The following is a 288,358-nucleotide window of genomic DNA, read 5'->3' as shown; positions in this document are numbered from 1 at the left end:
GAATCACTCATTTGCACCTCACTCTGTTGGCTGGCGAGATGGCACAGTGGTTAAGAGCACTTTCTGCCCTTTGCAGAGGATCTAAATGCAGTTCCCAGCACCCACACTGGGTTGCTCATAGCTGCCTCCAACTCCAGCTACTCAAGGACATACTGATCCATAAAGGTGACATACTGGTCCTTTTGTACTAACTGACAATGATGTAACTGATAAATGAATTTGAGATTGCTACAGATTCATGGATTTTTAACTTGAATAACATCTTAAAGGATATAATATAGGATAGGCATATTGATGCCTTTAATCCTGGCACTCTGGAGGCACAGGCAAGAGGCTCTCTGTTAAGTATAAGGTCAGTCTGGTCTACATAGGGTCCAGACCAGCCTGGCTACACGGTGATAGCCTATCTCGACAGAGTGTGTCATATAGCCCATGTGCAGTATTCTTTCAGAATTGTTACACTTGATTTAAGACACTTAGTATTTAGATCACCAACTTCACAATCATGTGATGTCTTGTGCTTAAACAAAATACACAATATTGGCCCTGGTAGAACCCCAAATCTGCATTTGACAGATTAAGTGAATAGGAAAAAGGTTTTAAATGGGAGCTAGAGAGAGATAGCTCAACAGTTAAGGGCACTAGTCTCATCAGCAGAGGGCATAAACTCAGTTCCAAGTACCCACGAGGAGGTTTATAACCATCTGTAAATCAAGTTCCAAGGGATCTGAAATCATCTTCTGGCCTCCAGGGGCACCAGGAACACCTGTGGTACACAGACTTTTGTGCAGAAAGTTATAGAAGCATTGCCTTCTGCTTAACCATTGACAAAACCATATCTGTTTATCATTTAAAACTTAAAAATTCCCAATTTCCAATGGTTAATTTGACATTTGTTTTAATTGCATTTTATGATGATGTGTGCTTGATACTAACATCATGTCTCTTTTTAAGTTTTCTTAATCAAAGACTACCAGTAGCCAAATACAGAAGTATTGTTCAAGACTGGGAAGTTGGGTCTTAGTAAAAGGAGACCAGCCTCTTCTCATCTTTACACAGGTGACTTAGGACTTGAAAGAGTTGCTCAGGGGCCACCAATTCAGATAACTCACCATCTGTGACTTTCCACCCTTCTGTGGTAGCTGTATTACATCTAAACTATCTTGTTATCAGTTTTACACATTTTATAACTGAACATTATCCTGCATCTGTACTCTACTCTTTCTTTTTTTTTTCCAAGACAGGGTTTCTCTCTGGTTTTGGAGCCTGTCCTGGAACTAGCTCTTGTAGCCAAGGCTGGTCTCGAACTCACAGAGATCCGCCTGCCTCTGCCTCCTGAGTGCTGGGATTAAAGGCGTGCGCCACCACCGCCCAGCTTTTACTCTACTCTTTCTTCCTGTTCTCCAACTTCCACCCATATTGGTTTTGTTCCTGACATTTCTTAAAGTCTGCATTCCCCAAAAAGGACCTGTTATCTTTGTGTCCCCTTTCAGAGTTATCTAGGACCTTCTTCTGTATGAATCTTTCCTATAACCTTGTATCCAAGAAGACAGAGTTCACCTCTGCTCCATACTAGCGTTGTGATCTCAGGAAACTGATCTAATTCTCTGTTCCTTAGTTTCTCTCTCCATAAGATTATATTAATAGAGCATACCCGGGGTTAGGGTTTGAATAAATCATAGCTACAAGTTCAGAGTGGTGCTTGACAAACCAGAACTGCTCTGTAAGCATGAACTATTATTACTGATAGCAATGATAAGAGAATAGTTAGCTCCCAATATGTTATGGTGTGTACAGTTAAAATGTAATTATAAACTTTTTCAATTGTGTTTTGTTTCAGGTATATTATATAGCCACCTTGGGGGCAGGGACATTATCAATAATTTCCTTATAGTACTGTCAGCCAATAAGGCTCATTATATTCTTGAGGAATTGATCAGACAGACACACATATACATGGTGCCAGGATTATAGCCACTTTTCCTGTTAAAACTGTAAAGGCAAGAGCTATTCATAACTATATATAGTTCTTATGTAGATCATAATCACAATGCATTCTGAACAAATCTTGATAGATATCATGTACACTAAACTACTTAATAAATATTATCAGTAGTTTTAATAGTACTAATGTTTGTTCTGGTCCTGTTGTGGAATCTATGTTCCCTTTAGTCTTTTCATTTATTTGTAGGGCACAACCAGATTATGGAAGAGGTGGAGTGGCCATCTGCTCTAGATCTAGTCTTGAATATGGAATTTTGCCCTGGGGTGAAATCAAGTGCTTTGAGCATCTGGGCTGGATATGTGTGGCAGAGCTGAGGCTTTGAATTCTCCTAATAACTGGATAAAACACACTAGGGAAATTTCTAGAAGTATTTGCTCAGTTTGAGTCAGCCTTGATATATAGGCTTGTTAATGTGCTCATATGTGAGAGTCATATGCCAAGCACCATTTTCTCAGCGTTTTTGTTGTCGTTAACTAAAAATATATACCAGCGAAAGAACAGTATTTAGCTAGAGAGTAGGCATGGCTTCATTATCAGTATGTATTTCTGTTTGGTAAGATTTAGTAGGTGCTCAGTGTATATGCACTTCTTCTCTAGTGTGGTCATTTGTTGAACATTCCAAATTTATGTTTATATTTGCAATGCTTAATACTTAGGCACTGATCTGTTCTCTTAATTATGAGTGTTAAACACTTCTGTAATAATAAAGTTCACCCCACATTCACACTTAATCTTTGTCTCACTATAGGAAAATTAGAGCTTTTAAAAGGAAAAGTTCTTACTACGAATATTGAAACTATATAAAGTACACCTCAGTAAAGCTGTTTACATACTGTTGAGACACAGGTACATTTCTGAATTTTTTGTCAACCTAGCAGCGCCTTGGGATTCTCCTAGAGAAGAAGGCCAATCACCTGACACATCCCCCATTTTGGACTGCCAGAACCAGGATTTCAAGCCTCTTCACCAATTTTCAAAAAGCTGCTTTAAATGCATTATTTCTTCAGGAAACCATGATAAGGGCGGCAGCTCTAGTATCTCCAAGTGGCCCACCTACCCCACATTGAATTTCACTGGAAGGAAAGTGCAGTCAGTCATCATCAGTACGGTGCAGCTCAAGAGCGTGTGTTGTCAGCTAATCCAGTCAAGGCTCATGGTGAAGAAAGACTAGAAAACGTTAAGAAAATAAAGCCAGAGAACTAGATATAGTAAGAGCGCAGTATAATAGTTTGCTGCTTCCTGAACATACAATGCATCATCATAACTGAAAACAGACTAGCTGGAAGTGGACATGTCTGTCCAAGGAAGTGTTCTCAATTTGAAAATGTCCTCTGATGCTGGGACAGTGGGTGAGCATCATAAAGGACAAGGAAGTATTTCATATTGCTAACATGGGTGAGCATCATAAAGGACAAGGAAGTATTTCTTAATGCTAACATGGGTGAGCATCATAAAGGACAAGGAAGTATTTCATATTGCTAACATGGGTGAGCATCATAAAGGACAAGGAAGTATTTTATAATGCTAATATGGGTAGTTTTCAAATAGGAAAGTGATCCTAACATGTTCCTAACAACATATTAAGCAAAACTTGAAGGAAGTGTGGAAATACACAAAGAATTGATGAGATCCTAATAATCCTGCTTTCCCAGAGTGTTTGTTCTATAGTATACTCAAGAATGAGTAATTCACAATAGACAAAATATAAAGATGCTTTCTTTTCAAATTATCTACAGCATTCTCAAATGCTGCTTTACATCTTTACTCAACAAATTCATAAAAGCAAAAATTATTTTCTTTATCTACCATGAATATAGTATATATAATTATGATTTAACAAAATAATGTTAAATATATATCTACCTAAATATATCTACCTAAAAATTTTCAAATTCTGTGATTTAGGACTAAGGTGGACCTAAAACTTTATTTTCTAAGATAGTTTCAAACAGAAGAGTGAGAATATGAAAATTAATATTGAATATAAGATGCTAGAAAAGGAAGACAAAGGAATTAGAATTAGGGAGTTATATTACTTTTCATTTTGCTTCAACAAGATGCCTGACAGAAGCAGCTTAGGGGAGGAAGGAAGGATTTACTTTGCTCTCCAGGTTGTGAGTAGTTCCATTTTAAGTGTTTTGAAGTCCCAGCATGCTGCTTTCCATAGTAGCTGTACAGGTTCAAATTTTTGCATTTCCCCTTGCCCTGCTAACATTTAAAGAGAGCCCTTTTGACTGTAAACTTAGAAGTTTTAATTTGCATTTCCCTGATAGCTAAAGATGTTATATATGTTTTTAAATTATCTATCTTGGTAATTTGTATTTGTATTTCTTCTTTTGAGAACTGTTTGTTCAGTTCATTAGCTCAGTTATGGTTGGATGATCAATTTTTTTGTGTGTTGTTAAGATTATTTGTTTGCTTATCTGTGAGTTAAGGACAAATGTTCATCACCTTTTGTTAGGGATTATGCTAGTTTATATATGAATGATTGTAGATTCCCCTCCCTAACCATGACTTCACCAGCACTGAGTATTAAGCCAGGTTACCAGTACCAGTCGTGGTTTATCTCTTGTTAAGTGGGTTAAGTCCAATTAGCGATCTGTTGGTTACCACCAAGGTATGTGAGCCACATTTGTACCCATAGGGTTTTCGTGGACAGCTCTGACCAACAACTCAAAAGAGGGTTCCTTATGGTTAGTATTGGGATTTTTTTGTTGTTGTTGTTAGGTGGTCTTGCTCTTAAGGAAAGAAACACTGTCAGCCTAGATGAGAAAAGAACATTAAAGCTATCTGTGTATATTTATACACAGAATTATATGTATTATAGGTGTGTGTGTTTGTGTCTAATATTTACAACCCCACCCATCTACAGAGAAGCCTGACTCAGAGACCCTCAGAGACCTGACCAAACACAGAGTAAAGTCAGAATATTTGTCCCTATAGAAAACTAAGCCAGTGACTCCATCTATTCAAGTGTGGACCATTTGAGACATTGCCTGATTATGGTACCAGTGCAACCTCACTTGAATGCAAAATCTACCCACCAACAACATTTGACCAGAGAGTGCAATTTTGCTCTTTCAAATCAGAAGCCAGCCCTAACCTGTATATTAGAAGTCTAACCATTGGAACTACATGACCAAGGAACACAGCCTGTAGCTTAGAATTAACAGCAGTCACTATCCCAGCGAGTGACCATGTCTGAATGCAAAACCCATCCAGCAGCCCTCCCTGACCCCAAAGAATGTGTAGCATCATTGCCAAACTAAGAGATGCTGACAGCAAGCACCCCACACACTGGTGCCAATGCATACCCGTCTGGATTGATTGCTTTTCTTTACAAAAGCAATCCGTGAAGTCTAAGTGGTTTCTTCCTAAAACATGAAAACACTAAAGGAACTGACAGGGTCATGAGAAATCTGGAGACATGATGCAGTCAGACTGACTAATGAAGGGCCACCCACCTGACTTAACCAATTGACGCCTACCGCAGAGGAGCAATTCAGATTAGTCCTCTCAGATAAATGAAGGAAGTACAAGATAACATGACAGGGAACAGATGAAATTAGGAATCCTGCAATGGCAACAATGTATTCAGAAAATGTAAATATTGAAGAGGAAATTAATCTGTGTTATTTATATTCTTTCCTTTTAATATATGATTTTCAAATTTAAAAATTTTCCAAAATGGAATATATTATTATTTTTATATGAACGGTGTTTATAAAGACAAAATATCAGGGCTGGGAAATGGTTCAGTGGGTAAGAGTGCTTGTTCTGTAAGTGCGAGGCTCTCAGGTATAATCTCCAACACCCGTTAGTAGTAGGCCATGCTATGCATTGAGGGCCAGTGACAGGCAAGTCCCATAGCTCACCTTACAGAGCCTACCAGAGATGGTGAGCTTCTGATTCAGTGGAAGACAATGGTTCAAGGCAATAGGACAGCAATAAAGACATCTGGAGTCATGTTCTGACCTCTGCATGCATGCACACAGACAGACACATTCCCATACACATGTGTGTGTACCACATACAACACATATATTGGTATATTCTATGTGGTATATGTATATATTGGAGTGTGTGTGTGCACGCATACATGTGCGTGTGCCTGTGTGCATGTTTGTGTTATACTAAAAGAAAATGAAGCTGATATCAATTACAGAGACATTTCTGTGGAGAAAAATAATTATAGTGACAATATAAAACTGAAATAAAAATTTCTTTTTTTCTCTTTTCTTTCTCTTTTTATTAATAAGCAAAATAATTAAAAACAAAAATATAACAACCTTAATGCAGAGTAGCAGTTAAATCAAACTGCTGCTGGAATTTAAGGATGTACCTATCTAAGGCACACACTTCCTCACTGTGAGGCACATGACTGTTTGTAGGGTGTGTGTATAAAAACCAACAAGAGTTTGAGAAATGGAAACCACTATGGGGCAGAAAGCATGAACTTTTCATTATGCAATCCCAAAACGCTCTGCTCTTTTCCTTTTCTTGGCCTCTGTATCCTCTGTGGTTCCAGTTCCAGCTGAACTTGTCACAATCCCAAATCTCTCCTTCCTTTTTTTCAGCTTCTCATCATCCTCAGACTTTCTAGAGATGGAAGAGACATTCAAACCAAATCTCTGTGCTCTTTCCTTTAGTTTATCCAGGTTAACCACAGGTTTGGTATCAGATGACACCAAAACAACCTTTTGTTGGAACAGAAGAAATTCCAAACCTAGCTGCCCGCGCAGCCTTCTTACTCTCCAAGCTTACAGGTACATTGAATCGTTCAGCCCTCTTCTGCATTCTTTCAGTCTGAGGTATTCCAGATGTAATTTTTACCACCTTCTTTTCTGAAGCCACATCAACAGTTTTTTCCGGAGGTTCTTCCTCTTTAACAGGCAGTTCTATGGGCTTTGGTTCTTCTTCCTCAGTCTCATCTCCCAGTACATCTTCTTCATTTGCCTTCTCTTCAGCATGTTCTTCAAGATACGCCTGCAGCCGATTGATAAGATCTTGTTTTATTCCCTTGGTCTCTAAACCACGAGCAAGACATTCTTGCTTTAGTTCAGCAAGCTTCAGCTTGTGCAGCTCCACCGTCTCGGTCACCATCTTCTGAAATAAAAATTTCAATAAAAGACTTTAGTAGGATATTCCGAAAAGCATAAGAAGTTCCCCTGAACTCAAGGATAGGTCATTTAAAATTACACAGAGAAATAAAGAGCTTTTCAATGAAAAGGTGAAGAAAATCATAAGATTTATGAGACACCATCAAATTAAATATATGTATGATGGGAATTTTAGAACAGATATAAAGGGACAGAAAAACTATTTAAAGAAATAATATCAGAAAGCTTCCTGAATTTGGAGAAAGAGAGGTGTGCAGATTCGTAGATGCAAAGATATTTCCAAAAGACTGAGCACAAAAGTTGTAAATGAGGGAGTGTATAATTAAATTGTCAAAGGCATACACAAAGAAACTGTTGGAAGAGGAAGAAACTGTTAAACATCATATATAAGAATCCCCTGTAAGAAAGAACACATCCATAAGACTGCCAAAATCTGCTCACAGAAGCCTCGATGATCAGGAGAATATGGGTTGTTTTCAAATAGTGAAAGTGAAAACTGCCAGCCAAGAATATTGTAGTCAACAAAGGCTGCCCCAGTGAGCTGACACAGAGAGTCTGTGCCTCCCTAGGAATGCTGCCCAGAGTTCCTTAAGTGGAGATAAAGAACGCTAAGTAATAAAGTTGAAACAAACTCAAGTCAGGATGCTCAAGCTTTACAATAGGGTTGCAAAAATGACTTTCATTATGCCATAAAATAAAGCACTTAGAAACTAAATGACAAATTTTTCTCTTAGATATATAATTGAAACATATTTGTAAATCGTAATATCCAATGAGCAGTGTCATCTGTATGTGATCCTTATTGCCATGCTGTTAACCGCTGAATAGGAAGCTACAATTACAAAGTATTTTATGAAAGCCACAAAGTATTGACAAAGGAAGTTCTAAAGTGGAAATACAGAAGATTAAGAAATATCTCAAAGCATATGCAACAACAGAAAAGTCAAGGGAAAACACCAAGAATGGAAGAAAGAATAATGGATAGTAGAACAAAGAGTCATAAAACAATTAACAAAATGGAAATAGTAAATATGTTACCCCATAATATTTACTTTAAATGTAAATAGACTAAACTCTGATCAGAAGGTGTCTGGTGGCTGAACAGATTTTTCTTTTTTCTTTCGTTTTGAAAGTATGATCTAGTGATCATACAAAAGACTCAATTTAGCTATCAAGGCACACCTAACTGAAAATGAAGAGATAGTAAAAGATATTCCATACAAATATGAGAATGTAAGTGGCTGAGTTTATAACATGATAGAGTTTAGTTAATAAACAGTCAAAACGGAAATGACAAAAACAGTTATAAATATTTGTTCACCAAACGTCGGTGCATCTAAGTATATAGCAGATACTAAGAGCAGAGGAGGAAAGAAACCCAAAGAAGAATGATGACCCTCTCAGCAGTAGCCCCTCTGAACAGTGAATGCATAAGCAGCAGAACTGAGCAACATCAGCACCATGTGGTCCTCACAGACATATGCAGAACCTTCCACAGGACAGGCAAATGTGAAGCCACAAAAAAAAAAAAAAAAAAAAAAAAACTCTTAAAAGTTCAAAAGGTTAAAGTCATAGGAAGCATCTTTTCTAACTCTATTTGTGTAAAACTGCAAATCAACCATGAAAGGAAAATTCATGAATATGTGGAAGGTAAGATTTTGGCCCCAAAAGCTAATAGGGCTAATTATAAAGTAGAGAGAAATAAAAAAAAAATGAGACAAGTGAAGATGGAAACACAACCTATTACATGTATGAATGCAAAAACTGTGGTTTTTGAGAAGAGAGATTACAGCTGTAAATAATTTAACAAAAGGGTTCTCAAGTGTACAGTCTAACTTTAAACATTGAAGAGCAAGGGCCTGAAGTTAATAGGAGGAAGAGACTAGAACGCAGTAGGAAAGAAACAATTCAGATAAAAAGAATGGAAAACAAAGCAAAGATCAGTGAAACTAAGCTAACTCTTAAAATATAAAATTGGTAAATGTCTATCTAGACTAATTAAGAAAAACAAAAGAGAAAGATTTATTATTCCAACTAGAAAATTATGACTAATAGCCAAGAAGTGATCCGGATCATAAGAGAATACTCTGAACAATTATATATAAGCTGTAATAAATGGGAGTTCCTGAAAATCAACTACCCACCAAGATTGAACCGTGAAGTATTACAATATCCAAATGAACAAGTAAGGCAATTGAGTCAGTAATCAGAACCCTCCCGGTAATCCCAGTGCCATATGGCTTCCCCACTGTCTGGCCAACATTTAAAGAAGAGTTAATGCCAGTTCTTGAACTCTTCCAAAAAATTAAAAAGGACAACACTTCCAAACTTTCTTTACAAGGTCAGTATTACACTGAAAGCAAAGTTAGATGAGGATGTGGTGAGGGGAAAATTAAATTCCAGTATCACTCAAACATAGAAGCAAGAATCTCTAACAAAGTACTGGCAAGCCACATTGAAAACATCATAAAACCAGTTGAAATGGGATTTGTTCTGTGGATGGTTCAAATATGCAAATAAATACATATGAGATGCTAAATTAGCAGAATAAAAGAAAAGTCATATTGTTTATCAGTAGATACAGAAAAAGAACTTCATAAAATTTCATATCTTTTTATTTTGAAAAACTCAACACATTAGAGTGAGAAGATTTCTATATAATAAAACCTGTAAGTTACAGAAATGCTTTTTTTCGGTTAAATCAAGACCAAGGCAAAGGCTTAAATAAAGCTATAGAAATCACAAGGGAAAAGTAAAAATATCTCTGTTTGCAGATTGCACAGTTTAGACATAAAAAAAAAAACATAGGTCTATTCCTCAAAAAAGATGAGTTCAACAGTGTCTGATAGTTCCAAAAGCCAATATATAAAATTTAGTTCTGTCTCTCTACACTAACAACAAACCCTCTAACACAGAAATGAGAAAATGGTCATTTACAGTTACAGCAAAACAATAAAGGAAAAACTAGGAGTAGAGCTTACCGAGAAAGAAAATGGAATCTTTTAACTGAAAAATGTTATTGATGAAATAAATTGAAAAATATAAATGGAAAATAGGCAATGTTCATGGATTGGAAGAACGAATACTGTTAAAATGTCTTATTGCCTAATATGTGTGTACATGTGTGTATATGCATGTATATCTATGCACTTATGTATAATCATTCACTACAGTTGCTATTAGTAGTCCTATTATATTTGAACGAAAATAGGAAAAACCACAAAAGATGTTGACTTAACAAAGCAATGTTGAGCAAGAAGAGCTAAGCTAGAGGTATTATACTTTCTGGTTTGAAACTATATCACAGAGTTATAGTAATCAAACCTTCATGATATTGACATAAAAGAAAAAGCATAAACCACTGAACAGAGTAGAGAGATCATTAAGAAATCTATGTCTATATTATTAACTAATAAGTGACAGACAAGGAAAGCATGTGACAGTGAAAGTACTGTTTCTTCAATAAATGATACTAGGAAAACTGACTGACTAGGAATTAACCAGTGTCTTGGGGATTTTGTTGCTGTGAAGAGACACCATGACCAGAGCAACTCTTAGAAAGGAAACATTTAATTGGGGCAACTTGCTTACAATTTCAGAGGTTCAGTCCATTATCAGCATAGCTGAGGGTCCTACATCTTGCAGCAACAGGAAGTAGACTGACTCACCGGGCAGTATTCTGACCATAGGAAACCTCAAAGCCAACCCCCACAATGGCACTCTTCCCCAACAAGACCATACCCACTCCAACAAAGCCACACTTTCTCATAGTGTCACGTCCTCTGAGGTTATGGGGGCCAATTACATTCAAAGTACCACAACCAAGAAAGGACATGAATGAAGTTGTTCAAGTAATGACATATGCTTGACAAGAAGCAACTTCAGAGAGGTTTTGTTTGGACTCACGATCTAGATTCAACTGTATCCTGGTGGTAAGGCTTAGCTGTGACAGCTCTTGACAGCTGTGGCGACAGGTCAGAGCCATCTCACATCTCCAGGGACCAAGGAAGAGAGAGCGACAAGAGGACCAGAGACAGGTTGTAACCTCCAATCCCGCCCCCCAGTGGACGAGTTTCACCAGCTAGGCTCCACCTCCTAAAGGCTCTGTAGCATCCTAAACACACTAGCTAGGAACCAAGTGTTCACTTTTACTTAGCCTGTGGGGGATCCAAGCCATAACAGAAGGAAAATACTATCTACTTTGACCTGGGTATAAGCTTAGCCAAAGTTTTCATTTAGTAAAACTTCATAAAACTATACCATTAAGATATATATATTTTACTGTGCTGTAATTTGATCTCACAAGAACTAAAAATATTCATCTTTACTTAGTGATATACATGACAATGTATTTAGGGGCCAACTATAAAGATACCTGCCACCTTTATTGGGCTCCCAAAGCTATACTTGTATCACCACACAGAACACAGAACTCTGATCATACAAAGTACAATGTGCTCCCCCCCCCCATTTGCCCTTGGAGTGACGAAAGCTAGCACTTGTTATTTTCTCATAGGAAGAACTTGAAGATGTTTGTAGCATTGTTCTTGCGTCCTTATATGTTTCACCCCTCCCCTCTTTACACTGCATGATTTAATTGTACTGTAACTCTACTTGTTCTCAGGTTTTTCCAAAGAATGTCTAGTTTTCGTAAAATATTACAGAAGTGAACTTTTTGGTGGCCGTCTTTCATCAGCTATATAACAATTAAACCCACCATGCAATGGCCTATTATAATTACTATGCAAATAGTATGTTTACAGATAAGTAGAACTATCTCATCAACTCAAGTGTGCTTTACCATGATAACAGGTGGCAAGCTTGACCAACCAGACACCAGTTAGCATATTTAACAGTGAGTTTAGAGAGCAGTGCTTAATAAAGAAAGGTAGTTATGATGGTGATTTAAGAGAGGTTTTTATTACATAATAGAAATGAGTAGATAGCAGTCAATTCTCTTCCAAAATAAATAAAATCACGGTAACCTTAATAAAAATGATTTGCTAGTACAGTCACATTTTTATGGTTTGGCCACTTTGTCTTCATTATGACTTCCATATGAACCCATGTTCTTTCCAATATGTTTTAGGCTTTGGTCAAAGAGTTACAAAGTGATGTCCATAGGACCAGACATCAAATCAGAGAGCTTAAGAAGATGCAGAGAAACAGACATGCTTGTAAAACCTCAACCCATAAAGCACAGACGCTGGCAGCATCCATCCTGAACATTTCACGATCAGACCTCGAGGAAATACTGGACACAGAAGATGAAGTGGTAAGATAACTTACATATTCATTAATATAGAGCTTTCTGCACTTTTATCTAAATATATTGTTTGTTTTATAATTTGAATTTCATTTTATGGGATTATTGTCAAGTTGTCTAAGAAATGTATTTATAGTATAACCAACTCAATGCCTTTATAGAAATTCAATATATAATATAGAAATGAGTCCAATATGTAACAGGGGAGGGAAACAGGCATAAGAAGGAATTAGGAAGATTCATGTTGCTTGTTATACATGTCAGTCTTCTTATCTCTTCCTGTCTCCTCTTTTCTCTTTAACTAATCATGTTATAGATCTTGTAGCCAGGGTTTTTGTCATTGTGTGTGTGTGTGTGTGTGTGTGTGTGTGTGTGTGGTTTGAAGCAAAGTCCTTACTATGTTGGTCAGGCTGGTCTCAAACTTCTAGACTCAAGTGATCCTCCTGTTTCAGCCTCTTGACCCTTTCAGACTATGGGTTTGTACCACCACATCAAACAGTAATTATCTATTTTATTTTATGCATGTGAGTGCTTTGCCTTGATGTATGTATTTGTATCACATGCATACCTGGTGATAGAAGCCGGCATCGGAACCGTTGGAGCTGGAGTTATAGATAATGGTGTACCACCACATTGGTGCTTGTAACCAACCCACATCCTCTGCAGGAGAGTCATATGCTCTTAACTGCCGAGCCCCCTCCCCCTCCGGACATCACTATTCTTAAGTCACCACTTTGACTGGACTTAGTTTAGGCAAGTCACCACTGATTTGATAAAAATCTCTTCTGTGGGATATTTTTTTTTTAGGTAACAAACTTATTGGCTTTCTTGACTGGATCTATAATTATTTTGATAATCCTATTTCTTGAAAATATTTATTGTTTTAAAATGTGTGTTTTAAAATCTACTCCTGTTGAGTGGATTATATTCCTAGCAGTGGGCCCTGGAGAAATGATCTATAGTATCTATAGTATTCTTTAGATCTATGAAGGATGCTTGTCCCTGAGATTAGAAGTCTTCAGTTATTTAATGATTGGAAATTTAAGACAGGATGATACCAAGATTATCCCAGTAAATATTTTCTCAATGATGAACTAAAGCAATAGATTTAAATATTTGTATGAGACCATCCTCTTTGAGATGCCTGCCCACTTGAGCATCTTAGAGATTTTTATTGCACAGAAGATCTATAGTGCAAAGATACTTAACTGCCAAGAATCTTTGGAAAAGATCCAAAGGAATGCTGTAGAGATTACTTTCATCCTTTGGGTGAGTGGGATGGTGAGCCACACTTTCCCCATTTCCCAGTCTCACATTTGAGCCAGCATCTGTGACTTTTTGCCTAACTGTGGACATGGAAGTAAAAAAATATCACATGTAGGATCAAACAAGGTACACGGGAGACAGCAGTGCCTAACCAAGGGCTTGGCTATGCTTGGTACAGACACCTAATTAGAGTTTGGATTGATGGTGTACCCATGTGACATTATATGCGCTTGTGGCCGTGTGTTCATACACACACACACACACACACACACACTCACACACACACGAGGGCGCGAGACACATGCTTGGGAACACAGAATACTGTTGTTTCTATTAAGAGAATGCTCTCTCATGGCTGTAAATTAGAAAAATCTCACTCCATTTGAATGAGGAAATTAGATGATGTCTCTTCTTTATTATTAGATTTTTAAAAAATACCAATCCAAGTTCTCATTCCCTCCCCTCCTTGCATTCCCTCCACACACCCTCCCACTCCACCCCCATCCACTCCTCAGAGAGGGTAAGGCACATTGCTTTGGGGAAGGTCCATGGCCCTCCCTATGATATCCAGGCTGAGCAAGGTACCCGTCCAAAGAGAAGAGGTTATTTATCCCTACTGCTTCTACTGGCTTTTGGGAGATGTTGTCTCTTTTTACGTGTGTGACTTAGGAAACACAGTCGCAAATACTGCAGAACACGTCTGTGGTGAAGCCAGGTTCCTGCTTCTGAGCTGATGGACTCTGATACATGAGAACTCGGCCAGCGGCCTCATATGCCGTACAGTCTACAAACCTTCTGGAAATAAAACGAACTTGAGTTCAAATACACTGCTCTCAATGTGTCGATGTATTCACTGTGCTTAATTACAGACCAGAGTGTGTTTAGAATGAACTGTACATCTTTTAGAGATTAAGGGGTGCAGTGTCTTGCCTGAATTATGTTCTTTAAGCAGTATCCAATTGTAATAAATTCATGTTAAAAGTATGAGAGGCTGTGTGAAGATTGACATGTAGTAAATTTCAGTGAGTGTTAGTTTCTCAAATGCTTCTATTTTTTTACATGTGATGGGGCTGTGTGTGTCTGTGTGTGTGAGAGGGGGGCTCTGGAACGGGGTTGGGGGGCAGAAGATAGAATTGGGTTCCTTAGAGTTGGAGTTGCAGGCTGTTGTAAGTCCCCTGACATGGATGCTGGGAATGAAACTCAGAGCCTCTGCAAGAGCAGCTCTTAACCACTGAGCCCTCTCTCCATTGTCTTTTTACTGTGTTATGTCATTTCCACTACCATCCATTCCTAGCGTGAGCCACAGTGTGAAAGCTGAAAAAATATTTCTAATATACTATGAAATAAACAGAGCTGCAGCTTCCACTTGTATATAAATATTTGTAAATTAAATACAAAAATAGATAGTATAGATTTAAATATCCCACCTGGAAGAGTCAGGTCACTCTTGGTTGATATTCCTATAGATGTTAACATGTCTGTTTTTATCTTCCTTAGGAGATTGAAAAGACAAAGATAGATGCTGAAAATGACAAGGAATGGCTGTTGTACATTCAGAAACTTCTGGAAGGACAGGTATTTCACTTTTTGCTTCATCTATTACAGCTTCTGAATAAACATCCTTGGCCTCACCTTTGCAGACACCCTTGTTTACTTCTGTTAGGTAAAGAAGGGATCGGGAGGTAGACAGGAAAGTTAACCCCCTATTTGTACTTTTGGACTTAACAAATGAAGCAAGTGCCCCGAGGAAGAGCCAACATGGGCCTCAGCAAGTGCATTAATTAAATTATTGAGTCAACCTCTCTGCTTGCTGGAGTGAAAAGGATCCATTCTCCCAGCCCTCTTAGGAACAGAGATTCTTTATTAGTGTCTTTAAAGTTGGAAGTTGATACGGACACCTGAGGAGTTCATGGGTTTCGGTGACCTTTTACTGTGGACCTGTTTCCAGTCAATTCATGTTTTCCTCACAGCCAGACAGCTGTTTATTACTGTGTCTTCCCGCACTCTCTACAATATTTTCTACTGAGACCTCGAGCAGCTTGTTAGTGGGAAGTAAATATTGATTTGGCATCCTGTCAATGCAGAAAGAATGAAAAAATTTCCACCAGAGGCCCCTCAAACATTTTCCTATTGACGTTTTCCGGGCCGAGTGGAAAGCTGCATAGAGGATGACAAGGCCAAGACGAGCTGGAGTCCCTGAGGGGTCTATTGAGGCTGCTGCTGTGACCAGTGTGATATACTTTTTCTCCCCTTTCAAGTATTTTTTTAATACACACATAGTCTGCTGGGATGTGCCCCTCTTGTAAGTGATCAAGGGCAGGTTATTGACAGGTGAGAGCCCTGCTTTCCTAGTCATAGCCAGCTTTTGTTTTGACATCACTGACAGCTTGTAATGCATTCTAAAACTTTTTCATTGTAGCCTTTTCCCCCCACCCTAATTGTTTATTTGAAAACCAAGCTGAAATAAATAAAAGCTTAAACATAATTGTCAAGATGGCAAGAGGAAACCCTATCCATCAGAGATGTTTGAAAGACACTGTGACTGTTTCTGCCAAGATTAAAAACAGAAGTTGATATACGTATTCTTATTTTAGATGAGTCTTGCCAGGTAGCATTTACCGTGTTTTTAGTGAAGTCAAGAATAAAGCAATGAAAGGGTTGGAGATGTAACCCAGTGGTTCTATGTCCATGATTAGAGTGTACACCCACTCAAGTGCAACCCCCAGCACCAAGACAAGAAACAAAGAACAATAAAGAAATAATACACAGGCCACTGATATTGTTAGTGTTAACTTTATATACTTCTGAAACATTATCTGCAGTTGCTTCGGTACTAGGATATGATTGGTGATGTTTTGGTTCAAGTTGTTGAAGTACAGATGCACAGGTGTGTGACAAGGCCTTTTACAATGACAATTTGATTTTTGAGAAGAGGGGTCACTTTTTTTACTTAAGATGGACCTTTATTTTGAATCATGTGTATGTGTGTGGGGGGGTGCGCATGCGTGCACTGATGAGACCAGACATCAGATGCCTCTGGAGCTGATCTTACAGGAAGTTGTAAGCTGCCGGTATGAGTGCTGGGAAACAAATTTAGGCCTTCTGCAGGAGCGGTACGTGCTCTTAACTGATGGGACATCTCTTCAGTCTAGAGAGCTCATTTCTGCTCTTTTCTTAATCATGCTGTTTGCGCAGGCTCAGCCCAGTGCCTGGCACATGAAGCAGTTCAATGATAGTTGGTATAAAGTATTTTTAAGCTTAAAAATGATAGAAATAATCTTGTAATGATTTTCTAAGTGTTCACCTTGTAACTAGGACCTTGTAGTTCCCTTAATTAGATTTTTTATCATCAATTATGCCCATAAAATAATGAATCAATATGTTTAAATCTTGCTAAAGCTATACTGATCCCAGACCTAGTTTAGAGGTAGTAGTTGTTCATGTGTGTGTATGTGCATTTGTGTATCCTGTGTATGTGTGTGTCTTACACATGTAAAAGTGTACATACATATTCTGCATTATCTGGATATATGCTTATTCTGTCCAGTTAGTGTTAAAAATTCTCTGTTGAAATGGCACCAGGCTGCTTAATACTGCAGTTTGATATAGTGCCTTTTTGTGCCACTGAGCCTGGACTCTGGAATATAATTGCCTGGTAGTATTGATTTAATTGCACAGGTTTATTTGTGGACTCCTAATTATTGACTGGAGGTAAATTTAATGGAGCAGTCTTTATGAACACCGAGAAGCACTGCTGTTGCTGCCGTACATAATGAACTGCATCATCTGCCTTTAGACCGTTTCTCAAGCTAATTTTATTCTGTTGTGACAGTATGATAACATTTAAAAAGTCAAAGACTTTCTTATTTTTATTACTGACATAGGTGGTTTTGCTGATGTCTTTGGATTTTGAGGGAAGAAAAATAGGCATTTCAATGGTTGCACTTGGTTGTCACTTTATAATTATGCCCAAGAGAAAAATCTATAAAATAGAAAACATCTCTTTTCTTCTCTCTCTATCCCGGCAATTATCTTTGTACGGTGTTTTCAGAAATGTTTCCTTTGCCCACCAGGTTTTCAGAGTCTGAGATGCTCACAGAGTTGTATGGGCAAAACTGTAAATATGTTTGCTTCTGTCTTCCTGTGCATGCATTTACACAACCTTTGGACTGTGGAGTAAGTGAACATATTTCCTACAAAATTACCTGACTTGATTCTGACATAGCAGGATTAAAATATTTAAAAGATAAAGATATAGGACATACCTTGTCTGCCCTCCTTCTGTGTTGTTCTGTATTGTTTGGTAGAATCCTGAATATTGAGATTCACCAGCCCCGTGACTGCTGACTGCTTTCATAATGACATTTTATATGATGATACCCTCACCACAAATGCAGCATGCTGAAGTGTATGATACAATATTTATTACTGTCCTTAGTCAGAGACCCATGCATAGGTGGGTTTATTTAACTGCAGAGGGCAAGGACACAGCCTTGCTATTTCAAGTAGTTATAATGTAATTAGTAGTTTTATGTATTTGATATTTTTCCGAGTAAGAATCTCTTGGAAAAATGCCTTCCTAAGATGTTTCCATTTTTTTTTTTTTGTGGTATGGATAATTTTATCTTAAAACGTTTACTTGTGCTTTCTTTTATATTTATGTGATTTTAAATTTTCACTTTATGAGGGAGACAAAGAAGTATAGATGAGGGGAACCCCAAAATTTGTTTTTATGTAGTTTAAGGAGTAGATGAGAATAGAACTGAGGGGCTGGAGAGATGGCTCAGTGGTCCTCTGTTCTTCCAGAGGTCCCAGGTTCAATTCCCAGCACCCACATGGCAGCTCACAACTGTCTGTAACTCCAGTTCCAACGGATCTGACACTATTACACCAATGCACATCAAATTAGAAAAAACTAGAGCTGAAAGTAGAGAATAGGTGATTCTGGCATTTGAGCAAGAGTGTGCCTTACGAAGGTACAGGGCGGCAGCGTGCAGGGTTTTGGACATGGAAGAGGTGACAGCAGCCGTGGAAACAGGAGAGCTGCCCACATTGCCCAGAGTTAGAGCACCGCAAGCATGGAGTGCATGACCAGTTCCAAATCAAAGGTGGATTATCTCAGCGCCCAACACAATGAGAAAGTTGAAGTGTGCTGAAGAACCTCAGTGGTCAAGAGAGCTAGTGTGTTAGGGAGGAAATACTAACTAGTGACTGAAGCCATAGAATTTTTAGTAAGTTAATAATATTTTTCCTTAATTCATCCCAGTCTTTTGTCGGTCTGGCCTCAGTTTAAGAAAACATTTCACATTCTTATGTGAACAAGGAAAGATTGAAAGCCCAGATACTTGTATTGGCCCTGTATTAACCCCGTCTCCCTTTCCGTGTCTGAGAACGAGGCTGTATTCTCATCCGTAAATTTTCCTTTGGCTTCAGATGTGTCTGTTCCTGTTAACTGCCTCAGATCTTCCAAATGCTGAAGTTTCAGGTGCTTGTTTTCTCTAGTGTCCTTCTTCACTTCTGTTGACTGCCAGGGAGTGTGACAAATGGCCCTGGCCTTTGTAGCTGGAGGGATGAGCAGTATGAAAGTTAAGTCCCTCATGGAACTCTGAAGCCATCGCCTCCAGGTACCGCTGCCTGCATGGTATTTGTGACTTGTATCCGTGCTCACATGCTGCACACGTACCTGCTCTCACACATACACAACCACGTGGTCACCCATAGACATTCCTTACAACCTGAAGAGAAAGCAAGATAGAAATCTCCACTCACCCTGCTTCACGTTTTTTAAGTAACAACTTGAAGCCTTTTTTTTTTTTGAGAAAAAAGACATTTATGCTAAGTTAAAGCAGTTCTTTAAAATTATTAAATTCTAAATTATACTACGGGCTTTGTGACAGTTATTTATCACCTTTGTGTAGTTTTATCTACTCAAAAGCTTGTTTTTATGGCTTGTGTTCTAAAAGTAAGTCTTATGCAAATACCAGTAGATTGTCCTTCGTATTCTCCTCATTTGAAAACGTTTACAGGGTGCCTATGTTCTGCTACAGCATTGGTCACCATGGGAGGCAAAGGAAATAACTCAGGTCCTGAGTTTAATCTAAAACAAGAAAATACCAAGGGCTCTGTGTGCATCACTGATGGGAAGGTAAAGCACTTTGACCACTCCTCAAAAGGTTTATGTTGCCAGAAATTCTGCTTCTCAGTACACTGCTGACAGAGCTGAAAGCAGCCTCCTGAGAAGGTACTTGTACATCCATGCTCATACAGACAAAAGTGAAAACTATCCCAATGTCTGTTTGTCTGTTAATGGATATATAGATAAATCTCTCTCTCTCTCTCTCTCTCTCTCTCTCTCTCTCTCTCTCTCTCTCTCTCTCTCACACACACACACACACACACACACACACACATACACACACACACACACACATTAATCTTCAACCAACAGAGATAAGCCTTCAGAAGCTTGCAATCCATTGTTAGAAGTAGGAGTCTTCTTTTTACCTAAATATTAAACATTATTTGTGAGCTCAAAAGGCCTAGGTATGAATACTAGTGTTGAAAATTTGTGAATTTGAAAATTAATTTAGGTTAAGAAGCAGCTTAACTTTTAGAAAAAAGTATTCAGCAGGGTATGAATTCTAAAACTCTGTGTTGTTGTTTAGAGGTGACAACTGAGGAGGTGATGAGGTCATGAGGGAAGGTCATTAAAGAATAGAATTAGAGCCTGTGAGATTAAGGAGCTTGCTATTTCTTCTCTGTACCACACAGGAACACAGAGAAGACCATAGTCTACATTTCAGCAGTGCCCTTGCAAATACTGGATGCAGCCGAGTCTTTGTTTTAGTTTTGCTAACCTCTTGAACTGTGAGATTGAAATGCTTGTTTAAGCCACTCAGTCTGTGGCACTGTGTTGCAGTTCCTGATCCAATTAGATAACTCTTAACTGTAAATGTATAAATAGACATGTCTCTAATATATAGTTCTTGACTTTGGATAAAGGAATCATGTTAAAAAGAATTTACTAGTGGTAGTAAATATATTGTTTGTTCTACTGTATGTTGCCTTTGCCAGCAAAACAAGTTCCCATAGTTGAAATTCTTGCAGTATGTGTGGCAGGTGGGATATGGAGGGAATGTGAGAGGCCTCAATGTTCACTAAAGGTAGCACAGGTCCAAATTGAGGTCAAGAAGGTTTAGGAAATGAGGTTGTCTCTGGGATAGTCTCATTGTCCAAGGAATTATCTTGAAGGTAAAAGGGTGCCTTTGGCCTATGAGCATACATGTCATTAGTTTGGTTTTAAAAAGAGGCTTGATAGACATGGGTTAGCTAAGACCATTGCCTCCCATGGAGATTCTAATGATAGATATAAGCCTAGTGCATACATTATTTCCCACGGGAACCCGATGTAGAGCCTTATCATAGGCCAAGAATGCTGCTCGGCTTACCTAAACATGCACACGTTTCTCTTCCATGGTATATGACTTACCCAGGCCATAAAGAATTTGCTAATAATTCCTTTCCTAAATCTTGAAGTATCTTACTAAAGGTCACATATCTCCTAAGGACTTCATAAATAGGATACTTTGCCAAGTTGCTTTAAATGTTATCTAAGTATTCCTTGAGGCAAAAGAAAAAAAACTGAAGCATTTTTAAAGTCTTAACAATTTTCAGTTCTTATCTATGGTTTCTAGAGCCATTTTTAAGTTTTAAGTGCTGATCAATTATAGATTCTACCAGAATCGGAGGGCATCAGATGCAGCCTTCTCTGTCAGCTTTCAACAGTGCTACGAGAGGTGCATCTCTGAGGACAAGCAGGAGATATCCAAGTGACTCTAGGATATGGAGTTCGAAATCCAGGGCCAAATATAGCTGTAGATGACTTCTTCCTTCTCATAGCATTCCGAATTATTTTAATAGGTTCACTCTTTAATTTTGAGGTAACCAGTTAGACCTGTCCATTTGGATATGTAGGTCTCTGCATGAGTCATTATTGCTGTGTGATTAAGCAGACACATAGCATCAGACCAAACTATGCACCCTTAGTTTGGGTGCAAATGTCATTGGCCTTCCTTAGAATGTCTTTGAATCTTACTGTATCCAGTCCTTGACTAGCAGCTATAATATAAAAATTTTATATTTTTATTTTGTAAACTCAAGTTAGATATTAATAAAGGTAATATCTTTTGAAGAATCATCTTCACACAAATCACAAGAATAAAATGATTACACTGTTAGCTTTATCCCTGAGATTTAAAGGTTATTCTTATTTTAATATACCAGCTTTCAATTTTTAGTTATTAGTTGAAACTCTAGTCACTACTGATATCTTGGAGTCATGGGTTTTAGGCTTCAGTGTTTTCTTAAGATAGTTCCATAGAACCTTCATCTAGCGATGGATGGAGATAGAGACAGAGACCCACACTGGAGCAGCGGACTGAGCTCCCAAGGTCCTAATGAGGAGCAGAAGGAGGGAGAACATGAACAAGGAAGTCAGGACCACGAGGGGTGCACCCACCCACTGAGACAGTGGGGCCCATCTATTGGGAGCTCACCAAGGCCAGCTGGACTGTGACTGAAAAAGCATGGGATAAAACCGGACTCTCTGAACATGGCAGACAATGAGAGCTGACGAGAGGCCAAGGACAATGGCACGGGGTTTTGATCCTACTTCATGTTCTGGCTTTGTGGGAGCCTAGACAGTTTGGATGTTCATCTTCCTAGACCTGGATGGAAGGGGGAGGACCTTGGACTTTCCACAGGGCAGGGAACCCTGACTGGTCTTGGGACTGGAGAGGGAGGAGAAGAGGAGTGGGGGGAGGGGGAGAGGGGCGGGAGGAGGGGGAGGGAAATGGGAGGCAGGGAGGAAGCAGAAATTTTTTTTTCAATAAAACATAAAAAATAAAAAAAAAGATTGTTCTGAAATGTCTGCATTTTAAATCTCACCTTATACAGGAACACTAACCCCAACTTCTGAGTGTGAATAATTTTAGGATTCTGACAGTGGCAAACCAGTTCCAAAGAGCAAAAGGGAGGTTAAAAGCCCTTCCGACTTCAGGAAATCACTTCCGTAACAAATCTCATTCTACAACAGCGGCAACGAAGCCGCTGAAGACCTTCTTTAAGAAGGATCAAGAAAAAGTTTACTTGTTCAGACATCCCTGATAAACATTTATATCAAGAAATCTCACTCAGCATCAAATCTTCCAGCTTCACATTTCCACATGCCAGGGATGTAAACCTGTCATTCTGCGCTTATAGCTAGGAGTTTCACTTCTCCTTTTATATAGGAGAAATACCTCATACAGGCCCTCTGAATGCTGTGTTCTATCGCATCCCATCATCAAAGCAAGGCAGTGTAAATGTTAGGTGTGCTGTTTTCTGTGTGTTTGATGAAATGTGTATGTTAGCCATTCGAGTTGCCACTTAACCCCAACCCTAGAATCCTGTCATGAAAAGGATAGTGGTGCTTTCTGTGTCCGAGCTGTTGGAGAGGCTTAGCAGCCTTCAGAATACACGCAGAAACTGCTTATTTAACTGCAAACTTCTAGAGGAAATAAGTTTTCTCTTGATGTAGACTCATGAGTGATGGGGAATCTTTGTCAGCCAATTATCTTTAAGAGGTGGGACCATGTAAAGACATGGCTTTCTGGTACCTGGAGAAAAACTGCCTTGAGGCCCAGGGGCTCTGTGGTTCTCTTGCTATGCAGCTGAGCTTGGACTTCTCATTCCTGTTTAGTGAGTTTGCCCTTTATAATGGAGAAAAATATAACCGGTCTATCTTTTAGCTAGCCTGTTTTTTTTTTTCTCAACCTGAGGTAATTCAACACACAAGTAGCAGAAGGTGCAGAATGCCTGCTCCTTAAACATATTTTACACTTAAAAATGTATTAGTGGTGGTAGAAGCCTGTAACCCCAGAACTCTACATGGACTAAAATGATTAGGCAAGCCATGGGACTTTTAAGGCATTTTCTGAGATAGGCCATATTTTAAGTACCATTTCAGTCCTAATTCACTAATATAGAGCTGTATGCCAGGAACTGATGTACATGCAATTCTCATAGTATTTTTGAGGAGGGGGCTATTAGATGGCTCAGCAGCTATGAATACATGTGTTCTTGCAGAGGACCCAAGTATAAGTTGCAGCACCCATGTCAGGCAGTTCGTAACCACCCGCAACTCCAGCTCCAGGGCACTCAGTGCTCCATTCTAAATTCTGCTGGTGCCTCCACTCATATGCACGTACCCACACAGAGAAAGACATGAATACATCCTTTAAAATGAAACTAAGAAGATTTTGGGAGAGCTTTTATGCATCACTAAAGGTTGTTATAGTCCATCTAACTTTAGATTAACATTAATATGTGATATTTGCATTTTGATGATAATCTGTATATGGTATAAGTGATGAGACTCAATTAACCAAAATGGCTGACTGAGAAATCTCATTCTTAATCTCTTAGGAATTTTTGTGAATTAATTCTAACTTAAGCAGGATCATATTTGTATAACTGACTAAAAATCTTACTAAATGAATAGATAGTATAAACTTAGGAAGGAAGGAGTGCTATTTCTAAAACTGAAGCTCCTGGTGCATGGAAAGACTCATAAGACTCAAGGGCAGGGGCTATTTCTCACAAGTGAAAGGAGCTAGAACCTACTAGTTGCCTTTGGAGTGTACTCATTTGGAAGCAATGTATATGTTTATTAAATAGTTCATAACCATTTATAGATGTTTTATAATTCTGACTTTCCTTAATCTATCTTTAAATTTATAAAGATTATTTTTATAAAAGTCACATAAATTTTCTGTTAAAAATTCCTTAATTAAGATTGAGCATTATATTATTTTGTGTATGTGTTACACATACTTTGAGAATGCGTATGTGCAAGTGCCCACACTCTTACACAAACTTTTAGAGACCAGAAGAGAATACAGGGTGTCCTGCTCTCTCACTCCCCAGCTTGTGTTCCGGACACAGGGTCTCACTGAATCTGGAGCTTTCTGTGTGGAGGCGACCTCTGGTTTCCACCCCGCATGCCAGGTGCATGCCTCATGCTCGGCTTTCCTGAGGCACCACGAATCTGAATCAGGATGTCCCACTTATGCAGCAAGTGCTCTCATCAACCAAGGAGATGGCTCCCTTAAATATTTTTAATTTTTCTTTTCTTATTTGTCATGAAAAGACCTTTGTACACATGAATTCACAGCAACTGTAACTGCATTCAGAAGATCTATAAAATAAATTTTAAAAAATCCCAGCATAGATGGAGGAGTGTCTCCCAGCATCTCACCTATACCCAAGGAGCTATTGGCAGCTGATGGCTACTGCAGGAGAGGATTAGTTTTCTCCATCGGTCTGGTCCCTTAGAGACGGCTCACGGTTTAGCCATGCCCACACAGGGAGCACCAAGTGAACTCAGTGGTTCAAAAACAGAGTCTTTGAAGTTAGGAGGGAAAGTGATGTGGGGGACAGGGGAAGAATTAGAAGAGAGGAAATACAGGCTGTCTTTAACCAAAACACATTATACACATGTATGAAATTCTCAAAGAACAAAATGTATATTTTTCTATGACATTTTGAACTACATCTATCATTACAATAATAAACGACAAGCTTATAAATGTCAGTCAGAAGGAATACTGAGTTTAGAGGAGAAACATGTGAGAAATGGCGCGTTGTTAGCTAGATAATCACAAAGCCAGCATGCTTTCTACATGAGCCCCTAGAGCAGAAACCGAACATGAGACCATGAAACAGACCATGAAGAACCAAAGGCTTCCTTGAAAACAGACATCTTTACTCTCAGAGAATCACAGTGCCATGAAACACCTTAGTCATGTGTCCTGAGATAATGGAACTGTTTTACAGTTTGACGTTACTCAGACTTGCTTGATCAGAGATTCATTTTTCTAGAAAATATTAGGGAATAAACTTTTTAAGCATTCATTTCTGCCCGTAAAAGATTGGAGGTTGTTCCATCGTATCTATTTTGCTTTCAGACAGAAATGTGTATTTATGTACATAGTTAAATAATAGTTACCCCAGGGTCTTGTCATTTGGGGCCTAGTGCTTGCTAGACAAAAACAAGTCTTTTTTTATCATGCATTCTTTAAAAGCTAACATTAATGCCCTGATGACTTAATTATCAAATTAGTAAAACTAGCAGTTTTATCAAGTGTAACTCCTTTCTTCTCAAATATGCTGTTTGCTAAAGCAAGAATTTGTTGTGATTGTCCTCAAGAAAAGAGGCAAATACATCCTTCTAGTATCTAATGCTCTCTTCCCACCTTTCTAGCCCTAAAATGTGTATGCTGTGCATATATGCTTATGATGATGTTTTCCCTCCTAGAAAGACTCTTTCATGTCAATATATATTTCTTATGCTCGGTTGTACCTTTAAAGAAATATCCTGCTTGACACTTTCCCCCCTGGTGAATTTCAAATGAAAGAGATGTGCATGTGAAGCTCTTGAGTTTGGGGGATGCAGGCATACACTCAGATCGACTAGGAAGCTACTGAAAGATCTTTGCCATTGTTTTCTCTTCTTACCAGTTCAAATTCAGGAAACAACCATTTTGATCGACTTGATCAAATCCTTTGGCCGAACCATACAGAGGACAGTGACTGGCTGTCTTTGCTCAGTCCTGACAAGGGACACCACCAGGGCTTGTCCTAACACAGCAAAAACCTGACATGACTTCCCTCTAAGAAAGAGATATGAATACTATAAGCATTCTAACAGTTTTAGGGAAACAAACAAAATAATATTTTCCTGATCAATCAAAGGGACAAACCCAAGAAATATTTAATGAATTTCCTAATTATGACAGACTTCTTATATAAAACCAAAGAGAAGAAATAAGTTGAACTTCAGAGGGTATTTGAGGTGGCAGTCCAGACTTACTTACAACCCATGTATGGGCATGTTCACATTCTACCAGCAAGCCAAGGAAGCATCAGGAACAATAAAACTACCAGCAAAGTTTTATCAATTATGAAATTTTAAAATGTGTTCACATTTCATAAACTCAGCAGTTTCTGAAACATGTGTATTACACTTTGATGTACCAAACAAACTTTAACAACTTAATCAATGGGTATACTTTTACCATTTTTTCTCTCTGAAATTTTATCCTGCAACTCTTGAGATATTGGGCTCTCATACAGACAAGTGTATTGATAGTTCTCTCTCATTCTTTTATGACTGATGAACATATAGTACCACTACTGTGGGCCTGTGTGCCCCAGAGATGACTGTAACCTGCTATTGATCAGCTGATTGAAGATGAATGGCTTAGCTGCTTGTATTGCAGATTACATCATTAACATGGTCAGTAAACCATGAATTGGTCAATAAGACGTTTATCTTTTTTCATTTTATTTCGGCTCTTTTATCATTTTTATTAGAAACGCCAAAATTACCCACACTAACCAGGAAGATCTCTTGAAAAGTGATCCAGTAGGGTACTATTATAACTTCAAAGTTACAGACAGCTAAAATCTAATGCCTTAATGATATTTAGTGTGTGGTTTTGTCAGTTTCTTTCAGTTTGTATTACTTTTTCATATTTGTGTGTTTTTGTGTAAACATGCAGATCATATGGTGTGTTTGTGTGCATGAGTGTGTATGTGTGTATGTCTGTGCATCTGTGTGTCTGGGTAGGTCAGATGACAACCTCGGTAGTCAGGTTTCTCCTGTGGATTCTGGGAATGAAGCTCAGGCTTCGTGGAAAGGGTCCTTATCTTCTGAGTCATCTCATCAGCCCTTGTATATGTTTTTGAATTGAAGAAAATACAGAGTTTAATAATTTTTGTTTGTTTTTTCTCTTACAGCTTCCTTTTGCCTCATATTTACTAGAAGCAATACTGGAGAAAATAAATGAAAACAAGAAACTAACTGAAGGATATTTCACAGTTATGAAGGACTTTAGATAATGCTATAGATGCAGCATATATTTATATATGTATGTATCTGTGTTCAAATATGAGGATTTCTTGTGCTATGCTGGCAAACAGTCCAGAACAGTGTCTGCTCCAGCTATCAATGAGTGTCCTCAATGCCAAAAGAAGAAATCTCTGAAATTAACTGACTGCTGAACAAGGGTAACTAGTTTAACTAGTTTAGTTTGAGTGCATAGCCACTTAAAAGGAAAGTCAAGCATCTGATTGCTGGATAAAAATGTTTTCACAAATACAAACTTAAAATAATTTCCTTCCAGTACAAAGAAAAAAACAAAGACAAGCTTGTCACATACATATTAGTCTGAGTATAAAAAGAAAATGGTGGAAATAAATTGCTTAATATTGTAAATTTTACATGAAAACTAGACTTTTGTATAAAATTGTTATAAATGATCCTTTGTTATCCAGGGAATGGCATATTTGTGTGATGAGAAAATATAAGTAAATTATCTTAACATGAAGGAGGAGAATTGAATGAAGCTATTGTGTGGTCGATTGTATCTGTTCTTATTTACATACTGAATTATACAGAAGGTACTGTGTTTTTCTAGAATTATCTGGCAAAATAAAAAGCATTTTCTCCTCCTTTATCTTCTTGTGCAGTCATGTAAAGCAGCAAGGGCCAGGAGAGCACGTCTCATGTTAGGGTGGATGTGGTAGACTTCCTACTGTGACCATCTAATTAGCAATGCCTTCTCGTCATGATGGACCGCTGTATCTGGTTCTGGAATGTCCCCCTCACTGCACTTCCTCACTGTGTTCTTGCCACACTCTGGTGCCTCTGAGTCACTGAACTTGGGCCTTCACACTTGATCCAGGTATCCTGTCTCTGCAGAATTCTCTGTGTGTTACTTTACTCATGCCCGTCTTCTCATTATTCAGGTTCACTTTGCCAGTTCCCTCCTGTTTAGCACAAAAACACTTTGTAGCCAGTGAGATTCTTTCTTCTATCTCTTGTATTCTATTGATTATGCTTGTTTCTGTAGTCTCTGCTCGTTGACCTATATTTGCCATATCCAGCTGGCACTGCGAGGGGTGCACCCACACACTGAGGCAATGGGGATGTTCTATCGGGAACTCACCAAGGCCAGCTGGCCGGGGACTGAAAAAGCATGGGACAAAACCGGTCTTGCTGAACATAATGGACAATGAGGACTACTGAGAACTGAAGAACAATGGCAATGGGTTCTTGATCCTATTGCACGTAATGGCTTTGTGGGAGCCCAGGTAGTTTGGATGCTCACCTTAATAGACCTGGATGGAGGTGGGTGGTCCTTGGACCTCCCACAGGGCAGAGAAACCTGCTTGCTCTTTGGGCTGAGGAGGAAGGAAGACTTGATTGGGGGAGGGGGAGGGAATGGGAGGTGGTGGTGGGGAAGAGGCAGAAATCTTTAATAATTAAATAAATTAATTAATAAAATAAAAAATAAAATAAAGTAACAAAATTCAAAAAAAACACTTTGTAGCATGTAAAATCATATGAGATTCAATTTTAATGTCTTATAAATAAAGAGTTACTGAAATTTCGAGACGCTCATTCCTTTGCACACCAGTTGGCATAGCGTTAACACTGTGGTCGTGGAGCTGGTGACTAACAGAGGCTGAATGTGGAACTCTCCTCACTTGGCACTGCTACTCAGCATGCTTCAGCACAACGACACAGCTCAAGCAAGACTGTCAAGTCACAAATGCTGGATTACTGGAAGCTAAAAATTATTAGTACAGCCTGGCAGTGGTGACGCACGCCTTTAATCCCAGCACTTGGGAGGCAGAGGCAGGCAGATCTCTGTGAGTTTCAGGCCAGTCTGGTCTACAAGAGCTAGTTCCAGGACAGGCACAAAAGCTACAGAGAAACCCTACCTCAAAAAAATATTAGTACATATTCAACCTGCTATAGCCATTAAACTCATACTCATAAGACACAGAGCAGGGTGTTTTATTTTGTCCTGCACTGGATAGCAGAATCTTGTGCTGTATGACACTATACTAACACTAAAGAGTACAGTACACATGGATAACCAGAGTCAGCACTCCTCACAGTGTTACCACTCACGGGAGAGTGTCAGTTGGAAAATTACACAGTTTCAGGTATAACAACCTATCACAGGATTTTGTTATAAAAGTAAAAATAAGCCTACCCTAAAAGAAAGAGAAGCAGAATACAGCAAGAAAGAAAATGAGATTGCCTGGGAAATGGTCCTTTACAATGTTTACCCTGTAACTTCTGAATTTCTTATGTGGCTAGGGCTGCAGAGGGCCATGGGGGTATACAGCAGATGGCAACTAGTGTTCAGCAGGCCAACTCACTAGACATATTTTGTGTTGGAGAGCCCCACCTTGCAAGGCCGTTAGGTCACTGACTATACATAATTGTTTGTATCTGCCGATAGTTTCTCTCATGTGCCATTTTATTTCTTCCCTAAGAACAACTTTGGGTATTTTCCCACTGCTTGTGTGTTTATCTAATGAAAATGTTCCATCTATTGGGCACACATATAGCTTTGGATGGTCAGGAAGGTGATTTCTGCTTAATATATTTAATTTTGATGAATAGAAATAATACTAGGATATTTTACATTACTCAGATTGACATCAGATTATCATTCATAAAGACAGCTTTTTACACAGACAACTGATTTAGACTCCAAAACAAATTCAAAGCAGGCTGGTTGCCCCGGGAGATGAATATCTGGTTGCCCCTAGAGACAAATACATGAGGTCATTTTCTTGGATGTTGTTTGCTGCTGATTCAAGGTCAGAGCTTAAAGCAACTTTAGTCTACACATCCTCCCTACCACTCAAGGTCCAGCTAATTAATTATTATTGTTAAGTCTTGAATTCCAATATCATTTTCTGTCTGGAACTCTAACCATTTGAGCTACGTGCTTGGCTGAACTTTACTTACTGATGGATCAATGAGATCTCCTTAGCCTAAGAGTAACTACGTGACTTATCATGTGTTATGAGAATGGGTTGGGCCCTGAAAATGTAATTTATACTTGTCCAGAGTTTGGCTGTGAGAGAAGCAGCAGTGGCGTAGAGAGAGGTGGCTGCATAGAGCTATAAAGAAGGTGACTGGAGGGAAAGAAGTGTGAGAGTGGATGGGTGTGGTCCAAGGAGATATGGCAGAATGTATGGAGAGAGAAGTGTGAGAGAGTGTGAGGATGTAAGACATATAAAGAAAGAGATGTATTCGAGAGTGCATGAGTGATGGACTGGGTGAATGATGTAGCAGTGTGTGAAGAAACGTAGCAGAGAAGGGAGAAAACTGTGTATAGAGGAGAGATGTAACTGAATGTAGAGAGATGTAACCGCTGGAGAGAGGTATGTATGTAGAGATATAACTAGAGGGACCGTCAAGAAAGAGATTACTTAAATCGATATAAAAGGGAAGGTTACCTTCAGGAAAGTGTGTGTTTGTTCCTGTTTTCTTAGGTTAACAACAGAAAGTGTGTTTTCTTTCTTACTTCTAGATAGGAAAGTCTAGCCCATGCCACATTCGCAGATTTTTTTTTTTTTAACATTCTCCTAGTGCTGACTGAGGGCTCTCCCCCCAAGTCAGTAATAAAGGACTTTGCAGATTCAGATAGCGGGAGAGAGAAAGAAAGAGGGAGAGAGTGAAAAAGAGAGTATGCACTTCCAGTTACAAGCAAAAGGACAGAGATATCTGAAAATGCTAAACTCCTGGTTTTAAATATGGAGGAAGGAGCCCATATGCAAAGAACTTTAAGTGACTCTTGGAGATTTGAAAAGGGAAGAAAATATGCTTCCTGTAGAAGAACCCGGGCACAAACTGTTAGCCCAGTGAGTTCGAACATCCAGATCTAGTAGGGAATAGCGTTTCTTGTTTCTTGGGAAGTTTATGGTAATTTCTGAGTGCAACATTAGAAAGCTAATATAACTTGTTAACATATCATTCATAACTTTATATTCGCATTCATGTGTTCATGCAGGTCCTTGATCAGAAGATACACAGAAGGCTGAGTCACTTTTTTAACAAACTAAAAAGTAAATACCATATAATAATGAGACAAAGTAGGAAAAGCAATTGACAAGTCAGCACAAGGACCAGCAAGATGACTTAGTGTATAAGGTCTCTGACTACCAACCCTATAAACCTGAGATTCCCAGAATCTGCATAGAAGGAGAGAACCAGCTCCCACAAGTTGTCTCCTAACCACACATGACTAAGACATTGTGCTCACACTCCACACAAAATGAATGGTTAAAAAGCCACAAAAGTAAAAAGGGACTTCAGAAACAAATTGAAGTAGTTCCTTATTTTGATTAAGAATATCTTCAAAATATCTACTACCAACATTGTGTGAAACAATAGAGACAGCCTTTCTCCTGAAGTCAGCAAGAAGGCAAAGACGTCATTCAGCTCTCAGCATTCTCTTTAAACCTAATATGAAAACATCTACTCTGCACAACAAGGTAACAAAAGGCAGTGAAGGAAATATAACACATAAAATTGGAAGGAAATAAACCTGTGTCTAAAATAGGCAAGCAACAGCAAAAATGTTCATCAAGTTGCTGGTGTCCAAGAGTACGCAACAAATCTCAGCTGAATGTCTATATATTAGTGATAAATGTGTAGAAACCAAGATTGTGATTGTAAATTATTTCCCGATGAATGACATACTTAGGTATGAATTTGATATCTTCAGAACTTAAATATCAAAGCTATAAAACACTTATGTAACAAACCAAAGGCTTAAGTAAATGAGTCCTACTAAAAACATGAATGGGGATATTATGTATAATAAAATGTGACAAAATGTTTCCAAAGTTTAGTTTAGTATGATTATTCTGTGATTTATGTGGCAAGCAAAGTAAATATGAAGTACATTAATAGTATGTTACATTTCAAATTGTGTCATTTAGCCATACTAACAAGCATATGGTATTAGCAAAGGAATAACAGGCCAGTGGAATAAAATAGAAAGCCAGGGATGTGCCCAACTGATTGTAGGCAAAAGCTCAAAAATCCTGTAGAGGCGTAATAGCCACTTCAAAAAATTTTAGGAAGCAACTGGACATCCTTACATTAAAAACTAGAATTTAACCTTAACCCCACATATTGGGACACAGGTGAAGAGAGGGTAAAGGAAATATTGACAAGTGTTAGCTTCTGGGTGAGGAGGCATCCTTGTTCCCTAAAAGTGTAGCCCATACTCCAGTAGAAAGCTATATCCAGGAATACTTGAAATGGACAGCGCAATTTGGTTTTGATGGGCTTAATCAAAACCAAAAAACAAAATTGGATGGGTAGTGAAGGGATGGATCTGGGAAGAATTTAATATATTAATATATTAATTCTCAAATATATAGATGTATATATAGTAAGTTACTCCCTTGTGCTACCTAAGTGTCTGGAACTGTATAACCTTTACTCTGGTGTCCCCTTCAGTCACTTCTTATGCTGTGAGACTGTCTGTCAATGAACCTGGAACTCAATTTTTCTGCTAGATATCTGGTCAGGAAGCTACCAGAATAGACTCTCTCTGTCTCCTCTGAGGTACAGCCTGGCTATTATGTGAGTGGTTGAAATTTGAGCTCAGGTCCTCATTCTTACACCACAAGTAATGGTGTACCTCTGAACCCTCTCTCCAGCTTCAGAGTTAATGCTTTGTTAATCATTTTCAAAGACATTGTCTCAAAATGAGTCATACATTTAAACATAAGATGTAAAAGATAATATGAAAGAAAATCTTCCAGGACCCAAGGTTTAGTGAGAAACTCCAAGGCATACACCAAAAACATGCTGCAGGATGGGAAAACTGGTCAATGTCATCAAAATTTAAAACATTTGTTTGGGGAATAACTTGTTACAGATATATTCTCTCCTTGTCCAAATCATATCTGTCAATCTCACAGCTGACAAAGCACTCATGCTGAAAATAAAGAATTCTCAAAGCTTAAAAATAATTAAACAATGCAACAATCCTATGTGTATCCTTGGATGGAAGCTATTTGCCAGACAAAGGTGATCATATGTTTAGAATGCAGGATAAGGTGAGGAGGCAAATCCTGTCATTAGCACTGGCCCCTCTGCTCCTATTAAAAGTTCTGCTTGCATTCATTACTCCTCAAAATTATGTATGGTTCTGTCCAATAGCACAAGTGATCCCTGGGTTTGGAGGTCCCAAAATGAAAATTACTGTGAGAAATTTATAACCACATCGAGAAAGCCTTTCTCTGTGCCCTCAAATAACTATAAAAACCAAACAGGAAGGATGAGTAGCTGGAACCCCTTTGAGAGAACCCTTTACTGGCCTTAATGTCCGTGTTCAGAAGAGCCATGAAATTCACCAGCAGAAGAGTTGCTATTTTCAGTCCTACATCCCTGTGCACATAACTGCCTGTGGTAGTAACACAAAATTTAGGAGAAGTTTAATATAATAAAAATGATTTCTTGCACAATGAAATTTTTCATCAAATACATGATTTTTTAAACCTTCTTGCAATAAACATTGATGTGCAAGTATCTCTGTGGTATACATTGACTTGGAGACCTTCAGATAAATACCCAGAAATGGTATAGCTGAGTCAGGTCATGAAACTCCTTGGACATCACTGTCTACTGCAGCACTGTTTCCAGCAGTTGAAACTGCAAAACTAACCTAGGTCTCCAGCAGGAGTGGAATGGTTAAAGAAAAAAAGTGATATATGTATAGATACACACACACACATATATATGTGTGTGTGTGTGTGTATGTGATACACGTTTATGAGTATAACATATGTAATATACACACAGATATATTGGAATTGTATTAGTCATAACAAAGAATAAAGTTAACTTGTCTGAAGAAAATTGGTACAACTTATGATGTTCCTATTAAAGAAATTAAGCCAGTCTCGGAAACACAAATTCAATATATTTCTTTTATTTATGTTTCTGAGATCTATATAGATCTTATATAGATAAAATTGTATGTTTTTATATTATTTGAAAACAGAAGTAAAAACATTTAGGGGAACAAAGGGGGAAATGGGGCAAACACAATCAATATATATTTTATAAAAATTAAAATAACATCAATCGGAGCCTTCTTGGACAACCTTCTAATATTTAAATAAGGAAGTACATGTTTCATTGTTTTCTTTTCCTAGGTTTTCTTTCCATAGAGTAATCATTTCTTTGATTTTCAGTGCTCAGTTCACAAAATCATAACACTGGCTCCTTCAATGCCACGCTGTTTTCCTTCTTTTTAAGACAACTTAAAAAGAAGAAACTGAGACTAGCTGAAAGGCATGTTTCTTGCCTCAGGTCTTCAAGGCTCATGACAGAAAATATAGCTCTGTTCTTTCACCTTCTGGCATTTGGGACTCTTATTACCAGTAGAGGGAAAGATAGAAACTTCACTTATACCCCACCCAACACTTGACCTAAAGAAATATACCCTTCACAGGCATGGACCTGCTTGAGGTATTCTTGGCCAAGACACAAGTGAGTTTTGCAGGTTCCTTCCTTGTATGATATCATGCTACTAGTATTCAACATACAGTAATAGGAAAACATCTTTTTTGTGACTTCCACTTGTTAGGAAATCAGTACTTTAGAATTTTACCCACTACATGTTCCCTATAAATAGACGTTCCTTATTTACCATTGTGATGCTTTATCTATTGGTCATAGAAGCAAGCTCAAACCAGAAAAATAAAGCTAAGACATTTTTCATTTTATAAAATTTGTTTTTGAAATTGTTTAACATTCACAAAAAGTTATGAAGACTGGGCATGATGGCACATGCCTTTAATCACGGAACTCTGGAGTCAGAGAAAGGAGTTGCTCTGAGTTTAAGGCCAGCTGGGTCTACCTAGCAAATTCCAGGCCAGAATGACTATAGAGAGAGATTCTCTCTTAAAAATAAAAAATAAGAAAAAAGAAAATAAAAAAAAGTTACAAAAGTCACAGTTTGGTAGTAGCTTTTACTAGTCTGTCCACAAGATACAATCTCATATAGCATATTGTCAAAAGCCAGAAACTGATTCTAGAACAATATTATAGGTATAACCATAAATGGGGGTAGAAAGATAGCTGGGCTGGTGTGATAGCTAGCTTTAATACTCCACTTGACCACCTAGAATCACCTGATGAAGGACTACCTACATCGGATTGGACAAGTCTGGGAGATTTTGCCTTAGGTGAACTGATGTGGGATGATCCATCACACTGTTGCTTTTGTCAGGGTGTTTTAGTTACAGTCACAGAAAAAGAAACTAGAACAGTTGGTAAAACACCTCAAAAGAGTGAGGACCTGAGTTTGAAACCCATGTTTAAACTGATCTGACCATTGTTGTGCACATCTCAGATCCCTGAATGATGGTGGAAGATACAAAATAATCCCATACGAGTTCAGAATTACATATAATAAAGGGTTCTTTATTTAGAGGAGACATACAGATTACTGTCATAGATCACAGTTCTCTGCATTAATGGAGAACAGGAACAGAGTCTAGTAGCCAGAAGTGAGAGCTGGAAGCAAGAGAATGAGCTCAGACTTTATAGCTGCATTTATAGTATAAGAGACCACAGCCAAGTGGGCTGGTATCTTAAAGGCTTTTGGCTGAAGGAGCTAAAGGAGCTTCCACAGCACCTCCCCCTTTTGTTTAAATAAGAGAGTTCCTTGTTTTTGTTTTTGTTTTTTTAGAATGGGAAAAGATCTTTACTTTCTACTCCAAAACATACAAAGAATTTAAGAAATCAAAAGAACAAATAACCCAATAAAAATACATGATAAAGACCTAAACTGAAAACTCTCAACAGATGAATCTAAAATAACTGAAAGACATTTAAAAGATGCTCACATCCTTAACCATTAGAGAAATGCAAATCAAAACAAATCTGAGATTCCATTTTATACCTGTAAGAATTGCCAACATTAAAACTTATGACAACTTATGCTGAAGAGAATGTGGGGTAAAGAAAAACCCCTCCATAGCTGGTGGGAGTGCAAATTGTCACAACCACTTTAAATACCAGAAATTTTTTCAGATATTCAAAAATTTTCAGAAAATTAGGCAACAATCTATCTTAAGACTAAGCAATAGCACTTTTTAGCCTATACACAAAGGATGTTCAACCATACTATAAGAACATGTACTAAACTATGTTTATAGCAAAATTACTTTGTCATAGCCAGAATTTGGAAACAACCTACATAGATGATAAATGAACTGACAAAGAAATCAGAGTAGCATCATCCTTTACAGTAGCTATGAATACCATAAAATATCATGGAGTAACTCTAACCAAAAATGTGGAAAAACCTGTATGACAAGAACTTTAAATCTTTGAAGAAAGAAAATAAAGACATGAGAAAATGGAAAGATCTCCCATGCTCTTAGGATAATAGAACCAACATAGAAACAAATGGCAATTTTATCAAAGCAATCTACAGATTTATTATTTTTTATTTTATTATTACTATTGTTTTAATTTTATTGCTTTAAAAAATACCAATCCAAATTCCCACTTCCTCCCCTCCTCCCACTCCCTCCACATACTCTCCTTCCCACCCCCTCCCTAAGAGAGGGCAAAGCACCCTGCCCTGTGGAAAGTCCAAGGCCCACCCTACTACATCTAGGTTGAGCAAGGTATATATCCAAAGAGAATAGGATCCCAAAAAGCCAGTAACTGCATTAGAGACAAATCCCAGTTACACTGTCACTGGCCCCTCAGTCTGCCCGAACTGTTAACCACATTCAGAGGGACTAGTTTTATCCCATGCTTGTTCACTCCCAGTCCAGTTGGAGTTGGTGAACTCTCATTAGCTGAGGAAAATTGTCTCAGTGAGTGAACCCCTCATGGTCTTGACTTCCTTGCTCATATTCTCATTCCTTCTACTCTTCTACTGGACCTTGGGAGCTCAGTCCAGTGCTCTGATGTGGGTCTCTGCCTCTATTTCCATCTGTTGATAGACAAAGGTTCTATGGTGATATTTAAGATAATCATCAGTCTAACTATAGGGCAAGGACAGTTCAAGAACCCTCTCCTCTATTGCTTATGGTCTTAGCCGGGGTCATCTTTGTGGATTCCTGGACATTTTTCTCAAGACAGGTTTCTTGTTAACCCCATAATGGCTCCCTCAATTAAGATATCTCTTTCCTCGCTCTCATATCTGTCCTTCCTCCATCTCTACTATCCCATTCCCTCAAGTTCTTTCCAACTCTCCTCTTCTCCCCTCCCCTTCCACTTCTCACCTTCCATCTACCCACTGCTCCCATGCTCCCAAATTTTGTCAGGTGATCTTGTCTGTCTCCAATTTTCAGGTGGGACTATTTATGTTATTCTATGGGTTCATGTTATTACTTAGCTTCTCTAGGATCATGAACTATAGAATCAATGTCCTTTGTTTATGGCTAGTATCCACTTATGAGTGAGTATATAGCCATATTCATCTTTTTGGGTCTGGGTTACCTCACTCAGGATAGTGTTTTCTATCCATTTGCAACCATTTGCATGCAAATTCAAGATGTCATTGTTTTTCTACCACTGAGTAGTACTCTAATGTGTATATGTGCCACACTTTTTTATCCATTCTTCAATTGAGGGGCATCTTGGTTGTTTCCAGGTTCTGGCTATTACAAATAAGGCTGCTATGAACATAGTTAAACAAATGGTTTTGTAGTATGATTGAGCATCTTTTGGGTATATTCCCAAGAGTGGCATTGCTGGATCCTGAGGTAGGTTGATTCCCAATTTTCTGAAAAACCGCCACACTGATATCTAAAGTAGCTGCACAAGTTGCATTCCAACCAGCAATGGATGAGTGTTCCCCTTACTCCATGTCCTCTCCAGCATAAGCTATCATTAGTATTTTTAATCTTAGCCATTCTAACAGGTGTAAGATGGTATCTCAGAGTTGTTTTGATTTGCATTTCCCTGATAGCTAAAGAAGTTGAACATGTCCTTAAGTATCTTTTGGCAATTTGAAATTCTTCTGTTGAGAATTCTCTGTTTAGTTCAGTACACCATTTTTAATTGGGTTATTTAGAATTTTAACGTCTAATTTCTTGTATTCTTTATATATTTTAGAGAGCAGTCCTTTGTTTGATGTGGGCTTGGTAAAGATCTTTTCCCATTCAGTAGGCTGCCTTTTTGTCTTATTGACTGGGTCCTTTGCTTTACAGAAGCTTCTCAGTTTCAGGAGGTCTCATTTATTTATTGTTGCTCTTATTGTCTATGCTACTGGCATTGTATTTAGGAAGTGGTCTTCTATGCCATGCATTGAAGGCTACTTCCCATTTTTTCCTCTATCAGGTTCAGTGTGGTTGGATTTATATTGAGGTCTTTAATCCATTTGGACTTGAGTTTTGTGCATGGTGACAGATATGGATCTATTTTCATTCTTCTACGGGTTGACATTCAGTTATGCCAGAATCATTTGTTGAAGATGCTTTCTTTTTCCCATTGTATAATTTTAGCTTCTTTGCCAAAAATCAGGTGTTCATTGATATGTAGATTAATATCCAGGTCTTCAATTCGATTCCATTAGTCAAGGTCTCTGTTTTTATGCCAATACCAAGCTGTTTTCATTACTGTAGCTCTGTAATAGTGCTTGATGTCAGGGATGGTAATGTCTCTGGAAGTTCATTTATTGTATAGGATTATTTTGGCTCTCCTGGGATTTTTGTTTTTCCATGTGAAGTTGATTATTGTTCTTTCAAGATCTGTGAAGAATTGTGTTCGGATTTTGATGGGTATTGCAATGGATCTATAGATTGCTTTTGGTAGGATTGCCATTTTTAATATGTTGATCCTTCCTATCCAACATCATGGGAGAGATTTCTATTTTCTGGTATCTTCTTCAATTTCTTTCTTCAGAGACTTAGAGTTCTTGTCAAATAGTTCTTTCACTTCCTTGGTCAGTGTTACTTCAAGATATTTTATGTGATTTGTGGCTATGGTGAAAGGTGATGCTTCTCTGATTTCCCTGTCAGATTCTTTATCCTTTGTGTATAAAAGGGCTACTGATTTTTTTTTGAGTTGATCTTGTATCCTGCCACATCACTGAAGGTATTTATCCGTTGTAGGAGCTCTCTAGTAGAGCTTTTGGGGTCACTTATGTACACAATCATATCATCTGCAAATAATGAAAGTTTGTCTTCTTCTTTTCCAATTTGAATCCCCTTGATCTTATGTTGACTTATTGCTATTGCTAGAACTCGAAGCACTATTTTGAAGAGATATGGAGAGAGTGGACAACCTTTCCTAATTTTAGTGGAATCGCTTTGAATTTCTCTCCATTTAATTTGATGTTAGCTGTTGGCTTGCTGTATATTGCTTTTATTTTATTAAATATGATCCTTCTATCCCTAATCTGGCCAAGACCTTTATCATGAAGGGGTGTTAAATGTTGTCAAATGCTTTTTCAGTATCTAATGAAATGATTATATGGTTTTTTCTTTTAGTTTATTTATATGATGGATTACATTGATAGATTTTCATATGTTGAACCAGCCCTGCATCTCTGCAGAAAGCCTACTTGATCATGATGAATGACTTTTTTATGTGTTCTTGTATTCAGTTTGCCAGTATTTTATTGAGAATTTTTGCATCAATATTTATGAATGAGATTGGTCTGTAATTCTCATTCTTAGTTGAGTCTTTGTGTGGTTTTGGTATCAAAGTAACTGTAACCTCATAAAAAGAGTTTGGCAATGACTGTTCGGTTTTATTATGTGGAACACCTTGAGGAGTATAGGTATTAGCTCTTCATGGAAGTTCTGGTAGAATTCTGCAATAAAACTAACCATCCCTGGGCTTTGTTTGGTTAGAAGGTTTTTGATGACAGCTTCTATTTCTTCATGGCTTATAGGTCTATTAAAATTGCTCACCTGGTCTTGATTTAAGTTTGGTATATGGTATCTATCTAAAAAATTGTCCATTTCTTTTATATTTTCCAATTTTTTTGAGTACAGGTTTTTGTATTAAGACCTAATGATTCTTTGAATTTCCTCAGTGTCTGTTGTTATGTCCCCCTTTTCTTTTCTAATTTTGTTAATTTGAATGTTCTCTCTCTGTCTTTTAATTAATTTGGGTAAGCTCTTGTCAATCTTGTATATTTTCTCAAAGAATCAGCTCTTTGTTTCATTGATTCTTTAGATTGTTTTCTGTGTTTCTATTTTGTTGATTTCAGCCCTCAGTTTAATTATTTCCAGTCTTCTACTCCTCCTGGGTAAGTCTGCTTCCTTTTTTTCTAGTACTTTCAGATGTTCTGTTAAGTTGCTAGTGTGAGCTTTCTTCATTTTCTTTATGTGGGAACGTAGTGCTATGAACTTTACTTTTTGCACTACTTTCATAGTGTCCCATTGGTTTGGATATGTTGTGCTTTTATTTCCATTGAATTGAAGGAAGACTTAAATTTCTTTTTTTATTTATTCTTGTCCTAGGGGTGGTTTAGTAGTTGACTCTTTAGTTTCCATGAGTTTGTAGGCTCTCTGGGAGTAGTCTTATTGTTAAATTCTAACTTTACTCCATGGTGATTCGTTAAGACAGAGGGGGTTACTCTAAATTTTTTGTTTGCTTTGTTACCAGGTATGTGATCAATTTTAGAGAAGGTTCCATGAGGTGCTGAGAAAAAGGTATATTCTTTTCTGTTTGGGTGGAATATTCTATAGATGTCTGTTAAGTCCATTTGATTCATTACATCTCTTAGTTCTCTTAATGCTCTCTTAATTTCTGTCTGGTTGACCTATCCATTGGTGATAGAGGAGTGTTGAAATCTCCTACTATTATTGTGTGGGGTTTGATGTGCGATTTAAGTTTTAGTAATGTTTCTTTTACGTATGTGGGTGCTCTTGTATTAGGGGCATAGATATTCAGGATTAAGGCTTCATCTTGATAAATTGTTCCTGTTATGAGTATAAAGTGTCCTTCTCCATCTTTTCTGATTGATTTTAGTTTGCAATCAGTTTGTTAGTTATTAGGATAGCCACACCCACTTGTTTCTTAGGTCCATTTGATTGGAAAACCTTTTGCCAACACTTTACTCTGAGGTAGTATCTGTCTTTGAGGTTGAGGTGTCTTTCTTGTAAACAGCTGAATGCTGGATCCTGTTTTTGTATCCATTCTCTTCGCCTGTGTCTTTTTATAGGTGAATTGAGTCCATTGATATTAAGTGACATTAATGACCAGTGGTTGTTAACTCTGGTTATTTTTTGGTAGTAGTGTTTGTGTGTTTCCCTTCTTTAGGTTATGCTGGTGGGAGGTTATCAGATATCTGTGTTATGTTGTGGGTGTAGGTAGCTTTCTTGGGTTAAGGTTTTCCTTCTAGTACTTTCTGTAAGGCTGGGTTTGTGGATATGTATTGTTTAAATATGTTTTTGTCATGGAATATCTTGTTCTTTCCATCGATAGTGAAAGAAAACTTTGCTGGGTATAGTAGTCTGGGATTCCATCCATGGTCTCTTAGTGTCTACAGCACATCTATCCAGGACCTTGTGGCTTTCACGGTTTCCATTGAGAAGTCAGGTGTAATTCTGATAGGTTTACCTTTATATGTTACTTGAACTTTTCCCCTTGCAGCTCTTAATATTCTTTCTTTATTCTATATGTTTTGTGTTTTGATTATTATATGGCAAGGGGATTATTTTGGTCCAGTCTATTTGGTATTCTGTAAGCTTCTTGTACCTTCATAGGGATATCCTTCTTTAGGCTCGGAAAGTTTTCTTCTATAATTGTGTTGAATATATTTTCTGTGCCTTTTAGCTGGAGTTCTTTTCCTTCTTCTACCCTATTATTCTTAGATTTGGTCTTTTTATGGTGTCACAGATTTCCTGAATGTTTTATGTTAAGAATTTGTTGAATTTTATATTACTTTGACCAATGAGTCTATTTCCTCTAAAATATCTTCAGTGCCTGGATTCTTTCTTCTATCTCTTGTATTCTGCTGGTTATACTTGTCTCTGTGTTCCTTTTTGTTCACCCAGATTTTCCATATCCAGAATTCCCTCTGTTTGTCTTTTCTTTATTACCTCTATTTCATTCTTCAAGTCTTGAACTGTTTCCTTCACCCATGTGATTGCTTTTTCTTGGTTTTCTTGGGTATCTTTGAAGGATTTATTAATTCTTTCTAACTTTTTGTTTGTCTTCTCTTCCATTTCTTTAAGGGAGTTTTTTCACTTCCTGTTTAAAGTCTCCCTCATTTTCAGAAAGTTACACTTAAAGTTGTTTTCTTCTGCTTCTTCTGCGTTAGGATGATCAAGTCTTCCTGTTCTGTGACTGCTGGGTTCTGGTGTTACTGTGTTGCGTTTTAGGATGTTAGAGGAATTCTTTTTTTTTTTTTCATTTGTAAAGTATCAGGGAAATTTTATTAAAAAGCAAATTGACAAGTAATACAGATCAGAAATACAATGTCACTCTTGACAAAGAGCCACACTTGAGGTCATTCAAGGAAGGTCAGAAAGTGTTTTTTCTTAAAAATATATGGCATATGGGTTCTCTACAGAGTCAGAGAAGAAGAAGGGAGAGGGTTAAACAGGGTGCTAGCGATTTTGCCTTTTTTTTTTTTTTTTTTTTTTTTTACTTTCCTGGGTCTTCTTCTTCTTGTTCTTGTTCTTTTTTTTTTTTATTCTTTTTTACTTAAAATTTCCAACTGCTCCCCGTTTCCCATTTGCCTCCCCCTCCTCCCACATATTGCCCCCTCCCCCCGCTCCCCTCCCCCTATCCCCACCCCCTAGTCCACTCCCCCTCCCTCTCGATACTGAAGAGCAGTCCAAATTCCCTGCTCTACATGAATACCAAGGTCCTCCCACTTCTATCTAGGTCCAGGAAGGTGAGCATCCAAACAGGCTACGCTCCCACAAAGCCAGTTCATGTATTAGGATCGAAACCTAGTGCCATTGTCCTTGGCTTCTCATCAGCCTTCACTGTCCGCCTTGTTCAGAGAGTCCAGTTTCAACCCATGCTTATTAAGTCCCAGTCCAGCTGGCCTTGGAGAGCTCCCAATAGATCAGTTCCACTGTCACAGTGGGTGGGTGCACCCCTCGTGGTCCTGATTTCCTTGCTCATGTTCTCCCTCCTTCTGCTCCTCATTTGGACCTTAAGAGCTCAGACGGTTGATCCAAATTGGGTCTCTGTCTCTCTCTCGATCCATCGCCAGATGAAAGTTCCTGTGCCATTCTCCTTGGCCTCTCGTCAGCTCTCATTGTCCACCACATTAAGAGAGTCCGGTTTTATCCCATGTTTTTTTCAGTAGCAGTCCAGCTGGCCTTGGTGAGCTCCCAATAGATCGGCCCCCCTGTCTCAGTGGTTGGGTGCACCCCTCATGGTCCTGACTTCCTTGTTCATGTTCTCTCTCCTTCTGCTCCTCATTATAACCTTGGGAGCTCAGTCCGGTGCTCCAGTGTGGGTCTCTGTCTCTATCTCCATCCATCGCTAGATGAAGGTTCTATGGCGATATGCAAGATATTCATCAGTATGATTATAGGATAGGTTCATTTCAGGTTCCCTATCCTCAGGTGCCCCAATGAACTAACTGGGGACATTGCCCTGGGCTTCTGGTAGCCATTCCAGGTTCAAGTCTCTTGCCAACCCTTAGGTGGCTCCCTTAACTAAGGTATGAGTTTCCCTGCTCCCCCATCCAACCTTCCTTTACCCCCAATCACCCCGATTCCCCCAGTTCCCCTCATCCTCTCCTTCACACTTTTCTCTCCCCATCTCCCCTCATCCCCATCCCACCCCACCCCCCAAGATTCCCATTTTTTGCCCATCAATCTTGTCTATTTCCCATAGCTGGGAGGATATCTATATGTTTTTCCTTGGGTTTACCCTCTTGTTTAGCTTCTTTAGGATCACAAATTATAGACTCAGTGGCCCCTATCCATGGCTAGAAACCAATTATGAGTGAGTACATCCCATGATCTTCTTTTTGGGTCTGGGTTACCTCACTCAGGATCGTATTTTCTATTTCCATCCATTTGCATGCAAAATTCGAGAAGTCATTGTTTTTTACCGCAGAGTAGTACTCTAATGTATATATATTCCACACTTTCTTCATCCATTCTTCTATTGAAGGGCATCTAGGTTGCTTCCAGGTTCTGGCTATTACAAATAATGCTGCTATGAACATAGTTGGACAAATGCTTTTGTCATATGCTAGGGCATCTCTTGGGTATATTCCCAAGAGTGCTATTGCTGGGTCCAGGGGTAGGTTGATCCCAATTTTTCTGAGAAACCGCCACACTGATTTCCAAAGTGGTTGCACAAGTTTGCAGTCCCACCAGCAATGGATGAGGGTACCCCTTTCTCCACAACCTCTCCAGCAAAGGCTATCCTTGGTGTTTTTGATTTTAGCCATTCTGACAGGTGTAAAATGATATCTCAAAGTTGTTTTGATTTGCATTTCTCTGATCGCTAAGGAGGTTGAGCATGACCTTAAGTATCTTTTGGCCATTTTAACTTCTTCTGTTGAGAATTCTCTGTTCAGTTCAGTGCCCCATTTTTTAATTGGGTTAATTATCCTTTTAAAGTCTAGTTTCTTGAGTTCTTTATATATTTTGGAGATCAGACCTTTGTCTGTAGCGGGGTTGGTGAAGATCTTCTCCCAGTCAGTTGGCTGCCTTTTTGTCTTAATGACAGTGTCCTTTGCTTTACAGAAGCTTCTCAGTTTCAGGAGATCCCATTTATTCAATGTTGCCCTTAATGTCTGTGCTGCTGGGGTTATACATAGGAAGCGATCTCCTGTGCCCATATGTTGTAGGGTACTTCCCATTTTCTCTTCTATCAGGTTCAGTGTGTTCAGATTGATATTGAGGTCTTTGATCCATTTGGACTGTTAGAGGAATTCTTGCATTGGCACCTACCCATCTCTTCCTTCAACTGAGGCCAGCAGTGTCTTGTTATTTTGGTCCAATCCTTGCTGTGGCTGTCTGAGTACTTGGGAGTTTTTCTTGGTCGCCCCTCTCTTAGGTCCCCTTGGTATAGGAGCAAGATCTTTTGTAGGGTTCCACAGAACTGACAGGTGAAAAGGCAGGTTTGGGAGTGGGGTGGGGTAGAGGATAGTCCAATGGCAGGAAAACTTTCTGCTGGCTGGCTAGAAAAGCTGAGGGAGTTGGGAGGGGCCCCTGGGTTTTGTCCCACTGGGGAGGTCCCAGAGAGTGGGGTGTTTGACTGTCTGGCCCTGTGGCCACTGATTTACCTCTTAGGTCCCCTCTTAAATAAGAGAATTCTAAACCCAATACAAAACAATATACACTAGGAACAGATATTAAGGATAAATTAGAATTACAACCAGCATAAGCAATATTAAGCAAGGAACATATGCTAAATGTTTTAATAAACATTCTATCCTAAGGAGTCTAAGTCTTGTATAGTAAATGGCTTGGCTAGATCATAAGAGACAGTAACTATGACTATCTAATCTTCAACCCCATCAGAGGTCTGAAAAGGGAGTGCAATCAAGCAGCTTCTAAAATGTGCAGTTAATGACAGAGACAACTGGCTGCCTGAGCAATCTCCCAAAGTCTCATTTGCAGTGTTGAAGCAACCAACATTGTTTAAGGCCTAGAGTAACTGAAAGACCATTTTTAGAGGCAGGAACATTTTCAGAACCATTTTATCCTGTCTTGAAAAATTTGGCAGTCTTTTTTTTCCTGTATCCTGCTTGTCCAGTTCAGACATCATGAACTTTGTCAGTGGTCAAGGTATGAGCAGTTTCTTGCCCAAAGGCCAGTTGTGCCAAGAAGAAAACAAGTTCCAAGTGGATTGTCTTCGGTGCTCAACATCGGTGCTGCCAGGAGCAATTGTGTCTCACTTCAACAGAATCCTAAGTTATTTAAATACCATATTCTATTGTTCTTTGAAGTGGTTGAAGATTACATATCTATGCAGAATACAATCTCTATGTATCTAAAGAACCTAATTAGTCTAACTAAAAGTATAAAAACATGAATGACTATTGACCTATAATACTTAATATCTATATAACTTAAAGATTAAGACTTCATATCAGAATATTAAATAATTTTTAAACAACTATGTAGTAAAGGATGACAAGGACCTCAAAATATCAACAATGTGTAAATATCTTGATCAGAGATAGAAATATATAATGTAATATGATAAATATATCCTAAAATTGTATCAATATACAAAATGTCTTAAACAAAGGTAGAAACATACATGCATACAACTGACAAAATAACTTTGCATAAGTGTAGAAATATTGTAAACAGAAATAGGCCCATATTCAATATAACAAATATTTGAACTTATATCAATATACAAAAACTATGCCAATGTAAATTGTCTATAAATAATAGCTAACAAGTATTCACTCTATTACTCACTATTATTATTATTAGTATGAGTAAGTTCAGGCTGCATATTCCCTTGACCATTGAGCTATCTGTTGCCATACCTTCCCCATCACAATTGACTGTATACACAAACTGAGTCAATACAAACCATTAAGTTGTTTTCGTAAATATCTTATCATTGAAATAGAAAGATCACTAACATAGGAAGTAAGGGAAATATGTCTGAACAAAATACCTCTAAGGGAATCTTTTAGTATCACTATGTTCTGTGATTAAGTTAAAAGAAAAACTACTACCCAACTCAATAAAGATACCTGATGGCCCAGATACTTCAAGGATTGAAGGTTCTTGTCTTCCTACCAGATATAGAACTGTGATTCTAAGGTACCTACTGAGATAAAAGGAGACCTGGCATGAGTAGTAGAAGAAGGGAGTTATGAATAACAGCTATGGCCATGTGACCAGTTACAGAAACAAGGATGGGAATTATTATGAGTATTTCCTTCTTATTTGTCTATGAATGTATTTGTGTGGGTGCATGTTAGGTAGACAGGGGTGGACTTAAAATGATGAATTTTATGTGTCAGCTTGACTGACCACAATGATGAGACACAAAGTCAAACATCTTGGATGTTTCAGAAAGGGTGATTTGGCAGAGATTACCATTTAAGTCAAGGCATTTCAAATAAAGCATGCAATTTTTCAGAATGTGGAGTGGGCTTCATCCAACAAGATGAACGGAAGAGAAAGTAACCTCCTAGAAAGTAACCTCCTTCAACCAAGTAAGGGAGGAACATGCCAGGAGGTGATATGTGGGCATGAAGTGCAACCCTGGCCCTTCCCAGATCTCCAGCCTGCTAGGTCATCCAGCATACTTTGAACTTGTTGGCTTGTGTAATTCTACAAACTAATTTCTTAAAAGTAATTTTCCTCTGTATATATGCATGCATCCTTAGATTCTTTTTCTCAGGAAATTTCTAATAAGTTTTTGGCTATTGTATACAGTTACTATAGATGTTTGTGTGCAGAATTTTGAATTTTCTTCTTTTAAAGAAAAAACAAGAAAGTTTGACAAAATGCATATGTAAAATGTATTGTCATTATATTAACCCCCACTACCCTGATTTCTCCCCTTCCCTTTCCTTTTGAACCCTGTCTTCTTACCAATCAGTGCCCCTCATACGTTTGTGATTTTTTTTTATCCACTGAATTTAGTTAGAATTACTTGTATAAATTTACCAAAGGCTATTTTTTCTACTGATGAAAATGTCACCTCCTTCATCAATAATCATTCAATTCTAATAGTTCCTCGGGAATGAGTGCTGCCTTATGAAGGCCAATGTGATCCACGATGGAATGTCGGATGGGCCAATCTAGTGCGGGTTTGTGTTCCTGTGTGTGGTTATGTGTGCTCATAACTGAAAGGGATGTGCCATATCTGGAGCCAGTTTTGTTTCACAGCATCTCTCCCCATCCTGAAGCTCTTGCATTCTCTTCTCCATCTGCCATGATGTTCCTTGGACTCTGAAGCTATGGTACAGACATCCCATTTACTTCTGAGAACAAAACAATCACAGCACATTTGGCCAGCTGTAAGTAAGTCCTTCATTAACCTCTCTCCATAGTAGAGGGGGGACATCTCTACCCAAGAATGAGAGCAGCCCTAAGCTATGAGCATAAACATAAATAATTAGAAGGCAGTTTGAAAACAGGATGAAAGTTTTTGTTTATCAAAGACAATTAGTGAAATTAATAGATCACATAACATATACTTTGAATTTGTGAACATTCATTTTCAGTGGTGTCTATACACATCATTGTTTGACTATGGACCTTTTAATAATTTCCCATTTAAATTCTGTTTAACTTCCGCCATTCTTACCCTGTCTTTATTTAAGTCACTAATTTTATCTCTGAAACTTCCCTCTATGTTCTTTTCCGACACCTCTGGCTGATGAAGAGAGGGTGACCATGGGTTGGACGGCCCACATCTTTTATAGATCTGTTACCTGAAAGAAACCACTGATGAAAAAAAATTCTAAAAAGCAAGCACAGATGTTATCTACTGCTGTATAACAAACCACTTTTACCTTACTGGTGTCAATCTGAGCAGAGGGCAGCTGAATTCTCTGACACAGAATCCTAGAGGCTTCAGGCATTGCAGGGCTTAGCTCACAGACCCACTCCATGGTTGTCAGCAGAATTCAGCTCCGCCAAGGCTATTGAACTCAGGACTTTAATTCCTTGCTAATCATTTTCCAAAGCAGTCTTAAGACCCCCATCAAGAGCTGCCTACCTCAGCAGGCTCCCAGGCTTGAGAAGCTTCATCATGAGAGAAGACTTGAAATTTGCCTTGAAGCTGTCTTTTCAAGGTGCATGTGGGTTTTGCTTAGAGTAGGTATTTATTTGTAGTGGTTTAGCAGAAGACAGCTGGAACTTAGGGTCTCCAAAATTAACTTGACTTGACCTCTTTGCACCACAAGATGATAAAAAGTAAAAGAACTATCCTTACCAGGTGGGGGGGGGCACATAAAGTTGTCCCATCGGTTATTTTTAGGGAAGGAAGATCAAAAGTAGTATGCAAGTTCACAGGCAGTAACAGAGACGTAGTCACAACTCCTAGCCCAGGTCACAGTAATATTCCTGATGTCATACATAGAGGGATCTTGACTCTGCAGGGCATCATCCTTCTATTGTATTAGTGATATCATGAACAAGAAATTGGAAGAAGTTTGCATGCTTGGAACATGAAAAAGGACAATCAGTCCTGTAAGGATTATTCAGTGCGGTGAATTCAGTAACCATCTCACTCCCTGTGTAACTTTAGGAGTCTGTTTTGAGGCCCTCTAGAGAATCTCCAAAAGGTAGAATAAACTTTCATGCTTCATTCCCAGTGGGAAGAGGGCAGTCCTTGGTCAGCTGCTTCAGATTACAGAGAAAGCATACTTTAAGCTGGAAATGCGTGTCCATCTCACTTGTTGGCTGACTAAGAAAGCCTGGAGGAAGGTGGACATGGGGTGGGGAGGTGGCTCAGTGAACAAAACGCTTGCCTGAAGAGTATGAGGACCTGAGTCAGGATTTCCCAGAACCTGTGCAAAGCCAGCCCCTACCGTCTCAGTGTCCCTGCCATAAGGGGGAGACAAGAGACTCTCCGGCTAGCTAGCTTTACTTACACAGCACTTACACAACAGTAAACGTGGGAATCTTTGTCTCATACTTGGTAGAAGGTAAAGAGCCATACCCAGGCACCCATGTTCTCACATAGAAACATACATACTTAAAAGGACTCTGCAAAGGATTCAGATCCACATTTTTTTTTTATTCTTTTCCATTCCTCTCCCTTCCTCCCTTCTCCCCTTCTACCCTCTCCCATGGTTCAGCATGCTCCCAATTTACCCAGGAGATCTTGTATTTTTCTCCTTCCTATGTAGATCCATGTATCATCTCGGTTGTCTGTGTTCTCTGGGGTTGTGGACTGTAGGCTTGTTTTTCTTTGATTTAGGTCTAAAATCCACATAGGAGTAAGTCCATATGATATTTGTTTTTCTGAGTCTGGGTTACCTCACTCAATATGCTTTTTTCTCGATCCATCCATTTGACTAAAAATATTAAGATGCTTTACCTTTGTGTAGTGCTCCACTGAGCACTGGCAGAGCTGGCAGTAAATGAACCTTTGCCTTGTTGGAGAGCTGAATAGGGTGAAACCAAGCCATGCTTGCTTAACAGTATACAGCAATAATGAAAAAAGGATTACAGATATATGATAAAGACAGATTTAGACAAAAATAATCTCCAAACAGGTCACAGTGTGTTTAAAAAAATACACATAGGCTTAAGAAAAAATAGGTATAGGAACTTGTAAAATATAGTTTTAAAAAATAGAAAATTAAAGGAGTAAAAATAAATAAATATTAAAAATAAAATAAAAATAACATACATGTAAAGATGAAATACAGAGAGTCTGGATTATGTATATTATTGTATTTTCTTTGATTTTTTTTGACTGCAGAGAGATATTTAATTATGGAGACTGCTAAGTTAAACCAACATATATATATATATATATATATATATATATATATATATATATATATATATAAAATGTATCTTGACTTCAAAATTTGATTCTAAGGATATGTTACTTTGAAAAAGAGATTCTGCTTTTGTTTCCACAAAAGATGAAAACTTGTGGATTCCTTCCAAGCTAATTTGGTTTCATGGAACAAGAACCGCTGAAAGTTCTCCATGAACTTCAAAATTAGTTTGCCCAACAAAGAGCAGGAAACAGTTTGAGGAAAACTATACCCAAATTCCAAAAGTAATTGTTTATAATGTTTGTTTTCAGTTAAAGGGGGTTGATTATAAGTGATTAATGGTGACAAAAAAATTTATCAAAAAATAAAGGTATATGATGTAGAGAGGAATACTTTGTATTGATACAGATCTTGGACTAGTCATACAAATTTAAGGGAAATTTGTTACACGATGTTTACACATCTAGAACCCAGATATCAATTCACACACCTATAAACATCTAATTTTTGATGAAGAAGGTAAAGACATAATATGGAAAAAATAAAACACATTCAACAAATGGTGCTGGCTTAACTGGATATCACCATGTAGAAGAATACAAATAGATTCATATGTATTGCTGTGCACAAAACTCAAGTTCAAATGAATCAAAGACCTCAACATAAAATCAGCCTTATAGTCAAGGAAGTAGGAAGTACACTTAAACACATTGGCACAGATCACTTCCTAAATATAACCCCAGTAGCATAAACACTGAGAGCAACAATTAATAAATGGGACCTCCTGAAACTTAAAAGCTTTTATAAAGCAAAGGACATGGTCAACAAGACAAAACAGCAGCATATAGAATGGGAAAACATCTTCACAAACCCCACATCAGACAGAGGACTGATCTCCAAAATATACAAAGATCTCAACAAACTTGACATCAAAGAACTCTCAACAGATGAATTTTATTTTATTTATTTATTTTTATTTATTTGTTTAATTATTAAAGATTTCTGCATCCTCACCGCCACCGCCTCCCATTTCCCTCCCCCTCCCCCAATCAAGTCCCCCTCCCTCATCAGCCCTAAGAGCAGTCAGGGTTCCCTGCCCTGTGGGAAGTCCAAGGACCTTCCACCTCCTTCCAGGTCTAGTAAGGTGAGCATCCAAACTGCCTAGGCTCCCACAAAGCCAGTATGTGCAGTAGGATTAAAACCCAGTGCCATTGTTCTTGACTTCTCAGCAGTCCTCATTGTCCGTTATGTTCAGCAAGTCCGGTTTTATCCCATGCTTTTTCAGACCCAGTCCAGCTGGCCTTGGTGAGTTCCCGATAGAACATCCCCATTGTCTCAGTATGTGGGTGCACCCCTCGCGGTCCTGAGTTCCTTGCTCATGCTCACTCTCCTTCTGCTCCTGATTCGGACCTTGGGATTTCAGTCCGTTGCTCCAATGTGAGTCACTGTCTCTGTCTTCTTTCATCACCTGATGACGGTTAATACCCAGGAGGATGACTATATGTTTTTCTTTGGGTTCACCTTCTTATTTAGCTTCTCTAGGATCACGAAGTATAGGCTCAATGTCCTTTATTTATGGCTAGAAACCAATTATGAGTGAGTACATCCCATGTTCCTCTTTTTGGATCTGGCTTAACTCACTCAGGATAGTGTTTTCTATTTCTGATGGTGTCCAGACATGGGGCACTGAATCTACAGAAAGCTTGAGAAAGCTTGGGAAAGAATAGAGTAAGCATGTTTTCTTGGTAGCAACAATTTCTCGGGTCTGCTCTGCTTGCTAGAGGCAAGCAAGTGCTCTCATCTAAGAGAGGCTTCCTGACTCAGCCTTAGCTGCAAAACCTTGCAGCTCTTTTAAGAACTCCTGCCACGAAACACTTAAAAGGTATTGATAAAAGCTGACTGCATGCTTGTTTGTTTTCAGACGTAGAAGGAAAAAAGTTGTGCTGTTTTAAAACCCTGGCATTCTGGTCCATCCTGCCAGGGCAAACTCTGACTCTGAGGCAGGAGGTCAGCTACAGAGAGAGCATTTGAGTGTTGTAGCTTGTTTGCTGGTAAGGACCTTGAAACGACACAGAGTTGTGGTGATAAACATGGCTACAGCCGGTACCTCTGCCATGAGGCTGGAAAGCTAAGGAAAGGGCTGGATTTAGTTGGCAAAGCCACGGCTTTAATCCTACCCATATTGCTCAGTAATTTAAAGGCTCGTGTGGTCAGAAAAAGAGAGAGATACAGTAAAGAGAGATTCAAAGACAAAGAAAACTTTAAATGATTTACAGTGTGTTTAAAAATATATACAGGCTGAAAGATAAAGTTCTTAAAAGTAAAAAAACAAAAATAAGGAAGTAGTTGGGTGTGGTAGTACATACCTTTAATCCCAACACTTGGGAGACAGAGGGAGATTCACCTCTGAGACTTCAAGGTGTGGTAGCACACGCCTTTAATCCCACTGCCTGGGAGGCAGAGACAGACAGATCTCTGAGTTCAAGGACAGCCTTGTCTAAAGAGTTATTCCAGGACGAAGATAAACAGAAAAAGTAAGAGTAAAAGTAAACAAAATAGAGTTAAAATAAAGCTGCACAAAGATGGAAATTACACAGAGAATCTTGATACTGTATGCTATTATGCTCTCTTTGAATTGTTTGAATGCTGAAGAAGGAGCAACAGATGCTAAAAGATATTTGTTTATAAATGCTGCTGAACTAATCCAAGATAGATATTTTCACAATACCTTGACTTCAGAATTTGGATCTAAGGATATGATACTTTGGAAAAGAGTTTCTTCTTTTGTTTTCACAGAGAATGAGACTCTATGGATTGCTTCTTCGATCCCAATATGGTATGATAGACCACGCCCTCCTGAAGGGTTGCTGTGAACACCCTTAAAAAACTGCTATGCTCAACTAACAACTGAGATGAACCTAGCAGACAGGTTATCCCATAAAAGACCCGAATAACAGCGCCCCCATTCAGCAGGAAGCAGTTTGGAGAGAAAAAACTGCGCCCATGTTCCCATATATTGTTTATAAATGTTCTTTTACATTTAAAGGGGGAGATAATATAGATGTGAATAATTTGCATTGATATGAATCTTGGTTTACTGATATTAATTTAAGGTCAATTTTATTATATGTATATGTATTTCTGATATTGATTAAGGTATTGTGATTGTGTAGTTTACTTAAAAATGTAATGTATATAGGTTGTTAATGGATAATTATCAATAATAGTCAAGTTTGTAGTCATGTTAGATTTTCTAGATGTGCATGCTTATATTTTAGATAGACATTCTTCATATCTTTCAAAGATTATAAAATATGGCATTTTAAGTGCTTTAATAACTTAGGGTTTTTCATGACAATGAGACACTCTGCTCCTGGCAGCACCAATCTACTTCAAGAAGAAAGAAGACGGGCATTTGCATGCAAAATTCAAGAAGTCATTGTTTTTTACTGCTGAGTAGTACTCTAATATGTATATATTCCATACTTTCTTCATCCATTCTTCCATTGAAGGGCATCTAGGTTGTTTCTAGGTTCTGGCTATTACAAACAATGCTGCTATAAACATAGTTGAGCATATACTTTTGTTGTATGATAGGGCATTTCTTGGGTATATTCCCAAGAGTGGTATTGCTGGGTCCAGGGGTGGGTTGATTCCGAATTTCCTGAGAAACCACCACACTGATTTCCAAAGTGGTTGCACAAGTTTGCATTTCCACCAGCAATGGATGAGTGTACCCCTTTCTCCACAACCTCTCCAGCAAAGGCTATCATTGGTGTTTTTTATTTTAGCCATTCTGACAGGTGTAAGATGGTATCTTAAAGTTGTCTTGATTTGCATTTCCCTGATCGCTAAGGAAGTTGAGCATGATCTTAAGTGTCTTTTGGCCATTTGAACTTCTGTTGAGAATTCTCTGTTCAGCTCAGTGCCCCCATTTTATAATTGGGTTGATTAGTTTTTTACAGTCTAGTTTCTTGAGTTCTTTATATATTTTGGAGATCAGACCTTTGTCAGTTGCGGGGTTGGTGAAGATCTTCTCCCAGTCAGTGGGTTGCCTTTTTGTCTTAGTGACAATGTCCTTTGCTTTACAGAAGCTTCTCAGTCTCAGGAGGTCCCATTTATTCAATGATGCTCTTAGTGTCTGTGCTGCTGGGATTATATGTAGGAAGTGGTCTCCTGTGCCCATATGTTGTAGAGTACTTCCCAATTTCTCTTCTATCAGGTTCAGTGTGTTTATAAGGCCCATGGGAAACCGAATACTTTTATGCTTAAATTTAATGGATCCTCTGCATGATGACAAGCAAATGCTGACTAACATGAAGGTCGAGAAGAAAAAAAATTTAATGGAACCTGAATAGTCACACACAAATATTATTGATCAAGGGGTTTGTATAATAGTAATGAGGTAACATGGCCTCACAAGACCTGTTTCTTCAGATAGCTGGGTCATCAGTCCTTTCCTCTGGGTTTAGGGCAGGACACTTGTCACATGAGGGTCTTGTGACTTGCTTGAAGAGTATAAAAGCTATAAAATGCCTTTAAGCCCAGACTTCATACATGAAGGAAGGAAGAAGCAGCTTAAAAGAGTGTCAATCTTTCAAATTTTTACACTAGGAGGTAGCACCCATAAGAACAAGACCTTGGCCTCAGGTTGTTTCGCACTCTGGCCATAATCCCACTTGGCACCCAGAAGGGACTAACTAAATACACACTGAGTAGAGGAGCCCGTGTCTTGAGCACAGAACCTGGGAATACAACAGTTAAGGAAAAAGGCACATCTACAGAGTTACCCTATCAGAGTATTGCAGATTGAATTGCATCTCTCAGAATTTTGCTGGGATTGTCATGCAATTTACTGTTTGGTACCAAAAAAAAAGCTTTGTCAAGTGTGTGCAATTGACTCTTTTCCCCCCATTTTAATGTGGGTGTAACATAGTCTTTACTAAGGAAAAAAGTAATGTCTTAAATATAATAAAATAAAGCTTTATCATCTTATTAATTAAGATATATCTTTTGACTAGTCTCACTAAATAGTAAATTTAAGACATATATAAATTGATGGTTCACTATCATGAAACTCTGAGGACTTCAAGGCCAATGATGTAGGTTGATGCATGATGCTGTATAGACGCAAGGGAGCCCTGTCCAGACTCTCTGAGGACCCAGTGCTTCTTTATATGTTCAGGGTATATAGCAGTGAACCTCAACTGTGAAGAGTAAGCTGTGCATATTTTAAATTTGTATGACCTTTTCCTCCAGAAATTTCAGGGCACCGAACTTTTAACACGTTCATTCCTTAAGTAATTTTATCATGCAGAGAAGATGAGAAGGTCAAACACTTTCCAAGAAGTCTGCTAGCCAATGGCAGCTGAATGTGTTAGGTGTCAGTAGAGCTTCTAGTCAGTATTAATGAGCAGCACATAGCACTTCGGTATGGCCAGGGTCAAACAAGAGCATGCTGGAAAATAGGCCAAATGATCCCAGGGGGATTGGGTATTATAGCCAGCTTTCTTGGAGTATAGGGGAGAACGCAGTACATGGCAATATTTTCTAAGCTAAAATCGTAGGTTTTTATTCATACAGATAGCTTTCACCAGAGTCCAACCTGCATACAGACATTTACTTTTGTTTTGGAATAATCTTTTTATACACTGTGTGTGTAATGTGTTGCTCTCATTGGTTTAATGCAGAGCTAAATTGCCAATAGCTATGCAAGAAGAGGTTAGGCAGAATTTGTGGATGGGAGTGCACTGGGATGGTGAAGGGTGGGTCACCAGGAGACACAAGATGAACATGTGGTACTGAAGAAAGATACCAATCCACATGGTAGAAATTAGGTTAAAAATATGGGTTAATTTAAGTTGTGAGCTAGTTAGTAACAAGCCTAAGCTACCGGCCGAGCATTTATAATTAGTAATAAGTCTCTGTGTGGTTATTTGAGAGCTGGCTGGCAGAACAGAAAATATTGCTTACATACTTTGTGTGAATTCAGGCATTTGTAAGTATGGAACAAACTTCTTTTCACGTATTCTGTTACTTATTACTGTTTGCCTTATTTCACTGATCAAATATTGCAGGGTTTTATTAACTGTTTCATTTTTTTTGAACACTTAAGCCTCACATGCAGCTTTTGATGTCATTTCTTAAAACAGAGCCACCGTGAGTGTTCTGAAGCAAAGAACTTCACACACAACTTAAGAGTGGCAAAGAAGCCGGGCGGTGGTGGCGCACGCCTTTAATCCCAGCACTCGGGAGGCAGAGGCAGGTGGATCTCTGTGAGTTCGAGACCAGCCTGGTCTACAAGAGCTAGTTCTAGGACAGGCTGCAAAACCACAGAGAAACCCTGTCTCAAAAAACCAAAAAAATAAAAAATAAATAAATAAAACCAAAAAAAAAAAATAGGGCTGATATTGCAGAATCTTAACAGCTTGGGCACAGGAAATGACGAACACAGCTCAGGCAGGGAAGGGGCTGTTCAGACCATGGTGTTGTCATGGCCTAGATTTCCAAGTCAAGGACAAGTACCTTCCATTGGTGCAACCAAACTCTTAGAGGAGAGATGAGCAGAGGCAATGGAGCATTAGGCAGTCACGTGATGAAGAGGGAGCTGTGTTTCTCCAAGATGTCACAAAGTTTAATGTGTTGTTCAGTTCAAAACAAGGTGTTGTCTTTCCTGAAGATATTTCCATATATAATATTAATATATGTATATATGTGTGTGTATATGTATGTGCATTTGGTGTATAGATGGTTTAGGGTTCAACCAAAATGCATCACCCTTGGGAATCCTGTCTGTCTTCCTCAAGGCAGGGTCTTTCATTGGTCTGGAGTGCCTCAGGTAAACTGACTTAGCTGTCCAGTAAGACCTGGAGAGCCTCCTGTTGCCACCTCTCTGGGTTAGGATTGCAGGTGCACACGTGCACACCTGGTATTTTACATAGATTTGGGCGTTGATCTCAAGATCTTATTTTCGAGCACTTTACTGACAGCTATTTCCCCAGTCCCTAGTCAGATTTTAAACATGTGTGATTCTAAACAAAAGTTTCCCTTATAGCAGCATAGCAGCACCCCACTTTTCAAGTTTAATGCCTAGGTGATGGAGACCAGGCAAAGATAATTTTCTGAGTTACATATACTGTGTCCTCTGAAAGAAATTAATTAAAGTTGCTTCTTTTGGTTTTAAAATGTAGTTAGTGTCCGAATTATGAAAAAAAATCTGTGGAGTGTTATTTGTTCTGGAAGTGAAAACAGGTTACAATGCAAATTTGAAAACAATATTTGAGTCTCTAGACCATGTGAAATAATCTAACTCATGAAGGCATATGTCCATTGTCAAAGTTAATAAAAAGAAGAAAAGAGCCCACATGCTTTGGAGAAGATGTTTGACATCTGAATCCCAAATCTACAGGATTTCCAGAAGAGATTAAAGGGAGTCTTTTGGTTTATCAAATCCCTGGAGAGGAGAGATGCTGCAAGCATGTGTAAAGGTCATGGCAGAGATCTGTTGAGCTCTGCTTGGAGAAGCTTGAAGATGTAAGCTACAAGAAGCAACCTGAGACCAGGCACTGTGGAAAGCCACGTGGAGATGTCATCAAGCTGGTTGTGGAAGAGATGCTGTCTGTGTAATTCCTTCTTAGTGGTATCAGTATAGGTACTCCTTCTTCATAGCCAGTTCTTCTTTGGACCAAAGTCCATGGGCTCTTGTGTGCCCTTCTTTATCCTTAGGAGTGCCCCCTTTATCCTGGATGGCATGGAGTCTTTTCATTCACAACACTGCAAGTAAGAGAAGAGTAGGGAGAACTGACTCTTCTCAACACTGACAGCAGGGCAGTGCACTTTGACACTACAAGCCCCAAGTTCCAGGACCAGATTACCAGAGCTTGGGTTGCTTTGACAAGACCTGACAATTTACCTCCTGGCATTGTCTCCAGAGTGGCTCGAAAATATTGTAGAACATTGATTTGTTTGTAACTGCCATGTTTCAAAGATTTTACTTCCCCTTATATATTTTTTTTGGTCACTATGAGAAGAGATGGTTATAACTTTAACCTTATGATCTTTATGATATTATAGATTCATGGACCACTGAACTGAAGTCCACATTGACAACCCTTCCCCAATCCAGAGCATTTTCTACTACCCCTGGCTATGTTATCTTAGTTCCTGTCTCCTGTGCCAACCAATGATCAGTTGTCTCCCAGGGATTTTCCAAGGATTTTGGAGATTATAATTGAAAGTTGCTAGTCTGCCATCTATAAGTGCCCACTACCTTCCTCCAATGTATTGGAGTTGGAGGGTTGGCTACCAACTGAACTATGCACTAGGAAGTACATTAGTCAGCTCAATTACTCAAACAGCTATGTAAAAAAAAATATTCTCATCTATTAGCATGCCCACAACCCTACAGCAAAATTGTGGGCAAGCCAACCTCAGGACTCTGAAACCTTTTGTTAGTTTGAAATACTGTCTTTGATTCTTCAAACCAAATATGAAATTCCTCAGATCTCAGACAGTCTTTGACTCTCTCAGGGGATTAGGTCCTGTGGGAAATTCTTGAGTTTACATTTATCTTTGAGGCCATAGTGTCCTATCAAAAAGCTTGTGAATGACTCTAAGAAGCTTGCCTTGTTAGCACACAGAAGTAAGTGGTCCTTCCTTTCTCATAAGAATATCCAGCCTGTCTCGATTTTGTTTCCCGTGCATGAGAATAAACGAGCGAGCAAGAAATATTTTAAAGATTATTTCAAGATTGATATACATATCCATCCCCAAGTATTAGTAAGTCTGGCCCCACCTCCTAGATTTCTACGACTTCCAAATCAACACTTTCTTTAAAAATAATGTTCATGTTTTGGTATCCCTGGCTATAAAATCATGTGTCAAAAGCATTACTGTGTCTCTAGATGTGTGGGTAAGCTGGAAAGCTTCTGAATGTCAGTGTCTGGACTCTGTTCTGCGATTCAAACACCACAGCAATGGTAGCTTTATGACCCATGTAGACACCTCAGTGTTTGGAAACTTCATTGTCCAAATCACTATGATTGATGCTAGAGCATGAAGAGGGCACAGATAGCGTACTGATTTATGCACAGGTGTTTCTTTAAAATTCCCTGGTCAGTGAAAATCAACTCAGATATAACTCAGCCCTGACTTTTCACTGGAAACTAAGTGTGAGCAGTTTCTTATGAATTATTTGTCCCTACCTCCTTTCCTTAATGGCATGATGTGCCTCACACGTGCGCCTTTGGCATGTGCTTATAGTATTACTGAGATTTCTTAAAGTCTTATACGAATATTTCAGGAAGATGAACTGTCCTGTGTTTGTAATCTCTTGAAAGAGTCACCATCAAGAGGCTTAGGCCTGCAGCAGTTAGGGAAATCGATCACCCTGTGCATTAGAGAGCTCTTGTCAATCGAGCACCTCCCTCCATTAAAGGGATAACCCCCACGGAGCTGCAGAACGTTCTTTGGTTTAAGAACATTAAAAACAGTTCCCATCAGGAAAGAAAAAAAAGAGGAAAGAAAAAATATCTATTGCTTTTTCTTCTTGAAAAGTGCTTTAACTCTTACTTCGAGTTTTTAGCACATTTCTTAAAAGGAGAAAGATTCACAAAATGGTTTGATGGTCTTCCCACACTGGACTCACACCAGTACTATCAAATATGTAACTTGCCCTTTAATCAGAATAGAGACAGACAGACAGACGGACGGACGGACGGACGGACGGACGGACGGACAGACAGACAGACAGATACAGAGCCCCATACCCACATCTTCAACCAATGGACGACAGAGCCAGAAGAGCTGATGGCAGAGTTTTAGTCTAAAAGATGGTGATGGTTCACTTGTGTCTAAAGGCAGCCGACGATGTGCCAGTCCAAGAGCCTCGGGTAGGGGAGTTTCCTCTTAAATCACCATTTTTGTTCTATTCATGTGTTTTATTAATTGGACAAGGCCCATTAGGAGGGCAATCTGCTTTCCCCAGTCTACTAATTCAAATGAAAGTCTCATCGAGTAGTAGCCATACAGACAGCCCAGGGTAATGTTTAGGTCAGTGCTCCATGGCCCACTCAAGTGGATGCATAGAATTAGCCATTCACCTGTTCTGATACTAACAATATTCACTCTGACTTCAAGTTCAGTCTGTCTTGGGTAGGCCCCATGACAAAATTTAAAAAAAAAAAAATTTAAATTTTTTAGAAATTTTCAATCCTCCTCATTGTTGATTCAGTAGCTCTATTAAAACACCCTTTATGGGATGGAACAGAAGTGGAGTGACTACGAGCAGTTGCTGCTCTTTCAGAAGACCCAAGTTCAAGTTCCAGCACCTACATGGTCTAGGGGATCTGAGGTTAACTTCTGGCCTCTACAGGTACTACATACACATGCTGGCAAAACACTCATTCATACACATTAAAATCTTTTTATAATGATTTATTTAATTTTATTTTATGTGCATTGCTACTTTGCCTGCATGTATGTCTGTTTCAGGGATCTCCTGAAACTGGAGTTACAGACACTTGTGAACTTGCCATGTGGGTGCTGGGCATTGAACCTGGGTCCTCTGAAAGAGCAGACAGTACTCTTAACTGCTGAGCCATCTTTCTAGCCCCTCTCCCCCACATTAAAAATCTTAACACACCTTTTACATGTGTGCTACTTGTGCTGTTAAGAATAAAATCTTGGGCTGGCAATATTTATTTATCATCTGTCTGTCTGTCTGCCATCTATCTGCCTACTTGTCTTCCAGGATTTAGGTTCTAAATATCGACAAAGAAAGATAAAAGTAGCCCCTGTCATCTGAGAATGACTTGCTTCTGACACGGGGATTGGGGTTGCTAGAAGCTGGCCTTCTTATTTTCTTTTCAAACAAATAACTTCACAAGGTACTAGGATCAAAGAAGATTACTCTGTTTACCGTAAGATAGAACAGGCCCCTCTCCAATCTTACGTTTGAACATAGATGGTAACATAGCTATCTTACCACCTTACTTCATTCCTAAAACAACGATTAGACATTGCCGTAAACTTTCCCTTGGCCCCACAACCAAAAAATGACCCAAGCATTAAAAACGGTCCCAGCATATCTCCATGCTTACTCACAGTGTGACTGCTGCACTCTCCACCAGGGACCTGACTCACTCAAGGCTTCTCTCTAAGGCACAGCAGTTAGTGAGATGCCCAACCGTGAGGGCCCCTTTCTTTCAGCACTAAGTCCAGAGCACAGCCTTGCTTCCTGCATCTACCTGAGCAAGTTCTCTCTAGTAAGTTCGTTTCAAATGTCCTGTGCCTCTCCATGGTGAGCATTTTATTTTCACTGCAATGAGTCATGACTCATTCTTTTAACTCTAGTCTGTTCCCAGTAACCCTTGACAAAAACAGACGTTTGCAATTCCTTACATGTCTTTGGCCATTTGAGATTCTTCTGTTGAGAATTTTCTGTTTAGATCTGTACCCCTTTTTAAAATTGGATTATTTGGTATTTTAATGTCTAGTTTCTTGAATTCTTTATATATTTTAGAGATAATTCCTCTGTCTGATGTGAGGTTGGTGAAGATCTTTGTCCATTCTATAGGCTGCTATTTTGTCTTTTTGACTGTGTCCTTTGCCTTACAGGGGCCTATAGTCCATGACCCCAGAGAAACTAGGTAACAAGGAGAACCCTAAGAGAGACATGTGTGGATCCCCCTGGGAAGGGGAAATGGACAAGATCTTCTGAGGAAATTTGGGGCATGGTGGGAGGAAGAAGGAAGAGCAGAAAGGGAGGGGAAGGAGAGAATGGGAGGGGGAGGAGAACAAGAGGGAATAGGATGGTTGAGATGGGGGAGAGAGAGAGAGAGAGAGAGAGAGAGAGAGAGAGAGAGAGCGAGCAAGAAAAGAGATTATGGGAGTCATTATGGGGGTAGAATGAAACCTGGCACCAGAGAAATCCCCAGGAATCCAGAAGGACAACCCCAGCTAAGACCCAAGCAATAGTGGAGAGGGTACCTGAACTGGCCTTCCTTGTAATCAGATTGATGATTACCTTAATTGTCACCATAGAACCTTCATTCAGCAACCGATGGAAGCAGATGCAGCAATCCACAGCTAGCACTGGGCTGAACTTCCAGATATTAGTCAAAGTGGGAGAGCAGCAATAATATGAGCAAAAGGATCAAGACCATGATGGGGATACCCACAGAAACAGCCAACCTGAGCTAGTGGGAGCTCACTGACTGTGGACTGATAGTGGGGGAGCCTGCATCAGATCAAACTAGGCCCTCTGAATGCGGGTAACAGTTGTTTGGCTGGGGCAGATTGTGGGGCCACTGGCAGTGGGACTAAGACTAAGGCTCTAGTGCTTGGATTGACTTTTTGGAACCCATTCTCTTTGGAGGGATACCTTGCTCAGCCTAAATATAGGGAGAAGGCTTCGGTCCTGCCTCAAAGTGATGTGCCTGACTTTGTTGACTCCCCATGGGAAACTTTACCCTCTCTGAGGAGTGGATGTGGGTGAGGTAGAGTGGGAAGAGGGGAGGGAGTGGGTACTGGGATATGTGTGTAAAACGAGAAAAGATGCTTTTAAAAATTTAATTAATTAAAAATTAAAAATGCCATTCTAATTAAAAAGGGATCATGCATAATTTTACTTTAGAAAATAGACCTTTGCTGAGAGTCAGTTGAGGACTTCTTTGCCTGCACCAGGACCCTCAAACCAGTGTTCCTGCACACATCTGAACTCCCTCTCCTCTGTTCTGAGTCTGCCCTCATCAGAATGAGAAATCCACGCTATACAGGAACTCTGATATTTCTGTGAAGGTCTCTTTAATTGGGCTCATTTTGCTTCCTAGAAATGGAGTACATTGGGAGTTGTTATCTGATATAATTTATTTTTTTTACGGTTAAATTATTTTCTAACTTTATAGCACATGGTGCTTCGGCCTGACCACTTGCCATGAGCGTCTGGAAAGCTGTTTGTCTAAGAGTGAAAGTCTCTAAGTACAGGATAGGAAACTTCTGACAGACAGTGCTCCCTGCAGCAAGCCTTTGGAGTGAGAGAGTTCAGGATCCTTTCTAAGATGAGTATTCTTGGGAGAACCTTATCCTTGGGTAGCCAGAATCTTTCTCATTCCATGCCCCTCCCTGCAAAAACAAAACAAAACAAAACCCACATTGTTTTTAAATGGCATAGATTCTCCAAAAAGACTAAGTATTTCTCTAATTGACCTCAAGATGGCAGACTTGAATAAAAGATATTTCCATTCTGAAGCGCTGGCTTTTCAATAGCTCTTTCTGAAGCTGGACTTAGGAATCACTTTACTATTTCTTTCTGGGTTTTAAAACAACATATCCAAACTTCTTCTGCATTTTCTTCCTTGATAGTTTATTACAAGGGCAAAACTTACTCAAATTTCTTCCTAGGACATTGAAGCCCCTTGGAAAGGTTAAAAGGGATCTTGAAACGGAGTAAAATGAGAGAAACTCAAGTTATGGTAAGACAGGTCATGGGTGTCTTTGCTAGCGCTGCTCCTGCAAAGCTGGGCTCCATCCTTAGGAACACTAGGAACACCTTGACCTCAAAAGACCTCACAACGCTGGGTGGTGGTGGCGCATGCCTTTAATCCCAGCACTTGGGAGGCAGAGGCAGGCGGATCTCTGTGAGTTTGAGACCAGCCTGGTCTACAAGAGCTAGTTCCAGGACAGGCTCCAAAACCACAGAGAAACCCTGTCTTGAAAAACCAAAAAAAAAAAAAAAAAAAAAAAAAAAAGACCTCACAACATAGTTGTAGTTGACTGGACGGTGAGTATTTCTTTTGGATGCTCTGAGCTCTTGAGCCATGAAAATCACTGGAAAAAGTAATTGACACAGAACTTTAGCTTATGACTTGGGTCGCCAGTGTCTGAAGAGTCCCCCAAGTGAATAAAGCAATGCTTTGACTCAACTTCATTTTTTAAGTCTGTCATATATTGCTGCCTTTCTTTGGCTGATTTTGTGGGGGAAATCAGGTTACTAGAACATGCGATGCAGGTGTTTCAAGTTCACATCTAATTCTGCTTCTTCTGAACCAGAATGGTCATTTCTGAACCATTTCTGTAAAATAGGATTATGATAATTCCCAGCTAAGAAGATATTAAGTTTAATTTAAAACAAAGGACAAATAGACCACACCACACACACACACACACACGAGGTGCAGTTACACCAAAACATGCATATAGATACTGACATTCTTACAGCCTCATGAACTGATGATGAGGGAGAAGACACCATGAAGAAAGGTGAGTGCCTCCATGGCTGCTCTGGGTTATGGACATCAAAATGGACACAGAATTCCAAAGGAATCTGAGGAAATACCCAATTATCGTTTAGACCTCATGTAATATTTACTCAGAAGCAGCTGAATACAGCTGCCCTCTGTCTGCAAAGATACTGAATAGAGATCAATTGGTTTATTGTTTTTGTCAAACTTTAAGGCACATAACCCTAATATCTAAAAACCACGTAGACAGAGAAAGGCAGTTGACTTTTGTTGTGGAGAACAAACTAAGTGGGCTCAGCTGGAAACTGGGAGTGCCTTCTCTTTTCCGAGAAGAATTCCTTTCAGAAAACTCTTTACAGGGTTTCACATTCAAAACAAGCCCTTCAGTTGGCCAATCTTTTCCATGTGTGTTCTTTCTGCTGCTGGTGTCGTTGCTACTTTGATTTATAGGCTTGCTTTCCTGAATGGCAAACTTGTAACCCAGGAAGACACGAGATCTCACTGGACATTGAACGAAACAAGCCATCTTTATCAAACGAGTTCGAGAATACATCAAAGGGCTGTTCTCAGCAAAGCACAAGCATCGCTGATGTCAGTGAACACTGGAGGGCAGTCACACACAGAGCATGATGTCTTTTTCCCCCTTAAACTCTTAATGAAATAAACTAATCATGCTGTACCCCAGTTCTCCGCATTGAACGTTATTTCCCCAGTAGTTTTCTACCGTTTCAGCCAAGAGACAAGCTCCATTCGCTCCCATTTCGTCGTAAAACGACCAAAGTGTGCTTCTTTCTATTTGGGTCCTCAAATCAGAGCATCCTGCTTTGAGAGCAGCAAGAAAGATGAGCAAGAGCTGGGGTTGTACGGGCTATTTTCTGGCTATTGGGATGTGTTGCAGCATAGATGGAGCTTGAGGGGGTGTGGTTGCTGGTTGGCAGTTCTATTTGGACTGTGTTCACCTTGAAACAGTTGTGGCGAAGCAGCCCTGTGGGGAAGAGGTCATGAGAAGCAGCACAGGAGAAGTGAGGAGACCTGCATCCCTGTGGTGCTGGAACAGATGGAGGACAAGCAAGGCCGGAACTGATCATTCTCCAGATGGACACGACATGAGTCCCTGTGCATAGCCAGCTCCAGCAGGACACAGAACAGCATCCAGGCCCTAGCTTTCCACCCTTGGCCCAAGCCTGGATGATGCAGTTAGTCTCAAGGACCAGAGCCACCTTCATCACTCTGGGACCTAGGGCAGGGAGCGGCACTACAGACCAATCTAGAATAGAAGAGTATCACAGCACTCAAACTTTGGAAAGCTACAAACTTATACAGAGCAGGTTCTTCATGAGTTCAAGACCAGCCTGGTCTACAAACTAAGTTCCAAGACAGCCAGAGCTATTACACCCTGTCTTGGGGGAAAAAATTCATTCAGTCCTTATGAAGATCCTATGTACCACAGTCCTCTGCATTTCAGAGCCGGAGTACTTGGGGCAAAAAGATGCTGAGTGACTCTGCTAAGGACCTCCTGGCTCTAAGTACCACACCTGAGAGTGAGCCCAGGCATCTTCTCCTCAGAGAATGAGAAACATGATGCTTCTTTCTGGAATAAAAGGAAATGATTTTGAGTTTCAGTACCCGGGTTTTCTGATAAGTCAGCTGACTACCTACATTATATATTTGCTGAAGGAGAAATGCCGCGTTACAGTTACTCAAATAATTTGAAATTCCTGTTTGAATTTTTACCTGAATCTCAGCTCTACTTCATGTTTACAAGCACTGTTTTAGTTTAACGTTTATACATCTTTTCGTAGAAATCAACACCACTGCTGGAGACTCACATCTTTCTGATCTTTTTAGCATTGGAGATGTCTGGGATGGAGTCTAAGCAAAGAATGTGTTCAACAAATATTTACCAGCTATTTGAGCAGCTTCAATAAATATTTTTTTCTTGAGTAACTGTTTATTATGGGTGAAAGGCACATCTGCCAGAAGTGCTTCTTGTACTTTAGATCATAACAGGAAAACAAATTGCGTAAATTTTTTAAAGGATGAGAAAACCCATAAGATAAGATTTATTTTCATTGTGAGTATATTGTTAAGAGTCATCTATGGTTTCTTAGCGGTCCATAAATATAACAGAATTATGAATAACAAATTCTGTTTCCCCAATAGTCTAAGTGCCTGCATAAGAAATAATTATCTTATTTTTGCTTTCCAACAACTCTTATTATTCACATTTTACAGACGAATAAGCTGGGTTTCGAGGTGGGCAGGCACCTCACAGAACTGAGCAGAATTGGAATGTTTCTGGCTCTAAAACCTCCTTTCTTTCTACTATACATTGTCAAATCAAGAATTCCTTCTAGCCAAGTGTAGTGGCTCACAACAGTAACACAAGACTCAGGATTTGACATGGTGGAGTCAAACAGTGTGATTTATTTCCTTAAAAAAGACAGTGTGGAGATTTCTGGCTGTTGTTGAGGTTCTCACCAGTGCTGAGAGGTTTTCCTGGCCTTTTTCCTCAGAGTTGCAAGATTCGGGGAAAGAGAAAGGGACATAGCATTTGCTCAAATCTAGAATGCCTGGAAACTCCTTGGCAGATTGGCCAAGCAGAGCTGGGAAGGAGAAGGAGGAAGGTTTGGTGTAAACTTCTGAGAAGTATCTGGACACAGTGTTTTCTGGTTCACTAGCGGATCTCCACAAAACCACCTCTGCAGATTCCTGGGTTGATGACCAGGCAATGCTCCGGGCTCATCTATTAGGATAGATTCTTGGTCTATTTTTTAAAAATATGATTGGTTAGATTTTTTATTGATTTTATTGAGCTATTCATTTTTCTCTGCTCCTCTCCCTTCCTCTCCTCTCCCTTTCTACCCTCTCCCATGGTCCCCATGATCCCAATTTACTCAGGAGATCTTGTCTTTTTCTATTTCCCATGTAGATTAAATCAATGTATGTCTCCCTTAGGGTCCTCATTGTTGTCTAGGTTCTCTGGGATTGTGATTTGTAGGCTGGTTTTCTGTACTTTATGTTTAAAACCACTTATGAGTGAGTGATATGATAATTGTCTTTCTGGATTTTTGAGTGAGCTGGGCTACCCACTGGCCCTACCAGTCAAGTCAATTGCAGGTCCTGAAGAGGACTTGCTGCAGCTCAAGGCCACAGCACTATGGTCACTGGAATTTACTTTTGTCTGATTTTTGTTGTTCAGGTATCTTGAAGAGAATGTCAGACGAGGAATCAGAGGGATGTCTGCCCCTGCTCTACTGCCCATTGAGAGACCTGGAGTACAACCATAAGACCCTCGAGCTTTCGTTCATTCCTATTAATACAACATAGGGGTAGTTTTCATTCCTATTTACCTAGGTTACAGAAGGTACCAATCAGCACTCAAACTATGGAAATTTTACATACAGTGAAGGGTTATTACCATCACTCAGTACAATGAGACCATCAGATTCGGCGACTGTGCCAACTCTTGGGTAGCAGGCTATAAGCCCCGAGGCTAGGGCTGGGCTCTCCCCACCTCTGTCTCCCCAGGGAACAATAGCTGATTTCCCTAGTATTAACACTTTTCCATAGTGTGTTGCCACAGTGAGTCTGTAACTGTCTTAATTTTTGCCCAGTTTTGTTGCTGTCATTGAAAGCCCCATCTAAACTCCCACCTTGCACTGAGTCATCATGTCACGACATCTTCTCAGGGTTCCCTTGACTGCAGCAGTTTAAAGTAGGAATTTGACAAATGTTTGTTCAAAGAATAAGAAAGTAAAGTGATGTGTTTGAAAATTGATGGAAGACACTTTATGCCAATAAGTTGTGGCCTTGTACCCTGGGTGTCCAGCAATGCTACCTAAGAGATGATAACTCTATTTCTAATCCTTGTAGCATGTTCTATTTCTGCTTCTACCATCTCGCTTCTCCAGCTCCCAAGTATATAATCCTGAATTTCTAATCCTTTCTTCGTTTCCTCTGATTCCCAACATAGAATCATTTGAAAGTCTCTGTATTCCCCTGAGCTACTCAGACAGGATGCAAACCTCAGTGTCTTACTTAGAGTTACTCTTGCTGTATGAAACACCAGGACCAAAAGCAGCATGGAGAGAAAAGGCTTTATTTGGCTTACATATCCTGAATTACAGTCCACTGAGGGAAGCCAAGGCAGGAACTAAAACCAGGAAAAAATTTTGAAGCAGGAACTGATGCAAAAGCCACAGAGGAATGCTGCTTACTGGCTTGGTCCTTATATCTGGATCAGCCTGCTTATAGAACCCGTGACCACCAGTTCTGGTGTGGTACCACTCACAATGGACTGGGCCTTCCCACATCAATCGCTAATTTAAAACAATGCCCTCCAGGATTGCCTAGAGCCTGATTTTGTGGAGGCCTTGTTCAGTTGAGGTTCCCTCCTCTCAAGTGACTTTAACTTGTGCCAAGTTGACATCAAACTAGCCAGGACACTCAGATGCTCTGCAACACTGCAGACTCGCCTCTCTTCTGTCAGCACAGGTAGCGGTACATCACTTCTCATTTCTCTCTGTTATTTTCATCAGGATCCCACTCCAGAGATGGAGTGGATGCTGTCAAGATAGATGCTGTCTCAGGTCCCTTGCCTGTGTGACCTTGATGCTTTGCTGCCACTGTGGGTAGCAGATTTGAAAGCTCACATTCCCAACCGCTTTCAGGTGTGTCTGACCTGTGACCCTGGGCTGCATGAAGCCGGATGAGATAGAGGCTAGCGATGAATGCATTCCAGGACAAATCTTTAAACTTACTTAAAGTGTTATGAGACCTTCTTTCCAATTTTTTTGATAACTCCTTGGATAGTTCCCCAGTATGAACTTTGTATGTAGTAACACCCTGTTACAATCTCAAAGGAGCGGGGCCTGCCTGCATGGGTTACACCATGATAGTACATCCTCAAATTTACCAGCAAACCTTATATTCCCGGGATTAAAGATCCCTTTCCACTGTCACCATCTCTCACGTTTCTTTATTTGTGGTATGCATACATTCTCATACAACAGCTTGCCTGTGGAGGAGGTCAGAGGACAGCCGCTGGAGTCTGTTCTAGCCTTCCATTATGTAGGTTCTGGGGACCAAATCCAGGTTGTCAGGCTTGGTGGCAAGTACCTTTGCCTATTGAGCCATCTGGTCAACCCACCTTCCTGATGTAGGAATGTCTTCTGTCTATTTGTTGCTTTCATTGGTTAATTAATAAAGAAAACTGCTTGGCCTGATAGTTCAGAACATAGGTAGGTGGGGAAGACAGAACAGAATGCTGGGAGGAAGAAAACAGAGTCACACAGACGCCACGGAGCCAGCCGTCAGGTCAGACATGCTGAATCTTTCCCGGTAAGTCACCACCTCATGGTGCTATACAGATTACTAGAAATGGGTTAATCAAGATGTGAGAATTAGCCAATAAGAGGCTAATTAGAACTAACAGGCCAGGCAGTGTTTAAATAAATACAGTTTCCGTGTAATTATTTTGGGTGTAAAGCTAGCTGGTGGCAGGATGCAGCCCGATGCTCCTTCTACACCTTCCACCATTTTGAAAATCATTATCTTTATCAAGATAAATTCATATACCATTTGAGTCATTCATTTAGTACAGACAATCCATACTTTTCACATGGTGATTCCTGAACCTTTCCTCTTATCAATAAAGGCTTATGCATTCGTGGTCACTTGCTATCTCTCCTGCTCTTCTCATTGTCTTCTGTCCTCAGTTCTAGGATATGACTAACCTGTTTCACAGAGTTGCCTACTCTGGTCATAGTATAAATGGAATAATATGATTGTGGATAATTTCTTCTCTTTGGAAAAATATCTTAGACTCTCATTCACGTTGTAGCATTTATTACTAACTTGTCCTTTTTATTGATGAGTTATATCCTATTTCTGTGAATAGATTACTGGTGATAGATATTTGGGTTTTTTCACTACTGGCAACAGTATCACTAAGATCATTGATGTAGAGGTTTCAAATGGACATGTTCTCATATCTCTTGGGTAGGCACTCATGAAACCCAGTAATCCTATAAATTAGTATCTTGTGTAGGAATTATATCTTTGTTTGAGGCCCTTCCTATTTTCCAAAGAAGATAGAACATCTTAGTCTTTTTCTAAGTTGTGGGCTTTCTTTTGTGTCACAATACAGATGGCATTTAAGCCAAAGGATTAAGGATTAAGACTTAGGATTTGGGCATGTTAAAAGAATACAGTTTTATCTTAATTTGAAGTATGGTACATTATAACATTTTATGCACCTAGAGTTTGAACCCAGGACTTTGAACAGGCAAACATAATACCAACACTTCAGCCCTTATGTAGCATGTCTAAGCTACCCTCAGTAGCTCTTGGAGTGTTTCATATGTCTGTCACAGATGTCATAGTTTCGTGTGTCCATCACAGAAGTGGTAGAGTTTCATATATCTAGCAGTGTTAATTTTAATATGTCCATCATGGCAGTGGTAATATTTCATATGTCCATCATAGAGGTGCTGTATCAGATTAAATAGATATGTTTGGAGTTGCTTTAAGCAGAATGTGGTTGGAATCCAGACCTCAGCATCTTCCTCCAGCTCCTATCCTATTTCTTTGCAGGAACTCCAAGAATCACAAAGGCCTAATTCAGTTCAGTTACTGGTGTGATTGTATATGTCTGTGGAGTTACTGGTGTGATCGTATATGTCCACAGACTTACTGGTGTGATTGTATATGTCCACGGAGTTACTGGTGTAATTGCATATGTTCGCGAAGTTATTTGTGTGATTGTATATATCCACAGAGTTACTGGTGTGATTGTACATGTTCATGGAGTTACTGGTGTAATTGTATATGTTCACGAAGTTATTTGTGTGATTGTATATGTCCAGAGAGTTACTGGTGTGATTGTATATGTCCAGAGAGTTACTGGTGTGATTGTATATGTCCACGGAGTTACTGATGTAATTGTATACGTTCACGGAGTTACTGGTGTGATTGTATATGTCCACAGATTTACTGGTGTGATTGTATATATCCAGAGAGTTACTGGTGTGTTGTCCACAGAGTTACTGGTATAATTGTATATGTATCTGTAGTTACTGGTATGATTGTATATGTCCACGGTGTTACTGTGTGATTGTATATGTTCAAGGAGTTATGGGTGTAATGGTATATGTCACAGAGTTATTGGTGTGACTGTGTATATTCACAGAGTTACGGGTGTAATGGTATATGTCATGGAGTTACTGGTCTGACTGTGTATATTCACGGAGTTATGGGTGTAATGGTATATGTCATGGAGTTATTGGTGTGACTGTGTATATTCACGGAGTTACGGGTGTAATGGTATATGTCATGGAGCTACTGGTGTAACTGTGTATATTTACGGAGTTGTGGGTGTAATGGTATATGTCATGGAGTTACTGGTATGACTGTGTATATTCATGGAGTTATTAATTATTATATTTCTGGGTTCAAGGAACATTTTATCCATGTTGGAGAGAAAAAGCCCCAACATATCAGAGAAGGAGAGAGGGGAGGAGTAGAGGAAAGGGGTACACATGGGAGGGGATGTGAACACACCAGGAATCGGGCATCTATCTCAGACCAGTTAAGGTGGCAAGAAGAAAAAGAAAGATCCATTTTTATGACATAAGTTTTTGTAACACTGAATACACAAACTATAAAGGCTATAGAGGGAATTTAATTATGTTGCTTTGCTTTTGTGTTTTTAAAAAAATAGAATAAAAAAAAGATGTCACTTTAAGCTTAATCTTTTTTTAGACTGTATGTCTCACCTCTGAGGATACTGCAGTAGAGTATTTATTTTAGCAAAGAGGATAGGAAGTGCTTTTCTAACAGATCTGAAAGCTAAAATAGTATTGGTAGTCACTCCCTAGCTAGGATTCAGCAGACAACATTTTAGAAGACTGATAAGAGGTCCAAAACATGCACCGTATTGGATGCAGAGCACCGAATTTTAAAGGTTCGTGGGAGCAGCATTCAGTTTCTTCCAGAGCCTCGAGTCTGCTTAGGGCTCTACACTGATCTATGTGACCTGGTTTGCACTAGTAGGCCACAGCCATAGTTATGTATGGAGGTGGCAAGGAAGCTGCTTGCCTGGCAGAGCAAACAGGGAGCCCATTCCCGCACCAGCTACACATGTGGGACTCAGTGGCAACCATTCAGTTCAGAGCAGTGGGGTGGGAACTGGAATATATCATTTAAGCCCCTCTGCTTTGGGGTCACTCCTGGTGTAGACATGTTTTTTTCATGACATTAGTCAGGATGAGTGACACTCAGCACCAAGGTATAGAAATAGTGCAGCGTCATCTCTTCAGCCCCCTGGCACCGTAACCCAAGCCAAGATCATTCTGTCACTCTTCAAAGAAGTTGCTCTTCACAAAAGCAAAACCAGGACAATGATAATAAAAACGAATCCCTCATAAGGAAAGATAGCACGAGACAGACTGATGAAAGTGTTTCATGGAACAGAAAGGAACCCCACAGGAGAGACAACAGGAATGTGGGGAAACAGGCCCCTCACATTGTACATACACATTGCACATACACATTGCACATATACATTGCATGCATACATATTTCACATACATTACTCATACATTGCACATAAATGTTGCACACATGTATTGCACACACATTACACATGTATTGCAACACAGCCAACACATACATTGTACACACATTGCATACAAACATTACATGTACTCATTGCGCGCACATTGCTCACACATCGTATACGCATTGTACACACACATTGGCCCAGGCAGTTCTTATATGTTGAAAGTGATAAGCTCACTCAGTCTAGTGCACGGGTCTTTCTGCCAGCAAAATACCACTATTACTCAGTATCTGAGATCCCATAGCAGATGAAGAATGACATGGAACTCACCCCTTGCATATATGGGGAGATATGAACAAACTTTTCTTCACCCCAGAGAGCTACCAAGAAGAGACAAAGGGACAATTTCTCCCATGTCTAGATTAGGAAACTGATGAATTTATCAGTTACAGGACATAGAAGTACAGTCACTTATAGGAGCTAGCCAAGGAACACACCCCAGCAAGGGTGACAAATCATGAAATCTGCATTATTGAGCTCTTTCAGGGCTTGTAGGTAGCTCTGTTGGCCAGGGCTTCAGGTCCTCAGCAGCTGTACTGTCTGCATAACTGCAGGGAGGGCCTTGTGTATCCTGAGGACTCCTGAAACTTAGGAGTTGTTGTCAGTCTTAAGGATTCTTCCTTCAGGACGCAATTTCCAAGGAAGAAATCGCAGCACAACACATTGCTTCTGGCTCAAGAGGATCCAATAGATTGAGCTCCTGTGATAGTTAAAGGAAAGGGTTCAGAAGGGAGATCAGGCGTCAAAAAATAAAACTAAGGGGCTGGAGAGATGGCTCAGTGGTTAAGAGCATTGCCTGCTCTTCCAAAGGTCCTGAGTTCAATTCCCAGCAACCACATGGTGGCTCACAACCATCTGTAATGAGGTCTGGTGTCCTCTTCGGGCCTTCAGGCATACACACAGAATATTGTATACATAATAAATAAATAAATATTTAAAAAAAAATAAAACTAAGAACAGAGACAATCAGCCGGGCAGTGGTGGCGCACGCCTTTAATCCCAGCACTCGGGAGGCAGAGGCAGGCGGATCTCTGTGAGTTCAAGGCTACGGAGAAACCCTGTCTCGAAAATCCAAAAAAAAAAAAAAAAAAAAGAACATAGGCATTCATTGATTGGAAAGTTGGAAAGGACAGACAAAAGAGTCCAGAGAAAAGAAGGCATGGGGATAAAGCAATGCAGGGATCTCTGTCAATATAGAGATGGGGAAGGGAATGCAGGGATCTCTGTGGATATGGGGATGGGAAAGGAATGCAGGGATCTCTGTGGGATGGAGATGGGGAAGGAATGCAGGGGTCTCTGTGGATATGGAGGTGGAGGGGGAATGCAGGGGTCTCTGTGGATATGGGGGTGGAGGGGGAATGCAGGGGTCTCTGTGGATATGGGGGTGGAGGGGGAATGCAGGGGTCTCTGTGGGTATGGAGATGGGGTGAGGAGACACGATGAAGTCTCCTCAGTGTGCCCCGTGGGTGAGAAAATGTTGAAGGAGAACGCAGTGAGTCTGTGGGGTGAGGAAACCTATCTTATTGGTCAGCTCAAGACAGGGTAGCCACATGTGCGCTATCTTCCTTGGTGGCCTTCCTGTGTGGGAAGCTTTCTGTTGATAGAGCCCCTGTCACTGTGGAGTGCGAAGACAGTCTCTTGCCTAGAATTTTGTTCTGCCAGGTAGTAACTGGCTGTTTGCTTCTTCAATAACACACTGTTTTCTGCTCTTCTTAAGCTTTAATCACATTTTCTCTTCTTCATAATTGGTTGAGAGGACTGACATATTACCACATGGAGTGTGGTCTATGCTCCTATGGAATTCAAATTTGGAGGAGGGAAGCAATAATACACACGAGGGAAACAATCACTGTTTTCAAGGGAAGACCAGACCAAAGACTCAAAATAGGAAACACACTATGGTGACAAGATTGACAAAATACCTAGAGAATTCTTTCCATGTACGAGTTAGATGCAAAACTGATCTAATTAAGATCATGTTCCTAAGAAGATCCTAGTATTGGCATGATCCTTGGTAAGCATTCTGTCACTTATCTCATGCAGACATTTGGTTTTTAGGACACTTTATCTGTCAAGTGTCATATGTCTAGCTGCGTGTCAGCAAGGGTAGCAAGGAGGAAGTCAGAAAGTCAGAGCTATTGGATCTGGGCTCATTTGTCTCACATTGTGTTTTATTTTATTTTATTTTATTTTATTTTTTGGTTTTTTGAGACAGGGTTTCTCTGTGGTTTTGGAGCCTGTCCTGGAACTAGCTCTTGTAGACCAGGCTGGCCTCGAACTCACAGAGATCCGCCTGCCTCTGCCTCCCGAGTGCTGGGATTAAAGGCGTGCGCCATCACCGCCCGGCTCACATTGTGTTTTAGTGTTATTGCTGTGAGGAGACACAGTGACCAAGGAAGCTTATAAAACAAAGCACTTAGCCGAGGGCTTACTTAGAGTTTCAGAGGGTCAGTCCATTATCATCATGGTGGGCAGCATGGCAGCCAGTAAGCAGGCATGGTGCTGGAGAAGTAGCTGAGAGCTCACATATGATAGACAACTTACAGGCAGAGAGAAAGATGCTGTACCTGACATGGACTTTAGAAACCTCAAAGTCTACCCCCAGTAACACACCTCCCTCCTCCAACAAGGCCACACCTACTCCAACAATGCCACACCTTGTAATCTTTCCCAAACAGTTCCATTAACTGGTAACCAAGCATTCAAATTTGTGCCTATGGGAGCTATTTCTGTTCAAACCACCACACATGGTTGTCTTTTTAAAGCTATGATTGCTTTTACTTTTGAGATTATAACATATTACACTATTCCCCCTTTCCTTCCTTCCCTTCAAATTCTCCAATAGATTCCTTCTTGCTGTCTTTCAAAGTGTATGACTTTTTAGTATTAATTTTTGTCACATAATGTATGTCTATTTTTAGGTAAATACATAATATATTTCTAAATATGTCCTGCTCAGTGTATGTAATGTTACTTGTATATGTTTTCGGGGTTGGCCGTTTGGTGTTGGATCACCAGCTGGTGCGCTCTTCCCTGGGGAAAACTATTTCTTCCACTCCAGCATTCCTTCGTCGACACTTCTTTGTATAGGGTTGAGGCCTGTGGGGTTTCCCTAGCCTACATCAGCATGTCTATTATTGCCCTTGTTCTGTTTATGTTTAGGCAATCATGTTGGTGAGACTCTACGGGTGTATCTTCTGACGTTACTAGGAGACACAGCAAACTCCCAGGCCCCCTGACTCTCACAGTCTTTCTGCCCCCTTTTCTACAATGCTCCCTGAGCCCTAGGTGCTGGTGTTGTTTTGTGAATGTAACCGCTGGGAATGGGTCCCACAGTTCTGTATTTTGACTGATTGTGATTCTCTGTCCATGGTCTGTATATGGCAAAGAGAAGTTTCCTTGATGAACAGTGATGGCCGCTTTTATCGATGAGTATGAAGGCAAATATTTAGGGACAGAAGAGGGACATAAATGCAGAGGGAGGAGAGAGAAAGGTGAAATAGCAGGAAGGGTGTCACATGGTTTTCCTAAAGTCCTTCTGATTCAGTTTGTTGGGTAGCTGTGCGAGCCATCCAAGTTTATATTTAAAAATGTGTAAATCAGCAGTAGATGCTGAGAGTGGACCTGGCTGATCATCTCCTCCAGAAGTTTAAGTTCAGATAGGTATAAATCTGCAAGTTTTCATGTGCATACATTAACATACGAAGTTCCTGGTTAACAGCAAAGAAAGCCTTCTTTAGTGTTCCTGAAATGCTACTTTCCCTGAGCGTCACATGGCATTTATTAGACTACACACTCCGATGATTCTCACACAGACCCACACACTGCAAGCTGGGAGCATCCAGATGTTTCACCTTTCCAAAGCACTGCTGTCATTCTGCACTAAGGCGATCTATAGAGTGTGCTTTCAGAAGGGCCGTCTTAGCGCCTCCTCTGTGTCCCAGCTGTCTACTCCCTGGGAGGGGCTAGGTTTATTCTATTTCCAAAGAAAAGGGCCTAGAAGTCATTGTTTTCCGCCCACATTCAGTCTGTTGTCTCCTTCTGCCACACTGCTCAAACATTTTCTTTATGTCCACGCCCTCCTCATGCACACCCACAGCATCCTCCACACTGGAGGCATTTCACACAGGGCTTCTGTGGGTACCACTCTGCAGCTCAGTCAGCCTCCATGAAGGCTGCAGCAAAGATACTGCTGGCACGTGGGCCTTCCTCTAGATTCAGTCACTGATGTCCCTTAGAGGACCAGTGTGACAAAAGCTGAGTTTCACACGCATCTTTTGATTTTTAAAATTGTATTACTTTTCCTCTGATTTTTTTCTATTTTAAAAAACTATTCTTCGAGAATTACATACATGTATACAACAAAATATGATTATATCCACTCCCCTGCTTCCCATGAGTCCCTTAACACATCCTCCTCCCAACTTCATGTCTCCCTTCTCCTCCTCCTTCACTCTCTTCCTCTTCTTTTGAATAATACACTAAGTCTATTCAGTTCTTCCTGTATGCGCATGGAGCTATCCAGTGGAGCATGGGTAACCTACCAACGTCTACACCCTCAAAGAAGAATGGTTGTTCTTTCCCCAGCAATTGTCAACTGCCAGCAGCCAGCAGCTCTTCATAAAGAGTGAGATCTTGACAACACCTCCTCAGTGTTGAAATTTTGCCTGGCTTGTTCTCATGTAGATCTTGGGAAGGTAACTAGAGTTGCTTTGGATTCATACTCAAGATAGTCATGTTGTATACGGAAGACAGCATTGCACAACACCCCTCCTCATCTAACCTTTTTATCTCCTCTTCTGCAAAGTTCCCCAAGCATTGGAATGGGCTGGGGGCTTGGGAGCAGTTGGTAAATATGTCTTATTTAAGGCTGAGACCTCGGTCATCCTCAGCATTCAATTATTTATGAGTCTCTGCATTGATGGCTCTGACTAAAAAAAGAAAGCTTTGTCGGGCAGTGGTGGCACACGCCTTTGATCCCAGCACTCGGGAGGTGGAGGCAGGCGGATCTCTGGGAGTACGAGGCCAGCCTGGTCTACAAGAGTTAGTTCCAGGACGGGCACCAAAGGTACAGAGAAACCCTGTCTCGAAAAACCAAAAAAAGAAAGCTTCTCTGACCAAAATTGGGTGAAAACCAGGCCTATGTATATAAAAATAAATACTTGCAAGTCAATTTCACAGCATGACCACTTAGCAAAATAACAGTAGCAGGGTCCACTCTCTGAACCTTGACCACTACAGACAGGCTATATGACAACCCAGCCATGGACTTTTGATCACTATTATAGAATTAGATCGGAAATTACCTGCCAGTGGAACAGGACTCAGAAAACAAGCAGAGAACAGTTGATTACCCCATAATAACCATGCAGCTGTTGTACCAGAAGACACTTCTGACCTAGAAGGTTTGTATTGTAGTAAGCAGGGTCCAAGGCTGGGGAAGATTCTCAATTTCTTGCCAACATTTCAGATGAAGGTGGTTCCACAAATGACTAGATTTTTGGTGGCCTTCCAATTTTGAATTTGTAATTGTGTGAGGTTTTCCAAAAGGGCCCCCAAATCCTGTATGCTTTAGACTTACCGCTGATTCGCTGGTCTGTATAACTCTGGACTTAAGATCGGGCACCAGTTACTCTTCGGGCACTGGTTACTCTTTATTATGTTATTTTCCAGCAGATTTAAAGCAGAGAGCTGCTTCTTTGGACTCTATTTAATAGGTATGAAAATGAGAGCGGGGAGGAAGATGGATGGGTGGAGAAGGGCAGGAGATGTCGCAGCTCACACCACTGGAGTTTGGTCATAATCCCTGCTGCATTAACTTTCCCTTCCATAATCCACACTTCCTTCAATTCCCTGTAGTTGGAGGAACATTTTTGTTCATAGACATTGTGCCTGCTTTCTTCCCCATTTCTTCAAAGACACATTAAAATCCCATCAGTTTGATTCTCATTTGGGGGAACAAAATTGCTACGAATCCCCCTGCTGAAGAAAGACTTGTAGTACGTGTTCACAGAGAAAGAACAAACCATATACATCTTGCTCTTTCTAATGGAATGTCCAAGGGGAAAAGAGTGGGTCTGCTTTATATATGATTTTTACTGCCAGTGTTTGCAGGCATGGCTAAATGCTGTGCAGCTAATAAATATCCCTTGACACGGGCGATAGGACCTATAGGGCATATGTTCTCCAGTTACCTTCAGGATATGTGTTTTCAGTGTTGGTCTCTGCTTGGAACAGATCCTTTTATTCCAGAGCATTAGTGCTCAGTGGAAATATAAATATTTTTGTTGTAACAACACGCTGTAAGAGGGAATTCAGTCATTGTGTTTCCCCTGTTCCAAGAACTCGCTTCTGCTATCGCCTGGGTTATTCGTCATGCATTTTATAGCCTCATCTTTCATCCTCGGGATTTTCAAGGACTTAGTGAGGTTTGCTGTGAATATATTCATCATTCAGCAGAACCATGTCTCTGCTTCTCCCCGGGAGTGAAGAAGACTCAGCCTGTCTCGCAGATCATCAGTCTCCACATCTGCTTGAAGACATAAAACACAACTGAATTCAAACTAAAGGACATCTTTGAAGGTAGTATTTGCCTCCCCTATTGCCTAGATTTTTCTTTCTGGAGTTGAAAGAGGCCACATGTCATATTACTCTAAATCTGACCTATTGACTCTAACTCTGACCTATTCTACAAAACTATGGGTCCAGCACCAATGTCCACCAGTCCAGTCCAAACACTTGTGGGTCATGTCTGCGTGACTGCTGAAGTGGCTAAGATATGTTTCAGCCTTGGAGCTTACTTTTCTGTAGCTTGTCATTAGATGTTTTATCTATGTAAATATTAACCTAATATTTTCCTGTATTTATATTACTCTCCTCAGTGATGGCAGAGCAGGTCAGACCCATCTCCAGTCCTAACACTGAATTGAAGTGGTTTCGGAATACCCATAGATATCTGAATGAATCCTGAGCAAATCCTCCAATATTATACTAAAGGAATATGATAGGCAAATGAGTCTTATAAACATATTTGCAAAATTGTGGACAAGTTACAAGCAAACCTACCCTGTAGATTTATGTAAAAACATGTATGCAACATGGCCAAATTGTAGATATTTAGAAATCAACCAGAGTAAAATAGAGCAAAAATATATTACGAAATTCAGCAACTTTGTTAACAAACTCTTAACAAACTAGAAACAGATAAGACCCTCGTAAACAAAAAATACCCACAAGACAGGAGTCAAACACTAAACTTAACTAAAAAATAAAATAAAACCAACAAAACACTGAAAAATCTCCTAAAATCTGGAGAAAGAAGGGATCTTGCTAATAGTCTGACCCCTGAAGATTGGAGTATGAGGATCAAAAAATCAAAGTCATCCTTTGCTGTCTAGCTAGTTTGGAGGCCAGGATGGGATATTTGAGACCTTGTCTCTCATAAACAAAAACCTTGAAAGTAGGTAGGATTGTAGTGAAGGAGAGTGGAGACTTAGTATCCTAAATCATGAAAATTGGGCTGTGAGCCGATTTCATGCTAAAGTAATAGCACTAAAGGAAAACATAAATCCTGAAAAGAATAACTGGCAATCTGAAATTTGTTTTTTTCTCTTCAATGAATGCAGTGGAGATGAAGATATTTTCAAAGAAGGAGAGGTAAGATTTACCACCAGTGTTCCTATTCTTACAGAAATCCCAAAGGTTATTATTTTTTATGGAGAATAAGAATGCTCCCAGATGGAAGGTGGGAGAAGCAGGAAGAAAGAAACGCAATAAAAGGAAATTTATGAATATGTCTAAATGAATATTGATGTATAAAGTAATGATAACAGGGTCTCAGAATTGTGAATCAGGGATCGCATAAGTGAGGTTAAAGTATTTAATCCTTGCATTGTTTAAGAGTAGGATAAGAATCTCAATAAACATTGCATCCTAACAAATTAAGGGTTCTAATTTGTAATCTCTCCAAAGGGTAACTTTCCCCCCTCTCATAAGTGGTGTGTTTGTGTGTGTGTGTGTGTGTGTGCGCGCGTGCATGCAAGGGTGCGTGTACATGTTCATGATAGGGAGCCACATACATGGTGGAGTGCTAGTGCTTGTGTGTGCACATACATGTGGAAGAACACTAGGAGTCTTACTCAATTCCTCTCCACCTTCTTCACTGAAGAAGAGTCCATGAAACCCAGATCTCACTGATACGGAGAGTCTGGTTCTCTCTGGGAATTTGCCACCTGTGTCTTCTGGGCACTGGAATTCCATGCAGCCTCCAGGCCTCCCTGGAATTTTACACAGGCAATCCAAACTCCGATCCTCACACCTGTACTGCAGCCCTTTACCTACTGAGCCATCTCCCACAGCCCAGCGTTTCGAAGAATGGAAGAGGGGTGTTGGAAGTAATAATGAAAAGAGATAAATACACATGGAACAGTCAATCAAGAAAGTAAGGGAAAGAGAACAGGCACAGCTAGGGGAAAATAAAAAGTAGGGCTGTGCTTCTAAACACAGACACATATGCTATTAAAAATGAGAAAGTTTAATGTTCCAGGTAAGAGGAAAACATTTCTACATATAGGCATTTATGAGGTTTATAAGAAACATGCCTAAAACATAAAGACATAAATATTTGAAATGTAAAGTTTAGCCAAAGGACACTAATTAAATGACATTTACAAAATCTGCCATGTGCTGGTCCCTAAAGCTAGTTTCAATTAAATGTCAAAAGATTTCTAACCAAACAGTGTATTCAAGATCGACAGAGTAATTAAGAGTGATTAAGCTAGAAAACTCCAGAGATTTCTACAAGATCGTATTGTTGAAAATTAAGCAGTTAACTTGTGTATCCCAGAGATCAAAACAGAAATGATAATAGAAATTAGATAGAGTTGAACAGAAGAATTAAATTATTACGTCTATTTTAAAATCCAGATGATACAGCCAGACTGTTATGACTGGTTATGCAGTGAAAAATGTCTTAACACTGGGGCATAAACCACCACCTCTAGACATTTCTCATGGTATTCATGTGTCCACCAAAGCTCACATGTCAAAAACTTAATCCCAGAAGCAGCAGTGCCGCTAGTATTTGTGTCTGCTGAGAACTGATTGTCTTAGGATTCTGCATTGATACTTGCATGAATGTCACTATCTGGGAGTGGGTTAGTGATCAGAGTAGACTTGCCGTAAAAGCAAGCTCAGCCATAGAATGACTTCTCACACCTTCTGCTACATCCATAGATCAGTGTCTTGCTCAGCCATCACCAGAGAAGCGTCCTTCTGCAGTCATGGGAACAAATACAAAGACCACAACTGGACAATGTGCAGAGAAAGAGAGATCTTTGGACACTCAGTCCTAAATGGAATGTCCTCTTCAGATCCTCCCCTCAGGGCTCGGGGAATGGACCCTGCAGAGATGAAGTGGAAAATCTCCAAGAGCCAGCGGGGACAGAGGATGCCGAGGTAACAAGGTCTTCCAAACACGGCAGCACTGATGCACATATGAACTCACAGAGACTGCAGCAGCACTTGCAGGGCCTGCACAGGATGAAATCAGATGGGTCCTAGTACTAAGAGGATGCACGTGCTTCTATCCCTAACCCAGAAGCTAGCTTCAATTGTTCACTGCTTGCAAAGGAAAGCTCTCTAACAGAGTCTCACTGGACGTACAAACCACGCTGAAGGGCAGGCCCCATGCCCTGCAGTAATGACCAAACACAAGACAAACTCAATGGCTTTTGTTGTTATCGTTTGCCTCTTTAGTCTTTTGCTTATATACAATGGTTTCCAAGTTCTGTGGTTTTATGGGATTTCTAAGTGTGTGAATGAATGTGTCTCTAATTCTATATGTGTTTCTTGTGCCTTCTCTTTGGGTATTTTTTGTTTTGTTTTGTTTTATCCTATTCTAGTTCCTTTGTTTTACTTGATCTTATTTTATAATTAATTTTTTTATGCCTGTGTTGTTTGGAAGGACCTGGGAGAAATTGTGGAAGGAGAAACCACATCAAGAGATACTGTCTGAAAAAAAATCTATTTTCAATTAAAACAAAATCTCACCTCTGCCTGCTCTTGCTTGCTCATCCTTCTACATACATTTTTCTTTTCTTTCTTTCTTTTTTTTGGTTTTTAGAGACAGGGTTTCTTTGTGGTTTTTGGAGCCTGTCCTGGAACTAGCTCTTGTAGACCAGGCTAGTCTTGAACTCACAGAGATCCGCCTGCCTCTGCCTCCCGAGTGCTGGGATTAAAGGCGTGTGCCACCACCGCCCGGCTCTACATACATTTTTCACCTTTCTGTCTTCTTCATGTCCAGAAGCCTTTCCAGATTTTGATCTTGCTTTTGCTTATGATGTTTGTCACAGGAACAAAAACACTCGTGCTTGCTCTCACCATTTCAACGAGCAGCCCAGGCTTGCTTTCAGTTTCCTATTTGGCGAGAGGCTTTGCTTTTCACTTTCTACTGAGATATTTAAACTTCTTATATCAGTCATATTTTCTTTAAGTTACTTTTAAGGTACATTTGGCTTTGGAAATAGTAAGTAGCTGGACATGATGGTGCAGGTTTATAATCCCAACATCCAGGAGGCAGAGGCAGAAGGATCAGAAGTTCAAGTTCATCCTTGGGTTATTTAGTGAGCTCTAGGACAGCCTAAGTACATGACAACGCATCTTAACAAAATGGTAAACAAAAGAAAATGTTTGATCGTATTATCACTATGAAGCATTTTGACGAAAAATAATTTTCTGTGTTCTTGTGTCAACCAATGAGAGAGGTAGGTTGTGACCCCTTTGAAGGGGTCAGTTGACCCTTTCACAGAGGTTGCTTAAGATATTTCACAGAGATATTTATATTACAATTCATAACAGTAGCAAAATTACATTTATGAAGTAGCAACAAAAATAATTTTGTAGATGAGGTCACCACAACATGAGGAGTCAGAGCATTAGGAAGGCTTCGAACCAATGAACCAGAGTTTTAAAAGTATTTAAAAAGGGGGGGGGGTTTCACTCAAAAGTGGGTTGAAGGAAAAGCTCAGAACTAAGAGCACTTGCTGCTCTTGAAGAGGACCTGGGTTTGATTCCTAGCACCTATACTAGGCAACTTACATCCACCTGTAACTCTAGTTCTAGGGTATCCAGTGCCACCTTCTGGCCTCAGAGGGCACCTAGTGCACACTCAGAGTGCACATGAATTCACATAGGCACACACATTTACATAAACATTTTAAAAAGTATTTTAAAAATGAAAAGTATGTAGTGTTTTAAATAACAAAAAACATCAATCAAATGGAAGATAATTTAGAAAGAATACTTGGGCTACAAAAGACCTATTAATCTTTCATGAACATTTTAAAATAAAGTGAAATGCAGGACATTAGAAGAAGTCGTTATTCTGGGTTTGATTGTTTCCATTTACTTTCTTACATTTAATTACATTTATCGGACTATCCAAAGTCTTCTCAATTGTCCCTTGCCACCTGCTCAGTGACTGGGTTTAAAAGATTTCCACAGGGGGCTGGAGAGATGGCTCAGCGGTTAAGAGCATTGCCTGCTCTTCCAAAGGTCCTGAGTTCAATTCCCAGCAACCACATGGTGGCTCACAACCATCTGAAATGAGATCTGGTGCCTTCTTCTGGCCTTCAGGCAGACACACAAGACAGAATATTGTATACATAATAAATAAATAAAAAAAAAAAAGATTTCCACAGTGAAGTCTGGGTCTGAGACTCTCCATCACCTTCTGGTTTGCAGAATTCACATGCAGACACTTTGCTGTAGTGAAACATGCGTTCTCAGCTGGTAGAACTTACAGAAGGCTGAGTGGGAGAGACAGGGAACTGGAAACAGCTGCCAGCTCTGACTTTTCTCTAATTTGACACTTAAAGGTCAGAATTGCTTATTAATTTAATAGCACACATTTCCAGTTTTTCTTTAGGACGATCTGTGAATGCAGAGGGCTTGCCCAAAATAGTTCTGAATTTATGGATCCCCTGGGTTTGTGCTCTGCGTCTTCAGGTTTAATGAGTCTTCCCTTCTATCCAGAATGGGTTTTATATGGCTGATGCCAGAAGACACATGGAGTAATATAGGCGACGGGTGACAGATACTATGTTCTTTAAACTGTGTATTTATAGACTGGCTATTGATTAAGGTCCTGGGGCGGGTAACTCTTATCCTTAACTGTGCGGACCTGGAGAAGAACATTCTATAGCAGTGCCTTCAGTCGTCAGCGTATTGGGGACATGGTGAGGTGACTAGTTTTCAGTGGTAGTACAAAATAAAGAGATTGGCAAGTATCTTTGGGTTTCTGCCTTTGCAAGAATGACAAAACCATTGAAGAATGGGAAGAAAATCCTTCACTATGATATAGGTCCACCCAACCAGACTCTACTGTAAGTTGAAATAACGTATGCAGAGTATTTATTTAATACACCTATCCTGAACATCTTAACTTAGTCCAGCTTACCTTAATTGTACGCCCTATCCCACTTTGGTTTCTATCGGTGTTACAAACAACATGACCAAAAGTAACTTCTGGAAGGAAAGGGTTTATTGGCCTTACACATCCTGATTGCAGTCAGTCGGGGTAGGAACTTAAATGGGAGCAGGAGAAAAAAATCACAGAGAAAAGCTGCTTACTGGCTTACTCTCCATGACTTTCTCATGCATCCCAGAACCTCTGCCCTCAGTGGGCTGAGCCTTCCACATCAACCATTAATCAAGAAAATGCTCCCAAAGAGTTGCTTATAGGCCAATCTGATGGAGGCATTTTCTCAACTGAAGTTGCCTCTTCCCAGTTACCTTGTGTTAAGCTGACATAAAACTACCCAATACAATTACGTTTTAGGTGACTAAAATAACCTAACATCAAGTCCATCTTATTATAAAGTATTTAATATCTTCTTTGATTTATTAAGTACTGTACTAGAAGTATAAGACAAAATAACTATATGCACAATGGAAATATTTTGATATTTTATAGATTTTGAGTTGCAAAAATGGAAAACCACTTGTGATCACATGCTCTAGAGATTATCCCACTGTGTAAATTTTAACCCGAAAAAAAACTGAATTCATATCGGATTCCCTATGAACACAAACCCCTTTTTTTCCATCACAAATGCAAAATATTTTCAGCGTAACTATTATAAGTCAAGAATTGGCTATACTCTCATAAACAGTAATGAATTTGTCTCATATTGTGGGTCGAATTGTGTCTTCCCAAAAGATATGTAGCAGTCTTAAACTCCCTAGTACCTCCAAAGGAGACCTGATTAAGTAAGGGGACATTTCAGTTATAATTAGCTGAATTAAGAAAGGGCATACTGGAATAGGTCAGCTTTTAAGCCAACATCTAGAAACCTCTTTTAAGAAGATTTGGTTTCAGTTTTTATTTACAGGTGTCTGTATGGTATGTTCCTGTATTTTTAAGTACATAGTGGTAGTTCATTACAATAGCTACTGTAAACTACCTATAAATTAATGCAGACAACAAACCTCTAGCAAACATTCTAACAAGGTCATGTCAATCTCTTCGCTTGCTTGTGAAATAAAAATAATAAAAGTAGTTAGTGCATTTGAGGAAACAGCCAGCCGTAGGGAATGTGTTAGTGTTTGACTGCCTGAGGCTTCGAGCCTTGTGGCTTCTATTCTGCCATCCCTGCAGTGTAGAGGCCAGGGCTCTGACTCCAGCTGGGCATCAAAACCACCTGGAGGGCGTGGCTTGCCCCAAGTCAAGCATCCAGCAAGTTGGGTGTGGCCTCAGTTAGTCAGTCTCCTAAGGTATCAAGTTACTGCTGTGACTGCTGCTGGCAGTGACCACATTTTGCGCACTGCAGAATTAGACATTTGGGGATGTTTTAGCGAGGCCAGGTAACAGAATAAGCTTTGGGAAAATGGGGAGGGAGGGAGGGAGTAAGGGAGGCTTTGCTTCGTGTGAAGCCCAACCCTTCAGTCACATTTTGATGTCTTGATGACTCCACTCTCAAGATTTTCCTGCTGTATCACTGGTTACAGGTTTCTCCCCTGTCTTTGCTCTGAACTTGGCATTATTTTCCCGTAGGTTCTTGGCTCAAATTTAAATGACTTCTTGTGTATCTTGGTCTTTCCTTGAGTGAGAGGTTTGGGAGTTCCTCCAAGGCATGTTTCAGCATTCTTTGTCTCAGCAACCCTGAAGCCTTTTCACCCCGGGGACCTTCCTGAAGTCCCTACTGTATATTTCACATTACGTGTAAAGGCTCAATCAGACACTCGTCAGTGGAGGTAGTTTCCATGTAGCTGTCATTAACTGACTTTTTGTGGGGTCTCAGTTCATGTCTAGGTGGGCTTAGGAGAACCTTGAACTTCTTTCAAAAAATTTATAATTGCCTAAGTCTTCTCTCCCTATAAACTTGCCCATTAGCTCATTTTTTTCACTTAGTCACATAATGCCCTGTCGAGCAGTTTCTTGGTGATTGACGGTATATACTAGACACGCAGCAGTGGGCATAAGCCAGGGGTACACACTTCAGTGGAGTTCGCAGAGAGGTGGGGAAAGAGGCAAGAAGACACAATAATTAGTGCACAACCACAGCTGTGACAAGCACATCAATGGAGAGTAGTACTTAGGTTCAGCAGACTGTACTGGTGAGATCTGACTGTTAGGGAGGTCATTTGAGGACACATGGAGTTAATCAGTTATAAAGCAGAAAACAGGATTTTCCAAGCCCCTGTCAGATAAAGGGATGTATCAGGGACGGACCTTGGAGTGCAACTATCAAGGTTCACAGGTGCACAGGGTCCTGAGGCTGGCAATAGTTCTCATTGGCATGGAGTCACCAGTTCTGTGGGTCCCCAGTCCCAGAAGTTACGGGCCATTGGACATCCCCTTGATTTTGCTGACTGCTCCCCTCCTATTCCCTGAGGTGATCCCCATTACTCAAGGCTCCATCTCTACATGCTTTTTACCACTATCCTGTCTCAGGTAACAGACATTGCCTCTCCTGTACCAGGTGACCTCTCTCTCGCTCCCCCATGCCAACCTTGCATTTTTGGTGACCAGGCTTAATAAACCAGTATTGTTACATCTGCATGCAACTGTCTCCTAATTCCCTAGGTTTTTTTTTAAAGCCAGTTACATTTCTTGCTCTACATTTTTTCTCCACGCTTCTTTAGTCAGTTCTACCTCCATGGAGCAAAGATGTCAATCACATATGTTCATTGTGAAACACTTTCCTCATCGCTCGCTGCAGCACACATCACAGAACCACACACTTCAGAGCTCAGACACCTCAGGAACTGGTGCCCAGAGTTCCCCAAGTCATGGCAACTGTCTCCTCAGGGAACTAAAATGTTTCCAGGACTTTGTTCTAAGACATTCTATATTTGGCATACTTCTGACAGGATCCTGGGAGAAACATCTGTATTCCTGAGATGAAGAAATTTGAATATTAACTAAAATATCTGAAATGCAGTTTTAGAAGATGATTTGTACTTAATTAATTGTCAATGAAGTCAACTTTGGACGTGTGGCTCAGAGAGGAAATAATAAAAGAGCACAAGGAATAACAGCCAATTTATAAAATATTTTAAAAGGTTCTAACCAGTCATAAATGAATGATCTATTAAAATAGCCGTAAATTATGAATTGTTTCATCCCCTTTTAAAGAAGAATTCTTACCCCCTTGAAAAGTGTATTAAAGCATAACCAATCCATTTTTATATGTATAATTCTGATACTAAGAGAAGAGCTGAAGCAGCACCCTGAGCTCTCAGCACTGTTGGCAGGTTTGTGTCAAGCCAAACTGGCTCTCCTTTCTGATCTCTGTTCTCCTGGATTTCCACAATCAGGAGAATGCAACCTCCAGCTAATGGTAAAATGTGTTCTGTGACTGAGGAGCAGCTTTTCTCTGCATAGCTGGCTAGCTACGAAAATAGCAACGGAACATGACCTCTTTAGCACACTGCTTTAGCAGCCTGACTGGCCAGTGCCTATGCTCAGGGCTGTGTTAGACGTCTTTAGCATCTTTTATGGTAATATCTGACCTGGAATAGAATAGACAAACCTATGGTAAAGATGCCCTAATGATTTGTTCCTAATTGAAGCTATGCTCATTCTAGAACTGAGTGCACCCTCTCAAAGTCTATTTGTTTGCCGTTTACTTACAAGCATTCAGCTGCCAGTTCCCGGGGACTGAGGCAGGGTCTGACCTTGGTAATCTGACACAGACTAACCAAATAAGAGACAGGTTTGATTGTAAATCAGAACGTCCACGTCTCGCAGAAAGAACGGATACTTGCATAAAATGTTAGGATACTTGCATAAAATGTTACCTTTCTTGTTACTCTGACTGCTCTCCTCTGATAAAGGAAGCCTATAGCAGAACGCGGGCTTCCCAAATCTCCAGATTTGAGTTGGAGCCAGCACAGAATGGACCAGAGATTTCAAGGCAAGAGCTAGTGATTACAAACAGAAAAGGGTTTTATCTGATGAAACAAAGTGGATGCTGAAGGAAAGACATCAAGAACTCTCGGAGCTGACCAGACTCTGGATATCCAAGGGGCAGAAATGGCTGACGTGGGAGCAAATGCCATATGCAGATATGTCTAGTTTCACTGAAAATAGTTTAATTAAAAAATTCATCATTTTAAATTTAAAATTCAATTAGGGTATAACTGACGGGTCTTCATATGGTCTGCAGGGTGATATACAAGTCAAGATAATAAGTCCTTGTGGTTAAAGAGTTAACAACCTAAGACTCAAAATAAATAACAAATACATATTAAACCAAGTTCACAGCAGGGGTACAGAGGCTCTAAAAAAATGAGGAAAGGACAAGAAAGGTAGAGGATGGGGAAAGGCTTCAAAGACAAGGGACTGGAGGAGGCAGTCTGCCTGGAGTGTCCGGGCATTTCAAACCGACTTGTAAACGACGAATACCCTGCTGATACAAGTGGCTGATGTGAGCCCCTCACTTGGCTCCTCTTCCTTCAGTGATTAGGTTAATAGGGCTTCGGTAGGAGGCACCTATTGTGCCTTGGAGGGAGGAGGGCTCTGTCACAGGAATAAGACTTTCACGTTCTACCTCAAAGAGACCTCCAAAATGTACCTCACTGTGTAGTTGTTGGGGGGGGGGGCAGACCTGGAAGCTGAGACCTGGAAGTGGCCTTCCCCTTGATTTCTCATTTCTGGGAAGGTGTCGCTAGCCCCAGCCCACTCTGGGCAAACGCTAGGGCTCTTGGGTAGCTTCCACAAGCACAGAATGTTTCAGGCCACTCACCAAGGACAGCTTTAACATAGGGCTATGTGGCAAAGCTGTTGAAGGTGTGATTTAATGATAGCATTGTGCATTCACTCAGCCATTCTCGCCTACACTTCACGCTGGGGCAACCATCCTGAGTCTGCAGCCAGAGGCTGCAGTGGGAAAAGATGCCTTGGGTCACCGCGGATTTCTTCTCTTTCAGGTCTGAAGCTAGTACTGAATGTCTTTGCTTTGCTGTGCTTCGCATGCTCCCTGAGCTGCACAAGAACTCTGGAGCAGTTTACCCTTGTGCTGGCCAGAGGCTGACAACAGGGCCAAGAGGGAGAAAAATGGAAGTGGCTACTTTCTATTTGTCTGCTGGGATCTGCAACCCATGGAAGCTGCTAAGAATGCGTTGGCTCTGTGCAACCTAGTAGCCTGGTATTTTCTGGAAGCTTTGCCATAATGCAAGGAGAAGCAGTGCATAAATGATCTGATGGAATTATTGCTGACCATGAGTTTACTGCCCAATTAGTGAGGTGGTGCTATGTAGGAGGTTCACCTAATTGGGACTTTCTTGAGCTGACCTAGGTTTATTTAGCAATTTACAGTGATTTTGTTTTTTAATATCAGGAGACTAGAGGGTAAAATGTTGAGTTCATCAAAGCCCTTGCTCACTGATCTTTGTTTCAACATGCCCTGAGCCTTTGTGACAGATCTTTGTGATAAAAGAATGCCTATGTTAGGGGCTTTCAGCATCACAAGCTTTTCCCCTTTGCATGTAAGTCAGAGTAAATATCCATAAAAAGGAGGTTTTGAATCACTGGTCTGGAAATACCTTGGGCAGGGGCTCTCAACCTGTGGGTCATGCCCCCTTTGCATGTCAAATGACCCTTCCACAGGGGTAGTCTAGTCCATCAGAAAACACAGATATTGAAATTATAATTCATAATCGTAGCAAAACTGCAGTTATGAAATAGAAACAAAAATACTTTTATGGGTGGGGGTCACCACAACATGAAGAATTGCCCCAAAGGGTCACAGCATTAGGAAGGTTGAGAACCATTGACCTTGGGGGTCAAGGCCCAGGTTGTTTCTTGACATCTTTCTATACCATCTTCCAACACCTCTCTCTAAGATACCTTCCAAACAGAGATTCCAGTTTTTCATAAACACCGATTGTGGCTTACATGGAATCGCTGATTTCAACAAGATGTAGGCGATACCAGTAAATTCAAAGAGCTTCACGTTCCTCCGGAGAACTCACAGTAGTTCCTCTGATGTTCAGCAGCGTAAGCTTTCAAAGAAAGTAGCTACAGAACCAGGGAAAGGTGGAGCTCAGCTTTGTTTAAGTTTAAGCACTCAAAAGTTCTGAGGAGCCTCTTCAGGTCCCATTTTACTTCTTTCATGTTGGAGACCAAAGTCGTGAATTCCAGACACTTTACTTTGCAGAAAAATTGCTCTGTCTCTTGGCAACTTTGGCCCAGGTCCACTCTCTAAAAATGTCCTCCATTGTTAGACAGGGAACCAAGTAGTAAAAATGACTGTGAAATGCTTTCCCCACTATAGGTATGATGAAAAAATTTAAAACTAATAAAAACAGAGAAAAGGTTTACACTTAATAACCTCAACCTCCATGGATTAAATTCGCTTAGATTTATTTCTCACCATCAGAATACAAACCGAGCATTAGCTTTTGGCCCACCTTATCCTCACTCTGGATCATGGTGGACAGACCAAGTCATAAAACCATGGCAGAGGGAAGAGAGCCTGTGACCATTGTACCAAAAGCTGAATTCTTTGCCAAGTAGTAATGTGTCCTTTCTGTCTTAATCCACTAACCAACGTTGTCCCTGCGTCACTCAGATTGGAAGGTATGCGTGCAGCATCAAGCAGGGGGCCACAGATCTGTGGCTCTGTTTCTTCCCTTGGGTTGGCGCTACAGACTGGGGGAGGAGTCTTCTCACTGCTCACTGCTCCCATTCACAGGAGGATGGATGGATGGTACCCAGGCTAGGTCCAACATCCCCTTTCACTAACCCTTCAATCATCCTTACTCAAGCTGCAGCGGCTAGGAGTGTTCACGCTTCCCTTACAGTAGGTAGTAGGGGACTGGGAACAGCAGAACTGTATTTCTAGGAACCTGATCCTTGCCATGTTGACTCTATATATCCTTGTAATGACTCTCTTCTTGGCGGCTGTCACTCTGGCCTCTCTTGCTCATCACTTTGATCCATATGTGCAGGCACGGCCAATATTTAAGTTCTTTCCTACAAGCTTTTCAGTACAAGAAAAACTTGACAAAGAAGAGCAGGGACGACACCTGGTGCTGCTCTGTGGCCTTCACCCCATTCCACCCTTTGTCCGTATGTGGCATTTGTATAACTTACTTCCTTGCCTTTCTTTCCTCATATAAGAATGCTAGAATGAAAACCCCCAAGTCTTTACGATAATTGCTTGAGTGCCAAGTTCACATTCAACTTTTTTGCTTTTGTAAATAGAAGATTAAATGCTATTACAGTAGTAATAACTCACTTCAACTTTGTTCCAGTCAAGCTGTAGTGGCTTCTTTTTAAGTAGTTAAGTTATTCTAGACAGAAGGCAGGGTGTGTATGTGGGGGGGGGGGGATGGAGGCGGGGTTAATAGCTTGATGGATTTCCCTAAGGTGATACAAACTTAAGGGATATTGAAACCAAGGCAGGGAAATGCTTATGTGGCTAACCAAGCAAGGAGGCAGGGCATGAAATGAGCAATGACTTATTCATGATGCAGATAGGCCGCCACCCTGCTTTTGAGCTGCAGGGAGCCAGGCTCAAAGGGCAAGGACAGTGTGCAGGCAGCGCCACTGTGGCTACCTGGAGGCTGGGTCACCTGAGTCAGGATTGCTCACGTGCGGTGATCAATATGCCAAGGTCACGGACGACCCCTAAGGCTGACGATCGCCCCAGGCTTCTCACTCTATAGGGCACCCAGGCCCCAACACAGTTGCAGGGTTCCAAACAGCTCACCTGCCTCCCGCCGTCGCCCGGGGCGGGGCTTCCCGCGTCCCCTTTAAGAGGCCGCATCACCCGCCCTGACGTCAGGGTGTCTCTCCGCACAAGCCCGCGTCCCGCGCCGCGCCCCCGCGCCAGTAGCTCCGGCGGCCGCAGGACCAGCGGCGGCCCGGCAACCCCCGCCACATCTCCGCGCCCGTAGCCGCTCGCCGCGCCGCCTTCCGCACCCCATCATGTCGGTGGCAGGGTTGAAGAAGCAGTTCCACAAAGCCACTCAGGTAGGGCGCGTGCAGGTGTGCGGGGGGCGGGGTGGCCCCGCGGACGGCCGGCCGGCTCCTCTTAGCCCTCCCTGGCCGGGGTCGGGTCCCCACGGGGCGCTACGCCGCGGTCCCGTTCCGTGATTCCGCTCCCCGACCCTGCTCCCTGACCGCCGCATCCCTGCTTCCTCTTCCCGCTCCGAGTCCCCACCATCTCTGCCACCCAGGTTCTCAGTCCCCAGCTCCTTGTCCCTGGCATCACCGTTCCGGGTCCCCGCCGTCCCGGCTCCCCACCCGGCTTCCCAGGTGGTCGGTCCCCGCAGGGCAGCTCTCGGGCGCCGCACGGAGGGTGCCGCGCAGGTGCCTGGCGGCGCGGCGGGAGATTATATAAAGTCGCCCTGTTGCGGTGACCTTGCGGTGCAGTGTGCCCCCACTGTCCTGAGATGTCCTGACTGGAGCGGTGTTCGCGGTCCAGGCTGCGGCGGTGCCCGCGCTTTGCGCTCTGGGCACTGCGCCCTGCGCTCCGGGCCTTCCCCAACCCCTCCTTCCCAGGCCTCCCCAGGCTCCCAACATGGGAAGCTGTGGCTCCTTCAAGGAGCTTGCATGCATTAACTTTTTCCCTGGAGAACTCCTTGGTGAAGCTCATCTGAGGCCACGACTTGATCAGTGGTGTGCCTAGCTTTCAAGTTTCCCCACGGATTTGACTGCCAAGCCATAACTCCGTTGTTAAAAACTTGAAAATCAGTCTGTTTATTTTTAGCCAATCGTTCGCTAGATGTACCAGATTTTCTGCGTGGGGTAAATAAGGTGTGATTAAATACATGTAATCCAAACCCTCATAATTGAAATCTCATTGGGACCATCTGAAGGATTTTACAAAGAGATAATATACCATAAATATTTGATGATGTGACCCATTTCTTACATAATGCACGAAATTACAATTCTTTTATTCATTTGGAACCAGTTCAATTTTAAGACATATTTGGCAACAAAAGACTTTATGGATAAACCATTGAATACTTTTGCATAATCTAGCCTTTAAGGTCCTTATCGTAAGATAGCTTTGATACTGCGGTTTCTGTAATGTCTCTCTATTCTTGAGTTCCCCAGCAGCGGGAATGGAAAACAGCACAGAGAAAAGGTGAGGGCTGCATTCCTTATGTTTGAGACATAGATGCCAGGCGAAGCTCAGCCATAAGTATCGCCGTTGTCACCACTGACTTCGCCTTCATGTAATTAGTTCTGACAACTTAGAGATGCAGGAAAAAGCCCTCTTAGGAAAGTGTTTCTAATGATATTATTTTTTGGTTTTCCCATTAGAATTGTCTGTAATCTCCCTACCAGAAATGTAAAATCAATTACATTGTTGACTTCTGACAAATTTTTAGTTTTACAGAACCAGTCTGTGCTAGAACGTCTTTCATATCATCAACAACATTTTTTTTTTTTAAATTAGACAGAAGCACTGATTTTACCAACATCAAATGCGTTTTTGACTACAAGGCGTGTAGGAGCTTTGGCTTTAGGGAAGGAAAAGCTAAGATTTTTATCCCCTTTCTGCTATCTCTGAATTTAAGCAAGCTAGTTTTTGAATTTCCCCTTGCTAAAAATGAGACTAGCATTTATTTCTCAGGGACTTATGGAAAAATGAATTTGTAGAGTATACATAGAAATTTCTTAATAAGCGATAGCTATTAACGTGAAGAATAATTTTGTTAGCGTCAGATGCCATACCTTCCACTGGTAATAATGATACACCAGGAAACAGCTGGAGCTAGGAGTTATAGATTTGGCAATAGACACCAAATCTTGAAGATTTGGTAACCACCTGACTCATTCCAGTTACTGCCGAGGGAGGTTCTGTGCAGTTCTGAAACAGAAGCCTCTCTCCAGGCCTGGAGGAGTCTCCTAGGGGTGAACTTGCTGCTTACCACCTTGAGCCCAGATGCGTAGTCACTGTCATTTTCTTCCTCTCTGGAATAAAGCCTCTTGTTTTAAAGGTGAAGCAACACATAGTCTTCCTGGGGCGTAGTCTTTAAAAATGTGAGGTAAAGGTTACTCTCCTGTGCCTGGATGTGTATTGTAGAGGGTGTGTAAAGCCAGGGTTGGTGTCTGCGTGTTCAGAGGGAAGTGGTCATGCCCTGCTTTTGCAGGGGTTTCCCCCACTCCCTCCTTCCCCCCAGCCCCCATTCCTGAATCCTACCTTAGCTAAGAGGAAGTGTCAGACCAGAGCTGCTGCTGCTGAGGGCTGCCATGCTGGTCAGTGGAAGGTGACATGTTACCTTTCTGTGGCACTGAGCTTCTTGTTTTTGTTATCCAGGGCAGGTGGGATTTTGTTAATAAAATACTATACCTTCAGCATCAGTACCACCGGTTTGGGATTCCTGATCGGTTAGAGTGTGTCCCGATAGTTCTCATATCTGAATTGATTATTTCTCCCTGTTGTTGATAGTTACTGTGTAATTAAAATAAATAATTTTTATTGTAAAATAGGACAAATGGACAATTATTATCCTGCCTTCAGTGAGTTTTATTGATACTGAGGTTTTATTTTTTTATAAACAGTCATGCCAGTGTTTAAAACCTTGTTCGAATTTGCAGCCGTCTATGTAAAGATAGCTTTGGTTCTCGTTAACATGACAAAACTTCTTACTTCTTTTCCTTCACCTCATGTTCATGTGTTTGATGTGGTACATACATGGTATCTGTGCATACTTCATTCTGTATGTCATTACAAGAAAGTCTTACAGGGTAAACTCTTTTAGACTATGGTGTTAGTTTGCTAGGTTTTACGTAACAAGACACCACACACTGAGCGACCTGAACGGGAATGACCTGAATCACCTGGATGCTGAGGTCTGAGGACAGTGCCGCAGGAAGGCCATGCCCCCTCTGACAGCACCAGGCAAGCACTGTACCTGGCCTCATTTCCAATTTCCAGGGCTCTGTTGACAGTCCGGTTGTCTTCAACTTGTAGGTGCATTGCCTCGATCTTGTCTTCATGTGCACATGGTACGACTGTCTGTGTTTGTGCTCAAGTTTCTGTTTTATAAGGGAACCAGCCACGCTGGATCAGGAGCGCACTGACTCCAGTAGGACCCTATTAGCACTGTTCTTATTTTCATGTTAGGTCACATTCTGAGTTAATGAGCCAGACTTGCAGCATAAACATTTTTGGAGGATACACTTCAAATAAGAGCAGCCTGTTCTGCATAAAAGAATTTGTTATAGTTTCCTTAACATTGCATTTGATTCAACGTTCTGTCTCTAAGTACTCTCTAATTTTCTTTTGCATGGACCCAGATATACTTTGTTTTTTTTGTTTTTTTGTTTTTGTTTGTTTGTTTTTAGTCAGTTTGGTAGAATATTGCCACCGTCTGATTTGTCCCCACTTCAAATTCATGTGTTGAAAACTAACTGCTAATTAAATAGTATTAGGAGATGGGACTTAGAAGGTGATTAAGTCTGAGCACGCCACCCTCATGCATGGGATTACTGCTCCTCGAGGTCGGAGAGAGCCCCCATTCCAGTCTGCCGCAGTGACGGTGTAGCAACAAGATACTATCCTCAGACCGAGTCTCCTTAGACAAACATCTGCTGGTATCCTGATCTTGGATTTGTTTGGACTCACAAGCTGTGTGAAATAAATACCTAGGCTGTGTAAGTTCCCAGAGTTTGGTGCTCCGTTATAGTCATCTGCGCCGAGACAAACATGTTACCTTACTCTGCTTTCTGTTGTTGCAACAATACCAGGTATTGAGTAATTTAGAAAGAGACTTATTTCGGCTCCTGATTCTGCAGGCTGGAAAATCCAGGATTATGTGGCTGCATCTGCCGAGGGCTTGTGATGCTTAACTAGGGGTGGAAATCAGGAGGGCAGAGGGTGTATCAGGAAGCAGATCAAAAGGACAGCCTCTTTTAACAGCCGTCTCTCCCAGGACACCCCCAGTTTCTCAAGAGGGGGAGTGAATTTATGAGAGAAGAATTTTAAACCACTCGTGAGGACCTTGTCCATGATCCATTTTCTCCCCCACGCCCCACCTTTCAGTGCTGCTGTATTGAGGTTATAGTATGAGCTCTTTGGGCAGATGCTCGGACCACAGTTCCTGCAATGGCCTGTGTCGTCTGGTTTTTTGCTTTTAATGATCACCCTCATCTGGGCAGGGTGTGACTTGACACAGTCATACTGTCACACTAGGATATTTCACTTGAGCAACCTTGATTCCACTGGCGCTCAGGGCCTTTCTGTTTTACCTCACTTATTCATGCTTTCATGCTATTTCCTACATAATATTTTCTGCGAGTCTGCTTATGCGTTTGTTGATCTAGCAAACATTAAGCTTATTAAGGTACTTAATTAAATACTCATTTTGACTTTATATATTAAAATTTTACTTTCTCAATTGCTTGCTTTATGCAGTAAACACACTGTCGCGCTGAAAGCATGAATTTGGTTTATTGCTTGGTCCAGGGCTCCTGTGCCTCTATCTTTTTGGTGAATATGTCAATAGGCTGTTGTGGCCCCGGTTATTTTGTAAAATTATAATCCAAACATTATGAGTGAATTCTCCTGATAGGATCCTTAGCTGGTCAGCAGTTTTTAGATGTGCTCTTAATCTCTGCCTTCCTCTACAAAGTAAAAATGTAGGGTGAGAAATTGATCATATTTTTAGGACAGAATCCACCCGTCTTCTATAACTGGACTTGACAGTACCTGACCTACATGTAGCCTTCTCTGAACTAATTTTAGGGGCAGCCAAATAAAAGAGACCTTCCAGGAGATGCTAGGGTTGGATGACATAATGCTTGTGTGAGTGCCGGGCTTGCATGGTGAGGGGAACTTGAACATCTTTTTGTCTTTTTTTTTCTTTCCTTTTTTTAATAGCTTGTTAATGAGGTCACACTCACCCATACACTTGACATTGGATGTGGAACTAGTAACTAAATAATTTCCCTTGATGCTGTGGCTCTTCGTGACTGAAGTCTGATTCAGTTATTTTTTTGGAAACCTTTTACTTCATGGTGATTCATAAATGTTGTTTCTGTGTTTTGGTTTTAATCTAGTTAGAAAAGTTTTGAGCGCCTTGCAAATTAATTACAATTTTATTGGAGACAGCAAGACCTGACCTAAAAATATTCTGTTTTGGAGACAGTTATTGTGTGAGGCAAGGGGCATCGTGATTAGGGGAGGGAAACTAGGTCCTGCAGAGCAGATTTCATTCTGCTCACCCTTCAGTGCTGCTGGTAGAGTCTGGTGCTCAGGAACTCAGGGTTTGTTTAGAATGCAGTTCAGGAAATGTAAAGAGAAATGCACATGGCGGGGGGGGGGGGGCTGGAGAGATGGCTCAGAGGTTAAGAGCATTTCCTGATCTCCCAAAGGTTCTGAGTTCAATTCCCAGCAACCACATGGTGGCTCACAACCATCTGCAATGGGGTCTGGTGCCCTCCTCTGGCCTGCAGACATACACACAGACAGAATATTGTATACATAATAAAAAATATTAAAAAAGAGATATGCACAATTATAACTGGCTGAGGAGGTAGAGGTTCAGAACCACGTTCACGTTCAGAATAGGTACCCGGCTAGCTTAATTCTGAATTTAAGACCAGATTGTCCAGTGCCTGTGTGGATAAGAAATGAGTGGGCTGCCTTGACCTGCCCCTCACCCTCCCGTTTGCTCTTTTAACTGTGCAGCCTTGTTCTGTACCCTTTTAGGTGTTCAGTCAGCTGCGCCATAAGAGGGCGGAGCGTGGGGAAGAACGTCCTTGCTCCTAGGATGCCAGCTCTAAACGTCCTCTTTTAAATCTCATTGTTCAGAACAGATAGAGATATATTTCTTATAATGAAAACTTTCCCCCAAGACTTGTAGTCATTGCAATTTTATAGTGCCAAGAAATACCTGAGTATCAAGTGCAATGCTTTTGTATACACAGAACTCATTGGCTACCCACACTTTAACATATACAAGATGGCATGTGCCCAGTGAACATGTCTACTGAGAAAGGACAGAACGAGTCATGGCAGTTATTCCTGCTGTTGTCCAGCTAGTCAACTCTGGGAAGGCCCAGCCCCTACAGTAACTGCTCTCCATCAACCCGTAATTTGGGAAGAATTCTTTTCTTCTTTCCCATATTTGTTCTGTTGTAGTGAGAGTAGCAGGGTCTGCCGTCTGTGGGAGATGTGTAATTTTCCATTCACCTCCCCTGCTTATGTAAATGTAGGGGTTATTTTAAGGACTCCTGGCTCTAGGCTGATGGTCCTGTATTATTTGCTTCTGACTCTGGGCTGAGGGGTCCTGTATTAGTGGCTCCTGGCTCTAGGCTGCCGGTCCTTCCTGTATTAGTTACTCCTGTCTCTAGGATAACTGGTCTTGTATTAGTGACTTTTCTGTTGCTGGAGTAAAACACCACGACCAAGGCAAGTTATCTAAGAAGGGAATTCTGACTTACAGTTCTAGAAGGTAAAAATCCTTCATGGAGGGGCAAGTGGCAGGTGTGGCAGCAGAGACAGCGAGCTGAGAGCTCACATCTTCAAACCCAAGTGCAAAGCAGAGAGTAAATTAAGAGTCATGTGATGTTTTTAATATCAAAGTCCTGGCTTCAATGACACACTCCTTCCAGCAAGGCTGTATCATTCAAACCAGGTGTTCAAACATCCGGGCCCGAGGAGAACATTTATATTCATACACCACAGGCAATAAAATTTCTTTCCAAACTTGGTTAGAGGACTTGGGAAGTGATCCAGTGAGTAAAGTGCTTGTGTGGTGTAAGCATGAGAACCCGGGTTTGGTTCCCAGCACACATATGGGGGAAAGAAAATGCTTGCAATGCCAGTGCTGGGACTGCAGAGACAAGCAGGCCCCTGGGATTTCCTGGTAACTTTATACTGAGCAAGAATACCTGGTCCCAGTGAGAGACCCTGACTCAAATAGCAAGGTGGCTGGCTCCTGAGGAATGACGTTTGAGGTGTCCTCTGGCCTCCCCTCCCCCACAGAGCTTCATAGGTTTCTGATCTCCTCAGTTCTATGGGTTGTTTATCACTGTAGAAAACTCCCTTCCAGGCCTGACTTTTAGTGTGCTGGTTTTGTAATCTAAACTTTACCTGGTTTGTTTGTGTTAATCTAGATGACTTGATTAAGCCAGTGAGTCTTGGCTCATCAGATCCCTTTTTTTTAACTTTCTGTTATCTGGTCCAGGGACCCAGGGAGATTCTGAATGGAGTCTGCTGTCATTGGGAAAGCACGGATAGTTTGTATGCCAGGGATTTGTGTGAGTTCCCTTCTCTTTTTATGTGGGTATGGTCTTCAATAAGAGAAGATGTCATTCCAAATATGATTGCTTTATGCAGAAAGAAGAAGACTATGTGGTTATATGAGCTTTTTTAAATCACAGGACATTGCCAGCTTGCTTTCATAGTTCTGGAAGGTACTATGCCGTCTCCTGGGAAAGAAAATAATGGTCTCACCCAGTGCTGCACTATAATATCTATCTACCAGGCAATAAGTGTCACTGGTACAATTGTGGCGCACTGCTATGATGTAACCAACTGCCTTCTGATTAGATTGGAGGTCTGCTCCAATAGGAGCCAGTTTCATGCCCATCGATATAATCCTGGTTGAAAGCCATGGCTGCAAAGGTCAGAGGTCCTAGAGTGGGACCTACTATTGTGGTTTTACTTAGTGGTGATGTTATTGAATTGCCTTCTATGTTTTTACCCATAGACTGGGGTTCCTTTCCACCTTGGTCTGATAAACTTCTTTAAGTAGTGGGCTGCAGTCAATGCTAAGACTTCTAACTAGTCAAAGTGCTGGGAGGAAACCTAGTGCTCATCTTTAATGGGACATCTTTATCATATACTCTCCCACTCCAGCTCCCATGGCTTAGAAAACAGCAGAGGGAAGCTGCAGTACTATAAGATATGGAGGGGGAAGCATGCTGCCTTCAGGATGTGGCATGGCCATGGCCCTCACAGACTTTCAGGAACTGTGGTTACTTGCACAAGATCTAAATAAAAGTCAAGCCAGGCAAAGATCCCATCATAGACTGGGGAGATGTTCTTCAGGTGACACCCCTTACCCAGAAGCTATGGGTAGTTGAGAGTGGCTGGGGCTCACTCTTCCTTGAGGGTGTGGCATGGTAGGTTTCCCTTTTTCCAATGGATGGACACATTCATGTTCACACATGTGCAACACTAATTAGACTTAGTGGATTATCAAAAGGATAAAGGAACCAACCAAAAAGCCAGGAGGTAGAAGTGTTAGGAGGACACTGGGAAAACCAGAAGTGAGAAATGAGGAATGTAAGGGGCATATAATTGTAACTCATTGTATACATGTATGAAACTCTCAAACAAAATATCAGGTATTGTCTTTTGTTGATAGCAGAAGAGCAAGTGCGGAAAACTGGAAGGATGATCAGGACTGACATTGCAATAAGGGGTGGGGGTGTGAGATGACATACTGACTACCCAGTGGGCAGAGAACTGCAAAGAAAGTGGGACCATATACAGCTTTAAAAAACAAAGCAAAACCAAACCCAAAACCAACCAACCAACCAACCCCAAAACTGTATTCTACCAAGAGCCTACAGGGTAAAGGATGCTTCGCCAGAGCTTCCAGTTGGGGCCCAGGCAACATCTTGACTCCTGAGCACAGCGTCTGTTTGAGCTGGCCTAGCCTTCTGACTTGAGGAACTGTAACCTAAGAAAATGAGTATACTTTTAATCTGACACATTGGTGGAAGTTTGTTGTATAACATCAGAAAACTAATGAAAGTAACTTCCATTTATGGTCCATTAGTTAGAACTTACAGCATGGCCACTGAATGATTGAAAGTGCAAAAAAGCCAAGAGAAACTGGTGTGCCCAGAATTGAGCAGGGTTTTGGTTATAAAGCTCAGTGTCTGCTACATATGATATGATTTGTAATCCCAGAAATCTGGAGGCTGGGGCAGGAGCAGTTCTAGTTCCAGGCTAGATTGGGCAGCATTGTGAGACCCTGCCTCAAGACACTCAAGACACGCACACACATACACACACACACAGACACACAGAAACAAACACAGACACACACACCAAATACAAAGTCAAGGACTTTAAAAAGTTGTTTGAGTTTCTACAAAAGGAAGAGCTATAATTTTTCCTTTTATTGTGTATAGCATTAATTGACACACGTTATTAATTATATCTATGCAATGCAGCATGTCCACATACACATGTAGGAATTTAAGTACAACTTACAGAAACAATATTTTCTTATTATATATTTTAAAGAGATTTTGTTGTGCTACCATTTCCCCTTATAATTCTTAGGTGTTTTTCTTTTTAATTTTCATGGTTTTCTTTGATGAAATCCAAGCTAATTCTGTGGTTCCCTGGTCGTTTGTAAACAATGTCATTATTAATGTCATTATTAAATACTTCCCAAGTGGCTCTTAGTTGAGTCGGCTGATAGCGCGGTGACAGCTTTATTAACTTAGAATGAGGAACCTCTGAACAATAGAAGTTTTTCATTGTTAATCCTGAAGAGTAAGTTAGGATTTCTACCAGGGAGAAGAGGGTGGTCAATCATTCACCCTCTGTCTGCTTTGTTCTTTTGGGGATGATACAAACACAGACGCAGTGAAGTGACTCTCTTTGCCTCCAGCACATCAGATGGCTGCCTGAGAGTTGGAAGTTGTTCATGGAATTCCTTTTGTAGATTAAAGTTATGTAGCACACTGGGACATGGCCTGCTGGTGATGGAGGCATCAGGGTTGTCTGCAGGAGTAGACTCTACCTTTCGACATAATGTGTGGATCTATGTCTCTATCTGGTTCCCAGGGCCACTGGTGTACAGCGTTCTAGGCATAATTGTGAAAGGATGAGGTCCTGCATCCCGCGATGACCTGTGCTGCAAGGGTATGATACCGCAAGTGGACTCGATGTTGGTAGGGGAGTCTAGGCAGGAAGAAAGGGAATTAAAGGGCCTTCTGCAGCCATCTCTCTTTTGTACCCCGTGAGACAGGGATACCAATATGTCTGTTTCTTCTGGAAGAAATGGCAGGATCATTGGTTAGTAACACTCCATAGACAGGGAATTAAAACCTTCATAAGGAGACAGATCTCAGGTATTATGGTGGAAACTCTCAGCTCTTTGATACACTTTCCCAAGCACTTCCTTCTGTGGCTAGTTTGGAGTGAACCAACTCTGGTCTGGTAAGAGATACGGATTTACATGCTGCTTGCAGCTCATTGCAAGGTTAAAGATGAAGCAATGACTGGATGCCACAGAACTAAAGATAAACTGACAGCCATAAGTCAGTTGGTTATTCCTTCCTGCCTCAGAGTTCTGGCTACCGTGAGCAGGTCAAATAATAGCAAGGTTAAATATTTCCTCCTTAGTTGGTTCTAAGGAATGGCTGGTGGGTCACATTTGCAGCCAAGAGCATCTCAGGCTCCCTCTCAGGGGATCAATTTTATAGTTTCTTAACAAAAATTAAGAGTTACAAAGGCCCTGGGCACCTTGTGCTTCCTCATTTCCTGCTTTGACCTTCTTACTCTGCAAGGTGTGGCTTTCATGTGCTCTGTCAGATGTGTGACTTCCTGCCAGTTAGGCTTCTGTCTCTACCCCAATTTGTATTACCTTTATGTTGACGCTCAGGGCATGTCCCCCTCTTCAGCTCCAGTATTTAGTCCATGAGTTACCTTCTGAGACCATTTAGGAAGTCTTTTCAAGGAGACCTGATGGAGGAGGATCATATGTCTATTGGTTAATGAAGAAACTGCCTTGGCCCTTTTGATAGGACAGCAGCTTAGATAGGCGGAGTAGACAGAACAGGATGCTGGGAAGAAGGCAGTGAGGTCATTTGCCATAGCTCTCCTCTTCATGATGGATGCAGGTTAAGATATTCCTGGTAAGACACCACCTCGTGGTGCTATACTCATTAGAAATGGGTTAGTCAAGATGTGAGAGTTAGCCAGTAAGAGGCTAGAGTTAATGGGGTAAGCAGTGTTTAAAATAATACAGTTTCTGTGTAATTATTTCAGACAAAGCTAGCTGTGCGGAGCTGGGTGGAAACGCAACCCACCGTTCCTACTACAGAGTGGTGCCCCACGTTGGGCGGGAGCTGGGCGGCAGGAAGTGGCTTGCTCCTCACTACAGAGACCAAGAACATTCAAAGGGTCTCTGTCATCATACTATCCCATGCCAGTGTTGAGCAACTTGGCCATGAAGAAAAGAGATGGTTCAGTGTTTGAGTAACTAACCTAACGGTCATGTGTCCTGTGAGGATTGACTGCAGGCACCAGCTTCCGTCCTTCTCGTCTTCCCCCAATGCTCACTGAGGTGGCCCTGCTGCACTCCTTTCTGTTGAGGGTGGTGCTGTGTACAGTGTCTCACTTGTCCTTTTTAAACGGTTAGCGATGTAATTGCTCATACAGTAGCATGTGAGTAAGGGAGACCTGAAACCCCCAACCTTTCCCTAAGGATTGAGTGGATCCTCTGCTCCCTCCCATCCCCTTTCCTTCCTTTGTGCTGACTCTTCTAAAACTAGCCAACCACAAGACTATCAGGTCAGAGCCCAGCCAAAGCTGAAGGGACAACCAGCACCCTGTTAGAATAAGAACAAGTGCTCTTGTTGGCCCCTGGGCGTGCTCTTCTGACCACACCCTCCTGAAGATCAGTTTTGCCATGTTGAGACACTTCATCTGGAGTAGTAGTCTCTTTCTTTGTGTCCCTCATCACATTTCCAGCACACTCAACCTCGTACTTGAGTTCTATCCCTTGGTCCACTGAAGTCAAACAAATTATTTTCCATAAAATTAATGGATCATTTTTGCCATAAACTACCTTACATGAAAGTGTATGTACTAAACAGGAAACATTGTAAAATAGGTATTGATGGTTTGCCAAAACATGATGACTGTATGTACTTCTGTTTCTCAGAGGCACAGTGAGTTACATGGCTATCATATGACGAGAGTTATTCCTTCATACATCTTGATTCCCCTTGTCCAGTGACACCAAGTCTGCTGCTCGCTGCTATGAATGCTTCGAGTCAACTTATGTTCTGGTTTCTTGGACGCCATAGCCTCTTTCTGTATGGAGGAATAGTTTGTCTGTTTCGCAAATTTGACAGTTGATTTGGTGAATACTGGGGCTGCTCCGAGCTAATAAGTGGATATTGCTTTAAGCTGGCACTGAGTTTTATAGTGTTGACTGTATTAGGGTTCTTCAGCTGGGTTGTCTTAGCTGGAAGAAGGGCTTCATCATGGACAGTGACTCATGAAGCTACAAAGGCCCAGAACTCCTGCACTATGCCCTGGGTGGTGAATGGGAGACCAGGGAAACTGAGTTTGTAGTTTAGTCTCAATAGAGACCCAAGCACCATGATAGCTAAGGGTGTAACTTTACAGTCTAAGGCAGAAGACTAAACCTGGGCTTCTTTTAAAGCTCCTCCTGAGCCCGCTGCTCCGGTATATGAATGCAGAGGAAGACATAGTCATCCAGGCTCTAGAAGACGGTAAAATCCTCTTCTTCTTCCCTTTTCTTCTATCCAGGTCCTCCAGGGATTGGATGAATTTAGGTTAGTCTGATTAAAATGCTAATATATTCCAGAAAACTCCCTCTGAGACACACCTAGAAGGATGTAATATTTTACCAGCTGAGCCTCTGCTGATATGACATAAAGTGAGCCATAACTCTGACTTAATTTACAAATGAATCATTTCGGCATTATTTATTTATTTGTTTGTTTATTTATTTAGTGGTCCCGTGAGGAGATTTTGGAACATTATTCAAGCTGCCCTGGAACTCATAGTTCTGTCTCCAGCTACTTTGAAGTGGTTAGAACTTCTGCAGCACATCCCTGAACCCAGCACAGAATCATTTTTATAAAAATGTCATTTATTAAAAATACCATACACTAGTATACTTTTACTTGAGTAAATATGTGCCCTTGAGGTCTGTCCTGCCTTTGTTAAACTAGAGCAGCGAAGCGCCACACTAGCACTATCCTGAGATTTTCTCGAAGTAGAAGAGCAGGAGAGAGAACTGCAGCCATGGCCCCTTCCCGAGGGATCAGGTGCTATTGAGGTCACACTGTCATGAAATCTCTATTTGGCTTTGGTCCCACTTTCCTGGCAAAAGACTTAAAAGCACTTGGAATTTTTTGTGAAGTTAGAGTCTTTTTTTTTTCTTCCACCAAGGAAATGGCTGGTGACTGGGGCCCTGTTACAGCTTCGGAATGAGCCTGGGACCAAGTGTAGGGGTCATTTGAGGGTGGAGAACTCAAGCCTTATCCTAACTTCTGGAGAGGGGAAAGGGCTTAAGGGTTAGGTCCATAATCTGTGGCCAAGGGTTTAGTTAGCCATGACTACTTAAAGAAGCTTTCAGAAATGTAGCATCCCAGTGTTTGGAAGGACTCCCGACTCTGGGCCAGGGGAGCTGGCTGGAGGGTGCCCTGTGTGGAGAGAGAGACTCCACAGCTCTGGCCGCTGCCTCACCTCATCCTGAGCAGCTCTTCCCTCTGCCTGTTCACCTGTAGCCTGGGGATTATTCTTTGAAGTGAACAGTGGTAAGTAAACATTTTTCAGTTTTTTTGTGAGACAGTCTACCAAATTATTGGAACCCAGGCAAAGGGCAGTGGCAACTGTAGTTTATTTATTTTATTTTATTATTTTATTTTTTTTGCCTGTCATTGAAATTAGATTTTTTTTCCTCACATAACATATTGGGATGACAGTTTCTCCTTTTTCTACTCTCCCAGTTCCTCTCTCCCTCTCCTTCCAGCCAGATCCATCCCCTTGTTTCTCATTAGAAAACAGAATTCTAAAGGACAATGATAAAATAAGATAAAATAAAAAATAACACATCAGAACGGAGCAAAAGAAACAGAAGGAAAAAAATCCCAGGAGAAAGCACAAGAAGCAGACATCCCCTCATTTGCACACTCAGAAATCTTATAGAAAAACACTAATGTGGAAGCCATGATGTATATGCAAAAGATCTGTGCGGTAAAAAGAGAGAAGAAAAATATATAAATAAAGTAAATAAAAACTAGCATGACAAAATTTTTAAAAAAGGCAAAACCTTGACATGACGTTATGAGACAAGGACCCTCCAAAGATGCTGTGGGGTGCACTTCTGTTGGCACCCACTGCTGGGCGTGCACCCCACCCTTCAGAGCAGTTTGTTTCCTCGGTGAGACTCTCTTGGAGGAGACTAAGTTTTCATTTGTAAGTGGTTATCAAATGGAGCTTGCTTCTGGGTAGGGATGGGGCATGTGTCCATGTCTCTTTTTGTTTCAGCTCTAGGACTCCATGTGTATTTGTTGCTGCATGCAGCCTCAGTCTCTGGGTTCATGTGTACTGATTTAGAGGCCTTGTTTTCTTGGTGTCCTCCATCCCTTCTGGCTCTTACACGCTTTCCAATTCCCATTCTACAGGTTTCCATGAGCATCGGGATTTGATAAAGACATCCCATTTAGGGCTGAGTGTTTCAAGGTCTTTCTCACTATGAAAAATGGCTGTGAGTTTCCATATTTGCTCCTTTCCACTGCAGAAAGAAGCTTCTTTAATAGGGGTTGAGCAAGACACTGACCCTGATCTATGCTAGCAGAATGCCATTTTATTGCTCCATTTTTGTTTCTTTGTTTTCTCCTTCCTTCCCTCCTTCCTTTCTTCCTTCCTTCCTTCCTTCCTTCCTTCCTTCCTTCCTTCCTTCCTTCCTTCCTTCCTTCCCTCCCTCCCTCCCTCCCTCCCTCCCTCCCTCCCTCCCTCCCTCCCTCCCTCCCTTCCTTCCTTCCTTCTTTCCTTCTTTTTTTTCTTTCTTTACCATTTTTTAGAACAGTAGTGTTTAGTTTTACCCTAGGTCCCTGGTCTCGTGTTTTTGGCCACCCAAGCAGTGTTGGGTATGGTTCCATACCTGTGGTTTGGGCCTTAAGCCAAATCAGATATCGGTTCATTACTCCCACAAACTTCATGCCACCAGTGCACTAACATATCCTGCAGGCAGAACACCACAATAGTTACAGGGCTTGGAGTGGGCTAGTGTTTGTTTGTTTTTTTCCTTTGGAGTGTGCAGAGTGGCGAGAACAATAGCCAGTAGGGGTGAAGGCTCTAGGCAGGGACTAGCTTGACTTCTGCATATTCATTAAGTTGTATAGGGTTGTCTTCAGCAGTGGAGCCTTGTTGTCAGTTTATGGACCTATAGTCTAGGCTACACCCTGGATTGTTTGGGGATTCCCATAGGGCCCATTTGGCCAACAATTCAATTAGATGTAACACAATCCTGGTATTTGAAGGCTTATCTGGTGACAAGAGATGGCTGGTTGGGATTCTGTCTTCCTCATTATTTGGTGATTTCATTTAGATTGCACACATACACATGTGTGTGTGTGTATATTTATGTATATATATATATGAAGCTTTTATTATATAAGTTTTCCATACCTCTTTCAAATGGTCCTGCATTTTAGCTCTCTCTCACTCTATTTCCTCTCTTTTCCCCTTCTGCCTTACCCTTCTCTGCTTGATCCTCCAGTTCCAGGGCCCCCATCCTCAATAACTATCCTGTTTACTTTTCTTTGGGAGATCAATCTGTCCTTCCTAGTCCCTTACTCTATACCTAACTTTTGGGGGTTACGTGGATTGTAAGTTGGTTATTACTGACTTAACAGCTAATATCCACGTATAAGCAAATACATATCATACATATTTGCCTTTCTGGGGCTGGGTTACCTCACTCAGGATGATTTTCTTCTAGTTCCATTTATTGATCTATGTACGGATTTCACTTTTTTATATGACTGAGTAATTCTACATTGGGTAAATGTACCTCATTCTCTTTATCCATTCATCTGTTGAGGGATAGGTTGTTTCCAATTTCTAACTGTTAAGAATAGAGCAGTAATGAACATGGTTGAGCAAGTCTCTTTATGGTATGAGACCTATGGGGTATGGTATCCCCAAAGGTCTTGAGGTAGATCACTTCCCGTCTTCCTGAGTTGTCACCATACTGATTTCTATAATGGCTAGACAAGATTGTAGTTCCACCGGTGTTGGATGGCTGTTCCCCTTGGTCCACACCCAGCAGCCTGAGCTGTCACTTGTGTTTTTGATCTTAGCCATTCTGAGGCATGTAAGATGAAATCTCAAAGTCGTTTTGATTTGTATTTCTCTGATCCCTAAGAATGTTGAACATTAAGTGTTTGAACATATTGTTTCTCAGCCATTTGAATTTCCTCTTTTGAGAATACTGTGTTTAGATCTGTACCTCGTTTATAATTGGGTTGATTGTTTTATTGGTATCTAGTTTTTTTGAGTTCTTTATATGTTTTACATAATAGCTCTGTATCGAATATGTAGTTTTAAAAAATCTTCCCATTCTGTAGGCTGCCACTTTGTTCCAATGCCAGTAACCTTTGCTGTACAGAAGCGTATCTGTTTCATTAGGTCCCACTTATTAGTTGTTGATCTTAATCCCTATGCTAATGGTGTTCTGTTCAGGAAAGTTTTTCTTTTTTTTCTTTTTCTTTTTTTTTTTTTTTTTGTGCCAGTGAGTTTGAGGCTATTTTTTTTTTTTTTTTTTTTTTGCTTATTTTCTTTCCTATCAGATTTGGGGCATGTGGTTTTATGTTGAGATCTTGATACATTTGGAGTTGAGTTTTGTGCATGGTGATAGTATGGATTTATTTGCATTCTTCTACATGAAACTGTCCATTCTGACCAACACTATTTGTTGAAAATGTCTTTTTCCCCCTAGTGTGTATTTCTGGCTTCTTTATTAAAAAAAAATGAGGTGTCTATAAGTTGTCTTGACTTATGTCTGTTTTTTCCCAATTTAATTCCATTGATTGACATATCTGTTTTTATGCCAATACCACACTGTTTTGATTACTCTATCTCTACAATACAGCTTGAAATTAAGGATGGCCACACTTCCAGCAGTTCTTTATTGTTAAGTATTGTTTCAGTGTTTTAGCTGTCCTGTTTTTGGTCATGTGTGTGTGTGTGTGTGTGTCTCCATATGAAGCTGAAAATTGTCTTTTCACAATCTGTGAAGAACTGTGTTGGAATTTTGATGGGCATTGCACTGAATCTGTGATTGCTTTTGGTAGGATGGACATTTTTATTATATTAATACTACTGATCCATGAGCATTGAGTTCTTTTTATCTTCTGGTTATCTTCTTTAATTTCTTTCTTCAGTGTCTTACAGGTTTTTTTTTTAATCATATAAGTTTTTCACTTACTTTGTTAGAGTTACCCTAAGGTATCTTATATATTATTTGAGGATATTGTGAAAGGTATTGTTTCCCTGATTTTTTTTCTCAGTACATTTGTAATTCGTATATAGTAGGGCTACTAATTTTGTAGCCAGTGTTTTATTAAAAGTGTTTATCAGCTGTAAGAGTTTCCTGGTGAAATTTTTGTGGTTCCTTATATATCCTATCACAACATCTGCAAATAGGATTTTTGACCTCTTTTCCAATTTGTATCTCCTTGATCTTCAACTGTCTTACAGCTCTAGCTAAGACTTTAAATACTGTATTAAATAGGTTTGGAGAGAGTGGAGAGCCTTATCTTGTTCCTGTGACTTTCTCTCCATTTAAGCTGTTTGGGTAGAAGTATGGGATATAGCATATGCAGGCAATTGGTATACGATGGGTGGGGACAGCCTTGTGGGATCTGAGTCTTTCCAGATAGGGTCAGAGTGAGTTGAGTGAGAGTATCTGATGGTGTCTGCTGTAGAGATATCTACAGTACTGGCTGTTTGTGGTAAGAAATTTCTACAGATTTCCCAGGATTAGGTCACACAAATTCTGCGTTGAGTGTCTTGAGAGTGCAGGAAGAAAAAGTCCTTGCTTTTTCTCTGTCCTGCACAGGGTACCAGCCTGCCTTAACTGCATCCTGCACAACATGTCCCTCCCACAGCTTTAGGTTATAAATGGTCTACTGACCTCTGGCCATCAGGGAACTTCTATTTATATCAGTTATAAGATTTGATCATCACAAAGGAAAGGCTGTTTGTTTAGAGCAGGATCTGCCACTAGTTCAGATGAGAAGTAGAAGGTAAGTATCAAGAGGAAGTAGAATATGGGGTGGGACCACCAGTCACTAGGAGGTATAGAGTGTGGTCCGTAGGAGCCAAGTGCAGAAGCTTGGGGCATGGGTTGACTTTCCTCCCATTCTGAGCACCTTTGTGCCCAGAGCAGTCATGACTCGCTGACTGTAATGCTTCCTTCTCATACCTCTGTTCCCATTCCTCAGTTCCATAGCTGGGGTAATACAGTTCGGGGCATGATTTTAGTTTCTTCCTTAGGCTTCCAGTCCTTAGGCTTCCCTGTTATTTGATATCTAGCTGTCAATTTTTGTTTGTTTGTTTGTTTCTCCTGTGGGGATCCCCTAGGCTCTTTGTCATCTGCATGTTAGGCAGCTGTCCTGAGCCACACCCCAGTCCTGTAGTGATCTAAAGAACAACTATAAAGCTGTGCTTCTGCTTAAAGCTCTTCAGTGGCTCTTTGTGACTCTGGGCATTGAGCCTCTATGATCCCACTGAGGGGTGTGGAGCCACCACTGGCTGATTGCCTCCCTTCTAAACTCTTTACCTGTGTCCCTCTATACTAAAGTTGCCTGAGCCTTTCACAGCTTGGCCAAAGGATGGTCATTCTGCAGAATGGATGCTCTTGCTTTGCAGCCGTTCTTCTGTGCTCTTCTCTCTGGACATGCCCTTTCCACAGTCTGTATTACACTCAACTAATCACTACTTCTCTCTAAAGGTCTTAGCTAGATATCATCTCGGGGACACTTATCTATCCCACATTTTGTGTGGGCCAAATGCCTGTCAATATTCAGTAGACATTGCCCATAGTAGCTCTTCAAGTGAATCACTTGACACACTACTCTGAAATCACCATTTCCCTTGCTGGTATTCTCCAGGGAGCTTATCTCTTTGTTCCTCATTATATACCAGGTGCCTGTCCTATAGTAGACTTGCACCTGAGGTTCGCTGAGTGAATCTGTGTTGCAGGGGAGAGCTGCTTGTTTGTTCCCGGCTGCCCAGCTAGCTTTGACCCAAAATAGACACACAGAAACTATATTAATTAAAACTGCTTGACCCATCAGCTTTAAATTCTTATTGGTTTACTCTTACATATTAATTTAACCCATCTACATTAATCTGTGTATCACTACAAAGTCATGGCCTACCAGCAAAGTTTCAGCACTTCTATCTCCAGTGGGAGATCCATGGCATCTCCCTGACTCAGCCTTCTTTCTCCCAGCATTCAGTTTAGTATTCCCTGCCTAATTCTGTTCTACCCTATCAGTCCAAGCCAGTTTCTTTATTCATTAACCAATAAAAGCAACACATAGACAAAAGGGACCTCCCACACCAAATCTGCATTTCCTGTTTCTTTTCTATACTATTTATAATTTAAAGTTGTGTCTAGGCATATATTTTTGTTTATTTTTACTTACATATTATGTGACTATAACTTTTTACTTAGATATTACAGCATTCCCTCATAAAGTTGTAAATTTAAAATAAGCTTTCTTAATTGTAAAAGTAGAGAATTAGCTAGGCAATGTTTAAGGTCCTTTGCTACCCATAAAATTCCATGAGGTTACAGCATGATTAACTCCATTTTGAGAGCTGAAGAAAATGAAGTTTGGAGAGGTGAAGGTGTTCAGGATTACCTAGCTTCAATGGTAGAATTAGGTTTTGAAACCTGTCATGAATCTTGTTGTGGTACGATGTCAAACCCAAAGACACCTCAAAGCTGTTAGTAATCAGTAAGGAAGGGTGAACCTTTGCTATAAAGATAGATAAGCTTGAACGAGAGTACTTTGTGACTGAGGTTAAAAGGCAAAAGTCATGGTACTCACACATCATCTTTCATTGTTCAGATGGGCAGAGACATAATGGACGACAACATTGTAAGCTAGGAAGACTATCTGAATGTGGCTGTCTCTCATTTTGTTTATTTTGCTGTGGTGAGTTGAGACAGGGTGATGCTTATGTAGCTCAGGGGGGCCTCAGACTTGTGGTCATCTTGCCTCTGCTGAGGGAGGGCTGACATTACCCCCTGAGCTGTGGGTTCCTGTTGATGGAAGGAGTACAGACTGCTGTAATACACCTGCACACCAGTGGCTCTCTTCTTCTAGTTCTGATTTCCAACCTATCCACAGAAAACCAGAGTGTAGACATACAAAACTGGGGACCAGAGTATTCACTTTAGTAGTTACTCTGAGAATTGAAGCGACTCAAATATCAAACACGGAGGAATTAAATCCTAGTTTTATACAAAAATGTCCATAGCTTTTTTATTCATAGGGCAATATTTATTGGTATAAGAAAGTATTTGCAATTATTGCAGAATAACTCCCCACAAAATATGTGATATAAATATGCCTAATATTATAATGAGAGTAGCTAAACTTTATGGATAATTTATATGCAAGGCTCTATTGCTCGAATGATGTTTTTCATTTGAACATTAAGCATTGATTATTCCTAGCTGTGGGATTTTAGACGAGCAGTTTGTATTTCCGCTTTCCTTCCTATTCTTGCTGATTTGATATCAGATCTGAATTTTCTTTTCACCCCATCTTCGCTTATTCATTCCTACCCCTGCGTTCCCAGGTTTAGTTGAAGGCAAGGACTGGAAGAACAGTAGGAGCAACCTAAGAGCAAACATAGTTTCTAGAAAACATTTCTCCTTTGGCATTTTACTTAAGAGTGTTTATTTGCCTTGCCCTCTGTGGAGCCCATGATTGAACTGTCCTGCTGGATTTCCTTCTGAATTCATGGAAAAAACGTTTCCTGTTCCTCCAAAGAGAAGTGGTTGCGTCCCATAAACAGGTAGCCCCCAGTGGCTTTTGCAGTGTTTTTATAAATGAAGATTATTGTGTTCTGACCCTTCTTGTCCCTAGGAAGTGTGTGTCAAGCATTGACTGCTTTGTATGCTGGGAAGGGGCAGATGGGATATGTGATACAGAAGGGTGTCCCTAAGGAACTGCCCTTCCTTAACCTCCTGCCCTTTGGGTAGGAACTCCTGGGCATCCCTTGCTTCTACCTATGCCACAGAAGACTGACTTAAAAGCAAAGACATTCTAGCAAAGAAGAAAAAAGTCAAGTGGAGACATGATCTAAGCAGAGTGCGTATGTTCCCTGTGCTACCCTTTAAATTAAGAGAACAGTATTGGGGGGGGGGTTCAACTTTATGAACATAAAAGTGCAAAGTATAGGAAGCCATAATGGAAAATGAAATCCCTGTTGCTGTATCTCAAAGTAGAACAGGATAGAAAAGCTCCTGTCATGGTGTAGCCTCTGAAATGAGGGTCCTGCCTAGAGGGCACAAGTCTAACAAGGTCACCTGCAACACCAAAGGTGCCATGTACTGTGGTAAGTGTGTCTCCAGGAATTTCTCACCACTCAGTGGGGCCCTGGTACTCAGGTCACCAGTCTCTGGGAAACACAATTTGCGAAATCATTTCTGTGGTATAGCTTACTCTTCCAACCTCTGCAGAATCTCATTAAATCTCGAGTTTAATAGCCAGTGCTTCTGCTGAACTGATGCTTTTATGTGATGCCTACTTCTTACTTTGGTTTAGAAAACAACCTAGCGCAGAGGAGGGCCTCACAACCTCCCACTCCTAGCTGAGCAGCTATGTTAGTAGCCAGAGAGGGAGAGTCAGTTTGCTTTAAGAGTGGAGTTTCTGCTAGGTTGACCATGTGCCGTGTGTGCATGTACACATGTATATCTGTGTGGATGTGCTTGTGCCATTGCACACACATGAATGTCATTTCTCTCCCTCCAACTTTATACAGGTTCTGGGGATCAAACTCAGGTCTTGAAGCTTTTGATGTTGACACCTTTGCCCACTGAGCCATCTTAGCAGTGCAGAAGAGTGGTTTTAGCAGGAAGACAGAGGCAGCAGAGTAGAGCACTGACATCTGTGGATTCTGCATGTTGTGCTCGTTTGGTGGCTTCTGAAGAGCAGGGTGCTGTGCAGCATTGTCCACTTGCAAGTGGCATTGCTGGTACAGGCGAAATCACAGTCTGCTGTCTGGGTTCTTCTGCAAAGCTATTAAGGTGTAGGGTAATAAGCTGCTGTATAAGTGTATTTGACTTTAAAACTCCTTCAGCAAGATGGATTCCTGATTGCTTTTCTATTTTAGTCTCCCTAGCTCTGAGTGGATTGCTGGGTTCACAGTCCCTCTTGATCTGTGGTATACATATTGACTGGAAAAAGATGGAGCCTCTCTGACTCTGGGGGTGTCTCTCCTTCACTTACTCCAGCGTGATTTCAACAGTGTTTTGTCTTTGCTTCCTGCACCACTTGGAGGGCACTTACACCCCAGTGCAGCCCCTTTACAGGGAGCTGCTGCAATGGCTCCCCAGCTCGACCGTATCCCATTTGGTTGCTGTCACTCATAAGGCTTTGGATAGAACATTGACATTAAACCACCCCCTCCCATCCCCAACTCCTTTGCTTGTTTTATGGGGTCCCTGTGATTAAATAGAATATGGGGTAATATATGCGCAGAGGCCAGACAAGTTTGGGAAATACTGAAGCAGGCAGTGCTAGCCAAGTTTCTATTTGACAGGACTAGTAGAGTCTAAATAGGAAAATGAAACAGGTGGAGTTTCTCATACTTGACTGTTGAGTCCTCCATGCCCATTTGCCTCCTTCTGTCCCTGTCTTCATTTCCTTTCCTTTATCCTTCCTTTAAACTCGTTTTAAAAGAGTTGTTACAGATGTGTATCAGATAATGGTGTTTTTCTTCCAAAAGCCCTTAAAGCTTGGAGGACTCTCTCTCTCTGTCTCTGTCTCTGTCTCTGTCTCTGTCTCTCTCTCTCTCTCTCTCTCACACACACACACACACACGTATGCACACACACTTGCACATACAAATACAGAATTACCTCTATAGTACTGGGATTGAATCCAGCCTGTACATGTTAAGCAAATGCTGTTCTCCTGAGCTATACCCCCAGGCATGTCTGTGTTCCTTTAAATGGGAACATTACGTATATTTTGAAAATAGGTTTGGGAATTTTGCAAATGTGACTACTTTCTTTTCCGCCTTTTTCTTTTTCTTGGTATGTGTATATGGGATTTGAGAGTGGAGGTTCTGGGGATAGAACGCAGGTCCTCGTGATGCTGAGCACACATTGTACCTCTGAGATGAAACAGCGGCTTCAGTACTGAGACTTTTTGAAAAATCTTCCTTGTCAAATAAAAGTTCCTTATTTCATATGTCAACTAGAAGACCATCATGATTTTACTCTTTAAGTAGTAATGACTGTGACACATCTGTCTTGATCTCTCCATTATTCATCACTAACGGAGAGGCAGATTAACTTTATTAAGGAACATTAAGTAACATTGAGCATTTTATGACATGCATATGGCTGATTTATAGTGTTGTAGCACTTGTCCACAGAGAAGGCCGATTGGCACCAAGCCAGAACCCTGATCTGGGTTGTAGGCCCATACTTCCTTTTTGACTGTAGTTTTAATGACTTATTTCCATATTGTTCAGCCTCACTATTTATGCCAGGCCACTAGTCCTTCAGAATTTCCTTTTCTACCGACAAATCTGTCCTCGTGAAGCATTGGTACTGGTCGCAGTGTCAGCTTCTGAAACACTGTCAGTGCTCGTCATTCTCACCAACCTGACATAGTACATCCTGTGGTTGGTCATCTCCTGGGGGGACAACCTCAGCCCCTGCTGTCCTTCATGGTTCACATGGAAGTCAAACCTACACCTTCCACTTCTGTGATAAAGGACTTTTAAGGCATTCTGATTTCAAAGCCCAAAATCCCAAATGCCGAGCTGCTCGGGCCTTCTTAACATGTGTCCCCTCCTTCTGATATTTTCCCCCAACCTAGGGCAAGTCTCCATGTCTGTGTTCTAGACATCTATCTTGCAGTAGTTGATAGGAAATTATTACATGTCTGGCTGTGTGCTATGTTCTGGATGTGGATATGTGAATAAAATGTTCATCCCCTGCCGTCGTGGGCCTGGTGATGCAGTGATGAACAAAGTCTACAATCGTGCAAGTGGGTAAGGGAAACTGACCCCAAGTTTAAGGAAGGGCAATGCTGAGGGCTCTCTATGGAGGCCATCCCTAACACTGCTGTGGAGAAATTCTCAATTTTTAGTATGTAGAGATGCTAAAGGTTATTTATTAAGTATATCTTGGAAATTCTTACCAGCTAAAAGCATCACAGATATTGCCATGGAACTTCTGCTTATGTTTACCTAAGAGTGGAAGGCAGTTTGACAGGCAGTTGCATGTTTTTGATTGCAGAGGTTGGTCTTGTGGGTAAAAACAACTTTGTGTCCTAGGAAGCTAGGGTCTGAACATCCCCAGGTTTGAGAGCTTCTGTTGAGTCAGTAGATTTTATGTGATTTCTTCCTATAGGCACTCAGCAGGGAGTGATCATGGAGTATTTGTCTCCTTCAGGATGTGACTTTAAATTGAGACAAGAATGTGCAGAAACCAGTTCTTGGTGAATATATGAGACTTATGTAGACAAACATCCCAGAGCAGGCAACTCAGGGTTGTCAGGCCAGTGAGGTGGGCCTGAGCCTAGCCTGCTGCCTGGCTCTGTCCTGTCAGCTTAGGGGTCAGTTATTTCCATTCATCCTTTAGGGTTGGTTCAATTCCACTCATCTTCAGTGCTTGTTCACACCCACTCACCCTTTAGGGCTGGTTCACACCCACTCATCCTTAGGGCTGGTTCACACCCACTCATCCTTCAGGGCTGGTTCATGCCCACTCACCCTTCAGGGCTGGGTCATGCCCACTCATCCTTTCGGGCTGGTTCATGCCCACTCACCCTTAAGGGCTGGTTCACACCCAGTCACCCTTAGGGCTGGTTCATACTCACTCATCCTTTAGGGCTGGTTCACACCCAGTCACCCTTAGGGCTGGTTCATGCCCACTCACCCTTCAGGGCTGGTTCACACCCACTCATCCTTAGTGCTGGTTCATGCCCACTCACCCTTTAGGGCTGGTTCACACCCACTCACCCTTAGGGCTGGTTCACGCCCACTCATCCTTTAGGGTTGGTTCATGCCCAATCACCCTTCAGGTCTGGTTCATGCTCACTCATCCTTTGGGCTGGTTCACACCCAATCACCCTTAGGGCTGGTTCATGCTCACTTATCCTTTAGGGCTGGTTCATGCTCACTCATCCTTTAGGTCTGGGTCATGCCCACTCACACTCATCTTTGGCTGAGTCCAGATGCTACTTTTTGGAGACCTCTTCTTTAGTTTCCTTGACATGGTTATCATGGCTATGAATGTATTTGAAATTTTTAGCCATTGAGTAATTGTCTCCTTTATTTTCTGAATCCCAATAGCAGGGGTCAAGTTGATGCTTTTATTTGAACATGATGAGAATGATAAGAATAGGTAACACCATCTGGTATTCACCATCTAAACAGACCCTCACAGTAATCCATTGAAGGGGCTCCACTGTACCCATGGGACTGATAAGGAACCAAAGGCACAGTGATATTAAGAGTTCATCTGAAGCAACATAGTTATTCATTGATGGTGGAGGCAGAATTTTACACTGGCAGAGGACACTTCAAATGATTCGTTCAGTAAAACACTTCCCAGCTGATGGAACAAAATTGCAAGTGTAGTAGTAAGTAGTCCAAGCACATTTGTGAGTTGGTAAACAAAAAAGCAGCATTTCAAGCCACTGTCCAGAGGGATAGATCGTTTAGTCAATGGTGTGTGAGCAGTCAACTATCCATTCATTCATAAAAACTGGGTCCTTTTATCAATCACTTACACTAAAGCAAATTTTAGTGTTTTAAGTTGCTGCAAATATGAAAGGAAATGATTATAAAGTAACAAAAGGGAAATGTGGGTCCTTTTGAGCTGGAGAGAGGCTTTCTGAATCTCATGTCCAGAAAAGGTACAGATGTTTTAGGTAGGTAATTTTTTTCCCACATAGAAATGAAGAGCTACCACCTAGGAAAAAAAAAAAAAGAATAAGCAGATTTAGGATTTGCCACAACAATTAAAGAAGAGAACTTGGGGTTGCAGGGTGTCCCACAATTGTAGGCGCCTTTCTTCCTGGGGCCAGTCAGGCACTGTGTACAGTGTGCAGATTCCCTTTGAGGAAGAGACATTCTGGATGGTGGAATAAATGAAGATAGTGAAGAAGAGACATGTCCAGAAACAAAGTGTTGTGTGTGAATACTGGTTCAGTCTCATAGTGAAATTCTCTGAGGTTATTAAAGTGAAATGATCCACCCTCACAAGGAAGCCTTTTCTGGATTCCTTTTGATGGCAGACAGATTTCATGAATAAAGATATAGTATATAGGCACTGCCTTGTCTATCCACATGGGTAGATGGCAGTTTATAACAAGATTTATAATAGTAATAAGTATCTTTGCTTTTTGAAAACTTTCTTTTACTTCATTTTTGTTGCTCTGTGAAATTAGATCTCAGCATATATCTATGACTTGTCCTGAACTCACATGTCAACCAAGCTGGCCTAGAGCTTGTGGTGATCCTCCTGCTTCTGCTTCTGAAGTGTTGAGCTTACAGCCATGTGCTATCTGGCCAGGCCTTAATTAAAAGGAAAAAAATATCTTTCCCCACTCTTACTCTCCTTGTCCCCACCCCTGCTTCTACTCTTCTCATCATCATTACCACCACCACCACCACCACCACCACCATCATCACCACCACCATTACCACCACCACCACCACCATCATCATCATTGTCACCACCACCACCACCACCACCACCACCACCACCACCACCACCACCACCACCGCCATCACCACCACCATCACCACCACCCACCATCATCATCATTATCATCACCACCACCACCACCACCATCATCATCATCATCACCTTTCTTTTTCTGGTATTGGGGATCAAGTAATATGCTAGGCAAGTACTGTGCCATGGATATATATCCCCAGCACCAGTACTAATAAATACAAGAGCACTTATTTTTTTCATTTTATTTTTGATTCCTGTCTATATTGTTCTCAGTTTGCCTTTTTTCTTCCCGCTGTCTTTGGGTTGTTGGAAATCTTCAGGAAGCTGAGCAGTGTAGTCTTTAAACACAAGGAAATGCAGTGAGGGGCACATTGATAAGAACTGCAAGGATACTGGAATTTATTCCACAGCACAAAGTCTTCCTCAGTGAACTGAATCAATGTTTAATAGAAACACAGCCTTTTCAGCATCACTGCTGTTAAATTCTTCTGTTTGTGTTTAAACACCCTATGTTCTTCAGCCTGAAAGAGGGAGCAACGAGACTGGAAGACAGCAGCGACCCCGAAGGCATCAGCGACAGTAGGATGTTGAGGACCTTCAGACAAGCCATCTCCACACATACCTCCCTCAGAGCACTAACAAGCACAGCTGCTTCCTATTCTGCTCCTTCCTTTGACAGGTCTTCAGAGAGCAGCCTAATACAGCATTCCTCATGGAGCACCTCCCACCTGCCCGCACACAGTCATGATCTAGCTGCATCATTTTGCTAATGATCTGCAGTGACATACTATGGGTTCTGTTAAAGACTATCTGTTTGCTTTTTATGGCTAGGACCCTGCAGGTTTCAGAACTGCCATCAGTATTTAGTATGCAGCAGTCTCTGTAGTTGGTGCATGGCGGCTACTGCTTTAGACTCTGGATTTTAAGTATGGTTTTATGGTAATCTACAGTGTGAGAATATGTTTGCGATTAAAGAGAAACCTTCATGCTCTCTCTCATCAGATGCCCAAGGACCTAGTTGGGGACATCTCTCTGGACCCCTGGGAACCCCTCTAGAGTCAAGGCTCTTGCCAACCCTAAAATGGCTCCCATAATTAAGATATATACTTCCCTGCTCCCATATCTATCCTTCCTTTATCCCAACCATTCCATTTCCCCAAGCTCTCCCCATCCTCCCCTTCTCACTTTTCTCTCCCCATCTCTCCTTTCCCCCATCCCACCCCACTTGCATGTTCTGAATGCTAAACTTCATATACACTATCAGGAAAGTTTCTCTGCATTTTGGTTTTTGTTATTTCTAATTAGTTTCTAACCAATATTCTTCCTGTGCTTTGTTCCTGACAATAAAAATGTTTTTAGAAAGTCAAATTTTACATAATGTATTACATAAATAACTTGTAAGATGGAAATAATCATAAATATATCAATTGAAAGCAAATAAGAGAGAGAAACCTTCATGTCCTCTGTCATACTTGAGAGCAGAGCAGAAGGCAGAGGGACACATTGTTTTATACATATAAGTATTGCTTAAATTTAGAACTAAAGTTTAGGATATGATAGCTGTAAAAACCCTGATGCTGTAATATACAGTACATATTTTTTAAAAATCTGAGACTCCCCCCCCCCTTTTAGTTCTGTGACAAGCTTTGTGATTTTCCTCCCTCAAGGTGCTGGTCAGCATCTTCAGGTGAAACTCTGGCCCTGTTAGTGGGTGGGGGAGCCTGCCCAGAACAGGCTCATTTCTTTTGCTTGTTGAAGCTCGCATTATCTTGAAAGATCCTATTCATTAAGTGCTATTATTCAGTTGCAAATGGATATGCAACCAAAAGGGGGAAGGTAGGAAAACAAGCACAGGGCTTGGTGTTCAGGGGATATTTTTAGACTTAGAAGCAGCCTGCTGCTTTCCATGAAATTACTGAGTGTAATTAATGACTCACATTTCTCTTTCTGGTGGTTTTTCTTTTAAGGGTAAATGACTGGTTTCAATCCTCTCTCTCTCTCTCTCTCTCTCTCTCTCTCTCTCTCTCTCTCTCTCTGTGTGTGTGCATGCATGTGTGTGCATGTATGTGTATGAACGCATGTGTGTATGTACACATGCATGCGTGTGTGCATCTGTATGTACACACTCACATGTCTCAAAGTTAATGGCATGTGTTTATTGTGTTAAAAGGCTACCTGGATAATGTTTCCATTCATCTCATATCAAGTGTCTTCTGTAGTCATTGTAGGAATCAAATACTCTTCCCCAGTAAGCTTCAAAACTTGGTGAAACTGGTTACTGAAACAAAGCACATCAGTAATTTGAGTTTTCTATTTTGGGGGGAATGGAGAGGGAATAGATGGATGGAACAGTCAAATTTTAAGTCCTGTGGCGTTCTTACATGGAGTCAGAAGAATATTGAGTCCTTCTGAGTCAGTACAGCTGATGAGAGGACTTGTGTCCATCTTCCTCTCTAGCCTGGGAGACGGTCCTTAAGAAAATCCGAGTGGCATGGATTCCGTAAAAACCATCACAGTGCTAGTAGTTACAGGAGAGAGTTAGTCACACTTGAGAGCCAGGAATCTCATCTTTATTATCTGGATCATTCACATTGCTAACCCAAAGCCTTACTGTTTTCAGTGTTGGAGAAAGCCTTCCAGATTAGCCTAAGACAGCTTTTCCTTTTTGACTGCCTCTCCCACAACTTGGAAAGCACATGGCCTGTCTTCATAAAAACTCTGACCTGAGTAGCTATTTGTATTGAGTCACGGTGTAGCATAACAGGAAAAAGAGGCTCACACTCATCCTCGATGGTCTCTTTGGGCTCCAGGTAGGATGTTACTGGTGTCCAGGTACTTGATAGATACGTGGACCACGACTTGCAGTGAGACCATTTGGCTTCCATCTCTATGCCTTGCAATAATTTTTAGCTTAGACCCAGAGCAGTTTCTAATCAGGGAGGGCCTATCTGGCTCCTGCCAGCTCTCTCAGACTGTGTGTTTCGCATATGCTGCCTTGGTCCTCTCCAGAAGTAGTACTGCACCTGGCCTTTCCTTTTTCTTCTAAGAATCGTGTTTTTTAATTTTTTTTTTTTGTTTTTCATTATTTTAAGAAAATAAATTGAGAATCAGTTTACCTGTTGTCCCCTAACTCTGGTTTCCCCTTGGAAATGGCTGTCAGATCATAGCTGTAATGAATATTTTTGTGTCCCACATAATGACAAAATGGGTTTAGGCAGCCCAGCTTCATTCAGGAAGGACAATGAATTTTAATTTGTGTATGGGCAAATTTTCTCATATTTTCTAACAAACATTTTTAATATGAGTAGAACTGATTTTGCTAGCTCCTAAATAATGACACAGAGACTTCTAACTAATTATGAAAACTTGGCCTATAGCTTAGGTTTTTCCCTAAGTGTCTCTTCTAACTTAACCCGTATTTTTATTAATCTACCTTCTATCACATGGTGTTACCTCTCTTCCATCTTGCAATTCCTGTTTCTTCTCTGTGTCTCTGTTATCTCCCAAGTATCTAGATTCCCCTTCCTCTTCCTTTCTGTCCCTGGAAGTCCCGCCTATACATCCTGCCTAGCTATTGGCCATTGAACATTTTATTATACCAATCACAGCAAATACATCTTCACACAGTACACAAATATCCCACAACTCATAGCTGAAATCAGTACGTTATATTTTTGTGTTATCATGAAATTTTCAGAACTGTTTCTCATTTGGAACATTTTGGCCAGAACATTTTTGTAAGACCTCTTTGTCTCTCTTTCCAAGTGTTCAATAGCATATTGTGATATAGCAGCTGCTAACCACCTTACTCCCTTCACTGTTTCCAGCAGACCGTCAGGATTCACACCTTCCGGGTCAGATCTGACCTTCAGGTGGAGGAATAACCGGGTCTCGTTTTGCTGTCACATACAAATTGTTTCAATAGTCTTGATGTGGGAAAGGATTTCAGCTGATATTATCAGGACAGTTGGCTGTTCTTTTTTTCCAGGAGGAGGGTAGTATTTGTGATAGCAGTGGACTCCCATTACAAAAGAATTTTCAAAGCTTGAACTAACATCTGGGTGGTTGAAAAGGAATCCTACAACTATTGTAGAAATTGATGCACTGTCAAGAAAAACCTACTTTTAATCCTCTAAAAAGGGTACCCATGTCCTCCTTCCTTGTGGCTCTTTCCCTGGAGACTCTCTTTAGGTAGAGTAGTATTTATTCTTCAGCCACAGGCAGAGTCTTGTGCCAGGAGCTGGGACCTGCCATCAGAGCACATGGAGTGTACAGGCTATGTGTGACTCACTCCACGGACCTGCTGCAGTATCCAGGCCTGGGTTTAGGCAGCTCAGCTTCATTCCGGAAGGACAATGAGTTTTAATTGGTGTATGAGCGGTCTCATATTTTCCAACAGCCATTTTTAACGTGAGTAGAATTGATTTTGCTTCACCTTTGCCAGAGGTATTTGTCAGTAGAGCTGTAGCTCAAAGATGAATCTGCTCAGGTGTGTAGACAGGGGAGTGTATAAAAAGTCTGGTTTTACATGGCAGAGGATTGGGATCTTGTCACATTCGACAGTGAGATTTTACTCAGTTAAACAAACTAGCATGAAAATGGCAAATACACTATGATCACCCTTCTGAGATTCTGTAGTAGTCACATTGCCAAGGACAGAAAGCAGAGTGTGGTGGTTACAGAGAGAGAACCAGGGATTGCTTCATGGGCAGAGAAGCTGAACTGGGATTGACAGCTCTAAAGGTAGATGGTGGCACAAAATATGAACATACAGTTTTGCTATTGACTGTATATACTTACAGATGGTCAAGATGGTGAATTTTATGTGATATGTAGCTCACTAAAGGTAACAACGACAAGATTCGAACAAACAGAATGAGTCTTTCTGTTTCTGAGCTTCTTACCACAATGGGGAATGGCTCTGCTTGTGCTATGCTTGACACACAACTATTAGTTGGAAGGGATCATTTGCTCCAACAGCTACATTTATAGGTGAGAAAACTTGTCTCAGGAGTGAGGTGATCTATCCTGTGCTGGTGCAGTCTTGAGACTTTTGACTCCCCAACCTTTTGAAGAGGCAGCGTAGACTGCAGCAAGATTACTAACTGCCTTGGTGGCACTAGCCCCGCCAAGTTTGCATGCATGGCCATGTTCCTCAGACCTTCTGCATCTATAAAATGATGACAATAGGGAACAAATGTTGGCTGTTCATTATTCCTGCCTTTGCTATTGCTGTCACTGGCATGTACTACAGCGAGGATTTGGGGACAGCAATTTGAGAATAGCAGATTGTAGCAACCCCTTTCCTCTGTCCTTAGCCCCATGTTCCACTGGTCCTCATTAACCAGTGTGTAAACATCAGAATGGGCCTGGGCTTGTTTTGATATGGTGACTGTGAAGGAAGGGAGGGTTGCCTAATGCATTGGCTTAGTGGTCAGTTTCTGCAGGCAGAGGAGGCTTGGAATCTATAGATCCATAGCTCCCATGACCATTGCGGAGGACAGGCAGATTCTAGCCTCTGGGTGTATGGACAGGTGTTCCCATGGTCACCTTCTCGGGGTTTCCTGAGAGGGAAGTTACCTACCTCCCTTAGGTCTCTTGTAGAAGTTGGGAAGAGAGGGCTGTAGGTAGAGATTGGCTTCATTCTAGGCAGGGACCGGGCATTGGTGCTATTTCACAAAGACATTTGCTCTGACTCTAGCTGATAACCATCCCCCTCCCTCTGCTGACTCATTTTCTTGCTGTCCCTGTTATACTTGCTCAGCCTCATCGGCTTCTGGAAGAAACTCTATCCTAGACTGCTCCCATCAGGGAGGTCATCTGTTCATCAAGCACAGCAGAGCTAGTGACACAAAGAGGGGTGAACTGGTCATGTAGAGGGGCAAGGAAACGATTGTGGCCAGCAGAGACTGAGCACTGTACAGTGTGCTGGGACTTAGGAACTGGAGAGAACCAGGGAATGGTGTTTTGTACACAGCTCCTCCATGAGCAGAACTGGTGCCAGCATTGCAATCATACTGCAGTCATGCTACCGAGTACTTAGATGCATGTGTATGTTTCATGTTTATGTAAATATTCTTATTTAATGGAATGTAGATTGCATATTGTGAAACTCATTGTGTGAAATTTGACATCATCTATGCCATTTCTAGTTAGGGAAGCCTTCAGCATTGCAGACAACTGCTGTAACCAGGTGTGAGTGTGCCCTCTGAGGGTTTGTGTGCTAGAAGTTTGTTCACTAGGGTGGAGACGCTGGGAGAGTATGCGATCTTTGAGAGGCAGAGCCTGGTGAAAGCTCCCGGAGAGAGGCAGGAACTGATAAACTGTTTCTTGCTGGCTTTCCTTAGAGAGTTGCTAGGAGACCCCATTTATCTGGCTTCACGCTTGGGCATGTGATCATACTTGAAAATGCCCTGGGTTTCAAGTCTGTGGATCGCAGGGTCTCTCCTTGCAGGAAAGCAACAGTGTGGTGCTGCTAGGGGAACCTCATGCATACAATACATGTCATGCTAACTTTCAACCTCGAAAATAATGAATTAAGCCTCTTTTCTTTATGTTGCCCAGCCTCAGGTGTCCTGGTATAGCAACGCATATGAACAAATACAACATTCACCAAGTCGAATGAATCCAGAGAAGGTTTAAAATTCTAGTGCCAGTATAGTCAGTGCTGTCTCTTCCTGTCTGGCATGTGTTCCTTTCCCTGTCAGGCATAGGCAAGAGCTAGACTTAATTCCAATGGAGTCAGCATATTTTAATCTCTAAAATTCTATGCTTAAGTCCAATCAGATAGCTATTGGTCACTACCTAGAAATGCTTGCTGTTACTACACCCTTTGGTTTAGGGTATAATTCTGACCATAATTGTGGTTCATAGGTTTCACAGTTGGGTAAGACTTTTGGTTGCTTCCTTCCTTTGGAGACTTGCATGGTGCCTTCTGGTACCATGAATGTTAGTTCTCAGGGAGTGGGCTTTAACACTAAGGTTGTGTAAAAATATCATACGGACTCATACTATTAACTGCCTGTCCAGAAAACCCTATAATACATGTGAGTCTGTTTAAGTATACATATAGAGTTTAAATGAACTTTTCCCATCTGGGATGACAATGTTCCCTCCAAGAGTATAAGATCATCTAATAAAACCCCCAATGCCAGCTAAGACAAATCCCCTTTTGAGTTATTAGTTGGGGTTGTCCAAGAGGCGCCTAAACATACAGCCTATTGCTATTGCCTTGATTGCCCCCCAAAAGGTGGAGGGTAAGTCCCTTTTGCTGAAGCCACTATGCATTTCAGGCAGATTCAGAAGGCACCTGAGCAGGCACATAACTTTGCTTTCTTACACAGGCTCACTGTTCACATTGCACGTGCATCTACTTGTAACATACTGTTGCATTTTACTTCAGTTTTTACTTATTGCAGTTTTGAATGACTAAAGCTTCAGCAAGGCTCCCATACTTGTCTTTTAGGCTTGTGTTTCATCCATACAGAATTGCCTCATGTAAAATTAAATGAAAATAACTTGTTGAAGCCATCACAAGTGGCTCCTTCACATTCATGGATTAAATGCAGTTCATGCCATGGTTTAGTTGAATCTTTTTTTTTCTCAAACACTTAGGCATGTGTCCATGGGCAGTGTTTATTATCTTCAAGAACATTAAGATCTTTCTTTCTTTCTTTCTTTCTTTCTTTCTTTCTTTCTTTCTTTCTTTCTTTCTTTCTTTCTTTCTTTCTTCCTTCCTTCCTTCCTTCCTTCCTTCCTTCCTTCCTTCCTTCCTTTCTTTCTTTCTTTCTTTTTGTTTTTTTGTTTTTGTTTTTTTTGTTTTGCAGAAATAAAAATGGAGTTGTGTTTGGGAGGCTACTAATACATAAACAGTGAGAAAGATGTTTAGAAATGATTATTTTGCTTTTTAAAATTAGAACCTTTAAGGGACCCTCATCGTGCTCACATTTATTGGAGAAGTCTATCCACGGAAACTTAATGAACAGAACTAACAGATTGGATTCTTCCTCACCTAGCTTGGAAGTGACACGCATTTTGCTTTTGACTCATGCTTCTCACGTGAAGTGACAACTTGAGAGGGCTGGGATGTGTTATTTTAAGTTGCTTTGACATTCTCTAGGCAGAGGATCGTGAGAAACAGAGACCTGAAATCTGAGAGCATCGCAGATGCCTTTGTGAGTCTTCAGTCTCCCTTGCACAGATGTTCCAAAAGCAAATAAAATTATTCCTCAAGGCACCACGCAAAGAGACTGTCAGCTGGAGTTGAAGCTTAGATTTCTACAATAATATGTGAGCGCGATGAGGTTTTAATCTTCCAATTGAAGAGTTCCCCTCATTGTGTAGGTGTGTGTTTGTGTGCAGGTGTGCTGTGTGTGTGTATGTCTAAGTGTGTGAGCAGTGTATGTGTAGGCCCGAGGAGAACTTTATGGATGTTTCTTCTATCTTTATCTGGGTTTGGGGGTAAAATTCAGGTTACCAGGCTTGTGTGGCAAGTACCTTTACTTGCTCAGTCATCTTTGGCCCTTAATGCTCCTTAGTTTTAGTGAATGTGCACATAATACTCCAAGGAGATGGTAGCATGTTTAATATATGCATCTGTATATTTAATATTTTCATACATAGCATATTTAATACATATTAAATTCACTACCACCATATAAATAATATATTACATATTATACAACATCATAGATAACATAATATACATTATACTTATATTTATTTGCATATATAATTCATGTATAATTTATTATCACATATTATACTATGTATGATTAATTTATATATAATATATAGTATATAATATAAAAATAATATTTAGATATTATATATTAAAAACTGCCTATATGTTTAATTAGTACCAAACAGCTGTCTTGTGGGTATAAATCCAAGCTCTCCTTTCGCAGTAACAGATCCAAGCCTTCATTATCCTTATGTGTAGTGGGTAAACTGCGTACAGTCTGCAAGTGCAGTGTCATAATTTGGGGAGGAGCTATGCTAATTAAGATGCGGTCCTGTTCAAGGCTGAACAAAGGGATCTAGTTCATTTTTCTATATGTTGATATCTGATTTTTCCCAGTATCATTTTTGAAGATTATGCCTTTTCTCCAGTATGTATTTTTGAATTTTTTTTTGCCAAAAATTGAATAGCTGATTTGTGTGGATCCTCTAGTCTACACCATTGATCTGTGTTTCTGTTTCTCTGCCAATATCATGCTATTTTTATTAGTGTGACTCTTTATTATAATTTGAGATCAGGTATGGCAATACTTCCCACAGTATTTTTTTAATTTAGGATTGTTTGGGCTATTCTTGATTGTTTTCCTTTTATATGAATTTTTCATTGTTTTTCTGTATGTGAGGAATAGCACTGGAGTTTTGATTGCTATTACATTAACTCTGTAGATTGCTTTGGTAGGATGACCAGTTTTGCTATAGAAATCCTCTAATCCATGAGCATAGGAGGTCTTTCAGTCTCTTGGTGTATCCCTCAATATTTTCCTTAGTGTATTACAGTTTTAGCTATAAAGGTCTTCCATTTCTTTGTTTAGGCTCCCAAATATTTGTTTATTTGTTTTACTTATTTATTTTAGTGACCATTCTGAATGGGATTGTTTTCCTGATTTCTTGTTTAGTATGTTTGCCACTGGTATAGATGAAGGCTACTGATTTTAAAAATATTTCTTAAAATATTTAATTTTCTTTTAGGTTTTATTTTATTTTATGAGGAATATTTTGTTTGCATGTATGTATGTATGTGTACTGTATGTATACCAAGTGTCCACAGAGGTCATAGCTAGAGTTCCAGATGATTGCGAGTCACCATGTGGATGTTGCAGGGTCTTCTGCAGGTGTGGCAAGTGCTCTTAACCACGGAGACATCTCTCTAGCCCCGGGATGACTATTGATTTTTGTAAGTCAGTTTTGCATCCTGCCACTTTGCAGAAAGTGTTAATCAGCTGTAAGAGATTCTTTATTATTTATTGTGAAGTGTTGAGGGCATCTTATATACAAAACCATATCACCTGAAAGCAGGGTCCTTCCACTTCTTCTCTTCCTATTTGTCTCCCTTTTATTCTAGGTCCCATTATTCAACCTTGAACAAACTCAACTCCAAATGGATGAAGGATGTCAAAAAAGACCTGATACTTTGTAATTGCTAGAAGAAAATGTAGAAAATATGCTTCAACTCATAGGAACAGACAAGGACTTTCTGTTTTCAGAGCGGTTACCTGTATGAGGCCTATGGAAGACTAAGTTAACATTCAGTTATACTTGAGTGTGTGGTTCTAATGACGTGAATGCTGTCGGATGAGAGGAATCAGTGCCTTTGGTGTTGGATGCCCTGTAGTGAGGGACTCCTGCTCTAGTGGACAGCTTCACACCCATGCCCATGTGAATCCCTAGTTAAATTCAGTATGTCACAAAATAAAAACAAAAAGTCATGAATATGGGATGGAGACTTGATAGGAAGGGGGCTGGTGGGAAGAAGAAGGGAAGGGTAAGGATGGGGAAGAATGGCAGGAGGTAAGGAGGAGGCAGGTGGGAGGAAGTAAGAAGGGGTGAAAATGGAAGAAGGATAAGGGGAGCAGAAGAATGCGTGTGACAAGATGTGTTGTATGCATTATGAAAGTTTCAAAGAACAAATTAACTTAAAAAAATAGCAACGAAGTATCAAGGTTTGCCAAGAAAGCAAGATATGTTGTATCATGTATCTACTTTAAATAAAAGATTTGCTTGCAATGTTGGAAAAAATTAAAAAAAAAAGGATGCAATCCTAGCTTTCAGGTGTCACTAGTTTTATTAATATCATTATCATTATTAATAGTAGTATTGTGTGTGTGTATGTGTGCATGCATGATGTGTGTATGTGTGTGTTCATGTGTGTGTATGTGTGTATGCACTTGCACACATCCATGTAATAGTCTCAGAATGACTTTAATGAATTGATTCTGTCCTTCCACTATTTATTTATTTGTTTGTTTGTATGTTTGTTTTTCGAGACTGGGTTTTTCTCTAACTTTGGAGCCTGTCCTGAAACTAGCTCTTATAGACCAGGCTGGCCTCGAACTCAAAGAGATCTGCCTGTCTCTGTCTCTCGAGTGCTGGAATTAAAGGCGTGCATCACAACCTTCCGACTGTCCTTCCATCTTTACATGGGTTCTGAGGATTAGACTCAGGGCCCCAAGCCCCTTAATCTGCTGAGCTATGTCACCAGCACTCAAAATCTTGGGCGTTTAGCGGACAGTAATTTACGTGATGGAATGAAGTGGCTGTCTAAAGCATCCCCATTTGTGGCTGCAAGTGGAAAGATGAAATAGCATCCTTGAGATCATAAGGAAGAATTCTTTGGAACCAGGTTTCAGGGTCTGGAACCCTGAGTACCATGGTGAGTAAACATGAAGGTTTCTTTGGTTATTTTGCCCAGGACATTTAGGACCGAAGGAAAAGGCAAAGATGCCCAGTTGATTTAAACAGACCCATTGAAGGCTTTTTATGTTGTGACGCTGTCCCCAGACAACTCTTGACAAGTCCAAGAAATTCAGCTGCCTAGAGCTCGCCAGAAGGGCCACATTAAGCTGCCAGGTCTGTTTATGGGGCAGTCTTTGTCACCTTGAGGGCTTCAAAATACCTAGCGTGGCTGATCCTTAGGAAGGGCTTTTAAAATACCTGTGAGTGAAGAATGATATCCAGCCCATATCAAGAGTATGAATCCCTAATATGCAGCCTCCAGATAGTACTTGGTACAAGGAGAATACCTGGGAATGTGGGCTCTGAACATGAAGATCCTGATGAAGAGAGTGGGTGGCCTTGGAGAGGAGCAAGCTGTATAGGGTAGGTAAGTAGATTCTCATGGAAACCTCTACATGATAGATCATGGTTGTGCTCTCAAAAAAATTTTAGCCCCTGAGAGCTCCACCTACAAGATTGGTATCATAGTTCAGGTTACTGTTGCTGTGATGAGACACCATGGCCAAAACAACTTGGGGAGGAAAGGGCTTATTTGGCTTACACTTCTATCACAGTTCATCATCATAGGAAGTCAGGACAGGAACTCAAGCAGGGCAGGAACCTGGAGGCAGGAGCTGATGTAGAGGCCATGGAGGAGTGCTGCTCACTGGCTTGCTCCTCATGGCTTCCTTAGTCTGCCTTATTACAGACCCCAGGACCACCATCCCAGGGTCAGCACCACCCACAGTAGCCCAAGTCCTCCCCTATTGTTCACCAATTAAGAAAATGCCCTACAGGCTTGCCGACAGCCTGCTCTTATGAAGGAAGCTTCTTAACTGAGGTTCACTCATCTCAGATGACTTTCATTTATATCAAGTTGACATAAAACTGTCCAACACACTTGGCCACAGAAGAAGGTGTTGCTGATGGCAACTGTGTTGCGGACCTGCTATGTTAAAGGTGGAGTTCTTGGTCCCACTAAGTCAATCAGTATGCCATACTATCACCTGTACAGTCTTTACTTCGTGTATGATTCGAATTGAGAACCAACATGTGCAATTGTGGGCGAGCACCATCTTTTCCCAAGTCATTGGCTTTGGCAAATTACACAGCTTAAATGTTTTCCTTTTCCATTATTAAATTCAATTTTTAATGTTTTTAGAGTAGGTATCACATACTAATCTCTCTCTCTCTCTCTCTCCCTCATGTGTATGTGTGTGTGCGCGCGTGTGTGTGTGCGTGTGTGTGTGTGCTCACCACGTGCATATAGCATGTGTGTGTATGTGTATGGGATATGTGTATGTCTTCAGGCTAGAAGTTGAAGTCAGAGGTTCTCTATTAATGTCTGAGACAGGATCCATCACTGAACCTAGAACCTTCTGTTTGGCTAGGCTGACTGGCCAGTGGGTACCTGAGATTCACTTGTCCCACTCAGTGCTATGGATAGAGACATATGCCACAACACCCTGCCTTTACATAGATGCTGGGATCTGAAGCTAGGTTAACTTGCTTGTGCAAGGTCTTCACCTATTGAACCATCTCCATGCCTGGAAAACATCTGTTGTCAGTCTTTTATTTTATAGAAATTAACTATCATTTTGGTTTTGGGGAGTAGACCCACAGAATATCTGATTTTAAGACTACATGGTTATACTAAGTGAAGTATTAGCTTTCTAAAAATTCTTTAAGCTGGTTTTTAGGACTTTTATAAAAAGAACTATATCCTAAATTCTGTATTTCTTGAATAATTCCATGATTATAGGAGTAGCACATTTTCATGGGTAAACATGTGACAATGGATAAACAATAGACCATTGGTATTATTTTGATTCTTTCCTTATTTTTGCTCCTGGTTGAAATTGTTCCTGGAAACTGAAATGTCTTTTGTACTGATCTATGTTTGCTCCCATCCTCAGGGCCCTACAAGTTAATGGACAAGGAATGCCATTTAGAACTTCATTGGCTTCTCTTCCTTCTGGCTTCAGCATGCCACACACCCTGAATTCTCCTGGCCTTGGGATGTGTGTGAATTTGAGGTGCTTTGGGGAAGTCAGCACTGTTGGCAGATCTCCCTATTATTAAACTCACCATCTCACAGTGACATTGACACACACAAAGTCTTTCATTGCCTCACAAGATGAGTTTGGTTAACTTTGGTCCCTAAAGTCTTCCTTCTTGGGGTACTTAGCCTTGCTCTCTCACTGCGATCAGAAAGTGAGGTGGCTGAGGTCTTGGCCTGGTATTTGACACCATACAAAGAAACATTAGGGTTTCTTCACTTTCAGGATCATTGCCCAGTTGCTCCTCTCTCTGTGTCCACATAGGAATTATAATGACAACTTGGCTCTCTCACCCCTCCCGCAATAATCATTTGTGGTTCCTTAAGCTCTAGCAACAAACTGTTCTTTGTACACTAGAAACAGCCATGTGAAGAGATCAGTGTTCATTTAATCCTGTTTGCTTTAGCTGCGTAGCGCTATCTCTGGGATGTCTGGTGTTAAGTTCCTCAGCAGCAGAGATGGTACAGAAAGCCAACCTGTGACCCATCAGTGTAGGAACTCTGGTTGTCAGTGGGATCATTGTCTCTGTCTGGTTTTCCCCCCAGAAGAAGAAGGAAGAAGTCTTTCCAGGAGAGCCGCTGGGTGTGGACTGTGGCAGATTGGCAGTAGTAGCTCTGCTCGATGCTTAGGGCGAGGCTAGGTTATGAGCTCATGGGTGTTGTGCAGGCCTTTGCTGCTGGGCCCTCTTACCTTGCCACACCAGGGCTGATAGAAGCATGCATTCCCAGGTTCTCCTTCATATGTCAGAAATCATAGCTGGTGCCTTAGTAAGTTCCACTGGTATTCTTCTGTATGGTAAGTTTGCAAACTGCAGCTCCGACTGTAGAGGACAAGAGATGTATGGTTGAATTATGTGGGGAGAGGAACGGGAGACAGGAGCATGGAAAGTAATGAAGAGAATGGATTTCATTGGGGGGTATGCTAAGTATGTTAGGCAAAATGAGTACATTCTCATTTTACTTACAAATGCCTCGGTCTCGAGATATAACTAATATACAGTATAACCTACCCACTTAAAACATGCCTAAAAGGAACCACTCAAGGGTTCTAAGTATATGCACAGACTTTTGCAAATACCACTGCTATCAGCTGAAGATCAGGTCCATTGCTTGGATAGAAATAATGTATCACTGGTAGTCACACCATTTGGCCTCAGCACTCACAGAATTCTAGAAGGCTCAGATGATCAAGCTCTGACATCAACAGTCTTCCTTTCTGTGAATTGGACTTGACTAGATTTACTTTTAGGTACATACATGTGTGCACCTGTGTGCAGGGATGGGCATGAGTGCAGGTGCCTGTGGAGGCCAGAAAAAGTCCTCTGATGCCCTGGAGTTAGAGCCATAGCTGGTGATAAGCCTCCCTGCCCTGGGTGTTGGGAATTGAACTCAGATCTTCTATATGAACACTATGTGCTTCAACCACTGAGCCACCTCGGCTGCCCCTATTCTGGATATTTTGTATGTGAAGGCATTTATGTAATGCATGGCCCTTTGTGGGTAGAGTTTTTTACTTGTTGTGTGTTTTCAAGATTCACTTATGTTGATTATAGTCAGTTTTTATATAATTTCGATTTTAGATAATTTGTCCATATGATCATACCGTAGGAGTAGTTTAAGTATGTGACTACTTTCCTCAAGGACATGCTCGGGCTCTGAGAACCGTACAGGCAATAAGGACAGTATTAAATACATTCAGCTGCAGAAATGAAAGTCTGCATTTAGATTACTTACTTTTCATTTACTTTCCCTATAAAACTAGTGGTGGGAAATCAGGTCAGGGGAAGGACCTGACTTCCTGCGGAAAACGGTGCTTGTCATTTCAAAATCTCCAGCTGATGCCACTGGAAATTAAAAGGGAGAATACTGTGTTCAGATATCTCACAGTCATGGCTGGGCTTTTGAGAAGGAGCCACAGAACTGTCTTTCTCCCAAGCAAGTCTGCTCCCTGTAGTTCCCAATATTTAGTGATTTCAAGAGCGCCAGAGGGAAACAGCAGTCACCCCCATGCTGTCTGTGCTTGTTTCTCAGATCCTTATTAGTCAACTAAAGATCAAGTTCTACTTCTCCTTGGTATTTAGAGGCTTTTAAAGAAGTCCGTCCCACAGAATACCTTGTGGTCTGTGCATGGTGTTCAGCAATAGTTGGTTCACAGTGCGCATAGTATGAAGTGACCAGGAAAATTAAATAGCCATTTTGAAGTGCTAACTTTTCTTTCAGTGACATGAAAGGCCCCTCCCCACCTCCCCACCAAGTCTAAGCTCATCTTATTTGCCTGTGCTTTATTTGGCAAGCTGCCTGGTAAATCAGATGAATTGTGACAATACTAGGGATCCTGTGTGGCCGCTTTCTAAAGGGTTTTGTGCTTGCTTTATGCCCGTCTCTCCCTTTCCCTCTTTGCTGGTTAGACTCAATTATTTGGCTCTTTTTACGAAGGCTCTGGGCAAGATGCCATTTATCTAGCTTTTCAACTTTAGGAGACATGCTTCTTTAACAAATTTCTTTGTGAAGTAAGGTCCTTTAGTCTGGTTACAATTTTTTTTAAATTTATTTATTTATTTATTAAAGATTTCTGCCTCCTCCTCGCCACCCCCTCCCATTTCCCTCCCCCTCCCCCAATCAAGTCCCCCTCCATCGTCAGCCCTAAGAGCAATCAGGGTTCCCTGCCCTGTGGGAAGTCCAAGGACCACCCACCTCCATTCCGGTCTAGTAAGGTGAGCATCCAAACTGCCTAGCCTCCCACAAAGCCAATACGTGCAGTAGGATCAAAAACCCATTGCCGTTGTTCTTGAGTTCTCAGTAGTCCTCATTGTCCGCTATGTTCAGCGAGTCCGGTTTTATCCCATGCTATTTCAGACCCAGGCCAGCTGGCCTTGGTGAGTTCCTGATAGAACATCCCCATTGTCTCAGTGTGTGGGTGCACCCCTCGCGGTCCTGAGTTCCTTGCTCGTGCTCTCTCTCCTTCTGCTCCTGATTTGGACCTTGAGATTTCAGTCCTGTGCTCCAATGTTGGTCTCTGTCTCTGTCTCCTTTCATCACCTGATGAAGGTTAATATTCAGGAGGATGCCTATATGTTTTTCTTTGGGTTCACCTTCTTATTTAGCTTCTCTAGGATCATGAATTATAGGCTCAATGTCCTTTATTTATGGCTAGAAACCAAATATGAGTGAGTACATCCCATGTTCCTCTTTTTGGGTCTTGCTTACCTCACTCAGGATAGTATTTTCTATTTCTGTCCATTTGCATGCAAAATTCAAGAAGTCATTGTTTTTTTACTGCTGAGTAGTACTCTAATATGTATATATCTGTAAAAGGCTAATCAACCCAATTATAAAATGGGACACTGAGCTGAACAGAGAATTCTCAACAGAAGAAGTTCAAATGGCCAAAAGACACTTAAGGTCATGCTCAACTTCCTTAGTGATCAGGGAAATGCAAATCAAGACGACTTTAAGATACCATCTTACACCTGTCAGAATGGCTAAAATCAAAAACACCAATGATAGCCTTTGCTGGAGAGGTTGTGGAGAAAGGGGTACACTCATCCATTGCTGATGGGAATGCAAACTTGTGCAACCACTTTGGAAATCAGTGTGGCGGTTCCTCAGGAAATTCGGGATCAACCTACCTCTGGACCCAGCAATACCACTCTTGGGAATATACCCAAGAGATGCCTTATCATACAACAAAAGTATATGCTCAACTATGTTCATAGCAGCATAGTTTGTAATAGCCAGAACCTGGAAATAACCTAGATGCCCTTCAATGGAAGAATGGATGAAGAAAGTATGGTTACATTTTTTTTAAGACAATGTGAAATGTTGGTCATTCTTAGCAGAGTCTTGATTTTTTTGTTTTTGTTTTCAAAATTTAGACAAAATTTCTGGTGTGCATTGCTGAAAATGCATATTTTCTGACAAGAGAAAGAGTAAAAAGCCTCTTTCTTAGATTTGGAGATTCTACTGGTCTAGCCAGGTCCCTCTGTTGGAGGAAATGAGATCTCTGATTGAGCCCCAATGTCAAGGAAATTGATTTGGCTGTGCTTCAGGAAGTAGGAGGGCATGGCCCACTGATGATCTGTGTCAGAGTCTTTGATGTCCCTGGAATAGGGACAGGGTAGTTATTTTCTTTAGTAGGGCAAACTGCAGGGAAAGGGGCAAGCAACCAGCATCCAGCAAGATGCTCTCATGCATCAGAGTTGTGAGCTTTGTTTGACTGTTACTTTTGCTATCACCACCAAAGCTTTGGAAGTGGAGAAGCCCAGGCGCAGGGTTTCTTTGTCTTGAAAGGGGACTGTAGAGGCTGCTGTGCTCAATGATAGTGTCCTTTTCCAGCAATGGAGCCCGTGTTCATTTGGTCTTTGGCCATTTTCTAAATGAGGTAATTGTTACAATGGTAATGTAATTGATGGAAACGCAGATAGATATGGATGAGAATACAAGGCCTCTTAAGAGATATGCTTTCGCCTCTACTCAGAAGATGCTATTATAGCATTACTACCTAGGAACAAACTTTCTGACCCACAGAGACACGTAGGTGCTGAACTGCCTGTGATCCTGAGAAGGATGAGTACCGCCTCCCCTCCCCATGCTCCCTCCCCAGGTCTATTGAATGCTCTATGCTCCCCACTCTTAGCTTCCTCGGTCCTTGGCCCTTTCCAGCTACTGTGAACTCTTTGCCCATGTGTTGCCTTCTCTTATGCCAAGTGAGTAGAACAAGCCAGTCACTGCTGAGTGTCTACTAGGTAAGGACCCTCTGTGGGATGAATCTATGCACCTGTTCTAAATCTGTTTGCAGGAAGTGCTCACTGAGAGCTTCAAGCAGTTTTTAAAACCATAAGAGTAACTATCTAACTGTTCTGTATTTTTGTGAATGAAGTGAGTTTTTATAATGTAGTATTCATTTGTCAGTTTTCCCCACATTTTTTATGTTCCCTGATTAAAACATGTTCATTGTGGAAAATTTAACAATTAAATAGAAAACCAAACAAACACTTTGACGTAGCAAAGAGATCTTCATTAACATAATTTTACATTGCTTTTCTCTGGAAAATGTAATGTTTATCCTGTAGAACTCAGACAGCAACATAAATATGTAGATAATTTTCACTAGTAACTTAACAGTGTTTTGCACCCATTATTTTCCTTATATGGAAGATTGTAGTTCAGTAAATAAGAAAGATAAAATTAGGGTTCAGTAGCTGTATCTCAGAGAGCATTGTTGGGAGTCATAACCTGGAGGCCGGCTGGCCTTTGGCTTTCTCCAGGATTTCTAGTCACTTCTTGATCAGTAGTAGCCAACATTGCATACATACATACATACATACATACATGCATACATACATACATGCATACATACATACAGTTCATTTTGTTTTTTGTTTTTCGAGTCAGGATTTCTTTGTATAACAGCCCTGGGACTCACTTTGTAGAACAGACTGGCCTTGAACTCCTTGAGATCTGCCTGCCAAGTGAAGGGATTAAAGGCGTGCTCCACCACTGCCCAGCAGCCATTGTTGTATTTTTTCCTCAATAGCCATAACATTTTGCAGAATACATGTTTAGTAATCTATGTTATGTATACTTGTGTGTTTGGCATGCTAAGGCCCTGTGTTTCATTCTGAGTATGATAACTGCAGCTATACCAGCCCCAGCAGAAGAAGACGCACATAGAAAAGCAAGGTAGCATAGGATACTCACACTGAGTCTTTGACCCATTTTTTTTTTTCCCTGAAAGTCAACAACTGAGTTTTGTCCCGTTGCAAGGAAAGCACAGTATACAGGTACAGTTACAATTCTGCTAGTTGGTTGTACAGAAATTACTTTAAAAATTAGAATCAATAGGGAGGAATATGTCAAATTCTTTATGCACTGAACTAATAAAAGAAGTAATTTGTGTGTGTGTGTGTGTGTGTGTAGATAGTAGATAGTATTTTTATGTTTTGTAGAGAGGAGCGGATGGAAAGGCTATGAGTCTAGTGTTGGAGCATGCTACACATGATTGACCACAAAGGGTAGCTAGATTATAAATCTTCATGAAATCATTAGGGGAACAAATATTACTACTGTTTTATCATAAAGTACTTCTTTATTTTAAAAAATCCCCCAGAACTATCAGTTTTGACAATCATATCCATGATTAGTAAGTCCCTCTTTTGACTCTCACTGCTAACCTAGTTTGCTATTTATAGCACATCGTTGCTTCTTAATGTCTTCAGCTTTGTCATGGATTAAAATTAGTTCAAATACTCATTTTTAACCTTGGTTTTATTTCCAGATGTATAATAGCATAATGAAAAAGGCAACGTCTGATGTTAATGAAATAAGCCAATTGCATGCCCACTAGAGCTTTTAGCACTTTCCCCATGTACTGTGTATGCCCTGGTTCCTTCTGCTGCCAGCACTTCAGCCGTCGTGAACAGAGCAGAGAGGTGGGAAGATTTCCTTCCCTGGGTTTCTGGTCCTATGAATGCAGTATCTTCAGGTTTTCTGAAAAGATAGGACAGATGGTTTAAAATTTACTATGGTTTTATTGTCATTTTAGTTGGTCAGGGAACCAAAGTTTAAAAGTTTAAAAGCCTAGGTTAAAAGAACCTTGCTGGATGCGATCAAGACATGCCTAAAGCAACCACTCAGCCATGTTTGCAGGGTGTCTGTTTGATGTCACACGTGTGTTTTATGTTGGCATCCAGCAGATTGTCTCTTTGGCACTGGGCACTGTTCTAATCTTGGGTTGCTCATTTAAGCGTCACCTAGAGCAGTGTCCTCGAGCAGGTTCTGGCGTTTGTTGTCTCCACTTAACTGATGGGATTGACATACAGGAGAGCTGAGTCATGAGCTCATGCGCCTACAGATGATGAGGTGCCAGACCAGGAATTGAATTCAAGGAAAGGCTCACTGCTAGCTTGAGGAATAACATTCAGGGGCTTGATGTAGAAGTCCAGATATGGGAAAGGGGTGAATTTAGCTAACAGTCCAACAGTGGGGCCGGAGGAAAGGGGAATGGTGAGGAAGACTTCTCAAGAGAGACTCCATCATGTTTGGTGAGTAGATGAAGGAGGAAGAAACTGTCAAGGGTGACATTTAGGGCTGTCTCCAAACACTTGTGATACAGCAACCCCAAACTCACGGGTTTGTGTTCCTGTAATTTTCTTATCAGAAATCATCACTGTGAAATATTTATACTCCAATTTATGGAAAAGTTGTGGAGTTTTAAAGATATCATCTAAATTTCAAGTGATTAACAAGACCCGTATATACATTTACTTGTGTTGTTTTGGTGACTCTTTAAAATTATTTAAAATTAATAATAGTCAAAAAAAAGAGGCTATCAACCTGAGATTGTGGGGGGTGGTTAGGAGGAATCGGAGGAGGATACTTGGAAGAGGCTGGAGTGAAGAAAAGGAACAATGAAGTGATAGAATCTTGTTTCAATTAAAAACATTTATAAAAGATTTAATGGTGGGACTGGAAAGATGGTTCAAGGGTTAAGAGCCGGTGCTACTCTTGAAAAGAAGACAAGTTGGGTTCCCAGCACTCATGTCCGACAGCTCACAACTGCTGTATCTCCAGCTCTAGGAGATCTAACAGCATTTTCGGGTCTCCACAGGCATTGCACTTCTGTCTACCATCCCACACAATCAATAAACACATTTAAAATAAAAACATCACCCCCATCTTAAAACCATAATGACTGTAAACATTTTAATATCTATAGATATTTATATTTGCATACTTGTTTACATAATTAACAATCTGTGAAGTCACTGTAACCTTTTTTTCTCTTCTCAAGATAATTTTATAGTATCTTTATTTGTAAAGCATTTCTGTAATTTAGGTCTGTAATAACCGATCATATTACATATTATAAAATTACTCTGGTAGACTCTGGTAATTTGTGTCTTTGAAGTGTGCACAACACTTGGCTCCCACCATGCCGGTAGCTTGAATTCTGTCCTGATGATCTCTGCATTGCTTTACTTCCTACTTCTTGAACCAACCCATAGCTGCAGCTACAGGATGCCTTTGTGTGCTGTGTTTGTATTTCATTGCACTCAGTTCCTGATTCACACAGAAGCCTCAAGGCTAAAATCAGGTCGGAAAGGGAAGACCGTGGCTATCGCTTCTTACCTCGGCCTGAACTATTCCTGCCAGGGATATTTTTAATTATTCCAGGTTCTCTACTTATGACTGGACACAGTCTAGGGACTAACAGGTGCCTGTTTCTCAAGCCTACTATTGAGTGATATATTGTAGAGAATTAAAGCCATAATTTGAGTAATTCGAGATGAAACAATTTTACTGAAATTATATGGCAAACCACTTGTGATAAATGAGGCAAATATCTCTCCTGAGAGCCATAGATAAGTGTAGCTTTCACACCTCATCAAGAGACTTCTCTTTGCGGCAGGAGACCATTACAGAATTACAGAAAACCACAACCCGTCAAAATACAAAAAATACAGAGAACACGTGATCGTGGGCTATCCAGACTCAACTGATGTATGTACAACACAACTCTTGAATTTGAGAGGGAGCAAGGGAAGGGTTGGAGTAAGAAAAGGAAAGGAGGAAATAATATAATTATATTTTTAAAATTTTCTGACCATGGGGCTGGAGAGATGGCTCAGAGGTTAAGAGCACTGCCTGCTCTTCCAAAGGTCCTGAGTTCAATTCCCAGCAACCACATGGTGGCTCACAACCATCTGAAATGAGATCTGATGCCCTCTTCTGGCTGCAGACACACAGACAGAATATTGTATACATAATAAATAAATAAATATTAAAAAAAATTTTCTGATCATTTGGAACAAAATTGGGATGACATTGGTCTGAACTTATGCTACTGACTCCCTCAGGTTTTTACTGTTTTTTTATGTTTCTAAGTAAAGCTTTTGCTCCCGAACCCTTAATTTTTATAATAATTCCACTTTGGTTTTTGATAATCAATAGCCTATTTTGGCTAAATTCTTGAAATTGTTAATTTCTTCCATCTTCTGATCTCAAATGTAAAGACTGAACATAAAAATGTAAAGTCGGACAAACCACGGCCATGGTATTTCTGGATTTGTTATTTCAGTCCTTGTCTGCACCCGTGCTAGTTCCTGGTAACCTTTTAATGAACATACTTTATGAATTGTGTTGAAAGCGTATTGTTTAGAGCTTCGTTATTAGCCTGGTTCCTCGCCAGAGTGACACATTAACACTGAGTTTGTCCATCCATCTGCTTCTTCCTATAATCCCCCCAAACAGTCATCAAGTAGGAGAATTGTAATATGCAAATAAGCCATCTGCAGTCTCCAAATGGGGGGATGGCTTCCAGTTTTAGGCAGAAATCTGTCAGGGGCTGGTAGGAATGTCAGCAGCCTTCCTGAAAGGGGAGGGACTCTTCAGAAGTGCATGTGTGACAATATCCCCATGGCAAAGGGGATGCTCTAGTTGGGTGCCCAGGCCACTGGTGAGTAACAGATTCATTTCCACACTCCATCTCCCTCACCACCATGTTCAATCCAAAATATCTCACTTGATTCTTTTAATTATTCCACAAAGTAAAAAACAAACAAACAAAAAATAATGATACCAAGTAACAAGTTTAGAGGAATCCCATTGGGGATTTAGTATACTTGTGTTTTTCTGACATCGCCTGAGGTGGGTCTTATTCCCACAGAATGAGCTGGCAGGTCCTCTGCGTGTCCTAGATTTTGAAACAGAGGTGAAGGGCCCTTTTGATAAGGGGGTGATGAACCCAAGCCTGGCCCACTGGTCCCTTAGTTGGCAGGGGTATTTGTTGGAATGAAACAAAGATAATGGTTGTGGGCTTGGAAAATAATGGCTGTACTTGCTATCATATGGTGGAGTGAAATTAAATCATCTGCAGGTTTTCCCTTCCTCTTTCGTTTGCAAGTCACTCATGTCAGCTTGCTACTTGCAAATGAACTGTTAACAGTGGGTCTGTGCCTTCTTCTTCTCTTCACCTGTGGGCTTCTCAGCAGTCAGGTCTGGGGACATGGTATTGGTCCTCGGTGGTGGTGCTTGACCAGGCCCCCAGCTGTGTCTGCCTCCACCCAGGTCTATGAGCCGTGGCCAGCCAGGGAAACCTTGACTGTGACTGCAGTTCTGTACTGGGAAGATTGTGGACTGAGAAAAAGAGAGCCTCTAACTATAGGAAATCAACTGAGCAAAGAGATGCCAGGGACCCAGTCGAAAATTCAGGAGAGAACGGTGCGCTGGAAGCTAAGACAGACACTATTCCAATAGCGATGGAATCAGAGGATGGGAAAAAAGGTGGCTTTTTAGAAAACAACAACAAAAGCAAAACCCCTTTTATTTGGAAATAATTTTATTTCAAACAGAAGAATAAACACAGGATACCTTTTGGGAAACATAACTCAAATTATCCATTGTTAAAATTAATTTACTTTTCATTTCCTTAGTATGTGCTTACACATCCAGCTTCTGAAGCATCTAGAGGATATGTTAATATGCTATGGCCCTTTATCTCTAGATCCCTAAACACCTCCTAAGAACCCATAGATTCTCCCATAGAACCCCAGCTTCGTGAGCAGCCCAAGTCGTTACACTGATGAGACTTGAAAAGTCAAGTCTAACATTCATCTTTCTTCGTGGACAGTTAACGCAATAAATGATTAACGCATTGTCTGTGGCCACGTCTTCCCCTGAGTAGTTTTTGTTTTAAACAAAACAGTTCTCAGATTTGCTTTACCTTTTATGAAATTTGAACAACTTTAAGGTTGTAGTTTTCCTTTAAAATTAGTTCCTTGGTTTTGGGGTGGTTCACCAGTTCCTCCTGATTAGATGTGGGCCGTGCAGTTGCTGTTGGCATTTTGTGTGGGTGGTTTGTGTCCTTTTCAGAATGTCACCTTAGCAGGACAGATTTTGAATAATCACTTGCTCTTCTATAAAAATCTACAGAGAGACACTTTGAAACTGTGTGTTGTATCAAAGTCAGAGCAAGAGTTAGCATCTACCGCGACTCGACTGGTGGGGTTCAATTTCGACCTCAGCACCCTCCGTGCCTTTGTTAGTTTATTGCTAATATGGACTCCCGAGTTTCCAATCTCTGCTGCTTTTTATTCCACCCTTGGCTCACCTGTGTCAGTGTGGCACATCTCCATTTTTTCTTATGTCTTGAGAGATTTTTTTTGTTACTTTTTGGTAAAACAAGACATCCTGGATTCTTCTTGTATATTTTCTTCCGAGATCCTGGGGACCAGTCATTTCTTTGGGCAACCTAGGTTCCTCTTCATGGGGACCATGTTTCCAGGGTGCCTCTTTATTCTAGGAAATTTAGAGTAAGCTGGGGAAAAATCACTACTTCCTGGTTTAAAAATAGAAACTTGGAGGTAACGAGGAAGGGCATTTAGTAGCGTGTTGATGCTTAGAACGTACAACATATATTCAGAGTGTGCCAGGTGAAAATTATTTTTGTGTTTAATTTCTTTGTATGTCTCGGCTGCAGGTGACTGACAGGTTGTGTCCCTTTCTGCCTGGCAGTTTTGGGGAGGGGGGTTGTCCTGCACCCTAATTGATCTGCGCATTTTGCTGCTACAGCCTGCTCCCAGCCTCCATCCTCCTCCTGTTGCACCCAGCGCTGTGGGCTCTCCTGTAACATTGGGTGCTCTGGGGTGAATGAACAGGAGGAGGTTCTGGTTTTCACAGAAGGAACTGCATGAAGGGCCACTCAGTCTGTGACTGGGGTTCAGTGGATTCTTGCCTAGCCTCAGCTTGTACTGCTTTGTGGCTGAGCAAAATCACTGTGGAAGGGCTCTGACAGGCCATGCTCCTTTTATTTTTCAAATTGTTTATTTATTTTTATTTTATGTGCATTGGTGTTTTGTGTACGGCTGTCAGATTCCCTGGTACTAGAGTCACACACAGTTGTGAGCTGCCATGTGGGTTCTGGAAATGGAACCCTGGTCCTCCCAAAGAGCAGCCAGTGCCCTTAAATGCTAAGCCATCTCTCCAGCCCCTGGCAGGCTCCTTTGAAAACAACCCACCTCCTGGCAGGGAGCCCGCAGCCCTCAATTTACCTGCTGGCTTCTGACATCTCCTTTCCAGTGTTGCTCTACTTTAAATGAGTTTGTACATTTCCCATGAGATGCGTTCAGCAGGAACCTTGTGTGGAAATCAGGCGGGAGTAACTCCATTTCATAGGAGAGGAAGTAAGGAAAGAGAGTAACGTCACAGTAACGAGGCAGCTGGTAGGTGGTGGCTCAGCTCCCTCTCTCAGCTGGTGCACATGCATGGTTCAGCGACCCTGGAAGACCGAGGAATGTCAGTGGGGCTCTGGAAATATTTCGGGTTTGGAAATGGATGGGAGTGGGAAGGGAGGGAGACTTCTGAACCAGCTTCCTATTGGTGGTTTCACAGAACAGTCAGGGGATCATTTTTTCAAAGTGAAAGAGAGGTTGAGGTCCCTCTGGGGCACTTGTAGCAGGAAGTCTGCTTTCCCAGAGTCACCCCCAGGCATGGAGGGAAAGTGATAAAAAACACCTGTGTGGTTGTCCAGGGTCACAGTAAGTGTGGAGAAGCTCCTGTCTCCTGCCTTTTGTTCTGGGCTTATTTGTTTGAGCTCAGCGACTTGAGCTGGTGGATTGGCTGGGGGTGGGGGCTGGGGTGTGTCCTCTTGTGAGGTTGTACTTACCACAGGGGGTTTCTGGCCAGGGAAGACAGCAGATGGCTCCAGCTGGACGCCGTTTGTGTACCCAGCGGGTACAGGTCTGGGCAGGGTTCTGATCTCTAACCTGGCACCTGTCCCTTTTCTGCCTCCATATGCCAAGGGACTCTGAGTCCACACAGTGGTCCCAGGTCATGTTTAGGAATGGCTAGAGTGATGTGAAAAGAGGTGGAGCTTTATGGGCAGTGAAGATGGCCTCAAATTAGAGAGGCCTCACTGGGCCTGAGGTCTGGCTTCAGGAGAGTCCTAGCTGGTGTTGTATATTGCCTGTCTATTGTTATATTATTAAAGACGCTCTGCTCATGGGCTTTTCTTATGGCAATAATGATTGATCTCTCCTCTCCTTTCATTCCTTCCCCCTTCTCCTTAGTCTCCCTACTCCCACTCTCAGGCAGAGGGTGTGGCTCAGCAATGGAGTGCTTGCTTAGCCCTAGGTCAGTGGTTCTCAACCTGTGGGTCACCGCCCCTTGTGTGTGTGAGCTTGTGACATACCAGCTATTCTGCATATCATATTCACGTTATGATTCATCACAGGAAAACCACAGTTATGACGTAGCAATGAAATAATTTTATGGTTGGGGTTCACAACTACATAAGGAACTGTGTTAAAGGGTCACAGCATTAGGAAGGTTGAGAACCTCTGCCCTGGACTGAGCCTCAGCTCTTAGGAGAAGGTATAGGAGGAGGAGGCTGTAGCAAAGCAATGGCAGTCTCATGTAGCTAAGGCACGGCTCAGGACGTACTCAGGAGTTGTTTAGACGTCATGGGGACCTTGAAACAAAGTACCGTATCAGATCCTGCAGGGTACGTTCTGTGAGGAGGGCCTCCCTGGGCTTAAGCATGTTCTTCCCCAGATGCTTCTCAATGCCTTTGCCGTGCCATGGCCTGCATGGTCTCCCTCACCTTCCTTTGGAGGATGGCCTTTGTCTCCTGGGGCCTGGATAGATTTCTGAGCCCTTTAATCTGTGGAAGAGGCTGGGGAGGAGAAAGGCCTTGAGAACGGCCTCTTTTTATTGTGAAATTTTGGGACCTCCTTTTCCTCGGCACCTGCAGCATGCAGGATGGCTGCTCTAGCCTTCACTCTGTGTCAGGCTTGATTCATGTACTGCATGTACTTTACCTCAGCTGATTCCCCAGACCAACCTGCAATTTAGGTACTAATGACTAAATAACATGGTTCAGCTATCAAACAGAAAATCAGGGCCTCTAAGTAATGTCTGCCAGATTCCAGTCAGCATTTTTTCCGTGCCTCTCTCAAGTAACAAAATATCAACACTTAGACTTTTTTCTCTTTGCCCCTTTCTCTTCTCTTGTATGATGCCTCCCTCCGTCCCCCCTCCCCCCCTCCCTCTCTCTCCCTCTCTCTCCCTCTCCCTCCCTCCCTCCCTCCCTCCCTCCCTCCCTCCCTCCCTCCCTCCCTCCCTCTCTCTCTCTCTCTCTCTCTCTGTGTGTGTGTGTGTGTGTGTTTAGGAATAGCCCTCTTTCTTGTTTGGTGTAGGGTCTCTTTGCTATTGGTATTGCTTCTTGTACTGGGCTAGCTGTCTAGCCAACTTCCCAGCATTCCTGTCTCTGCCATCCTTTTCCCTGTAGGAAGACTGGCATTTCATACCGTTCCACGTTATGCTTTGCATGGGTTCTGAGACTTGAACCAAAGCTTTCACATTTATGAAGCAAATATTTTTACCCTCTGAGCCATCTCCCCAGTCCTCAATTTTTCTTAAGACTCAACAAGATAGGAGCTTTGGGAAGTAATGGCAAAGCCAGCCTCATCTGGTGTAGCTCAGAGCTCTTCCTGACTGAGGGCCTGCAACTGTGACTTTCTTAACCATAGTCGCTCAGTGGGAGAAGGGAGAGTGGTGGACATAAAGTGTTAGCAGACACAGTCTGTCTGCTTTACAACCAAGAACTAATTAGTCATTGTAATCACAGGGTGTTTTAGATGTAGTCACATTGGCATGAAACATTTTATTTTTAATTTTGAAGATATAATTTGTATGTCATAGTATGAATGCCGTCAATTACAAAGTGAATTGGCCTGCTATGCTCTTATGGCATTTTGAAAAGGTGTTTATTATCCTTCCCTGCCCCTTCCTCCCTCTGTGGTAGGTGTGTAAACAAAGGAAGGCTGAAACCAGGGGAACCTCCTGAGATGGACATTCCAGATGGCCTAAGCAGAAGACTCCTGCTGGCCACAGTGGCTCTATGGTTCCTGTGAGGATGGAAATTGTGCACTAGGGACTCGGTGCTCTAGGGACCTAGCAATATACCTAGAGTCTGCGAAGAGTTGACTCGAGCCTCTGACCCTGTGTAAACCTCTTCACATCTGAGCTTCATGCATCTCCCTTGCTGCTCAAGAACTGACGAGTGTCAAGAACTCTACTAGAGCAGTAATTGTCTCTACAAGGCAGCATTTGCCCAAGTCCCTGAATGTCATACATTCATTATGGCATACATAACCATTAAATCATAACGACCTTTCCCTCCTCAAAAACTCAGCTCCCTGCGTTAAACCTGATCCATAACAGGCCGCATTTAAAATGATACTAAATGAACCAAGTGCTTGGCATTGTTGCCAGCACATGGACATTTTAGAACTATGTATAATCGTGCTCCCAACTCTCTCACTTCCTTAAATGCCCCAATCCAAATAGAACTTTATGAGTGGTTAAGAATAGGAACATTAACGAGTTCCTCGAATGTAGCGCCACTTACGAGCGATAGCCCTTGGAAAGCTAGCCAGATCGCTTTAGTATGGGCTAGGCTCACACTCAGCTGCCTGTGTGTTTTTATAACTCTGGTCCCCACCCCCATGTGTGCTGCAGTTTGCTATGACTTCATACGTTTTAGCTGCTGTAATGATCTTAAGACGAGCAATGGTGTAGTGAAGCCTGCTTCTGCTCGAGGTCTTAGCAGTAGGCGTGGGGGCTTTATTCTTTTAGGGTTGCTGCTTTATTTATTTTTCTCCTTTTTGTCATTAATAGTTAGCTTTGGTTTGAAGTGAAAAATTCTGGGTAAATTTGCTCTGTTCAAACTGCACGTTGGGCACTGAGCATTAGTGGGAGCAGCCCTGGCAGCTGCCCTTTTATGTATCTCCAGAGGAATCAAGGTTGTGTGTAGGCTGCCAGCTAGGAATTGATCTCGGATCCAATTCTATCGGAGAAGCTCTCGTATTTTTAGAAGTAACACTCACCCTAACACAACATATGGCGATATGAAATACTGTGTATAAAAATCCATATTTTAATTAACTTCCAGAAAATTAGATTGCCTTTTCCCCCTGTCCGTCAAGCCGCACGAGCAGCATCAGAGTTCAGCATGTGGCCTTAATGGAGGATTCAGAGACAAGCTGGGATGCTGGCCTTTGGGACTGCATGGCGTTCGGGTAGCTGGGAGCCAGAAGACCTGGACTGGCATGCCATATCTGATCTGAGTCTATTCATAGAGTGCTTCTGGCCCTCAGTTGTGAACTTTTAAGCAGTGGTGTTGCACGATCTTGACATCACGTTAAGCTTCATGATGGAAATGAAGTGTCGCGTCTGCAAGTCTGTCTCCTGAAACGTTAACATCAGCGCTCTGAAGTGTGGGCAGGCAGCCCTGCAGAATGGTTGGAGGACATGAGATCTAGAGGACCCGTATACTGGCTTTGGCAGCCTGGCACTCCATCCTCGCCAGATCCCATGGATCCTCTTGCTTTATATTCAGAGTGTTTGGCTTGCCTTAAGCCTGCTCTTTTGTGGCTGTCCCTTGACTGGTGGTCATCTCTCACACGCACTTCCTTCATTCACGTGTGTTCAAGGGGTCTCAGCTGATGGAAGCCTGTTTATGTAAAATCTGACTTTCAGGTGCTTTCTCAAATATTTCTTTCTGAATACATCCTGCCTTCTCTTATACTACTGTTTAAAGTGTGATTTCAAGTCATCTACTATGAGGTCATATAGAGACAATACAAGAACAAATTTCTGGTTAAATTCCTCTCTTACTGAGCGAGATGTAAAAATCCTCAGTGGGTAGTGGCGAGAAGTTTTCCAAATAATTTTATGGTGCTGATTTTTTTTTTTTTTGATTTAGATTTTTTTTGAGTCTGGTTCTCACTATGTTGCACTGGCCAGCATCAAACTTACATTCTGCCTGCCTGTGCATCTCAAGTGCTGAGACTAAGGTCTCAGAACCAATGTCTTTGGGAGTTGGGGATCTAACATTATTCACATACCAAAGATCTAACATGTAACTGAAATTTAATGAGTATTTCTCACAAACGAACTAACAAGTAAGTGGATGAATTTATGGTAGAAACTGGAAGGCCATGAAATAACCTTTCCAGCCTCATTATCAAGGCTCTGAATATTTTATTAATGCATGAATAGTTCTTCCAACAGTGCTGAATTTCTCACCTTCCCTTTTAGACTCTTTGAAGGAAGTGCATCTCTGTTAGCTGTTCAGTAGGAGCAGGACTTGAGCCTGCTAGGCCACACTCCCCTGCAGGACTTGAGCCTGCTAGGCCACACTCCCCTGCCAAGCTGACCTCACCCTGTGTTAGACAGTTACTTTGTACTGAGCTTTTCTGAATGTGGCATTCATTGTTCTTGGGTGTGTTGGCTTTGTGTCCAAATCCACTCCTCCTCTGAGGAGCTCATCGGAGCATAGATACCATCAGTGTTCTGAGGGCAGTTACATGGTCTAGTTAGAAAAGGCAGAATGTGGTTAAGTAGGTAGAAAGCAAAAGACAGTTGGTGGACTCCTTTTCCTTCTTGTTTTAAGATGATTATAGCTGTGGTATAACCCATAGAAAAGGCCAACAACCCCCTGTGTAGTCATATGTGGGAGTTTTGTGGTCCAGTCTCCTTATGGTGGTGCCAGGCCAGGGAAGGGTTCTTTATTAATGGCCATTTCTTCTACAGTGACTAAAGGATGAGGGAACTCTAATTGTTTGGTGACCGGGCTGTTCAGCAGGCAGATCCAGTCAGAGTGACCAGGAGGAAAGATAAGGAGCAAATGACTTAATATGTGACCTTTGAGAGTGGACGGAAACATGCAGAGTCTGCGCCTGCTGTCTGATGCTTTGGTTTTAGTTGGAGGCATAGAAATGGTGATTGTGTGGTAGGTGAAGAGTGGAGCCATTGCTGGCCTTCGCCTTTAGAAACTTTTCAACTAATAAAGTGAACCTCAAAATGTGAGCCCCACGTGTGGTTAACTGTGTGCTGTGCACATAGCAGCTGCCTCACTGTTAGGCATTTATTCTAAGTGAATCTGTTTTTGTCCCTACATTGTGTTTTCAAAAAAAAGGAAGAAAGGAAGGAGGGAGGGAGGGAAGGAAGGAAGGGAGAGAGGGAGAGGGAGAGAGAGAAAAAAAAACAGGAAAAGTTATATTTGGTAATTCTGAGATGAGGATAGATACTCTGTCATTCCTAGAATTCACTACACCCCCCCCGCCCCCTGCACACAGTCAAGATTTATCAGGTTCCTAAACTGATTTGTCTAGTTGTCTATCTCTGATGAACTTTCATACCATAAGTTGATTTTGGAAGCTTCTTCCAGCTCTAATAGAGTTGAATAACAGGCTTTGTTTTCTGTATAGATAGTCAAGTAACTTTAATAGTAATAATAAACCACACTTTATTGTTACTGTTTAGGTTTCATTATGTCTATGAAAGACTTCTAATTTCTTATTTTGAAATTTATTTTTTAGCCCTATCTTCTCTTTTTTCATACATGTATTGGAAATTGCCTTTTCAAATGCTGTAGAAACATTCTGCACATGAGTGGTGCAGCTTGGATCCTAGTTAAGCTATCTGTATTTGAAGGTTGGCTAACTATAGTTTCATAACTGGCCTGATAATGAACCATGGTGTTTTCTGTGTTGTGCTAGTCTCTGAACTTTGTTCCTCTTTGGTTTCAGTGTAGTAGGGATGGCCACAGTGTTATGGTTTGACTATGAGACGTCTGATGAAAACATTCCTGTGCTGAAGGCTTATGTCCCAGTTAGTGAGGTGATTAGATTGTGAGGATGCTAACTTCATTGATATAGTGATAATTTATTGGATACATTTCTAGATCAATGGACCATTAGGAACTGGGGCGTAGATGGAGGAAGTAGATCACTTCCATATGGCTTTTCCAAACATCCTTAGTGTTTTAGTTATCCCTCCCCAAGCCCCTTCCCTGCTCTACTGTCCCATCCCTCCAGTCACTCAGCTCTCCCTCCACACAATTCTCCTTTTCTCCTATGGAGGGAAATAAATCGTTACTTACATAGTTATTTTGTCACACAGAGAAAATGGTGAGTAATGTTCATAGTAAATCTGTACCTGTTCAGGAGAATGGAGAGGAGCTATAGTCCATGACTTGCATGACCTCTGGAACTGAAACCATAGGTTATTGCAGGTTTTCGCATGACCAGGTATGATGGAAATCCCAGAACGTATCTTGAAGTTCTCTAACTCATCAGTGAGAATGTTACAGCAGGAAAACATTAATATAGAAGTACTGTGGGTCATTAAATTCAATAAAGAAGCTATAGTTACTGTAGTTGATGGTAATGCAACCTCTTTTCTAAATAAGTATGAATTGCTTCTCCAACTGTGGAATGGGCTAGATGAATAGTCCCACATTGAATATGCAAGATTGGATATGGGGAAATAAGTGTTAAAATCTTGCATCTATTTCTTTAAACTTAAAACATGTTTTAATTTAATTCATATAGCAAGGCATGTTAGTCCATAAATAAAAGTATAAGACAGCATGACATGCTTGTTTTTTGTTTTTTTTTCTGATTGAGTTGATATTCAGAGTTAGGGTGCTAGAGTAATAAATGATATATCTTTTTTTTCCCCAAAAAGAATTATTTTGGTGAGGATCTTCTAGTTTCAGACTGCTGGGCACCAGGAGCCCCTCTGTTCCTTAGAAAAGATGATGACACACAGGAACTGCGTGGGTTTGTCCAATTTAGCAGACCTTTGTACCTAGGGACTGTGAGGGATGAGTGGATATTAAGAAAGCATCCCTGGCTAGAGTGGTATATAGTCAATGTTCTCATTCTCTTATGTTCATTTTGGCATGGATTGTATTTGGTGAATAGTGGCCATCCTAACTGTCCTTGCCACCGACTTCCTTGGGTTTCATTGTAATATAAATCTACCAAACAAAACTTCTTACAGATGGAAATTTCAGACTGAGGCATAGGTCAGTAGTTTCTGTCTTGAAGAAAATGAAGCCTGGCCACTCTGATTGGTCACATAAGTTCTTTAGATTTTGCAGGGACTTTTGGTTGCTTGCTCACAGTATTGTAGGGGCTAGGAGTGGCCAATATCTGGACTGTGTGTTCCCAAGTTCTTGGCATCTTTTCAAAGAAATGAAGAGATACACATAAAGTGGCAATCTTGATTTAGAAGAAAAGCAATAGTATAGATCAGATACAATGCTATGAATCATGGTTTTCTTAACTTAGAGGACCCAAGAACACTAGTTATTATTTGGCGACTCCTTCTGGAGTCCAGCAATGGTGTGGGAAGTTCTTCTGTATGTGTGTTGCTTTTATTAGTTAATGAATAAAGAAATTGCTTTGAGCATATAGCAGGGCAGAACAGATCTAGGAGGGGAAAACTGAATGCTGGGAGAAAGGAGGTGGAGTCAGGCAGATGTCATGTAGCTGCCAAACAGGAAAGACGTGAGTTACCAGCCAGAACCTTGCTGGTAGGCCACGAGTCTTGTAGTTAAATATAAAATAATGTAGATGGGTTAATTATAGATGTAAGAGCTAGCTAGCAATACACTTAAGCTATTGGCCAAACAGTATTGTAAATCATATAGTTTCTGAGTGATTATTTCAGGAGTCTGGGCATCCGGGAAATGAACAAGCAGTCCACACAGGAAGAGGGGAGTTTGGTTGATAGCAAGAGTGTGACAGACAGTTTTCTGTTTCGACTGAGGGATTGAGTTATGTAAGCCCTTTCTTTATTGCTCATGCCCTTTTCTATAACATGTCTGATTTCAATCATATGCCTGCCCAGGTAGGCAGAAGATGGTAAATAGATATATTTCTCTAAATGTTCACTAGGAAAATGCTTTGCCTTACTGTGTATGCGTTCAGAACTCGTTTAGATTGTATCAGACTCTTTGCTCCAGTTTTTGAATATGTTCTGAGACTTGTTTAAATGGAAACTGACTCTAAGTGAACTCAGCAAAGTGCTCCTGAAGGAGGAGAGGTTTTATCCATTGTTTGAAGAGGGTTCTGTATTCAGCTCAATTTAGATGGCAGTCCAGATAGCTAGGTTCGGTGTCAAGCGAGGGGTATGTGCATAGCCCAAGCAAAGCGGAGTTTTGGGTTGCTAAACTACTCCTATACTCGTCTTAACACCTCAAGGTAGGGACTATTACTGAATGGCTCGGGAGGATTAAAGCCACACAGTAACAATTGCTATTTTCTTTAGTTACCATTCGTCAGCTAAGCAGTAGCAGCAAGGGGCTATGACTGTAGTATCAAAACTCTGCATGGCTGGGATCTGCCAGGGAAGAAAATGGATGCTTCGCTTTTTTGGCAGAAGGTTTAGTTACCATCTCTCATCTCCTTGCTCTGGTTTTCTTAGGATATTAATTGGGGTTGGATGTGGGGTTTGTGTATGTACACGCATGTGCAAAGTTCATGTATGGTGTTTAAAAAATGATAATATCCAGAAAAGAAGTTTTTAGTGCGAGCAGTCCTTGGACTGGGAGGCCTAGACTATTTCTAGATCCGTGTGGAACACATGTCACTGTGGGCAGCGTGGGGGTGGCCAATACCAGATGGACGCTCTGCATGGTGAACAGTTTGCTTGGTCGCTCTGAAATCCCCAACATATTATTCCAGGTCATACCCTTACCTTACAAGTTTTGCATGAAGAAACCTGTTGGCACAGCAATCAGTCTTAGCAGTGTGATGTAGCCTGATCATCTCTCTACTCACTGTGCTGATCTTAACTCTGGGCAATGAACCTCTTCATACCTGTGACACATTAGTGTGACTGCACATTGTTGAGCTGTTTGGATGATAGTAAAGGAAATTAGTTACCATTATCTTTTGGTCCAAGAAGATTATTTTCCATTTCTCATGTTTACTAGCCATAGAGTTACTAACTCTTATTCTAAACCACACCAAATATTTAGTTTATACTGGGAGGGAATTGGCATTTAATTCAGATTGCTTCTCTAAAGTCTACTAAATTTGCACTACTTACCTTGCCCTTAACATGGTTCTTGGAGCCAAAATCAGCATGTGGACCACTTGTCTATTTCTTGGCTTGACTGTTCCCTATACTGCTTTTCTTGGGTGACTTTATTTATGATTTTAATTTCACAGTATGTACTGTGCCCTATCAGACATTAGAACAGTATGGAGATTTTCAATTCCTTTGTGTGTGTGTGTGTGTGTGTGTGTGTGTGTGTGTGTGCTGTTGTTAAATATTTTCCCGCTTTGCTTGTAGCAGAATACCTGCCGTAACAGTCGTCACCCAGAAGGGGACGGAGTCATTGCAGTGGCATCCTCTGTAGCCAGCCCTTCTGAGAACTGCTGATGGCTGGAGCTAGGAGTAAACTGTAAGCTTTAGTTTGAAAACTTTTCCATTTGACAATGAGCATTCCGAGGCCAGTGCCAAGTCAGCTCATGGTCTAGCTCAGCCCTGCAGTTGAGATCACATTACGTTCCTTCTTTGTTCATGGAGATCACCATCTGGGCAAGCGTAGCTGGAGGGAGACACTGGCTGCATGGTGGCCCATGCTCATGAGTGAACACTGGCTGCATGGTGGCCCATGCTCATGAGTGAACACTGGCTGCATGGTGGCCCATGCTCATGAGTGAACACTGGCTGCATGGTGGCCCATGCTCATGAGTGAACACTGGCTGCATGGTGGCCCATGCTCATGAGTGAACACTGGCTGCATGGTGGCCCATGCTCATGAGTGAACACTGGCTGCATGGTGGCCCATGCTCATGAGTGAACACTGGCTGGGTTGTGGCCCAAGATTCAGGCCCAAGGAGATTGACCTCAAGTTCCCAGTTGTCTTAGTTCGGTTTCTTGTGCATGATAAACACCATGAACACAAGCCACTGGGAAAGGAAAGGGTTTATTTCATCTTATGGCTTATCATGACAGGAAGTGAGGGCAGGAACTCAAGGCAGAAACCTTCAGGCAGGAATGAAGCAGAGGCCACAGAGGAATTCTGCTTACTGACTTTCTCCATATATTTCTTTTTAGCCTGCTTTTTTACACAACTGAGAACCACCTGATCAGAGGTAGCAATGTCCCCAGTAGACCGATCCTTCTCACGTCGTCATTAGTCGAGAAAGCACGCCAAAGATTTGCCTGCATGGCAGACTGATGGAAGCGTTTTCTGAGGTGAAGTTCTTCTTCCCTGCCCAGCACAGCAGTCTTGACAGTGGCTTCTGAATTCTAGAGATCTCTTCTGAGCCCCCATAAACCTTTCCTCACAGCTCTCTTGGGGAGCTCGTTCTGATTACTCTCTGTGGTTACGTCTGTTTTCACCCAATAAGGAGCTCCTCAAGCCTGAAACTACTGCTCCATCCTGAGAGAATAAATTTGCAGACAAGCATTCAGGGGCAAGGGAAGAGTGGCGGCAGCCCTCGCTCACAATTCACACGTGTTCCTTGAGTCTTGTTCACTCCTTCCTAACAGTGGTGATGAGGGAAGAGGACGATTCTGAGATGTGAGGAGGACCCAGGAGGACATTAGAAAGAGAAGAAAAGCGGGGGGAGTATAATATTTTTGGTTTTACCAGATTGGGGTAATTAAACAATATTGTAAGCTTTTATAAAGGAATCTTTTTTTTTGGTAGGGGGCGTTTTCTAGTATCATAAAATCTGTGCTTGCATTGAATGTTGCTTTTCAGCCTTCTAACTTCACATTGCAAGCATATAACTTGTCTAGGCCCCCTCCAGGCCCTCAGAAATTAAACTCACTCAGCATCCCACCTCCAACTCCTGTGACTATTACTTATAGTAGTAGTTAAGGGGAAATCTGTGTCAGTCAGATCTGTTCATGTCTGCATTCAGTTCTTATTGCTCATAAAAATGGTATATTCTTATTTGGTTAAAATATTTCCATTTTCAGTATGACTTGAATGAAAAGCCAGTTGTATGATAAGGATAAACCTGTAAGTCTCCAAATGTCTGACATCTGAAAAGGCAGTGGAAGGTGCCCAAAGCTCATCTTTCCTACTTGGAATGAAGAATTAAATTAGTTTATGACATAATATTTAACTCATATAAGTGAGTTTGTTAGCCTGAAACAAAGCAGCATAATTTGAAAAGATATCAGGCATATTCTTGGCACAAGAAAAATAACACGATCAATATTCTTTAGTTTAAAAATGCAACATTCTTTTACTCAGAGAAATCTAAAACTTGCCATGCTTAATTGTTGACAAATATAATCACTATAGACTAGCTTGCTGTACATCTGGTAGAACAGAGAGAAATGAGGAAGAAAACCCAGTTATTAGTTCTCACAGGTTTTGTACTGGAATGGTATTTAGTATGTCCAGATGTTCTATTTGGAAAAAAATGGGATAACTCATGCCAACTTATTTTAAAAGAAAGCCCTGTGAGTCTATTTGTGTGTGTGTGTGTGTGTGTGTGTGTGTGCATGTACGCGCATGTACCACATCTCTAGTATACTGACAAGGACATTTTCCCAGACATGGTGGAGTTGTCACTATTTCAGCTCTGATGAGGTCTTTAAAGACAACGGTTGAGAAGTGGATGAGATGGCTGGATACTGGTTAAAGGCACTTGTCTCTGGACATGATGACCTGGATGTGGTTCCCAGGACCCACATGGTGGAAAGAGACACCGACTCTGAAAATTTCCGTGAGTCACACACATTGCTGTGGCATGGGAATGCATGGGTGGGCATATGTGTACACACACACACACACCAATTAATAGACATAAAACGTAGAGAAGATATTATTTTCATTCATATCCTCAATTTAGGTATGGAATTAAAATATTGCCTTTATTGCATGTGGGCATAAAATAACTAAAATTGATTACTGCTAGTATTTTACTTAAACTGAAAATAATGACATTCATGTAGCAATTTGAAGTACACAAAACATAACGTTCTCATCCCTCAAACTTAATAATCATGTCATTCCTAGAATGTGGTTTACAGATGGGATGATGTCCATGCTATGCTTTCATGGCCAATGCACTAAAGAACATTTTGGTAAAAGCACAGGTAAATAGTAGTGGTAAGTATGGAGTGGATGGGAACACACTGTGGACTGTCATATTTGGGATGTGGATATATGAAAGATTACCCAGGGGCTTGTTGACTTAGAGCCTTTAATACATAATTCTATGTATTACCTGTTTTTCTCCACTTCCCTGCTCATCCTGATGTCTTAATTATAAAACCCTAAGATTTTGGGGGGCTGAAATTTTGGCAACTGTCACTGTCTTTGGAATCTTCCCTTCTCTCCCATTTGTCTGTGTGTACACATGTGTGTGTGTGAGAGAGAGAGAAAGAGAGAAAAAATGGTAGAATAGCCAATATTTTAATACTTTTTCTTCTTGATTCTTTTTTATTAGATTTTTTTGTTACTTAGTTACCATGACCAATTATAGTATATGGAAGGAGAAAACTCTCCTGACTTTTGCTTTATTTTCTCCAGATAATGCCCAACTCTCTAAGCTCTTAATTTACCTTTTTTATACCACCATGCACATTTTTACATGTAATCTTTGAACTCTGGAAAATTTCTGGAGATTGTAAAGGAAATGCTCCAAAGGTATGAATTAATTATAGGTAACCTTGACAACACTAAACTGCTAACTCATCCTGCCTGATAATCATCTCATCTTTCCTTTCCACTTATTCAGCGATTTTAAAGCATCCTTTTAATATCTCAACATTTTCTCTCCAATAATTTTTGCCAGGCTCATTTATGGATAAATTGTCTCTGTTGTTCTTATTATTAAGTGCTACAGTTTCCTTTTCCCTGGCTGGTCCTTGTGGTATAGGAAGAGTGTCCGGTGGGGAGTCTTGCCAAGCTCTCATTAGCTTCATGACGCTCTAGCCTCCTTTCTGCATTATTTTCACAATCCTTTCAGATGCTGTCTGTCCAAAGATCTCTTGATTTTGCTATCCTTTTGAGAGATGGTTATTCCCACGTAGGGGATCATAGGATGGTAACTTTCCATTTTCTTCTGTTTTTATGTTTCCAGTATTATCTTTACCGTTGTGCTGATTCTCGAGGCTTTTTTATATATTTTTTAATTTATTTTTGGTTTCTTTTGATACTGGGTTTCTCTGGGTAGCCTTGTCTGTCTGTCCAGGAACACACTCTGTTGACCAGACTGTTTCACCATCTCATGATTCAGTGGTTATGTTAGTCTAACTGTCTTTTTCTGAGTTTAGACCACCTCCAGTCTGTTTTCTTGTAGTCATGAGGCAGAGGTCTCAGCCAAGTCTTTGTATCTGCCCTTCATACTCCCTTCTGATTGCTTATTGGACCCTGGTAATCTTGCCTGAGGCTATTTTAAAGTATCTGACTTTGTGCAACGCCACATGGTGGTTTATTTCCTGCTCTGACTAGGCTTTGCCTCAGCTGGAGCTGTGAAAAACACATTTCTGTCCTTCACAAATGACAGTAGCCTCTGAAGCCCTGTTGTAACATCACAAATATGTTTTGATACCTGCCCAGCACGAGAGAACTTGGATGTGCAAAAAGGTTCTCTAAGAAAATTTGATCGATAAGGCCAATGAACCGATATACAGAAAGTCTACACAGATATTAACCAACAGAATCCAGCTGTGCTATAAATAATAAAAATAGTAACTCTTGATCATTTGGAATACTCAGTGTGCTGGTTGTATGATCTGGTAACATGACTCCTCCATGGAATTGGAAGGTTTTGTTGTGGAAGAGAGAGAGAGAGAGAGAGAGAGAGAGAGAGAGAGAGAGAGAGAGAGAGAGAGAGAGAGAGAGAAGGAAGAAGAAGAAGAAGAAGAAGAAGAAGAAGAAGAAGAAGAAGAAGAAGAAGAAGAAGAGAGAGAGAGAAAGCCAGAGGCATCAGGAAGAGTTCAGCACAGAGAGAGAAAGCAGTAGAGTGAGTATGGCCAGCAGGCTGGACATGGCCAGGGCTATCTGCAAGGGAAGGGAGATCAGCAGGGGAAAGAACAGAGAGAGCATAGTGAGAACAGTACGAGCTGTACATAGTGAAAATATGATCATAAGAAGCATGAGAAACTCTGCGGGGGTGGGAGGAGCCTGTGAACTGGAGGGAGTTTAGGGTAGAGGAGATGAGAAGGAATGGGATTCTAGCATGGACTATGATGTGTGTAACAGGTACTTGTGATATTGAGGGCACCCGGAGGCCAGCATGTGCTTTGATACGCTGATGGGTGCCAGGGTAACAGTATGTCCCCTCTGCCAAAGGTAAGGAAATGACTCCTTTTGGTAGATAGGAACTGGTTTCACAAGTTCTTGAGGAATGCTGGCTTTTATCTAACCACTAGAAATCCTCCTATAGTCCATGTTGAACTCACTTCTGGATATTTGGACGGCCTTTTAGAGTTTGGGGGAATTGGAGTTTCCTTTGGACCTGACACTGATAAACCCAGCACACACATTCAATTTTCTCACTGTGTCATATGAGAACCAGTCCCTTCTCTGCGACATCAGCGTCCCCTCTGAAGCAAGACTCATGTGACTGCAGGAGAACTTGTTTGAAGTTCGGGATTGCCAGCAGGATCTAAAGAAGTAAGGAACCCTCAGCGATTCAGTCTGTCTAGCCTCTATGCTAGGCACTGTTTCAGTTTCCAACTTCTGAACTCTGGCAGAGAAAGCTGAGCCCTGCTTATTCTGCCATTTTCCATGCGAGCCCCTGGAGAGTCACCAAGTGAATGTGTTGAGGGCAAACGAGCAGCAGCTTCTCCAGCCCCAGGAGGCCACGGGGCCACAGTGGTGAGAGAGTTGCACCAACCAAGGCTGTCACTCACACTGGAAGGATGTGCGAAACGAGCCAGCAAAAGCCAGTGCTGATACGATGACACATTGTTCAGAGAAACTTAGTTTTAAGACAGAGCCTGGAAGATGAAAGCAGTTCAGTGGGAGTGGTTGAACTACGCCATTCTTATACAAGAGAATAGCTTCCTTGGTGAATATTTATGGGGGAAAAAATGACATGAAGCCGATGTGAGAGTCTGTGATAACCTGGCCTCGGATAGGTGGAAAATACCCAGTGCATGGCAAGAGAAAACGACTGAAAGATGCTTTGAAACCAGAGGAGCGTAGCTGGACAATGCTCTTTGCATGACAGGCCTTCTGCCACTGTTCATCTGCCCTTCAGTCTGAGACTGTACCTCGTCTTCTGGGTGTCATGCCAAAGAGAAGGTAGCCTGCTGTCGAAGACCAAGAGGTGCAAGGTCAAATGAGACCCTTCCGGGCCAGAAGAGGACTGGGCTGGAAGTGTTAGCACTTCTGGAGATGGGTGCCCCTTCTGCTTTTCTCTGTCTGATCATGAGTCTTTTATACTTTCTCTGCGTGGTTGTGATTGCGCAGTGCTCAGAGGGCTTCTGTGTTGCTACCCTTGAGTTACAATGCACTTAGAGGAAAGGGCAGCAGTATTTTTCTCCTGTGTTCAGTCAAGCTCTGTTTATAAAATGAACGGATAAACAGTCTGAAAATGTGGCACTAGAATGCCTCTTGTTTCTTGGCTGTGCAACTGAGGTTTTGATTTGTTGGTAGGATCTGGTTCTTGACAGCAGCGTGACTGCCGGGAAGATTTGTGCAAAAGCGTAGGTTAGAGCCCAGCATGGTTAGAGTGTCTGAGGACCTCTTAAGAGGGAACTTGAGAAGGAAATCGTGAAAATAAAGTTGCTAGTAAAAGTTAACCTCACTGTGTTAAATAATAGTTGCTGTGAAAAGGAACTAGTGAACCAAGAGAAGTAAGAAGGCATTATCAAGTGAAAGTGTAATGTCCTACAGCTAGAGCTGGACTCTGAGATGTGGGGAACGCAAAGTAACAGAGGAAGAACAGAGGGCTCGCTCAGTAGCATGGGGGTGTCTCCCATCATCCCGTGCTTCACCCTGTTTGTGGGGGGTCAACTGGGGTTCTGCAGTGCCATTAGCTAGGTCTCAAAATATGTGGTTCCATTCTGCAGATGTTCATAGAACCAGTCGTTCTCTGTATCATGTGAACAGTCTTCAGTGGAGGGAGGCCCTGAGGGGATGTTGGAGGTACATGCATTTTTTTCCCCCCGAAGACTATGGACATCTAAGGGGTTCTAAGTCATGGTGTCTGAAGAGAAAGTAACAAGGAAAAATTGAAGTGTAACAAGCCAGCAAGTCAGATAATAGTAGTTACTAACAATAATGGCAACTATAATAATCAATAAATACAGCACTTCTGTAGCTAGAGATATTACAGTAATGAGGGACCCTGGGAACTGTGACCTTGCTCTCTATACCTGAGCCTGTGGTGGGGAGGCTGTGTATTCTTTATGCAGTGTGTTTGTGACATGCCTCGGCTTTCCCTCCTTGAGATACAGCTTGGGAAGGGGTGTATGAATGAACAGTGTCCATTCTAATAAGACAGCGTAAAAAGGCTTAGATTTCATCTTACGGTTTAGGCACCTCGTACGTTGACTCTGAGTTGTCAGGATTAGCAAAAGTAAGTTAAAGGGATTGGAGAGATAGGGACATTGATACAGTGCTGGCCACACTTGCATGAAGACTCATATTCACTCTCTAGCACCCATGTGGAAAGCGGGATGTGGTGGCACACTTGGCAATTCAGTGCTGGGGAATCAGACACAGCAGGATCACTAGGCTTCCTAGCCAGCCAGCCTAGCCCATGTGACAAGCTCCATAGAGGTGCCTGTCCAACAAACAAGGCAGAAGGCTCCCAAGGAGAAAGTCCTGAGTTGTCCTCTGGCCTCCACACCCATCCACATATGTGTGCACACATGTGCACATACACCCAGTGAATTAAGGATAATTTTTGTACTACAGCTTAATAATCTGAAATGATTAAGAGAAGCCACATAGTATATAACATGTTGGTGGTGGTGATGAAAACTCCCAGCATCTTTATTTCTGGTAGCCAAACATTGGATTTATTTTAACATGCCACAAAATGTAAAGATTTTAAATGATGATTGAGGTACATTTACTCTGTGCATTGGCTGGTGCCTTTGGTCTCTTTCTGTGGCTGCTCCTCTGTTTATGAAGCCTGTTCCCAGCTTTTAGGAATTTGGCATATAGCTGAGGCATGCAGTGGCCCTGGTTGTTCTCTGAGTCACCATAGGCATCCCTGCAGGCCTGGGCCAGCCTGCTGTGTCCCAGCAGGTTTGTAAGGAACCCACGTTTCTTGACCCTACGGGGCAGGGGTCTTTTAGTTCTAGTCTCGTATATTTTCTGTCAAAATCAGAGCTTCATTGGCTGGCTCATCTCTTAAATACTCTGTGTGCCTTAAAATGGAAAACAACTGTTTATGTAAATCAGATCCCCCCCCATCTTGGTGCTGGTTTCTGGTGCTGTGCCCCTTTATTTCTACTAATTTCGGGTTAAAAACAAAACAAGACAACAAAGCAAAGCAAAACAAAGACAAAATAAGATAAAAAAAACCCTTATATGCCCTGACCAGAGCTGAAAGTGTATATATTCAATATATAATTGTGAACTGAACACCCCCTCTCACCCATGGACCAGATGTATGTTGAAGGTTCTGCAAGGCTGATTGACAGAACTATGGCTGTGGAGGGCTGGGATGCCAGAAGTCCACAGATACCTTATCTTGGGCTATCTGTCACCTGTTGAATAGGCATTTATTCCCACTTCTGTGTTTGACCTAGTACCCTTGTGCTACTTAGGTAAAATTCTTCTCAGAATATACAAAGAGGGCACCTAGCTTCTACAAACAGAAGACCTAGGATGTCTGCAGAGAATCTGAGGCCTTTAGCAGAGACACCCTTGCTTAGTAGGTTAAACACATCGAGTTTAAAACCCCTGGGGCTTTCTTTGTACAGTTACTATAAAACCTTCATATACTGTTATCATTTTGAAGCATAGTGTTTAGGGTAGCTTCAAATCTGTGTTCCTCGGCCATGAACACTTGCATTTGGCTTCAGAATGAACTATCTCTTACTCCGTTTAAAGTGAGAGCTGTGATTTTGCATCACAGGGTGTTTTAAAGACACTGCTTTAATTCAAAGCTCATCTTAATTAAGGAAGCAATAAAAATTATAGCAATATTTTACAGCACAGCAGTGGCTTTAAGGTAGATTGGCCTTAATTTCATGAGCAAATGAGCCGGCCAGTACTAAGGAATTTGATTATAATAAAGTCAATTTTGGGGAGGGGTTTCATTCTCTTGCTGACATGCTCATACTGTAGCTTCATGGGAAAACATGTACTGGAGAAAGTATGTAACCAAATCTAGCTTTTGATTTGTTTGGTTTTAGAGCAAAGCCCCAAAGCCTTAGCAAGATAACATAACTTTCATAATCCTTAATCTTATTTTCTCATAAGAAAAATGCTAGTACCTTTGGTGATAAATTGAGATTGATCTCAGAGTTACTGGGACTACTCTTTGATCAAAAGTAGGTTGATGGAAAGGCTCACTCGGGTGATTACAGGTCAGCACTCTCTGTCTGTTTCCTTCTGCTCAGGGACAGAACAGTGGCAGACTGCTTTGCTGGGAAGCGGGGCTTTAATTTTTTATTTGCTTGTTCACTTTTCTTTAATGAGATAGTCTCACGTGTAGCTTTGGCTGGCCCGAGGCATGCTACATAGACCATGTTAGTTGTGAAGTCATAGAGATCTACCTGAGTGCTTGGATTAAAGGCATGCGCCACCTGGCCTAGGGTTTCACATGGTTTTTTTTGGGGGGGGGGAGCAAGAACTAGAAGAGGTTGGAACTCTGTCTTATGTTGTCTTCCTAAAAATTAGATTATAACTAGACAGTATTTAAATTCCTTGATTTCTACATGAAATGTGCTGATGTTCTCTGTATGTAACATCATCTCATTAAATCATTTTTATTAGAAAATATTTTGTTGTAATTATTTGATGAACAGTTTGCTCTGGTGATTATCCATGGGTAGCAGGCTTAGAAGGTCTTCCCATGTTTTGATGGGTGATATTACTCAGAAAATGAGCAAACGGACTGAGTGTATTACTTACTTTTCCTGTCGCTGTGACAGAATGCCAAACAAAAGTAACCTAAGAAAAGAAGGGTCTGTTTAGCTCACAGTCTGAGGAGACACAGTCTGTCAAGGTGGGGAAGCCCACAGCAGCAGGACCATGAAACAACTGGTCACAACAAGTCTGCTCAGAATGCAGAGAGAGATGAATATAAGCTCTGAGCTCACTTTTTCCTTTGTATTGAGTTTGTGAACCCAGCCCATACATACATACATTCATGGTGTGTCTTTCCTGCTCAATTAGAGCAGCGTTCTCATAGATGCGCACAGAGGCACACTCGAAATCCAGTCAAGTTTTTAAGGTGAGTCATCACACCAATATAGCATAAAACCTGGATAGTATCTAATTGGCCTTTTGTAACAGCCAGTTTATGGGAAGCTAATAGTTCACTGAGTGCAGATAATGAGAATTCTATAAATTAAAACACGGCGCCATTGCAATGTAGATTACAAGTGATATGAATGAGCTTGCCTGTGCACATTAGTGAAAATATCTATTCTATTTGCTATGTCATTTTCCTAAGCAACCAATAGCAATAACAAGTGGCTGAAGTATATGTCAATGATTTGTGAATGAATGCTCTCAGTGTAATAACTGTTGGTGACAGCTGTTTACATTAAGATCTCTTGACTGTACCAGAACATTTACGTGTATCAAAAAAGAATTTTTACTGAGTAGTCTCTTAATTTCTTCAGAATGCACATAATTACTTCACAAGTTAAATAGTACACATTTTCACTTGGAGATATAATAATTATTTAAAATGTCCTCTTTTCTAACTTATGATGAAGATTGTAGCAATGAGCTCATTCATTACTTCTAGAAAATAATGTATTGGGAAACACATAGCTATTTGAGGTTCAGTATAACAAAGACGCATCCTGGAATTGACAGATAGATAGAGATTCTTTTGTTTTGTTTTGTTTTTCGAGACAGGGTTTATCTGTAGCTTTGGAGCCTGTCCTGGAACTAGCTCTTGTAGACCAGGTTGGTCTCGAACTCACAGAGATCCGCCTGCCTCTGCCTCCCAAGTGCTGTGATTAAAGGCGTGCGCCACCACCACCCGGCCTTGAGATTATAATTTAATTACATTATTTCCCCCTTTCCTCCCATATACTCCTCCTTGTTCTCTTTCAAATTCATGGCCTCTGTTTGCTTTAATTGTTATGTGCATGTATATGTATATATATGTGTATATATACCCATCTATCCCTAAATAGAACCATCTCAGTCCACATCACATTACTTGTATTTTGTCTTCAGAGCTGACCGTGTGGTAGTGGATAAACAGTTGTTGTGCTCGTCCCTGGAGAAGATTTTCCCCCCATTTTCAGCGTTCCTTAGTTGCCTGTAGTTTGTGCAGCACTGAGAACTTGTGGGCTTCCTCCTGTCCACTCTGGCATATCTGTGTTGTTCAGCTCGTGTTGGGCAGCCGTGTTGGTGAGCCTTTATGTATGAGCGGGCTTCTGACGTCCCTACGAGTCAGAGCCCCACAGCAAACTCCTGACCCTCTGACTCTCGCAATCTTTCCACCTCCTTTTCAATATCCCTAGAGACTTGGGTGCAGGGACTGTGTTCCACAATTCTGCATTGTGATTGGTTGAAGCTGTCTGTAATGGTTACTGCCTGCTGCAAAGAAAATTTTTCTTGGTAAGGGGTGAGGACTACTCATACTTTTGCGTCTAAACACAGATGGTTAGAATGTAGTTAGGGATTATGCTGGTTTAATAAAGTGGTAGGTATAGATTTTTCAAGATCCATGACTTTGCTAGTACTGGGTCGTTGGTTAGGTTTTCCGGTACCAGGCATGCTGCCCTTCTTGTGGAGTTGATCTTAAGTCCAACTCAAGAGCAGTTAGCTACCACGAAGGCATGTATACCACTATTGGACCCTTAGGGTTATTATGCTTTGCTGGCCTTCCTTGTTGTTTACGGGCGTCATAGTTGAGTAGGACTATTGGTTGTTCCTTTGGAAGCTTGTCTAGTGCTTTCTGTTGTCATGACAGCCAGTCGACAGGGAGGAGATATTCAGGCCAGTTCCACATCAGGGGCCTCTGGGCCATGGTTCTGAAGTGCATAGTGCCTTTGCCATAGGGACTTACCTTTCATGTCTGGTGGGCAACCAAGGACAAGATCAGTAGCCTGTAATGTTTTAGGAGGAGTCTCTTGGACAACCGTGACTAATATTCTCATGCCTGGTATTGGGTTTTTATTGTGAGATGGTCTTTGGCACTTGGAGAGAGCATTGTCAATACAGAAGAGCAAATTTCAATGAAACTATATATGTATATTTATACACAGGCTTATGTGTATTACAGTATTTTTCTCTTAAGTAGATAGTTAATAGTATAATTCCTTTAGACTTTTTCAGACATTCTTACTGTTAGTATACCTTCCTCCCTCCTTCTATATTTATTTCACCCTCCTACCTAGAGCTTCCCCCTTCCTCTTTTCCTGTTCACTGTGCCCTGCTATTTTCTTCTCTGGCGCTTCCCCCCACTACCTGAGAATCATGTCTTTTGACTTTCCTGGCTTCTGCAGTTGCTACCAGATATGCACTCACATCTTAAAATTTGGAGCTAAGAATCTCTGAGGCGAAAGAACCTACAGGTTTGTCTTCCTGCATCTGGGTTGCCTATTTAGTATTTTCTCTTTAGTTCCGTCTATTTATCTGAAAAGTTCATGATTTATTTTTCCATAGAGTATATGGACCCATTTTATTATTCATTTGTCTGCTAAAGGTTATTTAACTTATTCCCATTTCCTAGTTATGTGAATAAGTCATCAGCGAGCAGGGATGATGAAGTATCTGTGGAGGAGAATGTTGAGCTCTTTGGGTGTATGGGAAGGAGTGATATAGCTGGATGATAGGGTAGATTTATTTTTAACTTTTTGAGAATCCTCTGCAATGATTCCCGTGTAATTTCATTCTTCTGCATGTGGATATCCATTTTTCCTAGCACCATTTGTTGAAGTGACTTTTCTTTTTGCAGCTTTCCTGTTTGTAAGCCCTTTATTTTAATGATTATTCTTACAGCAGAAACTCTCACCCCTACTTATCTGTTATCTTTGTGGGAAGTTTTCCTGGATCTCATTTTGGAACACTATGAACATTAAGATTCCATGTAATTTTGCTGACTTGATACAAATCAGCTGTGTCACTTGGTTGTTGTAGATAAGCATCCCAAGTGAGATTAAGGAAGTACAGGGTCAAAAATGGGCAAACACTTCCTCCTGGTGGTGTATATGATAGAGTCTCTTCTCTGCTTGTAGAGAGTCATCAGTTTAAAGAACAGTGAGTAAAATGCTGTAGTTTTGAAAGTCATAAAATTCTTAATTAAACCTCAATCTGCCTCTGCCACTGTCCCCTCGAATGAGGAATGGGAAGCTTTTTATTACTTTTATTTTTTTGGTTTTTCAATACAGGATTTCTCTGTGTAACCATGCTGACTTTTCTTGTTCTAGAACTTGCTTTCTTGTTTTTCAGTCTGTGCGTCGGGGGGCAGCTTTTCTGCATGGGCTATATCCCCCACTCACCCACATACTACCGCTTTCCTGCAGTGAGACATCCTGCACACTCAGCCTGCAAGCTCACCGTGTTGCTTTGCCAGTAAGCACAGATTTTTGATGAAGAGTCTGTCGTGCTGGCTGTGATATTGGCACACGACAGAGCTCCTTGTCTGTATTAGCCCGATGATGATACAGTAAGAGAAAAGTTAAATGCGGGTGGTGACTTCAGCTCTAAACCTGATGGTTTTTGCCTTGTTTTTCATAGGCAATGTTTTTTACATTATTTTTTATTAATTCTCTGAGAATTTTACACTCATATGTGATGTATTCTGATTACACTTACCCCCCCCCACTCCTTCCTGAATCCTTCAAAATTTACCTTGTCACCTCCCAACTTAATGCCATTTTTAAAACTATGTAAATAACCCGCCAAGTCCAGTTTGGGCTGCTCATAACCTAATGAGTGTGGAGCCATTCACTGGAAAATGTCAACCTACTGGAGGCCTTACCATTAAAGAAAACTGATTTTATTTTCTCCCAAAGTCATCAACTGTTAATGGCGGTTAAGGGCCAGGTTTAGGAACCCCTCCCACTCCATGCTGGAATATTGGCTGCCTTGATGCTATCTATACAGGCAGCCAGAGTTCATGAGCACTCCTGTCTAGAAGACACCATAGCCCTTCCCTACCTCTGGTTGTTCCAGTCTCTCTACCCCCTCTTCCAAACTTCTCCCCGAGACTTGAGGGGAGGGGTTGCGATACAGACATCTCATTTGTGACTGAGCACTCCTCTGACACTAATCTATGCCCTTCAGCCAGCTGATGAAAAAGAAACTTCCCTGATAAGGTCGGAGAGCTGAACTAATCTATGGCAGGAAAGATAGGAATTTAGAGGGAATTTGATAGCATGTCGGTTTAGCAAATAATAGCACCTGGCTTACTTTGGGAGTTTATGAGCGCCTTAGCCATGGTTTCTCAGGTAGATTTATGTACAGGCATGTGTTTCCTCCTGTGGAAAATACCTAATTAAACTGCCTGATCACAAAACAGAAAGTTGGCTCAACCCATAACTCACATTCGTGCCACAGCTGCTCGCATGGGCCTAGCTTACCGTACTGTTTCTTACTGTGGCTCATAGGGTTCACAGCTGAGTCAGATTGGGAGAATGCATTATGGAAAAAGAATTTCTTATATTTTAAGAGGTTGGAAGTTTTGCTAGACCTCACTGCCAGAGTTAATAATATACCTTGAGGTCATTTAAGATCTAAGACTACTATCCTACTGTGTACTTAACTGTTGGTATGTTTAAACAGCTTTTAAAAGAGCACTCAAATTTATTGACCTTGGAGATCCCTTATAACCGACTTTTACAACCTAAGCTAATGCATACCTGTAATCTTATGTTCTCTTCCCTGCTCTTACCTCAAGAGCTATGCACATATGTTTGTTAATTCTGATAGTCATTTGCTGAAAACAGCAAGTATAGGTTGAAAACCATCTTATAAAATGAATATCTATGATAGATGTTGGCGTTGCTTGCTGAACAATGTTTTAAGTACTGTTTGTTTTCGGAGTCAGCTGGAGTCAGTAACTTAACGCCTTGTAAAACTCTGTTAAAGATTTCTGTAAAGTATCCTTCATTATTTTGCCATGTGATGATTTCTATACTGTTGAATAAGTACAGAGCTAATCACTTTGTTAGGGACAGGCAGACAGACAAACACACACACACAAACACAAAACAGCATTAGGGAGGCAAAAATTCAGACTCATATAAAAGACAGAAGACAGGATAAGTTGAAATTGGGGCTCACTTTTAGTCAAATGTCACCAAGGGAGAAGTGTTTTACTGATTTCTGTCTGTAATGTTATATGGATACATTATTATTGACTGAGTTTGTTATTAATGTGTTCAATGAGCTGATGATTTTCCTCCCTCAGCTGCCGGCATAGCACCTTGCAGTACTGTGAGAGCTACTTAGCAGTAGAGACGCTTTCTGGTCTGTGCCAGCTGGGTTTCCTGTAACTGTGTGGTGTCTTCAGCAATAGAGTCTTACCACAGCAATTTGATTTTTGTTTGTTTATTTTTCAGTCTCCAGGACAAACCTAATCAACAATTTGAAGGGTGATATCCTAGACCCAGCATTGAAATTTAATTTGACAACTGTGGCTTTTGGGGAGAGTATTATTCTTTGTGTTAGACAATTCCAATTAAACTGTGTGTGTGTGTGAGAGAGAGAGAGAGAGAGAGAGAGAGAGAAAGAGAGAGAGAGAGAGAGAGAGAGAGAGAGAGAGAGAGAGAGAGAGAGATTTACTTCCCTGTTATCCTCCTCATATTATCTATGTTCTTCTGTCTGCCTCCTCTTAAGATCTTTCTTCCCTTCCAGTGACCATTCTCTAGTTTCCTGGATTCTACAGATACTTCAAATTAAACACAAAAATGTAAAGGTTTGGAGCTAGGAGCCACATATGTGTGAGAACATGCCATGTTTGTCTTTCTAGGTCATACAACACTTAGTATGATGTTTTCCAGTTTCATCCATTTGTCTGCACATTTCATAATTTGGTTTTATTTACAGCCGATTAAAACTGTTGAATCTAGGTACCATATTTCCACTATCTGTTCATCAGCTGATGGACAAGTAGGCTGTTTCCATGACCTAGCTATTGTGAGTAGAGCCGCGAAGTCCATGGATGTGCATGTGTCTCACTAGCAGGATGTGGAATCTTAGGGGTACATGTCCAGGAGTGATAAAGTTGGGTCATATGGTAGATCTATTTCTGGGTTGTTTTAGGAACCGTTGCACTAATTTGCACAGTAGCTGCACCACTTTATGTTCCCACCAGCAGTGCATGAATGTTCTCACTTTCCCACATCCGTGATTTGCTTTATTGTCGTTCGTTTTCTTAATCTTAGCCATTCTGACAGGGGTAAAATGAAGTCTCAAAATAGTTCTCATTTTCATTTTCCTGATGGATGAGGATAGTAAACACCTTTATAAAATATTTCTTTGCCCATATGTATTTATTCTTCTGAGAACTCTCCCTACAGCCTATTTAAAAAATTGATTTGCTTCTTTTCTTTGTGTTTAGATTTTTGAGTTCTTTGTGTCAGATGTTTAGCTGGCAAAGAACCTTCTCCCAATTTGTAGGCTGTCTCCTTTGCAGTACCATAGGCCTTTTAATTTTGTGACATCCCAGTTGTAAATTTTTAGCTCTTTTTCTTAGGAGACTAGAGTTAGAGGCATAAAGTCCTTACTTGGGCTAATATCCTTAAGTGAACCCCTTACTCTTTCTTCTAGAAGTTTCAGAGAGTCAGGACAGATGTTGAGGTTTTTGGTCCATTCGGAATTGATTTGTTTTGGGGGTGGTGGAGAAGGATTAATCTATATTCTAATACATGGAAATAATGTTTTTCTAGCACCATTTGTTAAAGATGCTGAATTTTCCCCAATGTGTATATTTGGCACCTTTGTTAAAAAAAAAAAATTCCTAGCTGTTGGTGTGGATTTACATCATCTTGTCAGTTCTAGCCCGCTGAGTCTGGTTTTGTGCTAATACCATACTGTTTTTGTACCATGGCTCTGTTGTATAACTTGAAATCTGAAATGAGAATACCTCCATCATTCATAGTTTAGAATTGTATTGGTTACCCAGGGTCTTTTTTTTTTTTTTTTTTTTTTTTTGTGCTTCTGTATGAGTGTTAAACATAGGAATTTTAAGACTTTTGTTTCTCACTTTCTGTTAATAATTGCTGGAAATTTATATGGGAATTACAATGAACTTGTACATTGCTTTTGGTATGATGGCATCTTCACAATATTGACACCCCCAGTCTGTGTGCACTGGTATGTCTTCATCTTCTGGCATCTTCCTCAATGTCTTTCTTTGGTGTTTTAAGATTTTCATTGTAGAGTTCTTTCACTTCCTTGATTAAGTTTGTTTTAGAGTTTTTTGTTTATTTTGAGGCGATAACAAGTATGATTGTTTTCTGTTTTGCTCCTCAGTCTATTTGTCTTGGCATATAGAGAGGGTAGTTTTACATGTTAATTTTGTAACCTGCCTCTTTTCTGAAAGTGTTTATCCACTGGTGATGTCATTAAAGTCTCTAATGTATAGAATCATGTCATCTGCAAATAGGGATATTTTGACTTCTTTTCCTGTTATATCCCTTTTATTTTTTCTCTCGTCGTATTGCTCTAGCTGGGACTCAAACACTGTGTGGACAGGAGTGGTGAAAGTGGAGGGAGTAGTTGCGTTTTCCATCTTAGTGGGAACAGAGCAGCTGGTTTTAGGTGACATTTTCTCTCTGTAGCTCTCAGGTTTTGAGCAACTCACCAAGTTCTTTTGGCTTTTTTTCCTCTGGAGCAGCCACAGTTGGTGGCAGAACCAGCAGTATGTATCATCCTCTAACATTACATTCATTCCAGACTCTGTAGTCAGCTGCTTCTTCCTTCAGTGTTGAACCTGTAGCTCTGTGCTGTGCAGGCCCTCGACAGTGAGACCTTAAGCCCCTTGACATTGACCAATGTTCCAGCTCTCAGCCCAGAGTCTGACACCCTTGGCCTTGTAGACTTGACAACTCCCTTGAACCCTGATGACCAGGGTCTGTGGTTCCTGTCTCTGTTTCCTTTTGTCATCTCTCTGCCCTCTTGTTCTCTTTTCCTCTACTTCCTTCCTTCTTTCTCTGGCTCTTCTTTTCTAAATTCCTTCTCTCATGTGTACATGATGTGTATGTGTTCTTGCATCTGGGTGCAAGCATACATGTTCATGTGCATGCTGAGCTCAAGTCTGATGTCATTATTCCCTGATTACTCCCTATCTTATTCACTGAGGCACAGTGTCGCAGCTGAATCCTGAGCTCACTGGTGTAGCTATTTTAGCTAACCAGCTTGCTCCCCCAATTCCACAAACACTGCTCAGCATTGTGTGAGTCTGGGGCTGCTAACTCTGACCTCATCCCTGCAGGATAAGTGCTGTGATCTCTGACTCATCTCCCCATCCTGACTCTGTTGAACTGTTCAGCCACTCCTTCAGATGTCAATGCCCGCTGCTAGAGCAACTCTGGGTATTTGTCTGTCTTTGTATAGTATTTAGGAGTGGACAATCCAGAAGAACATCTCTTCAATGTGCACTGGGTGCAGGCATACCCTTCCACAGGGCCAGGATGTTCACTGGGCAGATGAATACCCAGCATCTCTGGGTACCATTAATAGGCAGTCAGAGTGGTGGTGTGGCCTAAGACCTGTGGTCCAAGGCCTCTGTGCCAGAGCTTCTTCAGCTGTCAATCAGTAGTTCTTGGTGCTTTGCACTGGATCTAGTGCTTGGACACTAGATGCTGATAGTAAACGAGACTAAATAGGAACCCAGCAGTGAATATTGAAAACTGGGTGCCAACTCCTGGCATTTCCTCTAAGATCACCTGACTGCCTCAGTTGTCAAGCAGTTGTGGATGCTTTTGTGCTCAGAAGAATGGGCTCAGGAAGGTCCACTGAGCTGTTTGGAAGCCCAGCAACAGAAATGGATTCCCAGGACACCGATGCCTGTGCTGCCAGTGGGATCTTCAACTATCAAGCTGGTGGGAACACATGGACAGAGTTTGTACATGGAACCTTCCAGAGGCAATTCTCCCATTGTTACTATCCTCTGCTGTGTCTGCTGCTTCTTGAGTGCTTCTGGTTCGGCCTGAATGACTAAGTAAGGACACTTCACACAAATCCGTATTGGACCCAATGTTGCAGCGTTAGGGAAGAGTAGCACCAAGAGCAATGAGTGAGCTTAGATAGCTGGAGAACTGTTTGGATGTCAATCACAGCCATTTCTTTGGCCAATTACAGACTTGCCTCTAAGACCCCACCTTGACCATCAGGACTCGTGCTTTAACCACAAGTCCTAGTCACAGGAATTTCTTTACCAGAAAAAAGAGTCCCCCTCTGGTCGACCTGGAAATATGGTTTGCCAAAACTTGTCATTATGAAAAGCTAAACAGCCCTGCCTGGGACTGTACCTTCAAGTGTTAGGTCAGTTGACAGTTGTATTTTTAAGAGTTGTTTAAAGAGATCCACATTTATTAAAGATGTCCACACAGGCTTGACAGTGGCCCTGGCCATCTGTGTGACTGAGATCTCTTTGACTCAGAGCGGAATAGATACCACCAGGCAGTCCCATAGCTGCTTAATAGGGAGTCAGATTTCTCTACTTCCAGTGTCCTGATTTATTTCTAGGAAAAAAGAACATCAGAGGAAGTCTTTGAAAACAAACAACAAAGTGAATCATTAATGTTGACAGTTTTAGCACAATTTTTAAGGTGCTTTAATGATGGTTTATATATGCCCAATTTCAAGAGAGGTGGGCTCTCCGGTCTGTTTTGGTGCCTTTGTTTAAAGAGTATGCTAGATAGCAGAATGCATGCATTAAGATTTAACAAGGTAGGTCTGGGCTGTAGTTCGGTTGTAGGGGCCGTAGGTGTGCATAACATCTTGGGTCTGGTCCCTTGCACGTTCGCTCCCCTGCTTTCTGCCATTTGTTATTTTATGATTGTTTTCCTTTTGCTGACTTAAATATTATACATCCTATTTCTTTGTTGGATCAAAATTTTAATACATATACTCTGATTAATTTTATAAAAGGCAAATCTAACTGCTAGGAATTTATTCTGGGATTAAAAGGCATGACCCCTCGGGTTTCTGAAATATGGGTTTGATGTGGATGTTGTTGTTCTGTAAGTCAGGTCTGATATTTCATAGCTGCTTGCCAATTATGCTGTTATGAATGATCCTGGGGGAGGATCCATCATAGAGATGTCAAGGCTGATAAACACGTCCTCTGTTAAACATAGCCCAGGTCTTGCAGACCCATTGTTATGGATCTGTGCTTAATGTGAAGCTTCTGCCCAAAGCTCAACCTGAGATAGAAGCTAAAATAAGCTACAGCTTAAAAAAAACCCCAAAAATAATCTTTCTTAAACTTAAATCAAGACTATTGGAATATCATGATCTAAAGTCTTGGCACTTCATTAGTGAAGTTGTTTTTATTGCTATTCCGATATGGACAGTGACACTTGTCCAATCTCCAGTTCTTGGTTTTTGTCACCACCGGCAGCAGTTTTAAATAATAGGATACCAAGGAAGAAAATATTGAAACAAAGAACATTTCTCTTGTCTTTTGTAAATAGTCCTTATTTTTAGCCGTAACATGTTTACACGCCAAGCTTTCATTGACTGTGACCAACCAAATGAAGTTACTACCTGCTACGGGACATGTCAGGAGTTTTATTTAGCCAAAAGTCCTAATTAAAATAAGGGAACTGTTTTCTTAATGTCTGTTGGGTGAAATGGATTACACTGTACGTGCTAGCTAAACGAGCTTGCCGTTGTTATTTCTCTGGCTGTGAATATATCCATAAGCGTGGGATGCAAAAGTAAGTCCAGGAAGGAGATTGTAGCACAGTAAGGGGATCAAGCTTCAGGCACTTCCAATCCTTGACCTCCTTTGCCTTATTCTCCTGAAGTGAACCCACAACCTTTATTGTTCGCTTCTAAGTATCATCACCTTTAAAAATGACAGTGAATCAATCCTGGGCTCACATCATAAGACAGTCAAGGCCAAGGAATTTGGAAAGGAGGAGCTTTATGCTTATCTATATATATTATATTAAAGAAGGATTGATATTTGAAAAAGAAAATAATGTTGACTTCAATTGATTTAAATATATGTTGTGTAGAAAATTTAGGAGTACTGTCTTAGAAGGAATTAAAATATTGTCCAACCATGAGTACAAATTACATTTCTTTCCAGTGCTCTTGTTCTCCTTGATTTCCTTAACTTTCATAGAGAACAGTGATATTTCAGAGAGGGAATTGTTCAAAATATTTGGGAAACTTTATTTGCTTGTTTATTTTTTGCTTAAAAGGAATGTTTAATTTTAAAGAAACATTTAATTTTACATTCCATGAGATAGGGAAACTCCAAGGGTTAAAAAAGAGATCTCCAGGGATGCTGTATTTGGATTGCTCATTCTTTTACTGGTCCTCTGGTGATTTGTTATTGTTCCCTTTCCCTTTGCATACATGCTATCCTTTTCCTACTCACTTAAAAATTGGTGTAGACAGTGAGAGCATCTCACAACTAGAATACCCCCCTTTTTTCTTTAGCCGGGGACTGAATTAGGGCTTTGCCCTTGCTAGACAAGTGCTTTTCCACTGAGCTAGTTCCCAACATTTTCTTATACAATGTAAATATAGTGATAAAAATTTCAACAAGTTCACACTCTAGATTTTGATCTTATCGGTTGTGTCAATAGTGTTTGTACGGAGTTTCCCCTCCACTGAGTCGAGGATCCATCTATATGTGTTGCATTTAATTGTTCTCTTCTCTTTAGTGTCTTAAATCCACTAGCATTCCAATAGGTAATTTTTGGGAATTGAGTTTTCCTTGCTTTTCTCAGCATTCTTTCTTGTAAATTCTTCCAAGTTGTGGTACACCCCTGCTTATTATTGAATCGTTGTGGCGGTATGGATGCAGTGCTTCTTGCTCAACCATTCCGGGGGGAAAGGACAGCAGATGTGTCCCAGGCACTATATTTATTAATAAAGTTGCCATGTATGTTCATGTTTTTAATGTGAACATAAGGCTTCATTTGTTTGGGATACATGCCCATTAGGGCAATTGCTGGGTCATGTGATAATTACATGTTTGTTTTCATTAAAAAAAACCTACTAATTATAGAAGCTTTTTTCCATAATAGATGCTTTTGTGTATGCTTTCATACTTGGTGGAGGTTAATATCACTTGGCAGCTTTCCTTTTTATTGTGTTTTCCAGATGCAGATAAAGAAAAACGCCGCATTACATCACTTACATGTCTGTGTGTGATTTCCCCTGCTCATGGCATTACGGGCAGACCATAAGTAGTTTTTTCTTTTCTGTTTCAACAATCGAGACAGGAAAAGGGTCCTGGCTGAGTGCAGTTGTTTATGCTTTTCCTGGATTTTACAGTCGTAAGCTGTGAGAAACTGAGGTTGTGAAATCAAGTTTGTTCTTCCTTTCTCCTCGTTGCTCTACTTGAAACAGTGAGAACTCTGTGTACAGTGGACCTCAAGTTCCAGTTGATCACAGAACCACAAGGATTGCATCTTAAAACAGATCTCTAAGCTCCATCCTCAGACCAGAATTCAGCATGTATACTGGGAAATTTTAGGATCTTTTATTAAAAGAAAAAAAAAAACACTCAACTTAAGATTCTTTGAATAACTTCTTAGGTTCTACTCCCTTTTCTACATATAATTAACTGTAGGGAAACTGAGAGCCAAAGCTACAAATTTTACAAACTTAATGATGGCATTAGAAGTGCTTTGTAATGACATCCTGGTGACCTTGATCTTATAAGGCTTTTAGTTGAATCAGCATTTCTGTAGGTATTTAGCAACTCTGTTTCCTCATCAAAGATTGTGGCCATCCCTTAACTGAAATGAAATGTCATAGCTAGTTAATCCCACTTCAGTACAGAGAATCACAGGGAACTGCCTAGCAGCTACTGTCAATGCCCAGAAAGTCCCCTGGAGCTTAACTGGAAATTCAGCCCTGCAATCTGATGTTTTATTTTGACCTCAATCTGTGCTAATGTATAAGATACATGTATTTATTCATAGGTCTCTAAAATTTAGGTGGTAAGTTTCCTTATTTTTGTGGTTAATTGGGTTGATACAGATATTACAGTTTGTGGTTTGGCAGTCATTAAAATTGAGAGCAGAGAAGGAAAATGTAAAAGGTCGTGGTTTCCAAGCAACCAAACATGCATTACCAGATGTGTGTATCACTTGCTTTATTCCAAGATACCAAAAGTGTAAATAATTAATTGCGCAGAGACCCAAATGGCCATTAGAGTCAACTGACTTCTAAGCTCTTCGACCTGAAGCTCATTTGTCAAGGTAAATTAATTAAGTAATAGAACCTCCCTGAAAAGGACCCCAGTTAGATAGAGTGTGGACCTTGAGAATTAGTTGGTCTCAAGTAGACATTTAGTTTAGTGAAGGTAGGGGTTTTGACCGTAAGCCACCAGGTTGTATACTTCAAAGCAAGTTGAATTCCCTTTCTCTGAACAGCCTCTGTCTCCTCCTCCCCAGTCTGAAACATCCAAGAGGAGACTGGTTTTTAAATAGCACATGTTTTACACACCCTACACTAGGTGGTCCAGTCTCATGCACTCACAGGTCTCTCTGAGGTAGGTGTCAGCTTTCCATGGATAGCTTAGCTCATGGATTTAACTCTGATAGAGATGACTTCTAACTCTGTACACCCAACCACATCCTTATTTTCAAAGACTTAGATTTACATAGTATAACATATACTGGACGTTTTAACAATTGGTCAAATGGAAAAAAAAATGTCCTACAAGTAATTACTCTCTCATCTGTATGTCTAAAAAGATTAATGTGCCTCTTCTGCTCTACACTGGCTTGGTTGACCCTGGAACTATCACTGAGCCATTACACTTCCTGCCACGTTACCCTCACATGTGACCATTTACTTTGCCATGTTCTCCATTCTCCTTCAAGAGTTACCTCCGACAAGTCTGGTTTTGTTTTTGTTTTTGTTTTTTTTCTTCTATTACCTTGACCCATTCTCTTGCTCCTGGTACTGGCTCTCTGAGTCAATCCTCTAAACTACAACCACAAGGATCTTTTAAGGCACACAATTCTGACCATGTTTCACCTTTTTATGTGTGATATTTGATTACCAAGGTCATCTAAACTTTTTTGCTTGGCCTAATATCTCACCATGATCTATACATTCTCAGAGCAGAAGTATTCTATTTCCTTATGCATTCTTTTTAACTAGTGTGGCAGCTTTAGTTATTATGAGTTGACCTCACATTTGCTTATGCAATATTAACTGTGGAATGGTAGCAAGGAATGTCTTTGACTTCCACCATATGGTGTCTATGAGAATTAGTGATATATTCTTTGTATTTATTTTGGATATCTGCCACCCCAAAACATATTGACTTAAAAAATTACACATTTTATTTTGTTGTTGACTTTATTGGGAAATAACGATTAGAATGGTTTCAGCTGAATATGTTCTTTTGGTCTTCTCTGGAGTCACTCATGAGTTTTTGTGCATCCTGTGATTCGTGCAACCTCACATACATATCTGGAAGTTTACAGTTGGATTAATCAGTGCAGTTTCTGAGAACAGATGCTACTGATGGGAAGAACAGCTAAGTCACGTGCGAAGGGGTGGGCACTCATGAATGGAGGCATCTGCTTTCCTTGCCACTAGCACAGTATTCCTTGTTAGAACTCGATAAACCCTGGGCAGCTTTGATACATTATCTTATTTCTGTGGTAGACTTTGTACACCTTCTAGTTTTGTATGGCTCCCTTCTTTAAAAAAAAATCTATTTTATTAATTCTTTGAGAATTTCATGCAATGTGTTTTGATCCTTTTCCCCATTTCTCCCCTGAACTCTTCCCAGTTGCACCCCCACCTCCCCACTTGCAACTTCATTTCCTCTTTATTTTTTCCTTTGAAAATAACCTATCAAGTCCAATTTCTGTTGCCATGGACGCGGGTGTAGTAGAGTCATCCACAAAGCTCCTTGAGCCTTGAGGGGAGGAGTGTGATATAAGCATTCCTTTAGGGACGATCACGCCACAGGGACTATTCTCTGCACATCGACTAGTTGAGCATCTCAGTGTCAATTGCCATCTCCTGTAAGAAGAAACTTCTCTGTGGGGGCTGAGAGATGCTCTGATATATGTGTATAGCAACAGATCATTAGGACTCACTTTAATATTGTGTCTTCTAGCACAACTTTAGTAGTAGCTGAGCAAATATCTCTGTAGTAAGATATTTGTGTGTGTATATATATATATAATATATAGCCCATACATTATATATAATATATCCCATATATACTATATATGTATATATATGTATGTGTGTGTGTTTAGGATTTATAATACTGGAATAATTTTTTTTCTGTGTAACACCCCAACTGTCCTGAAATAGCAGCTGTAGATCAGGCTGGCTTCAAACTCACAGAGATCCTCCTCCCAAGTGCAGAGTAGAGGCATGTGCCACCACTGCCTGGCAGTATCACTGGACTTTTGTGATAGCTCCCTTTCCAGCCTTTTGAGGAACCTCTACACTGAGTCCATATTGTTAGCTTCAGTACTCCCATCAGCAGTGAATAAGTGTTTTCTTTTCCCTACCTCTTCTGCCTTATATTCTGTCATTTGCTTTTTTAAAACTAGGCCATCTGACTAGGATGAGATGGAATCTCAAGGTAGCTTTAATTTGCATTTCCCTGATGGCTAAGACCACTGAAATTTTAAAAATATTTCTAAGCCATTTGTATCTCTTCGTTTGAGAATATCTGTCTAGTTCCACGCCCAAATTTTAATTGGATCATTTATTTTCTTGTTAATATTTTTATTTATTCTAGATGCTAATCATCTGTTAGATATATAACTGGTAAAGATTTTTTCCCATTCCATAGGTTGCCTCTTTAACTTAAAGATGATGTCCTTTGCTGTATAGGAGGTTTGTAGTTTCCTGTGGTCCCATTTGTTAGTTGTTGGTGTTTATATCTGCACTTCCAGGGTCCTGTTCAGAGAGTCATTTCCTGTGCTTGTAGGTTCAAGAATGCTTCCTAAAATCTCTATTAGATTCAGGGTATAGGTCTTATATAAAGGACCTTGATCCATTTGGAATTGAGTTTATAATATGATGAAAGGGAAGGATCTACTTTCATTCTTCTCCATGAATCTAGCCAATGAGACTGACACCATTTGTTGAAGATGCTATCTTTCCTCTAGTGACTATTTTTGGCTTCTTTGCAAAACACCATATGGCTGTAGGTGTGTGGACTTATATCCAGGTCCTTACTTTCCTTATGTTGATCAGTATGTTGGTACTTTTGCTAGTATCATGTTTTTGTTTGTTTTTAATTACTATACCTCTGTAGTATAACTTGGACTTTGTAATGGCCATATCTCAAGCAGTTTTTTTAAAACTGTTCAAAATTGTTTGGCTATCTTTTAAAAAAATTTCTATATGAAATTAAATATTACTTTTAAACTTTCAGGGAAGATGGGTATTGCTTTAAATAATAAATTGTGCAGAATGGAGGTCACCCTTGCTTAAGAGGTCATTTTCCTTCTGTAGAAGGGTATGCATTTCTTGAACATAAGTACAGCACCATAAATATCTGGATCCCTGTGGTATATAACAGACTTTTTTATCTTGTCAGTGGGACCTTGTGGAGTGAATCATCTTTTTTTAGATTAAGAGGAAGCACTTCCAGCACACAGAGAAGAGAAAACAATATTCTCATTTAACTGCCATACCATTAGGAGCGTCTTTTCTGAAATAGAAAGAGCGTGAGCTGATAGCTAATGTAATGTTTATACTCAGTTACTCTGCATCAGTGAGCTATTGTTGGCTGCCCTAAGTGTTTATGACCTTCTTTGAGTGCTACATCTCAGACAGCTTGCTTTGCTACTGAAGTGGAGTGCAAATTTGACAACTGCCTTTAAATGCTTAAGGATATTTCCTTACATGTGAATATTATAACCATCTGGTTAATGTCAGTATCTATCAGAAACAAAACAAAAGACCCTATATTTACTGCCAGGTATTTATTTTAAGTTCCATAGAAGCTTCTCTTCCCCCAGAATAAGAAAATTCTTTGCCTATGAAAAAGGGGAAGAAGACAAGAGTGCTTTAAGAATGTACGCATGCTGTGTCTAGTGCAGCTCTCTGTTCTCAGGAATGCTTTTAGGAAAATTCTGATGCTTTTACTTGTATATTAGACTTGTTTCATGGAGGGCATTTTTTCTCAGTGTTTAGAGGCTTTGTGTCTTCCTCAGGGGGCTGGAAAGTGAGAAAAGGTGAAAGGTCAGGACGGGTAGAAATGTGTCCAAGTTTAGCAGCTGAGCATAACTCCTCCGTTCCCACCATATGCTGTACAGCTATCGTTAACCTTCATTAGGAATCGTAATAATTCGCTTTTTCATTTCTTTTCTTCTCTGACTCTGCAGACATCTGAGCATCTAGAAAGGAAGAGCTATGTTATATTTATGTCACTTCAAGTAGTGTCTCACAGGTGCTGCTGCGCATTGTCTTGCTGCGTGATTATTGTGTGTCTTCAAGAGTGGCACTTTGCTACGGAGCCTCACTGTAATTCCCACAGATTAGTTTTGTCTTCTTAAAACAGAAACAATGTGTCTATTGCATTCATGTGTCCTTTTGTGTGTGCACTGCAGCCTGCTCAACTGTTTTGTTCCTTTGTCCTTTGCCATGTCCATGTTCACTGTATGATCTTGTTTGTCTGTACCTTTGGCTTTTTTTTAAAAATATTTATTTATTTATTTATTTATTTATTTATTTATTTATTTATTTATTACGTATACAATATTCTGTGTGTATGCCTGAAGGCCAGAAGAGGGCACCAGACCCCATTACAGATGGTTGTGAGCCACCATGTGGTTGCTGGGAATTGAACTCAGGACCTTTGGAAGAGCAGGCAATGCTCCCAACCTCTGAGCCATCTCTCCAGCCCACCTTTGGCTTTTATAATCCCGTGTGGGTTGTGTGGCTATTGTAGGCTTAGAGTTCTTGGCGTTGTGAGGGCTATAGTTCAACATTAGTCTTAAAATGAATACATTGAAATATCATCAAATACAAGCTTTTTAGCATCTTTTTGCTTCTTTTTGTTTGTTTGTTTGAGACAGGGTTTTCTAGATAATGCTGGCTGTCCGGGCACTCATCATGTAGACCAGGCTGGCCTCAAACTCACACCAATTTATCTGCCTCTGCCTCTTGAGTTCTGGTTTGAAGTCTCCTTTGTCAGCTGTCAGAGAAAGGATATTTGTTCCCTTATTTTGTTTGCTCAGAAACCTTTATTCTTCTTTAAGTGAGTGGAAGGGCTGGTCACGTTCATCTCAGGGTATCTGGTGAAATAAAACTCCTTGTCTGCCTAGAGCAGGGTTTTTAAAAAGGTGTCCACTTGCAGTCACTTTTGGGTTTTTTTTTTCATTTATTTATGAAAGATTTCTGCCTCCTCCCCACAACCACCTCCCATTTCCCTCCCCCTCCCCCAATCTAGTCCCCCTCCCTCGTCAGCCCTAAGACCAATCAGAGTTCCCTGCCCTGTGGGAAGTCCAAGGACCACCCACCTCCATCCTGGTCTAGTAAAGTGAGCATCCAAACTGCCTAGGCTCCCACCAAGCCAGTACGTGCAGTAGGATCAAAAACCCATTGCCATTGTTCTTGAGTTCTCAGTAGTCCTCATTGTCCGCTATGTTCAGTGAGTCCGGTTTTATCCCATGCTTTTTCAGACCCAGGCCAGGTGGCCTTGGTGAGTTCCTGATAGAACATCCCCATTGTCTCAGTGTGTGGGTGCACCCCTCGCGGTCCTGAGTTCCTTGCTCGTGCTCTCTCTCCTTCTCTCCTGATTTGGACCTTGAGATTTCAGTCCTGTGCTCCAATATGGGTCTCTGTCTCTGTCTCCTTTCATCGCCTGATGAAGGTTAATATTCAGGAGGATGCCTATATGTTTTTCTTTGGGTTCACCTTCTTATTTAGCTTCTCTAGGATCACGAATTAAAGGCTCAATGTCCTTTATTTATGGCTAGAAACCAAATATGAGTGAGTACATCCCATGTTCCTCTTTTTGGGTCTTGCTTACCTCACTCAGGATAGTGTTTTCTATTTCCGTCATTTGCATGCAAAATTCAAGAAGTCATTGTTTTTTACTGCTGAGTAGTACTCTAATATGTATATATTCCATACTCCAACCCCGCAACTGACAAAGGTCTGATCTCCAAAATATATAAAGAACTCAAGAAACTAGACCGTAAAAGGCTAATCAACCCAATTATAAAATGGGGCACTGAGCTGAACAGAGAATTCTCAACAGAAGAAGTTCAAATGGCCAAAAGACACTTAAGGTCATGCTCAACTTCCTTAGTGATCAGGGAAATGCAAATCAAGACAACTTTAAGATACCATCTTACACCTGTCAGAATGGCTAAAATAAAAAACACCAATGATAGCCTTTGCTGGAGAGGTTGTGGAGAAAGGGGTACATTCATCCATTGCTGGTGGGAATGCAAACTTGTGCAACCACTTTGGAAATCAGTGTGGCGGTTCCTCAGGAAATTCGGGATCAACCTACCTCTGGACCCAGCAATACCACTCTTGGGAATATACCCAAGAGATGCATTATCATACAACAAAAATATATGCTCAGCTATGTTCATAGCAGCATTGTTTGTAATAGCCAGAACCTGTAAACAACCTAGATGCCCTTCAATGGAAGAATGGATGAAGAAAGTATGCAGTCACTTTTGGACTTTGGAGAAACTTTTACACAGTTCTGGGCATATAGTTATATAAAATACTTATACAGACTAAGTCGTTGCTGATAAGTAAAAATTTATTTTTTTTAAGTGTTTAAAACTATATTTTTTACCATTGGACTAAGAAGAAATCAAATTCCATAGGCATTAGATGGATTTCTGGTTTATTTTTATATAGAGAAATAAAAGTTGGTTGACTATTTGATGCTGCAGGATATGGTATTGACTTTGTTTTTCAGAGTTGATTGACAAAATTTGACCCTATCATTGGGCTGAGAACATTGCTTCATATAAATACATACCAGAAAAATCACAGAAGCATGTTTATTATCACTCTCAAACTACTGGAAAATCTGTTTTAATCTCAGGTCAAAAGTCACTTAATCATTTTATTGTGAAATTTAAATTAGAAACAAAGTTTTTAAAAATACAGTTCAGAGAGATACAATACAGTTAGTTCAAAGATGTGCAAATTTGGCAATTACATGCTGAACAATGATGGTAGAAAAATAAAATGTCTTGTTTTCCACCGTTATACTGTAATTTTCTCTAAGAAGAGAAGGCTTTGTGTATACAGTAAAAATATAGAATAGAGCATGGCACAGGCTTGAGTTTAAGTCTGCGTATTTCATGAGATGTTCATGGTAATTGCAGGGATGCAAGCACTAGTGGTACAGGCGCACATGTGTGTTCAGAGCATAGGCGAATGCTGCTAGAAATCTTGAAATTTTTCTATGTTTGATTCTGAATTACTCTTTTAATGTCACATAGTCAGAAACCTCTTAGTATGGGCAGTGCCCTCTACACTCTGTTTGAAACTTTGGGGGGCTGCAATCCACAATTGAAGAAGTATGATCCAGAGGGAGAGAGAGAGTTTCCACCATGACTGTCTGGGACCCTGTCACTGGGGGAAGAGTAAAAACCAGTGGGAGGCCACCATCCCACCACAGCTACACATCCTGCCTGAGACTGCTGCTGACTAAGAGATGGCTTCCTCCTTTGTGCACACACCAGGCACTGCACAGGGGTGATACTGAGGTCCTGCTGCTGCAGTGGAAGTGGGAGGAGCATGGAGAGACACTCTGGTGTGCTCGCATGGAGGGAAGACCTGATGCAGAGGATGGAGCTGACACTGAGGAAGATGGTCTAAAAGCGAGCCCTTCCCTGAGTCACATAAAACATGTCTGAGCAGAGGGTAACCATGGCAACAGTAAAAGCAAAAGTTAGCTGTTGCCTTCTGACTAAATGGAACCAATTCTGCTCTTAAGATTAACAGAAGAAAAGTCACGCTCATTTCCAGGCACACACACACACACAAACTTGTTTACTTCTTTCTCTACAGTTCTACATAAGATGTCTTTGAGTTTCAGATTATCAAGAGACCCTAAGAAGTTGGGGAAAAGCATACACACATGAGACAAAACTAGAAGAACCACATTTAGATAGTAGCCAGTTACTACAAATATAAGAAAATTTAGAATAACTATTTTTCCTTTCTTCCCCCCTCTGGGTGTTGGTGGCACACACCTTAATTCCCTCACGTTGGAGGTAGAGGCAGGTGGATCTCAGTGAATTCAAGGCCAGCCTAGTCTATAGAGCTAGTTTTAGGACAGCCAAGGCTACACACACACACACACACACACACACACACATACGAAAGAAAAATGAAAGGAGGGAAGGAAGGAAGGAAGGAAGGAAGGAAGGAAGGAAGGAAGGAAGAGAATTACTATTTTTGATGGGTTAAGCAATGCTTAACTGATAATATAATTGGAGATGGAAACCAGCATTAGTTATGTGTCCTCATTCCTATGTCAAGTATATGCAATTATTTTATTATAACCATGTCATATAAGCACTTATATATGCTCTGGGTTCCTTCGGTCCAAACATGGCTTTTTATTTTGCATAGTCTCATTAACCTAGTCAGTACAAGGCATTGAGAGCTCACAACTCACTATGAACTCATGTGCAAGGGAAGAAGTTTTACTCTGGGATTTCATGATGGTTTGGAGGGATTTGCACTATCGTGTTTTTGTGGTGATGGAGGGAAATTGAGATCAATGGCGGGCTGTGACTTTATTTGAATTTGCACTATAATAGCATGTTTATTTTAGAAAATCAGCTTTTAAAGAATATGATTTTACAAACAGAATTTTAACATAGAAAGTTATAAGAATAAGTTCTTCATAAAAGATCAGATGTTGCAATAATAGTGTTAAAAACACTCTGTAACATGTATATAATTAAATAAGAAGTAATGTTCCCTATTGAAAATGGTGATATTTTTCTATTCTGGTGATACATTAAGACTAAGATACATATTTATCTGTTCCCTGATAACTACTATTATGTTGACTACCTATTATAATTATGCCTGTTGAGAACAGGATAATCATGTAAACTTTAAGGATTTATGTAAAAAAGGATCTCAACAGCCACTTATTATCTAGGGCCTATGATTTAATGTGGTTTCTTGTTTGTGACTATGGTGAAGAGCTCTACCTAAAGACAAGTATGTCCTGTAGTGGAACTCATTTGAAATATGGCTGGTAGTATATGTCTAACACGACAGCCTTGGCGATGTACACAGGGTGTTCAACGTGCCAATAGCTGCTTTCTCATACTATTAGAGTTTCTTTTCTTGGTCTTCTTGAAATTTCAAATACCTTTGAACATGAACTTGTGCTAATTTAGAGATGTATGCCTAATATAGAGTCAAGATTATCTGCTTTGTGTGTACTCACCTAATGTAAAGCCAAGTATTGTTATAATTAATCGCCTAACATGACTGACTTATAAAGAGAAACGGATGATTTTGATTAGTGACTCTGGAGGATACAGTTCTATATTTGGGTGGTCCAATGGCCTTGGTACTCTGGTAAGAGAGTGGTGGGAGGCACTTGGCAGAGAAAACCTGCTTATTTCATGAGCCAGGAGGAGACACACACACACACCTCAGACACATTCATACACTCTTATGTGTACACGCACACACACACCCCTCAAACATATTTACGCACTCTTACATGTATACTCACTCACACACACCTAAAATACATTCGCCCCCCCCGCACACACACACCCCTTTTTTGAATATCTGTGTAAATATCCCCTAAGCACATACTCCTGGAAAGGTTCAACCACCTCTCCATACCCGACTCTGGGGAGTGAGCCTTTAACACAGGTCCTTGGGGAGCAGTCACCTCCCGCACAATCACAGGGACCACAGCTATCCATTTCTATCTATCAAGTGGGTTTTACAGAATTTCAGAAATAGAAAAGAGAAACATTTTGGCCATTTTTAACCGGTAGAATTGCCTCTTACGTAGTGATTTCTGTCTATAGTAATATTTGCTATGAGTTGCTTTGATCAGCTGTTGAAGAGCACTGTGCACTGTGATAGAAGCTGGGTGAGAGGAGATCACTGGATGAGATGAGAAGTAACATATTCTTCAGTGGGAGAAGCAGGAAATGAATTACCAGCAGTAGAAGAAGTGGGGAGGTGAGGGACAGTGGCAGAAAGCAGCAGTGGTCCCAGGTCTACTCAGCGCTCAGCTTTGGTTTCTAATGCTGTTCCCTGGTGGACAGAGCCAGAGCACCTTTGTGAAACAGTTAATCCTAGGGCTGGAAAAGCAGCCAGGCAAGAGTGTGAAGCATTTTGTGGTTACATAAGATAAAAAAATACTAAAAAAAACAGCATGTCCTGGGAGTGTGTCAAGAGACGGGGGAGTCATCTCCAAGATTTCTCCCTGGCCACAGACTGAATAACTTGAGCAATGAGAAATAAGTAAGATAGAATTGCTTCATAAATTGAATTATCAGGTTAATAGCCTTGAGTCCATACTGATGTAAGTTGATTTTCGAATATATTCAGAAAGGAAGGAGGAGCGTCTTTCTCCTGCAGAAGTATAAATAATGCCTGCAGTCTGTCCTAAGAAGAGAGGGTTTTTAGTGACCTTTGCCCAAAGGTGAGCTGCTCATGCTGACTTCCAACTGAGACAACAACATGGAGAAGCGGGGGCAGTGGGGTAGAGTAACCTTCCAGTCAAGGAACAGGACAGAGACTTCGCAGCCAAGGTCAGGATCCGCAGGGGAAATAATGCTGTAGGATTTGATAAAAGTGGTGTGTACATACTGCCATCGTCTTCCTCCTCCAAGCCTACCCTCCAATAAAACTATGAAGTCATATCAAAGTCCAGTAGACAGAAAACCTATAACATGATTTACTACTATTTCTTAGATGAAAGCTACTACAAACAGGAGTCTGGAAACTGTCACATCTAAGACAAGCCTAAGGGAATCAGTCACAGTAAATGTACCATGGTACCTTGGATGGAATCCTGAAGCAGACAGGAAATCGCTAAATAAAGGAGGAGGGATATAAATAGTCTGTACACTTCTTATACCAATCCTGCTTCATGCATTACATGATACGTGTCATATTAACTGCAGGGTTGGTAACTAGGGGACACATATTTTAAAGCCCAGTGCATGTGAGCCTTGTTTTAGATTGTCATCAGTGGCCAATAACGTCTGCCTCATATGGCATCTTCTGTCTTCATTTCTTTCTCAGCCACCTGCTTCTTAGCCCTGTCCCATTCACGCTGGCCTTGTTGCTGTACTTTAACTGTTCAGTGTGGTGCCTTCTTTTAATTTTCCATTTCTCCTTCTATCTCACAGGTCCTGTTCATTTCATTTTCTGTTTGTTTTACAAACAAGGCTTTATTAGAAAGATCTATTCTGATGATTCCATCATTCTGATATCTCTCATAGTTTATAACTGCCATCCCATGTAATTTTTCTTTATAATACTAAGTATGTCTTGAAATAATAATAATGATTTACTTTTATGTCTCACCCCATATAAACTATTTTCTATGAAACCAGGGACTTTGTCAGCTGCGTTTATTGTTACATCTGTAGCCCCTAGACAGATGTGTGACATGTGGGAGGTGAGTGCTAGGGAAATATTGTAAGAATGCCTCAGTCCTTTCTCAAAATGCCAACAGCACATCCCTTTTTGGCTCTGTCACAAAATTCCGTTTGTCTTTGCTTATGCCGCAGTAATTGTGCAGCCGACTTATCTCTGTCCCTTGCAGTACCAGCCTAGGAGCCTGATAGGAAGTTACTGCTTAGCAGCATTCATGGGTCACATACTTGTATCTGCTTCCATCTGCCCTTGAACTGCTTGCAGCATTCCCATTTAGAGGCCACAGGCACTGCAGAAGAACTGAGTGTGGCTGCCTTTGCTGGGGACTCTTCCCAGGCTCCCTTCCCTGCCGTGATCCGAGCATGCACACGTTGCAGTTCCTGCTGTATTCGTCCTGCTTGGCTTTGGCATTGGTTTCCTCCCTGTCATATGTCCCGATGAGAACGAATGAGTACCTACTGTTGTTTTTAAACCAAGTCTCTAGCTGGAGAGCCTAGAAACTTTGCTGGTGCCGTTTTATCATGTCTGGTGATTGTGCTGCAGAGACACTAAGTTCCTACGTGCAGCGAAGCCTACAGCAGGTGTTACAGCCCATCAACAGCTCAGCTTTGCACTGTGTACACTGTAACTTGCCTGAAAAGTCTGCTTAGTTGGAATCAACAGCCTCCCACTCCCTTTCCAACCACACACACTTACCAGGAATAACTGGGAAAATGCCAGGAATAAGATACAAAGATTTTGAAGAACTCATGATACAAACAAATGGTTCTCATGTAATGGGAGCCCTTTCCTCATCAAGTGTATCCCAAGGTCCCCAGGTTACTGGGTAGAACTTTCCTGAGTGAACAGTAAACATGGAGATCAGCAAGAAGCAATGGGAGCCTGCGTCTTTGCCCCAGGCCTCCTCGGGCTTGTTCCCAGTGTCTTGGCAAATACAGTTTCATATAAGCTCATGCTGTAGAGAAGGAGGCATGCTTCACACAGGGGAGTTATTGGAAGCCTTTCTTAACCAGTCACATCCATGGGATGGGCACTTAAAGTTGATGATGTGTGTGCCCTGGCAAGTACTCCGTACAGGTTTTCTGTCAACCAACATTTATGTGTTTGTTTCACTTTATTATGCCAATGGGTTCCTTTTTTTGAGTTTTTTTTTTTTTGGGGGGTGTTTTATTCTTTTGCCTTACTTTTCTACTTTTAGATGATTAGATAAGGACCAATACCCTTAAAGCTGTTTCTTTTGTGTTTGATAATTGTAGGACCTTCAAGTCTAGAGAAAACTTTTTAAAGTGGCCATGTGAACTAAGATCTCTGGATAAAGTTATTTCTGTGTTTTAAGACTACTTTTGGGCTGGAGAGGTGGCTCAGTGGTTAAGAGCATTGCCTGCGCTTCCAAAGGTCCTGAGTTCAATTCCCAGCAACCACATGGTGGCTCACAACCATCTGTAAAGAGGTCTGGCACCCTCTTCTGCCTTTAGGCATACACACAAACAGAATATTGTATACATAATAAATAAATAAATATTTTAAAAAAAGACTACTTTTATGGCTGAGGTGTCAAGATAGGGACACCATACACACACACACACACACACACACACACACACACACTACAGACTCCATTCAGGGTTGCTCCTGTATGCATGTGTTTAGTTAGGTATGAGCACTGGGATTGGATAATCAAATGGGGGGATTCTCCCTGGAGAAAATGGATTCTTCCTCTTTCAGCTTCTTTGAGGTGTAAAACTGTTGAAAAATTTTTAAAATGAGACAGTGGTGGGAATTTGCTTATCTGGTAATACCAATGATGGCTTTGGGAATTTACATAATATTTTTTTTTATTTGGAGGAAGAGACCTGGTCAGTCATCCTCATCAACTTAGACCATGAAACCCAATATGGGCAAGTTCAACAGAACCACCATATATGGGCTGCCCATGCATGCTTCAGCATTGCCAGGGTATAAATGTCATTTTGATTTCATTTTTTTTAAGTAAAGAAAAGGTAGCATTTGGTTATATGGTCTGGGATCTTCCTTCTGAGGCTTGTGATGTGCTGTGGGACAATGGTCTTGTACCCTGTAAAGATTTGTCACTTGTACTGGTTTAATAAAATGCTGATTGGCCAGTAACCAGGCAGGAAGTATAGGTGGGGCTACCAGAACAGGAGAATTCTGGGAAGAGGAAAGGCACAGTCTGTAGTCATCACCCAGACACAGAGGAAGAAAAGATGAGAATGCCTCGCTGATAAAAGATACCAAGCCACATGACTAACACAGACAAGAATTATGAGTTACTGTATTATATAAGAATTAGTTAATAAGAAAGCTAATTAGTTAATAAGCCAGTTTATAATTAGCATAGACCTCTGTGTGTTTCTTTGGGACTGAAGGGCTATGGAACTGGGCAGGACAGAAATCTCCATCAAAAGTGATATTTTCTTCTAAGGGAAGCACCTGTCTTTCTACTGGCACAGAAATCTGAGTAGGATGCACTTTGTGAATCCTCTTCTGGATGCACTGAATAAACAAGGACATAAAGAGGAATTAAATGGAGGGTTCTGCTTCCCGGGAGTTGCCAGTTCTGTCTGAACTGAGATCCAGAAAATGATTTTGTTTTACTTTCTGTTCCCAATGTAAATTGTGTGCGCTATGCTCAAACACAGACATCCCCATGCGAATGAAATGGAGGGGGATGCTGTTTATTCCACCATTTATTTATTTATGCATTTTTATTTTTATAATAGTCCATACAGGCCAATAAAAGGACAGTGCTGTTGTCACTGGGAATCAGTAAGTTTTTCTAGGTGTTATTATTTTGTAAGAGTCCTGTTGGAATAACTATGAACTTCGGTTCTCTGTTGGGCTAAGGTAAGAAGCGGTGAGTAGAACCCTTAATCAAGGCAGTGCTGGGAGTGCATCTGGATTGACTTCCCGAATTGGCACTGAGTATCAATATGTATGGAGCAATTATTGTGTGTTGGAGATAATCACATGGTGGTAGTTAAACTTCTGTACATGGAAGAGTCTACGATTGTGTATATGGGAAATCAGGAAAACTAAATACACGCTAGATTTTCTATTTTTTTCATTTGTTCCTAATAATATTATCAAGATGTTTCTTAATAGTATTTTTCTTTGCTGACTGGAAAAAATATCATTCATTCATTGAGGAGTATACTGGAGATAGAAGCAGAGCTTGGGATATTCCCAGGCTGGTGTTCACTGTGTGCGTTTTACGCTAGGAAGAAAGCATTCATTTGAACGCCCAAATCACTAGGTCTGCTGTCCACTAAGTATGGGCTGCCTGCAGTACCTGAAAGGATTGCCTGTCATCTTGTTTCTTTCCCGGCACCTGAAATAGAGAGCCCAGGCAAGGGGGAATAAAGCACAGTTGAGAGCGCGGATGCTACAAGGGTGAGAGCTAACAATGAAATTATCCACCCATCGCTAAAGATTGCTGTGTGACAGTGAGGCAGGAAATGAGTTAATTTAAGGTATTGCTTTGAAGCATTAAAATAACTGTGTTAAACACAAAAACTCATATTCACAGTCTTCAACCTCTCTGAGTGATTTTGGTGGAGAGTGATGGGGGGCAGGTACACCCCTTGGTGTTTTCTTCCTTCATAGCAACCACAGCTTTGAATGTTGAAGAAAGGGGGTGACCATTACAAAGTCCTGTGAGATGGATAGCGAAGGAAGAATAGAATGTATCAAGAAATGGTGACAGGGAAATGAGACGCTGGAATGATGCCTGCAGGGACCTCAGAGGAATGACTGGATAGAGAGCTGCATGGACATCTTCCCATCTTCTATTTGGGTTCCCTGCTTGGTTTTGTCCAGTTGATGAGATGTCAATTTTTGATAGCATTTCCTAGCTCGACATCCTACCAAGATGGTTTTATTTTCTCAGCCTGAAATGCTACCTTCTACTTCCTTTGGATGACAGGCCCATGGAAAAGGATGTGGGAGGAACTGACGACCCCCATAAGCTGACCTCTGCTTCACTGGAAAAGATAAGATACCTGAGCTGTCAGCAAAGATTGGAGATTTTTATTTCCAAAGGGCTAGGAACTTTACCTAGCTGCTGTCCCCTGTGCACACAAGCAATGATTGGATTCTTTTCACCAAGTCAGTAAGGTTTTTGGTGTCATATAATCTCTGGAAAACAAAAGCCATTGCTTAGATCTCAGTACACTCCTGCAGATGGCAATCGTCAACAGGCAACTGGGAAGTAGTGCACTCCCTGCATGCTCGCCTGGGGCCTTCTGGCCTTCTCTATGAAAAGCTCTTTCTGTATTGATGCTCGCAGGAGGTGGTGGGTCAAATGGCAGTTACATAATCACAGTCTCTTTCTGTCAGGGTGGCCTTTAGGCACAGTGCTAGGGGTGGATTTCTTCTTGGCAGGAGTAAGCAAAGAAAGATCCATTTCAATGCTTTTTTTTTTTTTAATGAAAACATCAGGAAAAAACTCTTGATGTTTCTGAAATAAGAGACGAGCATTTTATCTGAAGGAATTGGTGGGGAGCATCAGCGTTATTTCTTTGACCTGCCTTTCATAAGACAGAGGCTTTTGCTTTTTTTTTTTGTTTTTTTTTTTTTTTTTGAGCCAATAAATGTTGTGTCTTAACAAACATTTGGATGGCTTAGCAGGTAATGGTACTTGCTGGCCAAGCCTTAGGAACTGAGTTGGAGACTTGAAATCCATGGTTTAGGGACTGGGCTTAGTTTGACAAATTGGCCTCTGACCTCTACATGGACACTATAACACATGTTATACTCACCCCATCAACGTCCCCAGTTAGTTCCTTGGGCACCTGACGATAGGGAACCTGAAATGACCCTATCCTATAGCCATACTGATGAATATCTTGCATATCACCATAGAACCTTCATCTAGCGATGGATGGAGATAGAGACAGAGACCCACACTGGAGCACCGGACTGAGCTCCTAAGGTCCTAATGAGGAGCAGAAGGAGGGAGAACATGAACAAGGAAGTCAGGACCACGAGGGGTGCACCCACCCACTGAGACAGTGGGGCTGATCTATTGGGAGCTCACCAAGGCCAGCTGGACTGTGACTGAAAAAGCATGGGATAAAACCGGACTCTCTGAACATGGCGGACAATGAGAGCTGACGAAAGGCCAAGGACAATGGCACGGGGTTTTGATCCTACTTCAGGTTCTGGCTTTGTGGGAGCCTAGACAGTTTGGATGTTCAACTTCCTAGATCTGGATGGAGGGGGGAGGACCTTGGACTTTCCACAGGGCAGGGAACCCTGACTGCTCTTGGGACTGGAGAGGGAGGAGAAGAGGAGTGGGGGGAGGGGGAGAGGGGCGGGAGGAGAGGGAGGGAAATGGGAGGCGGGGAGGAAGCGGAAAATTTTTTTTCAAAAAAAAAAAAATAGACCTACTTCTCTGTCACACACATGCAGACAGATGGAGAGATATGGGGGAATGTAGAGGGAGAGAGAGGAAAGAGAGGAACACAGACAGAAGACAATGATAAATAAATTTTAAAACAACACATATTTGATATAATGTGAGTTAAACAGTAAACCGGAAGAGAGAAGAGGCAGAGGCAGGCCTGCTAGCTGTGCTGCAGGCTGAGGTCTGAGATTTTCTGAAGTCTTATTCCAACTATGCAGCTTTCTTGAGTTCTTCCTTTCCTTTTCCCTACAGTGTATATCTTCTATCATCTCTTCAGTTTTGAAAATTAGGGGTAGTTAAAAAGCCCAGGTCACATCACAAAGCTGTTTTTAAAAGATCTTCTTAAAGATGACATTATAATCCTAAGAATATTTTCAGTACACTTTAGTGCTTTTAAGTTTTGTGATTATGTTTTCAAATTTATGTTTGTACCTTGAAGAAAATGTACTGTAATGAAAATGGCTGGCTAAAACCAAGCAGAAAGCATACATGTTTTATAGCAAAAAAGTAAATCCCTTTGCTCTTGGGTGCTGTCCTCCCCTCCTGCTGGCAGCTTCTCTCGGCTGCCCCTTTGATACGATGCTTGTCTAGCATCCTCACACAGACCTTTACACAGCATCTCAATCGCCAGTCCTTTTACCTTCCTCTGCTGATTCAGGCCAGGTTTGTACTCGCTGAAGAGGAATTTGGGGCAGACTGGATACACAGATGCTTGCATACCTCCTGCAGATCCGGGGGTTCACTTAGGGCCTTGGTCTCTCTAATCACAGTTCCTACAAGACCATGTGGGTTGTAGAATTTGGGATCCCAGATTGGTCAGAGTCACTGCTAACAGCTGTGTACACATCTGCTCTTTTCCATTTTCATAGCTGGCTTTACAGTGTTCGCCTTGGGCTCTCCTTCAAGTGAATTTATGTTATCTATGTCAGAGGAGTAGTTGGTCACAACTCTTGAGTTCAAAACTTCACCTGAGGAGTAAGTACAAGGCAGTATTTTGTTATTCGAATCAAGGGTTTTTCTTTATGAAGTGTCATTATAAACCCCCTAGTGCACTATTTCTGATGAAGACTTAGTCAAGAAAACTGCATTAAACATCCTTACATGTTTCTAAGCTTACTTCCCTGCCATGACCCTACACACAGACAGACAGATATGGGGAGCCGAGTGAGCATTTCAACTGTTGTACAGTTCTGTAACCCAGGCCTGGTTCCAGGACGGGATTTCCGTGTGCGTGCGTGTGTGTGTGTGTGTGTGTGTGTGTTTTCCTTTGCTTTATTGTCATTTCTAGTAATTTAGTAATTTCTGTTACTAAAATTATGTTAGTGTTTTGAAAACTCTGAGTCTGGAATGGGCTGTTTAGAGTGTCCACTTTCTACCCATCTTCCTTAGTTCTTGTTTACCCCAGTCTTGTCCCATGCTGACTTTCTTGGATTTTGTCAACTGTAGGTATACTTGGGTAGATGCTACAAGTTTTTTTTTTAATTGTGGAAGGGTTTCAAGGTCAATATTGTGTACTAGGTAGAAAGAGTCATGGGTAGGCAGACTTGGATTGCAAGCTACATACAGATGGTGACTTGGAACTTTGGCCAACATGCTAAGTCCCCTCCTTTAGGTATCAGTTGTTTTGTCTAAACTGTGTTGTCTCAGTTTGAATTTATGACTCATAAAACAGCCCAGGCCATGTTGTCAATGATTGTTGCTATTCTGTGCAATCCTTTTTTCATTTGTTTTTGAGACAAGGTCTGTTGTATGATGTGACCGCATCTTGTTGCCTCAGCCTCAGCCTCCTAAATGCTAGAATCATAAAATGATTACTTCATTTATTATCAGCTTTGGACTCTATTAAAATAGACAGAAGAGTGGCTGGGTAGACATTTGGAAAGTTTTAATGAATGGGAGAGAAACGGCTGAAAATCTGGAAAGTATTTATCAATCTATATGGATATATTTACTTAGAAGGGTTTTAATTTTAGTCTTTAGAATAAGCTATGAAGGAAATATCAAGAGATAAGGTTTCATCTGCTGAAGTTGATGAATTATAAGCAAGAGTAAAAGTATACCAGAGTATAAGATAATATGTAAGTACAATGTTTCTCCAGAGGTCATATAGCAAGCTTCTTGCTTTGTTTTGGTATAAGTAAGGATGTTGGACTATATTTTGTTTCTTACTCTATGTGGGTCACAATAGAAGATGCTTCTGGCCTTGAAGGTCATTTAGTCACTTTTGAAATTATTATTCTTTAATCATTATTATTTTCTTACTCTTTTTTATTTCCCCAAGGGTATAGTATGTACATTCTTTAAAAAAATGAAGAAAGGTTAAATCAGAAAGATGTGGGAAGGAAAAGTCAAAACTTTTTCTGAAAATTTCCATACATATGAAGCTATGATTGAGTCACTGTCAGTCATTGGCAAAAATACTATTAGATTTTTGTATAAGCAGCATGAACCATTTCATAACATCCAAGGTGAAGGAAATAAGCCTTTCCATCTTCTATTTTCTCCAACTAAATTAAACTCGAGCGAAATACAGCCTGGCCAGATTGACAGTCATTTCCGTATTGCCCTCCAGGAATACCTTCTTCTGTATCTTTCTTCCCTGCTGCCCTCCTGAACCACTAACCACCCAGTGTACACAGCCAAAAAGTGAATTTCACCAAGATCTGCTTTCAAGGAGGGAAGAGCTTCATCTCTTCATCTCTACCTGTTTCCTGATGCTCTCTGCCTGTTAGTATCCTCACCTCTTCATCTCTGCCTGTTTCCTGATGCTCTCTGCCTGTTAGTATGTGCTGGGGGCGGGGGGGTTTCCAGTGTTGGACACTGACCATCTTGCTGTCTCGTAGTGTGCATCTCACAGCTGTGGGACTGTGACTTCTCATGAGACTGATATCTCAGCATAAACCATATAGCTGTTTAGATATGGGCAGCTGAGTTAGATCAATGTCTCCTATGTCTTCTGCCGTGTTTATTTAGCCAGCCGTCCAATGGTGAATGACTTAGATCATTTCCAGTATTTGTCATGGCGACTTTGTACATACCCTTTGGATGTCTATTCATGTCTTCAGTTGTCATGTTGCTATAACAACATCTAGGCCTGTTACATTTCTACTGGATATTGTATTTCAGAATAAAATATACCAGTTCATATTGATGAGTGAGCCTCAGAGTTCCTTCATGTCCCCCGTGCTGGTGATGCCCCTGTAAGAAAACAGCTTTGGCTATGATGGTCTTCAGAAAGAAATATGATTTGACACTTGACAGTATCATCTCTAGAGAAACTGAGCTGCTCAGTTCGGAGGATCCCTTTACTAGGGATTTATTATTTTTCTTGCTTTGTCCTCTGTACCTCTGTATTGAGTTAGTCTTGTTGGCTCATTTGGATTAAGAGAAAAGCTAATTAGATCATTGTGGAAGGATGCTTAAAAGAAATCCCACACAAGCTTAGAATTGAGAACTAGATGGTTATTTATTTAGGGGTGGGCTCACAAATCAGAATCCTTTGCCTGAACAGAGATCAGAAACTGAAATCAGGAACTGGAATAGAGAGCCTGGAAAAGAGGCAGGACACATGCTTTACAATGGCATATATAATATAAGAGACCATGCCCCAGTGGGCGAGTAACAACTGGCTGTAAGAATTCCTACAGCAGATCATGTTCTCTCATGATACTTGAAGGAATTGTCAGATTTTTCTCAGGCTTCCAAGCATTTCTAATCCTTTAATTGTGTTTTCCATGTACATTTCCTTCACTCTGTAGCCTAAGTGTACAGTCATGAAGATAAAAGTTGCTAAAGTGATTCTCTAAAGCCTATTTGTGAGCTGAAAACACACCAGAATTTCTCTATATTAAAATTAACATTTTCTGAGGCAGGATCTCTTGTGGTCTGGGTGTTGGGATATCTCTCACTTGATACTGTATTTGTCACATTCCTTATGGTCATAGATTAGTAAGTCCCAATTTTTCTCCATCTTTTTTCTTTTTTTTTTTAAAAATGTATTCATTTAAAACTTTGTTTTTATGTGGATGTGCTTCTGTGTCTGTGTGAGGATATGTGCATGTAAATACAGTACTTGTAATAACTAGATGTGTCTGGGCCTTTGGAGCTGGGATTCCAGGCAGTTGTGTGCCCTCAAATGGATGCTGGGAACTGAGCTCAGGTAGAAGAACACTGTGCACTTTCAAATGCAGATTCGTCTCTCTGGCCTCTTTATCTTTTATTCGTTGGCAAGATTCCTTTGTCATTCCAAGCTTTTCATGATTTTCCAGCATTTAACCTTACTCTTTAGAAGCATTCCCTGTGTTCAATGCTTGTGATTGATTGGAAGAATCTCTTAGAATTTACAAGGATCTGAACTAAATTTCTGGTGGCAGCAAGGTCTTGTACTTCTGATAATTTCAATTACCATTTGAATACTTCAGCATGTGTATAAAGAATGATAGCGTTGCATATACAAACCATATGAAGCAGGTGAATACATTGCCAATGGCAGTTTTAAAGAGGTACAAGGAATGTCTGGCTGATTCCCATCAAGCTGTGTGTTCTGTATCTGCCCTTCGGCAAGTCATTTCATATCGCACCATAGCCACAAATGATAAAAACCCAGATTCAGATTATACTCTTCCATTATTCTTTACCCTCTTAGGATAAATTGGGCTCCTAGGTGAAGAGAGGGAGGCAATGAAAACAGTCACATATCCATCAAAGAATGCTGGTATCTGAAAGAATAATCAGCACATGGTGGGCAGATGCATACTCAGAGCCTTCCCGGGCTGAAGACCAGAGATGCTGGAAAGCTCTTACTACAAAATACCAAAGATAAAGGATACATGTTCTCATGAAGTACAGAATTAGAAAGCAATATCAAGACCCTAAAGTGGACAGGAAGCCGAATCCCTGTTATTCAGTGAGTGGTAAAGGAGAGACAAAGATGGGGATGGGGTCTAAGAAGATAAATTGATTGTACCGTGTAGGACTTTGGGGCTTTCTGATGGGAGAATTTGAAAGGATTCATCCTCTCATGAAGGTAGGGTATGTGAATAGTAACTGTCTATGTGTGTACATGTCTGGGCAGGTGTATGTGTGCACCGGTTCATGTCAAAGACAAGGTTGGCATCTAGTATCTTCCTCACTCATGCTCCATGTTGTTTCTGAGATAGACTCTCATGTACCTGGAGCCTGTTGACTCTGATAGACTAGCAGCCAGCCTGAGTGATCTTCCTGACTCCACTTCACCATCTCTAGGACTGCAGGCATGCCCTCTGTACTTGGGCTTTTACTTCTCCTCCTTCTCCTCTTCCTCTTCCTCCTCCTCCTCCTCCTCCTCTCCCTCCTCCTCCTTTTCCTCCTCCTCCTTCTCCTCCTCTTTTTCTTCTTCTCTCTTAAAATTGTTGTCATTATTTTTTGAGAATTTCATAATGCAGTGTTTTATTTTCATACCCACCCCATATAACTTCCCTATAGCTAATCTAGTTTCCACCCCCCGTGACTTCATGTTATTTAGGTATGCATTTATTTTATAAGCAGCTGAAACAAATTTGTGTTGCTCATATGCTTCCGGATATGAAGCATCTTCTGGAATGCAGACAGCCTACCAGGGGCCGTACCCTTAGAGATAACTGAATGTCCCTCCTCCTGTATGCAGGAGCTCTTCAGCTGGGGTGGGAGCCCATGTGCCTTTGGCCTCACGCTTGCTGGGATGTGGACTGGCTTGATTGCGGGCAGCTCTTGTGCAGACAGCCGCAACTGCTGTGACCTCCTGAGTGCAGCCGGCCTGCCACATCTTAAGATACTTTTTTCACTCCAGTCCTCCCTGACCTCTGATTCTTGTTCTTTCTGCTGTTTTTTCCTTGATGGTGTCTGAGCCCCAAGAAGGTGGAGTGTGATATCTAGATGTCCCCTTTGCATCTAAACACTCTGTAGACACTTTTCTTTGTGCTTTGAACAGTTGTAAGTTTCTGTGGTAACCAACCACTATCTGCTATACAGAAGTTTCTGGATGAGATCTGAGAGCTTCACTAATTGTGGGTAGAGAGCTACAAATACAGAGGGCAGTTTGAGACTGTGTCTACTCAGCAAATAGTAGCCGCTTCACATGTGGAGCCTGTGAGCTCCCCAGCCACTGGTCCTTGGCCTCATGTAACAGTGCCAGACATGCATTTCTTCCTGTGTAATAATAATAATCCAATTAGAAAGTTTTCTTAAACTCTCATAATATTTGTGCAACGATTGCACCCATGGGCATTGCTTGCCATGCAGCTGTGCATTATGGTAGCATACAGTGTTGACAGCTAGTCGGGTCAGACTGGGTGTGCTGTTTCCCTCCCGTAGCTTGCATAGCACATTCTGGTACTGTGAAGGCTACTTGCTTTCCCAAAGCACTTTACTTATGAAATCATTTCTGTAGCCCAACAAAACCTTAAATATATTTGCACATGTCTAAATCATGTAAATTAAAATGGACAGTAATAATCACTTTCAACTTAAAAGGAAACTATTACCTAAAATACAGTAGAATTAAGACCAGAAAAAGTGGGGACTATTTTCCCGGCATCACTGTAGCAAAGTTTTATAAACTGGGAGCCTTAATGACATGAACAGTGGCAACAACAGCTGATGAGAAATCTCACAAGGCCCATTTCTGGATGAGGAGCTACTGGAGATTAATGACTGTAAGGGAGGACACATCATTCTCCCACAAGGTGAGCCCCTAGTTGGGTTATCCAGTCCAAGTGGTCGGCTCTAAACACACATACAAATGTGCACCATTAGATGGGATCAACAGGTTGAGTTTATATTTTCATTTATTATATGCATGTGTGTGTGCATACACACATGCATCTGCTCTAACAGCAATGGAAGAAAATGAGGCAATGAATGCGATGAGCAGGATGGGAAAGGATGCAAATACAGACTATATGTGAAGTGTAAAATATTAGCATTATATTCTTTCACAGTTCTATTTATTTATTTATTTATTTATTTATTTATTTATTTATTTATTTATTTATTAAAGATTTCTGCCTTCTCCCCACCACCACCTCCCATTTCCCTCCCCCTCCCGCATCAAGTCCCCCTCCCTCATCATCCCTAAGAGTAATCCGGGTTCCCTGCCCTGTGGGAAGTCCAAGGACCACCCACCTCCATCCAGGTCTAGTAAGGTAAGCATCCAAACTGCCTAGGCTCACACAAAGCCAGTACGTGCAGTAGGATCAAAAACCCATTGCCATTGTTCTTGAGTTCTCAGTAGTCCTCATTGTCTATTATGTTCAGCAAGTCCGGTTTTATCCCATGCTTTTTCAGACCCAGGCCAGCTGGCCTTGGTGAGTTCCTGATAGACTACCTACCCCTGGACCCAGCAATACCACTCTTGGGAATATACCCAAGAAATGCCCTATCATACAACAAAAGTATATGCTCAACTATGTTCATAGCAGCATTGTTTGTAATAGCCAGAACCTGGAAACAACCTAGATGCCCTTCAATGGAAGAATGGATGAAGAAAGTATGGAATATATACATATTAGAGTATTACTCAGCAGTAAAAAACAATGACTTCCTGAATTTTGCAGGCAAATGGACGGAAATAGAAAACACTATCCTGAGTGAGGTGAGCCAGACCCAAAAAGAGGAACATGGGATGTACTCACTCATATTTGGTTTCTAGCCATGAATAGGGGACGTTGAGCCTATTATACGTGATCCTAGAGAAGCTAATTAAGAAGGTGAACCCTCCCCCAAAAAAAATTTAGGTGATGAAAGGAGACAGAGACAAAGACCCACATTGGAGCACCGGACTGAAATCTCAAGGTCCAAATCAAGAGCAGGAGACAGCACGAGCAAGGAACTCAGGACCGCGAGGGGTGCACCCACACACTGAGACAATGGAGATGTTCTTTCACAGTACTGTAGGCCAGAAGTGTGGCATTGTAATGCCAACAACTATATTCACTAATCGCTCAAGAGGAGAACCCATTCAATGACTTCCTCTTGATATTCTGTGTCCTTGGCCTCTAGAGACATCACCCTGGCCTTTGTCATTTTTGCCACATGCCATTTGTTTTATTCCAATATCTGTTGTCCTCTTAAAAACATTTTTTATTGCCATTCATTTGTCCCAGTATTTATTGTCCTCTTAAGAACAGTTTTTAGATTTATTTATGTTATGTGTATGAGTGTTTTGCATACATGCATGTCTCTGCACCATATGTGTGCCTGGTGCCCACTGAGGTCAAGGTAAGAAGAGGGCATCCCATCCCCTGGAACTGGAGTTGTAGGCAGTTGTGAACTGCTTGTGGGTGCTGGGAATCAAACCTGGGTCCGATGTAAGAACAAGCATTCATAACTGCTGAGCCATCTTTCTAGCCCCTGTTTTCCTGTTTTTATTAGTACAATAGTCATATTTATAAAGGAGTCACCATGTAGAATATTATGTCATCTTGATTACATCTGTACAGGATTCCAAATGTGATTGTATCTCCAAATAAGGTCACATCCACAGTATCAAAAGTCATTACTTCCACTTGGCTTTTTGGAGATAACAAACTTATAACACTACATAGGCAGTAAAATTATGGGGCCAAATTTGTTTATAAGAAGGCTTTTGCTTTGGATCAGAAATCAGGAAGCAATCCTGTACTATACCTAAGAGACATATGTAACAATAGAGAGATTCAGAAGGGTTGAAAATAAAGGATTGTTACGTGTGTTCTGGGCAAAAAAATGACTTTGAATTAACTATTACACACGCTTAAGCTGACAGATGGAAAGCATGCCATGAACGCATAGCTTCCTGCTTTTTTTAAAAGCAAAGGGATACCTTGTCTCGTGTGTGTGTGTGTGTGTGTGTGTGTGCATGTGTGTGTATGTGTCTGTGTTCTGCCATACAAGCCAGGAGACAACCTTGGGTATAAGTCTTGACTTTATCTTGTTTGAGACAGAGTGATTTCTTTGTTGCTATGGTCACCAGGCAGGTGACCCATGAGTTTTTGAGGGCTCACCTGTCTCCACCAGCCATCTTGCTATTGGAGTGGTGGAGCTAGGGATATGTGCAAACACATCCAGCTTTGCGTGGTTTCTAGGGATCTCGGCGGAGACCATCCATTTGCACAGTAAATGCTTTGCCCTCTGAGCTGTCCCTGTCCATGCCTCCCTCGATTTTTCTTTCTTCCCTTCCTTCCCTTCTTTTTCTTTCTGTAGCATTATGATTTATTTATGTATTTATTGAAAATAGTTTTTGTCATGCAATATATTCTAATTTTGGTTTCCTCTCCCCCAACTTCTCACAGATCCTCCCCACTTCCCCACCTACTCAAACCCACACCCTTTCTTGGGCTCTCTCCTTAGAATGCAAGCAGGCTTTTAAAGTGGTAATAATAATAATAATAATCAATAAAATAAGTAAACCAGAATAATACAAAACAAACAGAAAAATAAGAGCTAAAAGAAAAACACAAGAAACACATACAAATGCCATGACACACTTGTTCATATATACAGAAATCCCATAAAAACAAAGTCAGAAATCATAATTTATAAGCAAAAAATATGTAAGGTAAAACAAACAAAAAAAAAATCTCAAAGCATTGTGAGACAAAACGAACCTCCAAAAATGCCCAGGGATGGCACCATCAACAATGGGCTGGTCCCTCTTCCATCAATCACTAATTAAGAAGATGCCCTGGGAGCTTGCCTATAGCACAATCTTTGGGAAGCATTTTTTAAATTGAGGCTTTCTACTCTGATTACTTTAGATTGTGTCAAGTTGACATCCGGCACAGAACTGGAATGTAGCTCACTGGTAGAGGACTTACCTGGCATGCATGAAACCCTTGGGTCAATCCTAATACCCTCCAAAAGAAAGAATACCGCCGCGGATGGTTGATCAAGTTCAGTGTTCACTCCTTATAAGTCCTATTATCAGTAAGCCTTGCTTCCTTAATCTCTTCCAACCTCACAAACAGATCATAACAGTGAAATATTCAGGAGGTCAATGATGCAAAACTCTCTGTGTTACTCCTTAAGTTTATTTTGAGGTACTTTGTTACCAATACAATACAATAGAAAGAAAAGGTAGGCTTTAGAAAGTAGAAAAGATACCTTTTTGGAACCTGTGATGGGATGCCATGCTCAGCCTTAATGCATGGGGGAGGGGTTTGGTCCTACAGCAACTTAATGTGCCAGACTTTATTGACTCCCTTAGTTGTTGGGAGAAGTGAATGAGAGGTGGGATGGGGTGGGGGAGGTGGAGGAAAGGACGGGCAGGTAGAGGGCTGGGAGGGAGAGTTGTGGTTGAAATGTAAAATGAAATTTGAAAAATAAATTAATTTAAAAAAGAAAGTAGAAAAAAGATTGTAAAATAAATCACTGCTATTACATGCTGTGATTGTATCTTTAGAATTTTCTAGACTCAGATGAAATTATATGATAAGCACATTTATTTTTAACACACAGCTATATTAACATACAGAAATAACTTAGATGTAGATAGCAATCAGATGGAATAGTGGAAGGAAAGATCTCAGATACAGTAGCATTTACAAAATTAAAATTAGGCATGGTTCAGAATGACTTTCTTTTTTAAATATAAAAATGCTATGCATAGACATCCTCAACAACACTAGAAATTAAAAGGGATATTGAAATTTTGTGGATGCAAAGACAGCATGGCAAAGGGGTGATGTATTCTAGACTGACAATGGAATTTAATACATTTTTTATTTTAAGTCAAAATTGTGCACATGTGAGTCAAGCACTGAATCCCTGAGTTACAAGTTAGATCCTAGGCAGAAAAGTTACTCTTTGTAATAGGAAAGCTTATCATAAATTACATGAAATATGGCTAACTATAGCCAGGGAAATACAATAAAAGCTAAGAGGGAAAAGTAGCTTTAATGCTCATCAAACACATGTTAAATCTTATTTATATTCAATGAAATGACTTTGATATTGCTCAGTGTACTCTGATCAGTCTTTAGCTCTAGATCTCCAGAATATTTTCATTAAATTCTTTGTAAAAGAATCTTAGTAAACAACCTACTACATGTTAATATAAATGCATGGTCATACTCATTAAAATCTAATTAAGGAGTATAACATTGAAGTCTAGGCATTAATCTCCCAATTGATTGATCTCAGAAGTGTCAAGTTTTCTTATAAGAAGTGGTTTACTTAGATGACTCTTAAAATGTTGGATTTTTTTTTCATTTTTTCTCCTCTGAGCAATAGAAATCCCTCAGATAACTTTCTGGTCATTTTCATTTCATGAAAGGCAAGAAATCGTGGAGGCAGCAGCTTGTAACATCCACATCTTCTTTGTGTTCAATCTCCTACAAAAGTGTTGGGTCCCAGCCGGTGGCTGGCGCAGGCCACCTTGAAGGCTTAGTAGAGGTTGCTGGGCTGTCATCTGCTCCAGTCCTATAGACAGCACAAAGCAAGCGGCTTCATTCAGGTCAGAGCAAGATCCAGGATTAACGAAAGGATAACCGAGGGACAAGCCCAGCTGAGAGATTCAGAGCATGTCTAGCTATGTAAGGGAAGGGCTTCTAAATTTAGGTGAGCAGAAAATTCTGCAGCATAGCCTTCCAGTTCTAAAAAATTCTAAAGTTACAGAATTCACATGTCTGTGTTTTAATGTACATATCCAGAAGATTCTTTTTCCTGTTCTTTAAAAATGAGCATGGATGTTAGGGTAGCACTAATTTTAGAGCTGTGATAATGAAATGCTAGTGTTAAAGCAAAGTCGACCTTCTGTAGTCACACACACACACACACACACAACACACACACACACACACAGAGAGAGAGAGAGAGAGAGAGAGAGAGAGAGAGAGAGAGAGAGAGAGAGAGAGAAAAGAGAGCATGCTGTGGATAAGATGGAATGGCAGCAGGGAGGACATAAACAAACCTAGCCCTGAGGTGGAAATGGGGGCACATGAGGTTTCTATACTTGCCTTTCCATCTTTCAACTTTTTCCAGAAAATTTTGTTGTTGCTGGATATGGAGTTTTCTTTTTTTTCTACATTGCAGTATGATTTCTTTTAAACACATGTCCCTAATTCCTTCCTTCCCTTCCCTTCCCTTCCCTTCCCTTTCCTCCCTCCCTCCCTCCCTCCCTCCCTCCCTCCCTCCCTCCCTCCCTCCCTCCCTCCCTCCTTCCTTCTTAGCTTTCTTTTAGAGAAAAAAAAACTTTTATTAAACCAGTGTTATTTAATTTCTTCCACAGTTTCTTCCAGTGTTTTCTGACTTCAAACAAGTTTAACTGGAAACCATGTTTAAATTGTGACTTATTCCATGAGGAACTTATACAAAGATATGTATTAATTATGAACCACTGATCCAGTCTTTCCAAATTGTCTCAATGCCACTTGTTGAGTTATCTGAGTCATCTGACTGAACTGACACCCACTTGTATCTTACCTTAAATTCCCATATTGAACAGTGACATTTATTTATTTACCTCTGAGAATCTATTAGCATGTCCACTTGCTACTGATAATCAAAATCCTGTCTTCACACAAACAGGTCTTAAGACCTCATGTACCCCCTTCATTTGTACTTACTTGTATTCCATCCAAACACAATTGTGAAGAAAGAAGCATTTTCATATTTAAACTCTCGGAAGCATGTAGAATTTGCATGTGATGTTCCCAGCACATTATGCAAAATTTGAAAAAAGTTGAGAAAATCCTCCTCTCTCTGAAGCTCTGTTAAGATTGTCTGAGGGTCAGGGCTGCCCTTGGAGCCCTGGGTGGAAGGGGGCAGTTTTTCCAGACTGGGGCCACCATTGTTCACCTGGATTCTTTCTTTCCTGACTGCTGTGCTCTCCCTGGCGCCTGTGCCTGCCTCAGCACCATGATGGCTCTCTCTGATCCTGTTCCTCTCGCCATCTTTCACACCTGCATTGCAGTTCAGCGTTTGGACAGAGGGCTGCTGAGTGTTTCTGCCTCCTAACCGATTATCATGATCTGTGCTTTGTGTTTATGCTGTTAAAATATGCTTGGCCCTCTTTTCATGTCAAGTGATTCTTTCTTAGAAAAATTATACTTTAAATAATTTAAGAACCCTCTAAGTAGGACAGTTCCAGGCTGGACATATTCTAACTTGAGCCTTTAAAGTATATTAAGTTTGAAGACTGAATGGAGAGACTTGGTTTTCTAAGTCTTGTAAATGCACGGGAACCAGATACACAAGCTTGCATATACTCTTTGACTCCTGAACTTGATGCATTCCCACTGTGAGACTGTGGTCAGGGCTCTGGCAGCTGTGGAAACTGCTGGCCCCTGTGTGGCTGAGACAGTGCCATTAGTGTTCTTTAAACTTGCTAGATGGAGGAGGGGGGCTTCTGAGATGCTTACAGTGTGCTGTTTAAAGACTGCACGGCCCCACTGAAGAAATTAGACTGTGCTAATCCAACCTGATTACAAGATTTAGTTTGAAAGAAATTTGAAGTGTATTTGAGGTTCATTCTTCCCACAGATCTTAATTCTTACTAGAACTAAAAACTAAACCCGAGTTTTAGGTGTTTAATGGTTTATATAAAAGGATTTCATTCTCAGTACTTATATTTTCTTTCATTTTGATTCCCTTGTGTTGTGACTGTTATTTTTCTCTACATATCGAGGTTGATTTTGTTGCCTTCTTTTGTTTATGAGTTTATTTCTAACTGTTATAGCTCATGTGTATATGTATGTGTTTCTGTGTACATGTTTGTATGTGTGCATGAGAGCGAGACAGAGAGAGATGCCTACACATATGTGCTGATAACCAAACTCATATGTGCTGTGCATATAGTGAGCATGTACTCCACCACTAAATCACACCCCAGATGATTCTTACCTGTAGAAACATATTATTTCTTTCTTTTTTTGTTGTTTTTTGTTGTGTTTGGTTTTTTGAGACTGAGTTTCTCTGTAGTTTTTGAGACTGTCCTCGAACTCATGCTGTAGATCAGGCTGACCTGCCACTGCCTCCTGAGTGCTGGGATTAAAGGTGTGTGCCACCACCGCTTGGCATAGTATTCATTTCTAATGCATATAAAATGTTTTCCCCAGTGTTTTTTTTTTCCTCTTGCTAATCAAAAGCAAAAAGAAAAATCTTGTATTGTTGACATGTTTCCCAGGACTTGTGTGTTTGAAGCCCAGGAAAGATGTGTGGGGGCCTGGAAGAAGCTGTTTTATCCACTTGAGTTTCACAAGAAGAAACTTAGTGCAGTCTCCCATGGTCCAAATGGATTAATGGGTGACTCAAAAGTTGATAATATCATCTGCGAACAGTGTTTAGGTAGCAGCAGCACTCTCCGGAAAGCTGAACCACTTTGGAAATTTTGACATTTTCCTTTTCCAGAGATACCATGAAGTTGAAGAGAATCGGTTGTCATCTATCTCATACGCACAGTTAGGATCTAATATTTATTTTAGATCACGCATTTGCTTCAGGAAGCCATTGTCTGTGATCTTTCACCAGCTTCGACTGTCCCTTTAGCAGTTGTTATCTGACATTATGAAAGCCTTCGGGAAAAGCGTTTGACCAGCTTTCCAATCCCAGGATGAATTATGGTGATAACAACACAGAGAGGCAGTGCAGTGATTGCTGGATATGACCTATTTCTGGGAAGATGAAATTAATGAGGACATGTGAGACCATATGCAATGATGGGCTATAGATGTGCTGTGTTAGTGGTGCTAATCAAAGATGTATGTTCCTTTATTCTGAAGAACGTTATGACTTGATCATCTTAATTTAAATGTTCTGCTTGAGACCTCTGGATCCTATAGATTTAATGAGTTTCAGTGCATGGTGTGGAAACATGCATCAAGTTCACTTTTTTATGTATTTTCTCTGCCACTATTTAGACTCAGCTCTTTCAAAAGATAACTGCATTCCTATGTGAACTCAAGTCTTCTAAGCAGGGCACTCCGCATCGCTGCTGATGTTCTCATTGCTGAACACTTTGCAGCTCCAGATGGCAGTGATGAGACTTTAGCATTTGCCATACGGAGCAAGCAGTAAACACATTCGGCAGAAAGCAGAGGCGAAGTCCAGAGCCATCCTCTTGTAGCCCCAGATGATGCTGGTCTCCACTCACAGGATGCTAGAACATCTTACTGTGGTCTAGAAGCATCCCGTTGATTTGCCAGCAGTTGAAGAATTGAAATGAAAAGGAGATGTTGTTTATTGATCTGACATGCGACTGAGGTCAGGCCCGGGAGGATGCACTGTGTGGCAGTATTTAGTACGCTTACACGGGAGGTTCTCAGTTCCACTTCCAAGTATTCTCACCTAATAGTCCAGAATGATGCGTTTTTAAGTAGGTTCTTGAATTGGCTCAATTGGTTCTGCTTTGAGAAACACTGCTGTGGAGAATGAGCAGCTTCCTTTCTGCCCATGTCATTCATATATATATATATATACATGTTCCTTCTATCCTTCTATTCTCCTTCCACTAGCTTTGATACATCAAATTTATATCAGGAATTTAAATGGAGGTGTCAGAAGAATGAGATGTAGTGCCCTTATATTAAAGAATCTTCATTCTTGTTTTCTTATTTAGAAAACACAAATATGCAGATACACAAATAATACTTGAGGATTACATTCAAGTATGCCAGGAACGGTATAATCTAGCTGGTTGTTGGACTTGTGAAAATGAAACACCTCCTTCCACAGACAGCAAATGTTGCTTTATCATCTGAAACTGTAACTTCTAAAACATCAATCCCTGTATGCATGAGTCATCTCTTTCTAGATTGTTCCTAGAAACTCTCCAGGCCTCACTCTAATCAATGCTTCTGTGAGCTGCCAAGGTCAAGACAGCCCATAAATATAAAGAAGAAACAGCATCATAGCGTTATCGGCGTATGTGGAAGCTTCAGTGTTTTTTGTGGTTGGTTATTCATATTTAAAGTACAGTGCCTTGTGAAGGTGAAGATTCCTTCCCGTGTTCCATTATTTATTATTTTAACTGGCAAGATTATTCATCTTTCCAAGGCATGGAGTGATGTTTCACTCTGTTATAGGTTATATGCATCTTCTTTTAGTAAACAGAGCCATTTCATTTCAATTATGTTGTTAAAGAGACCCTCGTCTATTGTGGAATATCACACACAACTATCAGTGAAAAGGCTGGAGTTCATCAGTGGAAGGAATTAGTTTTAATCTGTCCCTGTCCTCAATTTGAAGATTTAAATTGTTATGCCATCTCTGTCACATACATCCAAGAAGATTAACGTGGTACTAAGACAATGCTGTAGAGGTTTCCCGGAAGTGTGATCTTCTTCCTCTCTGGGAGCTTGATAGAGAAAGGAAGTATTCTTGGCATGCATTGAACATATTATCATGTATCCTTGGCGTGCATTGAATACATTAGCTGCAGTGAGCTAGGGGTGTGGAAAGTCCACCTGCTCTTCCTGCTCATGAGCTTGGGCTTGTGGTCCCTCCATAGCACTCTGCACTGAGAGTTTGCTTGGCTTCCAATTCTGATCTTGGCCTTTAGATGCATACACACTAACTCCCCTATCGAGTTCTGGAAACCGGCATTGACAAGGGAACATCTGGAGTTTTTACGGAGCTTGGCATTTCAGCTTTGCTTTCAGAATTGTAAAAGTCATATGTACTTTTGTGAAAAATACAAACTCAAGGAAGTCCTCTCACTGGAGATCACTTTCATATTGGGTCCTTATCTGTTTTTCTTTGCTTTAGCTCAGTTGTTTGAGACAAGGTCTCACTGTGCACCCCAATTCTATCTTTTTTTTACAAGTATTTTCACAGTTAGACTCATACCATTTTTGTAGTCATTTATTTGTAATTTATGATATCATAGTATCTTTTCCATCATTCCCAGGGTCTGGGTGCTAGACTGTATAAAAAAGGAGAAGCTAGCCGAGCAATACCCTTCATCTCCCTTTGCTTCCTATAGTTAAGCAAGACCAGCTGCCAACACTCCTGTTATCATGACTCCCTTGTCAGCATGGAATCTACCCTGGAATTGGGAGCTAAAATAAACCCTTGCTTCTTTAACTTGACTCTACTGAATATTTTTTAGCAACAATACTACAGTTAACTAACACAATATATGAGGAATCTTGGAGCACTGAGAAGGTGAAACCCTTGCATAATTTGACATAACCATGAAGTCATGAGATTATTACCCAGAAAATGTGATTTTTAGCGTGCCTGTCTCCTGTCCTCTCTTTTTAAAGGAAAGGTCTTATTATGTAGCCCTGGCTAGTCTAGAACTCACTATGTAGATGAGATCTGCTTGCCTCTGTTTCCCAAGTGCTGAGAATGAAGATGAGAGCCACCATAGCCAGGCCCTTGTTTATGTCACATAGACTTAGTGCTAGCCTGACAAGCAAAGGCAAATGTAATTATGACTGCTTTCTAGTGAGCGAGCATTATCTCTCTTCATTTTTATAAAAAGACTAGTTTTTCTCATATGCAATGTCATTTTAACTCTCAACATCACCTGTCACTTTTCTCTGGTCTGGACCAGCACTTAGACCAGTGTCCGCTGGTCAAAAGGAGACGTCTCTTCACAGGGCTCTGGCCACACCCCAGCTCTTGGGATCTTTCAGCTGCAGGCTCATCAGAACCCACTCCCCTGCTGTCAAGGTCTCCTGCTCAGAGCAGAGGAAAACAAGTTGTTTACAAAAAATTCAGGGTCTGGTGGTCTGCAGCCCCCAACAGTATCTGACCTGGTGCAGTATGAATCTGATACCATCTACTCTCGTATCCAGCTCCTAGTAATACCCAACCTTCCTACACCGTGTACCAGAGCCTGGTATTTATGAGGATTTCAGCATGATGCTATAAAATAAAGTCACAATTATCATGTTTTCAAATATTTAAAATTCTGATATAACTGAGTATTGGAGAAAGTATGGAGAACTGAATTTTGGCAAAGTTCAGGTGTCACTATAAATGCTAGAACTGGGCCAGTTGAAGATTATATGTTGTCTTATTTTTTTGTTTGTTTGTTTGTTTGCTGTGATAAAAATGCTATGACAAAACAACTTAGTGGAGAAACCGTTTATCTGGCTCACAGTTCCAGGTCAAAGCCATCACTGGGAGGGTCACAGTGGCAAGAGCATGGGACAACTGTGCCAACAAGCAGCTATACATACTCCAGCCCAACAGTAACTACTCATGCTTCTCTCTTTCTCTTCTTCCCCATTAATCCAAGGCGTAGCCATGAAACAGTGCGGGTGGGTCTTCCCACCTCGGTTGACCCAGTAAAGGAAATCACTGGGCTGGCAGGATGGTCGAGCAGGTCAAAGGCAGTTTGTCCTGTACTCACATGGTGGATGAAGGCAAGTACAAGGCTGTCCTCTGATCTCCACTGTTAGTGGAGATCTGATCTCCATGTTAGTCACTGTGGTACACACCCTCCCAAACTAATATGTAAATAGACAGATTAGTTAATTAACTGGTTCATTAATTAATGATGTAAGAGGAGAATCACTTATAGGCAATTCCACAGACTCACTTAATTTAGACAGTCCGTCGAGATTCCCTTACATCTGATTCTATATCTTGCCGAGTCGACAACTGAAATTGGTCATCATATAGGCACATACCTATGACAGGAACTTTATGTCACGTCAAATAGTCTAGAGAAAACTCATTAACATGGAACATGAACACAGAGGGATGTTTAGTGCTGAGATTTTATAATCATGAAAAGTATAAAAGCAACCCCATATGCCCTGATGAGATAGAGAAGCACATTTTATTATGTAGTGGATAAAATGAATTATTGGCCTCTGTGTAAATTAACATGTTTGGTGTGCATAGACTACTGAAGATATAGACTGTATGGAACCATTTGGGTTAGTTAACAAACAGTAACTAATGTGTGCTGTAGATGGTACGGGGATCAGCGTCTATAAGGTGTGTACTATGTCTAATTCATGGCTGTTTTTGAAGTTACAACAAAATGATTGCATTGTTAAACCATTGTCAAGAAAACAAGTTCAGAACATATCACATGGGATATACCTGACCTTTAGTCCTAACATTTGTCTTAGTTTCCTGTTTACTTGAAAACTCAGGGTCCTTGATGTGCAGATGGCTGGCTTGTCAGTATATACACCATGTTCTTAGGTCTCACTGGTAGTTCTAGCATTCCACCTGCTTGCTACCTCTGTGTGCCAAGTCCTCTTAGGCACTTCATGGGTTCATCCTGAATTCTCAGGCATTCGAAAACCTCAAGGTGACCTTCAACTAAAGGGACCATAGATCAGGCAGAAGGTTGCATCGTTCTTGTTTCGTCCAAGGGGCTGTAATGTGCAGTTCTCTGCTTGGCTCCCACTGGAGCCTTGTAGGATGGAATCTCGGTGCCCAAGAACACGCCCCCCGCCCCCCATGACTTTGCCCTGCTCCTACTCCTCTCTCCCCACTCCTCCCTGAGCCTGTTAGGATCAGCACCCACTAAGCTGATCCGGATCTCAGGCTCTGCTTTGGAGACCTTCATAACAAGATAAGGAACGGACCCACCACTGCCACCCTGTAGGACAGCGAGGATGAAGACCTAGTCACATTCTATTCTTTAACTCAGAAACATCTGCAGCAAGTGTGGCTGACAATTGATGGTTTTAGTCATTTTTGAGCTTGAAATAAATGTGCTGGATTTCTGCGAGGAACTATCCTTGCCTCTTCATTCTCTTTTGGAAACCTGATACTGGCGATGCAGAAAATCCACTTTGTCATGAGCATGCTCATTGGATCTCAACTACAATCAGTTTGTTGTAAGAAGGAAGGAACCTTTCTGGACTTAACTAGTAAAGAAGATGTGCACAGCAGTCACATCTAAGGAGGCCTCCCTCTGGCGTCACTTCACCTCGAGTGGCGCTGTCTCTCCCAGCAGTGGAAGGACATCTAAAACCTTATACTGTAATAAAAAAATGTTCTTGCATTTGATGACAGGTTGAATATGCTATCTGAGTTTTAAAAATATTATTAATAGTGGATTGGCTATATATTCAAAAGAAACACAAGTTGAAGGAAACTTCAAAATAATTTATTAGGAAATTTCCTTCAGGTCCTGGAAAACTTAATGCCACGAAGGACTTTATGTGCTTGCTATGAGAGGGACCAGAACTGACAAAGCAAAAATAACAGGGAAAATGAAAAAGCAGCAGAATATTTTTAAAGAATGTGTTCACTAAGCTTACTGGGAGAACAGGATGTTTTTATTAGCAATCTTGGGGCTTGAGGCATGTAGGACTGCTTCCAGGGAGAAGCCGTATGTTCTTTTCTGCATGCCAGCCTTGTGACAGTCACGACTGTGGTCTCAAAAATCAAAGCAAAATGCCCTGTGTAGTTCTCAGAGCAGCAGTGGACTCTTCCTGATGCAGAATCCCTCGGTGATACAGGACTCTCAGTGGCCCAGTGGCTTTGCATTAAAAATATCTAGAGCAATATTTTCAGCATCTAATTTCAATCATGTTACTCCTGTAGACTGAGGGCTTACATTAAATGCAAGTGTTCCAACTCAATGTGATCTTGCTTGAAGGTGAGGTCTTTAGCTTGGAATTAGGGTTAGATGAGATATTGAGGGTAGAGCCCATGCCACGTGAGGATGCAGTGGGAAGGCACCTGCCCACAAGTCAGAAGGGCAGCCCTCAAAGAGTGTCAGTATGCTCCTACCTTAATCTCAGTCTTCTAGCCTTCAGAACTGGGGAGATACATTTCTATTGCTTACATCATTTAGAGTATGATATTTTATTTTGAGGAATAACGAAACTAATATACTCTCTCATTGCCCATAAAAAGAAGGCTTTTGTTTGGTCCACAAGAACTTGCATGGATCTGGTTTCAGAGATTCTCCAGCTTCACTGTTATGGGTGTCTAGGTCATTTGTTTAACAGATCCTAAACTTTGTTATTAACACTATGCCTTTTCTCTTTGTGATTCTGTTTCTTTACTCAAGTGAGCTTGTGACACAGCTTTCAGCAGAGTCGAAGATATAAGCCCTGCAGTACATAATTTTGTCGTAAGTCTTATGAGACTGTTTTCTGGTAGACCTGTGATGTACATGTGGTAGACAACAGAAAAAAATTCTTCTGCTGACAGAGTAGACAGCACATGGCAATGCCTCTTGAATTGCCCTTTATTCCCTCAAGAACTACGTTATTGGGGGGCAGGGGACTGAAAAAGTGCTTCTTAAAATATTCTCGTATGATACTTTGTTTTCTGTGAGACAAAATATAAGGTTACTTGCTAATGAGACGACAGTAGTAATACATATAAAGTTACTTCCCTAGTGAGGGGCTCACTCTGTACAAAGCACAAGAGCTAAGTTCACCAGCTTCCTGAGAACGGTATCTGGAAGTAATTAGCTCTGTCACCTAAGGGAAATCCTGCTTTGGGGAGGTACAGACTAGAAGGTTATTATTTTTAACCCCAATGAACCACAGCAGAAAGAGTGCTTTATACTCAGCAGTTCTCAATCTGGGGGTCACGACCCCTTTGGATCAGAGGCCTTTTAACAAGAGTTCACCTACTGTTGGAAGACACATATATTTAAATTACTGTTCTTAACAGTCACAAAATCACAGATATAAAGTCAAAATGAGAATAATTTTATGATTGGGAGGTCAATACAACAAGAACTGTTTTAAAGGGTTGCAGCATTAGAAAGGTTGAGAACCATTGACACAAACTCATGCCTGGTGTTTGACAAGGAAGAAGATAAGGTGGGCCCTGGAGAAAGACCAAGCAGGTAATCACACCCAAGCTTCTTCCAAGGGTTTTATCTGTAGGTATTCAAAGAATATCTTTTAGCCTATCTTTATCCTGTTCAATTTTTTTTAGCAAACAAAACTCTTTTTTATGAAATAGTTCCAGTGTTCTGATTAATACTTAGAATTTGTCATAATTTGTTTAACCTAGAAGATACATAAAAAATACTTTTACTTAGAAATTTCAGAAATTTAAATGTCTGGATGGCAAAGATCAACATTATATTCTTTGAAACCTAGTCTTTGAAGCATCATGGCATTTAAGCATTCCAACTGAACAACCGAGAAAAACTGGTGTGAGACTGATATTCCATAAAAGGAATCTACCCAACCTTCCGCCCATGGGAGTGGTACCATCTGGAACAGTCCACATCTGCACATCGAAGCCCGATGTCTGGAAAGTGCCACTGTAGGGTTAACCTTTCTGTCAAACTGTCAGCTGCTATAGTCAGAGTTTCTGTTTTGTTGTAATAAGAGCGGCGGGGCTGTGTCCCCGGCACCCAGCCGTCCGCATGGCTAGCTTATGCCCCGAAATAATTATACAGAAACTGTATTTTTTTAATTACTGCCTGGCCCATTAGTTTTAGTCTCTTATTGGCTAGCTCATACATATTGATCTAACCCATTTTTAATATTTTGTGTAGTACCATAAGCTGGCTTACCAGGAAAGATCTTAACCTGTGTCTGTCTGGAGTGGGAGAATCATGGCGACTCACTGACTCGGCTTTTTTTTTCTAGCATTTTGTTCTGTTTACTCCACCCACCTAAGGGTTGGCCTATCAAATGGGCCTAGGCAGTTTTTTTATTAATTAACCAATGAAAGCAACAGATAAATACAAGACCCACCTCCATCACTGTTTGTTGAATGAGTATCACAGCATGCTATGGGGTGGCTCCGACAGTTTCTTTGTGAAGAGCTTGAACCTTAATTTTTATCAGAATGTAAATAAAGCTAAACGTTCCACTTACTCACTCTCTCTCTCTCTCTCTCTCTCTCTCTCTCTCTCTCTCTCTCTCTCTCTCTCTCTCTCTCTCTCTCGTATGAAGCCTGCCTAAGGAAGATTCATTATTTTAGGAACAGTTTTTAAAGCGTGGAAGCATTCTCTTCCTCATGCAGTCTGGTTTAATTGAGGCAAAAATGTTTGGCATTTGCCATTTATACCACTGAGAGGTCACCTTGTAAGTTCTGAAGTTTATGTCTCCTGGATAGTTTGAAAAAAATCATTGTCTCAAGTGGCTGGAGAAGGAAAGAAAAGTAAAAAGTGATGCAATTGTATTTTAATTAAGATATAAGATAAATACAACCTATATCCCGTGAAAATAGCATACGTATTAGTTGTTCGAAGTTTCTGGTTTTTAAAATCTATTCCATATAGAGACAAAATATATTTAGAAGGTATCTCTAATTCATAGAGGTTCAGAGCCAATGTTGACTTGCATGTCTTTCATTAGTATTTCTTATCAGGGCAATCTTTCTCTGATCATTATGTTCCTTACTGAGGAGTCAGAGTTTTTAAGTAAAACACATGCAGTATGAGTTCTCCATTTTCCATCTTATAGTTCAACTGGGCAGAAGTCCTGTGCAGGTTTGCTAATGAAACAGTTCCACGTACTCTGATGGCTGATGAGTCTCATGAACAGTCCCCCAAAAGCCTGACAACTTGCTGCTAGATTTAGCAGTTACTGATGGTGAGAAGTTAGGTGCATGAGTGGACATTTTAAATAATATTTAGGATTTGAAGAGCAGAAAAGGAAATAGGTACAATTATACAGTAGAAGAAGTAAACACAGCATGTTTGGTATATGGCAAAGAAACTTGTCTTTGTACGATAGACAGTGGAATGTTATTATTATTATTATTATTATTTATTTATTTTTTTTACTAAATCTCAATTGTTCAATTTTACCAATAAAAACTCAGGAGCCAGATGCTGGAGTGAAAACCTGATAGCTCAGAAAGGGAGAGAAAACACCAGCTGACCTTCCTCTTCCGCCAACATTCCAGAAGGCGAGCTTTCTCCTACACCATCTCAAATATCTAAATCATCCTCAAACTGAACATCCCTCCCTTCTACTTCCTGTGTGTGTGTGTCTATCCATTCTTCTACTCTATATGGCTACTTCTTGTCAACTGGTTGCTTGTTCTACCTCTTAACCTATGGTTGAATTTATTTAATCCTGTTTACAATATTTAAGCAGAAAGTTCTTGGATTAAAGATGTATGCTAGGGTTGAATCATACCACCACTAGAAACAGGTTTTTCCCAGTAAATAACACAATATCAGGGTTCACAGTGTGATCAAATATCCTATAATATTGGGGGATAAAGCTGAACAAAAATAGAAGTAAACAGAGAAGTTAGGACCTAAATAAGAGTTATAGAGTCTACAGAGCAACGTGCATTTTTATGGCAATAGATAGCTGGATCTTACATGTTTGGTAAATAAAATATAGTGCTGGCCAAGATCAAAGCTGCATCAAGAGGATGGAGCCTGGAGATGACAGGTGGCTGGAGGGCTGATGAGTCATTGCTGCAAAGCAGGTCAGCATCCTTTGGACTAGGGACAGCGATTATTTACTGAAGATGTCTCTTGTGGCTGATTAACCTTCACATTATGCTTACTTAGCAGATAGACAACACCCCGAGACTGTGCAGAGTCGGAATTAAGAATTAGATGTAAATTAGACCTGACTGTTGTTGTTCTTGAAAGGCTGTGCTTCCTGAAAGACAGCCAAGAATGATCAGTCTTATTTGTCTCTCTCATGTTCACTGCAGATTTCACATTGCAGCTCACTTTGGCAAATCTTTATTGAGTTTTTCTTAGGGATTCTAATCAAGAGTATGTGAGGGAAGGATGATAATTGGTTTGAAGTGTTTTAATTTAAAAATTATTGATTGGTTGGAAGACAGTATCAGTGGGGGTATAGTGACAGAGACAATTAGAAATACAAACTTCCTGCTATGCCAAAGGAGTACCATTGGCCATCTCGAGCCCTTGATGCTATAGGTTCTTGACCATCTCGAGCCCTTGATGCTATAGGTTCTTGACCATCTCGAGCCCTTGATGCTATAGGTTCTTGACCATCTCGAGCCCTTGATGCTATAGGTTCTTGACCATCTCGAGCCCTTGATGCTATAGGTTCTTGACCATCTCGAGCCCTTGATGCTATAGGTTCTTGACCATCTCGAGCCCTTGATGCTATAGGTTCTTGACCATCTCGAGCCCTTGATGCTATAGGTTCTTGACCATCTCGAGCCCTTGATGCTATAGGTTCTTTAGATGACATTGGAGACTTGTAGTTCATTGTTTTTTAGGTTTGTAACTGTTACAAATAGGAATGTTGACAGTCTTGTGCTGTGGGTTTTACAGTGTCTTGTCCACTGTAAATATTTGTCACTCGTATTGGTTTAATAAAGTGCTGATTGGCCAGTAGCCAGGCAAGAAGTATAGGCAGGGCAACAAGACTAGAATTTGGGGAATTGAAAAGGCAGAGACACAGTTGTATTCTAGACACAGAAGAAGCAAGATGAGAATACCTTACTGACAAAAGTTACCAAGCCACATGGTTAAAGATAGACAAGAATTATGGATTAATTTAAGTTGTAAGAGCTAGTTAATTATAAGCCTGAGCTAATAGGCCAAACAGTTTATAATTAATATAAGCCTCTGTGTGTTTCTTTTGGACTGAACAGCTGTAGGACCAGGTGGGACAGAAACTTCTGTCTACAGTCTTGTACTATTCTGTTTGAATCAGTAGTTTTTCTTAGCTTATTTAAATGAGTGAGCAAGTTTTCAAATGACAGAATATTAAAATAATATCACAATACTAAATATATACTATTGTTATATTTTCATTTTAGGATCCACTTCTGTGAAAAATTAAAGCACAAAATAAATAGTTAGCTTGTGATGAAGCCAAAAACCTTCATCATTGGCCATGTCAGCTCAAAAGATCTATTTCCTTACCTTGGTTCTTATTAATGAGATTATTATTCTTTGGTATCATTGATTAAAAAGGAGTTATTTGCCATATTCCAATGAAATGAGTTAATTGTTATTTAAGTAGCTCAGTATTTACCTCTGTGCCATCATATGTTTAGATCCTTTGTGACCTGGAAAATATCAAAGAGAATATGGAAGTTATTTTGAGTAGTGCTTCCCTCTCAGGAATGTAACTCAATAAGAAAGCTGTGTATCAAACCAGCCAATTAATACAACATCAATATGAACGTGCTAGCTTCATTCACTTTGTGTGGCAAACCATTTCAAAGAAGCCTAAATGTCAGCATTGGTAGAAGATGTAATTTTTTTTCTGACCCTAGTCTAGCTGTATCCTTTTTCCTTCTCCACCCACTTTTGGGCATGCTTTGTAAATAAAATATCTGAAGCCAGTAGACTAGTGGGCTGGAGTCAATATGAGTTACCAGTCACTAGCGTGACCTTAGTTTCCCGTTTGATATCTAGAGTCAGCTACTGTGGTGCTTGGCAATTGTTGGATACAGAAAGAAGGGAAATAAAGCCAGATCTTAGTTTCACAATATGTTTTTTCAAGTGTAATATGAATTCTTATGGTTTGCATGAATACCTTGTATTTTTGAAGAGTTGGTCAAAACTGGATTGTTAAATGAGAATTCTCTCATTTTAATACACATAGAGGTATTTCTTAGATACGTGTTTTTGGTATCTATTTTGCAAATAAATGAGGACCTGTGACCTCAGTTACAGGTCACATGAGGGGTCCAATTATAATAATTCCCTGACAGCATGAGACTTTGGGCACAGTGAGGTTTTTCTAACATAGGAGACAGGTTTTTTTTTTTTTTTTTTTTTTTTTTTTGGATTTTTGAGACAGGGTTTCTCCGTAGTTTTTTGGTTCCAGTCCTGGAACTAGCTCTTGTAGACCAGGCTGGCCTCGAACTCCCAGAGATCCGCCTGCCTCTGCCTCCCGAGTGCTGGGATTAAAGGCGTGCGCCACCACCGCCCAGCAGAGACAGTTGTATTGAATAGAGATGGCACCTTATAGTTGTCCAACAAATACTTCTTTATTGTTTATGTCTTCAAGTAGATTAGAGTTTGCTTGCCCAAAAGTAGTGATCAACTATGTATTTTGAGCATAAGACAGAAGGGCTGAAATATGAACTAGATTACTGTCACTTAAGAAGTGTGACAGTAACACAAATTTATTGATATTTTTATTAATCTTTCCATTTAAATCATTGATCTTTATCTATCTATGATCATATTAAGGAAATTTTGGCTTCTCAGAATATGGAACGAAAGTTCAATAAACTGCTGTAAGAAACCAGAGTGCTAGAAGCAGGTGTGCACTTTATTAGAGAGTAGAGTCTGTCACATAAATTGTAGGTTCAGATGTAGTTTCTTATTATACCTCATAATTTTCATGACACCTCCCTGTACCTCATCTGGGAATATTTTATCCCACGCTGTATTCTGTCTGTGACTGCTGATGCAGTAAATAGCAGCATCTTATGTGCAGTAAAGGTGGTCTCTTCAGAATGTTTTCCTCTTGGCAGAACCTAGAGAAGAACAGAGAGAAAGAAAAGGTAAGAAACACACAACAGGGACCAGCAAGAGACTGCTAGGACTTTTAGGTCCAGGAGTTGGAGCTAGGTCTCCAGAAGCTGCTTTAGGAAACGTGAACCAAGCTCACTGAGAAAATCCACATTGCTCTGAAGTTTGCTGTAGGCAAACCACATGGGCTCCTCTCAGCCAAGCAACTCGTGAAGGAAGTTAGACATCATACTTCATTATCTGTGAGGGTGGACTTTGTATACTACAGTGATGTCTTGGGGAAAAACATTTATCCACCTTTACAGTTAGGGTATTTTTAAAAAGTTGATAATCCTGTCTTTGATGATAAAATCATTTTTTTCTGTTATCTCATCATACATTTATTATCCTTAATCTGAACCATTATTTCAGAAAAGACTAGTATATACATTTTTCTTAACGTGAATTTTGTATGTGAACTATGATAATTTGCATATGTTAATTGATAATTATAAGATGTACAGTAATGAAAGTGATTGTGTAGCAAGGAAATCCCTCAACATAGTTTGATATAGCTCATCACGATTGTGAAGATATAAACAGGAAGAGGAGAAAGCAAGTCCTTTTATCTGGAATTATCTGGGCTTATTTCTTCTTAATAGTTAAATGGAAGCTTGTGATTATCTGTTCAATAGCCCATGAGGAGCAGGTTGAACAAGTAGCAATTTTCTACCTAGGAGCATTTTAGATCCATTATCAGAGGCAAATGATTATTTTGAGGTGCTGCTGTTCCTTAGGATTTACAAAGGAAAATGTTAGCAATTAGATAGTTGTAAAGTGATTTATATGATAGAAAGAGCACTGGAGTTGAAATTCCTGCTCCTGTACCCATCAAATACATGACCTGTAGGGTGATGTTTTACCACCCTAAGCTAATGCTACGCTGCTTTGAAAGGGAACTGCCTAGCACAGTCAGAGAATGGCTCCAAGGTTCAGTTAGGTGCTGTCTCTAAGAGTGCCTGAAACTTTTAACACCTTTTGTAAAGGAAAGAAACTGTTTCTAATGATTCCCTTTTGTTGTTACCTTCTGCAGAAAGTGAGTGAGAAGGTTGGGGGAGCTGAAGGCACCAAGCTGGATGATGACTTCAAGGAGATGGAGCGGGTGAGTCTTTGCTTCTTAGCCTTCCCTTGGCATCAAGTTGTTCCCCGTAAGAAGGAAATGTGAAGCTATTCTGTACTAGAGACTCCAAGTGTTCTGTTTCTTAAAACAAAACAAAGCAAAACAAAAGCAACAACAACAAAAGTCCCACTCCTTTCATTGCATGTTTTGAAATAGAAACTGGAAAGCATCCTGTCTTCTCTGTGTCCATCCAGAGACAAGAATCACCGTGAGGAAGAAGGGTGTGGTGCATTTTTCCTGGGAGCGTTTGTCATCAGTTTCCTACTCAGGGTGCTGTGTGTAGACTGTGCTTGAGTTTGGGTGAAGGTGGAAAGCAAAGGAAAGAAAATGGAGAACAAAGTCTCAAACCTTGGAAGGATTTTGAGTCTCTGACTTCACTGGACTTTCCTATGTGAATGGTCCCTACAAGAGGCAGCTCAGGATAGTAAGGAGAGAGCTGTTTGGAGTCCAGTTGACCTGGCCTAAACTCTGCTCCACCACTATTGTAAAAGTCCAGTTTTTTTCTTGGAGTTCCTATTTTCATATGTCAGTAAATGAGAATACTAATGTTCACTTAAGAATAATTATTAAGCTGGGCGGTGGTGGCGCACGCCTTTAATCCTAGCACTCGGGAGGCAGAGGCAGGCGGATCTCTGTGAGTTCGAGGCCAGCTTGGTCTACAAAGGGAGTTCCAGGACAGGCTCCAAAGCTACAGAGAAACCCTGTCTCGAAAAAACCAAAAAGAAAAAAAAAAAAAAACAAGAGCTAATTCCAGGACAGGAACCAAAAAAGCTACAGAGAAACCCTGTCTCAAAAATCCAAAAAAAAAAAGAATAATTATTACTTATTACAAGTAAATTATATTTATTACAAGTTATATTTATTATATACAATTATATTTATTACAGGTAAATCATTTAGCATTAGTTATATACAATTATATTTATTACAAGTAAATCATTTAGCATTCTCTCTAAAACATTATAGGTTCTCAGCAAATGAGGCTGGAGTTGGTGAATTAAGACTCTTTCTCTTGTGATATTAGATGTATTCTCTCTTTCATTTTGAGGTTGTTCATAGCCAGAGCTGTTTAGAGTTAAGAGGATGAGCGCTTGTTGAAATGAGGAAACAATACTGTGAGAGGTTCTGGAAGAAACAGTCCCCGTTTTAAAGAGGATGTCCTAAGCCCAGGATACACAGAAAGTACACTTAACCGTTATTAATATTTTGCCTCTGCACACTATTATAACAGAATATTTTTCTTTATATGCTGGTTTGTCTTTTCAGAAGATTTTTATGGGCCTAATCTCTTTATTAGACTTTCTCCTTTCCAGTGGGTTGCTTTGATACATTTCTGATGAGTGAAAGACAATGTTCGTGGCTGCTTCCTATCTCTTCAGTTTTCTTCCTGATGTGTTCATGGATAAACTAAAAATTACTTGGTTCCAGCATCTGTGACACAGGATATAGATAAGATTCCCGAATGTGTGGCATTCACAGTGTAGAAGGGAGGACAGAGGAGATACGGAATGACACAGTGATACGGCTAACTAAGCTCGGGGCTGGAGACTCAGATGACCTTCTGCTGGAACCATGGAGACACAACAGGTATTTGAGAACCTGGTATGTTTCAAGTAAAGGAAGGAACACGGAAGCAATCAGGAGAGAACATGGAGTTCCTGAGAAGATGAGGCCAAAATGCCCAGGTCTTGGGAAGTACAGCTGGACAGTTTCACTGACCAGCCATTCTGCCTCAGTTCCTTACCCTGGCCTTGCTAGTAGCTGCCCATTGCTGATATCCTATATCAGTCTTGCCCAAAAGCCTGAAAATTTAACCTCTCATACCCAGTATTTGGCAGCCACTCTCCCCAACTGAAGTCGGTCTGTCCTTATTTTCCATCTTCTCTTTATCTCCAACCAAAGCTCTTAACACCATCTTTAACGGTGGTAGAAATGGTAGCCTACCCATCCGTTGTCAATGTCCATGTCTCTAGAGAGACACACATTCTCAGGATGACTGCATGCTTCTTCCTGAGGAGCCCACGAATCTGCTAATTTGCTCCAGCCTCTGGGTACTTGCTTTTCCTCCTTAGACTCTCTCTCCCTTCATCGCTCTTGAGAGCACTGACGGCATGCAGCATGGCTAAATACCACGGCACTGTAGAGGCTTGCACATGGGGTTAGGAATTTGAAACGTACAGGTGTCAAGAGTTAGTCCTGAGGGCCGGACGGTGGAGGCGCACACCTTTAATCCCAGCACACAGAAGGCAGAGGCAGGTGGATCTCTGTTAGTTTGAGGCCAGCCTGGTTTACAAGAGCTAGTTCCAGGACAGGCTCCAAAGCTACAGAGAAACCCTGTCTCAAAAAACACAAAAACAAAAGGATAAAAAAGCAAAAGCGTTAGTCCTGTCTTGCACATCTGCCCTGATTAAAGCTGATAAACTAGGTATCTGACTGTAATGCTAAGACAAGCCAGCTCTTTGTGTCTTAAACGAAACTAAAAAGCAAAGGAAATGTGGAGAGTGGGGTTTAATCACTGAGCAGCTAATTAGATCTTTGGAGACTTATTTCACTCTCTGTGAAATCCATGCCAGTCTTACAGACTAATTAAAGTGAGACTAGCTTGCCAAGCATTTCACGTTAGGCAAATATCCACAGACTTCCTCAGAGTCTGAAGACAAAGTGTATGTAGAATTTATGTTTCCTATTTCATCAAAAGACTCTGGCGAGTTTTTTTCAATTCTAGATACTCCTATAATAATAAAGTAGACTTCTAACTGAAGAGCCTACCTGTGCTCCTGCATTTATGTTTTCTCTATGAATTCAGCTATTTGTATTTCAGCAAATATCCTACCAAAGAATCACCATCTAACCTTTCGCAGTTGGGTTTCTGTTCAACAAAATTCGAGGTGGAGAAAGCTTTATTTAGTTGTACTCTCAGAGGGGCAATTAGTCAACAATATGAAATAAATTAGAGGTCTTTAGTAAGCAGCACTCCTAGGAGAGAGGTAGCCATTCCTAAAAGTTCTCTCTGATCTCAGCCTGATCTGCTGTGCTCCAGAGATGCAGTGCTGCCCCTGCCTGGCTCAGTCTTCAGCCTACCCTTCCCTAGCTGATGCTTGAGGCCTCTGGCTGTCTCCAACAGAGCCTTGCCCTTAATCATTGTGCTTTCTCTTAAGTACCTTGCATGGAGTTGCTTTCATTATAACTGTAAATGTTTTCATTGCTCATCAGTTTCATTCAATAGAGGCTAAATTTCTTTCTGTGATCCAGAACTTTGGGAAGTTTCTTCTTTATAAAGCTGCAGATTTTTGTTATTGATGCTGTTAATAGAAGATTCTGGAATCTGAGGAACTTTCAGTTCCTTCTCAAATTTCCATTAGTCACTATAGTTATACTGAATGGGAGGAGGTATGTAGTTGTCTTCATTAATTCACTTGAAAAATATGTAAATACCTCCATGTGCCAGACATTGTGCTGGGAATTGGAAACACAGAGGTTCATGAGACCCCCTATCACTGAAGGAACTTTCAATTTGGGTGGGGGGAAAAAGGGAATATAAATAGATACCAATAGGACATAGTGCTTGGTGTCCTGGGAGGATCTCCATGAAAGACACTAGAGAGAGGACAAAGGATGTCTTTGAATCTCATCCTGCCTGGCATAGTTTTGATCATTGGCCATAGTTTGCCAACTCCTTATTTAATCTGAAAATGCTGTTTCCTCTGTGAGTGGAGTATAGGAGCAGGCATTCCAACACCATAGCGTACATGGGAGGTTCAAGGGATGACCTCCAGTGTCTGGCCTCAACTTCCACATCTTCTGTCTCCCAGTCACAGCTGGGTGTCAACCTAGCTGGTCTGTGAACTTAAGGCCCTTGTTTTAACTTCCATCTGCCAGCAGGACACATTGGGATCCAGAAGCTTGTGTTAGTGTATCTGGATGGTTATGGGGATCCAAACTCAGGTTGTCAAAAAATACTATACCACAGTGATCTATCTGCCTGTCCCAAGAGAGCCATTTCTTAGCTTGTTTGTCTTGCTGGACTCATAGCTATATATTTCAAGACTGGTTAATGGGAAGGAATCTAATGTATTGAGAGTTGCTAGAACCTTGGTATTAAGAAGATGGAAACAGGGAGTTGGAGAGATGGCTCAGTGATGAAGAGCACTGACTGTTCTTACAGAGGACCTGGGCTCAATTCCCAGCACCCACATGGCAACCCACAGCTGTGACTCCAGTTCCAGGGATCTGACACCCTCACACCAATACACGTAAAATTAAAAAAAAAAAAATGAAAAGCAAGCAAGCAAACGGAACCCCCAGAGATAGCTATAGTAAAATTCTTTTTAAAAAATGATGGAAGTAAAGAGTAAACAGACAAGAGTCTGTGACGCATATGTGTCTATGATGCTTCCTTTAAAACAAAACCATATTTTACACTTGGGTTTACAGTACCAAAATATGAACCTATGTTGTATACATTCACAATTCATTTCCTTTTAACTACCTTCTCCAGTAGCCCCTGTGTTAGAAACAAAAAACTCCAAAACAAACAAAACAGCAACAACAAAATCCATTGCTGTAAGAAATACTCAAGAGCAACAGGTTAATAATTTTAATTCACAGTTGTTCTGAAGTTCCATTCTAAGGTTAGCTGGCTCATTGCTTTGGGATGAATATGATGTAGAACACCATGGCAACAACAGCATGAGGCTTAAGGTGGCCATTGAATGCATGATGGCTGGGATGCAGAGATGAGAAATGGAGAGGCGGGAACAAATACAGCTATCATTGGCATAACTTGAGCTATTCCATTTGCCAGAGCAGGCCCCGCCTTCCACAGTTTTCACCAGCTCTCAGTAAGCCCATCAGAGAATTAATTCACCAGTCATAGCAGAGCCCTCATGACTCAGTCACCTAGTACTGTGTGGCTCCACTTGCTAGGAACTAAGTTCAATTCATAGACATTGGGAGGAGATGCTTCATATTCAAAGAAATATACTGTAATTTTCCAACCCCAGGCAAGATTGACTAAAAATGGAAGCTAAGGAGAGCTCAAAAATAAAAGATATTTTAATTAAGAATACACCAGATGCCGGGCGGTGGTGGCACATGCCTTTAATCCCAGCACTCAAGAGGCAGAAGCAGGTGGATCTCTGTGAATTTGAGACCAGCCTGGTCTACAAGAACTAGTTCCGGGTCATGTTCCAAAGCTGCAGAGAAACCCTGTCTCAAAAAAATATATACCATAAGTCATTTTCAGATTAGGAGATTTTGACAATGTAAAAGCAAACCGGTATATATCATGAGCTCAAAATTAAATTGTGCTGTTCTTACATGGGGTTAAGCTCTTGCTAGTTTTAATAAATGATAAATCTGTTTGCCTATGCTACCAGATATAATATAAAGAGAATATATATAGGCTGGATGGTGCCCATTTAGGTATATGAATGGCTTTCCCAGCAGGAACCTAACAAGGTTTGTTGCTACTTGTGGTCTTTATTTGTCATTGTCTGATGCAATCAGTTTAGCCAGAATCTCGAGGGTAAAGAACAGAAGGTAGGAATCAGTCATCCTTCTCCTGGAAGATCTCTTTGGACTAGTGAACAGTCATTAGGCAATTCTGTTCCAGCTCTCTTTCTAGAAACTCCATAGATGGCCATCGGGGAGGACTTTGCTTTCATAACCACGTTGCTAGTTATGTGAGCTTGGGAAGTTCATTGTCCCTCTCTTAATCTTTGAGTTGTACATTTTAAAGGTCAGGGATTGGGCTACTGTACTACTGATCTCTTACTCTTGTGTCCATTATCTCTATTGGATGATATTACAGGAGGATTCAATAAAAAGTAAAAGGCCAGTGAAAAAATTTGCTAAAGACTATTCCGTGTTGTGCCTATGTCCTGAAAAGAAACCACAGAAATAACCACATTGGAAGAAATTCTTTTCAAAAGTGATAAGTGCCTAAAATATATTCTGTACTGAAAGTGTAAAGTTTCATGTGAACCTACACAGCTTCTGTTCCAAATGCCTGTTCTAACTGTACGGAAGTTCATTGAGTTGTAGAGACTGTGGGTCCAGTTAATTTTGGTGTGTGATACTTTCATGGCAATTTTTATAATATAGTTTAGAAAGTTAAAAAAAGTGAATTTAAGTGAAGATTATATTATACTCCTTTCAAAAAGTTCGATGGAGCTTGTCTGATATTGATAAGAGAAGTGTTGGAGGCATCTGAATTAGGGAGCACAGAGTCCAGAAAAATATGTCTTGTCAACTTCTTAGGAGACTTTGGTCAGACCATTGGGAACACAGATTTATTTTTGTCTCCATTCCATTTTAATGTTGAATTCTACTCTGGGGATCAAACAAAAGACTCTTAATATTTTTGTTTCTAAGGTCTCTGGAGATCTGGGACTATTGGCTTGATCCCTGTGGATGACTTCCCATATCTTTCTTGCTAACCCTATGGACAATGTACAGTAGGCATTGTTGCTGCAGCCTCTATTGAGAAGGCAGAAGAGCTGGGGATAAAGGGCCTAGCAAGTCAGTATGGTAGTGTCAATTCTGCAGGGTCAGGTCCAGATATTTACTATATATGAGAGTCCCTTAAGTATTGAGGACTATCAGAATTAACCAGAGTGGCAGTTCTTTGTTACTTAAAAAGTGCCTTTAAGCTCTGGTGTGGTATCTTCTGGAATTGGGGAGAAATATAACTTCATATCTTCTTGTGGGGACCTTTCATTTTCAGGGAAAACAGAGCAGTCTGGAGCAAGCTTCTGAATCTCTCTGTATCTGTTTTCTCCTTCATATAACAGTGCTTAGATCTTTTGATTATTGAGAAGGATCTAGGGAAAGTTAGAAACATGTCAACTCCTAGCAGAAGATGACACTACAGTATCAAATGGACATTGGGTGGTTCAAGTCTCAAATCTTCTGATGCTTCCTTTCTTAGAAATCTTGATCCTTGGAGCCCATTTCTTCCTGGCATGGCCCCAGAGGACACCAGATGCATTTGGCATCTAGTTCCTCAGTCCCAGTCTGTTTTGTAGTCAAGAGGAGATCCTGTCTGACCTCTCATGTTCTCTGCACTTTCTGCATGTTTACCCTGTATACAACCTTGAGCTCTTTCCGCTGGCATCAACATTCCATGCCTTGAGTCTATGAGGCTGCCTGGCATTTTAATAAAGCTGCCAGGTCCTCCTTTGGTAGGTTTCCTCTCCACTCCATTAGCACCAAGCATTCAGGCCTCAAGTATCTTAAAATTTTGAGCCAGTCAAAAGGACAGTGGTACAGGCTCACCAGCACACTAATGCTTCCAAGAGAGAATGACTGTAAAAGTTATTTTATATCATTCCCATTACAGGGCCACGAGGAAAATAATGTGGCTTTGCTTATCCTCATAATCACAGCTGCATGCTGTAGTATGACTTTGATGGGGTAAGAAGATATTAAGTATTGAAAAATCAAACAAGATAATAGATACAGTATAGCAGGTTGGTGGTGGCACAACTCATTTAATCCCAACACTCGGGAGAAAGGTAAGTGGATCTCTGTGAGTTCTAGGCCAGCCTGGTCTACAAGAGGTAGTTCCAGGATAGCCAGAGATGTTACACAGAGAAACCTTGTCTCAAAAAAACCGAAATCTAATAAATAAAAAGAAGTTTACTCAATACAAAGCAGGTTTCACTAAATACAATGAGTTGTGGAAATTGGTTAGGAATCTTTACAGTCCTATAGAAAGTGACAAAACAAAAATATTATCAATGGCAGGGAAATTGGTTTATTCCTGTTAGTCTTCTGTGATATGAGCCAATGCCTTCATGGAAAAGAGAAAGTGGCTCTAACGATGTTCCCCTAACCTGACTGTGTGGAGAGCGCAGGGGTGGATTCTGGAGGAAATGCTGACCATTCACCATGTTCTGAGACAGGATTTTTAGTGTCAGAATTTGGTATTTATAATTAACCAAATATTCAGGACCAACTAGGTGTGTTTACTGAGGACATTTATATTCTGAGGATTCTGTCAGAATGTACATAGGCAGTATAAGCAGAATTGAAAATGTATTCTTTTAAAATTATTATTGTTGTTGTTCTAATTTTGTTTATTATGCCCCATCATGATATATATATTTATATATATATAAAAAATCATGTGGGAGTGTATATGTCACAGTATGATTGTGGAGGTCAGAAGACAGCTTTATGGAGTTACTTCTCTCCTATGTTTGTGTGGATTCCATCAGATCTCCAGGCTGGCTGATAAGCTCTATCCATTGAGCAACCTGTATGTCCCAGCATTGTTCTTTATGGAAGAGAAACCTGTTGCCAAGTGTGGCCCATTTATGGCATCTACTAAAAGTTTGTAGGCAAAATGTTTCTGAAAAACTGTATTAATTTTGCTGAAAGGTAATGAAGTATGTTTTGAAGCAAATTTTTGGAAATTACTGGTTTTCCTCTTGGGTAGCTCTGCTTTTCAACAGACAGCGCCCGACACGAAGTCACCTTTCCCTCCAGCTGCTCATCATAGTGCCGCACCTGCTCCTGCAGGACTCCTCACTGCTTGCTTGTAGGCTTCAGAAAACTTTAGGCTCTAAAGCAAATGTGTACCATTTATCATATTTATATTTTCATTTCAGAAAGTGGATGTCACCAGCAGGGCTGTGATGGAAATAATGACTAAAACAATTGAATACCTTCAGCCCAATCCAGGTAAGTGTTTTCTTGCGCAGTTGGAGTTCCCTCAGGTTAGCCTCTTACTGATTGACAGGTCGGATTTGGTAGGCTTCCCCTTCCTGTGAGGGAGGGTCCATTTTAAAGCTCACGATAAAATGCCTGCAAAGTATGTGGTATTTTATCCAACTGTGGTGTCCTTAACAGTGAATGTATGCAGCTTGGGCGACATCATGTCAGGGCAGCTACGATTTATTTTCAGCTGATTTTTAGTTTTTCAAGAAATGGTAAGAAAGAACATGAGACAGTTTTGGAATTGGTTGCGATGACTTTCAAACGATAAGGAAAAGAGTAAGCCAATATTTTTGTGAAGTACAAATGGTTTATGCTTATACGGCATAGAGGGCTGTCCCTTCTCTTCTTCTGGCACATCATAGACCAGCATTGTGGAGATTGGTTAGGAATCTTTACAGCATTAATTCCTGCTAACCTCTTGCACTAGATCTGTGATGTGGGAAGTCCTTCTGTATATGTGTTGCTTTTATTGATTAATGAATAAAGAAGCTGCTTGGGCCTACAGCAGGGTAGAATAGAGTTAGGTTGGAAAACTAAACTGAATGCTTTGAGAAAGTAGGCAGAATCAGAGAGATACCATGTAGGTGCCAGAGGAGAAAGATGCCTGCACACTGATACTGGTAAACCATGAGCCTCATGGTAAAATACAAAATAATAGAAATGGGTTAATTTAAGATGTAAGAGTTAGTTATAAAGAAGCCTAAGCTAATAGGCCAAGCAGTGTTTTAATTAATACAGTTTCTGGGTGACTATTTTGGGGCTGGGCAGCCGGGAAACAAATGAGTGGCCTCTGCCTAAAGATCTGGGACAGGAATTGTAGTAGAGATAATGGGAGTCCCTAGAAGACAGAACCAGGTATGGCTGCTGCTATCTCTGTGGTACTAGGTAGAGCAGGGCACACTAGCCTCCATCATAGGCCTTCTTACATTGTACGGCCTTTACTTCCTGACCCCAGCTACAACTTGAAGCAAGGCTAAATGCACTGCTTGGGGAAATATGGGGATTTGGAAAGCTAGTGGCCCTTGAGTCTTGTTTCTTTGGTAATTTCACTTAAGATTTTAGGTCCCTGGGTGTCCTTAAGATCCAGGCAATGATTTCAGTCTCATTGGGCTCAGATGCAGGGTCTAAGTGGTGAAGGGAAACAAGAGAGTGTGAAGAAGAAGCAGAGAAGTACTGAGGTGCGGAGGCTGCAGGCTCCCTCCTAATTTGTGGCTGCTGACTGCAGTCTTCTTTCGATCTTACTATGGTAGCTCAGTTACTATCTCCAACATGAATCAGTGATGTAGAAATGAAATTCTCTCTATTTTCCCTTAAGCCATATTAGACTATGTAACGGGGGAAACATAGAAGAAAATATGAAAGGTTCAGAAATGACTTTAACTGATCATAGACTAGATAAGTTTTCAAGCTGATCTGTAAGCAATGTCATGAATACCAAGAAGCCAAGTTTCATGTCGCTGCCTACCTTCTAGTGTTTATATTCCACAGAGGTACAAAGATCTCATAGACACACACACATTTATTCAAACAATGGTACTATGTCAAGTCTTGAAAAGAGAGCTGCTCACCTCACCTTGCTTTATCATAGTGATGGTTTTATAAAAGCAAGAAATGCACCTATTATCTTTGTAAAAATTCTTAAAGAACCCCATGTTTCCTTCATCTTCATGTGTGAATTACATTGGTAACTATTGTGGGACATGGTGTCAGAAATGCAAGGAGAAAGATGGTATTTGTCAAGGTCTATTGCAGCTTCAGTACAGTATCAATCACATACAGTCTCATCTTAAAACATATCTAACTCATATCTAACTTTATTTTTGACAGTCCCATATATGTATATATTATGTTTTGATCATATTCAGTTAGTTTCTCTCTTGTTTTTCCCTCCTCACACAGATATTTTTCTACTTTCCAACCAATCCCTCTCCTACTTCCATGTCTTTGTTTGTGTGATCCTGTGAGTGTCATTAGGGTTGCTTACCAACCTGGGTGTGGCTTCTCTGCAGCAGCACAGGCAATTTATGAATGGCCTACACCATAGAAGATGAGTCCCTCTCTCTCCCAGAAGCTATTAACTGCCTCTGAATCATTGAGGGGAGGTCGAGCCTGATGCATTAGTTCCTCCCCATCCATAATGGAATATGGAGAGGCTTAATCTTGTTTAGAGAATCACACCTCTGTGGGTTGAGTGATAGAGCCACATCATGCCCTAAACACTGTATCCCACAACGCCCCTCTCTTCCTTCAGTTCTTATATTCTTTCTACTTTTTCTACTACACTGTTCCCTAAGTGTTGAGAGACTATGAGTAGATGTCTCATTTTGTGTTGAACACTCAGTATGTTAGTCTCTCAAACTTTACCAGTTGTGAGTTTGATAGCATGGAAGTTTCTGTCCCACCTAGTTCCACCATTGTTCAGTCCCAAAGAAAAACACAGAGGTTTATATTAATTATAAACTATTTGACCTGTTAGCTCAGGCTTAATATTAAGTAGCTCTTACAATTTAAGATAACCCATAATTCTTTTTTATGTTTTGTCATGTGACTTGGTACCTTTTATCAATGAGGCATTCTCATCTTGCTTCCTCTGTGTCTGGGTGGCGACTGCAGATCGAGCCTTTCCTTTTCTTAGAATTCTCCCAGTATGGTTGCCCTGCCTATACTTCCTGCTTGGCCATTGGCCAATCAATGTTTTATTAAACCAATAAGAGTAACAAATCTTTACAGAATACAAGAATATTAGCCCACAGCAATCTGCAGTAGCTGCTATCTATCTACTACAGAAGTAGCTTCCCTGACCAAAGCTGGAAGTAGCACTAATCTGTAGGCAAAAATGAAATAGTTAGAAACATATTTGAGGAACAACATAGACATTTAGCAAAGTAACTGCTTTAGGCTACCCCTGAGGCCTGTATCCTCTCCATTCTGGGCTTTTTAAAATTAAATTGGAGGTAGGCATGCATTTTCTTCCTGGAAGTGAGCCTCAAAATCAGGAAGGGGTGAGTGCCTCCATAAGAGACATGCCACAGTTGCACTAAGAGACACGTCTTGCTTGGTTATTGCAGGATCCACAGCTGAGTAAGACAGCTGATAGTTTTCCTATAGCAGCAGGAAAAGAACCTGCTGGTGATAGGAGGACTAGCTAGCAGGAAGGAATCTTCCAGCTCAGTTCAGCTCTGTTTCTCTATGTCCTTTTTTCTGAGCGTGTGGTATCCTCAAGAAAATGATCTTTCCATGTAGATCATCTGTTTCCTCACTATTGTAAATGGAGCAACAGTGAACTTGATGACAAGGACATCTGTGGAATCCCTGCCCTGATTCCCATAGTGTTTGCACTAGTTTATACTTCTACTGTGAATGAGTAAGGGTTCCCATTGCATTCTCCAATGCTCTGGACAGCATGCATTGTCATTTGTTTTGTCATGAGAGCGACTGTTCTGATTGGAGTGAGATGGACTCTCAAAGGAGTTTTAGTTTACATTCCTCTGATGATTAGCAATTTTAATGTAGATCTTGAACACTTTTTAAAATATTTATTTGCCATTTGTAACTTTTTCTGAGGTCTCTCAATTCAGTTCCATAGCTGTGTTTTCAACTGGAGTGTTTGTTTTCTTGTTGTATGGGTTTTTGTTGTTGTTGTTGTTTGTAATCCGAGTATTAATTCTCTATTAAATGTATAGCGGTCAAAGATCATGTTCTGTCCTGTAGGCTGTCTCTTCATAGCTGTTTCCTAACTTCATGAGGTTCTATTTATCAGCTATTGGCCTTATTTCCTTAGCATTTAGGTCCTATTCCGAGACTTTGTTTATTCCAATACGATGATGTTTTCCCTATTTTTACCTCTAGCTATTTCAAGCATTTCGATATTACCTTAAGGTCTTCCTTCTGCTTGGGGTTGATTTTTGAAGAGGTGAAAGATAAGACCTAGATAATTTTTCTGTATGGAGATACCCAGGTTCCCAGCACCATCTCTTGAAGAGGCCACCTTTTCTCCAATGAGTATTTTTAGTGGCTTTGTAAAAATATCAATAGCTATTATTGCTTGGGTTCATAGCTGAATGTTCTGTTGTAATCTACTGATGTCTTTTGCACCAATACCCCACTGTTTTCCATCCATGGTTCTGAACTATAACTTGATATGAGGCATAGTGAAACCGCTAACCTTACTGTTCCCCCACTCTGCAAAGGATTACTTTGGATATCTGTGCTTCCAGATGAATTTTAATGTTTTTTTTCTATTTCTGTGAGTAATGGCATTAGAATTTTGACGGGGATTATGTTGAATATATAGATTGTGTTTGGTAAGATAGCCATTTTTATAATGTTGATTCTTCCAATATGAGTATGGGATATATTTGCATATTCAAGTGTCTCCTTTAATTTCTTTCCAGTATTTTAATGTTTCAGAGGCCTTTCACTTCTTTGGTTAGGATCATTCTATATGGCATTTATCAATCAGATGGTTTCCCCTATTTCTTCCTCAGCGTGTTGGATATTGATATATGGAAAGGTTACTGATTTTTGGATGTTAATCTTGTATCTTGCCAGTATGCTATAAATGTTGATCAATTCTAAGAGTTTTCTAGAGGCATCTTTATGGTATGATGTATTGACTTACATCATCTACAAATAAGGATATTTTTCTTTTCCCTTTCCCTGTATGTTTTCTTTCAAATTGCTTCTCTTGTCTTATTGCTCTTGCTAAGGCTCCCAGTACTATACTGAGTGAGTGTAGACAGAGTGAACAGACAGCCTTGCCTTGTTCCTGACTGTAGTAGAAATGTTTTGAGTTTTTCCCTATGTAATATAATTTTGGCTATAGTTTTGTCATACATTGCCTTATTGTATACAGATATGTCCCCTATGTTACCAGTTTCTTTATAACTTTATCTTAAAGGAATATTAGATCTTGTGAAAGGCCTTTTCTACATCTTTATGATGATCAAGTGATTTATATCCTTAGATCCATTTATACAATTTATTACTTTACTGATTTTTATATGCTGAAATGATTACAGCAAATTATATTATTGTGTGTTCTTAAATTCAGTTATTTAGTTTTCAAATATTACACCCCCATGTGTATATATGTGTGTTTATATGTTGAAGTATCAGAATAATAATGATTTTATACTGGCTTTGTAAAATAATAACTAAAGATAGATAGATAGTGTTACTTCTTTTGCTGTTTTATGGAATAATTTGAGAGACATTGTAGTAGTTTTCCTTTGAAGATCCGGCTCACCATTACCCATCTAGGCCTAGATCTTTCTCAGTTGGACATTTTTTTCTTTCCTTCTTCTCTCTTGTATGTTATACTACTAGATGTGTTGAAATTATTTAGTTTATTTTGATTTAACTTCGACAGGGTATGTGTATCTAGATATTCATGTATTCTTTTACTTTCAATCTCATGAAATACATGCTTTAAGGTCTGTTCTAATAATCTTATGAATTTCAGTGGTATGTATAATATTTTTTCTTTTCACAGCAATTTTCCTAATATAAAAATAAAATACAATCAATTCATAGTTTAAAATGTATTAAAAATACATGGCTCAGTGATTGAGTAATCTTCATGCAAGCCTGATAGCCTGATTTTGACAGCACCATGTCTTCTGAACACACAGAAGTCAAGATTCGGTATCATACCCCTAGAATTGCAGCATGTCCTTATCAGGAGTTGGGGAACAGAGGCAGCAAAATCCCCAGAAGCTTGAGGGCCACTTTGACTGGTATATGAAGAACCAAATGAGAGAAATCCTGTCTCAAATCTCAGACAAGATGAAGAAGATGAATTGACACCTACCTGAGGTTGTCCTTGGCCCTCCACTGACATGCTGTAGAACCCCTGTGCCTGCACTAATACACTCACCAAGAACACACATCATATGCTCTGTAGTGGTTTGGAAGGAAATGGCTTCCAAAGGGATTGGCACTATTAGAAGGTGTGGCCTTGTTGGAGTAGGTGTGGCCGGTGTGCAGATTTTTAGTAAAGACCCATCACTAATTATTTTTCCTAATTTCAGTTAAATTATAGAATGTTGCAGGTAGGTATGTTGAGATGACCATTATCTTTTCACAAATTCACATCTACCTAGGCTTTATAATATGAGCTTACTTGGACATATTATTTTTGGAGAGATTTTCAGATGAATGAACTCTAAATTTAAGCGTGAGCCCTGAACCCAGTACTAGTCTCCTTAACAGAAAAGAAGACATTGGGAAACACAGGAACATGAACAAGTGAAGACTAAACATTGGAATTATGCTGTCAGAAGCCAGGAAGTTCCAGGAGCCACACCATGCAGAAGAGTTGAGGGTCTCCCATAAAACCTTCACAGGGGACCAACCCTCTCAACAGTTTGAGTTCAGATCTCTGGCATCCTGTGGTAAGAGAATAAATTCCACTGTTTGAAACCAATCAATTCTGTGGTAAATTGCAATAGTAGTGCCAGAATGTGATATTGCTGGGTAGGCTTGATTCCCTCCCCCCCCCCCACCCCAGAAAAACAAAATAAAAGCTAGGCCAAGGTGTTTAAGAAATGACCAGGTGTCTTAGTTACTATTGTACTGCTCCGAAGAGACAAGTCTGACATTGACCAAGACAACTCATAAAAGATAGCATTTAATTGGAAGCTTGCTTATAGTTTCAGAGGGTTAGTCCATGATCATAATGGGAGGAAGCAGACAGGCATGGCACTGGAGCAGTAGCTGAGAGCTTTACATATTAATCTGGAAACGGCAGACAGAGGGGAAGCGAGGGAGGGAGGAAGAGAGAGAGAGACAGAGAGAGAGAGCAAGAAAGAGACAGACAGAGAGGGACAGAGAGAGCATGACAGAGAGAGAGAGCAAGAGAGAGACAGAGAGAGAAGACTGGGTCTGACTTGGGCTTTTGAAACCTCAAAGCCCACCCCTAACAACCACTAATAACACACTTCCTCCAGTAAGGCCACACTCACTCCAACAAATCTACACTTCCTAATCCTTCTAGTTTTTCTCAAGCAGTTCTACTTTCTGGTAATGGAGAACATCCAAATATATGAGCCTGTGGGGTCCTTTCCTATTCAAACCACCACACTAGCTCACATATCTAGGATACATAAATCTAGAATGGGAACCCAGGTCTGACTGCCTCCCAAGCCCAGGGCCATTCATGCATGATTCTGCTTCTGAGAAGGATGCTCGTACTTCATTTGAGTGCAGGAGGTCCTTTGCTTTTAGTGTATGTACCATGGGAATTCAGAAAAGAAATAGCTTGTGAGATTGTGCTGTTTTGTTGTTTTGATGATAGATCAAAAGAGGTAATTGGAGCAAATGAAATTTTTAGAAACACATCATAATAGTGTTGATATTTGTCATTGTAATTGTTTTATGACTCTGAGAATTGAATGGACAAATGCCACCTAGAAAAGAAACTCAGGAAAATTCACATTTTCTCTAGAAAAGCAGTTATTTATGAGTAGATAACATAAACATGCAAATAAATGCAACACCAAGGAATTTAGAACCAAACAAAATATCATGTAATAATTCTATATAATTTAAACAATTAATATTGATAATATATGACAGAGAGGGTTTGCTTCCTCTGATTTTTTTTGTCCTGGAAACAGGCATCGCACGGAGTTCCTAAAAGGTGGCTAGTTATCATTATGATGACAATTGAAAGCCAGCTGGTTGTCCTCTGGAAGGAGACACAGGAGTTTAACCAATACCCAGAGTACACAGTGCTTTTGCATAGCAAAACAGAGAGAATCCCCAACTTGTCTATATCTGATCCCTACTCAGCATCATAGGAACTAAAGCTGGATTAACCCACCGGAGTCTGGACATTAGTACTGAATGTACACGTTCTCGCTTGAGTTAGGTGAGGATTGTGACTGGGGCCAATGAACAGATTCTTATAGACAGGATAATGGAATCTTGGGAAGTTCCACTCCACGGGTATTTAAAGAGCACCAGCCTCCGTGTTGCTTTCACACCTTACAGTTCGAGACTCTCAGAACATTTATATCCTTTAAGCCCAGTTCTTATAGAAAAGGCTATGAATGAGAGCTTGTTCAATTTCAGGAATTCATGAAGATACTTTATGAAGGTCCTTCTACATCCCTGACCTCCACCAGAGTGGCATTTGAACATGGCAAATCTGATGCTATTATGTTACATAAAACATTAAATTGTTTCTCATGCTTTTAGAATTAAACTGGCTTATAAGGCCCCCCACCCGGCCCGGCTGAACCACCCATTCCCTTCCATCATGCCCCCACTGCCCAGCTGAACCACCCATTTCCCGCCATCATGCCCAGTGACAGCTCTTTCAGGTCCTGTACCTATCTCACTCCAGCTGCATTCCCTGGGCTCATGGCAGGCACGGGCAGCCAGTCGGCGCTTGGAAGTGACGACGTGAGTTATGAATCATGGCTGGCTGATGATTTACAGCCTCTCCACAAGGGGCAGGTGGAAGAAGTCTTCCTCTTTCTCGGATTATCAGACCCACAGATACACACAGCATGTGTCACGTGCATTTTCTCTTTATGTAAACATCAGTTCTAGAATATGGGTGGGCAAAACAAAAGTTTGATAAAGATTTGATATTTAGCTCCTTGGTTTGTGTATTTTAGGGTTTTCTTTCCTTTCAATAAAGAAATGAACAATCAGATTCCCATCAAGACAGTTTTAAATATCTTAATCTCCTGAAAATTCCCTTCTTACTGATTCAGTGGCGGTGTCCCCTCTACTAGGTGGACAGCCGTGGCCAGATGACAGCGTGGGGTCTTTCTAGTCTTGCCATAATTTCTGTGCCAGAGGCCTTTTCAGTTTTCATGGAGCAGTTGCTCTGACCCGAATGTTACAATACAATATAAATTTCCAAGCTCCCCGGTGGAAGAAGCAGCTCACGCATAGGAATTATTATGCAGAGCAGACACTTGCTGTTCTGCAGAGGAGCTTTTCCTGATGCATGTGCACTGTTTATGCAGCATGCTTGAAATCCGAGGTATTCAATTGGGGGTATTGGATTTCTGTTGAGGGTTTTTTTTTTTTAATAATTTCATTTCTCACAGAATATTACCTGTGGAAGTAAAAGCATGCTGCATGAATTTTTAAATGCTTCATTAATCCATGGGATAATTTTATATTAAAATTGTATTTCTTCCCACAGGCTGTTCTTTTTAGTCTTCTCCTTCCAAAGATGAATAATTAATAAATATTAAATCATGATAATCAGGTATTTGTTGGTAGTGGAACTGAGCATGAATTATATGTCATTTGGCACCCATTTAACCAAATGGTTGGTTGGACAGCACATTAATTTTCTGTTGGGCAGGAGGGCTAATCCTTTGCTTCTTTGCCTCTGTATGTCTACATGTGTGTATGAGGGAATATACAGCATTAGGCCTTCTCTTAATGAGTAAGGGATGTGTATTTACTCACAGACAGAGATTTTACTTTCCTAACTCTTGACACAGAGAAGTGATTCAAAACATATGAAGGCCTTTGTCTTGGAACTGATCTATTGGGAGCCCACCAAGGCCAGCTGGTCTGGGACTGAATAAGCATGGGTTGAAACTGGACTCTCTGAACATGGTGGACAATGAAGGCTGATGAGAAGCCAAGGACAATGGCACTGGGTTTCTATCCTAATACATGAACTAGCTTTGTGGGAGCTTAGCCTGTTTGGATGCTCACCTTCCTGGACCTAGGTAGAAGTGGGAGGACCTTGGTCTTCCCTCAGGGCAGGGAATTTGGACTGCTCTTCAGTATCGAGAGGGAGGGGGAATGGAGTGGGGGGAGAAGAAGAGGAGTGGGGATAGGGGGAGGGGAGTGGGGGTAGGGGGCAATATGTGGAAGGAGGGGGAGGGAAATGGGAAATGGGGAGGAGGCGGAAATTTTAATTAAAAGAGAATTAAAAAAAACATATGAAGGAAAAATTCCCCTATACAATTATGAGCAAGTGTTAAATTTCAGAGGGATAATTCTTCTGAGAATAAATACAATAATGAAAAAAACATATCTGGAGATGGGCAGTATATTATATTTATTTATTGAAAAGACTGGATGTCTTTCCTAATTTTACAAAATCGTTGGGAAAAATATTGCAAGTTGCTAATTGTCTAGGCATCTTTTCCAGCAGCTAACTGACCCCAACTGACCAAGAACAAACATCGTTAAAGTAGACAAGTTTGGGGATTCTCTCTGTTACAGAAACTTTGATGCAGTCAGTGTGTCCTGTGTGGAGTTTCCCAGCCATCACTCTTGAGGTTGTTGGACCACTCCCTACTATTGAGTTTAGTTCCCCCTTACCTTAGAGCACAGAACAGCTGAGGTAGACTGGAGCGCCTCTTACTGCATTCAGCTTATGAAGTGTCCTCAATGCTGACGAGATAAAAGACAGCCCGTCCTGTGCTGAGGCTGGAGATTCTCCTGTGTTTGGAGACGTGAGGCAGGGTCTGAGGAAAGTTCAGTCTCGGGCCGTCCCCCACCAGTGTCATAGCACCAATGCCACTCTTTCCTCTAAAAATCCACTTAAGCAGACTCCTAATGTTAGTGATGTGATGCTTGTGTGTGTTTTTAAGAAATTGTACGAAGCATTTTATGCTCTTGGGGAGCAATTGCTTGCTTTCCCAGGGCATGCTGTGAGATCTTTGTTGGCTCCTTGCAGCATCTAGTCCTGAGTTGGGAAATATTTGCTGTTTGCGTCACGAAGTTCCTACAGCTGCTGAGTGTACCACAGCACAGTGTCTTAAAATACCACCCTGCTGCTTCCCACTCAGGGCTAGAAGAGCACTGTCACCTCAGGGAGTGGCGTTACATAAATGCAGTTGTTGGGTCAAAAGTAGCATGTTCCAGCACTTGAGTCACCTCCTTAAACAAGATGCAAGCAGACCTCTTCTCTCTCCTCAGTTCTGCACAGCATGTGATCAATAAAGTAACCATCCACTGCCAGGAGCTTCACCTAAGCCTTCCCGGCTGTCTGTATCTTTGTAGTTATTCACTCCTCAGGAGTGTGCAAACTGAGGGCGATGAACGCCACACTCACAGTTCTGGGAGCATCAGAGGAGGGAAGTTTAGAATTATTGGTTCCTGCAATTCTTCCATATGGTTGTTGGGTATTTCCATCACGACACATGTGCAAAGATTTGATTCAGAGTATGGAGCCCAGGTGTAATTGTGTGAATTGCAGATTTATACTTTACAATTTTAATTAAAATAATTCAAAATTAAGGGACTAGGAGATGGCTCAATGGTTAAGAGAGCCTACTGCTCTTATGGAAGATATGGGTCCAGTTCTCAGCAACCAGTGGCAGCTCACAACTATGTAACTCCAGTTCAGGAGATCCGATGCCCTCTTCTGGCAACCAAGGGCACCAAACACGTGCGTTGCATAGACTTAGTACATGCAAAACAAAACACACATCCATACACATAACAATGAAAATGAATAAAGCTCTAAATAACATCAATTCAAAATTAAGGACTTTTGTTGTGGTAAAATGCAGATGACCTAAGTCATCTTAATTAAATTTAAGCATACATTTCAGTACTGTCATCACCGTGGTCTACCCCCATAACCCTTTTCATGTGGGAAAATAAAAATATTCCCATTGAATAATAACTCCTTGATCTCTGACAACTGTCATTCTACATCCTGGCGCTGTAACTTCATGTGCTCTTAAGAGTCCGTGTGACTGAATTCATGTAGTTTCTTCCTTTTTGCTACTCGCTCATTTTGCTTATGATGTCTTTAAGGCTTATCCATGGTACAGCACGCGTAAGATTCTCTGTCTTTTTGAGGTTGGATAATATTCCACAGGAAACAGAAAAGGTTTGTGTTCTAGGAGTAGATTCCATTTGGTCTGTCAAGCTTCTCTGTTTCTCTATAAAACAGACAAAGAAAACCTGTCTGATGGGCTATTGCAAGGATTAAAAAGATGTTATATGTGAACTGTGTATAGTAGGTGATAAGTGTTTTTCCAGCCAACAAGCCTCTCCACGAATGCAGTAATCCAAATCAAACCAGATCAGACAGAATTAGAAAAGGCCCAGGTTTAATGGATGCCACCACTCCTGGGTGGTCCCTAGGAAAACATGGAGAGGGGAAAGGAGAAACAGAATGACCATGTGTTCGTTCTCTGGGGAGCAGTTTAAATAGCCTATGGGAGTGGTCTTAACCCTCCCTGAGTAGGGTCACCATTTTGGTGGGATTTCTTGGAGGTGGGGTCTAGACTGTGGCCACTCCCAGGGGAGGGGACTGGACCCCCAGCCAAACATTCCAGACCTTATATAAACATATCCATTGTATATATGGATGCCAGGGGGCTGGGGTGATGCTTCCAACCAAAGAGTAGGTACCTCTGAATGATAGCCACAGAATGAAATGTGCTTCTGATATTCTGCTTTTAGAAGATACTTTAAAGATCTTTCTGTGTCTAGTCCAGACAGTAGCATTGGTGAATAGCCCTACAGTCTGCCAGCACAGTCTTGCTAAAGATCTCTCCTCTGTGGAGTAATGACGCCTGGCTTTTGTGAGGGAGAGCTGGAGAAGAAAGGCATCAGTACAGGCTATGGAAATGTCTAGAAAATGTGTTCCACCTCCTTCTTCTTTTCCAGTAGATGGCTAAGTCTAACATGTTTCTCCTAACAATCAGAACATGAAGATGTGCCTCAGGAAATGAGTTGGCCAGCCACCTGCTCTACCCTAGAGTATCTCTGATGCTCATAAACATGAGCCAAGGGCAAGGACTCTTTGTCTTTGTCCTTGCTGTGCCAGATGCCTTGTCAATATGTTTTCACTCGATATCACAGTGGATAAAAGGAAGTCAATCTTGAGAACAAGTGTAAACCTAGCTTTAACTTTTAGCTATTTTGAGATTCAAGAACAATATATCCTTATTCCACAGTATTCTCAGAGTTTTCACAGTTATGGTATTTTAAACATACTTCTAAAAACTTCATATTCTATAAATTAATAGCTATTTAAGAATAAGATGAACTAAGCTTAGTAGTGCTTATAACAAACTACATGCTACAGGAATATTAAATGAAAAAAATTTTAAATGAATCTCCTGGTCTGGAACAGCCCTCCCATGGAGTCACAGGTGGACACTGCCCACTTCTGCATTGAGAATGTGTTGTCCACTGAGGGAGTGTTCAGAAGACCTAGACAGAGCACACTATTAATGTGAATTCACTTGTAGGCATTTTCCCTTCTTAATTCCCCTCTCTTGATCTCACGCCCAAATGTTCTCCTATACCCACACATACATGTTCAGTTATATACATGTACATATTATAGGCTAGGATCCACATATCAGGGACAACATGCTTCTCCCCCCACCTCAAGACTGGGTGACCTTAATTTGTATTATACATTCTAAGTATATCTATTTTCTGAAAGTTTTGTGATGTCATTTTCTTTAGAGTTAAATCTTATTCTATTTTATATCTTTCGTGGGTTTCGTTTTCCAGTCACCTGTTGACGGACACCTCGGTTGTTTCTGTTTCCTAGCTCTAGTGAACAGAGCAGCTAAAGCATGGGGTGTGTGCGTCTCTGTAGCAGGATGTGCAGGACTGAAACAGCTGGCTGTGTCATGGTTCCGCTTTAAACTGTTTGAGAAAACTCAAATTGCTTTCCGCAGTGGCTCTTCAGGAAAACTGTCTAGCACATCTGTGTACATCTGTGTTGTCCATGGACACATTTCTGGGGGAAATACCCAAAGAGGCGGAGTCACAGAACTGGGCTCAGATGTAGTCAATATTGGCACATTCGTATCCAAATTTGCTCTTCCCCCAGAGCGGTACCTGAGAGTTCTGCTCGCTCACCTGGAGTTCCTGGAGCATCTGTTTCTTGGGCCTGGCTCTTCTGTGCAGATCACAGGATGGATTCTCTAACTCTGCCTTTTAAGTTCTCTTTCGAGAAGCCCATCTCAGTAGCACTTGCTTCAGGAGCCTCCCAGCCTTGCTGTTTTAAAGACTGTGTTCGTCTCTGTGTTCTTCTCTGTGGTGTGGCTTTACAGTGTGGGCCCTCACAGAGTAGGTGCCTAACAAATACTCTGTCATTTATCATTGCAGGGGACTCCTTCAAAGTATTCCATTTTTGGTAAATAACCAATCTAGTGGTGAAATTCCAAACTTTACTATACGGGAGATACACAAATCCTTCCGGTGTGATCTTGGAAATGACTGGATGACTGAATTATTTGGTGCCTGTGAGAAAGGGTGCTGCTCTGTGCCCAGGCTGCCCTCGACCCCTGTGTCCTCAGCTGGCCTCTGACTCACTCAGCCTGCAGGCCTCAGCCTCTAGAGCCCTGGTTCTCAACCTTCCTAATGCTGTGACCCTTTAACACAGCTCCTCGTTTTGTGGTGGTCTCCAACCATAAATTATTTGTGTTGCTACTTCATAACTGTAATTTTGCTACTGTAATAAATCAAAACATAAATATTTCTAGAAGTAGAAGTTTGTCGTAAGGGTCACAGGGTGAGAACAACTGCCCTTGAGTGGCCACACTACTGACCTACCACTTTAAATTGATCTGTGGTCTTGGTTCTTTTGATCTAGGACTCATCATTCAGCTTGTGGACTGTCTGCGTGGTTGGGGGAAATGGGAGTTTGTTTCCTGATTCACAAAGATTGCCCAGTTTTTGTGATTAAGCTGATTTTCATAGCGTGCCTCAAAAGTGGTACTCCCTAGGGAAGTGTGGGGTGACTGCCTCCCTCGTGGACTAAGCAGGAAGGATGTGGGATTCTACATCCTAACTGTGGTTAGGAAGGAAGTCCTAAGACCGAGGCCTGGCAACTGTGGACCCTAATGCCCCATGAGGGAAATGCCAGCCAGGCCACCCACAGTGCTCCTGATCTCCAGCCAGCTGCCCATCAGAGCACGCACCGCAGGGAGTCGAGTCTATCATCCTCATGCTTCATTTCACGGCACAGAGGGAAGCTGGCAGACACTTGAAAAGGGAAGCTTCTAAATAAAGCAGTCAGAGGAACGTTTGAAACTTTTCAGTGAAGTGATTTAACCCACAGAGGGAAGAAAACACCCTTGTCCCCGCCCCTCACCCCTCCAACCAATGACTGCTTTCCTGCTGTCCTATTGATACTTTGTCTTCCCCACTCACATTTTGCAAACTCTCGCTGTGGACCAGTCCTCTCTGGGCAGGTGGAAATGTTCAGGGAAAGGGACTCCATGAAACACAGTTCCCTGCACGACCACAGTGTGTCCTGAGAGCATTGCAGCTCTCACAGCAGAAGAGCCTGGCCCGGGCGGGAAGGGGGAGAAAGAGCTCTTCCATCTAATCCAGGCTGCTGACCTGTGCTTAGACGGTGTGCTCCTTATCATTGAATGTTGATAACAGCCTGCTGAATGAGATCATCTTCAGGATACATGCTAGAAAGATGTACACCCTGGCCTTCTCCCAATGTCTTCAAGAGTTCAAAGCTTCAAAGTAGTTCAAAGTTCACAGCTTCCCATGAAAGAAGGCAAGATCTGATAAGGATCTGACTTCCTGGTTGTTTGTTTGGATTAAGACATAAAAATTAAATGTAAGACAATAGATGTAAGACGGTTGAGCTTTCCCTGCTAGTTTCCTAGTTTCTGCTTTGGTGGACAGGCAGAGTTAGGATGGCTAAGCCGTGACTCCCAGGGACACTGCTTCTGACCAGAGAACTGCAGGCAGAGCCAGCCTAGAACTGCATTGCTCAGTGTGGAGCCTGGGTTTCCCTTTAGCTGTGCCCAGAATTAGAAAGCTCAGCAGGAGCCTAGAGGCTGTATAGGGCTCACCCTAGGAGTTGGTAGCAATCCAGATTCTCCCATTTGTATTCTTTCAAAGGTAGAGAGATTTTGAGTTAGGAACGAAGCTGTTCTCTGTGCTGGCATCACAGCAGCAGAGCTGTTGCTCATCCTTTCATGGTCATCCTAATTTTCTGTTTTGCTCTTGCCATTTACCCAATAAATGTCTTTCCAGAAAAATCGCCTCACTTAGATCCACCAAGTCTCTTCCTTTGATGCTGTTTTCTGATCCCATTTTACATGTCAATCCTCATTAACTTTTCTCTCCTGGCCCACTAAGCTAGTGAACACTTGCTATAGTCACACTTGGAAGGCCCTCAAAGTTACCCATGGCTTGCCTGTCAGATCGCTATTCATCCACCACAACCACTAGATAATGACTAAATTGTTCTCCTGGGGGTTGGGGTCGGGGGCTGGGAAGTAGTTGTAATTAATTTCTTCTTTTATAGGAAAATAATTTATGAACATGTTATTTAAAGTTACTTCACACAAAAAGTACTGTATGAAAAAAACTTCCAGTTACCCTCAGGGTTTAGACCCTGTCCCCATTTCTGCTACTGAAAACCAGCATTTTAAAGACTCTTGACTGTTCTTCTTTGTTTTGCTTTTTAAAAGCTTTTGGTTTTGGGTTTTTTGTTTTGTTTTGGGTTTTGGATGCTTTGTTTGGTTTTTGGTTTTGATTTTGGGTTTTTTGTTATGTTTTGTTTGGGTTTTGGATGTTTTGTTTTGGTTTTTGGTTTGATTTGGGGTTTTTTTGTTTTGTTTTTTGGTTTGGGTTTTGGGTGTCTTGTTTTGTTTGTTTGTTTGGGTTTTGGGTGTTTTCTTTCATTGGTTGTTTGGTTTCTATCTCCAGTCATGAATTAAGGTCTGAATTGAGCCTGTTTCCTCCTCCCAGCTTTAGCTGTCTTCTTGCCGATTCCCATGTCAGAAGGTGAAAACTGTCTGTTCCTTGCCTGCCCTCCCATGATTGTGTCTATCCCTATGACTTTCTCAGTGTGTTTATGTCGTTGTTTGTTAGAGCCCACTGGGGACCACGGGGAGCAGGCCCACGTCAGCCTTAGTCTGTCCTACTCTGGAGCCACACGTGGCACAGCTATGGGGGCTCCTGACACACGGCCTCCTGGAGGGCGCTTTGTTGTCATGTGTTGTATGTGTGTTTCCCTGTATTGCATTTTCTATTTCCTAGATTTTGTTCCTATCCCTTTTCTTGATTTAGACTTTTCTTTAGTGAAATGCCTCTTGCCTCCTTAATTAATTTGGGTAAAGAAATAAGAATCGAAACCTTGATGGTGTCATTTGAAAACGTCACTGTTGGACCTTTCTATGTCATTGTTAATTGAAAGTTAATTTCTTAATATTTTCTGAAATACATTTCAATTTATTGCTCCAGTTTTTCTAATGTCTCTTTTCATTTTGTGTGTAGCCCATCTTTTCTTGTTCGAAGTTGGGGTCCTACGGTTCCTTCTGGTGACCCCTGTGTGGGCCGCAGTCCCTGTGTTCTGTTTTCACTAGATTTCTTATTTTGCAGACACATCCACACACCTCGCCCTTCAAAGGCTACAAACCCGGCTGTTGGCTTCTCTCTTGAGAAATAGAGGACACAGGCTGGTAAAGCCGGCTTTGTATGATTATAATGATATAGTGGACACTGGGCACCTGCGAAACAAATACAGGTTTGCTTAGCTCAGCGTCCATGAAGACATGGGCTCCATTAGATTGGCCTATGAAGACCGCAGAGAATGATAGATCTATGGTAGGATCATGTACTGGAACAAATGAGCATACAATCCAGACAAGAGGAGAGACTGGGTGAGGGCAATAGTACCATCTTGGGGACCAGTCCCTTAACATTTGAGAGGAGTAACACGATCCATATCCACACCATACCAGCTAATGGGTACATATGGTGACTATTATTTCTCATTTGGTGTGTAGCCCATCTTTTCTTGTCTGTAGTTGGGGTCCTACGGTTCCTTCTGGTGACCCCTGTGTGGGCCATAGTCCTTGTGTTCTGTTTTCAGTAGATTTCTCATTCTGGAGACACATCCACACACCTCACCCAGCTACAAACCCAGCTATTGGCTTCTCTGTATGAATCCTACCTTCAGCATGGTCAGCTATTCTTTTCTTAAAAGAAATCTCCTGGACCCCCATACCCTTTCTCTTTTCCCTCTCTGTTACACCTTAGAAAGATCTCCTTCATGGGAACCAGAGCACCAGAGCTGTCTGGTCAGGGAAAATTGTTGTCACGTTTTGTCTTCTCCCAAAGGGCTGCCCATTGGGCCATGCCTACAGCAAATGAGTTAACACTGTGATAACCGGCGTGTTAAGCACATGCTGTTTTGTACTGGCATTGGCTGGGAGATAGACTTGCTGCCATAGCAGGTCCTGCTTTCATAGATCAGGAGAGAGAATGGTATTGGGAGTCTGCTTCCTCGAACTAGGAGGATGGTGGGGGAGTTAAGAGGGGGAGAGAGTATGAAGGAGAGGAGTCAGGTCTGCTTAGTGGAGAAATAATTTAGGGTTCCAGACTCATAAATAATTGGGTGCAGCAACCAGGCAGGGATAACATTATAAGGCTTTGAATGACTTCTCTTCGTGTTTCCTAGGTTCGTTGTCAGGTTTTTTTTTTTTTTTTATCACTATTTTAGAAAAGCATTTCCAAACAATTGTGCTGACATTGCAGGGTGGTAGTTTAGCAGTCTGAGATTTTTCAGGGACACACATTTTATCGATCCAAGGTTCTTAAGAATTCAGTAAGTCCGTAAATGAATATAAAAGACAGTTTCTTCAAACATGAGGATGTAGAAGTCTTTAGCGATTTTGAAGAAATAAAATCTTATGGCTTTCTTCCTTTTCCTGAAGATGTAGAACTAATTAAGTAGTTAGTAAAATACTAAAGCCCCATACAATTTAACAACATTCAAAAAGAATTTGAAAGTCGGCAGCAACATATCAAACTCTTTAACATTACTTATGAAAAGCAGATCTTAATAAAACCAAAGCATAGTTCTAAATCAATAACCAATGTTCATAAAAGGTGTTCAACATGGACAAGGCAAGATGAGGTGGTATGACCACCTCTTAGGATATTATTGCTGTGACTCTCTACTGTCCACTTTCCTTCTTTCTCTCTGTTCACCCTGTCTTTATGTTCTGGGGTCCGCCATTTCCCTTTTGTGTGTGTTGTTGGTGCTGCATCTCATGCAGACTGTCTAGTGTCTGTCCTAGCACTGATGCAGCACTCAGCTGCTGCATCTCATGCAGGCTGTCTAGTGTCTGTCCTAGCACTGATGCAGCACTCAGCAGTTGCAACCCTCTCGCTGACTCCTTCCTCTGTTGTGAATGCCATGCAGCAGGATTCCTCTCCTGGGTCTCAGCCCTGGCTGCCTGCACTAAGGCTGAGCAGGTCTGCTCCAATGAAGCACTTCAACTTCCTCAAATTTAACATGCTTTATATACTTTTCTATAAAAGCTTGAGGTAAATAAAAGAAAAATTTTGTGTTTTGTGGTGGTGTCCAGCTTTACATGTGACCTTGCTGCTGCATGCTATATGGTTCAAAGCTCAATGATGCTTTCCTATGGGTACTTTCCTTTGCAATGCCCCTCCCTGTGGGCCCTGTCTCGGTGACTCACTGTAGTACAAACACTTCTCTCTAATTGCTCTTATGACAGACTTTGTCTTCAGGTCACCATGACCTTTGTCAATACGGATAACTTTTCTCACTACCACTCTATGCCTTGGAAGCCCAAAGTGTAAATAAAAGCGTATTTGAACTGTATGTTTAAGGTCAAATATTAGTCTCCAAATGCTAGAAGTACTTTGACTTTCAGCTGTGATTTCCTCGAGGGTTTTTGTGCAGCTATCACTGTGGAAGCAATCCAAGGTTAATGTATAATCAACTCTGATAATGAGTAATACACCTAGAGCCAGTCAAATCTTAGTCTTCAGTAGTATGTTCCTAAAACACTCCTCCACTAAAACTGGGGCTACTTTCTAGGCACCTTCCTGTAAAAGTAAAAATAGAAAAAGAATCGAGATGTAATCTTTGAGAGTCCAAATCAATCGTCAGCTGAAATGTTTAAGATAAGTAATTAGATATTTTAATGAATATGGTATTTTATTCTTAGTTGAGAAACGACTTTGAAAATTGTTTTATTTTATACATGTTGTAAGTAAAACGAAGTCCAGGTCCACACTTCTCGAGTTCACCATCATTCCTTATCTTAACCCAGACTCCTTGAGTTGAGATATTAAACAGGAACAAAACTTGGAGATGAGCATATAGTCCAGGTATTTCCAGAATGTTCTTTATAGCCAGCCAAGCCTCCAGAGTCACTGCAGTGAGGATGGGAAGATGGGGGACAGCATCCGAGTCCATGGTGCTACCTCATGGAGACCAGTGCTTTGCCTTGCTATGAAATTCTGCTTGGATTTTAAGGGAAAGATTAGAGTTGCATATTCAGTTTCTCACGTATTGTAATGCAAAGACTGTTAGCCCAGGGAAGGTGCAGCCTTACGAGCTGAGAGGGTATGCAGGCTGGTTTGAGGCTGAGTTGTCCTGTCAGGCCTGTTCCTATCATGTGGTGTTGTTTGCATCTAAAGGGTCTTCTGTCTTTTTCTTAAGCCTCCAGAGCGAAGCTCAGCATGATCAACACCATGTCAAAAATCCGTGGCCAGGAGAAGGGGCCAGGCTATCCTCAGGCGGAAGCACTGTTGGCAGAGGCCATGCTCAAGTTCGGCAGGGAGCTGGGTGATGATTGCAACTTTGGTAAATAGCCTTTGTCATTGTAGCTCCCCCTGGAGGTTACAGTGCTGAGAAGAAGCGACTCTAGAGATCATTATCCAGCTATTTTATATTTTAATTCTCACGTTCAGATTTTACACATGAAGGCTAATATCTAAAGTGATTTGTCTAAGGGCTTTTGTCCTCTTCCTCTAAAGGGACCCCAGCCTTGACAACCGTTTTGGCAGACATGCCCAGATGTCTTGGCACTTTGCTGGGTATATCTGGCAGGAGCTGGGTTTGCAGACAGAGTGAGCAGTCACAATCAGCATGATTTGCCACCCTGCCACCTGGGCTTTCTCTGATTAATCCGCTGCTCATTTGTATGTGGTACCTGATTCTACTGCCCCAGGCCAAATACCATTTATTTCATCTGCTTTCTCCTCTGGCTCTCAGAGCCCTAAGCACCTTCTCCCTTCAGCCCTCCCCATTGATGTGGGGTCTTTCTGGACCCTAGTTCTCCATGCTTGGTGTCTGCTTCTGCTAGAAAGCGTTGAGTTGTATCTGATCTCATATTGCTGAGAACTAGCACTAATCATGGAGGACAGAGCCTTCCAAAAGCTGCTCAGAGTAAAGCATTGTGTTATTGGTAAGGAGGTATATTCCTCCCCGGAAAGTGCTGTGGGACCTAGTTGTCAGGATGGTCTGCAGGAAATAGAAAAGCCACTGTTACTTTAAGAGCCTCATGGTCTCTCTCTTTGTCCCTGCTGTGGTAATAGGACAGAGACAGCCCTTACATTATCAGCTTGAAGGCCACTATTGCAAAGACACCTCATCTTTGTTCTTCATGGCATGATGTCTTCACTTTCCCCTCTCAGGTCCGGCTCTTGGTGAGGTAGGAGAAGCCATGAGGGAGCTCTCGGAGGTGAAGGACTCTTTGGACATGGAGGTGAAGCAGAACTTCATCGACCCCCTTCAGAACCTCCACGACAAAGATCTGAGAGAAATTCAGGTCTGTGTAGTTTGTCTTCCCAGACCCACGCAGGTTCTCATTTGTTCAGGCGGCACTTACTGGGTTGCACAGCAATGGGCACATGAATTCCCAGCAGCCCCCACAAGATGGAAGGAACCAAAGACGGAAGGCTTCAACCTGCTCTAACAGCTGCAGCTCCACTGCTCCCCCTGGGCATTGTATCCACTCCTCTGGGTTTAACTTCCGGGTTAAAGCAGTATTGACACCATTTCTTTTCTACCTAAAGAAGTCCTTTATCTGGGAATTTGTATATTTGTTAATGTGAATGATGGGTTGGGCTGATGCGACCCTTAAATATTAATTGTACTTTCTGTTAGCTTGAATAAGTAGCTACTGTATCACTCTTAGACACATTTTCATGATTGTTGTTGGAATTGAGAAGAAATAACCACCCTTTCTAAAACACACAGAACAGTTGAGCTATTTCTGATGAATTCAACTGGCTTTTCCTCTGACTGTGAGTTCAAATACTTTTTAAGAACAGTCCTGCCTAGGAGAAAACCAGGTAGCTAGGATAAGAGCACGAGCCGAGGATAGGAGACATGGCCAAGGAGGGCTGTGGAATATCACGTGTCCCTCGCTTCCCAGGCTTTACTACTCCTGAATGTTTTATCTTCTTCCCTTGTCCATACACACTAGGAACAAGGGAAAGTCGTTCTTTCTCTTCTTCTCTATTAGTAATGGAATACTACAGCTATTAAGGGAAAAAATGCTATTAATCTTTAAGAAAAAAACAAACCCTTATTAACCGAGTTCCTAGAAATTCTGGGAACCTTACTACAGATGATGTGGGTAGGGATTGAAGCAGGTTGAGGGGAGAACATTTGATGAAATCTCTTCCAAGGTCACTTGCAGTTTGCATTTGTGACTGAGCTGTGTCACCTGTCCATGGAGAGGTTTAGAGCTAAGTCATCTGCCCCCTAAAAACCACCTCTGTCAAAGGGGGCCTGTGCTGAGATGTGGATTCCTAGGCTCAGCCCTGTGTGTTCTGACTCAGGTAGTCAGGGGTCTATATTCTCAATTGACACATTAGGTGATTCTGGTAAACTAGATTAGTCAGAAAAGAAGTTTCCTTTCTTCCATGTTTACCTCAGAGAAGGGGACTTTCCCCTGCTTTCTCTTGAGGAAGATGGCGTGTAGGCTCTTGTGTGGACCCTTTTCTTAAGGAGGAGTGTGTGGGACATGCATACTCACAGCCCCCTCTTGTCATTTGGAAGAGGAGGCATACTTTAACTTGGCTCTAGCTCAGAAATGCCAAATCAAAAGGACACTTGTTATTTCATGATTCAGTTCTCATTTTGAATTATTTGTAATGGTGTCAGTCCGCAGTTAACCCCGTGAAACGGTACCTTTCCTGATGCATGTGTCTTTGTTTCTCTGGTGAGATCCAGCATCAAGCACAGCCAGACTCATTTTGGAGGCTACTCAGGATGGAAGGGAAATGAGGCACGAGCAGACCTTTTCCATAGGATGCCCTTTTGAAGCATCTTCTTGCCCTTACTTTTTCAGCATCACCTGAAAAAGCTGGAAGGCCGGCGCTTGGACTTTGATTACAAGAAGAAACGACAAGGCAAGATCCCAGATGAAGAACTTCGCCAGGCCCTGGAGAAATTTGATGAATCTAAAGAAATCGCCGAGTCAAGCATGTTTAATCTCTTGGAGATGGATGTAAGCCACTCTCCTCTGGGTTTTCACTGAAGTTTATCATATAGGCACAGCACTGATACGTTGAAAAATACATCGCGTAACAAGCTCCTGTCTGGTTACGCTGAGTGATGAGAGCACATGGATGCTTGCTTCTTTTGAATCATTTGTCATAGAGTAGACATAGAAATGGCAAGTTCCTTCTTTATCTTGGAGGTTTGATTCGACCAGAACTTTGTATATTAATGAGTGCAGAGATAAAGAATGCCTATGACAACCCATTTTTAAATCCAGCATCTTACAAATTATAGTTTAAATATAGAACACATTTACCTGAAGTTAAGAACGACAACTAAAGTGTATGGAGAATTTGTATCCAAAATTATAAAGATGGAAGTGAGGTTGGCATTTTTGTCGAAAAAGTCATACAAATTGAAATTGATGATTATGGCATAGGTACTATGTTCAGGCATGGTTGGGGTGGTTTCAAAGTTGTTTTGGCATCTTCAGAGTACTGAATTATCTCTCATGGCTTGAGACATTAAATTCTGTTGAGTTCTTCCAGCTGTAAAGACACCTGAACAGTCATTTCTTTTTTCACACATGTAGGCATCAGAAAAGCCAGGCTTGCTCTCATAGTTTATATCCACCTTCCAACCCAACAATTCAGCTGTGATGGTTGCAGCATTTTCCATACTCGTCACTTGCATTGGCAAGGAATCTTCAGAGAAAAGCACAGGGCTATAGATGCAGGTAGTATAGGTGTTGTATGCTTCACTAGAGATCAGGTAAGAAAAGAAAATTCACCGTTAGGGAGATGATTGAGGCTCATATGTCCTTCATATACCTCCTGGAAGTTGGGGAACCAGAAAATTGGAAACATTGTTCAGGCTGAGTCTAAAGGCTAAGAATGAATGCTGGTGATGGATTAATTCATTCTGTGGCCAAAGGCTAGAGAACCTAGCAGAGGTAGAGAACAAGTCTTAGGGATGGAAAGCTGGAAGTTCTGATGTCCAAAGGCAAGAGGAACTGAATCTTCAGCCCCAGGAGAGAGGAGACTGAATCTCTTTCTTTTGCCAGTTGCTTTATTTAGACCCTTAATGGACTGGGCAGTGTACCATGTTAGCTATGCACAGCTCATTCTCGGACAATCCTCCGTTTCAAATGCAAATCTAGTCTGGAAGCCTGGAAGCGTCTCCACTGACTGGCTCAAGAGATCATGCTTCGCTAGCTTTTTGAGAATCCTTTAAATTAGCCGTGTTGTCACCCAAAATTAGCCACCACATTACCTAATCGGTTTACCTCTTAAAAGGCAGGGAAGGTGTGCTGAACACACGTAGTCCTCATCATCTAGAGATGTCTACAGATGACACCTAATCACTCCAGGGTGTGTCCTTGTACCCTGCACCCTCAAATTCCTAGGACGGCGTTCATTGCTTTTCTTCGCTTGGAGGCTGCTACTCAGATAGTTCTCAGCACAAGACTCCTAAATGTTAGGCCACTTAGAATATTCAATAATTGGCTTTAAATGCCACTGGGATCAGGCTAAGAGGTCAAAAGATTTATTCCATCCCATGGTACCGAAGTGAGAAATCAATTTTCCTCTTTTTCACCAGCAGTTATGAGAATGTAAAATGATGCTTAGATTTCATGTTGGCTGCTGCAGGCAAGAAGCAAAGAGTCCTCTAGTTATTCAATCTTTCTTTTATAGAACCTCAGTGAAAGAAGCTATATCCTATCCAGAAAGTTCATAGTTAAGCACAAAACTGTTTAGTGAAAGCAGTGAGACCTTCTCAAGGATACTCTTTGCTTCTCCGTATGGCTCTACATGCAGGGTCCTAAGTATAAGGATGTTCTCTGATCCTAAATCAACTTAGAACCGGAAGATCCATGTGTGATCATGGCAGGTGGCACAGTCATTGGCATCCCCAGCAGCCGGGCTGCATGTTGTACACTGCTCCAAGATCATAGCCTAGTAACTGAAGCGCCATCTCCCCATTCTGCAGATTGAACAGGTGAGCCAGCTCTCTGCCCTTGTACAAGCCCAGCTGGAATACCACAAACAAGCAGTACAGATCCTGCAACAAGTCACTGTCAGGCTGGAGGAAAGGTAAGTTACACTTCCTTGGGGTTCTCAACTGCTGGAAAATGATGTGCAGAGAAACAGAAAAGAAAGAGTATTTAGAGATGAGCTTCCGCCCATGTCCTGGCTGATCCAGCACAGGCACCGTGAGCTGACTGCCTGATTTTATTTTGCACTGTTCCTTGTCTTGCTTTCTTCTGACTCAAATCCTGTGTTTATGAGATGCTGATGTATCAATTATATATTTGCTGCCATGGATGGTGCAGTAGAATTCTGTTGATCATGGCTCCTGGGATTTCCTGAGTAATATTCTGTATGGCTGCCACGCATAGGAACACTTTGAAGGAGCTCTGTGGACCTAACAGTTGAGCGGCACTGTGGCACTCAGGAAGATGATGTAATGGCCAAGGGCAGAGCACACAGGCGAGCATAGCCTGTTTGGAAGCCTGTGTCTTTTCATTCTTGTTTTTCTTGAATGATAATACAGCTGTCTGCTTTCAGAGACGACTGCTTCCCTGTGCCTGTTCAGTCTCCTCGCAGTGAGATGCACTAGTTTCTCTATGTGAACAGGACTCTTGAGTTGTGAGGTATAGCCTCAAAGGATATATGCTATGACCCTGTACAATAATACAGGTGTGCCTTGACTAACATCAGATTGAATTATATTCTCATAAAGAAAAGGGGTTTAGTACCCCTCACCTCCAGAACAACATAGCTTAGTGTTGAATGTACTGAAGCCTGTCCGTCATCTATTCTGTGATTACGTGGTGAAGCAGGATTTGTGATGCCTGGAACTATGAGAGGACATTACACTACATGTTACCAGTTTAAGAAAATACCAGAGTTTGGAGTGCAGTTCTGTTGCTCTGGAATCCCGTTTGTATCACTATAGAGTCAAAAGAATGTTGAAGTGAAGCAGGAGCCTTAGTAACCATACTTTGTTTAGCTAGGTGACCTTATTGCTAACCAGGGACCTTACTATTCTTTCTTCATTTAGCTAGATAAAGGTGGACTGTTTTTTGCTAAATAATTACATCAAAGGATTACATAGCAGCCTTTATTTTTAATATCACGCCCAGAGTAAACTCTCCTGGGTGATCCGTGCCTGAATGTCCAGTGCAGTCCCGTGCTGCATCCAGGAAGTGTCACCTGCTTTCCACTTTGTTCTAACTGGCCTTCCCTTCTCCTTAGAATCTCCCTTCTTCATTTGATATTTTATTTTTGATATAAAATCTTCAATGCACCTTTGTGGATGTGTGCCTAACACTGAAGCATCTCTAATGGAAAGGCTTAAAACCCACCTATCGGAACACTACAGCAACACTCTGTGCCTCTCACATCTGTTGAAAATGAAGGGAATGTGTTCTTTTTGTCCCTATCAAACATGTTTGAAATAGGTATAATTCTAGAACTGTCGTACCCTCAATTCCGCACCTTAAATTTAAATAGACATGTCTTATTGAATACCTAAAAATGGGAACGATCTGGTGATGGGCAGAATGCACAGGCTTCCCCTACCTTTCGTGTCTTTATTCCTTCCCCAGTGTGACCCCTGTCTGCTCATTCCTATCTGCCCATGACCATCCATCCCTCCCACCCAACCTCCAAACCTGCTCACATCCTGCATGGAATAGCTTTCTTTCACATATTCTCCTGTAGACCTGTGCTCTCCCTCCCAAAACTATGTTTCACCTTCTTCATGGATAAGTGAATTCTCCACACCTCTAACCTGAGCCCCATGTACTCTGAGCTCTTTGTGGAGGTCCCAGAGTAACAACACTATTGTCTGTAGTGGTCAGCGGCCTGCTCTCCCCTCTACAGTGCACGCTGCTTTGGGGCAACAACTGTGTCTTGTGCACATTTATCTCCCTGACCCTAACATGCTACATATTAGCATAAACTACTCTGAATGCAGGAGTTGGAGCTTGAGAGAAAGGATGGAGACCATGAGGACAAGATGAAAGAGAAGCTTCCCAGGAACACATTGCATGCCTCGGGGAGACCAAGGTTCTTAGTACATTGTCCACTAGGTCCTAGCAGGTTTCTAAGTGGGCCTGGCAGTTCCTGGAAATTGTTGCCTTCACTTTTTAATTGGCTTTATAATTCTCTGCACCTCTTGTCTTTGTTGTACAGAATAAGACAAGCTTCATCTCAGCCCAGAAGGGAATATCAGCCAAAACCTCGAATGAGCCTAGAGTTTGCCACTGGAGACAGTACTCAGCCCAACGGGGGTCTCTCCCACACAGGCACACCCAAACCTGGAGGTAAGCAGTGGAAGACTACAGATCCCTTTTCCTGGGGCTTGGGCACACTCGGACAATGTTGAGAACATTCAGAGCATCCCGTTGTTTCCCCTGCACAAGAGCTGCACAGCAAGCTGCTCTTCATGAAGGATTGTCAGGTCGGAGCCCAGCTCACAGACATTGCTGTCCTTGCCGCACCATCCCGCCTTCTCTCCCTTCTCTCTGAAACGTTCTTTGCTTTGTGTTTCCTCTCATGTTCTAGTATCAAGGACCTCCCACGATGCTTAGTTATATTTTCTTTCTTCATATGGATTTTAGAGAAAAGGTTTCTCTGTGTAGCCTTGGCTGTCCTGGAACTCACTTTATAGAATGTACTAGCCTCAGACTCACAGAGATCCACCTGCCTCTGCTTCCTGAGTGCTGGGATTAAAGGTGTATGTCACCACCGCCCAGCTAACACTTAGTTGTCCTTCACCCCTACCCCCCAATCTGCGGTTGTAAATGATGCCCTGATTTCTCCTTCCCTTCCCTCCTTCTGTGAGTCTGCTAAGGAGACGGAATGCCTCTGGGCTGTGCTCACACACACACATCCCCTATCACCCACAGACGGTAGCTCCAGGAAGCTTTGCCTGATTGATTGTATCACACACACACACATCCCCTATCACCCACAGACGGTAGCTCCAGGAAGCTTTGCCTGATTGTATCTGTAGATGGATAGATTACAAGTCTCAACTCCTGCTGTGTTTTCTGTTTACTCTCTCCTGTAGAGCAGTCCATCATTCTGTGAACTGTGGGCAGCATGATGACAGCCACCACTGTTATCAGTCCCAACTACCCACTTACAAATCAGACCCAGGTTTTCTCTTCAGGCATTTCCTGCTGTGAAATTGTCTAGGTTAGAGAAGGAGGAATCCGTCTGACCCTGAGTGTGGATGTTGGGGATGTGCAGCTCTATCCCATTCTCCTGTGTCTCCAGAGACTGATTTACTGCAGTAGCAAACTCTTTATAACATGCCGTCGTGAAGAGGGGAAGAGGGTGAAGTCTGAGCTCTGTGCATAGCTCGGAGTGCCCCGTGTTGCCCCGTGTGGGGCCCAGACAGCAGTGGTCCTGGAGTTCATCATTGGAATTATCTATGACTGCACTTCTCCTCACCCAGAAACAAGGCATACATTTAATTTTCTACTTGCTGACTTCTATAAATTAAAAAAAAAATTGTATTGTTTCTCCTTTAAGACATCGAGCTAGTGTGGGACCCATAAGTACTTTCTTTCCTATATTTGTATTTGTGTGCATGCTATATTAATGTTTATGCATTTAAAATAGATCCCTTTTAGGATACAGTCCATTTTTCATTAATTTATCCAATATATATTACATTATTCTTATAGGCTGTGGCTCTTACACAGTACTCATGTGTGTTTATTACACACCAATTTACCAAACACAGACTATGATTTTTAAAGCTTTTATCATTTAATGACACAAACATTTAAGGCAACTTCTGTTAACTATAATTTTGGATGCAGAAGTCAATGAAATGCTCAAGCCAGGTCCAACAGAGAGAAAAACCCTGGGCCTAGGGCTTTCTATTGTTACTGCAATTCTTAATAATCTAGAGTTGTTAAAGAATGAAAGCTGAGGTTTTAGTATATTGTCTCTAGCTAATTATACTATTTTGAATCTGATGATATTTAAAAGTACTAAGATGAATGGATTTGGCCATGTCTGTAATTAACCTTAATTTAATTATAAACTCTTAAGCTATTGTTTCCTCATCTCTCAGCATTATCAGGAAGATAAACCTGATGAACTCTGTTATAATTGCTACAAAAATACATGTAACAATATTTCAATACTAGAAATAGCAACCGAGAATGTTCAACAACTCATAAAGCTCCACATAGGAACAGCTTTCTGAACATAGGAAAGCTGATAGGAGACAAATATGCCCTGGTAGTGGATGCCAAGGGAAGACGAAGATGAGAAGGGAGATGAGTGACTGGGAAGGCAGTAGAAAGCCCGGTGGGTGGAGCAGGCAGTGCGTGCCGCTGGTTAAATACCCCGTGACTTCTTAATGTTCTCTCTGCCTCTGATTCTCAGGTGTCCAGATGGATCAGCCCTGCTGCCGAGCCCTGTATGACTTTGAACCTGAAAATGAAGGGGAACTGGGCTTTAAAGAGGGTGATATCATCACTCTCACTAATCAGATTGATGAGAACTGGTACGAGGGGATGCTTCACGGCCAGTCTGGCTTTTTCCCCATCAACTATGTAGAAATTCTGGTTGCTCTGCCCCATTAGGAACCTTTGCTGGCTGGCTCACCTCGTTCTGACCCAGATAGTTACGTTTAACCACTGCTTTGGTAATGCCGCTTCCAACACATCATGAGTGCAGGCCGCAGTGGATGAGTCACCAAGCCCACACGTGTCCTGGGTTGACCTGTGTGCTCCTACAGGAGACCCGGTGATAGACTCTATCTTCCAGAGCCAGTGGGCCTGGCCTATGCTTTAAAACACCCGGAGACTAGCCAGTGGTCCCAGAACTGCTCTTTACCCAGTTCTCAGGCGGCTGTGGTTTCTGACAATATACACATGAGCCATAACACAGAGAAAGTCTCCTCATTGAAGATATTGTCTCTCACCCAGGGGTCCTCTCAAGGTCTCATGTTCTCCATGTACAGAGGAGAAAGTCCTTTCTGTTGCACTTTTCCTTCCTAAATGTGTGAGTCACAGAATTGTTGGAGAAAACATCTCCCACCAGCAAATTGTCTGCTGGTCTAAGCAACTTGGGCTTTTGGTGCCCTCAGCAGAAGTATTAATTGTTCAAAGCACTTTTGTTCTCCTACATCTATCTATCTATCTATCTATCTATCTATCTATCTATCTATCTATCTATCATCTATCTATCTATCTATCTATCTATCTATCTATCTATGTATCTATCATCAACATCATAATTATCTATCTATCTATCTATCTATCTATCTATCATCATCATCATCATCATCATATCTATCTATCTATCATCTATCTATCTATCTATCTATCTATCTATCTATCTATCATCTATCTATCTATCTATCTATCTATCTATCTATCTATCTATCTATCTATCTATCATCTATCTATCATCTACTCCTACTTCTGAGACATGCCAGTTTTCTTCCCTCCCTGCTGTTCAAGCACTGTGGAGGGGGTTTCCATTTATTTCTGAGTGAGTGGGTGAGCATTCTGTATATTGTCTGAAAAGAGAAAATTCTCCAAGATGAATTGGGAGGAATCTGATGTCCAAGCTCAGATTCCTTGCTGTACAGAAGCTGTGTATATACATAGCCCATTTCTGAAGAATACAGGAAGGGGGAACAGCTGTCTTCCCTTCTCTGTTTATTTACCCAGGAATCAGTCCACTTCCTGAGTCCCTTCGCCACAAAGACATAGGAGAGAAACACTAGTAAGCATTTCCCACATCTTCATAGAACAAGACATAGTGACTGTCGCTCCTTCCCACTTTTATCTTGTTTGTGTTCCTTGAACATCATTTGTGTATGTTCTGCCCTCAATGAGGACCAAATAAAGATGATTTTGTGCTTAGCAGTTGAAGGTATGTGGCTGCAAATAAAATCCCTTTCTTACCTTAGACATTACTTTAACCCTTCTATTGCATCTTCATTTCGTGTGTACAGTGCTGTGCAAGCTGATCAGTGTTGGGTTTTGTTTTGGTTCTTGTTCTCCCTTCAGTTGTGGAAGTCCCGTTAGGCACCCAGAGTTCTATTTATCTAGCTGTACAGGCTCTCTCTGAGGTTTAATGTGCTGCTTCTGATGTGCCACTTGCGGTAGTGGATCATGTGGAGTGAAAGGCAAATCTTCCTGCTTCATGTATGAACTAACCCATGGGAAGCATTGCTGTTTCCAATAAATGCTGCTGAAGACGAAACAGAGGGTTCTGCCTCTTCCTTATTTGTCAGTTCCTTGGTCTGACAGTGGGTGAACTAAGACTCCTGTGGTCTCCATTGCCTGTGAATGCAGCCAATCCAGACCTGGTCCCCACCTCATCTCCAGTTTGTTGCATAAAGGAAAAGTTCCAGAAACAAGAGATGAACTACTTTAGGCAATGGCAGCAGTAATTCTAGGAAGGATATGAACTAGGGGGAGAGGATGAGGAAGAAAAGAAAGTTACATGACTTAACAAATTGTGATGTAAGCAGAAGAACATATTGTTAAAAAGAGGAAATAAAATATGTTGGCTAGACGTTTGGCTTTTTTGTTTTTAATATTCCTTTACTTTTAATTTCATGTATGTATATAGCAAAATATCATTTCTATCTCCTAGTCCCTCCTTCAGCCCCTCAAGTGTCCCCAAACATACCTTTTGACCAGCTTCAAACCTTCAAATCCAGTTAGTGTTACCATGTGTGTGTGTGGGTATGGGACCATGCACTGGAGCATGGGGAACCTACGCCTTCCAAAAAGAAGGATTCTCCCTTCTCCAGCAATTATCTACTGCTATTAGCTCCTCAGTAAGAGGTAGGGCCTAGAGATCACTCACCCATCCATGTAGAATTTTGGTTGGCTTGATCTTGTGTAGATCTGGTGCAGGTTCCCACAGGTATAGAGAGGTCAGGCTTGAGATAATCTTATCATGTATTTCACAGCTTCCCCTACATCCTTGGCTCATGCATTCTCTCTGGCTCCACTTCCATGATGCTTCCTGATGGTAGATGTGTTAAACATATGTCACATTTAGGGCTAAGCACATAGTCTCTTATGCTTCGCACTTTGATCATTGGTGATCTCTGTGTTAACTACTGTCAACTGCAGTCGGTATAAACATAAATATTTAGGAGACATTTTGACAGCATGACCATTGAGAAAAGTAATAATAATAGGTTTCAACCTAGGGCTTGTTACCTCAGCAGATACGGGTTTTTGACCACAATTTAAAAGTACAAAGCATGAAATTCCCTCCTTTAGAAAAGGCCTCAGATCTAATTAGAAAGTGATTAGTTACCCAATGACATTGGTACCACTGCCACACCACTGACATGTCTTGCCTGTAAACTGATATTACATCATTCAGGACCCATCACTACATAAGGCCTTGATGCCCTTTCTCCTCTGGAAGGCTGCATCATACCTTCTGGCACTGTGAAAGCTAGCCAGTAGGGAGGAACTCTGCATGCCAGCTTGAGATGGATTTTTCTATGTACTGCAGCCAAAACTGTGTTGTGTCTTCAGCAATAGAGTCTGACCATGAAGCTATGGTGAACAGCCAAGGACAATGGACTGTTTTGGAGACCATTGGGCCTTTATGACCAATATCTTCCATGCATGACCCTGTGCCTTGTACTGCAATTTTCACTGAGTAACCCATGCCTTCTGGGAGTAACATTGTCTACTCATGAGGGGTCATTCTCCTGTTCCCAGCATCACTTAATCCTTTAACCCTCAATATCCCCCTTTTTTATTTTACATGTGCTCTACTATTTTTCCACTTATATTTTAAAATCTGGGATGTGCTGTTGTAGGCTTCTATATGACATATTATGCCCACTTCCTTTGGGTGAGCCCTCTCTTTCACACACACACACACCCCAATTTCTCCCATGCTTCCTTGTCCCCTCCTGGATAAGCAAGCCTTTCTGTCCCCTGTATTCTATCTCACTATTCTTATTTTACCTATAATACTTCCCTGTACTTTGCTTCTAAAGCTATGCATGACAAAAGTGTTTAATCTATGCACATGAAATTGCTAAAATTGCTTTATTTAGCAGACTCCATTTGTTTATTTATTTATGGGGTATGTATGTGTTCACATTCATGTGTGTACAAGTGTGTGGGGACCAGAGGTCAGTGCTGGGTTTCTTCCTTAATGGTTCTTCACTTGATATTTTAAAAAGATGGTCCATCTCACTGCCTAGAGCACATCATTTTGGCTAGGCTCTCTGAATGACAGGCTAGCTAGGGAGTTCCAGGGATCTGCCTGTCTCCACCTCCCCAGCCCTGAGATTATGTGCATGTGCCACAGTGCTGGCCTCTTTACCATGGGTGCTTGGGATCTGAACTTAGCTTAAAATATGCAGTTTATACAGTTATAGTAAAAGGTAATATGGCTGAGGAATGCTCAGTTGGTAAAGGTTTGTTATGTAAACATGAAGACCTGAGTTTTACTTTTAGCACCCAGGTAAGATGTCAGTGTGGTTGCACTTGTGTGGAATCCCAGCACTGGGGAGGTAGAAAGTGAAGATAGCAGATTCTTGGAGCTGACTAGCCCGTTAGTCTTGGGTCCCAGCAAGAGACCAGTATCAAAAAATAAGGTGGACAGTTTTTGAGGAGCAGCCTCTGAGGTTACCTCTAGTCTCTATATGCGTGTCCACACATGCCCATAAATACATATGTGTGCCCCCCCACATACACAAAGAAAGATGATGCCCAAAGAATGACACAAGGTTAACCCCTGGGGTGCCATCACACCGCACACACATGAACACACAAGCATTTTAGAAAATGGCAATTGTGACATATTTATTGGTTTAAAGATAGTATACAGATAAGACACTGTGATTTAAACTTGATCTATGGCATATATAAGCAAGCTTGTTTCAAGCCATTCCACTGCCATAACCTGCCAAGTAAGCCACAGTAACACCTTTATATGCTCCCATGCAAATGCATTCTCTCAGATCTCAGGACAAGGCAATGTTCCTATTTTTATTTTGGGGAGTAATTATTTAAATGTTTCTACTTATTAAATATATTCTTTAAAATATTCCATCACTCTAGAAAACCATAGAGTAAACAAACAAAGGTAGTTCCTAGTAAATGCATTCATCTCGAAAGCCAGCATTGGGCACATGGTTTTTGTACAAGGTCCACAGGTTAATTCTGTGGTCAGGAGACAACAGGGATGTAAAGTCATAAGTACCTTCCTAATTTTACAATATGGAAGTGTGGACCACGGCATGTGTCCAACTAATGCCGAAGAAGTATAAATACTTTTTGCAATGAACCTTTGAAAATAATTTTTTGGTGAGGCCAGTAATATAAAAATACTATTTACCACATACAGAATAAGAGACAGTTAATAATTCAAATTACAAAAAAAAAAACCCACATGCTTTACATTGGGAGAGAAAATGGCAGCAATACTGTAACAGTGTCTTACACGAAATTTCATATTGATCAAAGTTGACCAAAACTTAAAGTGTAATTTTGCATGCCTTTAACTTTGTGGCATCTTACAAACTCTTGACAATTTTTCAGATACAAAGTTAGCTGAAAATATCTACCAGTAGCAAAGAGCCATCAGCAGCACAACACAGTGACAAAGTCAGATGCAACAGGGACAGTACATGGCCTGTATACAACAGGAGTTCAGAAGAGCTGTGTGCACCCCAGCCATGGTCCAGCCAGCAAAACCTCCCTTCAGCTTTAAGAGATGCAGTCATGGGAAAGTACCTATGGAGTCTTTTTGTAGCCCCAAGGGGGAATTAACAGCCAGCCTCTGCACAAAAGAGTAATCTCGCTGTGAGTCAGTGTCAAATGATGAGAAAACAAAACACACTGTTCCCTTATTTTCCAATTACATTTTCCTTTGTGCTCACACATCAACTAAAACTTTCAGAAAGCTGAGGGGAATGTAGGCAGCTTTTGCAGACCCGAGATTCCTGCTTCAGGTCCCACTCTGTCAGCCTCTTCAGTGTGCCCAGGAGAGTCTGAGTCAGTCAGTCATTTTTCTGCTTAGTTTTCATGTCAATTGGACATAGACTATTTTGGAAGAGGAAAAATCAGTTGAGAAAATGCCACCATAAGATTGGTCTGAAAGCAAGCTGTCTGGCATTTTCATAGTTAGTGATAGATGTTGGCGGGCCCAGCCTATTGTAGGTGGTCTTAGGGTATATTAGAACGGGCTGAGCAAACCAGTAAATAGCATGTCTTCATGACCTCTGCATCAGTCCTTGCCTCTAGGCCCCTGCCTTGAGTTCCTGCCCTGATTTCTCTTATAGCCATAAGATGAAATAGACCCTTTCCTCCCCAAGTTGATTTTGGTTGTGATGTTTTATCCCAACAACAGGAACCTCAACTAAGACAAACATGTAACCCTTTCCCAAGAGACTCCCAGATTCCAGCAAGTTTGGGAAACACTGGACTATATACAAATATCTTAAATTAACAGGATACAATTTGCTGGCGTTTTCTGACCATTTTACTTTGACTTCTCAAAACAGTCATGTCTACGGATTGATTCAATATGCTTTTACACAGGTATTTCCACCTTCACCCAAAGAGATCCCACAAACCTAAGACACACTGGTGGCAGACATGTGCAGAGTGTCTGCCTATCTTCCCACCTTGCAATCATTTGTGGATGCTTTCTTGATCACTCATATCTTGTTATGGAACCAAAGAAAGGAATGGCTACAGTAGGGCCACACTTCCCATCAAACTCTTGGTTTTCTGATCTGGACCAATTCATCACACAATTTGTGTTAGTATCCCAACAGTACTGCCACCAGTACATGCTAAGCAGAAGCCTTCCTAATCTTGCATCCTGCCAACAGTGATTCTGCTGCTAGAATCTCTGTTGAGTCTATTTGAATCTCTGTCAACTAGAGATGCTCTGGGGTCTACATGTTATCCAGGGATCCTGTCCCATCCTGTACTCATATGCCAGTGGTCAACATAGCTACACTCTAAGTAAACCTGGTTCATCCTGGGAAATTGATTGGTGATAGAAGAAAACCTGGAATGTGCTGGCAACCAAGTGGGGAAGATTCATCTCACCCTATCATGCAAGTGTTCCCATGGGATGACAGAGAGAAGCAATGCAGAGTGCACAGGTCAGGTTCTTGACACCAGAAGTGACAGTTTTGTCTTTTGTAGGAACATCAGAGAGCCAGACTTATAAAGGAACCGGCAAGAAGGTGAGTAAGGGAGCTTGTGAATTTGGCGAAACCTGGGCAGGTTGATGCACTATAACCAGGCACTGAAATTGTGGTGTTGCTTGATTACCATGCAGCCTTTACATTCCTCCCACACCCTTCCTGATTCATTTTCCTGAGTAGTTTCATGGGGCCTACATTGCCCTCTGGTGGTCAAAATACACATATTAATTAATCCATTAAAAAGCTTAACAAATACCTCTAATAATTGTATGGTTTTGCTGTAGCAGCAGAACTTAAAATCTCCCTTCTCCTTGATATACTGCTCAAGATATCACCCCTTTCTTTAATGGCTGTTTCTGGTGGATCTTAGAGTCCAGCTGATAGCCAGTGAAATAGATGATCTTCAGGAAGGAAACCATATCTCTGCTTTTCTAATATTCACCTTTGCCGACCAGCTGGTGTAACTATTCAGCCATTTTAACTGTGACTGCCTATTGACTACATTAGAATTATTCTACTCTGAACTGGATCATTATCCGTGCCCTTTGTTTGCTGACCCTCAGATGAAACACATTTAATCTTGAACCTTCAAGAAACGCTGTCTGCAAAGACAATCAGAAAAGTTACATGCAGCATACGTCTTAGTTACTTTTCTACTTCTGTGGCAAAGCGACATGACCAAAATAGCTTCTAGAAGAGTTTATTGGGACTTATATTTCTAGAGGCTACATCCATGACCATCATGATGGGGACCATGACAGCAGGCAGGCATGGTACTGGAGCAGTAGCTGAGAGTTTATGTCCTTATCAGCAAGTAGGAGGCAGAGAGAGCTAACTGGAAAATGATATGGGATTCTGAAACTTCAACCCCCAGTGACACATCTCCTCCAAAGTCACACCCCCTATTCCCCTCCAAACAGTTCCAACAACTGGGGAGCAAGTATTCAAACATTTGAACCTATGAGAGCCATTCTCATGTAAGTAGTATTCTTAGGAGTCATTTAAAAGCCATTTTGCAGGGCGTAATTTATGTGCAATGAGTTTGTGTGTGTGTGCAGTCAGCCCTTCCTGCTGCCTCCATCTTCAGGAAACTTGAAGTGAGCAATGCTTTAAAGTATAAAATGTGAGGCATTTTAGTTCAGTGGATAAATGACAGGGGCACAACCAGGCTAGCGGGCTCACCTCCTACCTACACAGGCCTCCATCTGGACAACTATCCCATGTTCCCCTCTGTCAATCTCATGCCTTCCTTAGGAACTCTGTGCAGCGTGGCTCCAGCATCCTCCCCTGGTCCACTGCAGAGGAGACCAGCAGTATGTAAGACAGTCTCCAGGTCCTCAACTGTAAGTCACAAGGTAGCCCTCCCCATGACCGTAAGTATTTTCCAGTTGACACTGGTCTGTCTCACACCCAGCCTCAGTTCAATGCTTTTGAGACTGGTTCACTGACATTCATTTTTCCCCAGTTTCTGACAGAATTGTCATACTCTTCCTTCAATACGAAGACATTCTTCCAGAGCAGTTGCTGTATCTCTCTGCTCTGGCTGTCCTAATGCACAACAAGCCCTTTATCACCTTGGAGACAGAGAGAGGTACCATCTGCTGGCCAGTGTCCTCAACCCAGGAGAGGTTGACTTCTCCTAGAGAGTTGGGGAAGGACTTGCCCCTACTGGGTGGGCTGATACATAAGAATCTAAGATTTCAAACTTCTGAGGCTTATCTGCCTAGGTAGCTCCCTTATAATTTCCTATGCTTTGGTGTATGAGAACATGATTTATTTTACAACTGTGTCTCTTTGGCAGATTCTGAGGCTCTTAAAGACTTCCCCAGAGACCCCCTGCTTTCACAGCTTATGGTGTGCTGACCGATGGTCATAATTTTATGTTTTCAGGAGGCTCAAATCCTCACTAAAGGTAGTCAATGCCACAATCTTTATAACTGCCATTGCTCTATAGTGTCTGAGTCCTGTGCCTTGTTGTTCACCTTCTACCTGCACCTAACCTTAACCCCACGGGGAAAAGCTACTAATTATGATGCTTTGCCCCTCAGTGACCACCATGAATTCTAATCTTACTTTTACCTAAGTGGTTTGGGGGGGTGGCCTGTATCAAAATTCCCTTCAGAGCACAGATTTTTCAGGGTCTTTTATACTTTTGTAGCCTGATATCGCCAAAGGCAGTACCTGATGCAAGGGCTTTCATATAGGCAGATTATTCTGTGATGGTGACCCCAGAAAGCAGATAATTAGTACGGGGGGGCAGTCAATTCAAAAGCACATTATTTAGGGGTTCTGCTTTGTCAGCTGGTGCTTGATCCTACTGGAGTCTCCTGAGAACACTGCATGTAGAAATGAGAGGAGAGCACCATTTATTGTGGAAATGAGAGGGAGCACCATCTATTGTGGAGATGAGAGGGGAGGATCATCTAGATGAGAGGGGAGCACCATCTATTGTGGAGACGAGAGGGGAGCACCATCTATTGTGGAAATGAGAGGGGAGCACCATCTATAGTGAAGATGAAAGGGGAGGATCATCTATTGTGGAAATGAGAAGGGAGCACCATCTATTGTGGAGATGAGAGGGGAGCACCATCTATTGTGGAAATGAGAGGGGAGCACCATCTATTGTAGAAATGAGAGGGGAGCACTATCTATTGTAGAAATGAGAGGGGAGTACCATCTATTGTGGAAATGAGAGGGGAAGTACCATCTATTGTAGAAATGAGAGGGGAGCACTATCTATTGTGGAAATGAGAGGGGAGCTCCATCTATTGTGGAAATGAGAGGGGAAGTACCATCTATTGTAGAAATGAGGGGGAGCACCATCTATTGTGGAAATGAGAGGGGAGCTCCATCTATTGTGGAAACAAGAAGAAGCACCATTTATTGTGGAAATGAGAGGGGAGCACCATTTATTGTGGAAATGAGAGGGGAGCACCATTTATTGTGGAAATGAGGGGGGAGCACCATCTATTGTGGAAATGAGAGGGGAGCACCATCTATTGTGGAAGTGAGAAGGGAGAACCATCTGTGGTTCCTATACCTCTACTTTTCAGTTCTTCATGGCTCTGTAAGAAAGTGAGGAAACAGCCTTAGCTCAAGGCAAGACATTGCCTGTCTGTCTCCATACAGCCCAATGAACCATCTAAGAGGAGTCTGAGGGGATATCCTTAACACACTCCCCACCACACAATAAAGCTTCTCAGTCCATTTCTGTCTTTTTCTTCCCAGGCTTCATAAGTCTTGTTACTCAGAGACGTTTATCCGGTGCAGGGGAAAGTCATTTACCGAGACGAAGCATTCTCAAAGCGTCTTCTGAGTTCTCTCCCATAGATCCTCCCGGACTCCGTCTGCATCTGTCTTAGGTAGTTTGGAAAGATCATGGATGTCTTGAGCCTGAGGCTATATTCCTCTTCCAGTCTTGATTAAGCTTGTTTTACCTGCCCATCTCTTTTGGTTCTATTCATTTTATTTTGCATTGTATTTTGGGGGAGTGGGGGAATTGCTGTCTTCCTTTGAATATCTGAACCAAAGTTCCTACTCTGGTTAAAACAGTCCTTTTAAACTATTTTGTTAATTCTTAGACAACTTTGTACATTGTGGTTTGATTCCTCCTCTGTTTTCTTTTTTCTTCTTCTTTTAAATCTCAATAAGGTAGAAGTGTGTAGTCCACGAATGAGAGGCAATCGAGAGGCCCACACCCCTACCTCTCTGATTGCTGATCAGATGGTATTTAGTGATTGTGGTTCCTGATTGTGTTAACAATCTAGTCCCAAGGGCTGGCATGGCTCTCAGGGATGACTGTGGCTATAGAGAGGGTCTGTCTGCACACAAGAGCTGAGCCTCTGTGCTAACTACCAGGTGAATATTTCCTTGGAGAAGGAATGCATGTTCAAATATATTTTATCGTTTTTCTTTAAGGCAGAAATCATAGGCACCTGGTGGTAACTAATTATAAATTTCTCACTTCATTTTGGTAGGTATCTTGCTGTTCTAGTAAAGTCTCAAATGCTCAAATACTCCATGAATCTTGCTTTAGCCTTTCATTGGGAGATGAATCTTTGCCAAGAGTTTCCCTAGCTGCTTTGCATGCAGTATCTCATTTAATCCATGCAACAGACTCAAGAGAAAAACATCTATCTTACTGTAGTGAACTGAGGCTCCCAATCCCAACACAAGTCTCTCTAATTCCAAAAGCACAGCAGACAGCACATTAAAAGGCTCATATTTCTCTGATAAGGAGCAAAAACCCAAGTTCAGAAGGAAAAAAATGCTCCTGCCCTCTACTTACAGCTAACTCTGCCCCTGGGTTTCTGTAACTGTAGAATGAGGATCTAAGAGTTCTTAATTATCATTGATGATAAGTGATTTTACATATATAAAGTATTTAAAACAGAGAAATACACAGAATAATCATGATCTCATACAAAGTAAAACAAAGGTTCACAGATTCTAGGGCCAGAGCTGATAGGTTCTTCCAACCCATGCTAGCCCCATGCTGTAGAGTTTTTCTCTATGACACATTTTTAAAATAGGAGCTTAAATTTATGGGAAAACCACTTTCATTTTCCAAAATCCCCCTTTTGTACCTCTTTTCAGTGTATATGACATTGAATGATGGCGATTTGAATCTTTGGTTATTTATAGATGACAAGTATGGAATAGTTCAAACTTCATTCTGTGTCTGGTATGTTATGACACTGAAAGTCTTATGTGCAGTGATAGGGTAAAATTCTCACTGCACAAACATGAAGGTTTGAGTCTAGATTCCCAGGATCCATGTAAATCTCAGATGCAGTGGTACACATGGAACAACACTGGGGGTTAGAGCCAGGAAGATCCACTGGCTACCCAGCCTAGATAAATAGTGAGCTCCAGCTTCATAATGCTGGTTAGTTCTTATCAACTCAATACAAACTAGAATGACCAGGAAAGAGGAAACCTTAATTGAGGAATTGCCTATCTCAAATTGTGGACATGTCTATAAGACATTTTCTTCATGGCTGGTTGATGTAGTAAGGCCCAGCTCACCATGAAAAATGCCATCTCTGGTCCTGGATTGTATAAGAAGGCAAGCTGGGCCATGCAAGCAAAGCGAACTAGTGAAGAACATTCTTCCATGGTCTCTCTCAGTGATGGACTGTAACTTGTAAGATGTAGTAAGTCCTTTCTTCCCCCAAGTTGGTTTTGGACAGTGTTTTATCTCAGCAAGAGAGAAACAGTCAGTGAGAGATTATGTCTCAAAAAATATAGTGGATAGCTGTAGAGATAGTCTTTATATAACCTTCTGGATTACACACACACACACACACATTTATACACCATACAAATCCACAAATCTTATGTGCTAGGGTCAGTAGGCTACTCTGGTAGTTTGAATGAGAAACGCCCCCTAAGCATATATTATCTGACTGTTTGGTTCCTCATTGGTAGAATTGTTTGGGAAAGAGTAGGAGGTGTGGCTTTGTTGGAGGAGGTGTCATGGGGTGGTCATTACGGTTTCAAAGGCCCATGTCATTTTCAGTTTACTCTCTGCTTCCTACTGGTAAGTTCATGAGTATAGAGGTCCTGTTATGTCTAGAAGATACTACTTTGCTTTGATCCTCCCTTACCTCTGGCTTTAACAATCTTACTGCCCTGTTTTCATGCTGGTTATTATTGTGGCTCACCACTTCACAACTGGGTAAAGCTGTTTTGACTTTTCTCCACAGCAACCCACATATAGCACCTTCCAGTACTGTGAAAGTTACCCAGCATCAGGGAGACTTTCTGGTCAGAGGACCAACGTGATTTCTCCATTTCCTGTGACCAAAGTATGCAGTACCTTAAGCATTATGGTCTTTTCATCACCTTTAGCTTTGACAGGGCATAGTAGACAAGCCTGACCCCAGGAGGGAAGACAGGACCAAATATGGGTGAGGCCAAAGGCAGGTCTGAGCTGCAGAAACTATGACAGGGAAATGACACCCAGGAGACTCTGTCAGTGGACAGCTCGTTTATTCAGAGGGGGCAAGGGACGTTTATATCCTTGGAAGAATGGCCTGACCAGTTGGATTAATGTGGTGCTATGTCATTGTTTGGGGTGAGAACATCTAGGACACTTCATTTGCATATCTGGGAGCAGTAGGGGCCAGGGGAAGGAATCGTATTAGGTTATAGGAAGACCAGCCTGAAATGTTTAGGCAGTCAGATAAGCAGCAACCAGTTCCTCTGTGGAGACATGTGTTGTCACATGCATTGGGGCTCTGGGGAAACCTAACTGCCGGGGTCGCCTGCCACTCTCAGGATGAGAGAATGTAGGGGTTTTAGGCATGTATTGACTCCTTCTTAGTTTTGGACCATCCCCACATCTGGCAATATGCTCACATTTAAGCTGTTTTTGTGGTCCCCTCCCCCAATATCTTTGGAGGTCTTTGGGGGCTTCTCACAGATCCAGTCTCTTACTCTCCAGAGGTTCAGAGGCTGAGTTCTGATGAAAGGCCTGTGAGTGTATTGATCCCATGAGCTATGCCAGCGAACAGCAAAATCAAACAGCTTTCAAACACAAAGCTGAGGCTGAAGTCACTTGGCCAGATGAGCCAGAGTTCAAGAATGGATTTGTGGGAAAAAGCTGTTTCTCACATGGGCAGACACGTGTAATGGGCCTCGGGAGGACGCGGGGCAAGAATTTATTTATTTAATGATGGTTAAACATTCACTTGAGTGATGTGAGGTACCAGTTGGTGGGAAGGCATAGCATATAAGCCAAAAGGGCCCTATCATTCGATCGGTGTGCTTTCTGCATAGGTGAACTGTGCAGGACTCTGTGCTTTAGGCTCAGTGTGTTTGACCTGATTTAGTGACTTGTTCACCACGATGCTCAGCTGCCCTGTGCTCTGATTCTCTGATGCAATTATTTTCACTGTGGAGCTCTTCCAGGTCTGGCACGCCCTGTTATACTCTGAAGTTCTCCATCCTGAAATATTCTGAGAGAGTACAAAGCATCCTCCTTCAAGATGGCTCAACACAGCCACCTTTTCACAATCATGTTTCATTTCGTGGTGTAGATCATCTAAACAGCACAGGAATCTTCATGTGGGCAATATGCATTCAGTACTGGCCACTGCCCACACATCTAAGATGGATCGTTAACTGCCAAGGCTGAGTCGCTTTCTTCTTGAAAGGGGCAGCGAATCTTGAGGAAGAATGCCTGAATTGCAGAGCTAATTGACTGCTAGGTGAGAATGACAAAGGGCAGGTGCATCTTACGATGATCATGGAAGAGATCATGAATATGGAATAAGCAACCCAAATGGTGATTGGGCCCTGAGATTGTATAGCACTGAATTATTATTAGTTGATGTGAAAGCAATGCAAATCTTAAGAGCCAAGGTCATGTTTTAAGGTCCCTCTAGCTAGTACAATCATGAGAAGGTGTGTATGCGCCCCCATTTCCACTGAAGAGATGGTCTGTGAATATTTACCTACGAAAAAAACAGGAACATGTAACTTCTACCTTTCGTCATGTAGAAAAGAGAGGCTACTTGGATCAACCATGATACAATTTGGTGGCCATATGTAGAAAGGAATGGTTTCTGGGTAATAAGGGAGAGTTATGGTAGACAAAGGAAGAGAATTCTAGACAGCACAGGGACTTAGTGCTCTATGGGATGTGGGCACTGCTGCTGGCTCCCTGTCATTTTCCTACGGAATGAGGGCTCTGTGATAACCCTGTAGTTGACAGCTGGGGTGTCCTTCAGATGTTCGGACACTGTGGTAGAACCCTCACATAGCTCACTAGAAGTCAAGTGCTCCAATATTGGCTGGAATTAAATTTCCTTTAGAGATTTGGGTTTCTGTTCCTTTAGAAGGAGCTGTGATTTTGAGTTTGTTTGCAAGGGTGGTGCCCATACTTTCCAGGGAATCCAGAAAATTCTCAGGGACCTCACCTGACATCCTCTCTTATGTCTCCCATTATCCTTTCTACTGATTCTTTCTCTTCACTATGTAAATAAGATTATATTTCCCAGACTTTGAAAAAACACCCACCTCTGGGATCCAGGCATTCCCTATTGTCTGTCGGTCTCTCCTGCCTTTCATAGGCATCTTCATGACAGGAAAGTTGAGTCATAGCCATTTCATCCATTTGGCTTAAACAATGTTTTCAGGCTTCCATTGTTGACAAGGGTGAACAGATCTCCAGGAACTTTCTAGATTGTTGATGCCAGATTGGAATGCTAACACACACAACCTCCTGGACTCAGCAACTCCCTTGTGTTGTTGGCCTGTGAGAGACAGACATTGTAAGGCTAATCAATTACTGAGATGCCAGCCTCAGGCAGAGTGACTATGAGGTTCTCAGCCTCTCGGGTAGGATTCAGCTGTTGCCATTTTAAAGTAAGTTGATTTAATAATTTCTTTATTATATATGTTAAAATAAAATAAAAATAAAGAACACACACACACATATATATTCATCCTGTCAGTTTTGTTCCCTTGGAGAACCCCCAACTAATTTTAATCATTTAAAGAAAAGATGGTTTCTTTATGATTCATCACTGGCCTTCCCTGGCTTTGTTAGGTAGCTTGGCCAGCAGATGGCACTGTGATCCTTGTCTGAGCCTCCTGCAGAGATAGTTTGATTTCTACAGCATTAAAGTTGACTTTAATTTTCGTTTTCCATGAAAGAAGCGATCCTGAGTTTCTTAACCAGCCCTGTGAAGCTGGATTTTTCCGGGTCAGTGCCAAGTGCTGTATGGTTATCATATAGAGCGCAGACCCAGCCTGGCTTACCTTCTGAAATTCACTGCTAAATGAGGACACTCAATTCCCCTCCTTAGGCAGAAAGGTAGAGCTCCTGAGTTCCTGAGAGCTCCTTGAGTGGTCTAAGAAGGATGAGGTTGTCTATTGAAAATGTCCTAAGTCATTCATGCTCCAAAGCCTGCTCCATTCCCTCATTCTGTGGGATATTACAGGATAGGCCAGGTTAATCAGGGATGCTGCGAGGGTAGATGTGTTATCTCAAGAGATCTGGCTTAGGAAATGAAGGTAGTGTATCCATTCTTTGATTAGTATTTGCCAAACTAGTATGTGCCTGGCATTATTCTAGGAGCTGAGACCAACAGCTAAATGGAACACATTCAATCCTTACCTTCATGGGGTATGTATTTTAGATTGTGAGACATGCAAATCAGCAAACGAATGACCATATGATATCTGGAAATAAATTCTATGGGAAAACTAAATGAAGCATGGTAAAATGTATTGTTTGGGGTTCATACTGTTGCCCATAAGTGGTAGAACTTTCCACACTTGCAAATACGAAGAGACTCTAACATGGGAGAGCGTGAGCATATCCCAAGGGCTACAACGAGGCAGCAGCAGCCAAGGCAGAGTGTAAGGGAGGGGATAACAGGTCTGGCAAGCAATGGGGTTTTTGCCTCAGTGCTTTATAAAAACTGACTGCCTAGGGGGTGGGGTAAGCAGTGTCCACCCATGCCCTCTAGGAGACTATTTGTGAATCCCCATGAGATCACAGTGGCAGTCGAAGGTGCACTCAGTCTATAGTTGGAATGCTTTAAAAGGTAATAGATATGATTTATGATGGATGGACATGAGAGAATCAGCATTGCTAAATCCAAGGTCCTGTTTCTTTCTTTCCTTATTTCCCTCCTCGTCACCCTCTCTTTTTTCTGGACCTCCTCCCCCAATTCCTCTTTTGTCTTCTGAAATAACTTTATGTGGTGCAGGCTGGCCAGGAACTCACTATGTAACTTAGGTGGATGGCATGAACTTCTCATTCCCTTGTCTCCACCTCTCTAGTGCTGGAATCACAGGTGTGTATGCCAGAGGGGATATTGTTGTTTTCTATTTTGAGGGTATAATCTAAGCAGAGCCTGAAGACTTAACCCCCTATTTGTACGCCAAGGCCAATGAGCATAAAGCAACTGCTGTCAACACCAGGATCTCTGATTTAGATAAGAGTGGATGGCTGACTACACGGTGGGGGCTTCTTATATCATCCTGTGATTGACAGTGCTGTTAGGTTTGGCGATCTATAAGACCCTGTGAAAACACCAGGGGGAGGGACCTGCTGGCTTCACCCCTAACTATTTCAATAGAAATGGCAGTTTTATTGTGTTAGCGGAGACAAGCCTCTTTAAATTATCTGTTTGTATAACCTAAGAAAAAAACGACACTCTGTCTCCTCTGAAAAATGCAACAAACCCTTAGGGTGGCATTTGTCACTTTAAGACAAATTACAGCCCCCTCCCTGATCACGACCATCATTGTCCCATACTTGTAATCCCAAAACCGGCCACCACGTGGCACCCACACTTCTGAATCTGAGGGGAGACTTTCTCAGGCTCAGCCCTGAAATAAAATTAAAAATAGAAGCCCAAGGCAGCATCCAATGGCTTCTTGCTGGTTACACACACAAACCTCCTCTAACAGTTATACCTAAGAGCTCAGGAATGGATTTGCATAGGGATTCATCAAGAAAAAGCCTGGCTTTCTACTGAGTCACCCGCACCTTTGCTGCTCAGGACTTCCCTCCCTCCTCCTCCTGACTCCATGTCTACAAGATCCTCCTCATTGCTGCCGCCCTCTCCCTCTTCCTGGTCCTTTTCTTCTTTTCTTCCTCCATCTCCCAGTGATCTTTCTAAATCAAGGCTTTTATCACTCTCCCCTTCAAATTTATTCACCCCTTTGTTTATAGAATAAAGTCTGCTCTTCAGTGTCCGCATTGCTGGCCCCTCAGCCCTCGCTGCTGCTTCTCACCCCCCCCCCCCCCGCCGTACTCTGAAGACCCCTTGGGTATGCCCGGGGTGCTTTAGCAAGGGTGCAGCTTTGCCTTCTTCTTTGCTGCCCCTTTGCCTGGAATGTTCTTCCCTATCCTTCTGGGCTCAGAGCACATGCTTCTATAAGCTTACACACCCTCGTCCCTTCCATTGCTACCATACTGACAATTTAGTTCAAGCCTCCCGTGTCTCTATATGGCATAGATACCAATAACCAGAGTGCTATTGGTTAGGGAACTATGTGTGGATGACTCTTGTAAGTCTTTTCTATTTATAATAATATGCAGAAATTATAAGCAAAATAATATGCACACATTCTGTATATAACAAGCACAACCGGTTAAGAGTTCGCTTTTACTTCTGTCCTATGAGTTTGGCTGCGCCGGCACCCGGGTGCTGCCAGAGAGAAGCTGTGAGGTTCTGTGAGAGTTCCTGCAAGAATTCTGAGAAGCAACAACTGGATGAGGTTTTGAGGAATGCTGCACTCTACAAACCCTGGGCTAGGCTGCAATTTCCCCCAGATGGTAAACCAAATCACCCATCTCCCATGAAGGGCATATCTGACTTCCTGGCATTAACTGTGGGTTTAACATGTTTTGGATAGCAGGCAGAAACGTAATTCAATTACCAGTGTGCTATAAAGTTTTCCTCACATATGTGCTAAATAAATAGCCCAGTTATTGTCTTCCCTTCCTTGTCTCCCTTGTGCAACTTAAAATAGTTTACTAGTTCCGGTATAAAAACAGAGAGCACGAGGAACATTTTGCTCTTGCTCTGAGGGGTCTGAGGGTTCCCGCAGTTTCTGTCCACTGTTGTAGTGAGGTACATCACAACCGTAGGGAAACGTGTGGATTTTGCCTTCTGCTCAGGACTGATTGGGACTCAGAAGGATGGCGTGTCTGCAGACACCTGCATGGCTCTCTATCTGCAGCAGAAAACTGCTGACCCTAAGTGCTCTTGGGGTGCAGAAATGTTCTTATCACAAGAGAATGACGGTAAAAAGTGGAGACTGTGAGACTGGAGATTTTAGAGACAGATTTTTAGATATCTCCAAGGAGGAAACACACACTCTCCAGTTCCTGGATTACAGTAGGAATGGTGTCAGGAGACCCAGAATAATAGTTGTCTCTTGACTGAACACTCTAAATTGGCAGAAACACCCTGCTGGGAATCAGGCTGATGGGCAGGATGGCGGAGAGTAATTGTTTACATAAAACTAGGTGGCACCATTCAGGTGTCTTGCAAACAAACCCCACGGAATGTGGACCTTAATTCTTCCAGACAGGAAACCAAAAGACAAGTAGGGATAAACTCCTGTCCTGGCGTCTACGAGGGAGTGTCACCCTACCTCAGAGGGAAGGAAGGCTCCAGTATGGGAGCAGCGGAAGGGAGAGTCCGCAGCAGGTCTCAAAGGAGCCCCCTAGTGGGCAAGCAAAGTGCACCACTGACGATACCAAAGGTGCCTTGGTGGCCACTTTGTGGAAATGAACGTGGGCCCTGGGAATGAAGGGAGCAGGGCCAGCTGGGGTTCTACTCGTTTTATTGGTGTCCAAAGAAAATTGAAGTTTGTCTTCCTATGGTTATGGAAGCATAGGAAATTTTAGAAAGACAAAACAGGAAGAGCATCCCCTTGGGTGCTGCCCAGGCTGGGGAAAGCTGCATTCGGGAAGGGTGGCAGAAGTGTCCCGTTATCATCATCACCAGGCCGCGTGACTGTGACCTATATGGAGAAAGAACGCGGTGCTCATTTTGGTTCTCCCGGTACACCTCAAATTCACCTTTCATGCCGCACAGTTTATATGTTCTCAGACTCCGGAAATAGGTGTGCGTTAAGGAGTATGAAGAGCTGAGAATCCTTATGTGTGCAACCGAGTTTGTCCACATGGTGCTCGGTATAGGTTAAGATTTGGTGGCTGTTCTTATTTTGCTTTGTTTTATTATAAGCGCCCAGTCCCAGCCCCTTCCCACATCACCGTCAATGAAATGGTTCTGAGAGGCAATGCATTTCAGATAGGCACAAGCACAGAAAATGCATCCAGAGATGGAACCTTGGGGTTAGTTCACATGGTCAGTCTCTGTTCGTTTATGTAGTTGAGAACCAAAGGAAGAGCTCGAGTGATATTTTCATAAGGAACTGCAAGTGTTGCTTCCCCTGAGTATCTTGGAGATAGTTTATCGTTACTGGTAAGCTATGGAGAACTGTTGCATGGGACCTATGATTGCAAAAATCAACAGAGAAAGAAAAAAAAAAACAGCGTCAGTCGATGGACCTGGCTTAAGCATCTGAAACTTCAAAGCCCCTTGACACACTTCCTCCAACAACAATGCCACACTTACTCCAACAAGGCCACACCCCTTAATAGTGCTATTCCCTATGAACCTACGGGGACCATTTTCATTCAATCCACCAAGCATAGATCTTTTAATTTTTTATGTCTTATACATTTGATTCCTTAAAACAAAACATCCCAGAAGCCCGATTCTAACCCTAAGTCAGTCCATGTTAAGTAATTCACTTTGATTCTCCTTAGGAGCTTGGCTGTTGCTGAAGAGAATAGGCACTGACTGTGTCCACTCTTCCTGGTTGCGTGTAGCTCATGCTAGAGTCACCCTCCCAATTTAGTTGTCACAAACAAACAGCAGAACTTCAATGATCTTCTCTATACACTGAGAACTGCATGGGAGATTGCTATAATTTTATTCAACTATCAAACATGACATGGAAAACTGAAGAGGAAGCAGTCCATCCTATGCCATTCTTCTAATTCTCTTACTCTGCCCCGACTATTCTTCTACTATTCCTTTCTATTTAGACAATTCTTCCAGCCACTCTTTTACGGTAGGTCATTGAGGGGCAAAGTCTCTTATTTTTCCTTCAACCTACAATGTCTATACGTTTTTTTCTTCATTCCTGAAAGAGAATTTCTTTCTGGACACAGTACAGGCTTACAACAATTTTCAGCACTCTAGGAAACTGGGGATCACTTCCCTCTGGTCTTCATGGTTTAGACCCGATATCATTTGAACTAATTTTGTGCAAGGGGTAGGCGGGACTTTTCTTGCCCTACTTTCAAGACATTATCTTTGTCCATAGCTTATAGACTGACTAGTGATGTGTGCTGTCGTGGATTTCTGCAGGATTTGAGACTCAGTTTCTTAGATCTGTAGTTGTGTGCCTTCTGCCCACTCTGGCAGATTATTTTTTTCTAAACGCTTTTTCACCCTGACTTTTTTTCTTTTTAAATCCTGGTTTTCTTTCTCCTCTCTTTTTGAGGCTTTTATGACATGGGTGCAGCTCATTTATTATAGTGCCACCAGCCCCCAAAGTTCTATTCTCCTTCCTCAGGCTTTTTTCGATTCCACATCCTTCATTTTTTTTCTTTCTTCTCCATTCCATTGCTATATCCATTCACTATATATTAAATGATCATATTTTGGGTTGTAAAATTCTGTCACGGATTATATTTACTTGCTGGAGCTTTCTGGTTTGCTGACATTGCACTTTTCATTTGTTTTCATTGTGTTGATAATTTTTTTTCTAAAAGCATTTTTTACAATTACTGCTCTGAAGTTCTTGTCAAACAATTCTACCATCAGTGCTATCTTGATGTTGGCAACTCTTCTTTGTCTTTTACACTTAAGTCAAGATTTTCTTGGCTCTTGACGTGACAAACGATTCTCACTTCAAACCTGAACAATTTGGTTATTATTTTATACAATTCTTAGTCTTGCTGTGCAGGCTTCTTGACACTGTTCCAGTGGGACAGGGAAGGCATAGTTTACTGCTTTCGGGTGGGTATAAAGTCCAGGATGCCCAGTTGGCCTACACTGACAACCAGCAGGAAGCAGGTGCCTCTTCATTATTAATGGTTGAGGTCAGAGGTCAGGATCTCCACTCTACCTCTTCTGATAAAACTGTTCTGTGCTGTCAGTCCTCAGGGTTCCTATTCCTTTTGCTTTCTATATAACAGTCTTCTTAACACACACACATACACACACACACATGCACACATATATACACACCAGGAATTTTTGCCATGTTCAACAGAAAAGGAAGGGGGAGTATATTTGCTTTCTTACTACAGATTTAGAAATATTAGAAATTATTTTGGACTTAATGTTGGCAAAAATACCAAACCAAATAAAACAAAGCAAAACTTATCCTGCAACGTCTTTCAAGATGTAGCTAAAACAGTAGACAAAAAAAAAAAGTGTGTAGTTAAAAATCTTAGGAAAGAGGACTTAGAAGAAGTGATCTAAATCTCTACCTTAGGAATCTAGAAAAAACATGAACAAACTAAATGCAAATAAAGTGCAAAGAAGGAAACAATACAACATGAACACAATAAATGAACCAGAGAACAAAAAAAAACCAGAAGAACAGAAGACTTCAATGAAACCACTGCTTGTTCTCTAGCAAGAACAACAAAATTGAGTAATATTAACCTAGACTGATCAAGAAAATTAGACAAGGTCTGGAGAGATGAACTGGTCAATAAAGTGCTTGTCTCATAAGCCTGAAGACCTGAGTTCAGATCCCTACCACTCACATAAGAAGCCAAGTATGATGGTATACAATTATAATTTCAGCACCAGAGAGACAGAGACAAGAGGATCCCTGGTGTTGCTTTTCTAGGCGGTGAGCTCCAGACCAAGTAGGAGACTCTATCTCAAACATATAATAGAGAGTGATAGGGGAAGACGTTTGACATCAACAATCTGGCCTCCAAATGCACATTACACACACACACACACACACACACACACACACAGTACAAAAATAAAAGGCAAAAAAAATGGACAGATGGAGCAAAGTTCCAAATTGGTCAATTGGGATAAAGTTGATAAATATTTGTTTTGAAATGGACATGCTTTCAGCTGGGCGGTGGTGGCACACGCCTTTAATCCCAGCACTCGGGACGCAGAGGCAGGCGGATCTCTGGGAGTTCGAGGCCAGCCTGGTCTACAAGAGCTAGTTCCAGGACAGGCTCCAAAGCTACAGAGAAACCCTGTCTCGAAAAACCAAAAAAAAAAAAAAAAAAAAAAAAAAAAAAAAAGAAATGAACATGCTTTCAATGCAATTGCTGTAGGGGAGGAAATGCTGTAAGCAGTATGTACTGGCATGAGTTCCCATGATTGATTAGGTATTGAACGAATGCAATATGTTGTACCCCAATGGGCCAACCCTATTTGGAGTACAGAAAATGCTCAAACGCGCGAGTGCGCGCGCACGCGCGCGCACACACACACACATATCTCCAATGTCTGTCTGTTACCTTTTTTATTGATTGTACCATGTAGTAAGGAGGCCACTTGTTCATTTCCTGGCTGTCCAGACTCCTGAAAGAACCACACAGAAACTGTATTAATTAAATCACTGCTTGGCCAATTACTTAAGTGTATTTCCAGCTAGCATTTACATCTAAAATTAACCCATCTCCATTATTTTATATTTTACCATGAGGCTCGTGGCCGACCAACAAGGTTTCAGTGTGTCTGTCTCTGGCTCTATGCCTTCTCTCTGACTCTGCCTCCTTTCTCCCAGCATTCAGTTTAGTTTCCTATGCCTAGCTCTACTCTACCCTATCACAGGCCTAAGACAGTTTCTTCATTAACCAATGGTATTTATAACATACCGAAGGGAATCCCACACCAGTACCACATGCTATTCCCATCTGCATTAAACTTCTCTAATCTGTTTCAGATAACCCTGTTTCAATAGCCTCCCAGTGATGCTCAAACACTGATTCTACTGGGTCTTTTTCAAGGCTGACTGTCATATTTGTTGTTGAATTTATTTATCTCTTATTTATTTCATTTACCATCTATAAAATGTTATTTTAACATATGTAACTGATAAAAATTTTAACTTGTACTCCTAATGGCATTTCCTCTCTAAGCTTTGTGGTTTGTTTTGCACAATATTTTAGATTCTAGTGATTATAAAGAATGTATATCTAGCAAAACAGAAAGACAGATCAACTGTGTTTTTCCAGGTGGTCAAATTTGTGTTTCTCCCATGCTTGACACTGCTCGGGTAGCCAAAGACCAGAAACTGAATAGGCCATGGACCTAGGGGAAAACCAAATACTGTTGCCCTGCTAGAGGAACACAGCAATAAAATGACATTTAATGCACTCTGGTATATCCATAGATCAGTGTCTTGCTCAGTCATCATCAGGGAAGCTTCCTCTTGCAGTCATGGGAACAAATACAGAGATCCACAACTGGACTGTGTGTAGGCAGGGAGAGACTTTGGAACATTTAGTCTTAAATGGGATGTTTCCATCAAATTCCTCCTCTCAGCGCTCAGGGAGCCATGTGGAGGAGGAAGCAACAAGGTTATAATATAAGAGTCAGGGGTGATGGATGACTTCAAGGAAAGAGGAACACAACAGGGGTGACACACATGGATTGCAGTGACTGTGGGAACATGCAGAAGGCCTGCACAGGTTGCACGTACTGAGGGGGAAGTGGACATAGGTTCCCACTTCTAATCAAGAAGCTATCTGCAATTGACATAGACTTGCAAAAGAAAAAAAATAGTTTTCTCCAATACTATCTCACTCAAGGGTGGGTCTGATGCTGAGCAGTAGATGGTCAAGACAAAACAAACTCAATGGTGTTTTGTAGCCTTTTGTCTCATATTGATTTGTTAGGGCAATTTTGTTTTGTTTCACTGATCTTTTATTTTTATGTTATGCTCTCCAATTTTGTGTGTGTGTGTGTGTGTGACAGAGAGAGGGTTTCTTGTGGTTTTTTTTTCTTCTGTTTGTCTATTTGTTTATTTGAGAGATGGGGGAGCACAGAAATGGGTGGGTGGAGTCTGGGAGGAGCGGAGAAAAATGTGATGAGGATATATTGTATGAAAAAAGTTTTTCAACAAAAATTGTGTTCTTGAACCATTCAGAATCATGTGTTTCCCCATATGTTTCAATATGACCTACACAGAATTAATATGAAGAGTCTTTCCAAAAGTCTTTAATGTGGTTCTTAAGCCTTGAGATCCAACCTCCAAGGTAAAGAGAAATAGTGAGATAAATGTCATAGTCAACCATACATAGGTGCACACACAGAAACGCACACGTGCACATACACACATGTGCACACTTATGCACACAAGCAATATATAGGCAAGAGATGAGAAAATGCAAGAAAGTTAATATGACAGAATGCTGTGGGTTTTCAAAAAACTCTCATTTTATATGTTTATTGTTTTCATATTGTTACTATTAATGATTTAAAAAATAATGTGTTAGACTCTAACATATTAGAGTTCATTTCTAATATCTAACAGTTAGAGGGATTAGAATATCTGCTTGCTTTTGTATAAACTTTGAGACTTTTGGAGTCTGTTAGGA

The 288,358-nt window shown here is 41.2% G+C and overlaps 2 protein-coding genes and 1 pseudogene across 6 annotated transcripts in view; 2 read left to right on the top strand and 1 right to left on the bottom strand.

Annotated features, from left to right (window-relative positions):
• The window catches only part of Cntln (centlein), a 236,057-nt gene extending 207,120 nt beyond the window's left edge, over positions 1 to 28,937 (top strand). For all 5 annotated transcript variants that reach the window (XM_057784199.1, XM_057784198.1, XM_057784196.1 and 2 more), the window contains 3 exons: positions 12,215 to 12,400; positions 15,155 to 15,232; positions 27,497 to 28,937. In XM_057784199.1, the coding sequence (XP_057640182.1) occupies positions 12,215 to 12,400; positions 15,155 to 15,232; positions 27,497 to 27,598 (366 nt within the window). In that variant the 3' untranslated portion in view covers positions 27,599 to 28,937. The remainder of the gene's footprint in view (positions 1 to 12,214; positions 12,401 to 15,154; positions 15,233 to 27,496) is intronic.
• On the bottom strand, positions 6,236 to 7,108 carry LOC130883609 (SAP domain-containing ribonucleoprotein-like; annotated as a pseudogene).
• Positions 28,938 to 94,096: 65,159 nt separating the features above from the next.
• Sh3gl2 (SH3 domain containing GRB2 like 2, endophilin A1) lies at positions 94,097 to 265,275 on the top strand. The gene is made up of 9 exons (XM_057785222.1): positions 94,097 to 94,276; positions 225,000 to 225,068; positions 233,702 to 233,774; positions 254,233 to 254,376; positions 255,210 to 255,343; positions 256,874 to 257,032; positions 259,015 to 259,118; positions 261,225 to 261,355; positions 263,439 to 265,275. Exons 1-9 carry the CDS (start codon positions 94,232 to 94,234, stop codon positions 263,636 to 263,638), a joined length of 1,059 nt encoding a protein of 352 aa, XP_057641205.1. The 5' UTR covers positions 94,097 to 94,231; the 3' UTR covers positions 263,639 to 265,275.
• Positions 265,276 to 288,358: the final 23,083 nt, after the last annotated feature.

Source organism: Chionomys nivalis, chromosome 11 (assembly GCF_950005125.1).
Source record: "Chionomys nivalis chromosome 11, mChiNiv1.1, whole genome shotgun sequence".
In the NCBI taxonomy this organism is placed as follows: domain Eukaryota; kingdom Metazoa; phylum Chordata; class Mammalia; order Rodentia; family Cricetidae; genus Chionomys; species Chionomys nivalis.
This window is presented reverse-complemented; position numbering and strand designations above follow the sequence as displayed.

Excerpts from the sequence above, each read along its gene's own strand:
- Sh3gl2 (XM_057785222.1), top strand. The coding sequence starts at position 94,232 with ATGTCGGTGGCAGGGTTGAAGAAGCAGTTCCACAAAGCCACTCAG. Across the intron at positions 94,277-224,999 it reads AGTTCCACAAAGCCACTCAG|AAAGTGAGTGAGAAGGTTGG; the intron begins GTAGGGCGCGTG and ends TACCTTCTGCAG. Across the intron at positions 254,377-255,209 it reads GGGTGATGATTGCAACTTTG|GTCCGGCTCTTGGTGAGGTA; the intron begins GTAAATAGCCTT and ends TTCCCCTCTCAG.